Source organism: Scyliorhinus torazame, chromosome 2, assembly GCF_047496885.1.
Source record: "Scyliorhinus torazame isolate Kashiwa2021f chromosome 2, sScyTor2.1, whole genome shotgun sequence".
NCBI classification, from domain to species: Eukaryota; Metazoa; Chordata; class Chondrichthyes; order Carcharhiniformes; family Scyliorhinidae; genus Scyliorhinus; species Scyliorhinus torazame.
In genome coordinates this window covers 267,978,596-268,229,489 of record NC_092708.1, presented here as the reverse complement: position 1 = coordinate 268,229,489, position 250,894 = coordinate 267,978,596, and the positions used below count along the sequence as shown (strand labels likewise).

The 250,894-nt window shown below is 49.1% G+C and overlaps 3 protein-coding genes and 1 non-coding gene across 8 annotated transcripts; 3 read left to right on the top strand and 1 right to left on the bottom strand.

The window, feature by feature from the left end:
- Positions 1-21,913: 21,913 nt before the first annotated feature.
- nusap1 (nucleolar and spindle associated protein 1) lies at positions 21,914-49,472 on the bottom strand. 2 transcript variants are annotated; one of them, XM_072486998.1, is made up of 11 exons: positions 49,300-49,472; positions 44,078-44,146; positions 40,639-40,818; positions 40,329-40,515; positions 38,655-38,738; positions 36,967-37,073; positions 31,482-31,672; positions 30,975-31,150; positions 27,462-27,566; positions 24,999-25,086; positions 21,914-24,259 (listed from the first exon to the last, which is right to left on the bottom strand). In XM_072486998.1, the coding sequence occupies exons 1-11, from the start codon at positions 49,372-49,374 to the stop codon at positions 24,172-24,174; spliced, it is 1,350 nt and encodes a 449-aa protein (XP_072343099.1). In that variant the 5' UTR covers positions 49,375-49,472; the 3' UTR covers positions 21,914-24,171. The 2 variants fall into 2 exon arrangements, with proteins under 2 accessions (XP_072343099.1, XP_072343107.1); XM_072487006.1 differs by lacking the exon at positions 40,639-40,818 and having other exon boundaries at positions 49,300-49,471.
- Positions 49,473-82,722: 33,250 nt separating this feature from the next.
- On the top strand, positions 82,723-101,159 carry oip5 (opa interacting protein 5). Of its 3 annotated transcripts, none has more exons than XM_072487025.1 (6): positions 82,723-82,830; positions 84,945-85,080; positions 86,081-86,147; positions 95,687-95,809; positions 98,665-98,746; positions 100,153-101,159. In XM_072487025.1, exons 2-6 carry the CDS (start codon positions 84,945-84,947, stop codon positions 100,273-100,275), a joined length of 531 nt encoding a protein of 176 aa, XP_072343126.1. In that variant the 5' UTR covers positions 82,723-82,830; the 3' UTR covers positions 100,276-101,159. The 3 variants fall into 3 exon arrangements, with proteins under 3 accessions (XP_072343126.1, XP_072343120.1, XP_072343136.1); XM_072487019.1 differs by lacking the exon at positions 82,723-82,830 and adding an exon at positions 82,839-82,960; XM_072487035.1 differs by lacking the exon at positions 82,723-82,830 and adding an exon at positions 82,868-83,030.
- A 20,984-nt stretch (positions 101,160-122,143) lies between these two features.
- Positions 122,144-122,225, top strand: trnas-gcu (transfer RNA serine (anticodon GCU)). Its single transcript has one exon. It is a non-coding gene; the product is annotated as a tRNA-Ser (tRNA).
- Positions 122,226-123,586: 1,361 nt separating this feature from the next.
- On the top strand, positions 123,587-250,604 carry LOC140398364 (serine/threonine-protein kinase PAK 4-like). 2 transcript variants are annotated; one of them, XM_072486986.1, is made up of 9 exons: positions 123,587-123,769; positions 148,015-148,254; positions 153,198-153,887; positions 206,994-207,458; positions 214,172-214,305; positions 218,181-218,307; positions 227,471-227,596; positions 228,598-228,732; positions 245,845-250,604. In XM_072486986.1, exons 2-9 carry the CDS (start codon positions 148,048-148,050, stop codon positions 245,998-246,000), a joined length of 2,040 nt encoding a protein of 679 aa, XP_072343087.1. In that variant the 5' UTR covers positions 123,587-123,769; positions 148,015-148,047; the 3' UTR covers positions 246,001-250,604. The 2 variants fall into 2 exon arrangements, with proteins under 2 accessions (XP_072343087.1, XP_072343079.1); XM_072486978.1 differs by lacking the exon at positions 123,587-123,769 and having other exon boundaries at positions 147,988-148,254.
- Positions 250,605-250,894: the final 290 nt, after the last annotated feature.

Below are 250,894 nucleotides of genomic sequence, written 5' to 3'. Positions count from 1 at the left end.
TTTCGTCGCACTCCGAACCGTGGCTCCCCTTCCATCTTTGACTCCCCCTATTTCCCTTGCTGCCATCCTGTTACGGAGCTGGTGTGCCAGCATCCGACTAGCCTTTTCCCCATACTCGTAGGTCGCCCCCTGCGCTTTCCTCCACTGTGCCTCCGCCTTCCCTGTGGTCAACAAGTCAAACTCCGTCTGGTGCCGTCGTCTTTCCCCAAGTAATCGTTCCTCCGGGGCCTCTGCGTATCTCCTGTCCACTCTCAAAATCTCCCCCACTAACCTCTCCCTTTCCATACCCTCTGTCTTCTCCCTATGAGCCCTAATGGAAATTAGCTCTCCCCTGATCACCGCCTTTCACGCCTCCCATACCACCCCCACTCGCACCTCCCCGTTGTCGTTGGCCTCCAAGTACCTTTCGATACACCCCCTCACCTTCCCACACACCACCTCGTCCGCCAGCAGTCCCACATCCAGCCGCCACAACGGGCGTTGGTCCCTCTCCTCTCCCAGCTCCAGTTCCACCCAGTGTGGGGCATGGTCCGAAACGGCTATAGCCGAATACTCAGTCCCCTCCACCCTCGGGATAAGCGCCCTACCCAGAACAAAGAAATCTATCCGGGAGTAGGCTTTGTGTACATGGGAGAAGAAAGAAAATTCCCTGGCCTGCAGCCTTGCAAACCGCCATGGGTCCACTCCCCCCATCTGATCCTTAAACCCCCTAAGTACCTTGGCCACCATCGGCCTCTTTCCAGTCCTTGATTTGGAGCAGTCTAGTGCTGGATCCAACACTGTATTGAAGTCCCCTCCCATTATCAGGCCTCCTATCTCCAGGTCCGGAATGCGCCCCAACATGTGCTTCATGAATCCTGCATCATCCCAGTTCGGGGCGTATACGTTTACCAACACCACCCACATCCCTTGCAGCCTACCACTCACCATTACATATCGCCCTCCATTGTCCGCTACAATAGTCTTGGCCTCAAATGACACCCGCTTTCCCACCAATATTGCCACCCCTCTGTTCTTCGCGTCCAGTCCCGAGTGGAATACCTGTCCTACCCATCCCTTTCTTAGCCTGACCTGGTCCGCCACCTTCAGGTGTGTCTCTTGGAGCATGACCACGTCCGCCTTCAGTCCCTTTAAGTGCGCGAACACTCGAGCCCGCTTCACCGGCCCATTCAGGCCCCTCACATTCCACGTTATCAGCCGGATTGGAGGGGCTCTCACCCCCCCCCCCCCCCCCCCCGCCCCGCCCCGCCGACTAAGCATCTCCTTTTCTGGGCCAGTCCCGTGTCCACGCCTCCCTCACCCTCCAGTCCCCCAGAGGGGGGATCCCCGTCCCGACCACCTCTTCTGGGTCTCATTCCCTTTCGGCCAGTGCAGCAGCAACCCTTCCCCCCCCCCACTTCCCCCCCTCCCTCTCCCCCGCTAGACCCCTGTCTAGCTTTTTTGCTCCCCCCATGTCACTCCCGTAAGTCAGCTGACGCCTGCTGACCCCGGCTTCCCCCGCTGTCCCATTGACCTCCCCGCGTGGGAGTCTCCCAATCCATATGCATTCCTTCGTTCCCCTTCCCGCCTTTCTTCCCGCACGCGGGAAAACACCCTGCGCTTTCCAAAGCCCGCTCCGCCCCCTCTGGCGCAGCTCCTGTCGCGGCCTTGTCTCTCTCCCCCAGCCCATGTAACATTTCCTGCGCATGATTGACCCCCTATATACAACAACCATCACACATCAAACCTCAAACATCCCCCCTACCCTCACAAACCATCAGTTAGAGTCCAACTTTTCGGCTTGTACAAAGGTCGACGCCTCTTCAGGCGTTTCAAAGTAATAGTGTTGGCCCTTGTATGTAACCCACAGTCGCGCTGGCTGCAGCATTCCGAATTTCACTTCTTTCCGGTACAACGCCGCTTTGGCCCGGTTGAAACCCGCTCTCTGCTTTGCAACCTCCGTGCTCCAGTCCGGGTATATTCGGATCTCTGCATTGTCCCACTTACTGCTCCGCTCCTTCTTGGCCCATCTCAGGACCCACTCTCTGTCCGTGAACCGGTGGAACCTCACCACCATCGCCCTTGGGGGCTCATTTGCGTGGGGCTTCTTCGCCAGCACCCGATGTGCCCCGTCCAACTCCAGCGGCCTCGAAGGGGCCTTCGTGCCCATCATCGCCTCGAGCATCGTGCTCGCGTATGCCCCGGCATCAGCCCCCTCCACTCCCTCAGGGAGACCCAGGATTTGCAGATTCTTTCTCCTCGACCTGTTCTCCAGGTCTTCGAGTCTTCCCGCCCACCTCTTGTGTAGCGCCTCGTTCTGCTCCACTCTCACCGCCAGGCCCACGAGCTTGTCCTCGTTCTGACTGACTCTTTTCTGTACCTCCTGGATCTTAGCTTCGTGGACCTTCTGGGTGATCCCGAGTCCTTCAATTGCCGAAAGCATAGGCGCCCGCATCTCCTCACGCTGCTCCTTGAAGCAGCGCTTGATGAACTCCTGCAGCTCCCCTTTGTCCCTGGCCACCGCCATTTTGTTTTCTTTCCCTCGCTTCTCCCATTGCTCCAGTGCCGCTCCTTTGGCCGTTACACTTCTGGTCCGTTTAAAAAGTCTATGGAAACTCCTGAAAAAGGTCTGAGAGTCAGTTCCAGACGGGAGTTGCCGAATGCGCGACCTACTCCTCCATGGCCGCCACCGGAAGCCTCGTCCCTGCTTCTTCAATGGCCCTGGTAGATCCTTTCACAGTTGTTCCCTCTGCTGCTAGAATTCACCTTTGATAGAGTCAAGTCAGATTGCAGCTTTAAGCTTGCCCTTCCCCCGCCTGCATGCTGGAAGAGGCCCTTGTCTAAACCTGCAGCCAAAGCCAAATCCTTTACTGTTTCTCCCGGGTCTGGCAGCCAAAAGACATAACATTCCTGGGAGACACTGTCAGGGGAATGCTACAGTCTTCTTGCCACACCGGGAAATGTCAAACAAATGCCGTGGGGGCCCTGTAAAAGAGCCCAAAAGTCCGTTTCAAGCGGGAGCTACCGAATATGCAACCTAGCTCTGCATAGCCGCACCCGGAAGTCCCTTGCCCTGCCTTTTCCTCCACACTTTTAAAATTCAAATAATCATCATATGCCCTCTTAAATGCCTCGATCGAACCGGTCTCCACCACACTTCCAGGCAGTGCATTCCAGAACCAAACCTAAGTAAGTAAGTAAATGTGTGAATGTTTTTTCTCACATCACATATATTTCTTTTGCAAATCACTCTAAATTTGTGCCCTCTCATCCTTGATCCTTTTACAAGAGGGAGAAGTTTCTCCCTATCTGTCCAGCCCCAGTTTGAACATCTTTATCAATCTCCTCTCGGCCTTCTTCTCTCCAAGAACAGTCCCAGCTTCTCCAATCTATCCTCCACTAAATTTTCTCATCCCAGGAAACAATCTTGGACACCTCCTTCTGTACTCTCTCCAATGTGTTCACATCCTTTCTATTGTGTGGTGCCCAGAACTGTACACAATATTCCAGCGGAGGTCTAACTAGTGTCTTGTATAAGTTAAGCATAACCTTGCTCTTGTACTCTATGCCCCTATTAATAAAGCCCAGAATACTATATGCTTTATTAACTGCTCTCTCCACCTGTCCTGCTCCCTTCAATGACCTACATATATATATATTCACCCAGATCCCTCTGCTCCTGCACCTCCTTCAGAATTGTACCACAGATTTTATATAATCTGTGCCAAAATGCACTTCTCCACATTGAACTTCATCTGCCATCCATCTGCCAACTCCTTTAATTTATGTCCTTTTGAAGTTCTACACTATTGTCTTTACAGTTTACAATACTTCCAAGTTTTGTATCAGCGACACTTTGAAATTGTCCCCTGCACACACCAAGATCTAGATCATTAACATCTATCTGGAAAAGCAAGGATCCTAATACTGACCCCTGGGGAACAAACCTTCCTCCAGCCCAAAAAATATCCATTGACTGTTACTTTCTGCTTCCTATAATTCAGCTAATTTTGTGACCACATTGCTGCTGTCCTTTTTATTCATAGAATTTACAGTGCAGAAGGAGGCCATTCGGCCCATCGAGTCTGCACCGGCTCTTGGAAAGAGCACCCTACCCAAGGTCCACACCTCCACCCTATCCCCATAACCCAGTAACCCCACCCAACACTAAGGGCAATTTTTGGACACTAAGGGCAATTTAGCATGGCCAATCCACCTAACCCGCACATCTTTGGACTGTGGGAGGAAGCACCTGGAGGAAACCCACGCACACACACGGAGAATGTGCAGACTCCGCACAGACAGTGACCCAAGCCGGAATCGAACCTGGGACCCTGGAGCTGTGAAGCAATTGTGCTATCCACAATGCTACCGTGCTGCCCGCAGCACGGGCCATGAACCATATCCATGATTCATGATCCAGATCCATGAACTGTAACTTTTCTCACAGGTCTGTTGTGTGGTACTGTTTCTAATGCCTTCTGAAAGTCCATGTACAAGCTGACATTTGAATTTGGAAGTATTTAAGAGATGGTGATGCTGATGTTTATAAAATCTGGGATAAAGGAAGCTGAAAGGTGAAGCATAATGATACCCAAACAATGCCCATAAGCTAGGTAGGTACATGATGTCCCCAACACTGGAGTAACGTGTTGTGATGTCTTTGTTTAAATGTTCATTTAACATGGTAAGATTTTTTTTAATTATATTTATTCATGGATGAGGGGGTCATTGACTAGGCCAGCATTTATTGTCCCTCCATACTTATCCTTGTGAAGGTGATGGTGAGCTGCCTTCTTGAACTGCTGCAGTCTATTTGGCGTAGGTTCACCCACAGTGCTATTAGGGAGGGAGTTCTAAGATTTTGTCCCAGTGACAGTGAAGGAACGGTGGTATATATTTCCAAAACAGGATGGTGTGTGGCTTGGAGGGAAACTTACAGATGGTGGTCTTCTCATGCATCTGCTGCCCTTGTCCTTCAAGTTGGTAGAGGTTGTGGGTTCATAGAATCTACAGTGCAGAAGGAGGCTATTTGGCCTATCGAGTCTGCATCAGCCCTTGGAAAGTGCACCCTACTTAAGCCCACACATCCACCCTATCCCAGTAACCCCACATAGACTTTTTGACACTAAGGAGCAATTTAGCCAATCCATCTAACCTGCACATCTTTGGACTGTGGGAGGAAACCGGAGCACGTGGAGCAAAACCATGCAGACACGGGAAAAAAGTGCAAACCACACAGACAGTTACCCGATGCTGGAATTTAATCCGGGAACATGGAGCTGTGAGGCAGTGGTGCTAACCACTGTGCCACCGTGCTGCCCACTCAACAGCCTAGGATACATTTAATCTGGCCCTGGATATTTGTCTATCTTTAAGCCTGTCAGACCACTCAGAATCTCCTCTCTGTCTATGTTAATCTCTCTAATTTTATTACTGTCCTTCTCCCTGATTTCTATATCTGCACAGTCCCTCTCACGAGTGAACACTGACACAAAATATTCATTTGGAACCCTACCTACATTCTCCGGCTCCACACACAAATTACCACTATGGTCCTTAATTGGCCCTACTCTTTCCCTAGTTGTCCTTTCATACTTAATGTACTTGTAAAACAATTTAGGATTTTCCTTTAGTTTACCTGCCATTATCCGTTCCTGTTCCTTCTTTGCTTTCCCAATTTCCTTTTTAAGTACCCTCTTACACATTTTATACGTCTCTAGGGTTTCTGCTGTTTTGAGCCCTCAATATCTGCCTTAAGCCTCACTTTTTCTCCTTATCCAATGTTGTATATCCCTTGATACCCAGGGTTCACAGGATTTGTTGGGCCCACCCTTTTTCTTGTTTGGAACATGTGGGCCCTGTGCTCTCCCTATTTCCTTCTTGAATGCATCCCACATTTCTGTCAGGGATTTACCTAAAAGTGTCTGCTCCCAGTCCAGTCTGGCCAAATCATATCTGATTTTATTAAACCGGCCTTCCCCCAGTTTGGAACTTTGATCTCAGGCAGCACTGTAGCATAGTGGTTAGCACTATGGCTTCACAGCACCAGAGTCCCACGTTTGATTCCTGGCTTGGATCACTGGCTATGCAGAGTCTGCATATTCTTCCCATGTCTGCATGGGTTTCCTCCGGGTGCTCCGGTTTCCTCCCATATGTCCCGAAAGATGTGCTATTAGGTAATTTGAACAACAAAGAACAAAGAAAAGTACAGCACAGGAACAGGCCCTTCGGCCCTCCAAGACCATGCTGCCCGACTAAACTACAATCTTCTACACTTCCTGGGTCCGTAATCCTCTAAAGAACAATGACATTCTGAATTCTCCCTCTGTGTACCCCAACAGCCGGAATGTGGCGACGAGCAGCTTTTCACAGTAACTTCATTGCAGTGTTAATGTAAGCCTACTTGTGACAATAAAGATTATAGTAATAATAATATTTGTCCTTTTCCATAACAATTTTGACCCTAACAGAGTTATGATCACTATCTACAAAATGCTCCCCACTGATACTTCAACCATTTGCACAACTCTGTTACCAAAAATTAAGTCCCCCCCACTTGTCGGTCCTTCTACGCACTGGCTTAAAAAGCTCCTTTGGGATCATTTTAAGAATCCCATTCCCTCTAAACCTTTCACACTATGGATACCCCAGTTAATATTAGGGAAGTTGAAATCCCCCACTATCACTATCCTATTACTTTTACACTTCTCTAAAATTTGCCTACATATCTGCTTTTCTATTTTTCTTGGACTGTGTGGGGGCCTCGCGAACACTCCCAGCAATGTGATTGCTCTTTTTTGATTTTTATGTTCAACCCATATGCCTTCAGTTGAAGAGCCTTCTAAGATGTCATCCCTCCTTATTGCTGTAATTGATTCCCTGATCAAAATTGTGATACCCCCTGCTCTTTTACCTCCTTCCCTACCTCACCTGAAGATCTTGTTTCCACAATATTGAGCAGCCAATCCTGCCCCTCTCTCAACCATGCCTCAGTGACAGCAATGACATTATACCCCAATATTTTAATCTGTACCCTCAATTCATCAGCCTTGTTCATCATACTCCTTGCATTAAAATAAATACCTTCTGGCAGCACGGTGGTGCAGTGGTTGGCACTGCTGCCTCACGGCACCGAGGTCCCAGGTTCAATCCCGGCTCTGGTTCACTGTCTGTGTGGAGTTTGCACATTCGCCCCGTGTTTGAGCGGGTTTCACCCCCACAACCCAAAGATGTGCAGGGTAGGTGGATTGGCCATGCTAAATTGCTCTTTAATTGGAAAAAAATAAGTGGGTACTCTAAATCTATTAAAAAATAAATAAATACCTTCCAATCTTGCCAAACCCCCTTGTGACGTAACTGGTCTAGACATTATATGCCTTCCTGACCCACTTGATGTCTCTTCTAATTTTGGCTGTGCACCTATCCCTGCTGAACCTTCTCTCAGGATCCCAGGCCCCTACCAAGTTAGTTTAAATCCTCCCCAACAGCACTAGCAAACCTCCCTGAAAGGACCCTGGGCCCATTTTGGTTCAGTGCAAACCGTCCATCTTGTACAACTCCTACTGTCCCCCAAAATGGTCCCAATGTTCCAGAAATCTAAAGCCCTCCCTCCTGCACCATCTCTCCAGCCACGCATTTATCTGGACTAATCTTCTACTTCTGTGATGGTCATAGCCTCCACTATTTCTTGCTTCCCTTAACAACTCAGGATATATTTTGGCCAGGTCTGGAGATTTATTCCATTCACAGATATTAAACCCCTTAATACATCCCCTCTCACTATGTAAATTTCATCTAATATTTCACATCTCCCTGAGTGCAAAGTCTGTTTGGTCCCTCCTTTTGTGAAAATAGATACAAAGAATTCATTAAGAATCATATCAATCTCCTCTGCCTCCACACAGGTTACTGTGATGAATTTTTTGGGGGGATTACGTTGCTATTTTGTGTAGGTAAACAAAGGTGCATGTCCAGGGATAATTAAACAAGGGAAGGCTACTGAGACAGGTCTCTGATATTACGATCCCAGACCAGACCCCAACAGTGGCTAGGATACTGGGCAGTGGTGCTAACTTTGCCTTGGTTCAATTGCTCTGTTTTATTACCTTTGCTCTTGAGTCACCAGGTATCTTTTATGATACCGCCACGTGGTTCAAGTCCGAGTAATGATCAATAATCCAATACACCGCTCAGTAAGATTTAAATCAAAGCACGTTTATTATACGCAGTAATCACTACTCATGCATAAATTCTACGTCTAAGCTACTTCTACGACTAACAGGCCAATACTTAACTTGGAACTGGCCCACCAGGTCAGGGAAACGAATGGCCTTTTGTTCGGGTTCTGAGCCTGCGGGATTCGAAGTTGGTACAGATTGATAGCTAGGAGCGCCTATCTCGTAGCGAGCTTTGAAGTAAGACTTACAATTTTGAGCGGCTGTTGAAGAGTGAAGAACGAGTGAAGAGAGCTGCAAGCGGTGGAAGAGAGCTAAAGAGAAGAGAGCTGGTGAAGGGCAGGTGAAGAGCGCTGGAAGAGAGCGATTTGAACTTGGACTCGATTCTTATAGTTCCCAGGGGCTTCCTGCCTTTTGGGGCGGACCCTGTACCTGGTCCCAAGTGATTGGACTTTGTCCCAATCACTTGGTTTGATTTTCTCCAATGCTGAAGCGATTCCTTGATCGATGGGCGGTCTTGAAGTGGTCGTTCACCTCCCTTTGTGTAGGCTTTTGCTGGCGCCGAAGAGTCTGGTTTGGCTTTGTGTGTCTAAATGTTGCTTATTGTTCCCGGGGATTGCTCATTAGTATGCAGATGGCTGGTGTTTTGTTATGCTGATGGTTATTGGTATCGATCTTGTCTGGCCTTTCCAGAGGAAAATACACAGCCAACCTGCAGCTGCTCGTTTTTGTCCTGTTGGCTGATTTTCCCATCAGCCTTTGCCGTTCACCATTTTGAATCGGGAGTTAGCCATTTTAAGTGGCTACAGCAGAAACCCTAATATTTGATTTTAATTTTGTAAGACTGTGAGGAACGAATATCTCATTCCAGGAGTGATTTCACAAAGAAATAGGGATATGGTATATTAAAACAAACTTTATTACTAACACAGTATTAAAATCTTTAACATCATATCAGAAAATAACTTATAATTACACCTTAAACAATGCTACTCAATGCAATGAATAAAATACCCTTAACTGCTATCTTTATTCCCACTTAAACGACAAGAAAAACCATCTCAGTTCTCAATCCACTGTTAAAATATCATTAGCACCCAGGAATACCTGCTTTACTGAGATGTTCTGTGAGAAAGAGAGATCCTGTGTCACTGCTTTAAAGAAAAGCTCTGAATCCTGTCGGAACCATGCAGAAACTCTGGCTGTATTCCTTCAAAAGCTGGTTCAGCTAGATGTTCACTTTTTCAACCACACCGCTCTTCTGTCTGCAGACATATCTTTTAACTAAACTGCAGAGAACAAACTGCTTGATCTCTGTTCACAGCTTTATCTAGAGCTCCACTGACCTGCTTTTCCTGCAAAATGCCCGATAATTTAGCTCCACCCAGTAACAACATAATCTTATCAAGTTGAAATCGAATTAACTACACAGGAAATCTCCTTAATCCAAACAAAACTGCATTAGCCCAAGCTTTTTACCAGTTAAATTGCACCCCTGGCTCCCTAAATCCTTGTCTTTCAAGCTAGTATTTCTTTTGAAAACATGACTGCAACAGACACACACACACTAACCCAGGCTTTTAACCCTTACTGCACCAAATACCTATAATACAATACATCTGAAATTCCTGCATTCATCTCAGTGAGGACTATGAAATGAACTGTTAAGGGTGTTAAATTGAAACATTTTGAATGAGAGTTTGTGGTGGGTTTGCGTTACAAGTAAATAGATTGGATCTAAAATTTGCATTGTGAGGTAAGTGGAAACTGGTGGTTAAATTCTCCGCTTTGCGACATCTTCAGCGAGAATTGCAATTGTGCAGAGAATGCGCACAATGGAAAAATCGCAATTTGCACCCCACGCCAATTCTGTTGCTATGCTCCGGTCTCTCATTGGTGGTGTTATCGAAGTTTGCACCCCACCCTGTGCCAGTGGGTCCATACAAAACTGACATTTGCATGGATTTAAATATCATTTGCGGGTTGGAAACTTCATGCTCCACCCCTCTGTGATGCTCTGCCCCACTTAGGCGGAGGCCTCGGAGGCGTGAATTGGCGCAAGTATTTACCAGCGGGATCTAGGTGCCATGGTTGTTGAGGGGAGGCTAAAAGTATTCTCAAAAACACTCAAAGATTGTCAGGCTTGCTGGGGGTGGCTGCTCGAGCCGGGGGCAGTAGCAGGGAATGTCTTGGTGACAAGTCCATGGACTCGGGGTGCCCCCTTGGGATCGTGGTGGCCTGGCTCATATCATCATTGCTGCAGTATGTGATTTAGCCACACATCTTTGGTGCTACTCACAGGCTCCTGGCCACTCATACTGCTGATTGCTCACTGTGTCCTGTGGATGTTCAGAGAGCCTCTGGTGATGTGATAGCCCACACAGGTCACTCCTCTGGAAACCCTCATATCCCAGAGGTACCATCAAGAGGATGGGCGTTGCCAAGCTCAATCAGTGGCCCACCAGGTGTTGGCATTCCCAGAAGTGCTGCCCCACGGCAAAGGAAGTAGGAGATTAGCAGAGCTCACCCAAACAAAGGACACCTGCACTATAGCCTTTGGAACCCTCCCTGATTATCTGCCCCTCCCAGGACAAAGGCCTCACCAGTGATCCCCCACCCCTCAGGATAACGAGCTGTCTTCTCCTGGTGAGGCTGGCAGCACTGATTGCCCCTGCCACCACCACCCAGGCAGTGTTCAGGAGGGTGGGCTCGAGTCTGCGGCCCACCTTGGGGAAGGGGGTGTCCCTCCCCTCCTGATCAGCATCAAGCAGCAGGTCTAACTTGGACTCCTGAAATTGGGGGTAGGTCATTGCTGAGCAATCTCGGTTGGCTGCAATGAGTGTGTGGTAAGTGGAGCGCTTAAAAACAGCTCCAATTGTCAGACTCTTACGTGCTAATTCCTGCCCCCGTGGTTACACTGCCTGCTGGGCCAGGAATTACTTAATTCGTACCAGCAAAGTGCTGGCCCATTTGTATGTCCTGAATTGTTTACTGAATAGCGTTCCCAATGCCGGGCAGGAACACTGGCTAAATTCTGCGCTGTAAATTCCATGCTGTAAACTTCTATGATTCTATGATTCTATTCTATGATTATCCGTTTTGCCAGCAGCCCGGGGATTTCCCGATGGCGTGGGGCTGCCCCACAATGGGAAACCCCAGTGACCAGCCGGCGAAACGGAGAATCCCGCCCTTAGTCTCCCAAACGGAGAACCCTGGCCGCTTTTACAGCTGTCGAATTTCAGAAGGGAGGTCAGAGGTGATAAGGAACTTTTACATCTTGCAATGGTTTCATGGGTAAACAGGGTGTGGTAGTATGTATTGGGGGTCATGTGGGACTGGAAGCCCTAATGTCATTGGCTGACAGATCCCGGGTCCTGGTTGGCCGTTGACCTCATACTCCGCCCTGAAGGCAAAGTATAAGAAGCCGGTGCCTTCCCCCGCAGGCCAGTTTACTATCGGGCTGCTGGGGAACAGACACGCTTAATAAAGCCTCATCGACTTCACTCTTTTCGTCTCATGGAGTCTTTGTGCGCTACAATTTATTAAGCGTGCCTAAAAAGGACTATGGAGCTCAGGATCATTCCAGAATGCCTGAGGATCAGCCCCCACGCAGTGAATGCGGCAGCAGCCTTCAAACACTGGCAGACTTGCTTCGAGGCCTACCTCAGACCGACCACTGGCCGGGTCTCAGACGAACAAAAACTGCAGGTCCTGCACTCGAGGGTGAGCACGGAGATTTTCACCCTCATTGAAGACACTGACGATTTCCAGACGGCGTTCGCCGCACTGAAAAGTCTCTATGTCCGCCCAGTTAACCAAATCTACGCTCGCTACCAGCTCGCGACGAGACGGCAAGCTCCTGAAGAATCGATGGACGAGTTCTACGCCGCGCTACCCGCGCCTACGGCCCCGACCGCGCGGCAGGCCATTGGGCCCCGTACGTACCCGTCGCGGCAAACCCCCCCCCCGGACACCCCACAGGCTTGCGCGGCCCAAACGCCGAGTCGCACCGGACGACGACGACAACGGTCCTAATTAACGGCCACGAGACGCCATGCCTAGTCGACTCCGGGAGCACGGAAAGTTTTATACACCCCGACACGGTAAGACGCTGTTCCTTAACTACCTACCCCAGCGCACAAAAGATTTGCCTAGCTGCAGGATCCCACTCCGTACAGATCCAGGGATTCTGCATAGTCACCCTAACGGTACAGGGGAGGGAATTCAAAAACTACAAACTTAACGTGCTTCCCCAACTCTGTGCCCCCACCTTGCTGGGCTTAGACTTCCAATGTAACCTACAGAGCCTTACGTTTAAATTCGGCGGCCCCATACCCCCACTCACTATCTGCGGCCTCGCTACCCTCAAGGTGCAACCCCCGTCCTTGTTTGCGAACCTCACCCCGGATTGCAAACCCGTCGCCACTAGGAGCAGACGGTACAGCGCCCAGGACCGGACCTTCATTCGGTCCGAAGTCCAGCGGCTACTAAAGGATGGCATAATCCAGGCCAGCAATAGTCCCTGGAGAGCGCAGGTGGTAGTAGTGAAGACAGGGGAGAAACAAAGGATGGTCATTGACTATAGCCAGACCATCAACAGGTACACACAACTAGACGCGTACCCTCTCCCCCGCATATCCGACATGGTCAATCGGATTGCCCAGTATAAAGTCTTCTCCACCGTGGACCTCAAGTCCGCCTACCATCAGCTCCCCATCCGCCCAAGTGACCGCAAGTACACAGCCTTCGAGGCAGACGGGCGATTATACCATTTCCTACGGGTCCCTTTTGGCGTCACAAACGGGGTCTCGGTCTTCCAACGGGAGATGGACCGAATGGTTGATCAACATGGGTTACGGGCCACATTCCCTTACCTCGACAATGTAACCATCTGCGGCCACGATCAGCAGGACCACGACGCCAACCTCCAAAAATTCCTCCAGACCGCCAAAGCCTTGAACCTCACGTACAACGAGGACAAGTGCGTTTTTAGCACCGATCGGCTAGCCATTCTGGGCTACATAGTGCGCAATGGGATAATAGGCCCCGACCCTGAACGTATGCGCGCACTCATGGAATTTCCCCTCCCGCACTGCCCAAAAGCCCTGAAACGCTGCCTGGGGTTCTTTTCGTACTACGCCCAGTGGGTCCCCCAGTACGCAGACAAGGCCCGCCCCCTAATACAGACCACGACCTTCCCTCTGTCGACAGAGGCTTGCCAGGCCTTCACCCGCATCAAAGCGGACATCGCAAAGGCCACGATGCGCGCCATCGACGAGTCCCTCCCCTTCCAGGTCGAGAGCGACGCCTCCGACGAAGCTCTAGCGGCCACCCTCAACCAAGCGGGCAGACCCGTGGCCTTTTTCTCCCGAACCCTCCACGCCTCAGAAATCCGCCACTCCTCAGTGGAAAAGGAAGCCCAAGCCATAGTGGAAGCTGTGCGACATTGGAGGCATTACCTGGCCGGCAGGAGATTCACTCTCCTCACTGACCAACGGTCGGTAGCCTTCATGTTCGATAATGCACAGCGGGGCAAGATTAAAAATGACAAGATCTTAAGGTGGAGGATCGAGCTCTCCACCTTAAACTATGAGATCTTGTACCGGCTCGGAAAGCTGAACGAGCCGTCCGATGCCCTATCCCGCGGCACATGTGCCAACGCACAAATTAACCGCCTCCAAACCCTCCACGAGGACCTCTGCCACCCGGGGGTCACTCGGTTTTACCACTTCATCAAGTCCCGCAATCTCCCATACTCTTTAGAAGAGGTCCGTACAATCACAAGGGACTGCCACATCTGCGCGGAATGCAAGCCGCATTTTTTCAGGCCAGATGGAGCGCACCTGATTAAGGCTTCCCGCCCCTTTGAACGCCTCAGTCTGGATTTCAAAGGGCCCCTCCCCTCCACCGACCGCAACGCATATTTCCTTAATGTAGTGGACGAATACTCCCGCTTCCCTTTTGCCATTCCCTGCTCCGACATGACCGCGGCCACAGTCATTAAAGCCCTGAACAGCATCTTCACGCTGTTCGGTTACCCCGCATACGTCCACAGCGACAGGGGGTCCTCTTTCATGAGTGACGAGCTGCGCCAGTTCCTGCTCAGCAAGGGCATAGCCTCAAGCAGGACGACCAGCTACAACCCCCGGGGAAACGGGCAAGTAGAAAGGGAGAACGGCACGGTCTGGAAGGCCGTCCTACTGGCCCTACGGTCCAGGGATCTCCCAGTTTCACGGTGGCAGGAGGTCCTCCCGGACGCTCTCCATTCCATCCGGTCGTTATTATGTACAAGCACGAATCAAACGCCGCACGAGCGTCTCCTTGTCTTCCCTAGGAGTCCTCCTCTGGAACGTCGCTGCCAACCTGGCTGGCGGCCCCAGGACCCATCCTGCTCCGAAAGCATGTGCGGGCACATAAGGCGGACCCGTTGGTCGAAAGGGTTCACCTCCTCCACGCAAACCCCCAGTACGCCTACGTGGAGTACCCCGACGGCCGACAGAACACGGTCTCCCTGCGGGATCTGGCGCCCGCCGGCACCACGCACACCCCCCCGACACCATCAACCCAACCGCCCCCCTTCCTGCCGCCGCCGCACCCCGCGACCGCCCCCTTCCCAGGAGGATCAGTCCCCCTCCCCTTTGCACCGACAGCTGAAACCGTGCGGCTCCCGGAGGCGACAACGCTGGTACAAGCACCACCACCACCGCCGGGGCCGAGGCGATCGACACGGACGACCAGACCGCCCGACCGACTCGTGGCGTCGATGTAAAACAAAGATGGACTGTTCAATGAACATTTTGTTTTTCCTATACCCTCTGTAAATAGTTGTAACAGGACGATACTGTCCAATACTGTACTACCATGTAACTGTTCTATCCTCCCAGGACCAGCCCTGTAAACCCTTACCACCATACGAAGCATCACCCCGCCGGGTTCATTTTTGACAAGGGGTGAATGTGGTAGCATGTATTGGGGGTCATGTGGGACTGGAAGCCCTAATGTCATTGGCTGACAGATCCCGGGTCCTGGTTGGCCGTTGACCTCATACTTCGCCTTCAGGGCGGAGTATAAGAAGCCGGTGCCTTCCCCCGCAGGCCAGTTTACTATCGGGCTGCTGGGGAACAGACACGCTTAATAAAGCCTCATCGACTTCACTCTTTTTGTCTCATGGAGTCTTTGTGCGCTACACAGGGGAAGTTATATTAAGTTTTATTGACATGAAAGGAAAGGCAAAATAGAAAAAGTAAAGATTTATTATATTTGGATTAGTTGAGTTCAAAAAGGTGTTTGAGGACAATGGAACCCGAGATGAAAGGGGGGGGAAAAAGATATTTAAGGAAGGATGTTTCACTGAAATGTGACTGTGATGGAAGGCCCTGAAGTTCAACTACTTTGTGCTGAGAAGCTGAGTGTTTAGAATTGGAGCTGCCACCCAGTGTTAAGGCAGTAGAGTCTTAGTTTTCAGAAACATTTGCTTCGGAACCTCCTTTCTGGAATTCCACATAAGAGTGGAAGCGCTTGAGAAGTTGTGTGGTGTACCTTTATTAAAGTTGGGACAATTCCTTGACTAGGGGTAATATTATTGGATTTTTGTGGTTTAAAATCTATAAGAGGGTTGTTGCCAAGAAGGTAGTTTACTTGTGTACATTTGAGCAAGCCATTATTTCTTTGCGGTGGCACGCAAAGAAATCTATTTTGCTTAAGTTATTTTTTAAAAATAGGCCTTTTTATTTTTATTTAAAAAAAAATTGTATAGGTGTTACTGGAGTTCGACACGTTTAGGGTCAGTAGTTCTTCCTCCTCATTTTCACAATATTAAAAAGAAAGTTTATGATCAGCGAGGCCCTTCACGTGGGGATTTGGCTTGCTCAGCAATAGACATTAACTACTATTAGACGGGTATTCAGGTGGCACGGGGTCGGGAGCAGCTACATAAATTAAATCTGGCCCGATTAGTTGAACAAATGAAGGAGGACTTTTGGAGGTGGGACATACTCCTGTTGTCACTGGCAGGGTGGGTACAGACCGTAAAGATGATGGTTCTCCCAAGATTTCTGTTTGTTTTCCAGTGCCTCCCTATTTTTGTACCAAAAACCTTTTTTAAGCAGGTGAATAGGGTGATCTCTGGGTTTGTGTGAGTGGGTAAAACCCTGTGAGTAAAGAAAGTGTTGTTGGAGCAGAGCCGGGGGGGGGGGGGGGGGGGGGGGCGGTGCGGGCTGGTACTGCCGAACTTTAGGAACTACTACTGGGCAGCAAATATAGCTATGATAAGGAAGTGGGTAGTCGGGGAGGGGTCAGTGTGGGAGCGGGTAGAGGCGGCCTCATGTAAGGCCACAAGTTTGGGGGCATTGGTAATGGCTCCTCTGCCATTCTCACTGGCCCGGTACTCCACAAGCCTGGTTGGTGGTAGTGGCTGCCCTGAGAATTTAGGGGCAGTGACGAAAGCATATGGGAGGAAATATATGAATAGGATGGGAATAGAAGGATACGGACCCAGGAAGTGTAGAAGATTGTAGTTTAGTCGGGCAGTATGGTCGGCACGGGCTTGGAGGGCCGAAGGGCCTGTTCCTGTGCTGTACATTTCTTTGTTCTTTGGAGTGGAGGGAGCATCAGTGTGGGCTCCAATTTGTGGTAATCACCAGTTTGTCTCGGGGAGAATGGATGGGGGGTTTCGGAGGTGGCAGAGAGCAGGTATTGAGAGGCTGGGGATCTGTTTATTGAGGGGAGCTTTCCCTGTTGGAGGATCTGGAGGGATTTCGATCATGTAGGGGTATTAATCGGGAATGAGGGGAACACCAGGCATCTCTTTATGAAGATGATCTACTTTTATATATTAGACCCAACTCCCTCCGTCGATGGCATAATGAAGACACTTAATACCTTCAGCTCCTTCTCTGGCTATAAATGAAATCTAGGTAAAAGTAAATGTTTTCCGGTCATTTAGACACATTGCCCTTCAGTCTTTCTGCACTGGACTGGTTTAGCACAGTGGGCTAAGACAGCTGGCTTGTAATGCAAAATAAAACCAGCAGCGCGGGTTCAATTCCCGTTCCAGCCTCCCTGAACAGGCGCCGGAATGTGGCGACTAGGGGTTTTTCACAGTAACTTCATTGAAGGCTACTTGTGACAAGTGATTATTATTACTACAAGTTTCCGTTACTTGTGGGTCAGGGTGGCCCACAATTGGGCTTCACTTCACAAATTGAATTATTCCAGCCTGGTAAACAATGTTAGAACAGACTTCAGTGATGGAACAATCTTCCTCTGGCTTTGGCTGGTAGGATTCATACAATAAAAAATGAATATACTCCCTAGATTTTTCTCCCGATTTAAATGCCTCCCCATTTTCCTGTCCAAATCCTTTATCAATGTTGATAAATTGGTATCTGCCTTTATCTGGGCGAGATAATCCCAGAATTTGCAGCGTTCTATTCCAGAGGGAAAGACATAGACAGGGGATTGGCCCTCTCAAACGTTTTGTTTTATTACTGGGCTGCCAATATCCCAAAAAATCTTATTGTGGATCAGTGATCCCAATTCAATCTGGGGCCAAACGGAGGCTCACTCTTGCAACACATCTACTTTCCTTGCCATAGTTACTGCACCATTGCCCTTTTCTCCAGCTAGATTCTCCCTGAACCTGGTGGTGTCCTCTCTTGAAATTTGTAAACAGTTTAAATTCCCGGAGAATCTCTGGAAAGCCCTCCAGCGAGCAGCCAGACAGGCTCCGCACCTCGCGAGATTCTCCGGAATCCTGCGAGATGTCAGAGTCAAACCCCGCCACAAATAGACAGGACCGAATGACACTCATGGAAGTAGGTCTTAAATCTACTTACAACCTACCTGCGCGGATCCACCGGCCACCCTAGATTCTTCGGCCTCCCCAGGGAGGCTGCAGCCAGGTGCCGATCTGTAGTGGTCCACACGAATGTTGACTAGGAGAAACTAGGAGAGGGGCGGGGGGGTCTCCCGGGCCATCAGAGACCCCTGGGAGGTCAGGGTAAGTGCAGGATGGCTCCCTGGCCCTCCCACTAGAACGCAGGCACCATGGCACTGCTTAGCTGGCACCGACAAGGGTCAGGGGGGCAAAGCAGCCATACCCATGAGTGGGGGGGCGGGGTTGAAGGGTGGGAGTGTGCAGGGCAGTAAGTAGTGGCCTTTGGCCACTAATAATAATCTTTATTATTATCACAAGTAGACTTACATTAACACTGCAATGAAGTTATTGTGAAAATCCCCTAGTCACTACACTCCGGCGCCTGTTCAGGTACACAAGTGGGAAAGTTCAGAATGTCCAATTCACCCAAGCACGTCTTTCGGGACTTGTGGGAGGAATCCGGAGCACCCACGCAGACACAGGGAGAACGTGCAGACTCTGCACAGTGACCCAAGTGGGAAGGGTGGGGTCCTGAAGAGTGGAGGACTCCATAACCGGGTGTCCTCACTTGGTGAGTGTGGGGTACTGTCCATGTGTGTGAGGGGTGACATTGCCTATGGGTGGGAGGTGTGAGGATCCACAATTTCATGAGATCGGGGTACCCTTTCAAAATGGCGGCCCGATCTCCAAGTTCAGCTCCCCAGTGCTAAAGAAAAGTGTGGGTTAAACCTGTGAGAAACTCCCCAGGGCCCAAAAAAGTGTCATTGAATAGGGTTGGGGAAGTTGCCAGCAGGAAACTCCCTGAAAAACCCACCACAACTCAAGACATTTTTGGGAGAATCGTGCCCCCAACCTCCGTCTTCACTAGCCCCTATTTGTGGAAATTGAAGGGACCAGAGCACTTGAGTAACCTGTTCATAGAGAGGTTTTGCAGCTTCAGAGAGTGGACAAATTTCAGCTACACAGGTAGCCTTTTTCACTACTTTCAAGTTCGCGATTTCACCCGTATGGTTTTCCCTTCCTTTCGTCGACCTTCCTACTTGCCGAAGAGGATTCGGTCCTCAGCTCAGCCGGGCATGAGGGTTCTCAGTCCTATATGGCCACATTCTCTCATCCGATTCCGCCACACTACATGGGGTGAAGGCGAAATGGGATATCAACTGGGCCCCACTCACTAGTGAGACTTGGAGAGTAACAGGATCAACTCCACAGTCATGTGCCCGGTTGAGCCTAATTCAGTTCAAGGTGTTACATGGGACACTCTTGACCAAGGCAAGGATGAGGTTTTCCCCCCCCAAATGTTGAGAATAGATGTGACCGCTATTCGCTTACCCTCTAGATGACACACATGTTTTGGCCCTGTCCCAGAATCCCCAGCTTCCGGGCTTCCTTTTTTAGCACCATGTCTGAAATTCTCCATTTAGAATTCTCCCATGTCCGCTGATGGCCATATTTGGGGTTTTGGACACACTAGCAGTTCACTCTGCGGTAGAGGTACATTATCGCCTATGCCTCACTAATCCATTCCGTTGGCCGAGTGCCTCTTGCTGGTTAAAGGACTTTATATCCTTTTTACACTAGGGGGAAAATTAAATTCACCACCAGTGGTTCAGTGGAGAGATTCTACCCGAGATGGCAACCGTTTTTTCCCTTTTTCAAAGATCTAGACCCCATCAGCTGTTAAGGAGTTTAGATTAAGAGTTAGTTAGTACAAAAAAAGCAATGAAAAAATAACTATTTGCATTTGTGTGTTTTTGTTGGTGGTTTAGAAGCATAGAACCATATTGTTAATATATGTGTTTTTGTTGGTGGTTTGTTAATATATGTAAAACCTTAATAAACAGACTTTAAAAAATGACAGCAGAAACATCTCATTAGGATGGTGCTCAACTGCTTCCCAGAGATAAACCACCTATTACCTCTACATTCGATCCTGAACACTTGCCTTTCTGGTTCTGGTTCTAAGAGTGAGGGCATGGTAGCAGTTGTCAGGAAAAGTGATTAGCTATAGTATTGCTCGTCACAGACATTGTGCTTTCTGTGCTGATAGAAAGTCAGGAAAGAAATCCAGTTCTCACAAGTAACAAAGTAAGTGACGGCGGGCGGGAGGCAGCCGCACATTGGAGGGCTCCCGTTCGGGAATGGTATTTTCGGGGTTTAACGCCCAGTCCCAGGGGCAACAGAGGCGACAAAAGCAGAGAGAAGACACAGTGAAGAGAAATGTCGAAAACAAGTTAAAAAACAGCTGTGAAAAAAGCAGCTGAAAGTCCGTCGGGGAGTGAAAGGTCACCGCAGGGATGGCAAGAAGCGGAGGCTGGGGCACCAGGGGAGGCTGCATTGCCCACGGCTGAAGAGATGACTGAGGTGATGGCTGCGGAACTCGAAAGGCAGTTCACAAAGCACATGGAGCCGATGAGGAAGGAGATGGGGGCGGTGTTGAAAGTGCTGGTGGAGGAGGCGATTGCCCCGTGAGGGCGGCGGTATTGAGCGCAGTGGCAGAAGTGCGGGAGCAAGGCGAGGCGCTGAAGGAAGTGGAAGAGACATTATTGCAGCAGTGATCAATTACCTCGATGGGGAAGGAGATGCGGTAGGTGATAGAGATCAACAAGGATCTGCGAGCCAAAACGTATGACTTGGAAAACAGATCCAGGTGACAGAATCGGAGGATTGTGGGTCTTCCCGAAGGAGTGGAAGGCCCGAGGTCGACTGAGTATTTTGCCACAATGTTGACCAAGCTATTGGGGGAGGGGGATGATCCCTGCCAATATGAACTGGATCGGGCTCATCGGTCGTGGAGGCCTGTACCAAAGGAGTGTGAGCTGCCAATAGTAACTTTGTGTTTTCGTAGGTACAGTGTGAAGGAGAAGGTCCTATGCTGGGCAAAGCAGAAACGGGTGGTGCAGTGGGCTGGAGCTGGTATACACATATAATCAGGACTATATGGTGGAGCTGGCGAGGCGGCGGGCTGCCTTCAGCCGGGTGAAGAAGGCACTATACATCAGCAAGGTGCAGTGCGCCATAGTATATCCAGCTAAGTTGAGGGTGACCTACAAATCCAAGGACTTTTATTTTGGGACGGCGGAAGCAGCGGAGGAGTTTGTAAAGGCAGAAGGACTGTGGCTGAATTGAGAAGTGGTCATGCACCGATACCGATGTAGCCTCATGTAACTATTTTTTTTTTTTTCCCCCACTGCAGCTGGTGTATGTGCTCAATGAGCTAACGTATATACTTGGACAAGGGAAAAGATGGGACTTTCACTTGCAATGATGGTTCTTTGGAGCTTGGTTGTGTATGCGGGGTTTGTGTGCTAAAGGGGATTTCTTGGTTTACCTGGGACCGGGCAAGGGGGAAAAGAGACCCGGGCGGGGGCCTCCACGCTGGCCGGTTTAAGCCGGCCAGTGAACGGGAGTGAGGTGGGGGGAGGGGCTGCAGCTATTAGAGCCCGGCAGAACAGGTTCCGATGAGTCTAGCCGGGGTGAAAAGTTGGGTGGAAGGAACAGAGGTTGGGGGAGGTGTTTTGTAAGAGGAAGTGGAGGGGAGGAGAGAAAGAGGGCCTGCAATGCATGGGTGTCATTTACGGTACTCTTTCAGGGATTGGATGGCATTGAATGTTAGGGGAAGGGTGGGGGGGCGGAAACGCTATAGGTCAATGGTGACCATAGGCGATTCCGGATTCCTTTGTTTGTCCCACCATGGGAGGGTTGTTTTATTTGATGCTTATATTGTCAGGTGGGTCGTTGTTTGGAGTGGTGGGAGGATGGGATCGTTGTTGTTGATAAGGGAATTGACTTTGTATTTGTTACCATTTACTGCTTGTTGGTGGGGTGTAAATTTTGAAAAAGATGTGAAAATGGAGAATAAAAATATTTAACAAAAAAGTAACAAAGTAAGTTTTATTTTAACAATTTTCATCCTATCCTTACAAAAGCACAACTAATTACATTGCAAGAACAACAAAGGCATAGTTTTTATAAAAACCTTGTCAAAGAGATTGGTAAACATTAGATGCCAAGAAAGAGCTACAAAGTTGTACTTCCCCCACAATCATCTCTCAGTTAACTAATTAATCTCTCCCTGGAAGGCGTTTTAAATGTTGTGTTACATTTCCACAGCTGCTGTTCTTTGTGCAAATCCACATGTGAGCTTTGTCAGGACATTCAACAAAGCATGGCATCGCCATTAAGCATCATCCGGTCTGCAGCAGACATCCACACAACTAGGAGTGGAAATTAGGACAAATCTTTACCTTCCCGCAACTTCAAATACTAACATGCATTTAAGAATAGTAAAATACCATGGATGCTGGATCATAAATACAAAAATATTGGAAATTTTCATCTGTGAAGAAAATTGTTGCCTGACTGGAATATTTCCAGCATTTGATTAAATTTCATACTTGTGTCTTATGGTAAACACAATACAAAACGTTAGCAAGTTTGACGTTCATGAGTTTACCAATTAATCAGAATATGGGAGTACAGCACAGCTCAGAAATGCCCACAGCAACTCCAGTCCCAGTTATTTGCCTGGATCTAAAGGACCATGTGGTACAGTTGATACTTACCAATGAGGATCTATATAGGAGTGGGGACTGAACACAAGCAAGTGAAAGAGGGTCAATTAAAGAGTCTATGGAACATGCAGAAAGCAAGATTAGCACACACAACAAACACCAACAGGACACTGTATATACAAAACACAAACTGTTGCTGCAGGACACAAATGTGATTAGGTAACACCGCTCATATCTTTGTTGGGTGGGGGTTCAGTTTGAGCAGAGCCAGCAGGATCTAATGGCACTATAAAGATTTGAAACAAACAAAAAAAATCCCACTTTGTCTGTTCAGGGCTGCACCACACTACAGACAGACAGAGTCTCAATAACCGCTAAGTCATCACTTTAAGAGTGATGAAAAATCTGGAGTAAGACAGAAAATACTGGTACCTCAGTGGGTACTCAACTAATATGAAGGGTTCAACCCAAAGCTGTACCTGACCTTCCCATTGCAGGTGGTGATGGATCTTCTGGGCACCTCCAGCACCCTTATTCCACCAACTTCCATGCTTTGCTGCTTATGAGATGATACAAAGAACCTTGACCATAAAACTGGTTTAAAAAGGTACAAGTCCCAGAATGTTTCTGCAAGTGCTACAAATCAATTAAAAACATTTTTTATTTTATTTTTTAAACCATGCTCTCTTCCCCCCGCTTACATTTTTGTCCCAAGCTGAAACGGAATCTCTGCCCCAGAACTGGAAAAAAGAAATCATCAGTGAACCCACTGCACCACCTCGTCTCCCTCCTTCCCATCCCCTAGCCCCAGCTAATTGTTTTTTTAAAAAAACAGGCAGTCTACAGGCTGTAAAGCAGTAACCTGGGAGGGAAATTAAGCTTTTTGCACATTTATAAACATTGACTTTTAAAAAAATACCACTGAAATCAAGATTTCTACAATAGGATGTGGTAAAGCTTTGAAACAAAAATATGACAGAAAGTTTGACAGAGGTAAATATTCAAATACATGAATGAGAGCTTTTGCTTGGTAAACAAAGAGGAGCATAAATGCTCTGCCAGTTGGGATTTGAAGGGTCTTTAATGCAGTTTCTCTACTGGACACAGGCCAAGATCTTCAAAATAGAAAGCAAGCATTTAAAAGCTGGTAATTGGGTAAACAGACAACAGGAAGATCAGACTTTAAGCAAGATGCATCCTGACTGAGGTTTAATGCAAATGCAGGTAAGGGAGGTCAGTGCTCGTTAAAATTATTGCTGCCCCAGTACATTACCAGCTCTCTCGATTCCTCCCCAATAAGCTGCACGTCACTGTGATCTTCCATAGGCAGCAGTGAGGCACTTCCACTTTCCACAGCAGCTATTATTTGATGCAAGTCTTAGCACTCAATTCAATAAGCAAATAAAACCAAAAAATGTATGTGAATAAAAGGATTTTAACAGTGACATTCATCATCATGTAATTAAATTATTGAATGATGGTCTCATGTGCCAAAGCCTAGAGCGGACATTGCTTTATGCAGAGGAAAATGAGAGAGTGTAAAATATGGGAAAGCTCAACAATAAACACATACATATGAAAGATGGCAAGAAGTAGATTGGACAGTACAGAACATTGGTTTCTTTCATGACATGATCAATCCTCGCCTTGCACTTATCATATTGTTCTTTCTGTCCTTCCGTTCTTCCAAAAACATTTCCCGCCGGTTTTCCCTGTGATAAAGCAGCTTAGGTTAAAATCCTGATTGCAGTTAAACACCTGCTAATCCTAAATAGGTGTCAAATCTACACCCAACTAAATCAGGTCAAGCGATACTGGCCACAATGTACCATTGTGACGAGGCCAATGTACCATCGTGGCTAGACCAATATGTGCGTGTGTGTGTGTGTGTGTGTGTGTCGGGGGGGGGGAGACACAAAACTGCTTTCTGCAGCTACATTAACTCTTTTGTTTATAAGACCATAAGACATAGGAGCAGAATTAGGCCACTCGGCCCATCAAGTCTGCTCCGCCATTCAATCATGGCTGATATTTTCTCATCCCCATTCTCCTGCCTTCTCCCCACAACCCCCAATCCCCTTATTAATCAAGAACCTATCTATCTCTGTTCTCAAATTGATATTACAACAGATAATAATCTAACTGCTGAAACACGGAATCAATTAAAAAAAAAATCAATATTTTCTCCACCTTATTTGACCTCCCATCCCCCAAACCCCACCCACAGAAACCCCTCACTTGTATTAACGGGGCCCCTGTTGAAGTTTGAAACCTATGTATTATTCTACCCTCTTCACGGAGTATGTTCCCACACCAATACTAATCCTGGTACTTGGAAAAACCAAGGTCATGGGGCCTCATATCTGGTTTACCAATTCCAAATGCAGCATATCAACAGACTATATTGGTGCATATACTAAACACCAAACTGATTGAATCCTGAACCTTCACCTGGTCTGTAACTTTGGCTGCTTAGGATCCTTTTTGTGAGAATGGGCCATCCTGTTCTCTTTCATTTCGTCCCAATGTTTCAGCTTCCCTACAAAGCAAAATATAAGTAATCAGGTAGAGTTGTTGGTAATTCAGAACTATTCAAATTAAAAACAAAATATTAACTGTAAACCTATGGCAACAACAACTAATAGAATACTGTCACCAAGGGTTCCTTCGACTCAGCAAGGCTGTTTTCTACTCCATCCCCTTCAACTCCAGTTGATAAATTCCACCCAGTCCTCTAATAAGGTGGCTATACAGAGCACAGAAGCAAGGTGTAGAGATGAGTCAAGTCGTCCCCACTCCATCTATTGGGAGAATACAATACAGCTTACTGCTTTTCCCACCCATAATTGGGGACAAACGCCATTAAGTGTATTGGGATATTCCACAGAGCAGAGTGATGAATATTTGTGAGTAGGTGCTTATTGGCAGCACCGATAGTTCCTTCCTTGACAGAAATCTTTGTATCCTCACTGACTAGGCGAGGTCCTAGAGTACGGGAGAATAGCTAATGTTGTTCCTTTGTTTAAGAAGAGTAGCAAGGATAATCCAGGAAATTACAGGCTTTATGTCAGTGGTAGGGAAATTATTGGAGAGGATTCTTTGAGTCAGGATTTACTCCCATTTGGAAGCAAGTGGACTTTTAGCGAGAGGCAGCATGGTTTTGTGAAGGGGAGGTTGTGTCTCACCAATCTGATCGAGTTTTTCGAGGAAGTGACGAAGATGATTGCGGAAGGTAGGGCAGTGGATGTTGTCTACATTAACTTCAGCAAGGCCTTTGACAAGGTCCTTCATGGCAGACAGTACAGAAGGTGAAATGACACTGGATCAGAGGGGGAGCTGGCAAGATGGATACAGAACTGGCTCAAATCATAGAAGAGAGGGTAGCAGTGGAAGGATGCTTTCTGAATGGAGGGCTGTGATGAGTGGTGTTCCGCAGGGATCAGTGCTGGCACCGTTGCTGTTTGTACTACATATAAATGAGTTGGAGGAAAATGTAACCTGTCTGATTATTAAGTTTGCAGACGACACAAAAGGTTGGTGGAATTATGGATAGTGATGAGGACTGTCAGACAGCATGATGTAAATCGGTTGGAGACTTGGATGGAGAGATGCCAGGTGGAGTTTAATCCGGACAAATTGAGGTAATGCATTTTGGAAGATCGAATACAGCTGGGAAATATATAGTAAATGGCAGAACCCTCAAGAGTATTGACAGGCAGAGGGATCTGGGTGTACAGGTGCACAAATTATTGAAAGTTACAACGCAGGTGGAGAAGGTAGTCAAGAACACATACTTGCCTTCATCGGCTGGGGCATCGAGTATAAAAATTGGCAAGTCATACTGCAGCTGTATAGAATGTGTGTCAGGCCACACCAGGAATATATAGTGTTCAATTCTGTTCACTACCAGAAGGATGGGGAGACTTTGGAGAGGGTACAGAAGAGGTTTACCAGGATCTTGCCTGATATGGAGGGCATTAGCTATAAGGAGAGGTTGGATAAACTCCATTTGTTCTCACTCCATAATGGTATACATAATGGAAGAGGCCTCAAGAAAGAAACGGTCTTTCTTTGGGCACTTTGAAAAGAACTGCAGATACTTGTAAATGCATCATTCTCGTCTTGTGCACATGCTTTAGGTTGGAGAAACGCATAGATAATCCTCTGTTCCTGTTGGTCAGTAACAAACGTTACTTAGGGTCCCATCCTCCCCCGATGTACATTCAGATTTTGGAATCTTAAACAACTAAAACCATGCATCCCAATGGCCCAAAGCACCGCTAAGCTATTTGTTCATTCGTTTTTTAAAAAATTATGGAGCAATTTTAGTGTGGCCAATTCACCTACCCGGCACATCTTTAGGTTGTGGGGGTTGAGATGCACGCAGACACAGGAAGAATATGCAAACTCCACACGGACAGTGACCCAGGGCCAGGATCGAACCCGGGCTACAACCTTGCTCGTTCTCCATAGTGGTTCAAACTTTAGCCAGAAAACGGTATCAAATCATGGCTCCTTACTTTAGGGTGTTAAGGCCAGAAGAAACTCCTCATGACGATTGCAGGTCTTTGCTTTAGAGGAGCTCAAATCAGTTACTATCTTTTTCATTGGTTGGTGAGCGAGCTGAAGGGCATAATTTGCTCTTTTGGCAGTAAATATAGTAAGGATTAAAAAGACATTCCACCAGCTTTTAAAAGAGAAGTGGATAATTATGTGAAGACAACAATTTAATAAGAGACTGAGCAATGGCATTAAATGCATTGCTTTTTCCAGAATTGACTTGGGTGCAATGAGCAAAATGTATCTTGAGCTGTAACAGTCTTGGATTCGAATGGAAAACATGCTTTACCAATATTTGTACTTTGGCCCAACAGGAAATTTTGCAAAAGTGTAGGTGAAGAGATGCTTACTGACCTTTGTGTGGCTGGTATGAAAGAGGGCGAGACAAGCTTGCCTTCAGGTCAAACTTTTTGTTGGTTCCAGGAGTAGTGATGCCAGAGAACCGGTACGGAGTAACCACTGAAACCAGAGGATAATAATGAGACCATTAAAAACAATCTTAGTAAAATGTGCTGTTGCCTAATTTCATCTTGTATCTCCTTGATCTCAACTGAAAATTCAGTGCACACGATACAATTGAGAATGTTCTAGGGACATAAGAGAATAAGCCAGCTATTTAGCTACCTGAAGCCTATTCCAATATTCAATGTGATCATCATCATCAAGAATGTTATAAATTGGGGATTCGTTCCTGAACCAAGGTGTGATTTTCACCAAAATATTGTACTCCATTATAAAAAAATATAGCAATAAATTGCAATACAACAGTGGTTAGCACCAGGGACCAAGGTTTGATTCTGGCCTTGGGTGACTGTGTGGAGTTTGTACAATCGCCCCATGTCTGCATGGATTTCCTCCGGTTTCCTTCCACAGTCCAAATGGATTGGCCATGATCAATGCATGCGGATACAGCAATAGGACCAGGGAATGGGGCTAGGTAGAGAGTATTGCAGACTTGAGGGGCTAAATAGCCCCATTCTGGACTGCAGGGATTCCATGGATTGCAATTATAAAATGTTAATTTTTAAAAGCTTGTAAACAAAAGATTCACCAAGTAAAAACACATTGGAATAACAACTGTCACCTGGAGTCAGAGATGGGCAGCACAGAACGTCAATGCACACATATGAATGCTTGAACTTTTTCATTGGCATGACATAGTAAAGTCGAAACTAATGTTGCAAATTTGAAACAGGGGTCAATTTATGAATGTTTTAAGTGCCATTTGTCGTACTTGAATGTCACAAAGCCAAGGACTGCTTGAACCTACTTCCGAATCCCCATCTCCCATATCTTATTTTAGGATCTTTGCTCATTTTAAAACTGTCCTATCATTAACTGTTGCTCATATAAATATTTCCCAACTTCACTGATGAAACATCTGGCTCCAATTTTTAGGCTACATCCCTAGTTTCTCTCTAACTACCCTATCATTTACCCATAATATCTTGAAAACCTCTTAATCTTGTAAAATCCCAGGGTCTGCTAGTCCTAATTTAACCTTCTGGCATCTAGGTACCATTCTGGAGTCTGAACTGTACTCCAAGGTCAATATATCCCAATGGACAAGTGGTGTTTAGAACTCAATTTTTATTGTCACAAGTAGGCTTACATTAACACTGCAATGAAGTACTGTGAAAAGCCCCTAGTCGCCACACTCAGGCGCCTGTTCGTATACACAGAGGGAGAATTCAGAATGTCCAATTCATCAAACAGCATGTCGTTTGAGACTTGTGGGAGGAAACCGGAGCACCTGGAGAAAAGCAGACACAGGGAGAACGTGCAGACTCCTCACAGACAATGACTCAAGTCGGGAATCGAACCTGGGACCCTGGCACTGTGAAACAACAATGCTAACCACTGTACTACCGTGCTGCCAATCCAGGTGTCTAAATAGTGCTTTCAATAGCTGAAGCACGATTTATACCCTCCTTCTGTTCTAGTTTTCCAGATATAAAGGCCAACTTTCTATTAGCTTTTCTCATTTTCTGTACCTCATGACATTTTAATGATCTATTTATCTGGATCACTCCTGTTTCCAGCTTGTCACTACTTAGAAAGTACTCAGCTCTATCTTTTTATGTTCAAAGTGGTTGGCCTCACACTTGCCCGTATTGAAAGCCAATGGATAGCTTTTCCCTTTAATTTCTATTGATCTCTTGTCAGTTCAGGCTTCCACCTATACGGCTATCCCTATCTTTGTAGAAAACCCAGATGTGGTTCTCGGTCCCTACATGCAAATTGTTAAATGTGTACAATGAATGGTTTGAAGCCCCAACACAGACTCTTACAGAACATCACAGGTCTTTCCTGCCAATTAGAGTACTCGTTCATTAACCCAACTCCATCTCCTGCTTCTCAGCTAATTGCCTAACCAGGTTAATAATGTGCCTTCAAGTCCATGAGCTTCAACCTTAGCCAGCAATATATTGGAGGGACTTTTATCATCAATGCCTTCTGGAAGTAAACAGCCACAGAAATCTCTGTCCAGCATGGGCAGCACTGTAGCACAGTTGCTTCACAACTCCAGGGTCCCGGGTTCGATTCCTGGCTTGGATCACTGTCTGTGCGGAGTCTGCACGCGTTTGCGTGGGTTTCCTCCCAGTCCAAAAATGTGCAGGTGAGGTGGATTGGCCATGCTAAATTGCCTTTAGTGTCCAAAATGGTTAGGTGGGGTTACTGGAATAGGATGGAGGTGGGGTCTTAAGTAGGTGCTCTTTCCAAGGGCCGATGCAGACTCAATGGGCCGAATGGCCTCCTTCGGCACTGTAAATTTTATGACCAATACTTTTGACACCTACATGATTTACACATACATGGTGGCTTTCTCTGATGAGCTGAAAATTCTCAACGTGCTCAGTCACCTGTCCTTAGAATTCCCTCTTTCCCCCATTTTTGTTTTTCTTAAATAGTGAGATGGCATGTCCACTGACTTGTACAAGTTATGCACCTTATTAATTAAGCATGTCCAATCAACACTGCAAAAAAGTCAACTCTACTGAAACACCAAGGTCTATGAAAACTTCATCTCAGCAACACAGTTCATTAGAGGCCATATAGTCCCTTCTGATGGGCAGTACTTCAATTTCATCATTATTCTACCCATTTACACAATTGGTCCAACTCATTTGTCATGGTCAAGCTGCCTTCTTTTTCACTACCTTTGAATAAAATTGGACTGGTTTGCGTGGAGCTCGAGTCCAGGTTATTGATTAAACAGTACCAGCCCGAACAGGAATCCCTGTGACACCGCATTGAGTGGTCACAATTGCTTGCCCCACCCTTTTAAATAAACACTATCTGCAACTAACATCTTCTCCATTCCCAGGGTTTATCAGGAATCCCCACAACTATATATGACACCCTTTGAAAGTCTAACCTACATCACAAGCTTTCCACTATCCAGTTAGGATGTTAATGCTTCAAGGCCAAGGACAGTCAAACAGGATCTTTTTCCTCTTCTGAATACATAGAGATTTCTATTTACTTAGCTATTATATAGAAATTAAGCAATTTTGCTCCTAATTAATTCCATTATTTTACATGGTCCAGGTGGATCATCACCAAAGAAATCATTGGTCATTGGGAACTTGCTTTGCGGTTCACACACCACTGGTATTTCAACTGATGTAGCATTCTTCTTGTTGCATTCTCTACTCAAAGGCATGTCCTTGGCGATTATCCACCAATCGCAGCAAAGTGCTGCGATTGTTTACAATAGGCAGGGTGAGGAGTTAGGACCCGAATCTCCCTTAGCCGGGACTGGTCTCAAACCCATGCTGCTGACACTAATCTGATCCACACACTAGCCACCTAAACTAATTGCAAGATGCAGTGTACAAAAACAAAACACTATTGAAGCAGTACCTTTAGTCTGATCAGAGCTACGACTATTGATGTTGGTTTGTTTCTGGCCTGTAGGTTTCTCAGGTCCTTTTGTCACTTCAGTGCCTGGGTTGCTGGGAGGTTCAGTGTAAGCAGACTTCCTGCTTGGTGTCTTCATTGCACCACGTTTAACATTGCCCTTGGTAGTATCTGTAAACCTGTACAACATAATGGATATTAAATATACACACATTAATTGAATTAGACACGCATACAAGTGGATGGGTGGGGAAAAGAGAAAAGTGGAGGAGCAATAGCATTGAATAATTGCCACAATGAAGAATATTTGAGTCAAGAACATTACATTATTTTGAGAATGTACCTCCACCCCAACTCTAGATAGGCTTCCACATTTTCTATTCCTCAGATAGATAGGTATCCAAATTGGTGCAATATTCAAGGATGGAGTGCACAGAAATGGGTTTAAAAATTACAAGAGCTCGCCCAAAGCTTTCTCTGGGTCTTGTTGAAAGTGGTTGAGGGCATTACCTGACATTCATCTTGGTGACAGAGCACACAGGAGGCAAGACTGATTTTCCATTCACAGCAACTGCAGCAGCAGAGCAACGCGGTGATTTACGCCGGTTGGTGGGGGTGGAGAATTGGTCAATTTTTGATGTCTGATGTGCCGGGCTAAAAAGAGGGAGTGTGTTCTTCAGACTTTTTAGTTCATTCACAGACTGGGGGAAAAAAAGATAAACCTTACATTGCTTATACAAAAAAAAATATTAAAACACAGCTGCATCCCGAATAAACTACGACCAGATACAAATGCGAATTGAAAACAGTTTTAGACCCGGTTTATTGGAGATGAAGACAATATTCTAATATGAAAGGAATAAGGTAGGAAGTGGTAAAGCATCTCAGAAGTCATCATCAGGTCACAAGACACCTAGCAAGGAGTTCCCAAGTCTTACCAAATGACATATTTGAACATATTACAATGTCTGCTAGCAATGGTACTTCAGCACTTCCAGGTGAAAATTATTGGGTTAAGTCTAATTTCCTGTCAATGTAACCATTTTAAATTGATTTGTTTAGTACTGAGGAATTTAATGGAGTGGATTTTCAGTTTCATATAATTCTTCCAACCTTCATGTTGTTGTATGGAAGCTTAATTTCAGGTGCACTGGAGAAGGTGGTTTTCAGCCAACAGTCCCTACTTACGGTAATATATTTCCAAGTCAGGATGTTTGTGGCTTGGAGGGGAACTACAAGGCGATGGCGTTCCCATGTATTTGCTGCCCTCTTCTAATACCCTCTTCTCTTTAGGTGGTAGCAGCCATGGGTTTAGAAGGTGCTATCTGAGGAGTCTTGGAGAGTTTCTGCAGTGCATCTTGGATGTCACTGTGCATCAGTGATGGAGGGAGTGAATGTTTGTGGATGGTAGATGGGGTTCTAAATGGGCTGGTATTGAACCAGAGTGATGTTGGAAAGCCACCAGGCAGGTGGATAGTTTTCCACCACATTCCTGACATGCCTTGTGGATAATGGACATGATTTGTTTTTTTAAAAATAAATTTATGGGGTGTGGGCAGTCCTTGAGGAGTAGATACACCCACTGGTGCTTTTAATGAGGGAGTTCCTGGATTTTGACCCAGCGACAGTGAAAGAACGGCGATACATTTCAAGTCAGGGTGGTGAGTGACTTGGAGGGGAACCTCCAGGTGGTGGGGTTCCCAGGTGTCGGTTGCTCTCGTCCTTCTAGATGGTAGTGGTCATGGGTTTGGAAGGTATTGTCCAAGGAACCTTGGTGAGTTATTGCAGTGCATCTTGTAGATGGTACACACGACTGCCACTGTTTGTCGGTGGTGGAGGGTTTGAATGTTTGTAGAAGGGGGAAGCAATCAAGCGGGTTGTTTTGTCCTGGATGGAGTAGAGCTTCTGTTTTTTTTAAATAAATACAAATTTAAAAGCACCCAATTCCCCCCCACCCCACCCCTCAGACACAGACCGCTTCATTATCTGAGGAGTCACGAATGGTGCTGAACATTTTGTGCAGTCATTCGCAAACATCACTTCTGACGGAAGGAAAGTCATTGATGAAGCAGCTGAAGATGGTTTGGCCTAAGACACTACCCTGAGGAACTCCTGCAATGATGTCCTGGAGTAGAGATGATTGACCTCCAACCACCACAACTATCTTCTTTTGAGCCAGGTATGACTCCAACCAGCAGAGCTTTCCCAGATTCCCATTGACTCCAGTCTAGTTAGGGCTCCTTGATGCCATACTCGGTCAAATGCTGCCTTGATGTCAAGGGCATTCACTCTCACCTCATCAGATAAGTTACTCACCACAGGATTCCTCACCTCTGACCAGGCTCTTATAGCCACAGTATTTAAATACCAGATTTTGGTTAATGGTAACTCCCCAGGATGTTGATAGATGGTGATGCCATTGAATGCAATGTTAGATTCTCGCTTGTTGGAAATGGTCATTGCCTTGCACTTGTGATGAGAACATTACTTTGTCAGCCCAAGCCTGGATATTGTCACGATCTTGCTGCATTTGGACACGACTGCTTCAGTATCTGAGTCGTCATGAATGGTGCTGAACATATCCCTACTTCTGACCTTATGATGCGATGGTCATTGATGAAGCAGCTGAAGACTGTTGGGCCTACCCTGAAAAACTGCAGTGATGGCCTAAAATGACACTCAGGGCAGCACGGTGGCACAGTGGGTTAGCACTGCACCCTCACAGCGCCGAGGTCCCAGGTTCGATCCCGACTCTAGGTCATATGTCTGTGGGGAGTTTGCACATTCTCCCAGTGTTTGCGTGGGTTTCGCCCCACAACCCGAAAATGTGCAAGCTCGTTGGATTGGCCACTCTAAATTGCCCCGGAATTGAAAAAAATGAAACTATAAATTTATATATTTTTTAAAATGACGCTCAACCTCCCAACCTTCCTATGTGCTAGGTATGACTCCAACCAATAGGGAGTTTGCCGGACTGTCACCTCCCAGCACTTTTCATTGAAACAGTTTTGATGGCAATGGGAGAGTGGGGGGTATACTCAGCCAGGTTACAGATTGTGGTTGTATACAAATCTGTTGTTGATGGCCCACAGCATCTCATGGAAACCCAGTCTTGATTTGCTGTATCTGTTCAAAATTTATTCCATTTAACACAGTGGCAGTGCCACAGAACTCAATGGAGGATATCCTCAATGTGAAGACAGGACTTTCTCCACAAGGACTGTGTGGTGATTACTCAGTCATGGCCAAATGCACCTGGGATAGACAGATTGGTGATGAGGTCAAGTATGTTTTTCCCTCACCACCTGCCACAGGTTCAGTATAGCAGCTATGTCCTTTAGGACCCGGCCTTCAGTCAATAGTACTGCTATTGAACAACTCTTGCTAATGGACATTGAAGTCTTCCACCCAGAATATATTCTGTGCCGTTACCACCCTCAACGATTCCCCCAAGCGGTGATAAGCACTGACATGCAGTATGTGGTAATCAGGAGGAAATTGCCCACCTTTGACCTGATGCCATGAGACTTCATGAGGTCCAGAGCTAATGTTGAGACCTCACTGGGAAACTCACTCCTGACACACCACTGTGCCACCACACTGATGATATCGGGGACATTAACTACAAAGTATGATTTTATGAGTATGACTATGTTAAGCTGCTCCAACTTTCCCAAGTTTGCACACGCCCCAGAAGATAGTAAGGAGGATATTACAGGGTTAAGTTTGGCATAGTCGCTTCCAGCTCCTACATTGATAGTGGGAGGTCCGTCCAATCAGTGTGTCTGGCTATTATGATACAACTGTCGATTGCTGGGCTATTTCAGAGGGCATTTAACAGTCTGAAGTTGGGGCAGCAGTGGCGGTGGGTAGCACTGCTGCCCCATGGCACAGAGGACCCGGGTTCAATCCCGGCCCACTGACTGTGTGGAGTTTGCACAATCTCCCCGTGTCTGCGTGGGTCTCACTACACAATCCAAAGATATGCAGGGTAGGTGAATTGGCCACGCTAAATTACCCCTTAATTGGAAAGAGAGAAAATTGGTTACTTAAAGTCTGAAGTTACAAGGACAGCAGATTTCTTTCCCTAAAGGACATCAATGAACCATATGGAATTTTACGACAAGACATTGGTTTCATGATCATCAATTAATTTTAAACTGAGATTTTTTTTCAAACCCAGGTCCCCAGAATATTATCTTGGGTCTTTGGATTTCATGTCCAGTGACAATATCACAATACCACCACCTTCCTGTTCTGAAAATACTTATTGTTGAATCTCATGAAACTTAAAAGTTACTGCTATATTCTTTGATGCATGGAAGCGTTAGAAATATTCAAAATTATGGAAATAGTAAGCAGTAAGACTATGCCCACTGATTAATCAGTGATGTGTGGGTAAATGCAGAGTTAGTACTAGAGGCACAGAGGGGAAGGTTATGAAGAATGCTTTTTCCATACTAAAGAGTTATTACAGTATGTTTAGTGTGTCCGTTGAAGCAGAGTCAATCTGAATATTCATGCGGAAAATTAGAATAAAAATACCAAGAATTTGGGGAGAGTGAAAATTGGTAAAATGTTCAATGTGGAGGGGGCATCAGCACTGTGGACCCAGAGGCCAAGATGTGTGAATTTGATTTTCTGTAACTCCCCAAATCTAATTAGATATCAGAAAGAAGATTAAAATCCATTGCGAAAACTAACATTTTCTGTAATTCAGCAATTTAACTTTACAAATTTTTCATACCCAGGGCTATTTGAAATACATTTGAAATGGTTCATACTGGGAAACAGAATTAAAGTTGTGTAAAAATATAGGTGAATGAAAAATATGAAGAAGCATTTATCAAGACGATCAAGAGGGAACTGGATAATTATCTGAAGGGAGAAAACTTGCAGGGCTAAAGTGAAAGGGAAGTAGGGCGTGGGACTAGGTGAATTGCACTTCCAGAGAGCTGGCACAGAGACAAAAGGGCCTCTTTTTGTGCTGTAACTATTCTATGACTTATAATATGCAGATAAGGAAATAATGAAGTGAAAGAAAATAAATTAAGTCAACAATTCCAGCAAAGAGAGTTGCAGAAATCCACCTACATTGCACATCTTTGGGTTGTGGGGGTGAGACCCATGGAGACACGGGGTGAATATGCAAACTCTACACAGACAGTGACCCAGGGGCGGAATCAAATCTGGGTCCTCAGCGCTGTGAGGCAGCAGTGCTAGCCATTGCGCCACCGTGTTACCCGAGAAATGTTTTAAAAAGATAACAGTCTTCTAATCTTCCCAATTAATCAGTCAGTCATATTGTAGCACTGTGGATAATACAATGAACATCCCAAATCCAGTCCACAATTCCTTAAGTCAAAGCTGCTTTCTTGAATGCCAATAGGCTGACAGTATTAGTAATGTACTCACAGAACGTGTCACATCAAACTCAATATTTACATGCTCATTTCCCACCAGAAGTCATTATATCGACATCAACAGTAGAAATGAGAGCTGTGTGGGAAAATAGAGATCCCCTGAAGCAGCTTGGCCGCGAACAGCTTATATTAATCAGCCTGAAGAGAACCTGGTCCATATGTTTTGGAAATACCACATAATATATTAAGTTTGGTAAAGATTTGAAAAATTGGAACCAAAAATCAAGATTCGCAGCAAATTCTTCATACTCAGGATTAAGGGAAACAGAACACACATCCGGGAGTTTATTTTACAATGGAAGGGGTACTTTTCTACATGGCACAACAGCATGGTCATTCACCCGAGTGTGCACACACGAACCTTAGCATGCTTATAATTGCCCACTTCCAGAACAGTTCACGTTTTAGATGGACATGCAGTGGACAGGGTCAAAGGTCAAAGTCGCATTGGTCATAAAATGACCTGTCGTAGGGAGGACACTAGAGATTACCTCTGTATGAGAGAATGGGGATAAGTGCAAACAGCAGATGTCAACGTACAGATGCCCGTTTAATTGAATACCTATCCTCACCTGTTTGATCGAGTTGCCAATAGTTTCAATTCGTTTCCTTTTTCGTTCAACATACAAGTCAATTGATTCCATCTTGTTGAAATGAGTTTGATGAATCTTTTTCCAGTCTAGAAACATCAAAATGCTGCATTAACACAGATCTCAATCCAAAATATAACAGTATAACACATGAAACTCTTTATGGCACCTTATCAAGGACCCTAGTCTATTCTCCCACTTCTTTGAAGAATTCAATAAGATTGTTTAAACATAGCCGTTCCCTTTTGAAATCTGAGCCGACTTCCAAAATCACATTCTTCATCGCTAGACGTTTAGTTATGTCATCTCTTGGTAGAGATTCTAGCATATTCCCTGCAACTAACATTAAGCCAATTGGTCTATAAGTTTATCTCCCTTTACAAAGGTAGGAATGACATTTGAAATTTGCCATACCGGTGTCACTATTCCCTTCATTGATCGGAGTTTTGCGTATTAACCCTGGAACTTTGTTATCTACTACTTATTTATACTGTGCCTTTAATATACTAACGCATCCCAAGATGCTTCACAGGAGCATTATAAAACAAAATGACGGGAGGAGGGCAGACGCCCTTGCCTTCGCCTCCCAGATCGCCCGCCGTAGAACTCTGTTCGGCTGACGGTCAGCAGCACCACCTAAAGCTGCAGATTGGCTGTCCGACCTCTCAGAATCTCTCCAAATGGAGAAAATCAAATTTGCCATCAGAGGGTCAGACAGGGTGTGAGAGGAAGTGGGGGGGCGGGGGGGGGGGAGAAAGAAAGGCGAACCACAGGGGTGGGGGGGAAAGAGAGAAGAGGGAGGAAACATGGAACAAGAGGGGAACCAGAGAGGTGGGGAGAGACAAGGGAATTAAAACAAGAGGTGCTAGAAGTCGACAAGATGTACCTAGTCCAGGTTTTTGCTTGTTCAGTTGTCCTTGGCTGGAACGGGAAGTCCAACCACTTATGCCGTATTAATTACCGCCTAGTTTACAAAACCATGTTTTATGTTTAATTAATCTTTTACTTTAAACCATATGAAGATCTTGCTGTCGACTTCTCAATCACATCCAAAATCCCTACAGTAAGCAAGCAGGATTTAGTCCAAGTTAAGGTATATGTAGCAGAGACTCAGAGGGTAGAATGTGGGACACTAGCCAGGTATGCACTAGAATAGTCAAGTCGAGAGGTAACAAAGCCAAATGTAGGTTTCAGCAGTTGAGTCAAGACAGAGACGATGGTATGGGAGGTGGAATAAACAGTCTTTGTGATGGTGGGGAAGATGAGTAAGAAGTTCATTTTAGGGTCAAATGTGACAAGGTCACTACAACCAAAAATTATCTTTCTACCTGAATTATTGTACATTTCTACTACCTCATTAGTAGCCTTTTCAGAATAAAAAGACTGGCGCAAATAATATGCAGGTGAACTGACATGTATGGAGTTCTCACTCAATTTACTAAAAGACATTTGTAATTAAGGGGAGATGATGTCAGTACAGGGACCTGGGTGATCTTCACTTCTTTGTATCTAGTGTCTGACTCAACAGGGATTATACAATATTTGACAATCTTAGGAGCATTATAGTACAAAATCCTACATTGTAAACTGTAATGTTGTAGGATGGAGTGGCAATGTCGCAAAGTCAAACTACTTCTTCGCTTTACAGAGAATCACAAATATTTCCTCACCAGGAGTGACATGGTTTAGTCCACTTTTCCCAACTGACTGAACAAGACGTGGAATTTTGCCGGTCTTCGATCGAGCCGCAGTTCCTATAGTCAAGTAAATACAGGATCAATAACTAATCACCTATAAGATATTTTTGATCAGTATCTTCCAACTAGTCTCCTATGGAAGCTGGACAGGAAACAAAATTAAACCTCATGTCAGACACAATGCAATTTTAGCTGCTGTGTGCAGATTGTTACTGGAGTCTAGAAGGGCTAACAAACTGTTAACATTGGGGGTAAACCAGTTAGAATCATAGAATTTACAGTGCAGAAGCAGAAGGAGGCCATTCAGCCCATCTGGTCTGCACCGGCCCTTGGAAAGAGCAACCTACTTAAGCACACACCTCCACCCTATCTCTGTAACCCAGTAACCCCACCTAACCTTTTTGGACACCAAGGGCAATTTAACATGGCCAATCCACCTAAACTGCACATCTTTGGACTGTGGGAGGAAACCGGAGCACCTGTAGGAAACCCATGCAGACACAGGGAGAATGCCGCACAGACAGTGAACCAAGCCAGGAATTGAACCTGGAGCTGTGAAGCAACAGTGCTAACCTCTCTGCTACTGTGCCGCCAAGTTGTTTGAACATGATCAAGCAGTTCTCAAAAATAAAACTCTTTCCTCCCTTCCAGACAGGCCATCACAGCCTCACCCATCATACACAAACCATAAGATTGTACGGTAGGTGGTCTGGTTTTCTGATATTTTAATACCAGGCTGCACTGCTTGCTACCTCACTGACTGCTGTGCAGGCTGCACTGCTTGCTACCTCACTGTGACTGCTGTGCAAGCAAGAAAACTTGCCCTCTCTCCAAGTCAAAATTCTCTGGGGTTGTTGGTTAGAGAAGAATGCAGCTACTGATACAGGCAGGCCAGCATGCATCAATGCTGATTCCAGCGTGGAAAAAATGTGAGGTTAAGTGGCAGGAAGGTTATCTGGCCACCTGCTAAATCCAAAATAGATGATTGATATAAAACGAACAGGGCAAACAAGGGCGATCAGTCAGCATTGCAGCGACTCATGCAAGATGAGACAGACTGAAAAGGAAGGGGGGGGTTTGTAAGTCATGCGATGCAAGTCATGAGGGGCTGGTTCAGCACAGTGGGCTAAATAGCTGGCTTGCAATGCAGAACAATGCCAGCAGCGTGGGTTCAATTCCCGTACCAGCCTCCCTGAACAGGTGCTGGAATGTGGCAACTAGGGGCTTTTCACAGTAACTTAATTGAAGGCTACTTGTGACAAATAAGCGATTATTATTATGTTCAATAAAAGGCAATCTCACCGGCTGACTCTTTTCTTCTTCTAGCTATGGGCTCTAATCTATTGGGGACCAGGCAAAATTGGTATAAAGTAGGATTTAATTTGGGACATTTTGGCAGTTTTTGAATTAGGGGCTTCTTTGCAATGTGTAATGACCAAATGCTTCCATCTTCATAAAGTTTACTTTGATAGCTCCGAATTGGTTGAAAATATTATTAGTTTGACAAATACAAAAAATTCACTCGAGTAGATTCAATTTGAAAAATGCTGTGACAAAAAGGTCAATAGCTATCCATTCCAACATCATTAATTCTATTCCACAGAATCTAAAGTATGCGTGTAGTGAGGTTAAATTGCCCAGCACTACCTTTGGATGTATTAGCTGCTCTCTCAGGTGAACGCCGTGTACATTGGGTCACAGTAGCACTTCCATCAGCCACACTTCCAGCCCCAGTTTCTGTCACATGCTCGGATTCAGCACGACGTTTTCTTTGTCTTCTCTTGGAGTCTGAACTGTCTGTGTTTTCACACTTTTCCAAATGAGGTAAAGGTTCCTACACAAGTATTTCATAATAAGTATTTATAATATCTCAGAACATAATTGTAACAGATTTTAAAAATCCATATTAGATAGCAGAGCAATATGTGAACTTGCGCAGATAATAAGTCAGCAATACCATGGAAGGCATTTCATTATCAGAAGCTGCGACAGCCTGCAGGTGAACAGATTCATTCGGATTTCCATTTGTTTTTTTCTTGCTTTTATTAGGCAACTTTCCTTTGCCCCGTCGTTCAGTCACATAGTCTTCCCATTTTGCTACATCAAATGTATCACATTTATTTTCTTCTGCAGGAGCCTACAAACAAACAATATGCTTCAGCAACCCAAGCCAACATTGCTTACAATTGTTCTGTTTACAAGCAGACAAAGTTCCTTGTGCTGCATGACAACATTCAATAACTGTGGCATGTTTCATCTTGTTCACGGGAATCTCTCCTCAGCTCATCAGCTTCTACATTCACCGGGCTTCCTTTCACTACCCAGCAAACTACAAAATGTCACATCTTATTTTGTTACCTTGCCTCTTACAACTCAATGAGAATACAAGGAAGCGCTATTATTCGGACGCAGCAATATCTAGGGAGCAAAATAAAGTGGACCTTGCCTACTTCAGAGAAACAGAACTACTGGTATATGTGCTCTCACCAAGTATTAAGCAAAGTTTCCAAGTAAACTGGTATAACGCACATTCACATGTTTTCAGAAAAAGAGGACTGACCTATATGCCTTCAATGACTGTTAAGAGACATTGTGCTTCGCAATGTTTGTTCTATGGTCCAGCACACTTGAAAGACACAGATATTGTCATCCCTGATTAAGCACTAAATTGGCAAAGTTTTGACTAAATTAGTCTAAATACCATTTACAAAAATTGTGTGCACTGTTTCAAGCAAGTTGTACTCACTCTTAAAAGTGCAAGTATGAACATATGAATTAGGAGTAGGTCACTCAGCCCTTTGAGCCTGCTCCGCCATTCAATGAGATCATGGCTGATCTGATTGTAACCTTAGCTCCACAGATGACCTTCCTTTCACCCCATCATCAAGAAGCCTTAAAAATATTCTGTCTTTGCTTTCACACCTTTTGCAAAGATTAATGACCCTCAGGAAAAAATTGTTACTCATTGGTTGTAAATGGATGACTCCGCATTTTTTAAATGGTGGCCCCTAGTAATGACTTCTCCCACAAGAGGAAACATCTTCTCCACATCCACCCGTCAAGACCCCTCAGGATTTTGTATGTTTCAATCAAGCCACCTCTTACTCGTCTAAATTCCAGAGGATACAAGTCCAGCCTATCCAATCTTTCCTCACAAGACCCATTGATTCCAACACATTTAGATCCTTCCTGAAATAAGGAAACCAATACACATTACCCCAATTCTGATCTCACCAATGCCCTATACAAGTACATCCTCCCTACTATTGCATTCAATTCCCCTCACAATGATAGTATTCTAATAAGCTTTCTTAATTACTTGCTGTGCATACATACTAGCTCTGATCCCTGTGGCAAATCATTTGTTACATCTTGCCAACCAGAAAAACATCTAATTATGCCTACTGTTTCCTGTTAGCTAGCAATCCTATATCTATGCCAATGTCATGTCCTACATCTTGAGCTTTTTATTTTGCAATAACTTGCGTCACCGTATGAATTTGCTTTTATCACCTTATGAAATACTTTTGGAAATCCAAATAGTGTATCCATCCATTTATCCACAGCATTTGTTACTTCTTCAAAGCAGTCCAATAAATTAGGTAAACATTATTTCCCTCTCACAAAACCGTTGACTCTGCCAGATTACCCTGATTTTTTCCAAACGCCCCATTACAACATCTTCAACAATTCCTTATGACAGATTAAGCTAACTACAGTCAAGCTAACTGGCCGATTGTTTCCTTCTCTTTTTGAATAAATGAGTCACAGTCACTATTTTCCAATGAAACTGAACCTTCCCCGAATGGACCCATCACTGTTGCCGAGTCAAAATCATGGAACTTCCTCCCTAACAGCACGGTGGGTGTACCTCTACAATATGGACTGCAATGGCTCAAGAAAGCAACTGAATACCACCTTCTGAAAGGCAATTAGGGATGGGCAATAAATCTAGCCTATGGCTCCCACATCCATGAATAAATAACAAAATCTAGGGAATCTTGGAATTAAAACCAATGGATCAACTACCTCACTAGCCATTTAGTACCACTTCCCTCGTGACAGTAATTTTCTAGTCCCTCCCTCCCATTTTCCAATTTATAGAACGTATCCTCTAAATGAAAACCGTTTAGCACAGAGCTAAAGAGCTGGCTTTTAAAGCAGCCCAAGGCAGGCCAGCAGCACGGTTCAATTCCCGTACCAGCCTCCCCGAACATGCGCCGGAATGTGGTGACGAGGGGCTTTTCACAGTAACTTCATTTGAAGCCTACTTGTGACAATAAGCGATTTTCATTTCAATTAATCTGTCATCTCCTAATTTTCATTATCAATTCCCCAGACTCACTTTCTATTGGACCAATGCTCACTTTGTTTATGCTTTTTAAAAATATCTATAGAAACTGTTACTATTTATATTTCAGCTAGCTTCCTCTCATTCTCTAATTTTTCCTTCCTCATCAACCTTTTGGTCATTCTTTGCATTTTAAAAAAAGATTCTGTCCAATCTTTGGACCCACCAAGTGCCTTAGCACAATTATTTACCTTTTCTTTAATTCTGATGCGAACCTTTTTTAGTTAACTGTGGATAGTCTGCCTCCCCTTGGAATGTTTTTTTGTTAGACTGCATCTCTTCTGCATATTCCAAAATATCCCTTTAAATGCCTACCACTGCAACTTTTTAAATAAATTTAGAGTATTCAATTCATTTTTTTCAATTAAGGGGCAATTTAGCACGGCCAATCCACCTACCCTGCACATCTTTGGGTTGTGGGGGCGAAACCCACGCAAACATGGGGAGAATGTGCAAGCTCCACATGGACAATGACCCAGAGCCGGGATCGAACCTGGGACCTCGGCGCCACTGCATTTTTATTGACCTATCCCCATAACCTAAATTACCAGTTCATTTGTTGCTTGAAGCTAGACATGCCGGAGGTTTTCCACCTTTTTCAGAAATCTGAAATAATTAATCATTACTACCACACTTATCCATCTCTGGATGCTTTCCAGATTGGTGGTTCACATAGATTAAAAGAATGCCATTCAACCCCTTATCCTATTGCTTCAGGTTAGAAACAGCACTGATGAAGAATAAAATTAAAGCCACGTCTTCTAATTCTGGCCTCTTGTGCATCCTCAATTTTATTCTCACCACCATTGGCAACTGGGTCTTCAGGCATCAAGGCCCTAAATTATGGAAGACCCAAAACTATGAAATTCCCCACCTACATATCCCTACTTGTCGTCTTCTTAAGTCACTCTTAAAACACGGTTTTTGACTAATGCCCTAATATCTCATTTGGTTCAGTAATGCTGTTGTGAAGCTCTTTGGAATGTTTTACTCTCAGTGATGCTACATAAATATAAGCGGTTCTTTACTTAAATTTTCACATTACCTTCAGAACAGCATCATTCTTCTGCTCTTGTTTGAAGTACTCTTGCAAATTTTTCAGTAACTTATCTGCCTGTGTTAGAAAAAGTGAGTTAGACAATGAAGAGCTTTTAAAGAACTGCGAGAACATTTTCATATATTTTATTGACATGATTGCATACAATATCATTTAGAATAAGTTGCAAACAAATTTAATAAACTGTTTGTCGTTTATAGGACGAAAATAAACTTCATCATTTGGGCTGAACAATTAGATTTTGCAATCTTTTTTTTTAAATAAATGTTTTTATTCTCCATTTTCACATTTTCCTTCAGAATGTACACCCCACCCACAACCAGTAAACGGTAACAAATACAAAATCAATCCCCTTAACAATACCAACGATCCCATCCTCCCACCACCCCAAACAACGGCCCACCTGTCAATATATGCATCCAATAAAACAAATCCTCCCACGGTGGCAACAAAAAAAAAAAAGAGAAAAAGAAAAAAGGAGTCCGGGACCGCCCATGGTCACCATTGACCTATAGAGTCCACTCCCCCTCCACCCTCTGAAAGAGTACCGTACATGGTGCCCAAGAGTTGTGTTCTCTTCCCCCCCCCACCCCCCCCAAACCTTCCGTAGATACAGTGTGAAGGAGAAGGTCCTGAGCTGGGCCAAGCAGAAGCGGGTGGTGCAGTGGGCTGGAGCTGGTATACGTGTATACCAGGACTTTACGGTGGAGCTGGAGAGGAGGCGGGCTGCCTTCAACCGGGTGAAGACGGCACTGTACATTAGCAAGGTGCAGTGCGGCATTGTATATCCAGCGAAGCGGAGGGTGACTTACAAGCTCAGGGACTTTTATTTTGGAACGGTGGAAGCAGCGGAGGAGTTTGCGAAGGCAGAAGGACTGTGGCAGAATTGAGAAATGGTCATGTGCCGATGTAACCTCATGACTGTATTTTCTTCTTTTTTGTTTCACTGCGTGCGGGTGTATGGGTGCGGATGACTGAGGATTCCAGCAGATCAGCCGAGATAGAAACAAAACAACAGAAGTGGAAACAGACCATCATATGATAGCATGAATAGGAGATCAGAAGCTTATCTCAGGATAAAATGTAACATCAAAGTAGTGAACAAATTGGCTTAATCTCAGACTGTTCCAGGGAGAGAGATGGAGTCACTTGTTAGGGAACAAGAGTTTGGATTGGGGAGCAAAAGTAGGGGGTGGGTTTTTCCTGTTGCTCGACGCCGGTATAGTTACCGGTAATCGGTCGGAGAATCCCTGTTTACGACTGTTGGGGCGGCCTTAGGGCGTTACCTGAAGGCCCTTGCCGATGCTCCACCACCGATGGGCCGAGTTGCTAATGGCAAGGGACACCTGTGCTCTCAGTTTTCGTGAACCCGGCATGTGTGGGTGGTGGGGTGGGGTGGAAAGTGAAGAGACATGCTGCTGGCCGGGGGGGGGGGGGGCGGGGACTATCTGGCAGGACACGTCCATGCGCGGCCGGCACCATGTTGTTATGCGTGACTGCTGCAGGTAGTCGCCATACGCAGCCATGGATCCGTACAATTCTCCAGGCGTTTATATCGGGAAGGCAGCGCGCTTCTTGTGGTGCGGCTGCTAACCCCTCACTGGTCAAAAAGATCGGTGCTGGGGCATCGCCGATTCTTTTGGCGTATAGCCTGACACATCCTCCGGACATGGCCTCAAAATCAGAGAATCCAGCCGAATGGCTTTAGTCTTTCCAACAATGTATGTCACTAATATTTTGGCTACGACGAGAGCTGGTTGGTACGGCTGGATTTTAGCAGCACATGTGAAGATTACCACTAAACCATGGGATGATGGCTGAGGGGCAGCACCTACAGGGGAAATCAGAGGAGCCCAAGGATTGATCTGTGGGGTCACAAGAGGTAATGATGCAACTTCAGAAAAAGGAGCCATTGAGGGATTCGGCTCGGTAGCATTGTCGATAGCACAACTGCTTCACAGCTCCAGGGTCCCAGGTTCGATTCCGGCTTGGGTCATTGTCTGTGCGGAGTCTGCACATCCTCCCCATGTCTGCGTGGGTTTCCTCCGGGTGCTCCGGTTTCCTCCCACAGTCCAAAGATGTGCAGGTTAGGTGGATTGGCCATGATAAATTTCCCTTAGTGTCCAAAATTGCCCTTAGTGTTGGGTGGGGTTTCTGGGGATAGGGTGGAGGTGTTGACCTTGGGTAGGGTGCTCTTTCCAAGAGCCGGTGCAGACTCGATGGGCCGAATGGCCTCCTTCTGCACTGCAAATTCTATGATAATCTATGATTCCCTGGCTACAATTAGATGTACAAGAATTGAACAGGTGAGAGCAGTCCCAAACAGCTGGATGACAATGGGGAAAGTCAACCAACCATGCCAAGTTTGCAGACAGGTCAAGGAAGACACACAGCATCTAATTTGGAACTTTGATGAGATCCACTCCGAGATATCTCTGTTCTTCTACACTTCTCAGCATCCAGGTGTCCTCTTGCCTTGTTAATACTTCCTGAATGCATTATCTCACACTTCAAAGATTTCCTGCTCACCTAGTCAGTCCAGTGATCGGTTCTTCACTATCAACTCCAACACTATTGGCCTTGGTCTGCATCACAAACCAGCTGTCCAGCCAACCGTACCGGCTGCAGTTATTCATGAAGGCCCCACCTGGTTAACCTTGCCCCTCACCAGAGGTGTGGTGATCCTCAGGTTAAGTCACCACCAGTCAGCTTCCCCCTCAAAAAAAGAGTACTATGCCTATGGTAATTTGGGACTATGGCAACTTTACATTAATGATCAACCACATGGTCATTTTCAGATCCTTTCATGGGATGTGGGCATTACTGGCTTGCTGAGTGTTTTTATTACCCATCCTCATTTGCCTTTCAGAGTATGGTGGTGAGCACCCTTTTGAGCCACTGAGGTCCATGTGGCACATGTGCACCCACACAATGTTCAGGAGAAATATCCAGATTTTGATCCAGCGACAGTGAAGGAACAACGATGCAGTTCCAAGTTAGGAGGATAATTTGTGGCTCAAGAGGAACATCTAGGCAGTGGCATTTCCAAGCATTCAATGTCCTTGTTGCTCTGGTAGCCACAGCATTTATATGGATGGTCTAGTTTAGTTTGTTAAAATAGCAATCTGCAGGATGCGGATAGTGGGATAATGCCATTGCCAGGGGGAGATGGTGGCACTTGTATGGCCTGAATGTTACTTGCCACTCATCAGCCCAAGCCTGAATGTTGCTGCATTGGCATGGACTGCTACATGAAGAGTTGAGAATGGCGCTGAACATTGTGCAGTGAACATCCCTTCTGATCTTGTGATGGAGGGAAGGTCATTAAGGTAGAAGGATAGCAGGGACATGATAAAAATTCCCCTGGAGGGTGTTGGCGTTTGCACTGTCTGGTTTGGTGGCAGAGACAGGAACCCTCAACCCACTTAAAGTACCTGGTTCTGCACCCAAGTGCTGTAACCTGCAAGCTGTGGGAAGCTGGGATTAGAATGGACAGCTCTTTCTTTTTTGGATAGCGCAGACACACTGAGCTGAATGGTCTCGCTTGCCATAACTTTCCTATGGTTGGGCCTGGGACATTACCCTGAGGAACAGTTGCACCATGTACCTGATCGACCTACCACTAGGGTAGGGAATTGGGACAGCCGAGTACCTGAGAGTGGAGCGGTGAAAGGAGTCTAGGAGGGGTAAAGAGAAAAGAAGAAGCAGGAGCAGAAATAAAGTGATGGACTTGGGTCCTGTTTGACAGCCCAAATGTGTTGAAAATGGACTCTGGGAATCAAAGGCTGGAAAGCAAAGGAGTTGTTCAGTGATTAGTATATATTAAGAAGTCTTACAACATCAGGTTAAAGTCCAACAGGTTTGTTTGGAATCACTAGCTTTCGGAGTGTTTCATCAGGCTCTGAAAGCTAGTGATTCCAAACAAACCTGTTGGACTTTAACCTGGTGTTGTAAGACATCTTCCTGAAACACTATTACTTAAAGGATGGCAGGAAAGTTCAAAACAGTCCTGCTGAAGTTCGACAGCCACTGTGACATCGAAGTCAACGAGAGCTTTGAACGCTGTGTTCCAGCAGAGGCTTCAGGGCAAGGATGAACCTTTTCAGTCCTTCTTAACCTATCTCCGTATCCTCGCACAATCCTGCAGCTTAATATTCTTGGTTAAGGAGTTTTCAGAGAGGATAGAGAAAATAAAGGAGGGGAGTCATGATAATGGTTGAATAAACACTCTCAGCTGTGAGGGAGGATAAAATGCTAGAAAGAGCATTAAAGGAAGTCACCTAAAACTGCCAAATACATTCACTTTGCAAAGTCCCCATACCAAATAAATACTATAATACCTGTACAGTATTGGATTACCAGACCCCAAACCTCACTCTCAGAAAGCGGCATAACATCAGCTCAGCGTTTGCTTACCACACGAAATAATCAGTTTATAATTATTGTAAATACATTCTTTGCTTATATTAAGCACACCCATCATAAACAAAGTTAGACTTCAGTTTTATCAATAAATAGCTTCACTTGAATTAGATTGTTAGCTGCTTAAACTTGTGAAACATTTTCCTCAAGTCTCAATTATACTAACATACTTTAGCCACAGTTATACACAGATGTTGTGGATTCCATGTTAACTGAGCCAGTCAGCTGCTGTTATAATGGGATACTTTGAGATCTGACTGGCAGTAGGCAAAAAAACACATTGGCACTTCTGGCATCCCTGAACTATAAGAACTTATCCATCAAGGGGATATAGATAACTGACTAAAAAGGAACACACACTTTCACTATTTATACAAATCACATCGCAGTATCAGCAAGATTATTGACATTTTGGTATCAATAACATTACAACAAAAACGGACGCAAATTGCATTTCTTTGACACTTTTATTCAACTCCTAGTAGTTGATGACAAATACCCTGCAGACATCGCTCATGGGATTGTCAACCTCAAATATCACCAGCTAACCGGTGAAATTCCAGTTACAGCAGACCACTTTTGGGGAAATGTGAGGAGTTTACAAAGTTAATCATTTATTTCTCCCAACCCACGGTGCTTGCGATTTAAGGCATCATATTAATCTCAGGATACACAACGCAGAGGCCGCAGCCGCCACCACAACCACACCCACCCCTGTCCCAGTTCAAGCGGCAGCTTTCCCTCCACCCCGGAGGCGGATCCCTCTCTACCCCCGGCCGCCCACTCACCTTCAGCTTGGCCTTCAGTCCGTGCTGCTTGGCGAGTCGCTGCAGCTCACTGTACTTGAGTCCCTCCAATTCCATTGCCAGGCTCTGCTCTGCTCTCCTGCCCACCAGCTCGCTAACGGTCACCGCTCAGATTTAAAATCTCCTCGTCTGATCCGCCCATTGGCCGAAAGAAAAGCGCGCCTGCCACCGTCACAACAATCCAATTCCAAAACTGCATTTCTATTGGTTGTAAAGCTCCCTCACCACGCCTCCCCTCAGCATCACAGCCAATGGAAACCTAGAGTCCGAACCTTGTCCAATTGACTGACATCTACTCTGTCCAATTACTCCGATTCCCACAGTTTGAATTCCAAAGAAGCTCTAGAGTTACATGAACTCAAAGTGTTAACTCTCTTTCCCTTAACGTGAATGCTGCCAGATCACAGAATTCACAGTGCAGAAGGAGGCCATTCAGCCCATCGAGTCTGCACCGGCTCTTGGAAAGACCACCCCACACCTCCACCCGATCCCCGTAAACCAGTAACCCCACCTAACCCAAGAGCAATTTAGCAGGCCAATCCACTTAACCTGCACATCTTTGGACTATGGGAGGAAACCGGAGCACCCGGAGGAAGCCCACACAGTCACGGGGAGACCGTGCGGACTCCGCACAGACAGTGACCCAAGCCGGGAATCGAACCTGGCACCCTGGAGCTGTGAAGCAACTGTGCTAACTGTCATAATATACACACAAGTATATGATGGTACACAGAGACATTGATTGACACAAAGGATGACCAATGAACATACAGAACACAGCAGCCAATCACCAGACAGGACACGGCCACTATAAAACCAGAGGGCACTAGTTTTCCCGCTCTCTTGGGATGCAGCCTCTGAGCAACAATTAGAACATCCACCATGTGGTAGTAAGATAGTCTGGTCAGGTTAGCCTCAGGTCTCCAGTCAACTCAGCATAGTGTCCACCCACAGTTAAAGTATGTTTAATAGTTAAGTGTTTAATGAAATAGAGTTGCATTTCTTCACGTGTTGGAAGCCTGTCTCTGCTACAGTAAACGCAGTCCTCGCAGAACCAGCTTACCCAACACATCATGGTACCAGTGGGTATTGTTTGAGTTTGGTGGACCCACCTTGAGATAGTCTGCCTCTGACCAGCGATCAGCCATCCGATAACATGGACAGCGTCTGCCCCCCCCATGCCGCTCCGCATCGCCGGCAACCTCGGTGCGAACTGGAAGATTTTTAAGCAGAAGTTTCAGCTGTATCTTAAAGCCATCGACCTCGAGGCCGCATCGAATGCCAGAAAGATTGTTCTCTTCCTCTCTACAGCCGGGGACCACGCTATCCACATTTTTAACTCCCTAACCTTTGCTGAAGGTGAGGACAAGACAAAGTTCAAAACAGTCCTGCTGAAGTTCGACAGCCACTGTGACATCGAACATCGAAGTCAACGAGAGCTTTGAACGCTATGTGTTCCAGCAGAGGCTTCAGGGTAAGGATGAACCTTTTCAGTCCTTCTTAACCTATCTCCGTATCCTCGCACAATCCTGCAACTACGGCTCCACTTCCGACTCCATGATCCGCGACCAAATCGTTTTCAGGGTCCATTCCGATCCCCTTCGCCAGCAACTCCTCAAAGTTAAGCAGCTCACCCTCACCATCGCCATCGAAACCTGCATCCTACATGAGCACGCTAATAACCGGTATTCCCAGATCAAGGCGGCAGAGACGGCGCGGCAAGGCCCCCACGATGCGGAGCGGGTGCAGGCCGTAAAACAGCTCCAGGGCCTGAGTCTGGATGAGGGCAGCCATTTTGCGTGCTTTTCCCGGGCTCCAGCGCATGCGCGCAACGACCGAGGGGACGGCAAGGCTGAGGATCAAACTGCGCATGTGCGTACATCTTTCGACCGCACCGCGCATGCGCGGTGGTGCACGGAACGTCCTGACGTCGGCGTCATGACGTCCAACAACTGTGGCTCCGCCCTCTTAAAGCGTCAATGTCCCGCAAAATCTCAACGCTGTCTCCAGTGTGGCAAGCTTGGCCACTACGCAGCCCTGTGCAGATCTGCTCAACTGCCCATCACACAGCAATCCCAGCCACAGTGCAGGAACGTCCGGTCAGTGCAGCAACCCGTTGCAGACTCCGACATGGTTCCAGATCCTGACACCGAGGATCTCACATCCACATTCTGGGTGGGCATCATCACCAAGCATACGATGCTTTCTAAAAAAAAAGGCGAATCCACTCCCAGTGATGAGCATTGATCCAGACGACGAGTGGTGTGCCACCCTTGCGGTCAACAAATCTCGCATACGCTTCAGGCTGGACACCGGCGCTTCAGCGAACCTCATTTTGAAGTCTGACCTGCATACCATCCACGTCAAGGCGAGCATTCTTCCATCGGCCTGCCAGCTTATCGACTACAATGGCAATGCCAATGCTGCCAGTGGCTCATGGTTTCTCATTGTTCCTCAAGAGCCACCATGCATTTCAAAATAGTAGGGTCCAACAAAGCTTCCTTGCTCGGTACTCAGGCCTGCAAAATCCTGAATCTGGTGCAGCAGGTTCACTCTATGTCACCCGCTGAGGCACCAGCCTCGCCAGATGCCAACTTTAAAAGCCAATTAAATGACATCATAGCACGATACCACAGCGTCTTCGAGGGTATGGGCACACTCCCCTACACATACAAGATACTTCTGATACCGGATGCCACACCAGTGGTTCATGCACCGCATTGGGTGCCGGCACCCCTTCAGAACCGCCTCAAGCAGCAGCTGCGTCTTGCAGCCAGGACCAGGGCGTCATTTCGAAGGTCACTGAACCCACGGATTGGGTTAGTTCCATGGTCTGTGTCAAGAAACTGTCAGGGGAACTTCGCATTTGCATCGACCCCAAAGATTTGAACAGTAACATCATGAAGGAACACTACCCTATCCCTAAGCGAGAAGAGCTCACCAGCTAAATAGCTCACGCCAAGTTATTTACGAAGCTGGATGCCTCCAAGGGGTTTGGGCAGATACAGCTGGATGCATCCAGTCGAAAGCTCTGCACTTTTAACACCGCATTTGGTCGTTGCTGTTACAACTGGATTACCTTTGGCATCATCTCCGCCTCGGAGGTGCTCCACCGAATAATGGAACAAATGATGGAGGGCATCGAGGGGGTGCAAGTGTACGTCGATGACATAATTGTCTGGTCCACAACTCCTCAGGAACACATCGATTGCCTCAAGCGAGTGTTCCATAGGATCCACGAGCATGGCCTCCGACTCAACAGAGCCAAGTGCTCGTTCGGTCAAGCAGAAATAAAGTTCCTCGGCGACCATATTTCGCAGTTCGGTGTGCAGCCAGATGCAGATAAGGTGTCGGCGGTCAATGCTATGAAGACACCGGAGGACAAGAAGGCGGTCCTCTGCTTCCTAGGGATAGTCAACTTCCTTGGGAAGTTTATCCCCAACCTTGCATCTCACACCACAGCTCAACGCCCCAGTCCTGGCGTTTTTCGACCCTGCCAAGGAGACGAAGATCTGCACCGACACGAGTCAGGCTGGCATTGGGGCAGTACTCCTCCAGTGCGACGAATCCTCCTCCTGGGCACCAGTCACATATGCATCTAGAGCCATGACCCTTACTGAGCAGCGATATGCTCAAATCGAGAAAGAGTGTCTGGGCCTCCTCACGGGGATTGACAAATTCCATGATTACGTGTATTGTTGCCAACTTGGCCTTGGTTCAATTGCTGTGTTTTATCACCTTTATTTCCCTCGCTGCCACGAGGACTTCCGGTTGCGGCGATGTGGAGCTAAGCCGCACATTTCGGCAGCTCCCGCTATCACGGACTTTAGGGCTCTCCAACGGACTTGTGGAGCCCCAACGGAAATTTTTTGATTGAATCCCGTGTGGGAAGGTGAAGTAAGGTCCCCCTTACGTTGTATGGCAGGGATTAGCGGTGGAGCGTCGGAGAAAGAGGCTTTGGAGCAGCGGCAAAAACGAGGGGGAAAAAACAAGATGGCGGAGGGCGGAGATTGAGCAGCATGGGGGCCGGACCAGCAGGAATTCCTCAGGCGCTGTGTGGAGGAGCTTAAAAAGGAGGTGCTGGCGCCAATGCTGTTGGCGATCGAGGGGCTGAAGGAGACTCAGAAGGCCCAGGCGGTGGAGCTCCGTGAGGTGAGGGATAAAACTAATGAGAACGAGGACGAGATCCTGGGCCTGGCGGTAAAGGTGGAGGCGCACGAGGCGGTGCACAGGAGGTGGGCCGAGAGACTCGAGGTCCTGGAGAACAGGTCGAGGAGGAAGAATCTCCGGATTCTGCGTCTCCCCGAAGGAGTGGAGGGAGCTGATGCCGGGGCATACGTGAGCACGATGCTCCATTCGCTGATGGATGCGGAGGTCTCTCCGAGCCCCCTGGAGCTGGAAGGAGCTCACTGGGTCCTGGCGAGGAGACCCAGGGCTGATGAGCTGCCAAGGGTGATAGTGGCGAGGTTCCATCGCTTCGCGGACAAAGAAAGTGTCCTGAGATGGGCCAAGAAGGGGGGGGGGGATGGAGGAAGGTAAGGAGGAGGAGAGACTCCCACACGGGGAGATTAACGGGAAGGCAGGGGAAGCCGGGGTCAGCAAAAGTCAGCTGACTCACGGAAGTAGTATGGGGGAGCAAAAGAGCTAGATGCGGATCTAGCGGGGAGGGGGGGGAAGGGAAGGGGAGACAATAGGGTTGCTGCTGCACTGTGCACTGGCCGAGGGGAAACTGAAAATGGAAGAAGTGGTCGGGGCGGGGGTTCCCCGTCTGGGGGACTGGAGGGTGCGGGAAGCGTGGGCACGGGACTGGCCTAAGATAGGAGATGGCTAGTCGGCGGGGGGCTGGGGTAGCCCCCCAATCCGGCTGATCACGTGGAATGTGAGAGGCCTAAACGGACCGGTTAAGAGGGCCCGAGTGTTCGCGCACCTAAAGGGACTGAAGGCAGACATGGTCATGCTTCAGGAGACACATCTGAAGGTGGCAGATCAGGTCAGGTTAAGGAAGGGATGGGTAGGACAGGTGTTCCATTCGGGGCTGGATACGAAGAATAGAGGGGTGGCAATACTGGTGGGGAAGCGGGTGTCGTTTGAGGCCAAGAACATAGTAACGGACAATGGAGGCCGATACGTGATGGTGAGCGGTAGGTTGCAGGGGACGGAGGTGGTATTGGTAAATGTATACGCCCCGAACTGGGACGATGCTGGATTCATGAAACGGATGTTTTTTCTCCAATGTACATAAGGCGTACTCCCGGATAGATTTTTTTGTTTTGGGCAGGGCACTGATCCCGAAAGTGGAGGGAATGGAGTATTCAGCCATAGCCATTTCAGACCACGCCCCGCATTGGGTGGAGCTAGAACTGGGGGAGGAGAGGGACCAACGCCCATTGTGAAGGTTGGATGTGGGACTGCTGGCAGACGAGGAAGTGTGTGGGAGGGTGCGGGGGTGCATCGAAAGGTACCTGGAGGCCAACGACAACAGGGAGGCGCAGGTGGGAGTAGTATGGGAGGCGCTGAAGGCGGTGGTCAGGAGACAGTTAATCTCCATCAGGGTTCATAGGATGAAGAGAGAGGGCAGGGAAAGGGAGAGGTTAGTGGGGGAGATTTTAAGGGTGGACAGGAGATATGCAGAGGCTCCTCATGAGAGACTACTCCGGGAGAGACAAAGTCTCCAGACGGAGTTCGACCTGTTGACCACAGGGAAGGCAGAGGCACAGTGGAGGAAGGCACAGGGGGCGATATATGAATATGGGGAGAAGGCGAGTCGGATGCTGGCACATCAGCTCCGTAAGAGGATGGCAGCGAGGGAAATAGGTGGAGTCAAGGATGGCAGGGGAACTAAGGTGCGGAGTGCGGTGAAAGTGAATGAGGCATTTAAGGCCTTTTACGAGGAGCTGTATAGGTCCCAGCCCCCAGGGGAAAAAGAGGGGATGCGACGATTCTTGGACCAACTGGGGTTCCCGAGGGTGGAGGAGCAGGAGGTGGCTGGTTTGGGGGCGCCCATTGGGGTGGAGGACCTGGTTAAAGGACTGGGGAGCATGCAGGCGGGGAAGGCCCCGGGGCCGGATGGGTTCCCTGTGGAGTTTTATAGGAAGTATGTAGACCTGTTTGCCCCGTTGCTGGTAAGGACCTTCAATGAAGCAAGGGAGTGGGGGACCCTGCCCCCGACAATGTCTGAGGCGACGATCTCTTTGATTTTGAAGCGGGATAAGGACTCACTGCAATGCGGGTCGTATAGACTGATCTTGCTCCTCAATGTAGATGCTAAGTTGCTGGCAAAAATGTTGGCTACGAGGATTGACGACTGTGTCCCGGGGCTGATTCACGAGGACCAGACGGGATTCGTAAAGGGTAGGCAGCTAAGTACCAATGTGCGAAGGCTCCTAAATGTGATAATGATGCCATCGGTGGAGGGAGAGGCGGAGATTGTGGCAGCCATGGACACGGAGAAGGCCTTTGACCGAATAGAGTGGGAGTATCTCTGGGAAGTGTTGAGGAGGTTTGGGTTCGGCGGAGGGTTTATTAGTTGGGTTAAGCTCCTGTGCCGAGCCCCGGTGGCGAGTGTGGTCACGAACCGGCGGAGGTTGGAGTATTTCCGGCTGTACCGAGGGACGAGGCAGGGGTGCCCCCTGTCCCCTCTGCTGTTTGCATTAAAGGTTGCAATTGAACCTTTGGCCATGGCGTTAAGGGAGTCGGGGAAATGGAAGGGGGTGGTCCGAGGGGGAGAGGAACATCGAGTGTCGCTGTATGCAGACGACTTGTTGCTGTATGTGGCGGATCCAGTGGAGGAGATGGTTGAGGTCATGCAGATCCTAAAGGAGTTTGGAGACTTCTCGGGCTCTAAGCTCAATGTGGGAAAGAGTGAGCTCTTTGTGGTGCATACGCGGGATCAGGGAAGAGGGATAGACGACCTACCGTTGAGGAGGGCGGAAAGGAGCTTTCGATACTTGGGGATTCAGGTGGCTAGGGGCTGGGGGGCACTACACAAACTTAATTTGACACGGCTGGTGGAACAGATGGAGGAGGACTTTAAAAGATGGGACATGTTGCCACTCTCGCTGGCGGGCAGGGTACAGTCGATTAAAATGGTGGTTCTCCCGAGGTTTCTTTTTGTTCCAATGCCTCCCAATTGTGATTACCAAGGCCTTCTTTAAGAGGGTAAGCAGGAGCATTATGGGATTTGTGTGGGCGAGCAAGACCCCGAGGGTAAGGAGGGGGCTCCTGGAGCGTAGCAGAGATAGAGGAGGGTTGGCATTGCCGAATCTGGGTGGCTACTACTGGGCAGCCAACGTGGCGATGATCCGTAAGTGGGTGATGGAGGGAGAGGGTGCGGCGTGGAAGAGGTTGGAGATGGCGTCCTGCAAAGGAACGAGCCTGGGGGCGCTGGTGACAGCACCGCTGCCGCTCTCGCCGACAAGGTACACCACGGGCCCGGTGGTGGCGGCAACGTTAAAGATCTGGGGGCAGTGGAGACGACATAGGGGAGCGATGGGAGCCTCGGTGTGGTCCCCGATCAGGGATAACCATCGGTTTGTCCCAGGAAGGATGGACGGGGGGTTTCAGAGCTGGCATCGGGCAGGCATTAGAAGAATGGGGGACCTGTTCATCGATGGGACGTTTGCGAGCTTAGGGACGCTGGAGGAGAAATTTGGACTACCCCCGGGAAATGCTTTCAGGTACATGCAAGTGAGGGCGTTTGTGAGGCGGCAGGTGAGGGAATTCCCGCTGCTCCCGGCACAGGGGATTCAAGACAGGGTGATTTCGGGCATATGGGTCGGGGAGGGCAAGGTGTCGGCGATATACCAGGAGGTGAAAGAGAGGGTGGCTTTGGTAGAGGAGCTGAAAGGTAAATGGGAAGAGGAGCTAGGGGAGGAGATTGAGGAGGGGCTGTGGGCTGATGCCCTAAGTAGGGTTAATTCCTCTTCCTCGTGTGCCAGGCTTAGCCTGATACAATTTAAGGTTATTCACAGAGCACATATGACGGGGGCGAGGCTGCGTAGGTTCTTTGGGGTGGAGGACAGATGTGGGAGGTGCTCAGGAAGTCCGGCGAACCATGTCCATATGTTTTGGTCATGCCCGGCACTGGAGGGGTTCTGGAGGGGAGTAGCGGGAACAGTATCTAAGGTGGTGAAAGTCCGGGTCAAGCCAAGCTGGGGGCTAGCACTATTTGGAGTAGTGGATGAGCCGGGAGTGCAGGAGGCGAAAGAGGCTGGCATTCTGGCCTTTGCGTCCCTAGTAGCCCGGCAAAGGATCTTGTTAATGTGGAAAGAGGCGAAGCCCCCCAGCGTGGAGGCCTGGGTAAATGATATGGCAGGGTTTATCAAGTTGGAGAGGATAAAGTTTGCCTTGAGGTGGTCTGCGCAGGGGTTCTACAGGCGGTGGCAACCGTTCCTAGACTATCTCGCGGAGCGTTTGATGAAGGTTGGACAGCAGCAGCAGCAACCCGGGGTGGAGGGGGGGTACATTTTTCTTGGGGGGGGGGGGGGGGGGGGGGGGAAGGGGGGCCTTTCTGGGGGGTATTTGAGCAAGAAAATACATGAATGATCCGGGAAACTGATATGTACGGGAGGAATCCAATGTACAAAGTTCTGTATCATATTGACTTGCCATGTTCATGTCTTGCTATGCGAGCTTTCTTTCTTTTGTGTTACCGGCAGGGGGGGGGGGGGGGGGGGGGGGGTTGTTTTGTATGGTTGAAAATTTTGTTAAAAATTCTTTAATAAACATTTTTTTCTTTTAAAATGATACCACCACGAGGCTCAAGTCCGAGTAATGATCAATAATCCAATAGTAAGATTTAAATCAAAGCACATTTATTATACACAGTAATCGCTACTCATGCACAAATTCTACGTCTAAGCTACTTCTATAACTGACAGGCCTATACTTAACTTTGGACTGGCCCACCAGATCAGGGGAACAAATGGCCTTTCGTTCGTGTTCTGAGTCTGCGGGATTCGAAGTTGGTACGGATTGGTAGCTAGGAGCGCCTGTCTCGTAGCGAGCGTTGAATTGAGACTTACTTTAATCGACGATCACTGCACCGATCACGGTCAATGCTGGTTCATGTTGCTGGGTGACCCGGGCAGGAAGAAGAGAGTGAAGAGCAGGTGAAGGGCAGGTGAAGAGCCGGTGAAGAGAGCGATTTGAACTTGGGGCTCAACTCTTATAGTCCCCAGGGGCTTCCCGCCTTTCGGGGAGGACCCTGTACCTGGTCCCAAGTGATTGGACTTCGTCCCAATCGATTTTCTCCAATACTGGAGCGGTTCCCTGATCGATGGGCGGTCTCGAGGTGCTCGTTCACCTTCTTTGTGTTGGCTCCTGCTGGCGCCGAAGAGTCTGGCTTTGCTTTGTGTGTCCAAAATGTTGCTTATTGTTCCCGGGGATTGCTCATCAGTATGCAGATGGCTGTTACTTTGTTATGCTGGTATCGATATTGTCTGGCCTTTCCAGAGGTAAATACACCGCAAACCTGCAGCTGCTGGTTTTTGTCTTGTTGGCTGACTTTCCCATCAGCCTTTGCCGTTCGCCTTTTTGAATCGGGAGTTGGCCAATTTAAGTGGCTACAGTATGGACTTCCCAAGTTTTACGGTCGAAATGGACCATAGGCCACTGGATCACATCATACAGAAGGACTTCAACGATGTGATGCCACGCCTACAGCGTATCCTCCTCAAAATCCAACGCTATGATTTCGACCTGGTCTACACCCCGGGCAAGGAGCTCATTGTGGCCGATGCACTCTCTCGCTCCATCACCACGCCGTGCGAGCAGTCGCACTTCGTCTGCCAGATCGACGCCCATGTTGAGCTCTGCGCATCCAACTTTCCGGCCACTGACGAAAGGGTCGTGCAGATTTGTCAAGAGACGGCCAGGGATCCTTTACTCCAATGGGTAATGCGCCATCTCACAAATGGTTGGCAGAAGGGCCAGTTCCCACAGTTCTATAATATAAAAGACGACCTGGCAGTGGACGATGGCATACTAATGAAACTGGACAGGATAGTAATTCCACAGAGTATGAGAGAGCTCGTCCTCGGCCAACTCCACGAGGGTCACCTGGATGTGGAAAAGTGTTGCCGGCAAGCCCGAGAGGCAGTATATTGGCCTCCTGGCATCAATCACGACATAGTCAACACTGTCCTCAATTGCCCAACGTGCCAACGGTTCCAGCCGAAAGAGACTTTGCAGCTACATGAAATGGTGTCGTCATCATGGACCAAGGTTGGCATTGATCTCTTCCATGCAAAAGGCCGGGACTACGTCCTCCTTGTGGACTATTTTTCAAACTACCCCGAGGTGGTCAGACTGAATGACCTCACATCAGCAACAGTCATCAGGGCGTGCAGAGACTTTTGCCTGTCATGGCATTCCACTTACGGTCATGACAGATAATGGCCCGTGCTTATTCAGTCAGGAGTGGATGGATTTTGCCCGGCAGTACAATTTCACGCACGTCACTTCAAGCCCCCACAACCCCCAGATCTCCACCGACGCGTGTCAGGCTGGCATTGGGGCAGAAATGGGAAAGCAGAAAAGGGGGTACACATTGTAAAACGACTGTTGTGTAAAGCTGCTGATGCGGGTTCAGATTTTCACCTGGCACTGCTAGCCGACAGGGCAACTCCTTTGTCTGCTGGCCTGTCCCCAGCACAGCTGCTAATGAACCGCACACTACGGACTACGGTGCCAGCTATCCACGTCCCGGACCTTGACAATTTTCCTGTCCTGCAAAGAATGCAACTGTCTTGGGCCCAATGCAAGTCGGCGTATGATGCCCACGCCACAGATCTCCCTTCTCTGGTCCCTGCTGACCGAGTTAGTGTTCAGCTACCTGACAGTGGCTGGTCTGCCACAGCTGTGGTGGTCAAGCAAGTGCCCCCCAGATCATTTCTCGTTCGCATGCACGATGGCTCTTTTCTTTGCCGTAATAGGTGGGCACTGCGGCTGCTTCCACGCTTGCCACCTGAACGTGATGTCCCGCCTTGCCTGCTGATTCCTCAGGACACACCCTTCCAAGAGGTCACCGATCTGCCGCTTCTTTTGCCACCATCTACCTTGGACGCAGCTCCGCCCATTCCAGTGCAGACGGCCCCTGACCCACCCTTAAGGCGGTCAACCAGAATTCGTTGCCCGCCACAGAGACTGAACTTATAGACTGAATGTTGCATTGCCTTGTGCTTCGTTTACACATCTGTACATATTGTTTCTTCTAATTCGTTGTATGCACTCTGCACTAGATACCTTCCCATGTAAATACGTTCACGTATTTTGTATATAGTTAAGCTCCTACTCATGTAAATACGCTCACATACTTTGTACATAGTCAGGCTCATACACACACCCACTATTTATTGACACACACATTTTTTGAAAGGGGGGAGATGTCATAATATACACACAAGTATATGATGGTACACAGACAGACATTGATTGACACAAAGGATGACCAATGAACATACATAACACTGCAGCCAATCACCAGACAGGACACGGCCACTATAAAACCAGAGGGCACTAGATTTCTCGCTCTCTTGGGATGCAGCCTCTGAGACAGTCAGAGCCTGTGAGCAACAACTGGAACATCCACCATGTGGTAGTAAGATAGTCTGGTCAGGTTAGCCTCAGGTCTCCAGTCAACTCAGCATAGTGTCCACCCACCGTTAAAGTATGTTTAATAGTTAAGTGTTCAATAAAATAGAGTTGCATTTCTTCAAGTGTTGGAAGCCTGTCTCTCTCTGCTACAGTAAACACAGTCCTCGCAGACCCAGCTTACCCAACACATCACTAACCACTGTGCTACCGTGCTGCCCAGATAAGAACAAAAAGTACAGCAGAGCAACAGGCCCTTTGGCCTGCTCAAACCATGCTGCTAGTTTAACCTAAAACCTTCTACACTTCCAGGACCCGTATCCCTCTATTCACATCCTATTCATGTATGTGTCAAGATGCCCCTTAAACATCACTATCATACCTGCTTCTATCACCTCCTCCGGCAGCGGGTTACAGGCACCCACTACCCTCTGTGTAGAAAACTTCCCTCGCACATTTCCTCTAAACTTTGCTCCTTGCACCTTAATCCTATGTCCCAATTACTATGGAAGTAATTGACACTTCCACCCTGGGTAAAAGCTTCTGACTGTCCACTCGAACCATGCCACTCATAATTTTGTGGACTTCTATCAGGTCACGCCTCAACCTTCATCGTTCCACTGAGAACAACCAAGTTTATTCAATCTCTCATAGCTAATGCCCTCCATACCAGGCAATATCCTGGTAAACCTCTTCTGTACCCTCTCCAAAGTCTCCACATCCTTCTGGTAGTGTGGCAACCATAATTGGACACTATAAGTGTGGCCTAACTAAGGTTCTATACAGCTGCAGCATGACTTTCCAATTTTTATTCTAAATGCCCCGGCCAGTGAAGGCAAGCATGCCGTATGCCTTTAAAAAAAAAAATTTAGAGTACCCAATTCATTTTTTTCCAATTAAGGGGCAATTTAGCGTGGCCAATCCACCTAGCTTGCACATCTTTTGGGTTGTGGGGGTGAAACCCACACAAACAAGGGGAGAATGTCCGTTTGCCTTCTTGACTACCTTCTCCACCTGCGTTGCCACTTTCAGTGACCTGTGGACCATTTACTGTATATTTCCAACCTGTATTAGACCTTCCAAAATGCATTACCTCACATTTGTCCAGATTAAATTCCATCTGCCATCTCTCCACCCAAGTCTCCAACCGATCTAAATCCTGCTGTATCCTCTTACAGTCCTCATCGCTACCCGCAATTCCATCAACCTTCATGCCGTCTGCAAACTTACTAATCAGACCAGTAACATTTTCCTCCAAATCATTTATATGCACTACAAACAGCAACGGTCCCAGCACTCATCCCTGTGGAACACCACTAGTCACAGCCCTCCATTCGGAAAAGCACCCTTCCACTGCTACGCTGTCTTCTATGACCTAGCCAATTCTGTATCTATCTTGCCTGCTCACCTCCGATCCCGTATGACTTCATCTTCTGTACTAGTCTGCCATGAGGGACCTTTTCAAAGGCCTTACTGAAGTTCATGTAGACAACATCCACTGTCCTACCTTCATCAACCATCTTCATCACTTCCTCGAAAATCACGATCAAGTTAGTGAGATATGACCTCCCCATCACAAAACCATGCTGCTTCTCGCTAATACGTCCACTTGCTTCCAAATGGGAGTAAATCCTGCCTTGAAGAATCCTCTCCAATAATTTCCCTACCACTGACGTAAGGCTCACCGGCCTGTAATTTCTTGTATTTCCTTGCTACCCTTCTTAAACAAAGTTGTTCTCCAGTCCTCTGGGACCTCACCTGTAGCCAGTGAGGATACAAAGATTTCTGTCAAGAAATTTCCTCCATTGCCTCCCTCAGTATGGGATCCGTCTGGGGTAGATCCCATCAGGCCCTGGGGACTTATCTACCTTAATGTTTTTCAAGATGCCCAACACCCCCTCCTTTTTGATCTCAATCTGATCCAGACTATCTAGACACCCTTCCCCAGACTCATCATCCACCAAATCCTGCTGTTTGGTGAATAGTGATGCAAAGTACTCATTCAGTACCTCACCCATTTCCTCTGGTTCCAGGCATCGATTCCCTCCCCTGTCCTTGATAGACCAATCCTTTTTTTGGCTACCCTCCTGCTCTTTATATATGTATAAAAAGCCTTGGGATTTTCCTTAATCCTGTTTGCCAATGACTTTTTATGACCCCTTTTAGCCCTCCTGACTTCTTGTTTAAGTTCCTTCCTACTTTCCTGATATTCCTCATGGGCTTTATCCATTCCTCGACTTCGAACTCTTACAAATGTTTCCTTTTACTTTGGACTAGGCTCACAATATCCCTCATTATCCAAGGTTCCCGAAACTTGCCATATTTATCCTTCATCCTCACAGGAACATGCCAGTCGTGAATTCCTAGCAACTGACATTTGAAAGCTTTCCACATGCCAGATGTTGATTTATCCTCAAACATCCACCCTCAATCTAGATTCTTCAGTTCCTGCGGAATATTGTTATAATTAGCCATCCCCCAATTTAGCACCCTCACCCGCAGACGACTCTTATCTTTAAACAACAGTATGTTAAAACTTACTGAATTATGGTCACTGTTCCCAAAATGCTCTCCTACTGAAACTTCAACCACCTGGCCGGGCTCATTCCCCAAAACCAGATCCTTCCCTTTTAAAAAAAAAAATAATAATTTTAATTCAAATTTTCACAAAATAGCAACAACAAAATACAGAAAGAAAAGAACACCCCCCCCCCCACCCGACATAAATAATAAATTAACATACAAAGGCAAATATACATGCCCCCTCAAGAAAAATGAACCAGCCTCCCCTGAGCAGCCCCCCCCCCCTCGGGTTGCTGCTGCTGCTGACCATCTTCTAACGTTCTACCAGGAAGTCTAGGAGCGGTTGCCACCGCCTGAAGAACCCTTGCATCGATCCCCTTAAGGCAAATTTCACCCTCTCCAATTTAATAAACCCCGCCATATCGTTGATCCAGGATTCCACGCTTGAGGGCCTCGCATCCTTCCACTGAAGAAGAATCCTTCGCCAGGCTACCAGGGACGCAAAGGCCAGAATACCGGCCTCTTTCGCCTCCTGCACTCCCAGCTCCTCTGCCTGCCCAAATATTGCGAGCGCCCCCAGCCCGGCTTGACCCTGGAACCTACCACCCTCGACACCGTCCTCGCTACACCCTTCCAAAAGTCCTCCAGCGCTGGGCATGCCCAGAACATGTGGGTGTGGTTTGCTGGGCTCCCTGAGCACCTAACACACCTGTCCTCGCACCCAAAGAACTGGCTTATCCTTGCCCCGGTCATGTGAGCCTTATGCAGCACCTTAAATTGTATGAGGCTGAGCCTCGCGCAAGAGGAGGAAGAGTTCACTCTCCCCAGGGTATCCGCCCACGTCCCCTCGTCAATCTCCTCACCCTCCTCCTCCCACTTACCCTTTAGCTCCTCCACTGAGGCGTCCTCCTCCTCCTGCATCACCTGATACGTTGCCGAGATCCTCCCCTCTCCAACCCACACCCCCAACAGCACCCTGCCCTGGACTCTGCGTGGCGGCAGCAGTGGGAACTCCACCACCTGCCGCCGAACAAACGCCCTTACCTGCTTATATCTGAAGGTGTTCCCCGGGGGGGAGCCCGAACTTCTCCTCCAGCTCACCCAGGCTCGCAAACTTCCCGTCCACAAACAGGTCCCCCCATCCTTCTAATACCTGCCCTGTGCCAGCTCAGGAACCCTCCGTCCATCCTCCCCGGGACAAACTGGTGGTTCCCCCAAATCGGGGACCACACCGAGGCCCCCACCTCCCCCCTGTGACGTCTCCATTGCCCCCAACTTTTGAGGGTAGCCGCCACCACTGAGCTGGTGGTATACCTCGTTGGAGGAAGCGGCGCCGTCACCAGCGCCTCCAGGCACGTGCCCACACAGGACGCCATCTCTAGCCTCTTCCATGCCGCCTCATCCCCTTCCATCACACACTTACGCACCATCGCCATGTTGGCGGCCCAATAATACCCACAGAGGTTAGGCAGCAGCAACCCCCCCCTATCCCTGCACCACTCCAGGAACACCCTTCTCACCCTCGGGGTCTTCTGCGCCCACACAAACCCCATAACGCTCCTGTTAACCCACCTGAAGAAGGCCTTAAGGATCAGGATGGGGAGGCATTGGAACAGGAACAAAAACCTCAGGAGCACCGTCATTTTAACTGACTGCTCCTTAACCGCCAGGGAGAGTGGCAGCACGTCCCACCTCTTAAACTCCTCCTCCATCTGCTCCACCAGCCTCGTGAAGTTAAGCTTATGTAGGGCCCCCCAGCTCCTAGCCACCTGGACCCCCAGGTACCTGAAACTCCTCTCCGTCCTTTTTAGCGGGGGCTCACCAATCCCCCTCTCCTGGTCCCCTGGGTGCACCACGAACATCTCGCTCTTCCCCATACTAAGCTTGTACCCGGAGAAATCTCCAAACTCCCTAAGGATCCTCATCACCTCCGGCATTCCCCCCACCGGGTCCGCCAGATATAGCAGCAAATCATCCGCATAGAGCGACACCCGATGCTCCTCCCCACCCCGCACCAGCCCCCTCCAGTTCCTCTACTCCCTCAACGCCATAGCCAGGGGTTCAATCGCCAGCGCAAAGAGCAGGGGAGGACAGGGGACACCCCTGCCTAGTCCCCGGTGTAGCCGGAAATACTCTGACCTCCTTCTGTTCGTGGCCACACTCGCCACCGGGGCCTCACACAGCAACCTCACCCACCTGACGAACCCCTCCCTGAACCCGAACCTTTTCAACACCTCCCACAGGTACCCCCATTCCACCCTATCAAAGGCCTTCTCCGCATCGCCGCCACTATCTCCATCTCCCCTTCCATCGCCGGCATCATTGTAACTTTCAAGAGTCTCCGTACATTAGTATTCAACTGCCTCCCTTTCACAAACCCCGTCTAATCCTTGCGTATGACCTACGGCACACAGTCTTCTATCCTCATGGCCAAAATCGTTGCCAGCAACTTTGCATCAACATTTAGGAGTGAGATCGACCTATATGACCCACACTGTCGGGGATCCTTGTCCCGCTTCAGGATCAGGGAAATCAGTGCTCTAGACATCGTTGTGGGCAGAGCACCCCCTTCCCTTGCCTTGTTGAAGGTCCTTACCAACAGCGGGCCCAGCAGGTCAGAATACTTCTTGTAAAATTCAACCGGGAACGCATCCGGTCCCGGTGCCTTCCCCGCCTGCATGTTTCCTATCCCTTTGACCAACTCCTCCAACCCAACCGGAGCCCCCAACCCCGCCACCTGCTCCTCCTCCACCCTCGGAAACCTGTCGGTCCAGGAAGCGACCCATCCCTCCCTCCTCCAGTGGGGGCTCAGACCGGTACAATTCCTCGTCGAAGTCCCTGAAGCCCCATTGATGCACTTCGCACCGTGCTCCCTCCTCCATCCCTAAATCCCCCAATCTCCATAGCTGCCTCCCGCTTCCGAAGCTAGTGCGCCAACATCCGGCTCGCCTTTTCTCCATATTTATATACCACCCCCTGCGCCTTCCTCCATTGCGCCTCCGCCTTCCTGGTGGTCAACAAATCAAACTTAACCTGGAGGCTACGCCGCTCCCTCAGCAATCCCTCCTCTGGGGCCCCCGCGTACCTCCTGTCCACCCTCACCATCTCCCCCACTAACCTCTCCCTCTCTCTCCTCTCCCTCCTCTCCTTGTGTTCCCTAATGAAGATCAGCTCTCCTCTGACCACCGCCTTCAGCGCCTCCCAGACCACCCCTACTTGCACCTCCCCATTGTCATTAGCCTCCAGGTACCTCTCTGTACACCCCCGGACCCACCTGCTCACCTCCTCATCCGCCAGCAACCCCACCTCGAGGCGCCACAGCGGGCGCTGGTCCCTCTCCTCCCCCAACTCAAGGTCCACCCAGTGCGGAGCATGATCAGAAATGGCTATCGCTGAGTACTCCGTATCCTCCACCCTCGGGTCAGCGCCCTGCTCATGACAAGAAAGTCAATCCGAGAGTAGGCCTTCTGGACATGGGAGAAGAATGAGAATTTCCTGGCCCCCGGCCTCGCAAACCTCCATGGGTCCACCCCTCCCATCTGGTCCATGAACCCTCTCAGCACATTGGCCACCGTCGGCCTCCTGCCCGTCCTAGACACAGAGCGATCCAGTGCCGGGTCCAGCACCGTGTTGAAATCCCCCCCCATTATCAGGCCCCGTCTCCAGGTCCGGAATCCGGCCCAGCATGCGCCGCATGAACCCCGCATCGTCCCAATTCGTGGCATATACATTGACCAACGCCACCCGCTCCCCCTGCAGCTTGCCACTTACCATCACATACCTACCGCCATTGTCTGCCACAATGCTCGACGCCTCGAACGACACTCTCTTCCCCACCAAGATCGCCACCCCCCCCGATTTTTTGCATCCAAACCCGAATGAAACACCTGCCCTACCCACCCCTTTCTCAACCTTACCTGATCCGCCACCCTCAGGTGCGTCTCCTGAAGCATGGCCACATCCGCCTTCAGCCCCTTCAGGTGCGCAAAGACCCGGGCCCGCTTGACCGGCCCATTCAGTCCCCTTACATTTCAGGTTATCAGCCGGATCAGGGGGCTACTCACCCCCCTCCCCGTCGACTAGCCATAGCCCTTCCTAGGCCAGCCACGTGCCCGCGCCCCCCACGCGACCCGTTCCCCACAGCGGCAGACCCCCACCCCGACCTCCTCTACCAACTCCAGCTAGTGTTGAACTCCCCCCCCCCCCCCCTTGTCCACCAGCAGGCTCTCATCCATTCCACTCCCAGCGCGGGAGAAAAAGCCCGTGCTTCCCAGCCCCGGCCCCGCCCCTTCAACCCTAAGCGCGGGAAAAAGCCTGTGCTTTCCACTCGCCCGGCCATGCCTCCTCTGGCGTAGCTCCCTTTCCAGGCCCGGTCCCACTACCCCCAACTCAGGCCTCTTCCCCCCACCCCCACCCCCGCGGGGTCCCATCTCCCCTACCGACCATCAACCCCCCAGGCAGTTTACCTACCCCCCCACGAGACCACCCGACGGACCTAATCAAAACAATGCCCAATCAACCCCCGACAAAGAACCCCTCCTCGAAACACAACACAACAATCCCCAACCATCCCTCTACCGCGACCCCTCGTCCCCGACCCTTAGTCCGAGTCCAGTATTTCTGCCTGAACAAAGGCCCATCCATCCTCTGGGGACTCTAAATAATGGTGTCGGTCCTCATAGGTGACCCACAGACGCGCCGGCTGCAGCATACCGAACTTCACCCCTGATGCACGATCAATTGCACAAAGACTAAAGTTGGGTACAACTGTGGCTATATTACAGTCAGATGTGTGGCCTCCTGCTGCAGCTGGCGAAATGGCAGGGCACTGGAGGTCATGCATATTTATACAGTTCTCCGTGGGCGGAGCCAGCCGGCAGGAGCTACCGGCGACCCTGTAGTGCAGGTCCTACCTTGCATCTCCTATTACAGTGGTTCACCACATTCACCCCCTGTTAAAAATAAGTCCGGCGGGGGTGACATGAAACTATATACAATTAGTGCAATTATGTACAGTGGTAGGGAAAGAAAAGTCCATGTTGACGGTCCGCAGCCCGTCAAAGGTTCAGCCGGTCCGGTGCTTTGGTGCTTCGTTGGGAGCGGCGTAACGGTGGCGGCGAAGTCAGTGCTGGCGGTGGTGGAGGTGGCACCGATGGCGGTGCTGATTCTGGCCAGTCATCGGGGAACTCCGGGAACGTGCAGAAGTCCTCTTCGTCCTCTTGTGCGGAAAAGGGGAGGGGGGGGGGTGCTCTGGTGGGGTTAATATTGGCGGCGCGGTGTTGGGGTGGAACCTGATGGTGCCAGGTCCCCGAGTGAGACAGTATCTGGCGGCCGTCGGGGAACTCAACGTAGGTATATTGAGGGTTGGCGTGGAGCAGGTGAACCCTGTCCACCAAGGGGTCCACCTTGTGGAGTCGGACATGCCTACGGAGAAGGACCGGTCCTGGAGCAGCGAGCCAAGTCGGGAACGACACCCCTGATGTGGACTTTCTGGGGAAGGTAAAAACACATTCATAGAGTGCGTTATTAGTGGCGGTGCACAATAGTGACCGGGTGGAGTGTAGAGCGCCAGGGAGGACCTCCTGCCGGCGAAGGCTGGGAGGTTCCAGGACCGTAGGGCCAGCTGGATGGCCTTCCAAACCGTCCCATTCACCCGTTCTACTTGCCCGTTTCCCCGGGGGGTTGTAGCTGGACGTCCTGCTGGAGGCTATACCCCTGCTGAGCAGGAACTGACGCAGCTCATCGCTCATGAATGAGGATCTCCTGTCATTGTGGATGTAGGCGGGGAAACCGAACAGAGCGAAGATGGTGCTGAAGGCCTTGATGACAGTGGCAGACGTCATATCGGGGCATGGGATGGCAAAGGGGAATCTGGAGTACTCATCGACCACACTGAGAATGTATGTGTTACGGTCGGTGGAGGGGAGGGGCCCTTTGAAATCCACGCTGAGGGGTTCAAAGGGGCGGGAAGCCTTCACCAGGCACGCACGGTCTGGCCTGTAGAAGTGCGGACCTGGCAGTACCTGGTGATAGTCCTTACCTCCTCGACGGAGTCGGGCAGGTTGCGAGCTTTGACCAGATGGTACAATCAAGTGACCCCCCCGGGTGACAAAGGCTGTCTTATAGGGCCCTGAGTTGGTCCACTTGTGCGCTGGGACATCGGGAGAGGGCGTCTGGGGCTCGTTGAGTTTACCGGGGCGATACAAGATCTCGTAATGATAGGTGGAGAGCTCGATTCTCCACCGCAAGATTTTATCATTTTTGATCTTGCCCCGCTGCGTGTTATTGAACATGAAGGCGACCGACCGTTTGTCCGTAAGGAGAGTGAATCTCTTACCGGTCAGGTAATGCCTCCAATGCCGCACAGCTTCAACGATAGTTGGACCTCCTTTTCGACGGATGAGTGTCGAATTTCAGAGGCATGAAGGGTGCGGGAAAAGAATGCCACGGGTCTGCCTGCCTGGTTTAGAGTGGTAGCAAGGGCGACGTCTGAAACGTCGCTTTCTACTTGGAAAGGCAGTGACTCGTCCACTGCGCGCATCCCGGCCTTGGCGATGTCTGCCCTGATGCGGGCGAAAGCGTATTGTGCCTTGGCCGCGAGGGGGAATTGGGTGGACTGAATGAGTGGGCGGGCCTTGTCTGCATATTTTGGGACCCACTGAGCGTAGTAGGAAAAGAACCCCAGACAGCGTTTGAGGGCCTTGGGGCAGTTGGGGAGGGGAAGTTCCATAAGGGGGCGCATGCGGTCGGGGTCGGGCCCGAGAAGTCCGTTTTGGACTATATAGCCGAGAATGGCTAACCGGGTCGTGCTGAACACACACTTCTCTTTGTTGTACGTCAGGTTGAGAAGAGTGGCAGTGCGGAGGAATTTATCGAGGTTGGCATCGTGGTCCTGCTGGTCATGGCCGCAGATGGTGACATTATCTAAGTATGGAAAGGTGGCCCGCAAACCGTACTGGTCGACCATTCGGTCCATCTCTCTTTGGAAGACCGAGACCCCATTTGTGATGCCGAAAGGGACCCTAAGGAAGTGGTAGAGGCGACCGTCCGCCTCGAAGGCAGTGTATGGCCGGTCCGACTTCCGGATGGGGAGCTAGTGGTAGGCGGATTTCAGGTCAATTGTTGAGAAGACCCGGTACTGCGAAATCTGATTGACCATATCAGATATGCGTCAAGCTGCGTGTACCGATTGATGGTCTGGCTGTAGTCCACGACCATCCTGTGTTTCTCCCCAGTTTTAACCACTACCACTTGGGCTCTACAGGGGCTGTTGCTGGCCTCGATAATACCCTCCTTAAGCAACCGCTGGACTTCGGACCTGATGAAGGTCTTGTCCTGGGTGCTGTACAGTCTGCGCCTAGTGGCAACGGGCTTGCAATCTGCAGTTAGATTGGCAAAAAGGGAGGGGGGATCGACCTTGAGGGTCGCGAGGCCGTAAACGGTAAGGGGGGTAAGGGCCCGCCGAATTTGAGGGTGAGGCTCTGGAGGTTGCACTGGAAGTCCAGGCCCAATAGGAGTGCAGCGCAGAGATTAGGAAGGTCATAGAGACGGAAGTTACTAAATTCTATGCCCTGGACAGTGAGGGTGTCAGTACAAAAGCCTCGGATCGGGACGGAGTGGGATCCGGATGCTAGGGAGGTTGTTTGATTGGCAGGGTGGACCGCGAGGGAGCAGCGCCTTACCGTATCTGGGTGAACAAGCTTTCGGTGCTCCCGGAGTCCAGCAGGCACGTGGTCACGTGGCCATTGATTTTAACCGTCGTCGACGCGGTGGCCAGGTTGTGCGGGCGAGATTGGTCCAGCGTCATCGAAGCAAGCTGCGGGTAGCCATCGGATGCTTCGGGTGGCGAGCGTGTGTGGTTCTGATGTCGGGATGTCCGGAGACCCTGTGGGGGACAAGATGGCGGCGCACATTGCGGGGTCACGATAAGATGGCGGCGCCCATGGTGCGCACATTGCGGGGTCGGGACAAGATGGCGGCGCCCTTTGGTCGCACATGACCCGGGAGGAGAAGATGGCGGCTCCCATTGTGTGTCTGGCGTGGGGGAGGGTGCGATAGCGAGCGCGATCACAGCGACTGCGCGGGCCTGGCACACAGCCGCGAAGTGGCCCTTTTTACTACAGGCTTTACAAAAGGCAGTGCGGGCCGGTCAGTGTTGGCGGGGGTGCTTCTGCTGACCGCAGAAGTAGCAGCGGGGACCCCGGGATGCGCGGATCGGCGTGCAGCGCAGGCGTATTGGGAAGGCAGGGTCCCGGCTGAGGAGGTCGTCGGCTGGGTCCAGGAGGGGTAGGAAGGAGTAGAAGGGTGGGCAGCACAGCAATGGGGTACGATTGTACGTTACGGGATGCGACCATCATGGAGAGTGCCAAGGTTTTCGTCTCCGCCAGTTCGAGCGTGGCCCCTTCCAGTAATCGTTCTCGGATGCGGTCCGACGCAATCCCCGTCACGAAGGCATTGCGCATGAGGAGATTCGCCTGTTCGGCGGCTGTAACGGCCTGACAGTCACAGTCCCGGACGAGTGGAGTTAGGGCCCGCCAGAAGTCTTCGATGGACTCACCAGGTAGTTGCGGGCGGGTGGCGAGTACATGCCTGGCGAAGAGCGTGTTCGCCTTCTGCGCGTAGTGTTCCTTAAGGAGTTCCATTGCTTTTGTGTAATTTGTGGCGTCTTGGATGAACGGGAACACGCTGGAGCTCAGTCTGGAGTACAGGACGTTTATCTTCTGAGCCTCCGTTGGCTCGGGGTCCGCAGCCTTGATGTAGGCCTCAAAACATGCTAGCCAGTGAGTAAAGTTTTTTCTGGCGTTGGGCGAGTGCGGATCCAACTGCAGGCAATCGGGCTTAATTCTGATATCCATTCTGTGGAAAATCTGACTGTAATAAATTGATGCACGATCAATTGCACAAAGACTAAAGTTGGGTACAATTGTGGCTTTATTACAGTCAGATGCGTGGCCTCCTGCTGCATGTGGCGGAATGGCAGGGCACTGGAGGTCATGCATATTTATACGTTCTCTGTGGGTGGAGCCAGCCGGCAGGAGGTACCAGCAAACCTGTAGTGCAGGTCCTACCTTACATCTCCTATTACAGTGGTTCACCACAACCCCCTTCCTGTGCAGCACTGCCTTCGCCCGGTTGCAACCGGCCCTCTTCTTCACCACCTCCACGTTCCAATCCTGGTAGATCCGGACCTCCGCGTTCACCCACCTGCTGCTCCACTCCTTCTTGGCCCACCTTAACACACACTCCTGATCAGCAAACCGGTGGAACTGCATCAGCACCGCCCGCGGCGGCTCGCTGGGCTTGGGCCTCCTCGCCAGCACTCGGTGGGCCCCCTCCAGCTCCAAGGACCCCTGAAAGGCCCCCGCTCCCATCAGTGAATTCAGCATGGTGACCACATAGGCCCCCACGTCCGATCCCTCCAGCCCCTCCGGGAGACCCAGGAGCCGCAGGTTCTTCCGTCTCGACCGGTTCTCCATCTCCTCGCCTGCCATTTCTTGTGGAGCGCCTCCACCTTCACCGCCAGGCCCAGGATCTCGTTCTCGATCTCCGAGACCTTCTGCCGGACCTCCCGGATCGCCGCCCCTTGGGCCGTTTGGGTCTCCAGCAGCTTATCAATTGAAGCCTTCATTGGCTCCAGCAGCTCTGCTTTCAGTTCCTTAAAACAGCGCTGGAGAAGCTCATGCTGCTCTTGCGCCCACTGCCTCCACGCTTCCTGGTCTCCGCCCTCGCACCTTTCTTTGCGTCAATGCCACTTTTTTTTTTTTTTTTAAATCGCCCCACTCCTGGTCCAACCCATAGACTATCGGGGGAATGTTGCTGCCCCTTCCCACAACGGGAAACGTCGAACAAGCACCGTTATGGGCCCTAAAAAGAGCCCAAAAGTCTGTTTTTAGCGGGAGCTGCCGAACGTGCGATTTAGCTCCGCATAGCCGCAACCGGAAGTCACCAGATCCATCCCTAGTTGGACTATCTACATATTGTTTCAAGGTCCCCTCCTGGATGCTCCTTACAAACTCTGCCCCATTCAAGCTCCTAGCACTAAGTGAGCCCCAGTCAATATAGGGGAAGTTAAAATAACAATCTTTGTTGTCACAAGTAGGCTTACATTATCACTGCAATGAAGTTACTGTGAAAAGCTCCTAGTCATCACATTCCAGCACCTGTTCGGGTACACGGAGGGAGAATTCAGAACACCACATCTTTCAGGACTTGTGGGAGGAAACCGGAGCACCCGGAGGAAACACACGCAGTCACAGGGAGAGCGTGCAGACTCCGCACAGATAGTGACCCAAGCCGGAAATCGAACCGGGGCCCTGGCGCTGTGAAGCAACAATGCTAACTACTGTGCTACCGTGCCGCCCAATCACCCACCACGACAATCCTGTTGCTTTCACACTGTTCCAAAATCTGCTCCTCCATCTCCCACTGGCTGTTGGGTGGCCTGTAGTAAACCCCCAACATTGTGACTGCACCCTTCCTATTCCTGAACTCTACCCATATTGCCTCAATGCATGAGCCCTCTAAGGTGTCCTCCCGCAGTACAGCTGCGATATTCTCCTTAACCAGCAGTGCAACTCCCCCACCCCTTTTACAACCCCCTCTATCGTGCCTGAAACATCTAAATCCTGGAAGGTTTAGCTTCCAATCCTGTCCCTCCCTCAGCCAAGTCTCTGTAATGGAAACAACAACATAGTTCCAAGTACTAATCCAAGCTCTAAATTCATCTGCCTTACCTGTTATACTTCTCGCATTGAAACAAATGCACCTCAGACCACCAGTTCAGCTGAGTTTTGCAAGATCTCCCTGCCTGCTCTTCCGGAGTCATACTGGCCCTATTCTCCAGTTCCCCCTCAGTTATTTCACCTTCTAACCTATTGCTCCGGTTCCCACCCCATGCCACACTAGTTTAAACCCTCCCGTGTGACACTAGCAAACCTCGCGGCCAGGATATTTTTGCCCCTCCAATTTAGATGCAACCCATCCTTCTTGTACAGGTCCCGCCTGCCCCGGAAGAGATCCCAATGGTCCAGACATCTGAAACCCACCCTCCTACACCAGTTGTTTAGCCAGGTGCTTAGTTGTACTATCTTCCTATTTCTAGCCTCATTGGCATGTGGCACAGGGAGTAATCTTAAGATTATAACCCTAGAGTCCTGTTTTTAAACTTTCTAACCAACTCCCTGAACTCCTGCTGCAGGACCTCGTCGCCAGTGTTGAATCCGGAATAGGCAGAACGCAAAGATGAAGTAGAAATTACAGAACAAGGTTTATTTTGATGCACTTGCAATACTCCTCCACTCCCCTAAGGGTCTCTTCCCTACAACTGGGGCTCTCCTTGTAATGGGGAAACCCTGCCCCCTTAAAGGGGAAGGCCTGCCTGTCTTAAAGGGGAAGTTCATATTCCGGAGAGGTCGCGGGAAATTGTATAGTCCTGATCCTGGGACCTCCATTGGGGTTATAACAAAATAAACACTTATTAAATTAAAATAAGTCAATTGACTATATGCTACCTAGCACTAGATTTCTACTCTAAATGTAAAATTGTAAAATCTGCTGAGTTTTTCCCTCGCATTTTCTATCATTATTCCAAAGTCCTATCCAGTCTGAAACATTAACTCCCATTATCTGTCTCTTCACAGATGCTGCCAGATTTGCATGTTCTGATTGTATTTCAGATTTTCAGCATCCACAGTATTTTGCTTTTCTGATTCCCAGTTACCGTGACTACACTTCCTGACACTGCGCTTCCTTTGGGACTCGATTCCATTTCCCCAATTTCTCCATCTCTGTCGCATCTGGTCCAATAATGCAAGCATCCATAAGAGTGCTTCTGATACATCTTTCTTTTTCCTTGACTAAGGATTTCACTCTGGCGTGGTTGAGAAGGCCCTCAATTGCATCCATTTCCTGCCTTTCTGCTTGCACCTCTTTCACTCCCTGCTAGAGCCACAAAAGGATTCTCCTTGTCCTAGGGTTACAAAATGTCCCAGTTTAGCCAGAACTGGGTTTTCCACTAAGCATTCCGGTGTCCTGACAGTTTTCTGGGTAATGCTCAGCTCAGCTGAGGTCCCTTCTCTTTCCCACATCCCTCACATTGCATTTACCTATTGATGGTTCGTCTTCAGTGCCCTGATTGGCCATTCTTTCAGAATGCTGTCTAGCCAATCATGGATTCCATGTAGGAGGTCAGCAGGGGAGAGGGAAGACCAGCAAGACAGAGCAGTAGATGTGAATTCATAGAATAAAAGTATATAGATGCAATTCAAAAAGCAGGATATTCAGGTGCTGGAAATCTGAAATAAAAACTGAAAATGCTGGAAATGCTCAACTGATCTGGCAGTATCTGTGGAGAGAGAAACAAAGTTAATGTTTTAGGTCTGACCGTTCTAAAAACGGGGGAAAGTTAGAGTTGGAATAGATTTTGAGCAATGAGTGGGTGGGACAAAGCCAAAAGGAAGGACTGTGATATGGTGGAAGTCAGGAGAGCTAATCTTCCAGGGTCAAAGAGAATAGTGGTGGGGCAAGAAAATAAATAATGCGTCTAGAGCAGGTGTGTTGTTGACTGCAAGCAAATAGAAGAGAAAAACTGTAACATGCAAAGAACAGAAAACAAATGGGCAGTGATTGGGGTTTAATATTGTTGAACTCATTGTTGTGTCAGCCCTTTTACCTCCACCTTGCTGCAAAGCCCCATATATACTCTTTCCAGGTTAAACAGTGATTTACTTCTACTTTCAATTTAGTACATTGTATGAATTACTCACTATGCTTTACATTGAGGACACCAAATGCTGATTGTGTGGCTGCTTTGCAGAACACCTCCATTCAGTCTGCAAGTATGACCCTGAGCTTCCAGTCACCTGCCATCGGAATTCTCCACCTTGCTCTCAGCCTGACAGATCTGTCCCTGGCCTGCTCCACTTACATAGAACATACAGAGCAGAAGGAGGCCATTTGGCCCACTAAGTCTGCACCGATCCACTTAAGCCCTCATTTCCACCCTATTCCCATAACCCAATAACCTTTTTGGTCACGAAGGGCAATTTATCATGACCAATTATCGAACCTGCACATCTTTGGACGGTGGGAGGAAACCGGAGCACCCGGAGAAAACCCACGCACACGGGGAGAACGTGCAGACTCCGCCCAGCGGGGAATCGAACCTGGGACCCTGGCGCTATGAAGCCACAGTGCTATCCACTTGTGCTACTGTGCTGTCCCACTTCTGCAATGAAGCTCAACATGAACAGGAGGAACAACACATCAACCTGGGTAGCACGGTAGCATTGTGGATAGCACAATTGCTTCACAGCTCCAGGGTCCCAGGTTCGATTCCGGCTTGGGTCACTGTCTGTGCGGAGTCTGCACATCCTCTCAGTGTGTGCGTGGGTTTCCTCCGGGTGCTCCAGTTTCCTCCCACAGTCCAAAGATGTGCAGGTTAGGTGGATTGGCCATGATAAATTGCCCTTAGCGTCCAAAATTGCCCTTAGTGTTGGGTGGGGTTACTGGGTTATGGGGATAGGGTGGAGGTGTTGACCTTGGGTAGGGTGCTCTTTCCAAGAGCCGGTGCAGACTCGATGGGCCGAAAGGCCTCGTTCTGCACTGTAAATTCTATGAACCTTTCGATTGGGCACTTTATAATCTTCTGGATTTAACATTGAGTTCAACAAAATTAGATTGTAGCATCTGCCCTGATTATTTTCCCTTTTTCTTTGCTGATTTCGCCGTTTCTCTCTATAATGATCCAGGAGACCCGAGAAAGAAGGTTCACTTACGTTTATTATAAACTTAAAGGTTAAGGCTGCTCCATGGCATACAAGAATAGGATCCAAATCGGGAACTATGAGAGAGCCGATCCCGGTTCAGGTCGGTATTTAAAGAGCTGAGTAACGAGCTCCAACCGAGTGGACCTCCGCCCACTAGCGGGGAAGCTCATACTCTATGAGTCCCACAGGAAGATCTATCAGTTTATCCCTGTGGGTCTTGTGAGGGTTATTGCACTATTTTTAACCTTGCTTCTATTTTCAGACAGCAGCTGTCATTCACTCTGGACACTCATTTGTTTCTTTACTTGTCCACATTATCACATCCTTTGGCCTAGCACCATCAACTTTATTGTTAATGAGAGGGAATCTCATAGAAACATATAAAATTCTAACAGAATTAGACAGGGGAGATTCAGTAAGAATGTTCCTGATGGTGAGGGGGGTGTCCAGAACTAGGGGTCATAGTTTGAGAATGAGGTAAGCCTTTTAGGACTGAGGTGAGGTGTCTTCATCCAGAAAGTGGTGAATGTGTGGAATTCACTACCACAGCAAGCAGTTGAGGCCAAAACGTTTGTAATTTCAAGAAGGAATTAGATATAACACTTGGGGCTAAAGGGATCAAGGAATATGGGGGGGGGGGGGGGGCAGCGCAGGATCAGGGTAGTGAATTTGATGATCAGCCATGATCAGAATGAATGGCGGAGCAGGCTCCGAATGGCCTCCTCCTGCTTCTATTTTTTATGTATGTTTCTGTATTTAATCAATCAATCTCTTTTGTCCTTTCATTCTATCAGAGACCTTTTTCCCCCATCCTCCCTCCTTTCATTTATCCTGTTACAGTTCTATTTTCCCCCAGTTATGATGAAAAGCCATCGACCGAAAATGCTTACTCTGGGCTGGATTATCTGGTTCCCCAGCTGTGTGTTTCTTGGTGGCGTGCCATTCACTGGCGGCGGGATTCTGTCTACCCACCGCTCGTCAATGGGATTTACCATTGAAACCACCCAAAGCCACCGAGAAACGCGCAGACGGGGGTGTGCTGCCAGCAGGAAAAGTTAATCCAGAGGACAGGAGAATTCCGGCCTCTGTCTCCCATCACAGATTTTGCCAGACCTGTTGAGTAATTCCGGCATTTTCTGTTTTTATTTCAGATTTTCAACATCCACTGGATTATTTTATCTTGTTCACCTTAATTGCTTTCTATTTCCCTTCTCATGTTTGGTCAGGTATCCACCAAACCTTGCATTCCTTTGGCTTATTTCATGTGGAATCCAGATGAAATTGCACCCTTCGTACTGCAGATCCATCCACAATTACAGATATCTCCTAGATATTCAGCATTCTTTGAATTGTGACCTCTCACTTCAGCAACACCAACTCACTTTATCCTAAAGCTGTCCTTTTCCACAATTTCACTTCATTCTTCATATCGTTTGGTGCTTTAACAAAAAAAATTGTTTTATTTCTTTGAGGTGAGCACGATTGCAAGCCCCGACAACTCTCTACTCTTGTCTAGGCCCCTAATAATTTTATTAAGTTAACCAGGCCCCAATTTATATTAGGAAAACCAGACAAGACGCCGACAATATTTCAATTAGTAAATTGTGAGGAAAGGATACTTTGCTCCAGGAGTCCACTGACAAGTAGGAATCTTCTATATTAAAACAAACTTTATTATTAACACAGGGTTAACCCAGTAATATCCAAGGAAAAAACAGCTTTTTAATAAAGTTAAACAGTTCTTACAAAAATATAACAGTAGGTCTTCAATAATAATAATTGCTAGTGTCACAAATGAAGGGGCTGGTTTAGCACAGGGCTAAATCGCTGGCTTTGAAAGCAGACCAAGGCAGGCCAGCAGCACGGTTCAATTCCCGTACCAGCCTCCCTGAACAGGCGCAGGAATGTAGCGACTAGGGGCTTTTCACAGTAACTTCATTTGAAGCCTACTTATGACAATAAGCGATTTTCATTTTTCATTTCAAATAGGCTTCAATGAAGTTACTGTGAAAAAACCCTAGTCGCCACATTCCGGCGCCTGTTCGGGGAGGTTGGTACGGGAATTGAACCCACACTGCTGCCTTGTTCTGCATTACAAGCCAGCTGTTTAGCCCACTGTGCCATACAAGTCCCTTACTTTCCCGTCTACTTCTAAAATTTCAATTAAGCAAACTCCACACAACCAGATCAAATGCCACTAATTAATAAAGTTAACACTCAGCGGGTTACAGATTTATTCACAAAGTCCTTGGGAAAGAAGCTTTCAGACGTCAGTCTGAGAAACACACCTCCTTTGCTCAGAAACCAGAGCAGAACTCAAATGAAACTAAAAACAAAGGGCAGAGCTGCTAAACAAAGCCCCTCCCATGAATGACATCACAGCCTGCCTAGCTGTTATAATAATAATCTTTATTGTCACAAACAGGCTTACATTAATACTGCAAATAAGTTACTGTGAAAAGCCCCTAGTCGCCACATTCCGGCACCGGTTTGGGTTCACGGAGGAAGAATTCAGAATGTCCAAATTACCTAACAGCACGTCTTTCAGAACTTGTGGGACGGAGGAAACCCAGGCAGACACGGTGAGAACATGCAGGCTCCACACAGCCAGTGACCCAAGCTGAGAATCGAACCTGGACCCTGGAGCTGTGAAGCAACAGTGCTACCCACTGTGCTACTGTGCTGCCCCTTAAGCACAGCTTTAGCAGACATATAATTTGGATACTTTAACCTAAGTTATTTTAATAACATCTATGAGTCCCACAGGAAGATCTATGAGTTGCAAAAGACACATAATACAGTAAATATACATCTAGCACAACCTCAACTAAATCGTCAGTCAGCCTCCTCTGTTCTAATCAAGTCCAGTGTATCCCACCTTTCTTCATAAGTAAAATTCTCCATCCTGCCAACATTTCATAAATCTCTTCTGTACCTTCTGGAATGCGATCACATCCTTCCTGTAATGCAGTAACTAGAACTGTACACAGTAAACTAGCTGTGGTCTAATTAACATTTTATGCAGTTCTAGAATAACCTCCCCACTTTTATGTTCTATTCTTTTCCCAATAAAGCAAAATATCCAATATCCCTCCTTGAACACCGTATCTGCCTGTCCTGCTAATATCAGGGATCTGTGAACATTCATTCTACGGTCTCTCTGTTTCTCTGCAGATCTGTGTGCTACCATTTATTGTGTAATCATAGAATCCCTACAGTGAAGGAGGCCATTCGGCCCATCGAGTCTGCACCGACACTTCAAATGAGCACTCCACTCACCCCATCCTTGCAACCCCATAACCTAACCTGCGCATCTAAGGGACAATTTAGCATGGCCGATCCACCTACCCCATGCATCTTTGGACTGTGGGAGGAAACTGGAGCACCCGGAGACACGGGGAGAACGTACAAACTCCACACAGACACTGATCCAAGGCTGGAATTGAACCTGGGTCCCTGGCGCTGTGAGGCAGCAGTGCCACCATCCCTAGCCTAGTTTGTTCTTCCCAAATGTACTCCTTGTACTTCTAAAGATTGAGTTCCATTTGCCAATTTTCTGTCAACCTGGCTAGTCCTTAATACCTGCGGTCTTCAGCCTTCTTCCTCACTATCAACCACACAGCCAATATTCATAACACCTGCAAATTGTTTAATCATGCCACTTATTTAAAAAAAAAATTTAGAGTACCCAATTCTTTTTTTTTCCCAATTAAGGGGCAATTCAACATGGCCAATCCACCTACCCTGCACATCTTTTAGGGTTGTGGGGGGTGAGACCCACGCAGCCACGGGGAGAATGTGCAAACTCTACACAGACAGTGATCCAAGGCCGGAATTGAACCTGGGTCCCTGGCGCTGTGAAGCAGCAGTGCCACCATCCCTAGCCTAGTTTGTTCTTCCCAAATGTACTCCTTGTACTTCTAAAGATTGAGTTCCATTTGCCAATTTTCTGTCAACCTGGCTAGTCCTTAATACCTGCAGTCTTCAGCCTTCTTCCTCACTATCAACCACACAGCCAATATTCACAACACCTGCAAATTGTTTAATCATGTCACTTATTTTTAAAAAATAAATTTAGAGTACCCAATTCTTTTTCTTTCCCAATTAAGGGGCAATTCAACATGGCCAATCCACCTACCCTGCACATCTTTTAGGGTTGTGGGGGGTGAGACCCACGCAGCCACGGGGAGAATGTGCAAACTCTACACAGACAGTGACCCGGGATCGAACACGGGTCCTCGGTGCCGAGGCAACAGTGCTAACCACTGTGCCACCTTGCTGCCCCCAACATGCCATCGACATTGGTCTTTAATCATTGCTACATGGCACCAACAGACTGAGACTTGTGGAACTCTACTGGGAGCAGACACAAAAATACTCATCAACGATAACCTTTTGCTTCCTGCCTTAGATCCCATGAACTTTAAATTTTCTGACCATCCTGCCATATGAGATCTTGTCAAATGCCTTTGTAAAATCCATGTAGACAACATCAAATGTGCTACCCTCGTCCACCCTTTTTCTTTCCTCCTCAAATAAGTCAATTAAGTTAGTCCCATAATAAACTTCTGTTGACTTTGATTATTCCGTGCCATTCTAAATGAAGATTTACCCTGTCTCTCTGAATCCTTTCCATTAATTTTCCCACTACTGAAGCTAGGCTGACTTTAACCTCTCAGGCCATCCATTCCTCTTGTTTTAAACAACGGTGCAACATCAGCAGTCCCCTCCACTTCACATCTGCAGCCAGAGAGGTCAGGAAAATGATGGACAGGTATTCCTCTATTGCTGCCAGATCTGCTGAGTTTATCCAACATTTTCTATTTTTACTCCTCTATTTTTTTCTCTAGCTTCCTCTTTTCAGCCTGGGACACATTTCACCTGGACCTGGTGACCTAGCCACACACTACAATGTTAAACACCTGAATATTTGCTCTCGCACTTTTTTATCTTAACCAATATTTCACTCTTCCTCAATTACAATGTCTGTTTCACTCCCTCCCTTCTGTGAAAACAGACTCAAAGTATTGAACTTGACTGTGCCTCCTCAGATGTTAGAATTTTGCACTCTAATCATCCCTCCTCACAGCGTGATTGTTTGATTACTATTGCAACCATTTTTTTAATTCTCCCTAACCCATAACCAAAAATATTGAGTTGCCATTTCCTTCTTTACTCAAGCCATGTAATTAGTAGCTAGGGTATCATACTCCTAATTGTCTCTCTGTGCCCTCAACTCACCTGTTTTATTAACTGGACTGTATAGATGTGCAGGTTAGGTGGATTGGCTATGCTGAATGGCCCTTTAGTGTCCAAAGATTAGGCGGGTTACAGGTTGCTCTTTTGGAATGTTGGTGCACACTCGATGGGCCGAATGGCCTCCTTCGGCATTGCAGTGATTCTATCCACCGCAAACCATTGACAACTCCTCTCTATTGTCTAGCCATCGTTTTCCTTAATCTTCCATACTCGCTTATGAACTTGCTGCCTTCTGTTCGCGGATGTGCTTCGGGCTCCGCTCCGCCCCCACCCGAGGTCGATCCCGCCCTCTGGACAGGGCGGCTCACGGCGCGCGCGCAACTTTTTGAATGCACGAGCGGCGCGCAAGAGTTAACGGCCGTTTGCAAGCGAGGTGAGAGAGCGACGGGGCGGCGTTGGGGGCTGGCCAAGACTGTATGGGTTGGAGAGATGCTGCCCTGTCCGGGGGAAGTCTTGCGCTAGAGCGTTAGAATAAAGATTTCTGTGTTACATTCTTACTTTTGGTACATTATCCTTAAAGCTCTGCACTTTATCTGTGAACAAAAACTTGCGTTTCTAGCAAGGCGCTGCTTTGTGAGTGTAATCAAACAAAATCACGTGAAGAGATATTCGGGCAGATGGCCGGCCGCCCGCCTCGGAGAGATCGGTTTCAAGGAGTGTCCTCTCGCAGCCGCCACCCAACTGTTGCCAGTTTAAACAAGCTATTTTTACCCATGCCCTGTTTCCTTACTCAGTGGCACATTTTGTTTTCTGGTTCTGCGAACTGTATTTTCCAATGTTAGAAATACAGCTAGTTGAACCCTTTTCCTCACCGTTTTGTAATACGAGGTTTTCATACGAGGAACTTCTATATCGAATGTTGCAGTGTTAAACAACTACTGATGTTTCTAATCTGTGTTAACAGGCTAGTGAAAAACTAGGGCAAGATCTAATCCCATCCTCTGGCTCAGGATTACAATGGCAAGTAAAAGCTTGCACAGAACCTGGAGTCCAGGAATGTTGTGGCTGAACAAGTCAGTTGGAGTGGTGAGAGGCAGTGGAGTTGCATTTCCATATGTCAAGGAGGCCTTGTGGCTCAACGGCTGGCACTCCTGCCTCTAAGCCAGGTTCAAGTCCCACTTCAGGATGTTGCCAGACCAACTGAGTCTTTCCAGAATTTTCTGTTTTATTTCACTCCAGGACTTGTTGGAAGGAGTGTTTGCGATGCATTTCAACTGGCTGTTGTTCAGCCTGCAGATCCTTCCAACACTCCACACCATTCTCCAAGGGGAGGAAAGAGTGTGAACCTAAGCTCAACAGCTTGGTAGTCTTTACACACTACAGGTGGATGGGCAATACCATAGTCTGTCAGAAAGCACTTCTTCCCACAAATGTCAGTGGAAATCTGGACTACTCCCCCCAAAAAAGATGCTGAGGCTGGGTCAATTAACCTGACTGCCAACTCTGGCAGATTTGAGATATGGGAACTGCCAGAGGCAAATTTAATGTCAATATTAGTATGTTTAGTATTTCAAGGAACGTTTAAGTTGACAACTCTAATGTAGGGTCATTTTGATTGTCTTAAGAACCTAAGAAATAGCAAGAGTAGACCAAATGCCTTTGGCACCTGCCCTGCCGTTCAATGAGATGATGGATGGCCTCTTAGTCTCAATTTCACTTTCCTACCCTGTGTCTGTTGTTTCTCTGAGAGCAAAAACTCTGTCTATATCAGCTTTAAATATGTTCAGTGATGGAACATCCACTACCCTCTTTTGTTTTTTTAAATACAGTATGGAACTCCATATATTCCTGTATAGTTGTCTGGTGAGCAAGCTTTACTTTTAAGTTTAGGCCAGAATAGATTGTCACTATAATTGAGTAGGAGGCCAGACAATTTCATCTACATGCTCTACAAGAAAATAAACTTTATTAAGTCAACTGTAATGTTTTGCCAGAATAGTTTGAGAATGATGGTGATGTCTAGCACGAGGGGACATAGGTTTAAGTTGAGGGGAGATAGATATAAGACAGATGTCAGAGGTAGGTTCTTTACTCAGAGAGTAGTAAGGGTGTGGAATGCCCTGCCTGCAACAGTAGTGGACTCGCCAACATTAAGGGCATTCAAATGGTCATTGGATAGACTTATGGACGATAAGGGAATAGTGTAGATGGGCTTTAGAGTGGTTTCACAGGTCGGCGCAACATTGAGGGCTGAAGGGCCTGTACTGCGCTGTAATGTTCTATGTTCTAATGATTTTCCTTTTAGTTCGGTGATCCCAAGAATAAAAAGTAACTTGAGTTTGTAACAAATTGTCATTTCAGCTTGTTGGAAGCATTTAACAATGAGGATGTGCCTTAGGTTTTCTGGGTGTAACCTTGTAATACATAGAAATATATTTAATTGTGTTAAATATTTATAGTCTGAATATTTTAACAAAATATTCAAATTGAAAATCCTTTTTGCAATGGCTGTTTTAATGAGTCTTTCTTCCTGCGTGTCCTATCTAGATGGATGAAGTGGTGGTTGGATCCTTGAAGGTGAAGGAGTGTGTGATCTTCCAATGCAACATATGTCACTCGGTGTTGGGAGATTCTCTCCAGCTCTGTGGTAGCAACTCAACTCTCAACTTGCTGATATGTTTGAGTGAGTTTTTGGTTAGCTATATATGCATGATTTCCAGCATTATTGCAATGTGTGCAGATCTTAGACTTTCCTCGGGGGGGGGGGGGGGGGGGGGGCCTTGGAATCCATTTATCTGGGAAATAATTGGGTGATGAACAACCTTCCATCTTGGGGTTTTATGATTTTGATGTTTCTGAACTCTGGCAAGTGAGTGCAGTTTGGAATTGAGTGAATACCTGGGAGTTTGGAGTGGGGGAAGTTAGGTGAGGAGGGGAAGGAGGTGTTCCTTTTCTTTTGCTTTTTTTTAACCTTCACCCTGTAGAATTGGTTCTTTTGCTCCCACAGCAAAAGAAGCTAGCTGTTTGGTGAGTATCTGGTAAGTGGTTAAGGTCTATTCCATTCCTAAGGTTTAAAATAGTAGAGAAATTGGTGGTAAATTTAATAAAATATGTAGTGGTAATGTCTATAATTACTTGAAGTATAGGCGGTTCTCACTCTTGTCATCATGTCCATTTTTGTGACCTTGCTTCCTCGGTTAGGAAATGAAGGCCGATATCCTAGTTCTTGGGCTGAGTGAGGCATTGATGCAACTGAAAAACACAGGATAGTTAGTATAATGAACACATGCATGAAATATAGTGATCCAAGTATTTCAGTAAGTTTAGGAAAAACTACAGAGGATCTGACTGTAGGGATGAAAAAATTAGCCAACAGTCCATGGCAAGTCCTATGTGTTGGTCTCCATTCCAGTGGCTTGGTCTCTATGGCAATAAGCATTGGCTAAACACTCGGTCTTCGTGTAGGTCAAGGTGATAACATTTCTCATTTTTACTGGGAATTATTTCTTAAACAATGAGCATATAGCCATTGCTGAGTCCATGTGACCACAATCCCAGGGGACAACTGAGTCCTTGTAACCAGTTGCAATTAGTTTTCTGGATGCTTCCAGTGGACATGTTCTTCCTTCCAATGCTATTTCTCATTTAACAGAAAACTCTAATTTCTGCTCTCCTGATTTAAGGGGTGACTGAGACCGTGGAACTGGATCCCACAACCTTAATAGGGGGTCAAAGTCTAATACCTGACTGGTGAGTAAGGCTTCTCAGTACACTTAATAGCATTTTAGATTGGCTACATTCAATCCAAGTGTTTTTGAAACTCTATGCTTTACTATCTTTCCATTGTAACACTAGAGGCAGCCTCTTTGCTGAAGTTTAAATTGTGGTTTTGTTCCCTTATCAGAATTCCATTTGGGAATAATGGGAGACAGTCAGTTTTCATAATTCAAATTGTACATGTGTGAAAGCTGAGGTTAAAACTTATGTAATACTTTACTGTAGATGCAGATTACTAAAGTGACAAGAATCATTGCAAAAAATGCACTGTTTGAGATGAGCAGAAAGTTGTCTGTCTTGTTTGGCTGAAATTTCCTCAAACAGTACTACTAAAAAAAAATGAATTAAGTATTCAGCTCAAATCCTTACTGCCTACATCATCAAGACTGTCTTCACTAACCTTGGTGACAAGGATTAATTTTTTGTAATAATAATCTTTATATGGGCAGCACGATGGCACAGTGGTTAATTAGCACTGCTGGCTACGGGGCTGAGGACCTGGATTCGATCCCGGCCCTGGGTCACTGTGCATGTGGAGTTTCCACGTTCTCCCCGTGTCTGCATGGGTTTCACCCCCACAACCCAAAGATGTGCAGGTTAGGTAGATTGGCCATGCTAAATGGCCCTTAATTGGAAAAAGATAATTGGGTACTGTAAATTTAATAATCTTTATTAGTGTCACAAGTAGTCTTACATTAACACTGCAATGAAATTAATGTGAAAATCCCCTAGTCACCACACTCTGGCGCCTGTTCGGGTACCTGAGGGAGAATTCAGAATGTCCAATTCCCCTCACAAGCACGTCTTTCAGGATTTGTGGGAGGAAACCGGAGCACCCGTAGGAAACCCACGCAGACACAGGAAGAACGTGCAGACTCAGAAAGACAGTGACCCAAACCAGGAATCGAACCTGGATCCCTGGTGTTGTGAAGCAACAATGCTAACCACTGTGCTATCATGTAACCCATAATGTTCCCAGCATCTTTGAGCAACCTTTATTAATTGCTTTTTCAGCTAGCAAGCACAGTCACAGATGTTGATAGAAGAACTGTTGAAGTTTCTTGAAATAAACAAGCGTGAGGTGGTGCCCTTTGGTGGTAAAAAAATAAGAAGGTGCTTGAATAATAGACTCAATGGGCTGGCTGAAAGTAATGGCACAGTATAATAAGGAAATTTATGTTAAACTTGTTTTGGAGTACTGTGCACAGTTCCGGTCATGAAAAGAATAGACAGACGTTGAAAAGAGTGCAAAAAAGAATCACAAGGATGATTCCAGAACTGAGGATATACTTAACAGGAAAGATTGAACAGGCTGGACTAGTCTCTGTAGAAGAGAGAAGGCAGCAAGTTGACCCATTGGAGGCCTTAAGAAAGGGTTTGATAAGGTAGATGTGGATAACATTTTTTCACTTGTGGGAGAGTCCAAAACTAGGGGGTCATAAAGATAAGATAATGACTAATAAACCCAATACGTAATTCAGAAGAAACTTGATTACCCCGACTGCGGTTAGACTGTGAAATTTGCTCCCACAAGGCGTAGTTGAAACATAAGAAATATGTGCAGGAGGCGGCCTTTTGAACCTGCTCTGCTAGTCAATAAGATCATGGCTGATCTGATTGTGGCCTCAACTCTCCTCTCTTGCCGGCCTCATAACCCTTGACTCCCCTGGAGGTTAAAAAGCTGTCCAGCCAGCCTTGAATATAATTCAATGACCCAACCTCTACTGCAGGCTAAGGAAGAGAATTCCAAACACTAATGACCCTCTGAGAGAAGAAATTACTCCTCATTTCCACCTTAAATGGGAGACCCCTTATTTTTAAACTGTGCCCCCTAAGTTCTAGATTCACCCACAAGAGAGTAATCCTCTCAGCATCTTCGCTGTCAAGCTCCCTCATGATCTCGTATGTTTTAATAAGATCACCTCTTCTAAACTTTAGTGTGTATAGGCTCAACCTGCTTAGTGAATGGCACTTATGTATTTGTGGAGAAGAAAAATAAGTACATGAGGGTTATATGGATAGGAAGTGGGATGGGAGGAGGCTTATGTGGAGCATGAATGCTGATATAGACCATTTGAGCTGAATGGCCTGTTTCTATGCTGTAAATTTAATTTAATGTCACAATTTAATCTGCCTCCACCGATAATGCATTCCAGATCACTAACCGAACCACTATTCAAGCTGAGGTTTGCTTTAGAGAGTAATCTAAAATGTGGGCGCTGAAAAGTCAAAATAGAAAAGGGCATCTGGCTAGAAAGAAACAATGAATCTCCAGAAATGGGAGAATGCTGTAGACCTAAAGATGCTCAAACAGTTTAGGGTTACCATCTATAGCATGCTGACCCATAATAGAATGAATAAATAGAATGACCACTGTATTAAAAACAAGCCAACGCGGTTTATATTTTCCAATCGCAAAACAAACTTGGTAACTGCCAACTTATCAGTCTTAAAATTACAGAACTGATTGTTGGAATACATTTGAAAGTTCCTTCTATGTAAATGACCTGAATATGGGAGCAGATTGGATTGGATTTGTTTATTGTCTCGTGTACTGAGGTACAGTGAAAAGTATTTTTCTGTGAACAGCTCAACAGATCATTAAGTACATGGGAAGAAAAGGGAATAAAAGAAAATACATAATAGGGCAACACAACATATACAATGTAACTACATAAGCACCGGCATCAGATGAAACATACAGGGGTGTAGTGTTAATGAGGTCAGTCCATAAGTGGGTCATTTAGGAGTCTGGTAACAGTGGGGAAGAAGCTGTTTTTTTCATGCATGTTCTCAGACTTTTGTATTTCCTGCCCGATGGAAGAAGTTGGAAGAGTGAGTAAGCCGGATGGGAGGGTTCTTTGATTATGCTGCCCGCTTTCCCCAGATGGAGTATAGATGGAGTCAATGGATGAGAGGCAGGTTTGTGTGATGGACTGGGCTGTGTTCCCGACTCTCTGAAGTTTCTTGTGGTCCTGGGCCGAGCAGTTGCCATACCAGGCTGTGATGCAGCCAGATAGGATGCTTTCTATGGTGCATCTGTAAAAGTTGGTAAGGGTTAATGTGGACATGCCAAATTTCCTTAGTTTCCTGAGGAAGTATAAGCGCTGTTGTGCTTTCTTGGTGGTAGCGTCGATGTGGGTGGACCAGGACAGATTTATGGAGATGTGCACCCCTAGGAATTTGAAACTGCTAACCGTCTCCACCTCGGTCCCGTTGATGCTGACAGGGGTGTGTACAGTACTTTGCTTCCTGAAGTCAATGACCAGCTCTTTAGTTTTGCTGGCAGAGATTGTTACAGCACAGAGGGTGTCCATTTGGTGCACCGTGTCCTTGCTGGCTCTCTGCAAGAGCAACTCGGCTAGTCCAGTCCTTGGCCTTTCCCAGTAGCCTTACTTTTTTTCCCTTTCGGATATTTATCCAATTCCGTTTTAAAAGTCGCAATTGAATCTGCCTCCACCACACACCGATAATGCATTCCAGATCACTAACTTAACCACTTGCTGTGTGAAACAAAAAAAATACTATGAAAGGGGTAAATCTTGGCTGAGCAAATGTTTCTTCGAAATGATAGAATCTCTACAGTGGCCATTTGGCCCATTAAGTCTGTACCAATGCTCTGAAAGAGCAGCCTAACCTCGACCTACTCCCTGCAGTATCCCCGTAACCCCACCTAACCTACGGGTGAATTTTAACATGGCCAATCCTCCTAACCTGCACATCTTTGGACTGTGGGAGGAAACCAGAGCACCCGGAGGAAACCCACGCAGACATTGGGAGAACGTGCAAATGCCACAGACAGTCATCCAAGGCCAGAATGGAACCCGGGTCCCTGGTGATGTGATGCAGCAGTGCTAACCACTGTCACCATGCCACAACATCTCAATTGGCATCAGAAGTTCACGGCCTAATGTGCTTCGCTTCCAGAAAGCCTTTAAGGCACAAAAGGCTGCTACAAAAACTCAATGCAGTGGGAATCCATGATCAAATTTGCAAGTAGACGATGCATTGACTCCGAGGAAGCAACAGGAACTGGAGTAGGAGACGTGGGACATGGCAATGCACTGAAGACCTCCGGGGTCAGTGCTAGGTCTTTAATGCTTTTAATCTTTATAAACAATCTGGGTACAAAGGTAATGCAAGTTGGTTAAATTCAGATAACAAATGGAGAGGATGGAGCAGTTTGTGATGCAATAGTTGAGGAAACTGGTTAGAATTTCAGTTTGGTACATTGGGTACAGATAATTGGTTGATGGAGGATGAATTCAACTGCTGTCAAGTTCTTTAAAGAAGAAACTGGAAACTCTGAAATCTGACTTGGGATAGCATTGTTACTTTTAATAGAATTGAAGTGTGAAGTTATTGAGCTGCAGCTATTTGTCTTTGAGGGAACTGAACTGTCTATAGCTAGGATGGAGAGTGATACGTGAGATACTGGAGGACTGATGATGCATAGAATTGAAGATGGTGTTCCAAGGAAACAGAGTTGTTGGGAACCATTTGAGTATTCAAGAGGTGAGATTGACAGCGTTTGGTTGCTAAAGAGTCGTGCTTTTAACCATTTTTTGCAGTAATTTAGACATCCTTCTGCCACCTGTACTATCATGGGGGATGTGTGGTGGTGCATAGAAGTGGGTTGGATGAGAAATGGAAATTGTAGTGAGTATATTAATGCAAATCACAATTACAGTTTCGCTGTCTTAATTTCTGCACAACTTTCCGATGTTTTTTTAATAAACATTTTATTAAGGTATTTATGGTTTTACAACAACAACAAAATAAACAATGTATGTGAATTTATAATTTTAGTGCAAAAGCCGTCTTCCTCCCTTACAGGTCCCACCTTTACTAACCCCCTACTCTAAACTAAGCTCAGCCCCCCCCCCCCCTGCTGACGGTTAATTTTCCGCAAAGAAGTCGACGAACAGCTGCCACCTCCCGGCGAACCCTAACATTGACCCTCTCAAGGCGAACTTGATTTTCTCCAAGCAGAGAAAGCTAGCCATGTCAGATAGCCAGGTCTCCGACTTCAGGGGCTTTGAGTCCCTCCAAGCTAATAATATCCGTCTCCGGGCTACCAGGGAAGCAAAGGCCAGAACGTCTGCCTCTTTCTCCTCCTGGATTCCCGGATCTTCCGACACTTCGGAAATCGCCACCTCTGGACTCGGGGCCACCCTTGTTTTTAACATCGTGGACATGACATCCGCAAACCACTGCCAGAATCCCCTCAGGTTTGGGCATGTCCAGAACATGTGGACATGGTTCGCTGGCCCTTCCGCACATCTTCTACCCCAAAGAACCTGCTCATCCGGGCCACTGTCATGTGAGCCCGGTGAACGCCCTTGAATGGGCTGAGCCTGGCACATGTTGTGGACGCGTTGACTCTACTCAACGCATCTGACCAGAGACCATCCTCTATCTCTCCTCCCAACTCCTCTTTGCACTTGCGCTTCAGCTCCTCAGACTGTGTCTCCGCTGACTCCATGAGTTCCTTGTAAATGTCAGAGACCCTCCCTTCTCCCACCCACACTCTAGAAACTACCCTGTTCTGTATCCCCCTTGGTGGTAGGAGCGGGAAGATTGAAACCTGCCTGCGTAGGAAGTCCCGCACCTTCAGGTACCTAAATTTGTTTCCCCTCGCCAATCCAAATTTCTCCTCCAGCTCCCTCAGGCTAGGAAAGCTCCCCTCTATAAACATATCCCCCATCCTCTCAATCCCTGCTCTCTGCCATGTCCGAAACCCTCCATCCATCCTTCCCGGGGCACACCGGTGATTATTACAGATTGGAGACCACACTGATGCTCCTTCCGCTCCCACATGCCTCCTCCATTGCACCCAGACCCTCGGGGCCGCCACCACCACGGGGCTGGTGGAGTACCATGCTGGTGCCCTTGCATGAGGCCGCCTCCACACGCTCCCATACTGACCTGACCCCGACACCCCCCCCCCCCCCCCCCCCCCCCCCCCCCACACCCACCCACTTCCTGATCATGGCTATGTTTGCCGCCCAATAATAATTACTGAAGTTCGGCAGCGGCAGCCCGCCCTCCCCCTGGCTCCACTCAAGCATCGTTTTTAATCGCGGGGTCTTGCCTGCCCATACAAAGCCAGTGATTACCTTATTGACCCGTTTAAAAAAGGACCGCGGAATAAAGATGGGAAGACACTGAAACACTAACACGAATCTCGGGAGGACTGTCATTTTCACTGTCTGCACCCTCCCAGCTAGTGACAACGGAAGCGCGTCCCATCTCCGAAAACCGTCCTTCATTTGGTCCACTAGTTGGGCCAGATTTAGCTTGTGCAGCTGTTCCCATTCCCGCTCCACCTGGATGCCTAGGTACCGAAAGCTTCCCCCAGTCGCCTCTCCTGCCCCCTTGCCTGGACTGCAAACATCTCACTTTTCCCCATATTTATTTTATATCCCGAAAACCGGCCGAATTCCCTCAGAATCCTCAATTTCTTCCATCCCCTCTAATGGGTCCAATACATACAGGAGCAGGTCGTCTGCGTAAAGCGAGACTCTGTGTTCCACTACCCCCAGACCAGCCCCTTCCAGCTCTCAGTGCAGTTGCCAGCGGCTCTATGGCTAACGCGAACAACAGTAGGGAGAGGGGGCATCCCTGTCTCGTCCCCCGATGCAGCCTAAAATAGTCCGATGTTGTCCTATTCGTCCGTACGCTCGCAACAGGAGCCTGTTACAACAACCTGACCCAGTCAATAAAGCCCCACCCAAATCCGAACCGTCTCAGTACCTCCCACAGATATTCCCATTCTACCCGATCAAAAGCCTTCTCTGTGACCATTGCGACCACTATCTCCACCTTCCTACCTTCCGGGGGCATCATGATCACATTTAACAACCTTCTTACATTGGCCACCAACTGCCTTCCCTTAACAAACCCTGTCTGGTCCTCCCCAATAACGTCCGGAACACAGTCCTCAATCCTAGAGGACAAGATTTTGGCCAGCAGTTTGACGTCCACATTCAATAGGGATATTAACCTACAGGACCCACGCAGCTTCCGGGTCCTTGTCCTGCTTCAGGATCAATGAGATCATGGCCTGTGACATCGTCGGGGGGAGCACCCCACGCTCCCTTGCCTCATTGAATGTCCTCATCAACAGCAGCCCCAATATCCCAGAGTACGTTTTACAGAACTCCACTGGGTACCCGTCCGGCCCTGGGGCTTTACCTGACGGCATGGCATTCAGACCCTCCGCTATCTCTTCCAACCCGATTTGGGCCCCAAGCCCTTCTACCACCTTCGGGAAATTCAGCCCCTTTAAGAAGTGCCTCATCTCCTCCGGCCCAGCTGGGGGTTCCGACCCATGGAGCCTACTCTCAAACTCCTTAGCCTTATTCACCTCTGCTGAGTCCCCAACCAGGCTCCCGTTCCCATCCTTTTCTTTCCCTATCTCCCTGGCTGCCTCCCTCTTTCTAAGCTGGTGTGCAAGCATTCTGCTGGCCTTCTCCCCAAGCTCATAGATCACCCCCCTCGCCTTCCTCAGCTGCTCTACCGCCCTCCCTGCAGTTAACAAACCAAACTCCTCCTGTAGTCTCCGCATACCTTCTGTCGACCTGCAATATCTCCTTTATTAGTCGGTCTGTCTCTGCTCTGTCTACCTTCTCCCTGTGGGCCCATATCGAGATCAGCTCCCCTCTAACCACCGCCTTCAATGCCTCCCAGACCAGTGCTGCCAAAACTTTACCTGTGTCGTTGACTTCCAGGTCGTTCTGAATAAATTTCCGAAGCCGCTCGCACACCTCTTCCCACGTCCAGCCTCCGGTGCGGGCGCTGGCTACTCTCCTTGCTAACCTGTAGGCCAGCCCAGTGTGGGGCATGATCTGAGATTATGATCGCCGAATACCCCGTGTCCACCACCCCCGTCAGTAGAGCACTGTTCAAAATTAAAAAATCAATCCGGGAGTACACTTTATGCGCGTGCGAGTCGAAGGAAAACTTCACTCTCGGCTGCCCAAATCTCCATGGGTCCAACCCCCCCCCCCCCCCCACCCCATCTGCTCCACGAACCCCTTTAGCTCCTTTGCCATTGCTGGCACCCTGCCTGTCTTTGAGCTCGACCGGTCTAAACCAGGGTCAATAATTGTGTTGAAGTCCCCTCCCATGACTAACCTATGCGAATCTAGGTCCGGGATCTTCCCCAGCATCCTCTTTATAAACTCCACATCATCCCAATTTGGCGCATACACATTTACTAGTACCATCTGCAGCCCCTCCAGTTTCCCACTGACCATAATGTACCGGGCTCCCACATCCGTAACTATTCTTCCCACCCCAAACACCACTCGCTTATTAATCAGGATAGCGATCCCTTTAGTCTTCGAGTCCAGCCCCGAATGAAAAACCGATCAGCCACCATCTTTCTTGGGCCAGTCTCCAGCCCGAGCCCCACGCCTCCACTGGCCCGCCCCCAGGTAGCCTCCGCCCCCGACCTCCTTTCTGTCCCTCAGCAACAGTCCCTCCCCTGTCAGCAGTCCAAACTTCACCTTTTTCTTAAAAAGGGTCGATTTTATCTGATTGAACCCCGCTCTTCTCCTTGCCACCTCTGCACTCAGGTCCTGATAGATCCACAGGATACTGTTCTCCCATTTACAACTCAGTGTCTGCCTGGCCCACTGTAAAATACGCTCCTTGTCCAAGTACCTTGGGTCCCCCACTCGCGGCTTCCTCGCGAGAGCTCTGTGAGCCCTGTCCACCTCCAAGGGTCGGGAGAACGTCCCATCCCCCAGCAACTTCTCGAACATGCCCGCTATGTATGCCCCAGTGTCCGCTCCTTTGGAGACCAACGATTCTCGGGTTCTGCTGGCGGGATCTATTCTCTAGGTCCTCCACCTTCTCCAGGAGCCTTTTCTGCTGGTTTCTCAGCATCCCCACCTCCAACTCCACTGCAGTTTGATGTTCCTCCTCCTGCGCCTTCTCTACTTTCTGGATCACCCAATCTTTGGGATCCAATCTGAGCTCCAGCTGTACAATTGATTCTTTAATCGGGTCCAAACATTCCTGCTTCTGCTTGGCGAAGCCCTCCTGGATAAATTGCAGCTGCTCTGTTGACCGCTGGGTTGACAAGCCAGGACTCCGGTCATCCGCCATGCTTTCCCCTGCTGCAGCTTCAGCCCAAGCCTTCTCTGTTCGTCTGTTTCTGCCTTTGCGAGCACTGTTAGTCCGCCTCTCCATGCACTGATGTGGGAATCCAATAAACAATTGCCTCTACCATCAATTTTCCAAAACAAGTCTGGTAAAAAATCGGGGGGGGAAGGTCCAAAGGTCCGACCTGAGCGGGAGCCACCAAATGTGCGACCTACTCCTTCATAGCCGCCACTGGAAGTCCAACTTTTTGATGTTTAACATTTATTGAAATAAAACTGCAAAAAATATTTATGGCTTAATGTTGCAATGTACTCGAATTATTTTAAAAACTGGAAGAGCAAATTGTTTGTAACGTGAAGTTATTTGAAGGGCTCTTTTCCATTCAATGTTCTTTTTAGCTTTTACAAGTCCCTGTACTGCAGCTACTGCAGAGCCAATGTTGGTATTGTTCCTTCCTCCACAACTGACACGTACTCTCAACTCCGTGGACTATACTGTTTCGACAAGGGTGCCTTAGACTGGTGAGTAGAGACAACAGTTCCGGTGTCTGATGTCCAGGCACCAATGTACGCAATGTATGCAATCTACGCACACAAATGTCCTATTTGTTTATTATCCATGTTCAAACCCAGCCCATAATAGCACTAAAGAAATGTTTAGCGAGTAGTTAGATTGATAAGGTTTAGAGTAGATGTACGAGGCAAGTTTTTTACGCAGAGGGTAGTGGGTGCCTGGAACTCACTACCGGAGGAGGTAGTGGAAGCAGGGACGATAGGGACATTTAAGGGGCATCTTGACAAATATATGAATAGGATGGGAATAGAAGGATACGGACCCAGGAAGTGTAGAAGATTGTAGTTTAGTCGGGCAGTATGGTCGGCACGGGCTTGGAGGGCCGAAGGGCCTGTTCCTGTGCTGTACATTTCTTTGTTCTTTGTTCTTTGATATAGTGAAAATGGATTTAACAGAGCTGGTCTTTTAAGTGGAATCCAACCAGAAAGTATCACATCTTTTAGGTTGTGGGGGTGAGACCCATGCAGTCACAGACCCTGAAAATGTTTGACCTGAGTTAAAATCCATGTCTAACTATTTAATACAAATGCACAATTGTGCAACAGGCCACTTCTGTCTTAAAAGACCAGAATTGGGCAAGAATTTTACTGTGCGGGACAAGCCAGCTCTGTCAGTGAATCACAGAATCATAGAATTTTCACGGTGCAGTAGGGGGAGGTGGTGGCATAGTGATATTGTCACTAGTAATCCAGAGACCCAAGGTAATGCTTTGGGGACCTGGGTTTGAATCCTACCATGGCAGATGGTGAAATTTGAATTAAACCTAATGATGATTTGAGAACCCACCAGGTTCACTAATGTCCTTTAATGAAGGAAATCTGCCACTCTTACCTGGCCTGACATACATGTAACTCAGCAGTAGACTCTTAAATGCCCTCAGAATGGCCCATCAAGCCACTCTGTTCACGGGCAATTAGGGATGGGCAATAAATGCTGGACCAGCCAACGATGCCCCCATCACAAGAATGAATTTTTAAAATGACCACACGGCCCATCATGTTTGCACTGGTGCTCCCAATGAGCTACTTACTTGGTGCCATTCTCCGACCTCCTCCATATAACACTACACGTTGTTCCTTTTTACAAACAGTGTTTTGAATGCCTCTGTTAACCTGCCTCAACCACATTCACAAGCAGTTCATTCCAAGCTTTAACCACTTGCTGCAAAGAAGATTATTTTTCTCATGGCTTTTGTTTCTTTTGCAAATTACTTCAAATCTGTGCTCTCGTTCCCGATCCCTTCACGGGTGGGGAACAATTTCCCCCTATCTACTCTGTCCAGACCCTTCATGATTTTGAATACACTGAAGAGTTTAAAATGCATTGCTTCACTGGACATGGGATTCCTTGTAATCCCTGGAATATTGAAAGTTATGGGATGATTTGATTGAGGATTTTAGGGTTTTGAAAGGAATTAATGTACATAGAAGCTTTTTCTGTTTGGGAGTCTAGGACATGGGAATGTAATCATAAAATCAGAGCCAAGCTATTCAGGAAAGAATATTTCTTCCAGTTGAGGCTGGTTCAAGTTGGTCTTTGGTAGATTTTTGGTTACTTGGATATCAAGGAATTCAAAGGATATATGGATAGTGTATGAAGGTGTAAGGTGTAGCTTTGGTAAAATAGCATCCATGATTTAAGGCAGAACAGACTTAAAGGGCTGAATGGCTTACTCTTCCTATTTCTTATCTTGAAATACGGAACTCTTCCACAAAAAAATGTAGATGCTATCTCAATTAATTTTAAATATGGGATTGATGGATATTTTCTAGCTACGGTTATTAAGGGATGTGGACTTAAGATAGGAAATGGAGTTGATGCAGATCAGCCATGGTTCCATTGAATGGTGGAACAGCCTCCAGGGATTGGTTGAGCTAAGTGGCCTGCTTTTGTGTTGTATATTCTATGTAACTGAAGATTTGTCTCTCTTGTAAGTCTAATTTATTTAAATCTATTCGGGTGCATGTTTAAAAAAAACAACTGGATTTTAATGTTAAACTCCCAGTCCTTCTAATTCTGATACAGCTGAAGTGGCTCCCCCTCAATTTCAATACTTGCAGGGCTCTCCTTGTGTTTAATTTTGCCTCCATTATTTCTCTAGATTTCTTTAGCACTTTGCATTTATTTCTGTCAATGCTACCCCTTTTTACACTTCTTTAGGATAATTTTCTTTGTAATTCCTCCTCACTTAAATTTGCCTGTTCAATGTTTCCAAAGGATGAGAGTGGATTTACTCCTGCTGCCAATCATTGGCCCTCTTTACGAAATGCATTTTTTGCTGAAGATTAGTGTGTGGTGTTTCTCAATGTTAGGTTCTTAGTTTTTAACTGGGGGATCATGAGGGGTGGAGCTGGCAGGGTTATTCTCGTGGATATCAGAGTCATTTTGACTACTTTAGAATGGGCTTGTGCTTTAAACAGTTGTGTGTGCTGATCATTTCATGAAAAACTGGGAATGAGTATCAACTTGCCTTATGTAGTAACATTCGTGTCTGAATCAAAGTTTGTGGATTCAATCCCCATTTGAATCGTGAACACACAATCTTCAGTGCAATTATGGGGGTAGTATTTAAAAAGCAGAGGAATTCTGGTGTTCCTTCCTTCTACATGTCAAAACAGACAAATTGATCATTTTTATTTTCCTGTGGCCTTGCTGTGTACAGATTGATTGCCAATGTAATAGTGGCAGCATTTCAAATTGGTGTTGATTTGGGAAAATCTGAGGAAAATTGAAATGCATCTGTTTTTAGAAACAAGGCTACAAATTCCCAGTGATCCATCTGTATAACTATTTTGTCTTTCAGTTATGTGTTGCAGAGCAACTCTGAAGTGGTGGCTACAGCCCTGAACCTCGGCCCACAGTGCTTAGCTCAGCACATAGGCGAGGTAGTGTTGTGTTCAATATCTCCCTGTTCTAACTCTTTAGAAAATAAGTTGCCAGATGTATAAGATTGCACTGTAAAATGTTTGATGCCATGGTTGAAAATAATTTGCACTTAAATCATTGGAAATTTTAGTAATATAAATGCAAGGTGCTAAGGGAAGCTATTAAACTGCAGTCTTTCATCCCACGGTTGTTTCATTTGATGCAGCACTGGATTGTAGTTATCGTCAGGAAGAGCCTGTTCTGAACAGGCCATGGCACAGGATGATCTAGTGGGCACAATCTCAGTGGTGACTCACATTTTTGATCCTGATCTCCACTGGAAGTGATCAAATATAATTAGGACTAGCTGGGTAATGCAGTGTGGGATGGTTGAAGTGTGGAGGAAACCAGCTGCATTGTAACTCCTGCCATTGCAAAATAGGTAAAAGAAATTGTGAAGTTCACTCCCATCTTGGCCGCTTGTACATGCATAGTTTCTTCAACGCTTATTTCATCATTGTATCTTGAAACTTCGGCACCCACCCACTGCCCACTCCCTTTGCCATTTCTTGCAATGCTTGCTTTCACCCCTTTCCCTTGCCGCTAACATTGCCATTGACACACTCCCCCACCCCTCCCATTTCTCTCCCTTTCCCACTGTCCTCTTGTGACCCCTCACCGATCCTTTTAATGATTCCCTCTCCAATCCCTTTAATGATTCCCTTTCCCTGCCATCCTTTGCAGAAGCGAGGCAGGAGCGGCAGGGGTTGAAAGTGCAGCCAGTGGAAAGTGACCATGGGAGAAGTGGGAGGGAGCAGGGATAAGTGGTGAGTGGGCTGTCGGGGAGCAGGGAGAAGGCAGCTTGGAGAGTGAGTAGAATTGCCAGAGGGAGGTGGGTGAGAAGTGGGAGTGGGGGGGGGGGGGGGGGCAATAAGGGGGAACCAGAACAAGGTTTGATTTTTTTCTGTTTTTTTAATGCAGGCAGCTTCCTGGAGTGTTGCTGTCTGTGATATCATAGGCAGTACACTGCATCTGCATATGTGCAGGAAAGGCTCTCACGAGTGTTGAGACAGAGCCTAAAATTATTTTCACTAGTGAGATCAGTTAATTTCATCAGCATTCGGTCAATTAATCATCAGAGCAGCAATCTTTGATTAATATTTCCAATATAACTAATTTTGGTGGAATCATTTTGATGTTTATCTAATTTTCTACCCTCACTTTATGGCTATCAGAATTGTTGTGCACAGCTAGGCCTCATGTGAATGTGGCCTACTAAGTATACTTTGTGTTGCTTTTAGGATATCTAATCGGTTTTATATCTTTTCCACCTTGTCTGGCACTAGCCAGTGTCTTTCTCGGAAGTGCTTGTTTCTGTTCGTTCTGTATTGAACTTTCTTCTGACAGCTTTCCTTCTAACTTCCAGTTGAAAAGGCAGCTTGTGGTAGCTCACTGTCGACTGATGGCAGCAGTGAAGAAGTTGGATGAATTGGTTGGAGAAGAGAGTGGCCTAGCGACCAGCATCCTTGAATCCGAACACGTGGCGTGAACCAGAGAAGTATTATGTTGGCTGCTAGGTTTAAGATTCAGTTTCACTTTGGACCTTTGGAAGTCTCTCTCTCGATTGGCACACTTGGCTGCCTTGGAAAATAAACTTCGCTTTCTTCAAAGGAATTCTGAAATGTTTAGGTCCAATGGTTGAATTGATGGAGGAAGAGTCACTAATTTGGAATTGCTCATGTTCACCTTCAGTCATGTTCCCATACTGAAATTTGGTTGCGATGCAGTAAGAAGTCTTACAACACCAGGCTCAAGTCCAACAGGTTTGTTTCGAATCACTAGCTTTCGGAGAACAGCTCCTTCCTCAGGTGAATGTTGTGGTTTTGGTTTGAGATTTGGTTTGTGTAACCTGCTATCTGACATTCAGATACACCTACACAGTCTAACACGTGATCATATCGCATCCATATCTGTGTAACCTAATATCTGATCACAAAATTGCACATCACCTGTTCAGTGCAGCACGCCAGTTAGGTTTAAGCAGCTGCAGGAAGGCGAGGACCAATACAGTTAAGCTATCCTCCTTGTTTCTCAACAGTGCTTCAAACAACTGGGCAATGATTTACTCAGAAATTACCCTTATTTTCCTGCATTAATCTTTCATGCCACTGTTTGAAGATTGATGGATGTTGCACTGTACAGTGCATAATAGGCTTTGCTCCCTTCTACTAAAACCGTTTGTTACTTGATTGGAGTGGACTGCTGCCTGAATCCATCACCCAGTGGGATTTCATTATGCCTCTTCCAGGGCACGTCTTGAACTCTAACTTTGTCCAAATTAGTGAACTAACTGTTGTACAGGAACTTTTCTGGAGTTACCTATATTGTCCTGTAAAGAGCCATGCAATAAATAGAATCTATTGTTTTTGTGTATTTTCTGCCTCTTGCTTTCAATAATTTGTGATCTATTTTTTTTGATTACTCATGTAAGTCTTCCAGTTCAGTCCACAAACAGGTTTGGAGTTGTGATATAGGATTGAATATCTGTTAGCCTACCATTTCATTAGTTGAGGCTCGGTCCTTGACATCCCAAGAGATTATCAATCATTCTCTAATGCAGTTAATATTTTGAGGTTCTGTGCACACATCTTTAACCAAGCTCAAACTCTTGTTTCCTACAGGATATTGCATGAGGAAAGAGTGTGCCACATGTATAGCTCGCTGTCTCTTTGGTAGCAAAGTTACTGGGTCTTCCTGATTTGTAAATCTCTCAGGGTTGATGTTTCCTCTGATGCAGGCAGAGATATTCCCTGATGGTGGAGATCAATGCCAGTGTGCCCATTATGAGCATGGGGATTCTAGACTCCCAAGTCCATGTTGCTGTGCACTTGCTGTACATTTCCTGGAGCAACCTGAATGTAGACGGGCAATGTCATTTTTCTTGTGTAGATGACAGGGTATTAGCATGCCCCACGTCAATTTCCAGGAATTCCACCAAGCAAACCTGCAGAAGAATGCCCATGCCAACTCTTATGTTAGACAATTTTGGAGTTCTATAAAAGGGAAGCCACCAATCTGTAACTTTGTAATTTGTGAATTGGGGCTAGAGGACAACTGAGAATTTCTACACTGCTGCGGGACTAAATTTGCGGTGGAAATGCCCATCTAGTCCACCTTTACCCTGCAATCAAGTAGTTTTAATTACCTTTGCCTGTTTCCATCTACCTTCTCTCCCATTATATAATAAATGCTCCTACCAATCACCTCATAAATAGAGTTGGATCATAATGACTTTTTGCTACTTTATATTTTTAGTTTACACTTTTGATTTACAAAATAGCTGACAAAGTGCAAGTGTGAACATTCGCAAGTTGTATACTGAACGCATTGTTCTCTCCCTGATTGGGAAATAAGGTGATGAAAGTAAAAAGTATATATTGAAAATCAGAAATTAAAAACCTAAAACACTAGGGCTGTGATTTAATGGCTGCGTTGTGCTTATGTGAGATGAGGCCAAAATAGAGAATCTCACCAGGCGCCGATCTGTTTGCGATCTAACCAGCCCGCCGCAGTCTCAGTGCTAATTACTGCGCCACTGTGCTGCCCCCAATAACCATCACTTAAGCCATACAATTAATGGGAGCCACCCCCTATTTAACAGCCTCCTGTGATCTAATGGCCTCCCGAGCAAATGGCCACTCGGGCACCAATTAGTACACCTTTTTTGAAAACGTGAAGCTGGCAGAAGGAATGTTGCAGGGACTGAGGAGGTGAGTAGCCATCTTCACTCATAGACAAAGAGCTCTGGGGTTGCTGCCCCAGTGCTTGTAGTAGAGTGGGGAGCCACTGGGGCCAGCCGAGGTTGGGGTGGGCTGCCATTGTGCAGATGGGTTGCGGAGCAGAGTGGGTGGCCTCCCATGCCCTGTGGGGGGGGCGGGCGGGATGGGTGTCTCAGCGTCTGTGGGTCCACCATGCCAACCTCTGTACCATGTACCCATTGTGGGGTAATCCCTGCCCCACCGACCACCCATAACTCCCATTGACCGGGGAGGCCTCTGGCCGTGCTGAATGCTATAACTAATTGCCAATCATAGTTAAGTGAGCACATCACACATCCCAAGTGCATCCCCTTGGGTAGGCTGCCATGTAGCATGTGGGGGTATTGCCTTGCATCCCAATCAGACCGTGGTGCCTGAGTACTGCAAGAGACAACACCATGCCGCAACAACCAACATCCGAACACCCGCATCGGGGACATTTCCGTGAGCAGAGGGTGGGTGTATGCACTGGGGAGGTAACTAGCACCCAGTCCAGGTAACGTTACGTGGAGGTGTTTGGTGAGCAGGGGCCCCTGCTGTGGCCGGGGGTGCTTGGGTAGGGCATGTCGGATGGGATGGGATGGGGGGGGGGGGGGGGGGGGGAAGCAATGGGGGGATTGGAGGATCCTGGAGTGGAAGACATTGCTGGTTGTCACTTTTGCAACCTCACCCATTCCTTACAGATATTGCGTGGGATGGACAATACCTTGGACCCCGCGGAACTTGCCCTAGTGGCGCTACTGGAAGGCCAGATGGTGGAGGATGCCACGGTAGCAGCATCGACTGAGGCTTGAGGCGGCGTCCCATGTACACGGCCACCACCCCACGCCCGGAGGACCTGACCGCCCATCAGACCAGGGAGGGACCCAGAGGTGCAGGCCAAAGTGTCTAGGCATTGCTGGTCTTTCAAACCAAAGCGGGTGCTGCCTCAACAAGGGGACAGTGCGGCACCTGTGCTATTTTGTGTCTGCGTGGGTTTCCTCTGGGTGCTCCGGTTTCCACCCACAGCCCAAAGATGTGCAGGTTAGGTGGATTGGCCATGCTAAATTGCCCATAGTGTCCAAAATGTTGGGTGGGGTTACTGGGTTACAGAGATAGGTTCGAGGGTGGCAGCTCTTTCCAAGGGCTGGTGCAGACCTAATGGGCCCAATGGCCTCCTCCTGCACTGTAAATTCTATGATTATCTTTGATGAGGAGGAGGATACCCGCTCCCGGTGGCCGTGAATGTAACCAGAGCCCTGAACTTCATCAACTCAATCAAAGAGTCCAGGACCTATATCCGGGGAGATGGGAATGGAGCTCGGCCAGCATTGCGGAAGAAAGTGCCAGAGGCACCACATTTGTTGAGGTCAACAGGTTTTAATGATTTACAGAAATGTCCCCAACTGCCCCTCCCTCCCGATAGTGCCACCCCACTCTCTTTCCCCCACCCCCCAGTGCATTCTTAGTGATCCTTGACGATTCTAGCCTTCCGTGCTGTACCGCTGCGCCTAGGTGTGTCCCCAGGATACATGTCAGAGTTGGAGCTAACCTGCTGCTTACCACATCCCGTAGCCTTTGATGCCCCTGGTCGGCCTTCTGCCCCTGGTCGGCATTCTCTGGCACCGGAGGCCACAGGCACATTTGCCGGAGGCACATGTCCCACCTTGCCGCCCTGTTCCAGGTTCTGCCTGCAAGGCGTGCTGTTAGGCGGGTGGATCTCAGGGGTGCTGGTGGCCAACGCTACCAGTCCATAGGATGGCTCCAGGTTGACATCCCGAGCCCCCTCCGCCTGGTTGATGCCCATAGAGTCCTGGGTTTACCCAAGGACGGAGGGGCAGCTGGATCAAGCCTCACTGCCCCTGTGTCATCTGGCTCTGCCAGCTCTGGGGACATGGTGTTGACGCCCTCGGCGATGCTCCTCAGTGACTGGGACATACTCTGGAGCGCCCCGGCAATGCCCACCTGTGGCTGGGACATGCTCCGCAGCGCCTTGTCAAGGTCCACCTGGTACTGGGTGACGTCCCCAGTGACTGGAAAATGCTGTCAAGGCGCTCAGCCATGGCTGTCACTGATGCCACGCCTTGGACACTTCCACTTGTGCTGCTGACGTCGTGCACCAGGCTTTCCACTGCGGTCACCATCTTAGCAGTGTTGGCCTTGGTGCCAAGCATTGCTGGCGCCATCTTCTGTCCCCGTAGCCTCTGGGACTCCTCCAGTCGGCTATGGACCTGCTGGAGTGTCGCTGACATCCCTCATCTAACTCTCACGACTGCACACTATCGTCTGTATCGGATGGTAAACCTGTTCCAGAGGCTCAGTACCTGACTGGGAACCAGCTGGGTCCTGGGATCTAGCAGACCTCCGACTGCTGTCTCGCTTGGGTGTTCCTGCCTCCACCTGATGCACATCAGCAACTGTGTGGTGCTCACCAGACTGTACCACAGAAGCCTGGCCACTACTGACACCCACCGAGGTGTGTGTCTCTGCGCTGGTGGAGGGTGGGGAAGACAGCTGTGCCACGATAACAGTGGCATCCTCAGAGCTCTCATCTGAGGTGTTTTCTTGAAGGGCGGTGGGGGGTGCAGGGGCACCTTGGATGGGCCGCGCTGTTGGCTGCAGGTCCTGCGGAGAATGGACTTGTGGTCGCTGGGAGGGATGGGTCAATCTGTATAGCAATAACAACTCTCATTTGACAGGGCATCTCGGTGGGGGCTGGCAGATCCTCACCCCTGTGCTGTGCACCAACCTCTACGGTGGTCACTGCTCTGTTCTTTGCCACCCCCGTGACCTCCAGGGCCTGTTCCTCATACGGGATGAGTATTCTGATGTTCGGCACCTCACCACCCATCTGGGCCCTGTCCAGTCAGTTGTGGGGGACTATGAGAGTGGGGATGGGATTATGGTGGTCTGGGTGGTACATAGAACATTACAGCGCAGTACAGGCCCTTCAGCCCTCGATGTTGCGCCGACCTGTGAAACCATTCTAAAGCCCATCGACGCTATTCCCTTATCGTCCATATGTCTATCCAATGACCATTTGAATGCCCTTAGTATTGGCGAGTCCACTACTGTTGCAGGCAGGGCATTCCATGCCCTTACTACTCCCTGAGTAAAGAACCTACCTCTGACATCTGTCCTATATCTATCTCCCCTCAATTTAAAGCTATGTCCCCTCGTGCTAGACATCACCATCCGAGGAAAAAGGCTCTCGCTGTCCGCCCTACCCAATCCTCTAATCATCTTGTATGCCTCAATTAAGTCACCTCTTAACCTTCTTCTCTCTAACGAAAACAGCCTCAAGTCCCTCAGCCTTTCTTCATAAGATCTTCCCTCCATACCAGGCAACATTCTGGTAAATCTCCTCTGCACCCTTTCCAATGCTTCCACATCCTCCCTATAATGCGGCGACCAGAATTGCACGCAATACTCCAAATGCGGCCGCACCAGAGTTTTGTACAGCTGCAACATGACCTCATGACTCCGAAACTCAATCCCTCTACCAATAAAAGCTAACACACCGTACGCCTTCTTAACAACACTCTCAACGTGGGTGGCAACTTTCAGGGATCTATGTACATGGACACCGAGATCTTTCTGCTCATCCACACTGCCAAGAATCTTACCATTAGCCCAGTACGCTGTCTTCCTGTTATTCCTTCCAAAATGAATCACCTCACACTTTTCTGCATTAAACTCCATTTGCCACCTCTCAGCCCAGCGCTGCAGCTTATCTATGTCCCTCTGTAACTTGTAACATCCTTCCGCACTGTCCACAACTCCACCGACTTTAGTGTCATCTGCAAATTTACTCACCCATCCTTCTACGCCCTCCTCCAGGTCATTTATAAAAATGACAAACAGCAGTGGCCCCAAAACAGATCCTTGTGGTACACCACTAGTAACTGGACTCCAGTCTGAACATTTCCCATCAACCACCACCCTTTGTCTTCTTCCAGCTAGCCAATTTCTGATCCAAACTGCTAAATCACCCTGAATCCCATGCCTACGTATTTTCTGCAGTAGCCTACCGTGGGGAACCTTATCAAACGCTTTACTGAAATCCATATACACCACATCAACTGCTTTACCCTCATCCACCTGTTTGGTCACCTTCTCAAAGAACTCAATAAGGTTTGTGAGGCATGTACTGCTGGACATAGTTGGGCTGGGGCACGGAATGGTGCTGGGCGGAGGCGGTGCCAGGCGTATCCTCTTCAGGGTGTCGGGGGTCCAGTGCAAACTCACCACCAGTGGAGGTCGTTGACGTTCTTGCGGCACTGGGTGCTGATCCTCCTGGTCATGCTCCCCGATATGATGATTGCTGCCACTTCCTCCCAGGTGGCATTGGCTGCCCTGTGGCTGACCCTCCAAGACCCTGGGGGAACAGGGCATCCCGCCTGGCCTCTACTGCTTCCTGTAGTCTGCCACATTCCTAAATCGTGGGGCTGGTCGTCTCGGTGGCATGGCTGCGAGCTGAGTGGGGTTGGCTGTGCAGGAATGGTTTAAGTGCTGCTCTCCCTTGCGAGCACAGTTCCAGCCAATCAACCGGGGAACCATCATTTGTGGCATTGTTAAGTGGACCAATTAACGTTTTGTCGCGGTGACAGCCTCACCGGGCCGAATATCTGGAAGCTCGCAGCAGTTCCCACTCACTACCACACTTCGAAACATTTTGGTTAAATCGCACTCTCCAACTATGTGATTGGGTCATCAACATCTGGAAGAGCTTATTAGAAGAGCCTGATAATTGAACCAATCAATAGACTGGAATAATACAAGGAGGCGTTGGAACAAAGTGTGGAGCGATAAATGACAATACCAACTCTACTTCAACTCCACTTTTCTTAATCCTTCTACTGCCGTCCTGGCATGCAGTCCTGCATGAACAGCCTATCTCCAACTAAATATTAGGAAGACAGAAGTCATTGTCTTCAGCAACAACTCTGTCCTTTTTGCTGGTTAATGTCTATTGCTGCACCAGACCTTTCTTAACTTTGGTGTCCAATTTCATACTGAGATGAGCTTCTAATCTCTGATCTGATCCATCAATATGAGTTCCTACTTCCATCTTTGTAAACACTGCTGCCTCCTCATCCACGTCTTTGTTCCTACTCAATCCAATCCTCACCTGGCCATTCCCATCTTTCACCCTCCTTAAACCTAATGCATCCAAAACTGCTGCTTATACCTTTAGTCACATGAAGCCCCATTCATCCATCAATCCTTTGTTCCTTGACCTTCATTGGCTCCTGGTCTGGCAAAGCCTTGATTTTTAAAGTTTCCATCATTGTTGTTAAATCCTTCCCCATCTTCCTTTCCTTTTTCTGTAATCTTCAGCTCACAACCCTCCGAGATCTCTGCTCCACCAATTCAGTCCTGCTTTTAATCACTCCACTATTGGCAGTCACATTAGTGTTACAGCTGTGATTGTGACACTCTTGTTTTGATTTAGAAGGTTGCAGGTTTAAGTGCCACTTAACTACACAAAATCTACACTAATCCCACTTTCCAGCACTTGGCCTTGAATGTTATGATGTTTCAAGTGTTCATTGCGTACTTTTTAAAGGTTGTGAGGTTTCCTGACTACTACCCTCCCAAGCAGTAGATTTCAGACTCCCACCACCCTCTGTGTAAAAATATTTTCCTCAAATCCCTTTAACCCCCTACCCCTCACCTTAAAATTATGCCTCCTCGTTATTGACCCTTCAACTGACAAATTGACCTGAGGGTTACCATTAATCAGAAACTGACTGGACTAGCCATATTAATACTGTGGCTACCAGAGCAGGTCAAAGGCTAGGAATCCTATGTCAAGTAAATCACCTCCTGATCCTCTGAAGCCTGTCCACCACCTACAAGGCACAAATCAGTAGTGATACTCTCCACTTGCCTGAATGAATGCAGCCCCAACAACACTCAAGAAGCTCGACACCGGTGACTTCCAGTGCGGGGATGTGCAGAGCAGTCGCATGAAAGGTGACACTCCCCTGGAAATTTCAATTTAGGCCCTTTTAATCTGAAAATTGATCATTAAACCAATAAAATAACCCCCCCCCCCCACCTTGTCTCAACAACTACCGGAGGAAATGTCCTCAAATCAGCCAAGGAACCGTAAAGACAGTAAGAGCAGCAGGAGTCAGGAAAGAAAATCCAGACCGCAGACACGAGGAGTGAAGCAGAGCAGGACATGGTGTACCGAGCAGGATCGCCAACGTAAACGCTAGCCCACCCACCGACAGGCAGTGAATGGACCTCCTCAAACATAGGGACTCCATTAAGGGGGACCTCATGGTGACCATGAAGTCGACAAAGTAATCGCTCCGGCCACCTTCAAGGAGGTGTTGGAGAGGACAGAACGGCGATTGGAGACTCAGGAGGTGACGGTGCGGGAACTGGAGAAATCGGCCACCGACCAGAGTGATCGGATGGCCTCACTCAAGATAGAAGTCGCAAGGTTGGTGGTGGTTCAGGGAACATTCAAAGGATGTGTGGAAGACCAGGAAAATGTCTCGCTGCCGGAACCTCAGGATTGTTGGACTAATGGAGGGCACAGAGGGTAGAAACCCGAGAGAAATCAGCACAGATGTTAGGAAAGTTGGTTGGGGAAGCAATCTTCCCTAAACATAAGAACATAAGAACTAGGAGCAGGAATAGGCCATCTGGCCCCTCGAGCCTGCTCCACCATTCAATGAGATCATGGCTGATCTTTTGTGGACTCAGCTCCACTTTCCGGCCTGAACACCATAACCCTTAATCCCTTTATTCTTCAAAAAACTATCTATCTTTATCTTAAAAACATTTAATGAAGGAGCCTCTACTGCTTCACTGGGCAAGGAATTCCATAGATTCACAACCCTTTGGGTGAAGAAGTTCCTCCTAAACTCAGTCCTAAATCTACTTCCCCCTTATTTTGAGGCGATGCCCCCTAGTTCTGCTTTCACCCGCCAGTGGAAACAACCTGCCCGCGTCTATCCTATCTATTCCCTTCATAATCTTATATGTTTCTATAAGATCCCCCCTCATCCTTCTAAATTCCAACGAGTACAGTCCCAGTCTACTCAACCTCTCCTCGTAATCCAACCCCTTCAGCTCTGGGATTAACCTAGTGAATCTCCTCTGCACACCCTCCAGTGCCAATACGTCCTTTCTCAAGTAAGGAGACCAAAACTGAACACAATACTCCAGGTGTGGCCTCACTAACACCTTATACAATTGCAGCATAACCTCCCTAGTCTTAAACTCCATCCCTCTAGCAATGAAGGACAAAATTCCATTTGCCTTCTTAATCACTTGTTGCACCTGTAAAACAACTTTTTGCGACTCATGCACTAGCACACCCAGGTCTCTCTGCACAGCAGCATGTTTTAATATTTTATCATTTAAATAATAATCCCTTTTGCTGTTATTCCTACCAAAATGGATAATCTCACATTTGTCAACATTGTATTCCATCTGCCAGACCCTAGCCCATTCACTTAGCCTATCCAAATCCCTCTGCAGACTTCCAGTATCCTCTGCACTTTTTGCTTTACCACTTATCTTAGTGTCGTCTGCAAACTTGGACACATTGCCCTTGGTCCCCAACTCCAAATCATCTATGTAAATTGTGAACAGTTGTGGGCCCAACACTGATCCCTGAGGGACACCACTAACTACTGATTGCCAACCAGAGAAACACCCATTAATCCCCACTCTTTGCTTTCTATTAATTAACCAATCCTCTATCCATGCTACTACTTTACCCTTAATGCCATGCATCTTTATCTTATGCAGTAACCTTTTGTGTGGCACCTTGTCAAAGGCTTTCTGGAAATCCAGATATACCACATCCATTGGCTCCCCGTTATCTACCGCACTGTTAATGTCCTCAAAAATTCCACTAAATTAGTTAGGTACGACCTGCCCTTTATGAACCCATGCTGCGTCTGCCCAATGGGACAATTTCCATCCAGATGCCTCGCTATTTCTTCCTTGATGATAGATTCCAGCATCTTCCCTACTACCGAAGTTAAGCTCACTGGCCTATAATTACCTGCTTTCTGCCTACCTCCTTTTTTAAACAGTGGTGTCACGTTTGCTAATTTCCAATCCGACGGGACCACCCCAGAGTCTAGTGAATTTTGGTAAATTATCACTAGTGCATTTGCAATTTCCCTAGCCATCTCTTTTAGCACTCTGGGATGCATTCCATCAGGTCCAGGAGACTTGTCTACCTTTAGCCCCATTAGCTTGCCCATCACTACCTCCTTGGTGATAACAATCCTCTCAAGGTCCTCACCTGTCATAGCCTCATTTTCATCAGTCACTGGCATGTTATTTGTGTCTTCCACTGTGAAGACCGACCCAAAAAACCTGTTCAGTTCCTCAGCCATTTCCTCATCTCCCATTATGAAATCTCCCTTCTCATCCTCTAAAGGACCAATATTTACCTTAGCCACTCTTTTTTGTTTTATATATTTGTAGAAACTTTTACTATCTGTTTTTATATTCTGAGCAAGTTTACTCTCATAATCTATCTTACTCTTCTTTATAGCTTTTTTAGTAGCTTTCTGTTGCCCCCTAAAGATTGCCCAGTCCTCTAGTCTCCCACTGATCTTTGCTACTTTGTATGTTTTTTCCTGCAATTTGATGCTCTCCCTTATTTCCTTAGATATCCACGGTCGATTTTCCCTCTTTACCGTCCTTCCTTTTTGTTGGTATGAACCTTTGCTGAGCACTGTCCTCCAGAGGTGGACAGGGCCCACGGGTCACTCAGGCAAAGGCCCAAGTCAGGAAAACCACCATGGGCAATTATTGCAAAGCTCCACCGAATCCAAGATCAGGAGCAAATCCTGACCTGGACAAGGAGCATGCGGTCCTGCAAGTGGAAAGGGCATATGATCTGTTTATACCAGGACATTCGGGCTGAACTGGCCAAGCTCCGGGCGGAGTTCCATGGGGCCAAGGCGGCCCTATTCAAGAACAATGTGCAGCTCGGGATGCTGTACCCGGAAAAACTCTAGGTGGTATACAACAATAAGGAGCACTATTTTAGCATGCTGGGAGAAGCAGAGGAGTTCATTTGAAAGAATGGGCTGGGAAGACAGCAGTGGGGCACAAATGGACCATTGATAATGTCTCTTCTTTTTCTGAGCCAGCAGTGGAGAAAGCAGAGGGATACCAAAGTGAGAAGGGAGCACAGAACAAGTGGGGGGTTGGGGGAGTCGCTCCCGAGGCGGGGGGGGGGGGAGCTGCCACTCTGGCAAACATGCTCATACAAGAAAGTAAAAGAGGGGGGGCGCCTGGCAGGAGGGGGGACACAACACCAAGTCAGGGGAAGAAAGTCAAGGGTAGAGAAGGTGATGGGGTGGATGCCCACAGGGATACGGGAAAGGGGGGATGGTAAGGGCAGAGGGGCCCGGGAGGGTGTAGAATGCTTATTGTAACAGGTTGCACATGGAGACAGCTGGAACAAAGAAGGCAGCGGTGGCAATCTTAAATGGCCCCCAAAGAAAGGGAAACCCTGCTAAATCCCCCCAGCTGACCCTGCAGAACCCCCCCCCCCCCCCCCCCCCCACCCACCACCCCATCAGTCTCCTGGAAAGTCAGGGGGCTTAACGGTCCGGTGGAGACATCCAGAGTCTTCGGCCATCTAAAAAGCTTGCCGGCCGACAGTCGTCCTTCAAGAGACACACCTGAAGGAAAAGGACCAACTGAGGGTTGGAAAGAGCTGGATATGACCGATCTACCAAGTGTGCTACGGTACGAGGGCGAGGGGCTGGCCATACTGTTTAGGAAGAGGGCAATCTTTACAGCAATGAATACGGTGACGGACCTGGGGTGGTGGTATGTAACAGTCAGCGGTATCCTGGAAGGGGCATTGGTGGTTCTAGTGAATATATATGCCCCTAACTGGGATGATGCAGACTTTATCAAAACGACCATGACAGAAATCCACGACCTAGACACCCACTGACTCATCAGGGGGGGAGATTTCAACTATATACAAGACAAATCCAGCCCTAAATCAGGGAGACAATCGGCTTTGGCGAGGGAGCTGAACGCCTTTATGGAGCAGATGGGAGATGGACCTATGGAGGTAGTCCGAAGGTAGTTGCAGGGGATCGGATGGGCTTTGTCAAGGGCAGACAACTAAAGGTGAACACCAAATGCCTGCTGGTCGTGATCATGACCCCACCCGGGGAGGAGACACCAGAAGTGATCATCTCCCTAGATGCAGAGAAGACCTTTGACAGAGTCTACTGGAAGGGTTTGGGTTTGGGCCAGGGTTTACCTCGTGGGTGAGACTACTGTACAGCTCTCCCACGGCGAGTGTACGGACAAACACCACCAGCTCTGAATACTTCTGGCTGCACAGAGGCATGAGGCAGGGATGCCGATTATCCCTGCTGCTATTTGCCCTGGCAATTGAGCCAATTGCTTTCAGATCAGTGAAGAGGCATCCAGAGGGGAGACAGGGAGCATAGGGTTTCACTCTATCTAGATGATCTGCTCCTCTACATTTCAAACCCCCTAGCCAGCATGGAAGGAACAATGAAACTCTTAAGGGAGGTTGGAGCCTTCTCAGATTCCAAACTTAACCTGAACAAGAGCAAAATCTTCCCCATGAATTCCCGGGGAAGTATCAGAGCTGCGGGGGGCGGGGGGGGGGGGGGGGGGGCTGCAGTTCCTTGACATGGGGATCCAAATACCCCACGATTGGACACGGATTCACAAATGGAACTTGTCGAGTCTGGTGAAGGAGGTAAAGAGAGACTTGGGGAGGTGGGACTCGCTCCCGATCTCCCTGACAGGGAGCGTTCAGACGATCAAGATGAACGTGCTCCCTAGGTTCCTTTTCCTGTTCAGATCCCTCCTGATCTTCAACCCAAGGCCTTCTTCACCAAAATAGAGAAATTAGTCATGGTGTTTGCGTGTGGGGGGGGAGGAGGGGGTAAGAACTGAGACAGCATACTGCAGAGAAGGAGGAACGTGGGGGGCCTGGCCCTCCCAAACCTCCTTTTCTACCACTGGGCAGCTGCGGCAGAAAGGTTACGGGGTTGGGTCAAAATGCCGGGAGCGGAGTGGGTAAAAATGGAGAAGAACTCCTGTATGGGGACATCGTTCCGAGTATTGGCCACGGCCCCACTCCCATTTCCCTCAGCCAGGTACTCAAGAAGCCTTGTGGTAGTGGCCACGTTGAGAACGTGGAACCAACTGAGAAACCACTTTGGTCCATCATGGCCCCCATCTGCAGGAACCATAAATTCACCCCTGCGACAATGGACATCTCCTTTCAAAGGTGGAGGCAGGGCGAAGGGATACTGACGGTAGGGGACCTATACGTAGACGGCAGAGTAGCGACCCTGGGGAACCCACGGACAAGTTCCAGGTCCTGAAATGGAATGGGTTCCAGTACATACAAATAAGGAAGTTCTTGCGCAAGGTACACAGCAACATTCCCCCAGCTACCAGGACTTTCCCTACTGGACAGACTTCTGACTGATGGCAAGCTAGGAGACAGTAACTGCGCAGTCATGTATGGACGACTATTAGAGGAAATATGGTCACCACTGGACAAGACACAGGAGAAATGGGAGGAAGACTGGGCATGGAGATAGGGGGAGGACTCTGGATTAAAGCACTGTGTAGGGTGAACTCCACCTCCTCATGTGCAGGGCTGAGCCTCGCGCTCTGAAGGTAGTGCACAGGACACACATGACCAGAACATCAGGTTTTTCTGTGCAGGTGGCGGACAAATATGAACGGTGCCAGAGAAGCCCGGCCAATCACACCCACATGTTCTGGTCCTGTCCCAGACTTGTTTTCGAGATCATGTCCACGGTTGTGGGGTGAGGGTGGAGCCATGCCCACTTGTGGCGGTCTCCGGGATATTGGAACAACCAGAACTCTTTACGGGGAGAGGGACAGACACCCTAGCCTTTGCCTCCCTGATCGCCTGCCGGAGATTCCTGCTCAGCCGGAGATCAGCAGTGCCACCCAAGGCACTGGCTGTCCGACTTGGCAGAATTCCTTAAATTGGAAAAAATAAAATTCTCCATTCGGCAACGGAGGGAGGCTTCCACAACATGTGGAAGCAATTCACTAGCCTGTTCTAAGACCTGTTTGTGACCAGCAACCAATAGGGGATGGCTGAAACGGACAAAAGAAAGAGGAGTAGGGTGGGAGTGGGAGAAGCGGGGAGGACATCAAGCAAAGCACAGGAGGCAGGGCAGAGGGGCCAGAAGGGACGCATGGCGAGGACACACATAGAACATAGAACATAGAACAATACAGCGCAGTACAGGCCCTTCGGCCCACGATGTTGCACCAAAACAAAAGCCATCTAACCTACACTATGCCATTATCATCCATATGTTTATCCAATAAACTTTTAAATGCCCTCAATGTTGGCGAGTTCACTACTGTAGCAGGTAGGGCATTCCACGGCCTCACTACTCTTTGCGTAAAGAACCTACCTCTGACCTCTGTCCTATATCTATTACCCCTCAGTTTAAAGTTATGTCCCCTCGTGCCAGCCATCTCCATCCGCGGGAGAAGGCTCTCACTGTCCACCCTATCCAACCCCCTGATCATTTTGTATGCCTCTATTAAGTCTCCTCTTAACCTTCTTCTCTCCAACGAAAACAACCTCAAGTCCATCAGCCTTTCCTCATAAGATTTTCCCTCCATACCAGGCAACATCCTGGTAAATCTCCTCTGCACCCGCTCCAAAGCCTCCACGTCCTTCCTATAATGCGGTGACCAGAACTGTACGCAATACTCCAAATGCGGCCGTACCAGAGTTCTGTACAGCTGCAACATGACCTCCTGACTCCGGAACTCAATCCCTCTATCAATAAAGGCCAACACTCCATAGGCCTTCTTCACAACCCTATCAACCTGGGTGGCAACTTTCAGGGATCTATGTACATGGACACCTAGATCCCTCTGCTCATCCACACTTTCAAGAAGTTTACCATTAGCCAAATATTCCGCATTCCTGTTATTCCTTCCAAAGTGAATCACCTCACACTTCTCTACATTAAACTCCATTTGCCACCTCTCAGCCCAGCTCTGCAGCTTATCTATATCCCTCTGTAACCTGCTACATCCTTCCACACTATCGACAACACCACCGACTTTAGTATCGTCTGCAAATTTACTCACCCACCCTTCTGCGCCTTCCTCTAGGTCATTGATAAAAATGACAAACAGCAACGGCCCCAGAACAGATCCTTGTGGTACTCCACTTGTGACTGTACTCCATTCTGAACATTTCCCATCAACCACCACCCTCTCTTTCACCCTCATGGATGCAACCATAACAGCAAAGCCAAGGCACACCTGGTTGGCACTAAATGCGCCCCTGGCATGTTCTAATATCAGGAGGCAGCATGTACATAACTAAAACAGGACAGTTGCGGCAAATGATCACAGGTGACCCCAAAATAGGGTCCCCATACCTGGACATATGTTAATTTTGGATGTATACCTGTTTGCCTTCAATTTTCTTCCTTTTTGTATATCCATATTTTCCTCTCTATTGTTTCATGATAGCCCTAACAAATGTTATTAAAAATAATTGTAAAGCCAATAAAAATATTCTTTAAAAAAGGAAGCTCAACATCATCCAGGACAAAGCAACCCGTTTGATTGCTCCCCCTTCCACTAACATTCAATCCATCCACCACTGACAAACAGTGGCAGTCGTGTGCACCATCTACACGATGCACTGCAGGAACTCGCCAAGGTTCCTTCGGCAGCACCTTCCAAATTTACGACCATTATTATCTAGAAGGACATGAGCAGCAGATACCTGGGAACACCACCACCTGGAGGTTCCCCTCCAAGTCACTCACCACCCTGACTTGGAAATATATCGCCGTTCATTCACTGTCGCTGGGTCAAAATCCTGAAACTCCCTCCCGAACAGCACAGTGGGTGTATTTACACTTTAGGGTCTACAGCGGTTCAAGAAGGCAACTCACCACCACCTTCTGAAGGGCACCTAGGGATGGGCAATAAATGCTGGCCTAACCAGCGACGGCCACCTCCTAGAAATAAATGTTAAAAGAACTAAGGGGAACAGCTGCTTCCTACCCTTATAACCTTATGCACCTCAGCCTCAGCCTCTGCTGCTCTAAAAAAAATCAACTCAAGCCTATCCAGTCTCTCTTCATAGCTCAAATACTCCATCTCAGGCAACATCCTGGTAAATCTCCTCTGCACCCTCTCCAGTGCAATCACATTCTTGCTATAATGAAGCGATCAAAATTGCACACAGTACTCCAGCTGTGGCCTAACCAAACTCCTGTACAGTTCCAACATAACATCCCTGCTGTTATAGTCTATGCCACGACTGATAAAAACAAGTGTCCCATATGCCTTCTTAACTACCCTATTCACCTGTCCTGCCGCCTTCAAGGATCTGTGGACAAACACCCTAAGATCGCTCTGTTCCTCGTAGCTTCCTAGTATCCTGTAATTCATTGAGTAGTCTTATCTTGTTACCCATTCCAAAGTGCATCACCTGACACCTTTCAGGGTTAAATGTCATCTACCACTGATCTGTCCACCCGACCAACCCGTCTATATCTTCCTGCAACTTAAGACCTTGTTCCTCACTATTAACCACCCTGCCAATCTTTGTATCATCTGAAAACGTATTTATCACCCCCCCCCCCCCCTCACATTCTTATCTGTATTGTTTATTTATATCACAAACAGTAAGGGACCTAGCACTGATCCGTCTGGTACACCACTGGACACCGGCCTCCAATCACACAAACAACTTTCTACCACCACCCTCTGTCTCCCTCTACTTAGCTAGTTTTCGATCCAACTTGCCAAGTTACCCTGGATCCACCTTCTTTATCAGTCTCCTATGTAGGGCCAAAGGCTTTGCTGCGCTCCATATTAACTACATCAACTACACTACCCTAATTTGTACTCCCGATCAATTCAAAAAATTCAATCATATTTGTTAGGCATAACCTCCCTCTGACAAAGCCATGCTGACTATTTCTGATCAAACTGTACCTCTCCATGTGGAGATTAATTTTCTCCTTCAGAATTTTCTCTAATAGTTTCCCGACCACTGATGTGAGACTCACTGGTCTATAATTCCTTGATTTATCTCGACCACCTTTCTTGAAAAGTGGAACTACATCAGCTGTCCTCCAATCCTCTGGCATCTCCTCTATTGCCAGAGAGGAATTAAAAAATTTGGATCAGAGCCTCTGTAAGTTTCTCTCTTGCCTCCCACAGCAGCCTGGGATACAACTCAACCGGACCTGGGGATTTATCCACCCAATACCACCTCACTCGCTATGTCAAACTGCTCAAGAACCTCACAGTTCCTCTCCCCGAATCCTGTACATGGATAGAGTCTGGAAGAAGTGTAAACACCAGGTTCTAATTAAAAGCCAGTCGTAGAGTACAGTCACAGACAATTACACATCAAATACAGCCAGAGTGAAGCCTTTCACAAAGCATCAATGCTCTGTGGGTGGCAGGAAATTCAAACTGAATAATCTATTTGTTTATTTACACATACCACAATCCACTCTGAAGTCCCAGCTGAGCACTTGCACCATACCCAGTACCATTTGGAAAGTGATGTTGCTACCACAATATAGCTTAATCGAGTGGATAATATGATATGGATGAGTGATTATTACACACAATAAACAATTTTACAAAAGTATTATTCACTGACTTCAGCTCTCTGGCTTATATTTTACTCAGTCTAAAGAAGCAAATGTGCAGCGAGTGGTTAGGATCTGGAATGCGCTGCCGGAGAATGCAGGAGAGGTAGACTCAATCAAGGCCTTCAAAAGAGAATTGGATAATTATCTTAAGAGAAAAATTAATTACAGGGCTGTGGGGAAAAGGTGGTGGTGTGCTACTAGGTGATTTGTTCTAGTGTGGATATGACACAGACACAATGGGACAAATGTGTGCTTTATGTAAATCTTTTTGCAAAAATATACTTTATTTGTAAAATATCTGAAAGAACATTACAAACATTTCAAACTGACCGTTACACAAAGTGCAATAATATTCCTGTTCTCTACATACATGATATTGCACTCTGATGTGCTTCAATACAGTCAAAGAGACATTACAGATATTTCAAAATAGTAGTTACAAAGGCACTAAAGTTGTCTACATATCACTCTGTTAAACTGCTCAAGAACATCACAGTTCCTCTCCCCGAATCTTGTACATGGATAGAGTCTAAACTTAGTCATAGGGCACAATCACAGACAAATACAGAGTGAAACCTTTCACAAAGCAGCAATGCTCTGTGGGTGTTTCTGAGGCGCTTCAATAAAATTGTGATACATGTAATATCCACAGAATACATTCAATCTGATTCATACAGCCCGAGGACGTTCTATACAATTCCCAGCCCCTCGAATCTCTGTGGCTGAAAGGACTTACTTTCCCCATTGTGCCTCTGAGCTTTAGTGCATCCTTCAGTACGTAGACCTGGGCTTTGGAATGTGCCAGTCTGCAGCACTCAGTCAAGGACAATTCTTTGCACTGGAAAATCAACATGTTTTGGGCAGACCAAAGAGCATCTTTCACCGAGTTGATGATCCTCCAGCAACAGCTGATGCTTGTCTCAGTGTGTGTCCCTGACAACAGCCCGTTGAACACAGAGTCCTGTCACGGGGCTGCTCAGGAGGAACCTCAACAAAAACCACCTCATCTCTTTTCAGACCGTTTTTGCAAAGGCACATTCCACAAGGAGGTGGACAACAGTCTTTTCCCCACCACAGTCACCTTGAGGGCAACGTGTGGATGGGGTGAGACTCCATCTCACTGTCTGGTGCTGTCTTAGGACTTCAAGTCATACAGCCTAGCATCCAAGCATATGCTGATATTCAAAATGTCAGACTGCGATGACTTTACTGAGCCATCTTCTTCCTTCAGGCTGCTGATCACAGAGCCCTCTCTGCACCCCTTTTGGAGGAAGAAATGCGAGCATGTCTCATCCTGCACCACTGGATTGGAAGATGATCTTCATGGCTAGGAGCAAAGCTTGGTGTTCCTTCACCTCCTGGAGATCTTCCTTGACATCAACCCCCATTGTCTACAGCCAGAACAGATTCTTCATGCCTTTCTGGAGTCATGATATCTCTTCTCCCCCGTCTTTCTCTCGCCTTCTCAACACATTTTAGGATGAAAAAACTCTTAGTGTTCTCCTTTGTTGCCTCCCACCAGTGTGTCAGGAACTCAAAGAGGGGATTCACGGATCTCCAACCTTTGTAATCCCTCTTGAGTTCCTCAACAGTCAACAGTTTCACATCCAGCTTCCATGTTCCCCTGTCAACCCTGTGGTCCTCCTGTAGGTGACAATCAGCCAGTAGTTAGATGGACAGTAGTTAGAGAAGAACACCAGCTTATCGTCAGTGGATCTGACCATGAAAGCTCAGGACACAAACAAGAAGTCTATACTAGAGCGGGAAGACCTGTCAGGCTGTGACCAGGTATATCTATGGTGTGCACCATCTGCAGGTTTGCTGAAGACGTAGTGGAACTTGGCATCTTTTACTGTTTCCATCAGGAGTATGGATGTGACGTCCAGTCTGCTGTCGGCTCTGCTGGATTGCCCAGACGAATCGATGATGCAGTGGAAGTAACTGCCCAGAATGACCGGCCTGGAAGTTGCCAGCAGCAATGGAGGCAGCGGACGGACAGCCAGCTGCTTGCTGTTTTGAGACATACACGTTGGGGCATAAGCATTAATTAGCAGGAATGGAGCATTCTTCTACAATACCCCTGCAATGAAAAGGCATCTGCCCACCACCTCCTTAACTTTGGGTGGTGAAGTTTCCGCCCACAACAGAATATCCAGGCTGGAGGAAGTGAGTCATTTCCTCCTGACCAATTGATGGTCGCTAGTACCACCAACCTGTAGGAGCTGAGGTGTGGTTTTGCACACTCCTGCAGGAACAGCAGGTTGGCTTTGGGCTTGGCAAGATAATCCCAAGGTGGCAACATCGCATAGTGGTTGTAATACTACGCACATTAATGGAAGTGATTTTTATCCCTATTTTAACATGTCTCATCGCTTACCAGACCCGTTGCCTCTGACAGTTTCAGTCCATTTGTCAGCTCCTGCATGCCCAAAGTCCGTAAATTGTCTCACTTTGGATGGGTTGAGGAAACTGTCCGGAATCCATTTCATTTCATTTCATTTTATTTCATTTCATCCCCCGTTTGCAATTGTTCCACCCCGGTGTCATCACTTCCTCTCTTCCATCCACCATCCTCCAGGAACATTGCTGCTCCTAACTTTCCAGAGCATTGGGATTGGAGTTGGGATGCTCTGGTTGCATCATCGTTTCCGATACCCTGGAGTTGGAGTGTCTCCTCCTCCAACTCCCTCGGGTTTTGCCGATTCTTCTGTCGATGCCCGTTTTCATCCTCGTCCGATTTGCCGTTGCCCTCGTCCGAGTTGGATGGGAATGGTATCTCGCTGCTTAATTTGGGGGGGGGGGGTGTACTTTGTCCTTTTCCCCCTTATTCCTACTTGTCATCAGCTGCCAAGCCCTTGCCAACCGGCCCTCTGATGGTTTCGCCTCCATTGGTTCGGTCTGCTGAGAATTGGGGGGGGGGGGGGGGGGGGCTCGGTGATGTTGCTTGGCCGTCTGCTGCCTCCCTCTTTCCTTTGCCTTTGTCTTCCGCTTTGTCCTCCTTTGTCCTATTCTGCTGGCTGGAGGCTTTGCTGGCTGGAGTCAGGCTGGCTATTCCATCTGCTTGGCCCTCCTTGGCTTTCGTTGCCTGTGCGGTCACGTTTGGGGCATGTCCTGTAGAGATGGCCTGCTCCGCCACACAGGTTGCAGCACTTAGTCTGCTTGTAGTCCTTCTTCTGATGTCCTTCCTGATTGCAATTCTTGCAAATGAGAGTGCTGCACTTGGCCATCACATGGCCAGGTTTCCCGCAGGAACCAAAACCTTCGGCCTGCTTGACATAAACGAGGTAGCCACAGTTTCCCCCGATGGTGAAGCTGGGGGGGAAGGTGGAGGATTACTCCTTTACATCGGCCTTGAGTATGGCCATCACGTGGCATTTGCTGGTCCAGATTTCGTAGCGTCCTTGACCTCAGAGCAATTGCCAACCTTGTCGACATACCTGGTGAGGAAGGTGAGCATACCTCCAACCTCGCTACATAAATGCAAGTTACTGTTGTAGCTTACTGTATTTGGTGTGAAATGCACTCCTCCCATTGTATGGTTGCATACATTAGTGTAGCAGTGAATATTAATTGTACATTAGTAAGTAATGGGTAACAGTGAGAAGTGAATATTAGTGTATAACATACATTGCCAATGAGTAAATCGGGCAAAATTGTATAAAGGTGTATACTGAAGTGGGGTAGTCTACATTAATGTGTGGTGGTGTGTGTTAATGTGCAATGGTGAGCCCTGCTTTGCAAGGACATCCATTATTGTATGTCTACATTTCCTCGCGCGCTGTATCCTCGGATTCAGACTCGTCTCTGCCCCCCAGCGGCGCATGACGGGATCGTGTGTGCGGCGCTGGATTTCCTGCTCACCACAGAACACGCTGGAGGCCGGATTTCCTTATGAGGCATCTAATCGGCGCCAGTTGCAGCCGGTGACGAGGTGGCCGAGTGGTTAAGGCGATGGACTGCTAATCCATTGTGCTCTGCACGCGTGGGTTCGAATCCCATCCTCGTCGTACCGCAGCTCAGTGTTCGAGCGAGTTTTTTTTACGCTGCGTAGTGACCGGACACTATTTATTCCAGTTATAATTCCAGCATTTAGTAATTTATTAGTAATTTATTATTTTTACCATTACAACCTTCATTCAGTGAGCCTCACTCATATTAATTCCAAAACACCAAGGGCCCAATCTCCCTCCCTTAATCGAGTGATCAGGAGCAAGGCCCCAAATTGACCATTAGGGTCAGTGTGAGTGACCAGGGGGGTCAGTGTGAGTGACCAGGGTCAGAGCCCCAGATTGACCATGGGGGTCAGTGTGAGTGACCAGGGGGGTCAGTGTGAGTGACCAGGGGGGTCAGTGTGAGTGACCAGGGTCAGAGCCCCAGATTGACCATGGGGGTCAGTGTGAGTGACCAGGGAATGGGCCCCTGACTGATGGGGGTCAGCGTGAGTGACCAGGGGATGGGCCCTAGACTGATGGGGGTCAGTGTGAGTGACCAGGGGGGTCAGTGTGAGTGACCAGGGTCAGAGCCCCAGATTGACCATGGGGGTCAGTGTGAGTGACCAGGGGATGGGCCCCTGACTGATGGGGGTCAGTGTGAGTGATCAGGGACAGAGCCCCAGATTGACCATGGGGGTCAGTGTGTAGTGACACTGTAGGGCCCCAGACTTACCTTTCATGACAATCATACTGAACCCTTTTCGAGAGTAAGCAGTTAGCATAAAAGAAAGACAGAATCAAATGGTTGGCTGAATACAGAGACATTTATGATTCTCTCTTCATATTTCCTGGCTGTTATTCCAGGCTGTTAATCATTTTCTGTCACTGTTGCCCTCAGAGCTGAGTACATTACCTTTCAGATGGCGAGGACTGGCGGAGCATTAATTGGACAATGTCCTATGTATCTAATTTATTTTCCTTACACCCGCGCTTAATAAAATGTCCATCCATCCACCCAGCTTGCTGAAACATGTAGCTTATTGCTGAGGACAGCACAGCTGGCCTCAGTGCCTCCTGAACCAAGGCGACAAGGTGCAAGGGGACATTGCTGAAGAGCTGGATTGGGCTCAGAGTGACACCCTATGTGGTTGTATGTCCCGGCTACACAGCTTTGCAAACGAAATGCTTCGGATATCTCCAATGCGTACCAAGGGGATTTGGTGACTCTGGAAGCGAAGAGGCCGCAGGAAGGATTGGAGGGTTAATACTCTATCCATCCCATTGTCCCACTTCTGGAGCTGACTCACTATTTAAGAGAACATAGTTTGAGAAAAGTCAACAGGAAGGGAGGGGGGTGAGAGGGGATTCCAGGTCATGTGAGAGGGCACTGGGTGAGGGCCCTGCGTTGAGATTGCCCCACTGAGGTTCCTTGTGAGTATCCAAGGGAATTTGCTGAGAAATCTCTGCCGGTTGGTGAACTGGGTGCTGGGTTTTCAAACCTGCAAGGAGGATCCTATTCCAGAATGTTTGAACAAGCAGCAGCTTGCTGTGAGTCACAGTTTATAAACTGGGATCGTCATGCACTCCTGGAGCACACTCCCAGAGCCAGGTGTCGAACGGTAAGTCTCTATCTCATAAGAATACACACACTCAAAAGCAAACAGGTTGTGGCAAATAGTATGGATTGTATAGGGGCAGTGGGGTGTGAGGTGTTGTGCTGGGGAACGGGCGGTACATCTTTCAAGCAGCTGCTTCACAAGGTATCTGTGCTGCAGGTTTTGGGGAGGCTGACAGAGAGCTGGAGTTCTGCTTCAATCATCGCTGAGTTTCAATAGAAGCCTAGTGCTGGGAAGCGCGCCCCTTGTGGTGCCATTTCACACAGCAATGCAGCGTTTGGTTCTGGAAACATGAATGTTACTGTACGTCCAGCTAGTACACCTTCACTTTCATCACAATATTAGGGAGGAGAATGACTCCAACTCCAACCTTGTTTTCTGCAAATTGGTCTGTGCCGGGGGGGGGGGGGGGGGGGGGTTGGGGTCCTTGGGGTTAGTCTGGATGTAAAGGAATTCCTGAGAGTATTTACAAGGGCTCTTTGGGACTTTGTCAGTAATTACAAGGATTTCTGGTTGTGTCAGTATTTGCAGGGGTCCCCAGGAGTCTGCCCCTACTTTAAAAAAAAAATTTAGAGTAGCCAATTCATTTTTTCCAATTAAGGGGCAATTTGGCGTGGCCAATCCACCTACCCTGCACATCTTTTTGGGTTGTAGGGGCGAAACCCACGCAAACATGGGGGGAATGTGCAAACTCCACATGGACAGTGACCCTGGGCCGGGATCGAACTGGGGTCCCCAGCGGCGTAGGCAGCAGTGCTAACCACTGCGCCACTGTGTCGCCCTGAGTCTGCCACTACTTAATGAATATGCCATTTAACTTTCTTAATTGCTTGATTATACCTGCATGCAAACTTGCTGCGTTCCTTATATGAGTACTCCGGTCTCTCTAAACATCAGCATTAAGAAGTTTCGGACTTCCAGTGGTGGCCATGGAGTGAGTGGTTGTATATAAGGTGGCTTGAGGTCAGATTCTTTGGCCCTTTTTGCCTGCTTATGGGGCCCTGGTAGGTTGAAACAGTGGGAATTTCAAAGGCTAAAGTATTCTCCTTTGGTGGGAATGTCAAAGAGTTACCAAACATGGAGTGCAACGAATAAGGGGCACCATTCAGACCAGGAGGACTCGCAGCAGGGGAAAAGATGGCGGAGAGACCTGTGGTGCCATTGCCCGCACAGTGGTCAACAGAGCAGTTGGTGGAAATCCCGGGGGACGAGTTTAAGCAGCAAAGCAAGGCAGCTTCTGATGATTTGGCCAAGGTGGCAGTGCCAATTAGGGCTGCCTTGGAGAGAGTGGAGCAGAAGATGGAGGAGACAGGGACTGATCATAAGAATCGTATTGCCTCGTTGGAGGCTGAAATGTTGATGATGGCGGAGGGTCAGAAAAAGTTGAGGGAGCATCATTTGGGAACAGAACCTGAGGATCGTGGGGATGTCTGAAGGGATCAAGGGAACGCAGGCCACGAAGTATGTGGCCAAAATGTTTGAGAAGTTGGTGGGGCAGGGGATCTTTGACCGTCCTCCTGAGGTGGATTGGGCGCCCAGGTAGCTAAGGAGGAAGCTGAATGCAGGAGAGCTGTCTTGAGCAATCATCGTAAGACTGCTTTGGTACTTGGATAAGGTTTTCATAGAATCATAAAATTTACAGTGCAAAAGGAGGCCATTCGGCCCATCGAGTCTGTACCAACCCTTGGAAAGAGCACCCACTTAAGCCCATGCCTCCACCCTATCCCAGTAACCCCACCCAACCTTTCCGGGCACTAAGGGCAATTGATCATGGCCAATCCACCTAACCTGCAGATCTTTAGACTGTGGGAGGATACCGGAGCTTAGATATGTATTTTCCTTGGAGAGAGGAGGGAGCTAACATTTCGAGCCTTTAAAGAGTCATCCATGGGGCAGCACAGTGGTTAGCACTGCTGCCTCACAGCTCCAGGGGTCTGGGTTTAATTATGGCCTTGGGTGACTGTCTGTGTGGAGTTTGCACGTTCTCCCTGAGTCTGCGTGGGTTTCCTCCGGGTGCTCCAGTTTCTTTTTTTTTTAAATAATATTTTATTGAAAATTTTTGGTCAACCAACACAGTACATTGTGCATCCTTTACACAACATTATAACAATACAGATAATAATGACCTTTTTTATTGAAACAAGAACAAAAGAAAACAACAACAAATAAATAAATATTAAATAACAAAAATAAAAACTAGCCCTAATTGGCAACTGCCTTGTCTCAGGCCACCCCCCCCCCAAGTCCTGGGCTGCTGCTGCTGCCTTCTTTTTTCCCCCATCTATCTTTCCGCAAGATATTCAACGAACGGTTGCCACCGCCTGGTAAACCCTTGAGCCGACCCCCTTAGGACGAACTTAATCCGCTCTAACTTTATGAACCCCGCCATATCATTTATCCAGGTCTCCACCCCCGGGGGCTTGGCTTCTTTCCACATTAGCAATATCCTGCGCCGGGCTACTGGGGACGCAAAGGCCAAAACATCGGCCTCTCTCGCCTCCTGCACTCCCGGCTCTTGTGCAACCCCAAATATAGCCAACCCCCAGCTTGGTTCGACCCGGACTCCTACTACTTTCGAAAGCACCTTTGTCACCCCCATCCAAAACCCCTGCAGTGCCGGGCATGACCAAAACATATGGGTATGATTCGCTGGGCTTCTCGAGCACCTCGCACACCTATCCTCCACCCCAAAAAATTTACTGAGCCGTGTTCCAGTCATATGTGCCCTGTGTAATACCTTAAACTGAATCAGGCTTAGCCTGGCGCACGAGGACGACGAGTTTACCCTGTTTAGGGCATCTGCCCACAGCCCCTCCTCGATCTCCTCCCCTAGCTCTTCTTCCCATTTCCCTTTTAGTTCGTCCACCATAGTCTCCCCTTCATCCCTCATTTCCCTATATATATCCGACACCTTACCGTCCCCCACCCATTTCTTCGAGATGACTCTGTCCTGCACCTCTTGTGTCGGGAGCTGCGGGAATTCCCTCACCTGTTGCCTCGCAAAAGCCCTCAATTGCATGTACCTGAATGCATTCCCTTGGGCAACCCATATTTCTCAGTCAGCGCTCCCAGACTCGCGAACTTCCCATCCACAAATAGATCTTTCAATTGCGTTATACCTGCTCTTTGCCACATTCCATATCCCCCATCCATTCCCCCCGGGGCAAACCTATGGTTGTTTCTTATCGGGGACCCCCCCAATGCTCCGGTCTTTCCCCTATGTCGTCTCCACTGTCCCCAAATCTTCAGTGTAGCTACCACCACCGGACTCGTGGTATAGTTCCTTGGTGAGAACGGCAATGGGGCTGTCACCATAGCCTGCAGGCTGGTCCCCCTACAGGACGCCCTCTCTAATCTCTTCCACGCCGCTCCTTCCTCCTCTCCCATCTACTTACTCACCATTGAAATATTAGCGGCCCAATAATACTCACTTAGGCTCGGTAGTGCCAGCCCCCCCCATCCCTACTACGCTGTAAGAATCCCTTCCTCACTCTCGGCGTCTTCCCGGCCCAAACAAAACCCATGATATTCTTTTCTATCCTTTTGAGAAAAGCCTTCGTGATCACCACCGGGAGGCACTGAAACACAAAGAGGAATCTCGGGAGGACCACCATCTTAACCGCCTGCACCCTCCCTGCCATTGACAATGCTACCATATCCCATCTCTTGAAATCTTCCTCCATCTGTTCCACCAACCGCGTCAAATTTAGCCTGTGCAATGTGCCCAAATTCTTAGCTATCTGGATCCCCAGGTAACGAAAGTCTCTTGTTACCTTCCTCAACGGTAGGTCTTCTATTTCTCTACTCTGCTCCCCTGGATGCACCACAAACAGCTCACTCTTCCCCATGTTCAATTTATACCCTGAAAAATCCCCAAACTCCCCAAGTATCCGCATTATTTCTGGCATCCCCTCCGCTGGATCCGCCACATATAGTAGCAGATCATCCGCATATAAAGATACCCGGTGTTCTTCTCCTCCCCTAAGTATTCCCCTCCATCTCTTGGAACCTCTCAGCGCTATCGCCAGGGGCTCAATCGCCAGTGCAAACAGTAATGGGGACAGAGGACATCCCTGCCTTGTCCCTCTATGGAGCCGAAAATATGCCGATCCCCGTCCATTCGTGACCACACTCGCCACTGGGGCCCTATACAACAGCTGCACCCATCTAACATACCCCTCTCCAAACCCAAATCTCCTCAACACCTCCCACAGATAATCCCATTCCACTCTATCAAATGCTTTCTCGGCATCCATCGCCACTACTATCTCCGTTTCACCCTCTGGTGGGGCCATCATCATTACCCCTAACAGCCTCCGTATATTCGTGTTCAGCTGTCTCCCCTTCACAAACCCAGTTTGGTCCTCATGAACCACCCCCGGGACACATTCCTCTATTCTCATTGCCATTACCTTGGCCAGGACCTTGGCATCCACATTGAGGAGGGAAATTGGTCTGTAGGACCCGCATTGTAGCGGATCCTTTTCCTTCTTTAAGAGAAGCGATATCGTTGCTTCTGACATAGTCGGGGGCAGTTGTCCCCTTTCCTTTGCCTCGTTAAAGGTCCTCGTCAGTAGCGGGGCGAGCAAGTCCAAATATTTTCTGTAAAATTCAACTGGGAATCCGTCCGGTCCCGGGGCCTTTCCCGTCTGCATGTTCCTAATTCCTTTCACCACTTCTTCTACCGTGATCTGTGCTCCCAGTCCCACCCTTTCCTGCTCTTCCACCTTGGGAATTTCCAGCCGATCCAAAAAATCCATCATTCTCTCCCTCCCATCCGGGGGTTGAGCTTCATACAATTTTTTATAAAATGTCTTGAACACTTCGTTCACTCTCTCCGCTCCCCGCTCCGTCTCTCCTTCCTCGTCCCTCACCCCCCCTATTTCCCTCGCTGCTCCCCTTTTCCTCAATTGGTGTGCCAGCAATCTGCTCGCCTTCTCTCCATATTCATACTGTACACCCTGCGCCTTCCTCCATTGTGCCTCTGCAGTGCCTGTAGTCAGCAAGTCAAATTCCACATGCAGCCTTTGCCTTTCCCTGTACAGTCCCTCCTCCGGTGCTTCCGCATATTGTCTATCCACCCTCAAAAGTTCTTGCAGCAACCGCTCCCGTTCCTTACTCTCCTGCTTCCCTTTATGTGTCCTTATTGATATCAGCTCCCCCCTAACCACCGCCTTCAACGCCTCCCAGACCACTCCCACCTGAACCTCCCCATTGTCATTGAGTTCCAAGTACTTTTCAATGCATCCCCTCACCCTTAGGCACACCCCCTCATCCGCCATTAGTCCCATGTCCATTCTCCAGGGTGGGCGCCCTCTTGTTTCCTCCCCTATCTCCAAGTCTACCCAGTGTGGGGCATGATCCGAAATGGCTATAGCCGTATATTCCGTTCCCCTCACCCTCGGGATCAATGCCCTACCCAACACAAAAAAGTCTATGCGTGAATAGACTTTATGGACATAGGAGAAAAACGAGAACTCCTTACTCCTAGGTCTACTGAATCTCCACGGGTCCACCCCTCCCATCTGCTCCATAAAATCCTTAAGCACCTTGGCTGCTGCCGGCCTCCTACCAGTCCTGGACTTCGACCTATCCAGCCTTGGTTCCAACACCGTGTTAAAGTCTCCCCCCATTATCAGCTTTCCGGTCTCTAGGTCTGGGATGCGTCCTAGCATTCGCCTCATAAAGTTGGCATCGTCCCAGTTCGGGGCATACACGTTTACCAAAACCACCATCTCTCCCTGTAATTTGCCACTCACCATCACGTATCTGCCCCCGTTATCCGCCACTATAGTCTTCGCCTCGAACATTACCCGCTTCCCTACTAATATAGCCACCCCCCTGTTTTTCGCATCCAGCCCCGAATGGAACACCTGCCCCACCCATCCTTTGCGCAACCTAACCTGGTCTATCAGTTTCAGGTGCGTTTCCTGTAGCATAACCACATCTGCTTTAAGTTTCTTAAGGTGTGCGAGTACTCGTGCCCTCTTTATCGGCCCATTAAGCCCCCTCACGTTCCACGTGATCAGCCGAGTTGGGGGGCTTCCCACCCCCCCCCCCCCTTGCCGGTTAGCCATCATCTTTTTCCAGCTTCTCACCCAGTTCCCACGCAGCTGTATCTCTCCCAGACGGTGCCCCCCCGCCCATCCTTTCCCGTACCCACTCCCCCCTTTCCCCAGCAGCAGCAACCCAGTAATTCCCCCCCCCCCCCCCCCCCCCCCCTGCTAGACCCCCAGCTAGCGTAATTACTCCCCCCATGTTGCTCCCAGAAGTCAGCAAACTCTGGCTGACCTCGGCTTCCCCCCGTGATCATGGCTCGCACCGTGCGACGCCCCCTCCTTCCTGCTTCTCTATTCCCGCCATAATTATCATAGCGCGGGAACCAAGCCCGCGCCTCTCCCTCAGCCCCGCCTCCCATGGCCAACGCCCCATCTCCTCTCCCTCCCCACCTCCCCCCATCACCACCTGTGGGAGAAAGAAAAGTTACCATACCGCAGGATTAAAACATAAAACCCCTCTTCGCCCCCCCCCATTCGCCCCACCACTTTGTCCAAACGTTCATTTTCATAATCCAATCATTCCAATTTTTCTTCCACAATAAAAGTCCACGCTTCATCCGCCGTTTCAAAGTAGTGGTGCCTCCCTTGATATGTGACCCACAGTCTTGCCGGTTGCAGCATTCCAAATTTTATCTTCTTTTTGTGAAGTACCGCTTTGGCCCGATTAAAGCTCGCCCTCCTTCTCGCCACCTCCGCACTCCAATCTTGATAAACGCGGATCACCGCGTTCTCCCATTTACTACACCGAGTTTTCTTCGCCCATCTAAGGACCATTTCTCTATCCTTAAAACGGAGGAATCTCACCACTATGGCTCTGGGAGTTTCTCCTGCTCTCGATCCTCGCACCATAACTCGGTATGCTCCCTCCACCTCCAACGGACCCGTCGGGGCCTCCGCTCCCATTAACGAGTGCAGCATCGTGCTCACATATGCCCCGACGTCCGCCCCCTCCACACCTTCAGGAAGGCCAAGAATCCTCAAGTTGTTCCTCCTTGCGTTGTTTTCCAGTGCCTCCAACCTCTCCACAGATCGTTTCTGGTGTGCCTCCTGTATCTCCGACTTCACCACCAGGCCCTGTATATCGTTCTCATTCTCTGCTGCTTTCGCCTTCACGACCCGAAGCTCCTGCTCCTGGGTCTTTTGTTCCTCTTTCAGCCCTTCAATCGCCTGTAATATCGGGGCCAACAACTCTTTCTTCATTTCCTTTTTTATCTCCTCCACGCAGCGTTTCAAGAACTCTTGTTGTTCAGGGCCCCATATGAAACTGCCACCTTCCGACGCCATCTTGGTTTCTGCTTGCCTTCCTTGCTGTTGTTCCAAAGGATCCGCTGCAATCCGGCCACTTTCCTCTCCTTTTTCCATCCGTGTCCAGGGGGAACACCCTTCTGGTTTACCGCACGGTGTTTTTAGCCGTTAAAATTGCCGTTGGGGCTCCTATCAAGAGCCCAAAAGTCCGTTCCACCGGGAGCTGCCGAAACGTGCGACTCAGCTGGTCATCGCCGCACCCGGAAGTCCGTGCTCCAGTTTCTTACCACAGTGCAAAGATGTGCAGGGTAGGTGGATTGGCCATGAAAAATTGTCCCCAGTGTACAAAAGATTAGGTCGGGTTATGGGGATAGGTGGAGGTATGGACATAAGTACGGTGCACTTTCCAAGGGCCGGTGCAGGCTTGATGGGCTGAATGGCCTCCTTCTGCAGTGTAAATTCTATGAAATGTTAGCTCCCTTCTCTCCCACCGATGCTGTCAGACCTGCTGAGATTGCCCAGTATTTCCTGCAGTAATTTGCTTTTATTTATGTATTTTCCTTGTCTTCTGGCTGTGACACGCCTTCCCTGTAGGAGAAAATTAAAATTTGATTTGATTTATTATCATGTTACCTCGGTATTGTGAAAAGTATTGTTCTGCGTACAGTCCAGACAGTCGAGACAGATCGTTCCATACATGAAAAAACATAGGACATACATGATACACATAGGGCGCGATACACCGGCCACGCTGCACCAGAAAAGCAGCTCGCCGCGGCGCAGCTTGGTCGTTGAAAGCTGGGAGACCCCGCTCCCGGGACCTATCCGGCTCTCAATGCTTCACGAGATTCAATGCAATCTCGCAAGATGTTGCAAGGTCATTTTTTTAGCAAATCTGCATATTAGAGTGAGGCAGTGCCTGTAGAAACAGGCATCAGACTGTAGTACTATTCAGTAAAGAAGATGTGTGAAAAGATCAGTTCAGTCCATAAGAGGGGAGAAGCTGTTTATGAACCTGTTAAATCTGTTAGTGCCTGTTCTCAGACTTTTGTATCTCCTGCCCTGGAAGAGGATGGAAGAGAGAATAACCCGGGTAGGAGGGCCTTTGACTTTTTGCTTTCCCCCAGGCAGCGGGAGGTGTAGATGGAGTCAATAGATGGCAGGCAGGTTCACGTGATGGACTGGTTGTGTTCATGACTCTGTTGTTTCTTATGGTCTTGGGCAGAGCAGTTGCCATACCAGGCTGTGATTCAACCAAATAAGATGCTTTCTATGGTGCATCTGTAAAGGTTGGTCAGAGTCAATGCAAGAGACATGCCAAATTTCCTGAGTTTCCTGAAGAAGTATAGGCACTGTTGTGCTTTCTTGGTCGTAGCGTCGTTGTGGGTGGACTAGGACCACATTGTTGGTGATGTACACACCTAGGAATTTGAAGTTGTCAACCATCTCCACCTCGGCTCCATTGATGCAGACAGGGACGTGTACGATATATCGCTTTCTGAAGTCAATGCCCAGCTCTTTAGTTTTGCTGGCATTGATTGCTGTCATTGCACCACTCCACTAGGTTCTCAATCTCCCTCCTGTATTCTGACTCATTGTTCTTCGAGATCCAACCCATTACGGTCGTGTCATCAGCAAACTTGTAGATGGCGTTGGAGCCAAAATTTACCCACAGTCGTGTGTGTATGGAGAGTATAGTAGGGGACTAAGTACACAGCCATGTAGAGCCCTGGTATTGAGGATTATCGTGGAGGGGGTATTGTTGTTTATACTTACTGATTGCGGTCTATGGGTCAGCACGGTAGCACAGTAGTTAGCACAGTTGCTTCACAGCTCCAGGATCCCACGTTCAATTCCCGGCTTGGGTCACTGTCTGTGCGGAATCTGCACGTTCTCCCCATGTCTGCGTGGGTTTCCTCCCACAGTCCAAAGATGTGCAGGTCAAGTGGATTGGCTTTGATAAATTGCCTTTAGTGCCCAACAAAGGTTAGGTGGGGTTATTGGGATAGGGTGGAGGTGTGGAGATAGGGTGGAGGTATGGGATTAGGTAGGGTGCTCTTTCCAAGGGCCGGTGCAGACTCGATACACCGAATGGCCTCCTTCTGCATTGTAAATTCTATGATTCTATGAATATCGAGGATCCAGTTGCAGAGGGAGGAGCCAAGTCCTAGGTTTTGGAGTTTTGTTATCAGCTTGGCTGGGATTATGGTGTTGAAAGAGGAACTGTAGTCAATAAATAGGAGTCTCACGTAGTTGTTGTCGAGATGCTCTAGAGCTGCATGTAGGGCCACGGAGATGGCGCCTGCTGTGGACCATTTGTGGCGGTATGTGAATTGCAGCGGATCAAGAAATTCTGGGAATATGGAGTTGATGTGTCTCATGGCTAACCACTTGAAGCACTTCATAATGATAGGTGTTAAGGCCACCACACAGTAGTCATTGAGGCATGTTGCTTGGTTCTTCTTTGGCACCGGTATGATGGTGGTCTTCTTGAAGCAGGTGGGAACCTCAGAACGGAGTAGGGAGAGGTTGAAGATCTTCGCGAACACACCCACCAGTTGGTCCGCGTAGGATCTGTTTGCACGACCAGGGACTCCCTTGCATTCCGAGGGTTCACTTTCAAGAAGGCTGATCTGACTTCGGAAGCTGTGATGGTAGGTATGGGTGTGTCCGAGGCTGCTGTGACAGTTTGATGGTTTTCTGCTCGAAATGAACATAGATGCATTGAGTTCATCAGGCAGGGGGTGCGCTACTGCCGGAGATACTGCTCAGCTTCGCTTTGTAGCCCGTTATGGTGTTTAAGTCTTGCCTTGCCACAACTGTCGAACATCTGTGTCGCAAGTCTGTGACTCCAGCTTAGTCTGGTATTGTCTCTTGGCATCCCTGATGGCTTTGCGGACGTCGTACCTGGATTTCTTGTATAGGTCAGGGTTGCCTGTCTTGAACACCTTAGGCTTGGCCTTCAGTAGGGAGTGAATCTCTCAATTAAACCATGTTTTCCGGTTGGGGAACGTACATAGTACCTTCTTTGGCACGTAATCTTCTACACACATACTGATGAGGTCTGTGACGGTGGTGGCATACTCGTCTAGGTTGGCCCTGAGTTCTTAAATATGGACCAGATTGTTGGTGATGTGCACACCTAGGAGTTTGAAGCTGTCAACCATCTCCACTTCGAATCCACTGACTCCAAGTAGTCACATAGTAGCTCTTCTGTTGCCTTGGACCAGCATTGCAAACTTTCTTAACCGGATTCTCCTGCTTAAGTTTCTGCTTGTATGCCGGGAGAAGGAGCACTGTTTTATGGTCCGATTTTCAGAAGTGCAGTCGCGGGATGGATCGGTAGGTGCCCTTGATGTTTGTGTAGCAGTGGTCAAGGACGTTGGCGCCCCTGGAGGGGCGGGAAACGTGTTGGCTAACTCTGTCCCATCCTCTTGCAATTCTGCACAATGGCAGGTGAGCTTGGGGTCCAATCTGGTTGCAATCTCTCTGCTGACAGTTGGGTGATAGGTTCGGTGTCGTTTGGGACACTACTGCCCTCTGGGGGACAGTCAGCTCTTGCGGTACCTTCAGATGGCTTATCAACTGGACGAGGCATCACCCCACTTTTTCTGGGTCAATTTGGAACCTTTTTGCTCCATATTTAAATTCGGCAGAAAGTGGTCAGTGAAATCCACTTTATGCCTAATTTAAATAGAGGGCAAAAAGGTTCCAAATTGACCCAGAAAGAGTCAATCTGGCCGGGGCCTTTGGCTTTGGAGGGGGTGCTTTCCTAACATGTTCCTTGTCCTTTGGAACACCGCTACCCTCAAGTGAAGGTACACCTCCAGCTACCCTCTGTGGTGACTTTTTGACTAGGGGAGGTATCTCCCTCCTATCTGCTCAGGAGTTTGGGAACTCCCTATGTCCCTATTTAATGCTGGAAGGAAAGTTTCTGCCAGCCATACTGCAGACAAGTCCTTAACCTTTTCCTTTCCAGGCTTAATAACCTGCCTTCTTTCAGGCTCTTTGGCTATGTGGGTCACCTCCCTCACTATTTCTTTCCTGGCTTTAGGAGTTCTGTGGTCCCTACTTAATGGTCCCTACCATCTGCTGCCCTAGTCCTGTTGGGTAATGGAGGTTGTGGGTTTGGAAGGTGTTGTCGAAGGAGCCTTGCCGATTTGCTGCAGTGCATCTTGTACGTGGCACACGTTGCTGCTACTGGGGATCAGTGGCAGACAGAGTGAATGTTTAAGATGACGTATGGAAGGTGAGACAAGCGGACTAAATGTGCTTGCTGTGGGGCATTGTTTCCATTTGGTTAAATCGCGCCCAGAATCAGGGGTAGGACTGAGCGTCACAGTGCAAGAAAGGGAATGAGCAGATAGTCACAGTGCAAAAAGGATTGGCGAAGGGCTGAGGGTCACAGTGCCAAACAGGGTTAGGGGGAATGTTGAAGGTCATAGTGCAGTAGAGGGTTTTTGGAAAGGCTGAGTATCACAGGGTTGAACATGGAGGGGACTGAAGACTATCAGACAGGACAGGATGAGCAGTCTGGAGCAAAGAGTGAGACTTAAGGATATAGATCAAACCATTACTACACAAAACCCGACCTCTGGGGTCCAGCTCTGAATGGAGCCTGCTGGTAGCCTTTACCAGGTGTACCAGTGGAGGGTGTGCCAGTCATACTCCCTCAACCATGTCCAATCTACCTGTACAGGATACAGAAACACGGTCAGTGTGAGTCACTTGTGACTAGCCTTTTGTTGAAGTTTATATGGCTGGTGTATGAGCTAGCAGGAAGTGGATTAGATCATTCTTGGCTTTCTCTAAGAGCTCAGACTGTGTAGATGAGTCACTTGTCCCTAATGTAAGGGCGATGTTTACAGACACTAAGCCTAATCCAGTGCACCAGCTGATGTAATAAATGCACTTTATAAATACACAGAAAATGAGCCCCTCATTGAGTGAGTGCGGAGGAAGCCACATGCTGGTTGATATAACTGTGGGTGGCACCGTGTTTGGGTAATCATAAGTGGATTGTCCACTAGTCTTCAGGAATTAAAGGTAAAGGTCCTGCTGCGAGAGGAGAAAGATGACAGGGCCATTAAAAGAAATTGGGTGTTTATAATTTTCATTGTCTTTGAACACTTTCATTCATTAATCATAACAATATTGGAGACATTGTAACGGGTATCATGTCAGGCCTAATTAAACTGATGGAATTTTTTGAAATTGTGGATGCGGGAAATGTCTGTGGACATTATATTGGCTTCCAGAGGCATCTAATAAAATCCCTCCTTGGAGACTATTTGTTCAAATTGAAACTCGTGGGGCTGGATTCTCCGTTCCTGAGACTAAGTGTTGACGTCAGGGCAGGATTCGTGGACTTTCACGACAGCAAAACTGGTGCCGAACTTGGACCGATTCAGCGACTGTGGCGGGGCTAGCACTGGTGACATGTGGAACACAATCGATTGCGGCCGGAGAATCCCGCCCATAGTCTTAAAAATAGAGTCAGATCTTCCAGGAGTGAAATTAGGAAACACTTCAGCACATAAAGAGAGGTAGAAGTTTGGAATGCTTTTCTGCAAATGGCAATCAATGTTAGATCAGTTATTAATTTTTAGCCTGCGATTGATAAATTTCTGTTAACCAGAGTTATTAAGGGGTAAGTGGCAAAGTTAGGTCACAGATCAGCCAATGATCTAATTGAATAAAGGAACAGGTTTGAGGGGCTGACTGGCCACCTGTTCCTTTGTTTTATGAGGTGGGAAGAAAAGCTGTTTGATTGACAGTCAAGATTCAACCAATTGGGCAGTGAAGAGTCCGTTTGGTTTCTGATTGGCCGTGGGAAGGTGGTGGGCAATACAGACACCCGGCGCTGACTGTGACTATTCAATTTGTGTGGCATTTGACAAGATTCACGATTGTCTCCTGTAAGCCAGCTGTTTCTGGCCAACACACCCCACAGATGGATACACACATGGTCACAAAAGGTGAATGCATACCACTGAGGGTCAGATGCCGTCTCTTGCATACCTGCAGTTTTTGCGAATGGTTCAATCAAGCCCAGGCTATGGTAACATCCTTCCTGATCACCCTCTCTCACCCTAGTCCCAGCAGAGACAATAAATAGTTTAAATGGGTATACAGACACTCTCCATTCATGTGAATAGCATTAAGTCTACTACACAATGTATTTCAATCTTGGGGTAACTCGCCAAGGACAAAGCTGACCTGCTGTTTGGGCAGGAGAGGGCAGCACGGTGGCGCAGTCGTTAGCATTGCTGCCTCATGGCGCCGAGGTCCCAGGTTCGATCCCGGCTCTGGGTCACTGTCCGTGTGGAGTTTGCACATTCTCCCTGTGTCTGCGTGGGTTTTGCCCCCACAACCCAAAGATGTGCAGGTTAGGTGGATTGGCCACGCTAAATTGCCCCTTAATTGGAAATAATGAATTGGGTACTCTAAATTTGAAAAAAGAAGTGTGTGAGCACCTGCAGGCAGTGGGCACAATGGTGAGGAAGGGTAGAAGGGGGAGAGAGTGAGGGAGGGCAGACTGGAGAGGAAGGGTAGAAGGGAGAGGGAGGGAGGCAGGAGGGTGAGAAAAGGAGTGAAAGGAGAAAGAGGGAGAAAAGCATGCAGAGGGAGAGGGAAAGGGAGGGAGAGAGAGAGAGGGAGGAGGTGGGAGGGAGGGAACAGGAGAGAGTGGCAGCAAGGAGGAGGGAGAGAGGGGGTAGATTGAAAGTGGGAGATGGAGGGAGTGTGAGAGAGAGGGAAAGAAGAGATAGACACTGCAAAATGAAAGGGATTGGGAGAATAAGGAGGCTTTTCAGTGTGAGTTGAGTAGGTTTGGAGGACAGGGAGGGGGATGAGGGGTGGGAGAGAGGGAGTAGGGGGAGCGAGAGGAAGGCAGGGAGAGTGGAAGGCAGTGAGAGAGGGAAGGAAGTGAGAGAGAGGGTGGGGACGGGAGAGAGGGAGGGAGGGGGTTGCAAACGAGTCAGCGGGTTGTATACCTGTCTGGATTTCCTCTGGGTGCTCACGTTTCCTTCCACAAGTTCTGAAAGACATGCTTGTTAGGTAATTTGGACATTCTGAATTCTCCCTCAGTGTACTCGAACAGGCACCGGAATGTGGTGATTAGGGGATTTTCACAGTAACTTTTTAAAAATATATTTTTTATTCTCCTGCTTTTTCACATTTTCTCCCAAATTTACACCCAACAATAAACAATAATCAGTAACAAATATGTCAATTCCCATATCAATAACAACGATCCCATCCTCCCACCAAACCCCAAACATTAACCCGCATATTCACGTAAATAAATGACAAAAAGGAATTAGGGATCACCCATAGTCGCCATAAACACACACAGCTCCCCTCCCCCCAACCCTCCCACCCACCCGCCCCAACTAATGTTCGATGTTATCCAGTTCCTGAAAGCGCATGAAGAATAATGCCCATAAATTGTAGAACCCTTCCATCCTTCCCCTCAGTTCAAACTTAACCTTCTCAAGAGTCAAGAATTCCAACAGGTCCCCCTGCCACGCCAGGGCACAGGGAGGAGAGGTTGCTCTCCAACCTATCAGGATCCGCCTTCAGGCGATCAACGAGGCGAAGGCTACAACATCTGCCCCGCACCCGTTTCCAACCCTGGCTGGGCCGACACCCCTAATATGGCCTCCCGGGGACCCGGGTCCAGCTTCACGTGCACCACTTTAGAAATTACCCTAAAAACTTCCTTCCAGTAATCCTCTAGCTTTGGACAGGGCCAAAACATATGAACGTGATTAGTGCCCCCCCCACCCCCCCCCCCCCCCCCCCCCCGCAACGTTCACACTCATCATCTACTCCTTCAAAGAATCGGCTCATCCTCGCCCTCGTCAGGTGTGCTCTGTATACCACCTTCAGCTGTATCAGCCCCAACCTCGCGCACGAGGTGGAGGTACCTCACACCAGAACCCCTCCTCCATATCCTCTCCCAACTCTTCCTCCCACTTTGCTTTGATCCTTTCCAGTGGTGCCTTCTCCTCTTCCAAAATAGCTCCGTACACCGCTGACACTACCCCTTTCCAGTCCCCCTGTCGTCAGCACCCCCTCCAGCAATGTGGAGGCCAGCTCCCCCGGGAACCTCTGTATCTCCTTTCTGGCAAAATATCAAACCTGCATGTATCTAAACATTTCCCCCAGTTCCAGCCCATACTTCGCTTCCAGCTCCTTCAGTCCTGCAAATCGACCCCTAAGAAACAAATCTTTTAGTGTCTTAATCCCCTTCTCTTCCCATTTCCAAAAATTTCCATCCCACCTCCCTGGCACTATTCTGTGGTTCCCCTGAATCGGCATTTCCCTTGACCCTGCCCCCAACCCGAAGTGTTATCATAGAATTTACAGTGCAGAAGGAGGCCATTCAGCCCATCGAGTCTGCACCAGCTCTTGGAAAGAGCACCCTACCCAAGGTCAACACCTCCACCCTATCCCCATAACCCAGTAACCCCATCCAACACTAAGGGCAATTTTGGTCACTAAAGGCAATTTATCATGGCCAATCCACCTAACCTGCACATCTTTGGACTGTGGGAGGAAACCGGAGCACCCGGAGGAAACCCATGCACACACGGGGAGGATGAGCAGACTCTGCACAGACAGTGACCCAAGCCGGAATCGAACCTGGGACCCTGGAACTGTGAAGCAATTGTGCTATCCACAATGCTACCATGCTGCCTGTTGGCGAAACTGTCTCCAAATTCTCAATGAAGCTATTATTGACGGACTCCCTGAGTATTTCCCCAGGGCTATCGGGAGCGGCGCTGTTGCTAGTGCTTTCAATCCCGACCCCCTGCACAAACTCTCCTCCATTCTGACCCACTGGGAATCAACCCCTCTGACCCAGCTCTGCACCTTCTCCACATTCACCGCCCTGTAGCAATACATCAGGGGCGAAATTTTCCCCAACGGCGCGATGTCCGCCGACTGGCGCCCAAAACGGCGCCAATCAGACGGGCATCGCGCCGGCCCAAAGGTGCGGAATGCTCCACATCTTTGGGGGCCGAGCCCCAACATTGAGGGGCTAGGCCGGCGCCGGAGGGATTTCCGCCCCGCCAGCTGGCGGAAATGGCGTTTGTTGCCCCGCCAGCTGGCGCGGAAATGCGGCGCATGCGCGGGAGCGTCAGCGGCCGCCGACAGTTTCCCGCGCATGCGCAGTGGGGAGAGTCTCTTCCGCCTCCGCCACGATCGCGGGCCAGGCCACCGTGGGGGCACCCCCGGGGTCAGATCGCCCCGCGCCTCCCCTAGGACCTCGGAGCCCGCCCAGGCCGCCTGGTCCCGCCGGTAAATACCAGCTTCGATTTACGCCGGCGGGACAGGCAATTTCTGGGCGGGACTTCGGCCCATCCGGGCCGGAGAATTGAGCGGGGGGTCCCACCAACCGGCGCGGCCCGATTCCCGCCCCCGCCCAATCTCCGGTACCGGAGACTTCGGCGGGGGCGGGGGCGGGATTCACGGCGGCCAACGGCCATTCTCCGACCCGGCGGGGGGTCGGAGAATGACGCCCCAGGTTCGGAAGACTCAAACCCCCTGCCTTCCCCTCTGTAGCAGCACCTTTCTAACTCTGGCCACCTTCCCTCCCCATATGAACGACGTAATCCCTCAATCTCTCTGAAAAAAGCCTTTGGCAGGAAAATCGGCAGGCATTGAAAAATAAACAGAAATCGCAGCAACACGTTCATTTTAACTGCCTGTACCCGACCCGCCAGTGACAGAGGGAGGCTGTCCCACCTTGCCAGATCGGCTTTCACTCTCCCCACCAAACTAGAAATGTTGTACCTGCAGAGCCCGCCCCCCCCCACCCCCCCACTCCCGGGCAACCTGCACCCCCAGGTACCTAAAGTGAGTCCCTGCCCTACGGAATGGCAACCCCCCCACCCCTGCCCCACCCCCGGCCGAGACACCACAAAATACTCACTCTTGTCTCGATTTAGTTTGTACCCCGGGAAAGACCCAAACACTCGAAGCAGCTCCAATATTCCCCCTATCGACACACTCGGTTCCGACACGTATAACAGCAAGTCATCGGCATATAAGGACACCCTATGCTCTATACCCCCCCGCACTATCCTTTTACATACCCCCGAACCTCTTAATGCGATGGTCAACGGCTCAATCACGAATGCAAACAGCAGGGGGGTCATAGGACATCCCTGCCTAGTCCCACGGTGGAGAGAAAAGTATCTCGAGCTGATGTTGTTTGTGCGGACACGCGCCTTCGGCTCCTTATATAGTAGCTTTACCCAGTTCACAAATCTTGGTCCAATCCCAAACCCGCTCCAGAACTGCCATCAAGTACCCCCATTCTACCCGGTCAAACGCCTTCTCGGCGTCCAATGCCACAACCACGTCTGTTTCCTTCCCTTCCGCCGGTGCCCTAACGACGTTCAAAACCCTCCTAATGTTTGAAAAGAGCTGCCTCCCTTTCACGAACTCCGTCTGATCCTCACCTATCACCTTTGGGAGGCACTCCTCCAGCCTACCCGCGTACCTTCGCCAATACTTTTGCGTCCACATTCAGAAGTGATATGGGCCTATATGACCCACACTCCATCGGATCCTTATCTTTTTTTAGCAACAGGGAAATTGACGCCTGCCCGAAGGTTTGTGGCAACACCCCCTTCCCTATCGCCTCTTCAAAAATCCCCACCATCAGGGGTGCCAAGTAACTTAATAATAATAATAATCATAATAATCTTTTATTGTCACAAGTAAGAAGTTACTGTGTAAAGCCCCTAGTCACCACATTCCGGCACCTGTTCGGGTAAGCCGGTACGGGAATTGAACCTGCGCTGCTGGCCTTGTTCTGCATTACAAACCAGCTGTCTAGCCCACTGAGCTAAACCGGCCCTCTGAGCTAAACCGGCCCTATATAAGTCTATTTGTGACACTAATAAAGATTATTATTATTATTAGACAGGAAGAGGGTGGGAGTGTGTGAATGTGAGAGAGACGGGAGGAAGAGAGAGTGACACTGAGGAAGGAGAGAGGATTGGGGAAGAAGGATGCGTTTCAGGGTGAGAGAGAGGGGTTGTGGAAAACATGCAACTTTGCTCACTTTCACACTTACAGCCTATTTCATGGATGTATATAATCTCGAACCTGATGCTTTTTAAACAACCTTTTTCCTTTTAAACCCTCCTGGGCCAGACTAAAAAGGAAAAAGATTCAATTCTTTCCAATGGCTTTCTCCCTCCTTTATATTTGTCTGATAAATTATTTTGGGAGTAACGTTTAAGGTACAGAAATCTGGGGTAGAAGAAGAAAAACATTTGGAGGGGGTTCCAATTTTTTCTGTTACCCTTAGATTTTTCTTTAAATGTTTCTGCTCTCGAAGTGCCTGTCTATATACTGGAATTAAAAAAACGTTTAGCCGTGTAGAAAAAGCTGGGAGTCCAGTTGATCCAGAAAAGCCCAACCTTTCAGAGTTTGAGTGTGCTTTAATATGAGCAACTGAAGGAGGATAATGGGTTGGGGAGGTGGAGAATGGTTGGTGGTGAATGAAGGAAAACTGTTTAATTGTTGTTGGCCACCTGCCCAGAACCGAGTGTCTTGTTTGTTTAATATTCTTTAATGGCAGCCCAGAACAAATTTGCAAATTCCTGCTCCGAGTACAGTTCGATTGCTAACATGAAATTTTAATCTAAAGAGCCCCTGAAAATTAAAAACAAAATGAATAAAGAGCCCTTGAGAAAATCTCAAAAAGACCCCTCAGAAAGAAAAAAAAAATTCTGACCACTGCGTCAGGCCTTTCAAGACAAGCGAAACCCGTGCAAGTAATGGTTTACTGGCCAATGTTTTGGGTCTGGATTTGCCCCTGACATGCTGGAAGTGTATGAGAGCATTGTTCTGGGCAGTAACATTCCAGAATCCATGAAGAAAAGCATCATCACCTTCAGGTGCAAGCATAAGGGGGAGAAGGGAACAAACGAGAAATTGGTGACCCATTTCACTACTTCATGTGAACTACAAAATACGTCCAAGGTCACAGAGCCAATCGGGTCGAGTCTGCCCTGGAGATGCTGATCCACTCTGATCAGACCTGCACTGTACCCAGCAGTAAGATCTCTGATAGACTTGCTCCACTCAGGGATACAATCACCTACATACAGGACATGAAGGTGGATATCATCAGCTTGGACCTGGAGGCCTTTAACAGGCATCACACACCTCCATGATGGGTGTGCTTTCCAAAACACCAAAATACGATTTGGGGAGGGAATGTACAATTGAATGCTTCTGCTCCACATAATCAGTCGCGCAGTTTCAGTTAATGCTTGAGAACCGGAAAGCGTTCCGATCAAATAGGGAGTCAGGCAGGGCTGCCGTCTCGCCCCTTCTTGTTTCTGGGTTGAACCTCGTGCTGAGTCGATCAGGTAGGATGCAGGCAGATGAAGGGTGATGATCCCCGGCAACAAAGGCCCTCAGACCAAAGCCTCCCTGTCTCTGGATGATGTTGCCATTTCCTTCTCAAATCCACTGTCAGTGCTCAGACTGATGAGCATCTGTGACCAGTGTAAACAGGCCTTGGGAGCAAAAGTAAACCATAGCAAGAGGGAGGTTGTGTTTTCTGTGAACTGGGCCTTTGTGCCCTTCACTGTCAGCTCAGACTAACTGTAGGTATTTGGGATACAGTTTTGAGGTGCCGGGGTGTGTGCCAAAAACTGGAAGGAGCGAGTAGCTATAGCAAAGCTGGATAGTCCCTCTCCATTGCAGGTAAGAACCTAGTCATCAGATGCAAGACACTTTCTGTGTTGCTCTCCGTGATGCAGGTCTGACCCATAGCCTGAAAAAAGAATAGAAGCATGGACTATTTTCTAAACGGTGACAAAATTCATAATGCTGAAGTGCAAAGGGACTTGGGAGTCCTAGTCCAGGATTCTCTAAAGGTAAACTTGCAGGTTGAGTCCGTAATTAAGAAAGCAAATGCAATGTTGTCATTTATCTCAAGAGGCTTGGAATATGGAAGCAGGGATGTACTTCTGAAGCTTTATAAAGCATTAGTTAGGCCCCATTTAGAATACTGTGAGCAATTTTGGGCCCCACACCTCAGGAAGGACATACTGGCACTGGAGCGGGTCCAGCGGAAATTCACACGGATGATCCCAGGAATGGTAGGCCTAACATACAATGAGCGTCTGAGGATCCTGGGATTATATTCATTGGAGTTTAGGAGGTTGAGGGGAGATCTAATAGAAACTTACAAGATAATGAATGGCTTAGATAGGGTGGACGTAGGGAAGTTGTTTCCATTAGCAGGGGAGACTAGGACCCGGGGGCACAGCCTTAGAATAAAAGGGAGTCACTTTAGAACAGAGATGAGGAGACATTTCTTCAGCCAGAGAGTGGTGGGTCTGTGGAATTCATTGCCACAGAGGGCGGTGGAGGCCGGGACATTGAGTGTCTTTGAGACAGAAGTTGATAAATTCTTGATTTCTCGAGGAATTAAGGGCTATGGAGAGAGAGCGGGTAAATGGAGTTGAAATCAGCCATGATTGAATGGTGGAGTGGACTCGATGGGCCGAATGGCCTTACTTCCGCTCCTATGTCTTATGGTCTTATGGTCTTATGCTAGGGTGGTCACCCATCCATCTTCCACTTTATCTGGAGATTGAAAATGTCCATCTACAAATCTCTGCAGAAAGAAGGGAAAAGTGTATCTGGCATCGCTCTCATCCTGCTGGCCAGATCAGTGCGGCTGCATGAAGCTATGTGAAGACTCTTTGGATGCGATTGAAACAAATGGAAACTATGTTCCATAGTGAGCATGTTTAGCCGTGTGTTTCCCGGCACTCGCAGCGCCGACAAACACAATGTATCTAACGTGACTCCGGTTAGATATGGGGCCTCAGCAGGGAATGCGTGGCCGAGGCCCCACTCAGTCCTGTTTCCTGCACTGAGGAGCGCCACTCGCCAAAATTTAAAAATGGCTTCCTAATCTCTTGATCCCCCGAACTCCCCCAAAGCCCCAACTCGCCAGTAAGAGGGTCCTCGTCCCTCCCCACGCCCCTCCCCACCCCATGTGCACAAGACACCTTGGGCCTTATCACCACTGCGCAAAAATGTCAGCTTGACACTGCCAGTGTCTCTGCCAGTGCCACTTGGGCACCCTCTGGCAGTACCAACATAGAACAAGAACATAGAACATACAGTGCAGAAGGAGGCCATTCAGCCCATCGAGTCTGCACCGACTCACTTAAGCCCTCACTTCCACCCTATCCCTGTAACCCAACAACCCCTCCTAACCATTTTGGTCACTAAGGGCAATTTATCACGGCCAATCCACCTAACCTGCACATCTTTGGACTGCAGTGGCAGGGTGTCACCCTGCCCAGAGAGCTAGCACCTCGGGGCCTCCAATCCTCTGGGAGACCCCCACAAGTGCAGTTCCTTCTGATCCCCATTTGTGGGGATCAGGACTGAACAGCGCTCGCCTGAGGATCTCCATGCCGAAGGGGATAGATATCAATGCCGTGCTTACCTCAGGGAACTAACTGTCTTGCTCTAATATGCAGATTTGCCAAAAAGTGATCCCGCCCACAATGGGCGGGCTTCACACCACAATGTCTCGCAAGCTTACGTTAGATTTTGCGAGGCATGGTGAGCTGGGTAGATCCCGGGAGTGGGGTCGGCCGGCAGTCACCAGCCACGTTGCCCTGTGGCGCGCTGCTTTTCAGGTGCTGCGTGGCTGGTAGATCGCACCCTTGATGTGCACACACCAAGTGCCACCATGAGCTGAAATACTATCTGTCCCAGTGTTGGGAGGGATAGGTCTGGTCATGTTACTGCAGAATCCCCCATTTAATTGGACCCATCCTATTTGAATTAATTTGTGCATGAAAACACTTTTGATCACAAGCCCATCAGGGAGCCGTCTGCACCTAACACCCTCGAGGCTCTGCAGGAAAAGGTCTTGCATCCTGTCGGAGGATTCTTTGAGCAGACTGCCAAAGTCATTTGGCAGAATGCTCCATCACCAGAACTTTCAAACAAGCACCAGGATGTGGCTTGGCTGGTGGTGAGAGGGCCCTCGCTGTCCGACCCTTCCTCCAGGCTCATTGCCTCTGTATGCTGCCCTCGAGGAAGCTGCACTGGAGCAGTGGTCAGCACGTAATGTCCTCGAGGCCCTCAGGGAAAAGGAGACGGTGGAGGACGTTGGACGGTTCCCTGAGCAGACTGTCCGAGTCATCTGGCAGAACGCCTCATCACCAGAACTTACAAACAAGCACCAAGACCTAGCTTGGCTGGTGGTGAGAAGGGCCCTCCCTGTCAGATTCTTCATGTACACCCGAAGGCTCTGCGCCGTTGCACGCTGCCCTCGGAGTGGCTGTGGGGGAAATGAGACGGTCACCCACCTCCTTGTGGAATGTGCCTTTGCAAAGAAGGTCTGGAGAGAGATGCAGTGGTATTTGTCAAGGTTCATCCCGAGCAGCTCTGTGACACAGGACTCTGTGCTCTACGGACTGTTTCCAGGGACAAACGCTGAGACAATCATCAACTGCTGCTGGAAGGTCATCAACTCGCTGAAAGATGCTCTTTGGTCTGCCCGAACCTTGCTGATCTTCCAGTGCAAAGAGCCGTCCTCGACCAAGTGTTGCAGACTGGCACATTCCAAGGTCCAGGACTACGTGCTGAGGGATGCACTCAAGCTTGGGGCAGCTGCCGCCAAGGCGCAATGGGGAAAGACCACTATGTAAGGTCTTACCAGCAAATGTACACTGAGGGGCGGGTAGCAGTGTAAACCCCCCTCGGTCTGGGTCATTAACACTCCAATGTATAAAAGAAACATGACAATGTAAATATTTAAGAAAGAATTGTAACGTAAAGAGGGATATGTGGGTAATGTCATCCCAATTGAATGGAAGAAAGTCAAGGGAATGTGTAACTCTGATGGAAATATACAGTCAAGACAATCCGAAATGTTCTGTAAGGTTTATTATAGATTTTATGAATAAAGTATATTTTTAGTTAAAAAAAAAGCTGCACTGGGGAAAGAGACTGTTGCCAACTTCCTCTGGAACCTGCCCTTGCAAAACAGGTCTGGAAAGAGATGCCGTGGGTTTTAGTCAAGTTGCATACCGAGCAACTCCATTAGACGGGAGTCTGCGCTCTATGGCCTGTTCCCAGTGACCCACACCGATAAACATCAACTGCTGTTGGAGGATCATCAATTTGGGAAAAGACACTCATTGGTCTGCCCAAAACCTGTTGGGTTTTCCAGTGCAGCAAATTTTCTACGATTCTATTTGAGTTCCAAGGTGCAGGGCTCCGTGCTGAAGGACACACCAAAGCTTGGGGCAGCTGCAGCAAAGCTCAATAGGGAGGGGCCAGAGACAGGCCCCCACCAAAGTTCATTTAATCCTGTGTAATACCCTTTGGGCTGTACGCACCAGAGAATGTTTGACATGAAATGTGTATGTCAATGTAACCTACAATAATAAGGGTTGTGAGCACCTCAGAATGCCACATACGAGATTGACAGAAACTGAGTGCGAGTACACTTTCAGTAATGGCAAGTTTGAACTGTTCTGTCACCTGCTTTTACAAATCTTGTGAATAAAGTATCTTTTGGAAAACAAAATGTTTTTGGAAAGGAGGCTGGGAATGGCTTTTTGTGGGAAATGCACTCGCTGCCATTATAGGGCACATCACTCTGATCTAGCTTCAGAACAGTTCAGTTCAGTGCTGAACCCACAGACTGACAGTGGGATAGTCTGTAATTTTAAAAATCACCCTTTGTAATGCTGCTGGCTGCAGCTTTCTATGAGGTGTGGCTGCACATTTTTGTTTACCATTGGTTGCTTTCAGAGACAGGCAGACCAAAGAATGTGAGCACCTGGTAATGTGCTGGCAGTTCCCCAGCCCCAGCTTGTTCATTCCTCCCAATATGCAGCTAACCTCAGTCTCTTCGCGTTACAGATTCGTCCTTGAAGCTCCCTCCACCAGTTCGATATGTGGAAGAAGAGGAAAGCCCATCGACTGGAGATTTCATCTCCTCTCAACTTCCAGCACAATGTCCACGCCTCTTTTGACCCACAAGACGAGAAATTTGTTGGCTTGCCCCAGCAGTGGCACGGGCTATTGGCAGAGAGCGTAAAACGGCCCAAACCCTTGGTGGATCCATCCCGGGTTACACCAGTGGATCTCACACCACTAAAGGTAAGGCCAGCATGCACTGAGGGTAAGGGGCACTGAAGGTGAGGGAATAGTATGAGGGTGAAGGATGAAGGATATGGATGATGAGGGGCCGAGGGACAGTGTGGTTGAGGGGCACTGAGGTTGAGGAATCTAACAGGTAAACAATTAAAGGGAAGGGACAGTATGCCAAAGAGAAAAACCGAATAAATCACCGTGCCTGAAAACATGTAACACGTGAAAGTGGATGCCAGGCCTGCCTGATATTCCCCTCAGGGAACTCGTCCATCACCAGGGTTTAACTGCTGTGCAAAGTCGTGAACAGCATCCCACTGTTGTCTAATTAACATTCGAGTTGTGAAGTTCAAAAACTTTGCATCTGTCGGTTAACCCTTGGTAAGCTAAATCTAATTGCTATCGTAATATAACATGAATTGAAACCAAGTTTCTTACCGGCTCCAAAACTGTTATATTTTTCAATGATGAGTTTCAGTGTGAGTGCATGTAAGTATTTGTGCCTGTCAGTATGCATGGGCGAATGAGCAAGGGTCTGCATGTTCCAAGCTGAGCAAGTGAGTGGAACAACAGCAGCCTGATTGAGAACACTAAATTGCGAGTCAACCAAGCCTACATCCTCCATGTGGAGCTTGCACATTCTCTCCGTGTTTTCGTGGGTTTCACCCCCACAACCCAAAAGATGTGCAGGCTAGGTGGATTGGTCATGCTAAATTGCCCCTTAATTGGAAAAAATGAATTGGGTACTCTAAATTTAAAAAAAAACAAGCGTCCTCAGTGGACTTCTCAACAGTGGTGAGACCTGGACAACATGTGCCAGGCAGGAGAAAAGTCTGAACAGTTTCCTTATTCGCTGATTCAAACATATCCTCAACATCTCTTGATGGGACAAGGTCACCAACTCAGTCGTCCTGGAGTATGTTAATTCCATCAGCAGACACGCATTGTTAAATCAACATGTCTGCACTGTCTGGGACACGTTCATTGAATGGATGACGGTTGTATACTCCAAGACTGTGACAACTGGGAGACAGTCACTGATGGCCATGACCTCTGGAGGCTGACCGTTTGGAAGGACATTGGAAGAGGCGAGCAGAAACAAAAAGCTCAGCTGGCTGCGAAGGAGGCTCAGAGTAAACAGAGGCCAGCGGATCATACAGGGAAACAGGGGGATTGTGTAATAGGGGACAAAGAAATGGCTGAGCAAATAAACACATAATTTGGTTCTGTCTTCACAAATGAGGACACAAATCAGATACCAGAAATGTTGGGGAACGCATGGTTTAGTGAGAGGGAGGAACTGAAGGAGATCAATATTAGTAGAGAAATAGTGTTGGGGAAATTGATGGGATTGAAGGCCGATAAATCCCCAGGGCCTGATAATCTACATCCCAGAGTACTGAAGGAAGTGGCTCTAGAAATAGTGGATGTATTGGTGGTAATTTATGACTATTCTATAGACTATGATACAGTTCCTGCAGATTGGAGGGTAGGTAATGTAACTCCATTATTTAAAAAGGGAGGTAGAGAGAAAACAAGGAATTATAGACCAGTCAGCCGGACGTCGGTAGTGGGGAAAATTCCAGAATCCATTATCAAGGATTTTGTAGAAGAGCATTTAGAAAATAGTGGCAGGATTGGACAGAGTCAGAATGGGTTTACGAAGGGAAGTAATGCTTGGCAAATCTATTGGAATTCTTTGACGATGTAACTAGCAGAGTTGATGAGGGCGAGCCAGTGGATGTTGTATATTTGTCTTCCAGAAGGCTTTTGACGAAGCCCCAGTTAAGAGATTAGTGTGTAAAATTACTGTATTGAGATGGATAGAAAACTGGTTGGCAGACAGGAAACAAAGAGTTGGAATTAATGGGTCTTTTTCAAATTTGCAGGTAATGACTAGTGGGGTACCGCAGGGATTGGTGCGAGGACCCCAGCTATTCACAATATATATTAATGATTTAGATGAGGGAACAAAATGTAATTATCTTCAATGTTGCAGATGACACCAAGTTGTGTGGGAGGGTGAGCTGTGAGGAGGATGCAGAGATCCTACAATGTGATTTGGACAAGTTGAGTGAATGGGTAAATGAATGACAGATGCAGTATAATTTGGAGAAATGCGAGGTTATCCACTTTGGTAGCAAAAACGAGAAGACAAACTAGTATCTGAATGGCCATGAAATAGGAGAGGGGAATGTGCAATGAGACCTGGGAATCCTCATACACCAGTCACAGAAGGTAAGCATGCAGGTACAGCAGGTGGTAAAGAAGGCAAATGGTATGGTGGCATTCATAGCAAGAGGATTGGAGTACAGGAACAGGAATGTCTTGCTGCAATTACACAGGCCCTTGGTGAGGCCACACCAGGAATATTATGTCTCCTTATCTGAGGAAGGATGTTCTTGCTTTAGAGGGAGTGCAGTGAAGGTTTCCCAGACGGATCCTTGGGATGGCGGGACTGACGTATGAGGAGAGTTTGAATCGGTTAGGATTGTATTCACTGGAGTTCATAGAAACCTATAAAATCCTAAAGGTAGATGCAGGAAGGATGTTCCTGATGGTGGGTGTGTCCAGAACCAGGGGTCACAGTCTGAGGATACGGGGTAGACCTTTTGGGACGGAGATGAGGAGAAATTTCTTCACCCAGTGGTGAGCCTGTGGAATTTGTTACTCAGGAAGTAGCTGAGGCCAAAACATTGTATGTTTTCAAGAAGCAGTTAGATATAACACTTACAGTGAAGGGGATCAAAGGATATGGGGGGAAAGTGGGATTAGGCTATTGAGTTGGATGATCAATCATGATCATAATGAATGGTGGAGCAGGCTCAAAGGGCCGAATGGTCTCCTTCTGCTCCTATTTTCTATGTTTCTATGTCTCTTCGTGCACTGTCTTTTCCGGTGGATTCTGAGATGCGAGGAGGGGGGCGGGGCGGTGAGCATGAATTGGACGGACAGGTTTCCCTCCGGGTTCCCACCCACCTTGACCACACGGCGATCTTCCACTGGGACAAACAGGGCCCTGGACAGGAAGCCTGTCCTTGCCCCAATTGAGGCCCTTAAGTGGCCACTTCAGGGCCATTTCTCATCCAGCCTTGATATTTAGGCTGGTGGGCGGATGACTGCTTAGGGGTAAACCCAGAAATGAACAAATGTTGATCCTGTGCGAGAAGGTTGGGGGGGGGGTGAGTGGCACGAGGGGAGAAGGAGAGAAAGAGCCCTCAGAAGCCCCCTTTTGACTGGGGGTGCCATCCTCGTAAGGTCCAGTGCCCTGTGGATTTCCCTCACCCATCCCGGCCTATCCTCCAACACCCCATTCACCCCGCTTGCGACTCTTCAATCCTTCTCTCTCCTTCTCTATCTTTCCTGCCTTGGGACCCCTGACATATACCTGGACCTCCAGTTCTTGTGTCTGAGGCTCAGGCAGCTCCATGCAGTGCCTCTTCTGGCCACTCCAGTGCTGTTACTGGAGGGATTGGATTGGCTGGCAGCTTACCAAGGCAGGACTTTGTCCTGATTGAGGGGCTTAAGGTCCCGCCTTATGCCAACCAACACTTGTTAGAGGGTAAAATGGCAGCAGGGTTCTTGGAGTTGGCAGGAACCAAGAACCCACCATGCTAAAAATACAGGGGTACGGAATGCTAGGCATGTGTGTGGAGATACATGGGTCAGTGTGTGGCAGTATCAATGTGTGTCAGTGGAAGAGTGTGGGAGTGTATTAGTGTGAGTGAGTATGGATGTGTGAATGTGTGTGGAAATCTCAGGGCATGAGTCCAGGTTTGCCTGTATGAGTGAGTCAGTGTGAGTATGGGAGATTGCGAGTGTATGAGTTATGAGCATGTTTGAGTCTGTGCATGTATAATGATATGAGTGTATAAGTGTGTATGTATGAGTGCATGTGAATATGTGTGTGTGTATGTGTGAGTGTGCAAGTCTGTGCAAGTGTGTGTTGATGAATTTTGCAAGGGCTGATGAGAGTCTTTCATCAGAAAGGTTTTTCATTTTATTTGGACCATTGGTGGTGGAGCAACCTCAGATTTAGTGTGAATTCTGCAGTGACGCAGGTTGCTTTCCTCATGCTTCATGCCTGTGGTAGGAGGATTAGGCAAGGATTGGAGGGCTGCTCAAGTACTGACACCTCATTGCTCAGTGTGGAATAGTACAATGTGTATGTGTCACAGGCTTCAGTATCACAGCATACCCCGACCCAGGAGACTGGTCCTTTTTCAGCATCATCAGTGAAGCATGCAATCTCGCTTTTAATCAATGTCAGTGTTAGCAACTGACAATCTAAGTGTGAGGGGAGAGGTCAAGGTGAGTTCACAACGGTGCATGTGTGAGAATTGATGTCAGGGTTGGGGAAGGTAAATAGTTACTTGTCCTGATCAAATGCTGTGGGGGTTTATGTAGTGATGTGTGTCTCTAATGGAGAGAGCGTTTACCCTCAGTACTGAGCGGAGCCTTGCCCTGTAGGGATTTATGCAAGTGAGTGCATCGTTGCAGGGAGAGAATGTTCACTCTGTACCGATCAGAGTCTCGCCCTGTGGGGTTTAATATGTGTACTTGCAGGGAGAGAGTGTCATCTCTGTACCGAATAATCAGAGACTCGTCCTGTGGGGGTTTCTCTGTTGGTTGGGGAAGTCACGTGGATTTTCATGTGTGGCTAACAACTGGAAAACCAAATAAGAAAAGAACTGACTGTTTGCATAGGAAGTAATCTATTAAAATTCACTGAGCACATTCCTCCTGGTCTATTGTAGGCCATTGAGCAGACAGTTTCTAATTAGTTATAACTCAGCAACATCGCTTTTTAAAATTCAAACAAACCAATCTGAAAGCTGAATTTTTGATTTTGCCCCATGGATTGGAAATGCAAATACAGACTTTTGCTTGACCTTTGACTTTGATTACGATGCAAGTTTCCCTTCTTAATTTGATTGTATTTTCTTGCACAGCCCATCGTCCGTGGAAACACGCCTGGAATTAATGGCTGCATCACGGGGCTGCTGTCTGATCTGCAGAAACTTTCAGTCACAAGATCCAACTCTTTACGGAGAAACACTCTTTGTTCGTCCCAGAGGAAAGAGCACTCACTGAAGAGGATCGAGGAAAACAGCGCCCAAGAGATGCTGCAAAAGCAGCCAAGTTCCACAAGACGGTGGAGCAGGATCTTTTCCAGAGGTCACCACGGAAGGAGTAAAGGAGAGAATGGCAGTTCCACAGCTAGGCTGAGTCTCCAAAATGGGGATGAAGTTTGCATGAACAAGTCAACCCAGAACCTGTCCATCCCCTCGTTGGAATATGAACGACAGAGGGCAGACTCTATCCATCATATACCAAGTCCTTCACTTGAACCCCAGAACGCCACTGTCCCACCGAATGGAACCACTGCGGGTCTTGCCCAGCCACACGTGGTGAGCAATCTGAGACCGGGGAGAAGGAACAGTCTTGGCTGGAGACCCATCTCTTGCTTCTTCGTCCAGACCAGCCCAAAGTGGGCGCGAGAGCGCAGCTCAGACTTGAGGCCGTGTTCCTCATTCAACCCTCCAGAGCGTGGCACAACAGGACACCCACTCAACACCAGTCCAGCAGCAGACCCCTCACCAAACACCTCAGCAGGAGTCACATCAGTCATCCAAACTCAGGTAAGGAAGTTGGAATTGCTTGCATTTGAGCTGATGAACATCAGTGCATCTGTTTACCCCAGGTCATTACATTTCTTTGAGATTGATTATGTCAACTTGCTCTGAAACTGATCTTGTTTGCCATTGATATTTGGTGGTAATAATGACCGAGACTTCAGTGTAGAGGACACAATTTCAAAAGTTTTACATGACACAAAACATTGGAAGCATTGTGAACTGTGAGGATAGTGATGAACTACAAAAGCACATTGACAGGTTGGCGTAATCGGCAGACAAGTGGGCACTTGTGACAATAATAAAGATTATTATTATTAAGTTTCAAGTCGGCTTACATTAACACTGCAATGAAGTTACTGTGAAAAACTCCCAGTTGCCACACTCCGGCGCCTGTTCGGGTACACTGAGGGAGAATTCAGAATGTCTAATTCACCTAACAGCACGGGCTGGATTCTCCGCAGCCCCCTGCCGAATTTGCATTCGGCGCGGGGGCGGAAACTCCAATTTTGACGCCGAAATCGGGCCCGGCACTGTTCTGGAACCTGAGAATCGGTGTGATCGCCGAGTACTCGCGCGGCTGGAGGTGGCCATTGTCAGAGGTCTGCCCAGCGATCCTCCACTCCCGACCGGCCGAGTTCCTGACGGAGTGGAACTAACCTGCTATCGACGGTCGGGATGCTCGCGTGGCAGCTGCAGACTCAGTCCGCAGCTGCCCTGGTGCGGGGGTGGGGGTGATCGGACACCAGGGGGGGGCCTTATAGGCGGCTGGGGGACAGATCGGCAGGGTTAGATCTTCGGGCGCGCGGCCGATCAGGGGATTCTAATTTCTCTGTCTGCCTCCGCGGTCTGAGTCCACCATGGTGCTCAGTGCGGTCCCTGGAGGCTGCCGTTGTGCGCATGCGCAGACTCAAAACCGGAAGTGCGGAGGCCCATACCACAGCTAAATCTGCGTGAACTACTCTGGGTCCCTGATAGCCCCCTGCAGGACATTGAATCTACTCCACTTTTTCCCAGGAACCTTCAGAGTAAAACACCATCGTTTTTACGCCGGCGTGGGGACATAGTCCCATTTTGGGAGAATCCAGCCCCACATCTTTCAGGACTTGTGGAAGGAAACCGGAGCACCCGGAGGAAATCCATGCAGACACGGGGAGAACGTGCAGAATCCGCATAGGCAGTGACCCAAGCCGGGAATCGAACCTGGAGAAGTGCGAAGTGTGGTAGATAGAGACAATGTAAATTAAAGGGTACAATTTTTTATTTTTTATTTAGAGTATCTAATTTTTTTGGGGGGGAGGTATCCCTCCCTGAGGGTGGAGTCATGAGTGTGCAATGTGTGAGGCGACGTTAGGTCCAGCATTAAAAATAGTTAGTCTGCAGTTCTAAGTGCTATTTTTCCTTCTAACTCTTCCAGAGTAACTATCAGGGTTAAACTGGCAGAACCATCTGAAGTTAGTGATTTAAATTGCTTCTGCCAGACGGTTCCCAACCCAGTGCAATTGTCCAGGGGAAGTTAACACTTCTGGAGAATTGAGGGGTAAACCCTTACGTGGGAACTTCCTAAAGGAATTCCCCAGTTCATCATTGGGGTTCCCCCTAAATGCAATGCTGGGGAACCAAGAAGTTATGGGCATATATATGCATAAATCATTGAAAGTGACAGGACAACTTGAGAGAGCAGTTAATAAAGCATACAGTTCCCTAAGCTTTATTAATAGGGGCATAGAGTACAAGAGCAAGAAACTTTGTTAAACTTGTATAAAACATAACTTTAACTTTAACAGGGGTTTCATGTCCAGTTGTGGGCACCACACTTTAGAAAGGATGTGAAGGCATTAGAGAGGGTACAAAAAAGATTCACGAGAATGCTTCTAGAGATGAGGAACTTCAGATACCGAGATAGAGTGGTGAAGCTGGAGCGGTTCTCCTTGGGAAAGATTATGAGAAGATTTGATAGAAGTTTGCAAAATCACGAGAAGTCTGTGCAGAATAGATAGGGAGGAAATGTCCCCATTGGTGGAAGGATTGAAAAACAAAGGACACCAATTTAAGGTGATGGCAAAAGAGGCAATAGCAACATGAGGAAAAATGTTTTAACAAAGCAAATGTTTCGGATCTGGAATGTACTTCCTGAGAGTGCGGTGGAATCAGATTCAATTATGGTTTTCAAAAAAGAATTGGGTCATTAATTAAGGATGAAAAATGTTCAGGGCTATGAGGAAAAGGCAGAGGAGTGGAACTATGTGAATGGTTCATACAGAGAGCTGGTACAGGCACAATGGGTTGAATCATTCTATGATCCTATGATTCTATTGCTCTTGCAAAACCTCAACTGATTTACTAATGCTCTTACTAAAGAACCGACATGAGACTCCAGTCCCATGATCTGAACAAACCATTCAGTTAAAAAAAACATTTCCATTCTCAGGGTTACAAAGCCAATGCACAAAGTGGGTGGGGAAAGCCCCTAATCTATCCTTTTGCTTGCTCCAACAATCAATTCGAACTGAATCCAATTCATTGGCCACCAGAAAAGAGACATACTAGATCCAAGTTGACAAGAACAGGCATTACAATCTCTCACTTGATCCTATGTTTGATCTTAGCCAAACAACCAAGAAGCACTACAGAAGGCTCACCACCATTGTTTTCAGTAACCTGCATGTCTCTTGCACTCTGAAAGGCACTTTGCATCCTACTCACCAGTTATCCCTTTTCAGATACTGTGGCTGCACAAACAAATTTAACGGTACCATGCATTCAAATAAGCAGGCTGTGCATAATGAAAAAAACATTTAGAAAGGTCTTGGAGCTAACAGGGTTGGGGAGTAAATAGGACATTGTCATTGTTGTCTATGTTAAAACATAAATAAAATCATAGATTATCATAGAATTTACAGTGCAGAAGGAGGCCATTCGGCCCATCGAGTCTGCACCGCCTCTTGGAAAGAGCACCCCACCCAAGGTCAACACCTCCGCCCCATCCCCATAACCCAGTAACCCCACCCAACACTAAGGGCAATTTTGGACACTAAGGGCAATTTATCATGGCTAATCCACCTAACCCGCACATCTTTGGACTGTGGGAGGAAACCGGAGCACCCGGAGGAAACGCACGCACACACGGGGAGGATATAGTACATGTATTAAAATGAAAATACTGAGCTTGGTGAATTATACCAAATTAAGGAGGCGTGACAAACTGGAGAATTCTAGAGGAGGCGGAGGGATTTTTTTCTTCTGATTTGCCCTTGGAATGTGGTTGTAAGTGGCTAGGCCGGCACTTATTGCTCATCCCTAATGTCCTTAGATTAGATTAGATTTAGATTCATTGTCACGTGTACTGAGGTACAGTGAAAAGTATTGTTCTGCGTACAATCCAGGCAGATCGTTCCATGCATGAAAAAAATATGGGAAGCGGATCTGTGGGGAAGAACTTGCTGAGAGTCGCCACGCTCCGGCGCCATCTTGGATAGGAAAGATGTTTCCCTTTGTGAATAAATTTAAACAGCCTTCTGATCTCCTGCAGTCCATGCAGCGTTGGCAGAGTTCCAATATTTTTGCAGGAAACGACAAAGGAACGGCTATGTATTTCCAAGTCACAGTGGTGTATGACTAGAAGGCCTGAGCATCGAGGAGAGTGGCCATTTTGTGCGCTTTTCCCGGGTCCCCACGCATGCGCGCCACGACCGGGTGGACGATGAGGCCGAAGACCCTGAGGCGCATGCGCGAACGTCGGCCGACCGCACTGCGCATGCGCGATGGCGCACAGAACGTGCTGACATCAGCGTCATGACGTGTCTGATTTGTGGCTCCGCCCATTTAAAGCGGCAATGTCCAGCCAAAGGCATGCCTTCTGCAGGTCTGCTCCACCGAACACCAGCCAGCGATCCCAGCTGCAGCGCAGACGTGTCTGCTGCGTACGACAAGGCATATAGGATTCTGATCCAGACAGCCCAATGGACCCTGATGCTGACTGCCTCAAGTCTCCATATCGGGCGGGCATCATCACCACACGCGAGTGGGTCTCTACCGTGCCTGCCAATTGCCTTTCGATCCTCACTGTGGATCCTGACGACGAGTGGTGTGCCGTCATCACGGTCAACCAGTCTCGCATCCGATTTAAATTAGACACTGGCGCGTCTGCGAACCTCATATCACAGTCGGACCTCGACAGCATCCGACACCAACCTAGCATTCTTCCACCAGCCTGCCAGCTCCTTGACTACAATGGTAATGCCATAGCTGCCAGTGCGTCATGTCAGCTAGGTGTCTCTCACAAGGAAATCAAGGCGATGCTGAGATTCAAGATCGTCCGGCCTGACAAGGCATCCCTGCTCGGTGCTCGCACATGCAAACTCCTAAATCTGGTACAGTGAGTTCATGCCATGTCCTCGACACCGGCGACAGCCTTGCCCAATGCGAATCTCCAGGCTGAGATAGACGACATTCTCACACAATACCACAGTGTGTTTGGTGGGATGGGCACGCTCCCATATCGCTACAAGATATTGCTCAAGCCAAATGCCACCCCAGTCATCCATGCATCACACCGGGTGCCGGCTCCTCTCGAGGATCGTCTCAAAACGCAGCTACGAGAGCTCCAAGGTCAGGGCATCATCTCAAAGGTCACGGAACCCACAGACTCGGTCAGCTCCATGGTCTGTGTCAAGAAACCCTCTGGCGAACTCCGCACTTGCATAGATCCCAAAGACCTGAATCGAAATATCATGCGAGAGCATTACCCCATCCCGAAGCGTGAAGAATTGACTTGTGAGATGGCTCACGCCAAATTCTTTACCAAGCTGGACGCCTCCCGTGGCTTCTGGCAAATTCAGCTGGACGAGTCCAGTCGGAAGCTGTGCACTTTTAACACTCCGTTCGGCAGGTATTGCTACAACCGCATGCCTTTTGGTATCATAGCAGCTTCCGAAGTATTTCATCGCATAATGGAGCAAATGATGGAGGGCATCGAGGGGGTGCGAGTCTATGTGGACGACGTGATCATCTGGTCCACGATGCCCGAGGATCACATTGCTCGCCTCAAACAGGTTTTCCAGAGGATTCATGAAAATGGCCTCCAGCTCAACAGGGCCAAATGCTCGTTTGGGTGGTTCGCTATCAAGTTTTTAGGTGACCACATTTCACAGCAAGGTGTGCAACCTGACGCCGACAAGGTGCTGGCAATCAATGCCATGAAGACACCAGAGGACAAAAAGGCGGTCCTCCACTTCCTCGGGATGGTAAATTTTATCAGAAAATTCATTCCCAACATGGCATCCCACACCACGACCCTCTGGCATCTCGTTAAAAAGTCGACAGTGTTCCAGTGGCTTCCGCACATCAAGCGGAGTAGCTTGAGCTGAAGGCGAAGCTCACCACAGCCCCAGTACTGGCGTTCTTTGACCCAACCAAGGATACTAAGATATCCACAGACGCAAGCCAGGACTGCATTGGGGCGGTGCTCCTCCAGAGAGACGATTCCTCGTCCTGGGTTCCAGTGGCATATGCCTCCAGGGGCGCGTCCAGTTGCCAGAGGGAGGTTGGTCAGCCCCATGACTCCGACCGAACAACGGTATGCCCAGATCAAAAAGGAGTGTCTGGGTCTCCTGACAGGAATAGTCAAGTTTCATGACTACGTATACGGTCTGCCGAAGTTCACGGTGGAAACAGACCACAGGCCTTTAGTCCACATAACCCAGAAGGATTTAAGTGACATGACACCTCGGCTGCAGCGAATTCTTCTTCGTCTCCGCCGATATGACTTCAAACTCGTCTATACACCGGGCAAGGAGCTGATCGTTGCGGATGCCCTATCCCGATCCATCACCATGCCGTGTGAACCGGGCGACTTCATTCACCATATCGAGGCACAGGTGCAGGTGTGTGCCAGCAACTCCCAGCCACTGATGAACGAGTTGTCCAGATACGCGAAGAAACTGCCAAAGATCCTCTACTGCAGTGCGTGATGCAACATCTTGCCCATGGCTGGCAAAAGGGGCACTGCCCCCAGTTCTTCAACGTTAAGGACGAGTTAACGGTTGTCGAGGGGCTCCTTCTTAAACTAGATAGAATCGTCATTCCCCAAAGCATGCAAGCCATGGTGCTCAGACAGATCCATGAGGGTCACCTTGGGGTCGAAAAATGTCGACGCAGAGCTGGGCAGGCAGTCTACTGGCCTGGCATCAGCCAGGACATTGCCAACACGGTCCTCAACTGCACAACATGCCAGAAGTTTCAACCAGCTCAGCCCAAGGAAACAGTGCAACAGCACGAGATCGTGATTTCTCCGTGGTCCAAGGTGGGGATAGACCTCTTTCACGCAAATGGGCGTGATTACGTGCTCTTGGTCGACTACTTCTCCAGCTACCCGGAAGTGGTGAAACTGTCGGACCTCACATCCAAGTCAGTGATTAAAGCCTGCAAAGAGACGTTTGCCAGGTACGGCATACCACTCACAGTATTGAGTGACAATGGCCCATGTTTCTACAGCCAAGAGTGGTCTGACTTTGCACGATCCTATCACTTCAGTCACATCACATCCAGTCCCCATTACCCGCTATCAAAAGGGTAGGCCGAAAAAGGGGTCCATATTATCAAGTAGTTGCTGTGCAAGGCTGCAGACTCAGCCTCGGACTTCAACCTGGCGCTGTTGGCATACAGGGCAACCCCTCTGTCGACTGGTTTGTCTCCGGCGCAGCTGCTCATGAACCGCAACCTGAGGACGACTGTTCCAGCCATCCATGTTCCAGACCTTGACCGCCTCACGGTGCTTCAGAAAGTGCAGCGATCCAGGGACCAGCAGAAGATCATGTATGATGCTCATGCCAAGGATCTACCAGCCCTGGCTCCAGACGATGCTGTTCGCGTCCAGTTGCCTGAGGGAGGTTGGTCAGCCCCAGCTATTGTCATCAGGCAGGCTGCCCCCAGGCCCTTCGTTGTCCAAATGGCTGATGGCTCCATTCTGCGACTCAACAGGAGGGCGCTACGAAAAGTTCCCTGCCCACCGCCTGGCCACACTTCTCCGCATGTTATCATGCCTCCTTCGGACATCTCGCAACACGAGGCCACCGATCTGGCAGCGATCCCGCCTCTCCATGAGGCCATCGACATGGCAGCAATCCCGCCTGTCCAAGTGCCAGCGTCCCCCCCTCCACCTCTGAGACGTTTGACAAGAATTCGTCGCCCACCACAAAGACTGAATCTATAGACTTAAATCTTGTAAATTTTGTTCAGTTTGCTCTGTATCTGCACGATCGACACCTTCCCATGTACATATGTTCATTCACTCACCACTTGTATATAATCATGCATGTATATATATCGCCACGTTCCAAAATTTACTTCAAAAAGGGGAGATGTCATAATGTCCACTCATGTATATAATGAGATGCAGACAGGCAGTGATTGACACACAGGATAACCAATGAACACACACGACACATAACAACCAATCGCCAAACAGGACACCACCACTATAAAGCACACAGGGCATTAAGACTCTCCCTCTCTCTACAGGACACAGCTACTGAGATAGTAAGAGTGCACAAGCCAGTGAGCACTATCACCATGAGGTAGAGAGTTAGTCTGGTCAAGCCAGTAGGAGGTTATCAGTTAGATTGATAGAGTGTCAACTCACAGCAGACTATGTAGGGCAGCACGGTAGCATTGTGGATAGCACAATTGCTTCACAGCTCCAGGGTCCCAGGTTCGATTCCGGCTTGGGTCACTGTCTGTGCGGAGTCTGCACATCCTCCCCGTGTGTGCGTGGGTTTCCTCCGGGTGCTCCGGTTTCCTCCCACAGACCAAAGATGTGCAGGTTAGGTGGATTGGCCATCATAAATTGCCCTTAGTGTCCAAAATTGCCCTTAGGGTGGGGTTGCTGGGTTACGGGGATAAGGTGGAGGTGTTGACCTTGGGTAGGGTGCTCTTTCCAAGAGCCGGTGCGGACTCGATGGGCCGAATGGCCTCCTGCACTGTAAATTCTACGTACTGCAATCAGGAAGTTCAATAAAACAGTGTTGGACCATCTCCTGTGTCAGAAGCCTGTTTCTAGTTTCACTGCATCCAGTTGTAGTCAACATTGAACCAACTTACTTATCACATCAAGCACCACCCTGCTCAAAGGGTACACAGCTGGGGGCCTCTCATCCCCTGGGAGATCCCCACGAGTGCCGTACCATCTGGTCCCTATAGTGGAGACTAGCGCTGAAGCACTTGCCTGAGATCTCTGAGACAAAGGGGATGAATCCCAATGCCTCTGGTATCTCGGGAATCTGCACATTAAAGTGAGACTAGCTGTTGTGCTCTAATATGCTAATATGCAGATTTGCAAAATAGTGATCCCACCCACAATGGGCGGGACTTACATCGCAACGTCTCGCGAGATTGTGTTGGATCTCATGAGGCGTTTCGAGCTGGGTATATCATGGCGAGCTGCTTTTTGGGCGCAGCGTGACCATTGGATATGCCCACTGTATGTGCCATTCAGGAGGGAGTTCCAGGATTTTGACCTAGAAACAGTGAAGGAACAGTGATACAGTTCAAAGTGAGGATGGTGTGTAACTGGAGAGTAACTTTCAGGTAGTGCTATTCCCATGAGTCTGGTGGTATTGCCCTTTTAGGTGGTAGAGATTTGGAAGATACTTTCTAAGGCGCCTTGGCGGATTAAACAGGGCTGTTAATGTGTGCCGCTGGTGGAAGGAGTGAATGTTTAAGCTGCTGAAGGGGCAACAGTCAAGCAGGCTACTTTGATCGGGTAGCTTGTCCAAGCCTATTGACTGTTGTCGAAGCTGCACTCATCTGGCAAGTGAAGGTCATTCCATCACACTCTTTGACTTATGCTTTGTGGATGGTGGACAGACTTTGAGTCAGGAGGCAAGTTACTCACCACAAAACTCCCAGCCTCTCTTAGCAACAGTATTTATCCAGTTAAATTTCTGGTCAATAGCAAAAAGACAGGTTAAACGAGTGGGCAGGTGGATAATAGATCCAGTGCAGACAATTATTTTATTTTGAGAAGGAAAATGCAGTACCTGAAATGGGACAGATGAGTACTCTCAGAGTAGAGGTGCATCAAGGAAACATGGGCAAGAAAATATTTCAGTGAAATAAAGTGGGAACTAACCCGGAGAGATTGGAAAGAGAAATTGTCAAATGAAACCGTGCGTTAATTGGAAATGTTCAGAGACATGTTACAGACTGAGAATAACGTACATTTATTTGGCACCTTCAGAAAATATCCCAAGGCACTTCTCAGGAATGTTGGCAAATATAATTGTCAACAAGTCAAATAAATTAGGTGACTAAAATCTTGGCTTAATAGGTGGATTCTAACCAGGGACTTAAAGAGGGGAGAGAGAGGTGAAGAGCCAGAGGTTTTAATTCCACAGTTTTGAGATCGGCATGGCTGTCAATTTGTTTTTTTATTCGTTTGTGGGATGTGGGCCTTGATAGAAAATATTTGTTGCGCATTCCTCAAGAACTGAGTGGCTTGATAGGCCATTTGAGAGGACTGTTTTTAAAAAATAAATTTAGAGTACCATTTTTTCCAATGAAGGGGCAATTCAGCGTGGCCAATCCACCTACCCTGCACATGTTTGGGTTGTGGGGGCGAAACCCACGCAAGCACGGAGAGAATGTGCAAACTCCACACAGACAGTGACCCGGGGCTGGGATCGAACCTGGGACCTCGGCGCCGTGAGGCAGCAGTGCTAACCACTGTGCCACCATGCTGCTGGAGAGGACTATTAAGAGTCAATGACATTGCTATAGGTCTGGAGTCACATTTTGAACCGACCAGGTAGGGAGCAGGCTTGGGACCAGACCTGCACCACGTAGAGCAATTTCCCCAGAAACAGGATTTGAACTCATGTCTCCAGATCATTAGTCCAAGCCTCTAGGCTACTAGCCCAGGAACATAATCACCATGCTAACCATACACCTCTAAGATGAACTGAAGGAAGGGAGGGATCAGAGAACCATAGAATCCTTATAGTGGCCTATCAAATCTGCACCGGCCCTCTAAAACAGCACCCTACCTGGGCCCAAACTCCACCCTACCTATCCCCGTAATCCCACCTAGGGCCAATTTAGCATGGCCAATCCACCTTGCCTGCACTAATCTTTGGACTATGGGAGGAAACCGGAGCACCCAGAGGAAACCCATGCAGACACGGCGAGAAAGTGCAAACTCCATACAGTCACCTGAGGTCAGAATCAAACTAAGTGTGTTGTAAATCTGGAGGAGGTTACACAGATGGGGAAGAGTAAAGCCATGGAGGGATTCAAAATCAAGGGTGAGAATTTTAAAACAAAGGTGAGATCAATGTAGGTCAGCGAGCATATAAGGGTGATGGGAGAATGGAATTTGGTGTGAGTTAGCGTATGAGCAGAAGAGGTTTTGGATGATATGAAGTTTAATGAAGGTAGAAATAGCAGATTGTTTCCTAGGATGTTGAAGGAGGTCAGCGAGGAAATAGCAGATGCTCTAAGGATTATTTTCTAATATTCACTTGACACATGGGAGGTGCTGGAGGAATGCAAATGTGGTTCCGTTGTTTAAGAAAGGTATGAAGGAAATGCCCAAACAATAATAGGCCAGTTGGTATTGCTTCAGTAGTGGGCAAATTGTTAACATCAGTTCTGAGAGATCGGATAAACTGGACTAGTCAGCATGGCTTTGTTAAGGGAAGGTCATGCCATACAAATTTGATTGAACTCCTTGCAAAAGTGACAAGGAAGATTGATGACGATAGTGCAGTGAATGTTGTCTACATTGATTTTAGTAAGGCATTTGACAAGGTCCGACATGGCAAATTGGTCAAAAAAGTGAAAGCCCAGGATCATGGGCTTATTGGAGAGGTTTGGGAAAAGTGAAGTGTTTCCTGTGAATGATGCGGGGCGAGGCGAGAACATGAGGGTTCTGCCATTTCAGGTGGCAAGGGAACAGTTTCAGTGCCTGGGGACTCAGGTAACACTTAAGTGGACCACAATGCAGAGGTGAACCTGACGGCTTTGTGGAGGTGGTCAAGGGGGACCTTAAAAATTGGGGTACGCTGCAACTGACATTGGCGGGAAGAGTGCAGGTGGTCAAGATGGATGTGGTGCTAAGGTTCCTGGTTGTGTTTCAGCCCCTCTTGATTTTTCTCCCCATTAGAATCATAGAATCATAGAATTTACAGTGGAGAAGGAGGCCATTCGGCCCATCGGGTCTGCACCGGCCCTTGGAAAGATCACCCTATCAATGCCCACATCTCCACCCGATTCCTGTAACCCAGTAACCCCATATAACCTTTTTGGACCCTAAGGGCAATTTAGCATGGCCATTCCACCTAACCTGCACGTCTTTGGACTGTGGGAGGAAACCGGAGCACCCAGAGGAAACCCACGCAGATATGGGGAGAACGTGCAGACTCCGCACAGACAGTGACCCAGCGGGGAATCGAACCTGGGACACTGGAGCTGTGGAGCAACAGTGCTAACCACTGTGCTACCGTGCCGCTCATTACATTTGGGCAGCAAACGTGGAGAAGGTGAGAAGATGGTGGGAGGGGGAGGGGGCGGACTGGGTCATGTTAGAGGAGGAGTCTTATAAAAGTATGAGCCTGAGGGCTTTTGTGACAGCCCCGTTGCCGCTCACTCTGAGGAAGTATCCGGGGTGCCTGGTGGTCGTCTATAAAAATCTGGAACCAGCTGAGGAGGCTAGATAATGAGAGTTTTAGAGGGGTTAAATAAAGTAAGATGCTCAGTGAAGAAGAAGTTGCTAGAGGCGTTGAGGAACAGAATGGGGGGTAATTTGGTGACAAGGGCCTCATTGCCGCAGGGGCAGTTTGAGCAGGGCATGTTGTGGAATGTGAGAGGCTTCATTTCAGGGAAGTTGGCATAACCCCTCAGCCAGATTTCTGACAAGACTAAGGTGTTGATGTAGTTAACCATGGTAAACCCATGGACCATTGTTCAAAAGTGGATGGGCATTCTGGAGGGAGATGGGTAGAGGGGCAATGAGAGCTCGCTGAGCTGGAAGATTGGCTAGGATGGGCATAATAAGGAGACAGGGATGAGTGCCTTGATGGACTCGTGGGAGGATACCAGAAGAAGCACTGAGGGAAGCTGTGGGCTTATCCAAGATGGAGAAAAGTCATGAACAGTGGTAGAGTTGGAGGGTTTGTGGTGCTGTGGTAGTCACCACTGATGTATATATTAGGTGATTTGTGTTAAGGCCCTGTACTACAGGTACGGGGGTAGTTCCCTGCCTGCTGGCTCCGCCCAGTAGGCTGAGTGTAAATATGTGTGTTCCCCATACAGCAGCCATTTCGCCAGCTGCTGTAGGAGGCCACACATCTTAGTGTAATAAAGCCTCAGTTGCATTCAATTCTCGTCTTTGTGTAATAGTTCGTGCATCAATTTATTACACTAAAGTTTTCAGAAGATGGACCTCCGCATCAAGCCGGATCGCCTGCAGCTGGATCCGCAATCAGGCAACGCCAAAAAGGACTTTGAACATTGGCTAGCCTGTTTCGAAGCTTACATCAGGTCTGCACCAGATCCAATTTCGGAAGCTCAGAAGATTCCGATCCTCTACACGCGGCTGAGCTCCAACGTTTTTCCACTTATCCAGGATGCGCTGAACTACGACAAAGCCATGGTGCTACTGAAAGAAAACTACGCTCAGCGGACTAACATGCTTTACGCCAGACACATCCTCTCCACGCGCAATCATTTCCCTGGTGAGTCAGTAGAAGACTTCTGGCATGCTCTAATTCCCCTGGCATGAAGGGCATTCAGCCTCTGATCTCCGGGTAAGCGTTCTCCAAGGCGGCCTTCAGGACGAGCGACAACGCAGAATCGCTGAGCAGAAGCTTACAGCCAAGTTCCGCACACATGAGTGCGGCCTCAACCGGGACCTGGGATTCATGTTGCATTACATTCATCCCCCACCATCTGGCCTGCGAAATCCTACCAACTGTCCTGGCTTGATACAATTCACACCTCTTTAACCTGAGGTTACCCCATCTCTGGATCTGTAAAGATTTAATCACCTGCTAATGCTCGTATTCCAAGCATTGTTTGGCATCTTTGAATTTGTCTATATATGTGTTTCTGGATCAGACCTCTTCATTCACCTGAGGAAGGAGCAGCGCTCCGAAAGCTAGTGACATCGAAACAAACCTGTTGGACTTTAACCTGGTGTTGTTCTTACTGTGCTCACCCCAGTCCAACGCCGGCATCTCCACATCATGACTAATTCCCCTAGTCAGAGACTGTGACTGTCAGGCCGTCACGGCCACGGAACACTCGAACTTGCTTATGAGGGATGCTTTTGTTGCGAGGCTAGGGTCAGATTACATCCGCCAACGCCTTTTAGAAGGGGCCATGCTCGACCTCGCAGCAATCAAAAAGCTTGCGTTCTCGCTGACGGTCGCCTCGCGCAACATCCAGACCTACACCCCCGGCCGCGCGGCCCACCCCTCCTACGCATCGTGGACTCCGCAGACGGCCGCCCCATCGGGGACTCCACTCAGCCAACCCCACGAGGCCACACATCTTAGTGTAATAAAGCCTCAGTTTCATTCAACTCTCGTCTTTGTGTAATTGATCGTGCATCAGGAGCCCTAATTACATAAGTGGGTAAAAACAAAAGGAAGCATGGCTAAGTAATAGGAAGATGAAGAGGTGAGGGAGAAGGGCCCAAGAGGAAAGAAAGGAGAAACAATATAGATTTGGATTCACTGTGGCAGCCAGAATGTGAATGGACATCGAGAAACACATAGGCAAGGCAAAGATAAAGATAGTTAACAGAGGGTAGTGAAGCGATAATAAGAGAGATTGCAAAGTGAAATTCAGAGGACTTGATGAAGTTGAAGATAAAGTAGAATCAGCTTGGATCACCAACAAACAGATGTCCACCTTTGTGGACAGGTGTGGAGGGTGAGTGATCCAAGGGCTTTTGAGAGGGGCCGAGTACAGCTCGAGGTTTTCATATGGAAATTGGGACCATCTGAACAGCTGTTTCTGCTATTTCCCACTCTTCTAGCCCACTGGGCCAAACTTCCTGTAAGGTTTCCCCTGCCCGAGCCATAAACTCCACATTCTCTACACTTTCGCCTTTCTCCCCTCATGCCTACTCCAAACATAGCTTGTCCATGAGGCCTACCTCCTGCTCCCTGGTCCCTATTCCAACAAAATAGTTGAGGACCCAATTTCCCTGTTTCCCATGTTAACAAATATTACTAACAATTCTCTCATCTCTACTTCTGCTGTCATCACCCCCTCCTCAAAAAAAAAGGACCCTCGACCCCTCTGTCTTATCAAACTCCCATCTCCACCCTCCCTGTTCTCTCCAAGGTCTTTCATCATGTTGTCATCGCTCAAATCTGTGTCCATCTTTCCTGGAGCTCCAAGTTTGATTACCTCCCAGCAGGATTCTGCCCCTGCCACAGAACTGAAATGGCTCTTATCAAGGTTACAAATGACATCTTAAATGACTGGGACACCCTCGTCCTTCTCGGCCCATTTGCATTTTTGACTCAGTTGACCACTTCCAGTGCCTCTCCGCTGTTGTCCAGCTGGGTGTGACTGTTCTCTTGTGGTTTCATTCTTCTCTATCTAATTGTAGCAACAGTGTCATCTTCCTGCTGTTGCTCTGTTTCCTCTGGTGTTCACAAAGATCTATTCTTGGCCTCCTCCTATTGATGACATCATCCAAACACACAGCATAAAGTTTCACACGTATATTATGACACCCAGCTCTACCTTACTACCATCTCCCCTGACCCCACCAATCTCTCTAAATTGTCAGACTGCTTGTCCAACATCCAGCAATGAATAAGCAGGAATTTCCTCCAGATAAATATTGGGAAGACTGAAGGTGTTTCCTAGCCACTAACTCCATCCCTCTTGCAGTCTCCAACCGCACATCAATCAGACCACATATTTTCACCTTTGTAATATCACTCCACCCTTGTCATTTATGCCTTTGTTACCTCCAGATTTGACTATTTTAACGCACTCCTGGCCAGCCTCCCATATTCTACCCTTCGTAAACCTGAGCCATGCAAAACTCTGCTGCCAACGTCCTAACTTTCAGCAAGTTCCGTTCACCTGGCTCCAGGTCATCAATTCCTCTCATTTAAAATCCTCATCCTTCTTTTCAAATCTCTTTATGGCCTTACCTCTCCCTATCTTTGTAATCTCCTCCTGCCCGCAGCCCTCTGTGATACTTGTGTTCCTCTAATTCTGGCCCCTTGTGCATCCCCGACTTTAATTGCGCCAACATTGGCAGCTGTGCTGTCAGCTGCCAACGCCCTAAGCTCTGGAATTCCCTCTTTAAAGTTCTCCACCTCACTCTTTCTTGAAAATGCTTTTTGAAATCCTCCCTCTTTGATCAAACTGGTGTTTCGAAACAAACCTGTTGGACTTTAACCTGGTGTTGTAAGACTTCTTACTGTGCCCACCCCAGTCCAACGCCGGCATCTCCACATCATCAAACTTTTAGTTATTGGACCTAATTTCTTATTATGTGACTCGGTATCAAATGTTGTTCCAGGACACTCTCTGTGAAGTGCCAAGGGACATTTTACTGTGGTAAAGAATTTACATAAGTACAAGTTGTTGTTGAAAAATTGAGAGGTGAGGAGTCATGACGAATTAACCACGAACCGGAATCTATTTACCCAGCATCCAAGGGCGGTGAGTAATGACATTGGTGATTAGTGCACGCCAATGGCTGCAGCTTACCAGCAGATCCAATGTACAAGTAGATCCAGCGTGCTAGCGGACCTAGTATACAGCTGCTGTGGTGGGATTTGAACCTTTGTCCCCAGAACATTATCCAGGTTTCTGGATTATTAGTCCGGTTACATTACCACTATGCCACTGTCTCCCCCGGAAGTGAATCCAGTGTGACATCAGTTCCAATGTGCTAGTTGATCCAGTGTGCTAATGATTCTAATATACTCGTTGATCCAATGTGCTGGCAAAGCCAGTTGATAGGGATTCCAGTACACCTGTGATTACACTATCTGACCATATCCAGTGTGCTAGAAGATCCAGTATAATAGTGGAGCTAGTGTACATGTGGGTACATTGTACTAGTAGGACTAGTATACTGATGGATTCAAAACACTAGCACATCCAGTGTACTAGCAGATCCAATGTTCCAGCAGATCCAGTGAACTGATTAATTCAGCGCACTAACAGATCAAATTTACTAACAGAACAATTATGCTAGTGGATCCAGTATACTGGTGAATCCAGTACACAAATAGATCCAAAATATTAGTTAGTTTAAACTGAACAGATGTGGAAGCAGCTGTGGAGAAAGAAACAGAGTTGATGGGACGACACGGTGGCACAGTGGTTAGCACTGCTGTCTCACAACGCCAGGGCCGCGGGGTTCAATTCCGGCCTCGGGTGACTGTGTGGAGTCCGCACTTTCTCCCCGTGTCTGCTTGGGTTTCCTCCCACAGTCCAAAGATGTGCAGATTATGGCCATGATAAATTGCCCCTTAGTGTCCAAAAGGTTATTATAATAATCTTTACTGTCACAAGTAGGCTTACATTAAAACTGCAATGAAGTTACTATGAAAATCCCCTAGTCGCCATATTCCGGGTAAGGTGGGGTTACTGGGATAGTGTCAGGGCGTGGGCCTGGGTAGGGTGCTCTTTCCAAGGTCAGTGCAGACTCGATGGGCCAAATGGCCTTCTTCTGCACTGGAGAGATTCTGTGATGGTTTGAATCTGTGTGACTCTTCAGAGGTGAAGAGAGGAAGAAATGTGATGGGTTTTATACTGTTGAAGAGAGGACGTGGGGCAAAATACAAGCTCAGGAATAGGTGGGAGCTCAGGAGAGATTTAACAAAGATGTTATGGACACAAGACAAAGGAATGGTAATGATAGTGTTAAAACTTGAAGAAGGTGCTAATAGTGGCATAAAGATCAGATAGCAGAATGTGTTCATAAGAAGAAGAAGGGTCATCGCTCTGCGAAAGCAAAACAAGGGCAGCATGGTAGCATTGTGGATAGCACAATTGCTTCACAGCTCCAGGGTCCCTGGTTCGATTCCGGCTTGGGTCACTGTCTGTGCGGAGTCTGCACATCCTCCCCGTGTGTGCGTGGGTTTCCTCCGGGTGCTCCGGTTTCCTCCCACAGTCCAAAGATGTGCAGGTTAGGTGGATTGGCCATGATAAATTGCCCTTAGTGTCCAAAATTTCCCTTAGTGTTGGGTGGGGTTACTGGGTTATGGGGATAAGGTGGAGGTGTGGACCTTGGGTAGGGTGCTCTTTCCAAGAGCCGGGTCAGACTCGGTGGGCCGAATGGCCTCCTTCTGCACTGTAAATTCAATGAAAGAAAGCAGAACAAGTCACAGCATGGGGGCGTGGGGGGGCGTGGAATATATTTGTCAAAGTGAAGGACAGAATTCATAGTCTGAGGTGGTTGAACTTTTTAGTCCAGAAGGCTGTAAAGTGACTATTCGGAAGATGAGATGCTGCTACTCCAGTGTGCGTTGGGCTTCACTGGAGCATTGCAGCAGGCCGAGGACAGAAAGGTAGGCATGAGAGCAAGGTGGTGAATTGAAGTGACTGGAAGGTTGGGGTCATGCTTGCGGACTGTGCACAGATGTTCCGCAAAGCAATCCCCTAGTCTACGTTTAGTTTCCATCACATAGAGGTGATACATTGTGAACAGTGAGTGCAGTAGATTAAATTGAACAAGGTGCAAGTGAAACACTGCTTTACTGGAAGGAGTGTTCGGGACCTTGGAGAGGGAGGAGGTAAAAGGGCAGGTGTTACACTCTCTGGGATGGGATAGGAAGGTGGATGATGAGATGTTGGAGGGATAGAGGAGTGGACCAGGGTGTTACGGAGGGAACGGTCCCTATGGAATGCTGATAGGGGAGGAGATGAGTGGAATATGCTTTTGGTGGTGGCATCATACTGGAGTCCTTTGAATGTGGAGGCTGGTGGGGTGGAACATGAGGGCAAGGGTTCTGGGAGGGAAAGGAAGGGAAGGGGCATGGTTGAGGGCCCTATCAAACACAGTGGTGGGGATGGGGAACCTTGGCTCAAGAAAAAGAAAGGCATGTTAGAAGTGCCATTTTGGAAGGTAGTATCATTGGAACAGATGCAACAGAGGCAGAGTAACTGGGAGAATGGGATGGAGTCCTGAAGGAAACAGAGTGTGAGGAACTCTAGTCGAAGTCGCTGTGGGCATCAGTGGGCTTGTAATGAATATTGTTAGACAACCTATCACCAGAAATTGTTTAGCACACTGGGCTAAATCGCTGGCTTTGAAAGAAGACCAAGGCAGGCCAGCAGCACGGTTCAATTCCTGTACCAGCCTCCCCGAACAGGTGCTGGAATGTGGCGACTAGGGGCTTTTCACAGTAACTTCATTTGAAGCCTACTTGTGACAATAAGCGGTTTTCATATGCATTGGCTCATATGCATTAGTGTTTCAGGGCAGCACGGTGGCGCAGTGGGTTAGCCCTGCTGCCTCATGGCACCGAGGTCCCAGATTCGATCCCAGCTCTGGGTCACTGTCTGTGTGGAGTTTGCACATTCTCCCCATGTTTGCGTGGGTTTCACCCCCACAACCCAAAGATGTGCAGGCTAGGTGGATTGGCCACGCTAAATTGCCCCTTAATTGGAAAAAATGAATTAGGTACTTATTGGGCAGCACGGTAGCCTTGTGGATAGCACAATTGCTTCACAGCTCCAGGGTCCCAGGTTCGATTCCGGCTTGGGTCACTGTCTGTGCGGAGTCTGCACATCCTCCCCGTGTATGCGTGGGTTTCCTCCGGGTGCTCCGGTTTCCTCCCACAGTGCTCCGGTTTCCTCCCACAGTCCAAAGATGTGCAGGCTAGGTGGATTGGCCATGATAAATTGCCCTCAGTGTCCACAATTGCCCTTAGTGTTGGGTGGGGCTACTGGGTTATGGGGATAGGGTGGAGGTGTTGACCTTGGATAGGGTGCTCTTTCCAAGAGCCGGTGCAGACTCGATGGGTCGAATGGCCTCCTTCTGCACTGTAAATTCTATGATCTATGATAAATGCCAACACAGATGTGTTGTGTTCTGCTTCTTCGTGTAGCATAAGCTGCTTCCTTGATGTATGCTTTGACAAAGGAAGGTCCAGACTTTGTAATGAGTTCAATATGTTTATTGAACTATTAACACAGTTCTTAAATGAATTTGACTCTCCTGCTAATCTAACTGTAGTAACTCAGTCTATCTAAGCCTCGAGCTGCGTGTGATGCTTCTGATCAACCCTGATGTACTCTCTAGGTGTCTGTCTGTGGAAAGAGGCAGAGCATGTGTGCCCTGTCCTTTTATATGGGTTGTGTAGTACCCCCTTGTGGTAACGCCACTTCTGGGTGTCTTGACTGCTCATTGGTTGTGTCCCATTCTAAGTGTTCATTAGCTGCATGTTTGCATATCATGACATCTCCGGTGCTCCCTCTAGTGTTTACTTAGTTGTAGTGTATTTACATTAACCCCTTGTGTATATACGGTGATGCATATCACCACATCCCCCCTTTTTCATGTACATATTTTCTGTACTTGGTTAAAGAAATTTGAACAAAATAGATAGATAAGCGAAGACATGTACAAGTCATGATGACAGTGATGATTATACAATACCAAATAATATTTATGAGTCCAAAGTTCATGAATTTATATGGTCGAGTGGCTTTCTTGTTTTGTTGGTGAAGTGGTGATGTTGATGCTGTTATGTCCTTGTGAACGCCGTCAGTGTTCTGGTGTTTAAGGACCCAAGAAGTCATCAGGAGGTGTTCAAATGGTCAAATCACTTGGTTGTCTGATTTGGACTCTTTTTTTTCGATGCTTGTGGTAGCAATTCTTGATGTCATCTTCCCTGTCTGACCTGGACTGGTGTCTGTGTTTGCGGTATTGATGCCGTATGTCAACTGCCTTGAAAGCTGGTCTGCTTGTTTGTAGTGTAGCAAACGTGAATTTGTAAGATGCGTTATCATGCCATGGGTATGCCTGCACACTTGCCATTGTCTTATTTGCAGAGTTGTACCATGTCGTTCCAGTCGTTGTTCCAGTGTTGTTGGTTTTGTCGTGCTTGTTGTTGACGTTGGTGCCTTTGGTATGCTTCTTGTTGTTGTTTTTGTAGGTTTTGTTGTTGTGCTTGTTGCGCTCAATGACTATTCCTGTTAGACGTTTTAGTTGCTGTGAAATGAAGAGTCTAAAGTTCTTGTTCCTTTTCACCAAACACCATTTATTTCACTTCCACAGCCTCTGCACAAAACTCTTAACAACACACCACCTGACAGAGGCCACCTGAAGCCCCTTTACATATTAGTGTCAATTAATGGATACTTAACATAAATGAGACAACTAATTGTAATGTCTCTTAACCCATTACTTAACAGTCTCCCCTTCCTTGGAGAAAAAAAATAATTAGGTGAAAACAAAATTTCAAGAAACTCAAAAACACACACATGATGTCCCCCACTTTTTTTTTGTTTGGACGAGAAACAAAAACAGTCACAGAAACAAGCGCCCTTCATTAACAATATCCAAAAGTTTCTGTGAACTCGCCCCTCTTTTCGTAAAACAGTCTGACAGTTGATAGCTCCTGTCGACCCATTTAATTTTTGTTATTTCCCCTCTGTCCAACATCTGCTTCAAACTTGCGATGTGTATCCTTAACCTCTTTTCATTGACACTTTTTGTAGAGTGCACATTTTCCCACAGGGATTTATTGTCAATGTGACAGTCAATAGGTATATTACCCAAATCCCCTAATCCCAAAATTTCTGGCAATATCATACTTATATAAAAAGCCATATCCACCGCCTCTACAAGGCTTAACGTCTCAGCAGCCAAAGTGCATTTTACCACTCTCCTTATTTTCTTTGGACCCTAACAGTTTGATTACCATGTTTCAAAATAATTATTTTGCCATCTATGCCTCTGATCTTCCCTGGGCCTTTCCATTCATTAGAATTGTCTCTCTTATAGTATACCATGTCTCCTTGCTGAAAAACGGCATCTGATGGCCGTACGTTATGTCTTAAAGCTCTGCGAATCCTTTCAGAGACTTCTGCTTCCAAAAAAGCTTTTCTACTGCTATGTAATGCATTTAAATGTTCAGCAAAACCAGAGCTAATTGTAGTCCCCTCCCAAGCTGGATGGAATTTTAGGATTTCTACCAAACACTAATTGATAAGGACTATAGCCCCCAACCATCTGCAATGAATTCTTTGCATGTACTGCCCATGCTAAAGCTGAATTTAGCCTGCAATGTGGTCGATCTGCCAAAATTTTCCGAAGCATGTCATCGATGACAGCATGATTTCTTTCACAGACACCATTACTAAATGGGCTTTCTGCAGCCGTATTCATAACTCTGACATTCATGTTTTCACAAATATCCCTAAACTCATCATTAGCAAATTCTCCCCCATTGTCCGTAAGGAATTTTGCCGGTGGACCCATTCCTGTCCCTATCCATTTTTCCATGATTTGACCCAGAATTACTCTCTTTTCTTTACTTCGTACAATCGTTGATTGACTAAATCTGGTTGCTAAATCTTCAAAATGCAAAATAAATATATTATTTGCTTTATCCCAGATCTTAAGGTCCATGGCCACAATGTCGTTAAAATCCCTGGCCAAAGGTAGGGTTACTATCGGTCGTGCTGATGTCCTTCTGTACTTCCTACAAACTTCACAGCGGTCACTAACCTGTTCTATCATAGAACATAGAAAATACAGCACAGAACAGGCCCTTCGGCCCACGATGTTGTGCTGAACCTTTGTCCTAGATTAATCATAGATTATCATTGAATTTACAGTGCCTAAGGAGGCCATTCGGCCCTTTGAGTCTGCACCGGCTCTTGGAAAGAGCACCCTACCCAAACTCAACACCTCCACCCAACACCAAGGGCAGTTTGGACATTAAGGGCAATTTATCATTGGCCAATTCACCTAACCCGCACATCTTTGGATTGTGGGAGGAAACCGGAGCACCCGGAGGAAACCCACGCAGACACGGGGAGGACATACAGACTCCGCACAGACAGTGACCCAAGCCGGAATCGAACCTGGGACCCTGGAGCTGTGAAGCAATTGTGCTATCCACAATGCTACCGTGCTGCCCTTGAGAACAAATAAATCTACACTATATCATTTAACCGTAATCCATGTACCTATCCAATAGCTGCTTGAAGGTCCCTAATGTTTCCGACTCAACTACTTCCACAGGCAGTGCATTCCATGCCCCCACTACTCTCTGGGTAAAGAACCTACCTCTGATATCCCTCCTATATCTTCCACCTTTCACCTTAAATTTATGTCCCCTTGTAATGGTTTGTTCCACCCGGGGAAAAAGTCTCTGACTGTCTACTCTATCTATTCCCCTGATCATCTTATAAACCTCTATCAAGTCGCCCCTCATCCTTCTCCGTTCTAATGAGAAAAGGCCTAGCACCCTCAACCTTTCCTTGTAAGACCTACTCTCCATTCCAGGCAACATCCTGGTAAATCTTCTTTGCACCTTTTCCAAAGCTTCCACATCCTTCCTAAAATGAGGCGACCAGAACTGTACACAGTACTCCAAATGTGGCCTTACCAAAGTTTTGTACAGCTGCATCATCACCTCACGGCTCTTAAATTCAATCCCTCTGTTAATGAACGCGAGCACACCATAGGCCTTCTTCACAGCTCTATCCACTTGAGTGGCAACTTTCAAAGATGTATGAACATAGACCCCAAGATCTCTCTGCTCCTCCACATTGCCAAGAACTCTACCGTTAACCCTGTATTCCGCATTCATATTTGTCCTTCCAAAAGTTTAGTATAGGTCGTCATCCCTTACCCCTGCATCCTTTAATACATTTTTCAGCCTCAAGGAGACGGATGTGCAAATTGCCTATGCAGTTTTAATACCACAAGCTTTTTATCAGCTAAAGTCCCATTTTCAACTGCCATTAACACATCCTTAACCACTCTACTTGAAAAATTATTTCTCAGTAATAAAATACAATAGTGTCCCGACTGTGTAAATTGTAAGTCCACAGGCTTTCCAAAAACTGTTTCCTTATCCTGTTCCATATCCAGTTTCATGTGTGCTTTCTTCATCGACGGTCTGCTCAGAAGCAAAGGTATCTCACTTGATACAACATCCGTGCTAATGAAATGATTCACTTCTTATTGCAAGGGATCACCACTCTTTTCAGCGACTTCAGAGTATTATCATCCCCAAACCTGAAACTTGTGGAACTTTCAAATTCCTTAACCTTGTTACGATTTTCAGCATTCAAAGAGTCCAGGTAACATTTTAACCAGTCAATTCCACACACAGCAGATGTGCAGCCACTGTCCAATACAGCACAGTTGAAGGATTATGCAACCAACACCGTCATTACCGGCGTAAAACTGCTTGTCAATTGGACAATGCCTTCTTTCTGGTCACTATCTTTTTCCTCTTCTTTTTTAAAAAAATATGTTTTTATTAAGAATTTTTTTCAACAATATTTTCCACCTTACAAACAAACCGCCCCCCCCCCCCCCCCCCCCGCCCCCCGCCCCGTAACAAAGAAAAGAAAGAGAACTCGCGTGGCAAGACATGAACATGGCAAGTCAATACGATACAGAACGTTGTACATTGGATTCTTCCCGTACATGTCAGTTTCCGGATCATTCATGTGTTTTCTTGCTCAAATGCCCCCCAAAGGAACCACCTTCACCCCCCCCACCCCCCCCAAACGAACAATGTCCCCCCCTCCCCCCCTGGGTTGCTGTTGCTGATGTCCGATCTTCATCTAACGCTCCACGAGATGATCTAGGAACGGTTGCCACCGCCTGTAGAACCCCTGCGCAGACCCTCTCAAGGCAAACTTTATCCTTTCCAACTTGATAAACCCAGCCATATAATTTATCCAGGCCTCGACGCTGGGGGGCTTCGCCTCCTTCCACATTAGCAAGATCCTTCGCCGGGCTACTAGGGACGCAAAGCCCAGAATTCCGGCCTCTTTCGCCTCCTGCACTCCCGGCTCGTCCACTACTCCAAATAGGGCTAGCCCCCAGCTTGGCTTGACCTGGACTTCCACCACCTTAGATACTGTTCCCGCAACTCCTCTCCAGAACCCCTCCAGTGCCGGGCATGACCAAAGCATATGGACATGGTTCGCTGGACTTCCTGAGCACCTCCCACATCTGTCCTCCACCCCAAAGAACCTACTCAGCCTCGCCCCCGTCATATGCACTCTATGAACCACCTTAAATTGTATCAGGCTAAGCCTGGCACACGAGGAAGTGGAATTAACCCTACTTAGGGCATCAGCCCATAGCCCCTCCTCAATCTCCTCCCACAACTCCTCCTCCATTTACCCTTCAGCTCTTCTACCAAAGCCTCCCCGTCTTCTTTCATCTCCTGGTATATCGCCGACACCTTGCCCTCTCCAACCCATGCGCCCAAAATCACCCTATCTTGAATCCCCTGTGCCGGGAGTAGCGGAAATTCCCTCACCTGCCACCTCACAAACGCCCTTACTTGCATGTACCTGAAAGCGTTTCCTGGGGGTAGCCCAAACGTCTCCTCCAGCGCCCCTAAACTCGCAAATGTCCCGTCAAATGGACGTCGAATGGTCCCCCATTCTTCTAATCCCTGCCCGATGGCAGCTCTGAAACCCCCGTCCATCCTTCCTGGGACAAACCGATAGTTGTCTCTGACTGGGGACCACACCGAGGCTCCCGTCGCACCCCTGTGCCGTCTCCACTGCCCCCAGATCTTTAGCGTTGCCGCCACCACCGGGCTCGTGGTGTACCTTGTCGGCGAGAGCGGCAGGGTTGCCGTCACCAGTGCCCCCAGGCTCGTTCCCTTGCAGGACGCCATCTCCAACCTCTTCCACGCCGCCCCCTCTCCCTCCATCACCCACTTACAGATCATTGCCACGTTGCCTGCCCAATAGTAACCAGCCAAATTCGGCAACGCCAACCCTCCTCTATCTCTGCTACACACCAGGAACCCCCTCCTTACCCGTGGGGTCTTGCTCGCCCACACAAATCCCATAATGCTCCTGCTTACCCTCTTAAAGAAGGCCTTAGTAATCACAATTGGGAGGCATTGGAATACAAAAAGAAATCTCGGGAGGACCACCATTTTAACCGACTGTACCTTACCCGCCAACGAGAGTGGCAACATGTCCCACCTTTTAAAATCCTCCTCCATCTGTTCCACCAACCGCGTCAAATTATGTTTGTGCAGTGCCCCCCAGCTCCTAGCTACCTGAATCCCCAAGTATCGAAAGCTCCTTTCCGCCCTCCTCAACGGTAGGTTGTCTATCCCTCTTCCCTGGTCCCCCGGATGGATCACAAAGAGCTCACTCTTTCCCACATTGAGCTTATAGCCCGAAAAATCTCCAAACTCCCGTAGGATCTGCATTACCTCCACCATCCCCTTCACTGGATCCGTCACATACAGCAACAGGTCGTCTGCGTACAGCGACACTCGATGTTCCTCTCCCCCTCGAACCACCCCCTTCCATTTCCCTGACTCCCTTAACGCCATGGCCAAAGGTTCAATTGCTAATGCAAACAGCAGAGGGGACAGGGGGCACCCCTGCCTCGTCCCTCGATACAGCCGGAAATACTCCGACCTCCGCCGGTTCGTGACCACACTCGCCACCGGGGCTTTATACAGGAGCTTAACCCAACTAATAAACCCTCTCCGAAACCTAAACCTCCTCAGCGCTTCCCAGAGATACTCCCACTCTACCCAATCAAAGGCCTTCTCCGCGTCCATGGCTGTCACTATCTCCGCTTCTCCCTCCACCGATGGCATCATTATCACATTTAGGAGCCTTCGCACATTAGTATTTAACTGCCTACCCTTTGCGAATCCCGTCTGGTCCTCGTGAATCACCCCTGGGACATAGTCCTCAATCCTCGTGGCCAACATTTTTGCCAGCAACTTAGCATCTACATTAAGGAGCGAGATCGGTCTATACGACCCACATTGCAGTGGGTCTTTATCCCGCTTCAAGATCAAAGAGATCGTTGCCTCCAACATTGTTGGGGGCAGGGTCCCCCCCTCCCTTGCTTCATTGAAGGTCCTTACCAGCAACAGGGCTAACAGGTCTACATACTTCCTATAAAACTCCACCGGGAACCCATCCGGCCCCGGGGCCTTCCCTGCTTGCATGCTCCCCAGTCCTTTAACCAGCTCCTCCACCCCAATTGGCGCCCCCAAACCAGCCAACTCCTGCTCCTCCACCCTTGGGAACCTCAATTGGTCCCCGAATCGCCGCATCCCCTCTTTTCCCCCTGGGGGCTGGGACCTATACAGTTCCTCGTAAAAGGCCTTAAAAGCCTCATTCACTTTCCCCGCACTCCGCACCGTAGTTCCCCTGCCATCTTTGACTCCGCCTATTTCCCTCGCTGCCATCCTCTTACGGAGCTGGTGTGCCAGCATCCGGCTCACCTTCTCCCCATATTCATATATCGCCCCATGTGCCTTCCTCCACTGTGCCTCTGCCTTCCCTGTGGTCAACAGGTCGAACTCCGTCTGGAGACATCGTCTCTCCCTGAGTAGTCCCACATCAGGAGCTCTGCATATCTCCTGTCCACTCTTAAAATCTCCCCCACTAACCTCTCCCTTTCCCTGCCCTCTCTCTTCACCCTATGAGCCCTGATGGAGATGAACTCTCCCCTGACCACCGCCTTCAGCGCCTCCCATAGTCCTCCCACCTGCACCTCCCCGTTGTCGTTGGCCTCCAGATACCTTTCAATACACCCCCGCACCCTCCCGCACACTTCCTCGTCTGCCAGCAGTCCCACATCCAACCTCCACAACGGGCGTTGGTCCCTCTCCTCCCCCAGCTCTAACTCCACCCAATGCGGGGCATTGTCTGAAATGGCTATGGCCGAATACTCCGTTCCCTCCACTTTCGGGATCAATGCCCTGCCCAGAACAAAAAAATCTATCCGGGAGTAGGCCTTATGTACGTGGGAGAAAAAAGAAAATTCTCTGGTCAAAGGCCTGGCAAATCTCCACAGATCTACTCCCCCCATCTGGTCCATAAACCCCCTAAGCACCTTGGCCGCCGTCGGCCTCTTCCCCGTCCTAGATCTGGAGCGATCTAATGCTGGGTCCAGCACCATGTTAAAATCCCCACCCATTATCAAACTCCCTACCTCCAGGTCCGGAATACGCCCCAACATCCGTTTCATGAATCCAGCATCGTCCCAGTTCGGGGCATATACATTCACCAGTAGCACCTCCGACCCCTGCAACCTACCACTCACCATCACGTATCGGCCTCCCTTGTCCGCTACTATGTTCTTGGCCTCAAACGACACCCGCTTTCCCACCAGTATTGCCACCCCTCTATTCTTCGCATCCAGTCCCGAATGGAACACCTGTCCCACCCATCCCTTCCTTAACCTGACCTGGTCTGCCACCTTCAGATGTGTCTCCTGAAGCATGGCCATGCCTGCCTTCAGTCCCTTTAGGTGCGCGAACACTCGGGCCCTCTTAACTGGCCCATTTAGGCCTCTCACATTCGACGTGATCAGCCGGATTGGGGGTTTACCCCCCCCCCCTCCCCCCCCCGTCGACTCGCCATCTCCTATCTTAGGCCAGTTCCGTGCTCGCGCCTCCCGCACCCTCCAGTCCCCCAGGCGGGGAACCTGCCACCTCTTCCATTTTCAGTTCCCCCTCGGACAGTGCAGCAGCAACCCTAGAATCCCCCCCCCCCCCACCCCCCCCGCTAGATCCACATCTAGCTCTTTTGCTCCCCCCATATTACTTCCGAGAGTCAGCTGACTTCTGCTGACCCCGGCTTCCCCCACCTTCCCGTTGATCTCCCCGTGTGGGAGTCTCTCTTCCTCCTTGCCTTCCTGAACCAGCCCCGCCCCCTGTGGCGCAGCTCCTGTTGCAGCCATTATCCCAGCTCCCTCATCTCCGAGTCTCACCTTCCTCCAGCACCGATGCCCACATTCCCCATCATCATCATCTCGTCTACAGAAAAGAAAAAAAAAGGGAAATTTTAGGAATTTGAACCAGAACTCTACCCACATCCCCATCCATCATCCCACCCATGAATTATTCGTTACCCATATTTACAACCCCATATACAACCAACATCTCCCCCCACAACCACATCCCCTCAGTTCGAGTCCAGTTTTTCTGTCTGAATAAAGGTCCAGGCCTCTTCTGGCGTTTCAAAATAATGGTGTTGGTCCTGATAAGTGACCCACAGTCGCGCAGGCTGCAGCATGCCGAACCTGACTCTTTTTTTATGCAGCACCGCCTTGGCCCGATTGAAGCCAGCTCTCCTCTTTGCCACCTCCGTGCTCCAATCCTGGTATACTCGGATCACCGCGTTCTCCCATCTACTGCTCCGCACCTTCTTGGCCCATCTCAGCACACTTTCTTTGTCCGCGAAGCGATGGAACCTTGCCACTATCGCCCTTGGCGGCTCATCAGCCTTGGGTCTCCTCGCCAGGACCCGGTGAGCCCCATCCAGCTCCAGGGGGGTCGAAGAGGCCCCCGCACCCATCAGCGCTTGGAGCATCGTACACACATACACCCCGGCATCAGCTCCCTCCACTCCTTCGGGAAGACCCAGAATCCAGAGGTTCTTCCTCCTCGACCTGTCCTCCAGGACCTCAATTCTCTCGGCCCACCTCCTGTGCACCGCCTCGTGCGCCTCCATTTTTACCGCCAGGCCCAGGATCTCGTCCTCGTTGTCATTCATTTTATCTTTCACCTCACAAAGCTCCACCGCCTGGGTCTTCTGGGTCTCCTTCAGCCCCTCGATCTAACTGGGTTTCTGTCTTCATAATTTCCTTGTCTCGGTCTCCGTCTATAGTCTTGAGCCCTGTTCGCAGCCATACGATTTCGCCATCCTGTTAGTAGTGTATCTTCCATATTCTGCCTTATTGCAGGCTGACCTATTTGGGTCATCAGAGCCATCGGAATCGAATGTTTCCCCAGAAACCTTTGTAAAGCTTTTGTCATCTGTTCGAATAAGGTATCCTTATCAGTAAACTGTACTCCTGTCAAAACCAGGAGCCTATCCATGTTGCTCACTCTAGCACAGTCAAGTAATTTAAAGGTCAACACAGACTGTGGAAATTCCAGATTGTGTTACTGCAGCCTTTTATATAGTCTGCCAAATTCCATTATATAGTCTTCCATGGAGATATCCTTCATTTTCCGGAACTTATCAAAATCCGACCATGCTTCATACGCACTTAACAAGTCACCTTTCTTATAAATCTTATCCATATAATGTAATAAAGTCTCCAGACCTTCTTCTGAGTCTAAATCTTCCAACATCTGCAACTCCCTGGCATTCGCGAAGGCGAGGACAAGACGAAGTACAAGACGGTCCTTCTAAAATTTGAGGAACACTTCAGCATGGAAGTTAATGAGAACTTCGAGAGGTTCCTCTTCCAGCAGCACCTGCAGGGTAAGGATGAGCCTTTTCAATCTTATTTGACACACCTCCGTATCCTCGCGCAGTCCTGCGGCTATGAGGCCACCTCCGACTCCATGATTCGGGATCAGATAGTTTTTGGGGTCACCTCGGGCACCCTACGCCAGCAGCTCCTCAAAATAAAGCGCCTCACCCTAGCCACCGCCATCGAGACCTGCGTCCTCCATGAAAACGCGACCAGCCGGTACTCCCAATTCCAGGCGGCCGAATAGGCACGGCAGGGGTCCTACGAGGCCGAGCAGGTCCAGTTGATCGAGTTCCTCCCGGCCCACGGCCATTTTGCGCGCTTTCCGAGGCCGCCTGCACTTGTACGCGCCAAAAGAGGGGACGTCGACGCAGGGGGACGGGATGCGCAGGTGCGCTCTACGCAGGATCGCACTGCGCATGCGCGGTGGCACAACGAACGCCATGACGTCACGACGTGAGGCAACTGTGGATCCGCACACTTAAAGCGGCAATGTCCGGCCAAAGCGCGACAATGCCTCCGCTGTGGCAGGTTGGGCCACTACGCTGCCTGCCGTTGAGCAGCTCAACCTGCCAACTCTCCGCAATTCCGCCAGCCTTGCAGGGACGTGCGGGCCATTCAGCCCACATACACCGAGTCATACCCTGACGACGTGCAGACTGGTGATACCGACGACCGGGAACCCTTCCGCATTGCGGTAATAAACAAGAACTGGATGTCCCCAAGTCGACCCACCAGCCGATGCCAGTGCGCAGCATTGATCCCGGCGATGAATGGTGTGCCACCCTAACGGTCAACCGATCACCAATCACATTCCACTTAGACACTGGTGCCTCCGCCAATCTCATTGCATGGTCAGCCTTCCACACCTTGAAGGTTAAACCACCGATTCTGCCATCCTACTGTCAGCTGGTTGATTACAACGGAAACGTTATCCCGGCCATGGGGTCCTGCCAGCTCAAGGTTGCACACAATTCACATACAGCCACAATGTCTTTTGAGATAGTTGGTGTCATGATATTCAAACACACATCACAACACACACATCATGATAGACAGACCAACAGGCCAATTAGCACACATAACATGACAGCCAATCACAGACAAGAGCAGACACAGTATAAGACAAGAAACACGACACCTGCTGGCCAGTCCATCGGGAGACAGGACAAGGCCAGGACCTCATTAACAAGACACTCATACAGTCACCACGTGCTGAGTACCAAGTCAGATGTGTAAATAACTAGTTGGAATAAAACTGCGTTGTACCAATCGCAACCGTGTTGGTTCGTCTGTACCTCAGAGCACCCAACACCACATGGTACCAGTGAGTGAATCGATACTTACCGGCAAATCTGCCATCCTGAACCATGGACACCCACAACAAACCGCAGCCGTTGCAAGTCGCTGGGAACCTGGGCACCAATTGGAAGCTCTTCAAGCAGTGATTCGAACTGTTCATGCGAGCCAACGAAAAACAGGGCGCCTCGGACGAAACAAAGATTGCCATGCTCCTCACTACCGCCGGTCAGCACGCCATCGATGTATACAACTCCTTGGTGTTCGCGGAAGGCGAGAACAAATCTAAATATGACACGGTCCTCCTCAAGCTCAACCAGCACTTCAACGTTGAGGTCAATGAAAGCTTTGAGAGGTATATCTTTCAGCAGCGCCTACAAGGTAAGGATGAGCTCTTTCAGTCGTTCCTGACTCACCTCCGCATACACGCGCAGTCCTGCGGTTACGGCACCACCTCAGAGTCCATGATCTGGGACCAGATCGTTTTTGGCGTTGCCTCCAGTGGCCTACGCCAGCAGCTTCTAAAAATTAAAGGCCTGACCTTAGCATCTGCAGTTGAAGCCTGTGTCCTGCATGAAAATGCGACCAGCCGCTATGCCCAATTTCAGGCGACCGAATCGGCACGGAGGGGGTCCCAAGCGATCGAATCGGCAAGCCAGCTGCCCACGAGGCCGAACGCATCCAGGCAATCGAGTTTCTCCCGGCCCGCGGCCCGGACGAGGGCGGCCGTTTCGCGCGCTTTGTAAAAAAAATATATATTTTATTGAAAATTTTTGGTCAACCAACACAGTACATTGTGCATCCTTTACACAATATTATAACAACACAAATAACAATGACCTATTTTATGAACAGAAAATGAATAAATAATAAATAACAAAAATGAAAACTAACCCTAATTGGCAACTGCCTTATCACAAGTAACACTCTCCAAAAATATAATTTAACAGTCCAATATATAATTATCTGTAGCAACGACCTATACATATTATACAGTATATATTAACAACCCTGAGAGTCCTTCTGGTTCCTCCTCCCCACACCCCCCCCCCCCTCCCCCCCCCCACCCCCTCGATCCTGGGCTGCTGCTGCTGCCTTCTTTTTTCCATTCCATCTATCTTTCTGCGAGGTATTCGACGAACGGTTGCCACCGCCTGGTGAACCCTTGAGCCGACCCCCTTAGGACGAACTTAATCCGCTCTAGCTTTATAAACCCTGCCATGTCATTTATCCAGGTCTCCACCCCCCGGGGGCTTGGCTTCTTTCCACATTAGCAATATCCTACGCCGGGCTACTAGGGACGCAAAGGCCAAAACATCGGCCTCTCTCGCCTCCTGCACTCCCGGCTCTTGTGCAACCCCAAATATAGCCAACCCCAAGCTTGGTTCGACCCGGACCCCTACTACTTTGTCACCCCCATCCAAAACCCCTGTAGTGCCGGGCATGACCAAAACATATGGGTATGATTCGCTGGGCTTCTCGAGCACCTCGCACACCTATCCTCCACCCCAAAAAATTTACTGAGCCGTGCTCCAGTCATATGCGTCCTGTGTAATACCTTAAACTGAATCAGGCTTAGCCTGGCACACGAGGACGACGAGTTTACCCTGCTTAGGGCATCTGCCCACAGTCCCTCCTCGATCTCCTCCCCCAGCTCTTCTTCCCATTTCCCTTTTAGTTCATCTACCATAGTCTCCCCTTCGTCCCTCATTTCCCTATATATATCTGACACCTTACCATCCCCCACCCATGTCTTTGAGATCACTCTGTCCTGCACCTCTTCTGTCGGGAGCTGCGTGAATTCCCTCACCTGTTGCCTTCAAAAGCCCTCAGTTGCATATACCTGAATGCATTCCCTTGGGGCAACCCATATTTCTCGGGTCAGCGCTCCCAGACTCGCGAACTTCCCATCCACAAACAGATCTTTCAGTTGCGTTATTCCTGCTCTTTGCCACATTCCATATCCCCCATCCATTCCCCCCGGGGCAAACCTATGATTGTTTCTTATCGGGGACCCCCCCAAGGCTCCAGTGTTTCCCCTATGCCGTCTCCACTGTCCCCAAATCTTCAGTGTAGCCTCCACCACCGGGCCTGTGGTGTAGTTCCTCGGTGAGAACGGCAATGGGGCTGTCACCATAGCCTGTAGGCTAGTCCCCCTACAGGACGCCCTCTCTAATCTCTTCCACGCCGCTCCCTACTCCTCTCCCATCCACTTACTCACCATTGAAATATTAGCGGCCCAATAATACTCACTTAGGCTCGGTAATGCCAGCCCCCCCTATCCCTGCTACGCTGTAAGAATCCCTTCCTCACTCTCGGGGTTTTCCCGGCCCACACAAAACCCATGATGCTCTTTTCGATCCTTTTAAAAAAAGCCTTCGTGATCACCACCGGGAGGCACTGAAACACAAAGAGGAATCTCGGGAGGACCACCATCTTAACCGCCTGCACCCTCCCTGCCAGTGACAGGGATACCATATCCCATCTCTTGAAATCCTCCTCCATTTGTTCCACCAACCGTGTTAAATTTAACCTATGCAATGTGCCCCAATTCTTGGCTATCTGGATCCCCAGGTAACGAAAGTCCCTTGTTACCTTCCTCAACGGTAGGTCCTCTATTTCTCTACTCTGCTCCCCTGGATGCACCACAAACAACTCACTTTTCCCCATGTTCAATTTATACCCTGAAAAATCCCCAAACTCCCCAAGTATCCGCATTATTTCTGGCATCCCCTCCGCCGGGTCTGCCACATATAGTAACAAATCGTCCGCATACAAAGATACCCGGTGTTCTTCTCCTCCTCTCAGTACTCCCCTCCGCTTCTTGGAACCCCTCAACGCTATCGCCAGGGGCTCAATCGCCAGTGCAAACAATAATGGGGACAGAGGGCATCCCTGCCTTGTCCCTCTGTGGAGCCGAAAATATGCAGATCCCCGTCCATTCGTGACCACGCTCGCCATCGGGGCCCTATACAACAGCTGCACCCATCTAACATACCCCTCTCCAAAACCAAATCTCCTCAACACCTCCCACAAATAATCCCACTCCACTCTATCAAATGCTTTCTCGGCATCCATCGCCACTACTATCTCCGTTTCCCCCTCTGGTGGGGGCATCATCATTACCCCTAACAGCCTCCGTATATTCGTGTTCAGCTGTCTCCCCTTCACAAACCCAGTTTGGTCCTCGTGGACCACCCCCGGGACATATTCCTCTATTCTCATTGCCATTACCTTGGCCAGGATCTTGGCATCTACATTTAGGAGGGAAATAGGTCTATAGGACCCGCATTGTAGTGGGTCCTTTTCGTTCTTTAAGAGAAGCGATATCGTTGCTTCAGACATAGTCGGGGGCAGTTGTCCCCTTTCCTTTGCCTCATTAAAGGTCCTCGTCAATACCGGGGCGAGCAAGTCCGCATATTTTCTACAGAATTCGACTGGGAATCCATCCGGTCCCGGGGCCTTTCCCGCCTGCATGCTCCTAATTCCTTTCACCACTTCTTCTACCTCGATCTGTGCTCCCAGTCCCACCCTTTCCTGCTCTTCCACCTTGGGAAATTCCAGCCGATCCAAAAAGCCCATCATTCTCTCCCTCCCATCCGGGGGTTGAGCTTCATATAATTTTCTATAAAATGTCTTGAACACTCCATTCACTCTCTCCGCTCACCGCTCCATCTCTCCTTCCTCATCCCTCACTCCCCCTATTTCCCTCGCTGCACCCCTTTTCCTCAATTGGTGTGCCAGCAACCCCAGGTAACGAAAGTCCCTCTTCTCCCCATATTCGTACTGTACACCCTGTGCCTCCATTGTGCCTCTGCAGTGCCCGTAGTCAGCAAGTCAAATTCTACATGTCGCCTTTGCCTTTCCCTGTACAGTCCCTCCTCCGGTGCTTCCGCATATTGTCTGTCCACCCTCAAAAGTTCTTGCAGCAACCGCTCCCGTTCCTTACTCTCCTGCTTCCCTTTATGTACCCTTATTGATATCAGCTCCCCTCTAACCACCGCCTTCAGCGCCTCCCAGACCACTTCCACCTGGACCTCCCCATTATCATTGAGTTCCAAGTACTTTTCAATGCACCTCCTCACCCTTAGACACACCCCCTCATCTGCCATTAGTCCCATGTCCATTCTCCAGGGTGGGCGCCCTCCTGTTTCCTCCCCTATCTCCAAGTCTACCCAGTGTGGAGCGTGATCCGAAATGGCTATAGCCGTATACTCCGTTCCCCTCACCTTCGGGATCAACGCCCTTCCCAGCACAAAAAAGTCTATTCGCGAGTAGACTTTATGGACATAGGAGAAAAACGAGAACTCCTTACTCCTAGGTCTGCTAAATCTCCACGGGTCTACACCTCCCATCTGCTCCATAAAATCTTTAAGTACCTTGGCTGCTGCCGGCCTCCTTCCAGTCCTGGACTTCGACCTATCCAGCCCTGGTTCCAACACCGTATTAAAATCTCCCCCCATTATCAGCTTTCCCATCTCTAGGTCCGGAATGCGTCCTAGCATCCGCCTCATAAAATTGGCATCATCCCAGTTCGGGGCATATACGTTTACCAAAACCACCGTCTCCCCCTGTAGTTTGCCACTCACCATCACGTATCTGCCCCCGTTATCCGCCACTATAGTCTTTGCCTCGAACATTACCCGCTTCCCCACTAATACAGCCACCCCCCTGTTTTTCGCATCTAGCCCCGAATGGAACACCTGCCCCACCCATCCTTTGCGTAGCCTAACCTGGTCTATCAGTTTCAGGTGCATTTCCTGTAACATAACCACATCTGCCTTAAGTTTCTTAAGGTGTGCGAGTACCCGTGCCCTCTTTATCGGCCCGTTCAGCCCTCTCACGTTCCACGTGATCAGCCGGTTTGGGGGGCTTCCTACCCCCCCCCCCCTTGTCGATTAACCATCCCCTTTTTCCAGCTCCTCACCCGGTTCCCACGCAGCTGTATCTCCCCCAGGCGGTGCCCCCCCCGTCCATCCCCTCCCATACCAGCTCCCCCCTCTCCCCAGCAGCAGAAACCCAGTAATCCCCCCCTCCCACCCGCCCCCCCCCCCCGCTAGATCCCCCGCTAGCGTAATTACTCCCCCCATGTTGCTCCCAGAAGTCAGCAAACTCCAGCCGACCTCGGCTTGCCCCCGTGACCTCGGCTCGCACCGTGCGACGCCCCCTCCTTCCTGCTTCTCTATTCCCGCCATGATAATCATAGCGCGGGAACCAAGCCCGCGCTTCTCCCTTGGCCCCGCCCCCAATGGCCAACGCCCCATCTCCTCCACCTCCCCTCCTCACCACCTGTGGAAGAGAGAAAAGTTACCACATCGCAGGATTAGTACATAAAACTCCTCTTTCCCCCCTTTTTAACCCCCCTCTTCGCCCTCCACATTCGCCCCCCCACTTTGTTCAAACGTTCTTTTTAATAACCCGCTCATTCCAGATTTTCTTCCACAATAAAAGTCCACGCTTCATCCGCCGTCTCAAAGTAGTGGTGCCTTCCTCGATATGTGACCCACAGTCTTGCCGGTTGCAGCATTCCAAATTTTATCTTCTTTTTATGAAGCACCGCCTTGGCCCGATTAAAGCTCGCCCTCCTTCTCGCCACCTCCGCACTCCAGTCTTGATAAACGCGGATCACCGCGTTCTCCCATTTACTGCTCCGAGTTTTCTTTGCCCATCTAAGGACCATTTCTTTATCCTTAAAACGGAGGAATCTCACCACTATGGCTCTGGGAATTTCTCCTGCTCTCGGTCCTCGCGCCATCACTCGGTATGCTCCCTCCACCTCCAACAGACCCGCCAGGGCCTCCGCTCCCATTAACGAGTGCAGCATCGTGCTCACATATGCCCCGACGTCTGCTCCCTCCACACCTTCAGGAAGACCAAGAATCCTCAGGTTGTTCCTCCTTGCATTGTTCTCCAGTGCCTCCAACCTTTCCACACATCGTTTCTGATGTGCCTCATGCATCTCCGTCTTCACCACCGGGCCCTGTATGTCGTCCTCATTCTCGGCTGCCTTTGTCTTCACGACCCGAAGCTCCCGCTCCTGGGTCTTTTGTTCCTCCTTTAGCCCTTCGATCGCCTGTAGTATCGGGGCCAACAGCTCTTTCTTCATTTCCTTTTTGAGCTCTTCCACACAGCATTTCAAGAACTCTTGTTGTTCAGGGCCCCATGTTAAACTGCCACCTTCCGACGCCATCTTGGTTTTTGCTTGCCTTCCTTGCCGCTGTTCTAAAGGATCCACTGCAATCCGGCCACTTTCTCCTCCTTTTTTCATCCGTATCCAGGGGGGATTCCCTTCTGGTTCACCGCACAGTACTTTTAGCCGTCAAAATTGCCGTTGGGGCTCCTATCAAGAGCCCAAAAGTCCGTTTCACCGGGAGCTGCTGAAACGTGCGACTCAGCTGGTCATCGCCGCACCCAGAAGTCCTTTTCACGCGCTTTTTGAGGCTTCCTGCGTTTGTGCATCTCTCTCCAGACGGCACGTCTGACTTCCCGGATGCAGAGTTCAACGCACAGCTCCAATCGCTCCTCGCCCACAACCAGGAGGCATTCGAAGGCATGGGAACACTGCCATACACCTACCGAATTCGCCTCAAACCGGACGCCAACCCGGTCGTTCACGCACCTCGCAGGGTTCCTGCGCCACTTAAAGACCCGCCTCAAGCTGCAGCTGCAGGATCTCCAGGACCAAGGGGTCCTATCCAGGGTCACGGAGCCCACGCCATGGGTCAGCTCCATGGTGTGTGTCAAGAAGCCCTCTGGCGAGCTCCGCATCTGTATAGACCCCAAAGACCTCAATAATAACATTATGCGGGAACATTATCCCATACCCAAACGGGAGGAGATCACCAGTGAAATGGCCCAAGCGAAGATATTCACGAAACTGGATGCTTCTAAAGGATTTTGGCAGATCCAACTGGACCCGTCCAACCGAAAGCTATGTACCTTCAACACCCCTTTCGGCAGATTCTGCTACAACCGGATGCCATTTGGCATCATCTCGGCATCCGAGGTCTTCCACAGAATCATGGAGCAGATGATGGAAGGCATCGAAGGGGTGCGCGTATATGTGGACGATGTCATCATCTGGTCCACCACACCGCAGGAGCACATACATCGTCTCCAACACGTTTTTGCCCGCATACGGGAAAACGGCCTGCGCCTCACCCGAGCCAAGTGCGCCTTTGGCCAGACCGAATTGAAGTTCCTGGGGGACCACATCTCCCGGTCAGGGGTCCGTCCGGATGCAGACAAGGTGAGCGCCATCACAGCCATGCCGCAGCCGGCTGACAAGAAGGCTGTCCTACGCTTCCTTGGAATGGTCAACTTCCTCGGGAAATTCATTCCCAACCTTGCCTCCCACACAACGACTCTGCGCCACCTCATCAAAAAATCTACAGAGTTCCAGTGGCAACATACACACCAGCTGGAATGGGAGAAGCTCAAACACAAACTTGCCACGGCACCAGTGTTGGCGTTCTTCGACACGTCTCGTCCCACCAAAATCTCAACTGATGCCAGCCAATCCGGCATTGGAGCAGTGCTCCTGCAGAGGGATGACACGTCGTCATGGGCCCCGGTTGCCTATGCATCGCGGGCTATGACCCCCACAGAGCAGCGCTATGCGCAAATCGAAAAAGAATGCCTGGGCTTGCTAACCGGTTTAGACAAGTTCCACGATTACGTCTATGGTCTTCCATGGTTCACGGTCGAAACTGACCACCGCCCCCTGGTCAGCATAATAAACAAGGACCTGAACGAGATGACCCCTCGCCTCCAGCGCATCCTACTTAAACTCAGGAGGTACGACTTCCAACTGGTCTACACTCCAGGGAAGGACCTCATCGTGGCGGATGCCCTATCCAGAGCAGTGAGCACGCCACCAGATGCGGAGGGGGTCGTATGTCAGGTCGAGGCACAGGTGGCCTTGACAGCGGCAAATCTGCCGGCTGACGACTCCAGTCTGGCCCGCATCCGCCGAGAGACAGCGGCCGACCCCCTCTTACAGCGAGTGATGCGCCACATGACGGGAGGATGGCTCAAAGGGCAGTGCCCGCAGTTCTATAATGTACGAGACGACCTAGCCATCATTGATGGGATCCTTCTGAAGCTAGACAGGATTGTGATTCCGCACAGTATGCGCCAGCTGGTTCTCGATCAAATACACGAAGGCCACTTGGGGGTCGAGAAGTGCAGACGGAGGGCCCGAGAGGCGGTATACTGGCCGGGCATCAGTGACGATATTGCCAACATGGTGATCAACTGTACAACCTGCCAAAGGTTTCAGCCGGCGCAACCTCCTGAGACGCTTCTGCCCCATGAGCTGGTGACGTCCCCCTGGGCAAAGGTGGGTGTCGACCTATTTCATGCGCTTGGCATGGACTATGTTATCATAGTGGACTACTTCTCCAATTACCCAGAAGTCATACGCCTGCACGATTTCACGTCGTCTGCTGTCATCAGGGCCTGCAAAGACACCTTTGCTCGCCACGGCATTCCGATGACTGTCATGTCGGACAATGGGCCCTGTTTTGCCAGCCATGAATGGTCATCCTTTGCGGCCTCGTATGGCTTCACACACGTGACGTCCAGCCCTCTACATCCCCAGTCCAATGGAAAGGCGGACAAGGGCGTTCACATTGCCAAGCGGCTCCTCTGCAAGGCTGCTGCTGCCGGATCGGACTTCTACCTCGCCCTGCTGGCCTATCGCTCGGCCCCACTAGCCACGGGTCTCTCGCCAGCACAGCCGCTGATGGGTCGCGCCCTCAGAACCACTGTGCCTTCCATCCTGGCACCAACAATAGACCATGCTCCGGTACAGCATAAGATGCAACTGCAGCGCGATCGCCAGAAGAGATCGTACGACACAAGGGCAACTGATCTTCCCCCCCCTGGCCCCTGGAGACAACGTCCGCATTCACCTACCAGACAGTGGCTGGTCAGCACCTGCCGAAGTTCTCCGACGCGTGGCTCCCCGCTCGTTCCTGGTACGCATGCCGGATAGATCCATGCGTAGGCGCAATCGCCGAGCCCTTCGCCTACTTCCACGCTCGCAACGGAACCATACACAGACGCCGTGTCCTCCACTGGTTCCTGATAGCGACTTCGTGGAGCTGCCATAAGCCATGCCCCTTCTGTCGCCGCCCGTGGCCAGGCTCGCACCTCAGCCGGTGGTTCTCGATCCACCCTTGAGGCGGTCAACCCGAATTCGTCGCCCACCTAATAGACTGGACTTATGAGACTGTTCACACGTCAAATTTTAGCAACTACTGTATTGTAACATGTCACTGTTTTATCGTTCCAGGCCTCGTTTGATCGGTCCAAATTTCAACGTTCTTCTTCTTTTGTTATGGTACAACCTCGTTAGCATGCCACACCCGACATCGCCCCTTGTATATAGTTACGCCACATGTACATGCTGTAAATATCACGCACACACACCTTTAGCTGTACTCAGGACACATTTATATTTATAACCATGTAGGCACATAATCTTGTAAAAAAGGGGGATGTCATGATATTAAAACGCACATCACAACACACACATCATGATAGACAGACCAACAGACCAATTAGCACACATAACACGACAGCCAATCACAGACAAGAGCAGACACAGTATAAGACAAGAAACACGACACCTGCTGGCCAGTCCATCGGGAGACAGGACAAGGCCAGGACCTCATTGACAAGACACTCATACAGTCACCACGTGTTGAGTACCAAGTCAGATGTGTAAATAACTAGTTGGAATAAAACTGCGTTGTACCAATCGCAACCGTGTTGGTTCGTCTGTACCTCAGAGCACCCAACACACAGTTGGATCCTCGAAGGACTCTCTGTTAGGCGCACAGGCGTGCATGATCCTCCACCTCATTCAGCGGGTACACACTCTGTCACCAGAAGGCACGTCCGATTTCCCGGATGCAGACTTTAGGGCACAGCTCTACTCGCTCCTCGCCCACAACAAGGAGGTTTTCGAGGGCATGGGCACACTGCCCTACACTTACAGAATATGGCTCAAACCAGACGCCACCCCGGTCATTCACGCACCTCGTAGAGTCCCAGCACCGCCTCAAGCAGCAGCTGCAGGACCTGCAGGACCAAGGAGTGCTTTCCCCGGTCACGGAGCCTACGCCATGGGTCAGCTCCATGCGAGCTCCGGATCTGCATCGACCCGAAAGACCTGAACAACAACATCATGAGGGAACGCTACCCCATACCCAAACGGGAAGAAATCACGAGCGAAATAGCCCGGGCTAAAATTTTCACCAAGCTTGATGCCTCAAAGGGTTTTTGGTAGATTCAGCTGGATCAGTCCAGCAGGAAGCTGTGCACTTTCAACACTCCCTTTGGCAGATACTGCTACAATAGGATGCCATTTGGCATCATCTTGGCATCCGAGGTGTTTCATCGCATCATGGAACAGATGATGGAGGGCATCGAAGGGGTACGAGCCTATGTTGACGACGTCATCATCTGGTCCACCACACCATAGAACATGGAACATAGAACATAGAAAATACAGCACAGAACAGGCCCTTCGGCCCACGATGTTGTGCCGAACCTTTGTCCTAGATTAATCATAGATTATCATTGAATTTACAGTGCAGAAGGAGGCCATTTGCCCCTTTGAGTCTGCACCGGCTCTTGGAAAGAGCACCATACCCAAACTCAACACCTCCACCCAACACCAAGGGCAATTTGGACATTAAGGGCAATTTATCATTGGCCAATTCACCTAACCCGCACATCTTTGGACTGTGGGAGGAAACCGGAGCACCCGGAGGAAACCCACGCAGACACGGGGAGGACGTGCAGACTCCGCACAGACAATGACCCAAGCCGGAATCGAACCTGGGACCATGGAGCTGTGAAGCAATTGCGCTATCCACAATGCTACCGTGCTGCCCTTAAGAACAAATAAATCTACACTATATCATTTTACCGTCATCCATGTACCTATCCAATAGCTGCTTGAAGGTCCCTAATGTTTCCGACTCAACTACTTCCACAGGCAGTGCATTCCATGCCCCCACTACTCTCTGGGTAAAGAACCTACCTCTGATATCCCTCCTATATCTTCCACCTTTCACCTTAAATTTATGTCCCCTTGTAATGGTGTGTTCCACCCGGGGAAAAAGTCTCTGACTGTCTACTCTATCTATTCCCCTGATCATCTTATAAACCTCTATCAAGTCGCCCCTCATCCTTCTCCGCTCTAATGAGAAAAGGCCTAGCACCCTCAACCTTTCCTCGTAAGACCTACTCTCCATTCCAGGCAACATCCTGGTAAATCTTCTTTGCACCTTTTCCAAAGCTTCCACATCCTTCCTAAAATGAGGCGACCAGAACTGTACACAGTACTCCAAATGTGGCCTTACCAAAGTTTTGTACAGCTGCATCATCACCTCACGGCTCTTAAATTCAATCCCTCTGTTAATGAACGCGAGCACACCATAGGCCTTCTTCACAGCTCTATCCACTTGAGTGGCAACTTTCAAAGATGTATGAACATAGACCCCAAGATCTCTCTGCTCCTCCACATTGCCAAGAATTCTACCGTTAACCCTATATTCCGCATTCATATTTGTCCTTCTAAAATGGACAACCTCACACTTTTCAGGGTTAAACTCCATCTGCCACTTCTCAGCCCAGCTCTGCATCCTATCTATGTCTCTTTGCAGCCGACAACAGCCCTCCTTACTATCCACAACTCCACCAATCTTCGTATCGTCTGCAAATTTACTGACCCACCCTTCAACTCCCTCATCCAAGTCATTAATGAAAATCACAAACAGCAGAGGACCCAGAACTGATCCCTGCGGTACGCCACTGGTAACTGGGATCCAGGCTGAATATTTGCCATCCACCACCACTCTCTGACTTCTTTCGGTTAGCCAGTTCGTTATCCAACTGGCCAAATTTCCCACTATCCCATGCCTCCTTACTTTCTGCATAAGCCTACCATGGGGAACTTTATCAAATGCCTTACTAAAATCCATGTACACTACATCCACTGCTTTACCTTCATCCACATGCTTGGTCACCTCCTCAAAGAATTCAATAAGATTTGTAAGGCAAGACCTACCCCTCACAAATCCATGCTGACTATCCCTAATCAAGCAGTGTCTTTCCAGATGCTCAGAAATCCTATCCTTCAGTACCCTTTCCATTACTTTGCCTACCACCGAAGTAAGACTAACTGGCCTGTAATTCCCAGGGTTATCACTAGTTCCTTTTTTGAACAGGGGCACGACATTCGCCACTCTCCAATCCCCTGGTACCACCCCTGTTGACAGTGAGGACGAAAAGATAATTGCCAACGGCTCTGCAATTTCATCTCTTGCTTCCCATAGAATCCTTGGATATATCCCGTCAGGCCCGGGGGACTTGTCTATCCTCAAGTTTTTCAAAATGCCCAACACATCTTCCTTCCTAACAAGTATTTCCTCGAGCTTACCAATCTGTTTCACACTGTCCTCTCCAACAATATCGCCCCTCTCATTTGTAAATACAGAAGAAAAATACTCATTCAAGACCTCTCCTATCTCTTCAGACTCAATACACAATCTCCCGCTACTGTCCTTGATCGGACCTACCCTCGCTCTAGTCATTCTCATATTTCTCACATATGTGTAAAAGGCCTTGGGGATTTCCTTGATCCTACCCGCCAAAGATTGTTCATGCCCTCTCTTAGCTCTCCTAATCCCTTTCTTCAGTTCCCTCCTGGCTATCTTGTATCCCTCCAATGCCCTGTCTGAACCTTGTTTCCTCAGCCTTACATAAGTCACCTTTTTCCTCTTAACAAGACATCCAACCTCCCTTGTCAACCATGGTTCCCTCACTCGACCATCTCTTCCCTGCCTGACAGGGACATACATATCAAGGACACGTAGCACCTGTTCCTTGAACAAGTTCCACATTTCACTTGTGTCCTTCCCTGCCAGCCTATGTTCCCAACTTATGCACTTCAATTCTTGTCTGACAACATCGTATTTACCCTTCCCCCAATTGTAAACCTTGCCCTGTTGCACGTACCTATCCCTCTCCATTACTAAAGTGAAAGTCACAGAATTGTGGTCACTATCTCCAAAATGCTCCCCCACTAACAAATCTATCACTTGCCCTGGTTCATTACCCAGTGCTAAATCCAATATTGCCCCTCCTCTGGTCGGACAATCTACATACTGTGTTAGAAAAGCTTCCTGGACACACTGCACAAACACCACCCCATCCAAACTATTTGATCTAAAGAGTTTCCACTCAATATTTGGGAAGTTAAAGTCGCCCATGACTACTACCCTATGACTTCTGCACCTTTCCAAAATCTGTTTCCCAATCTGTTCCTCCACATCTCTGTTACTATTGGGGGGCCTATAGAGCACATCAGTCATCTCCAGCGTGTCTTTGCTTGGATACGAGATCACGGCCTGCGCCTCAACCGAGCCAAGTGCTCTTTTGGCCAAACTGAGCTAAAGTTTCTGAGGGACCACATATCCCGGTCAGGGGTGCGTCCGGATGCCGACAAAGTGGCAGCTATTGCAGTCATGCCGCAGCCGGCAGACAAAAAGGCAGTGTTATGCTTCCTCAGGATGGTCAACTTCCTGGGGAAGTTTATTCCCAACCTTGCCTCGCACACAACGGCTCTTCGCCACCTGGTCAAGAAGACTACGGAATTCCAGTGGCTGCCCGCACACAAGAAGGAATGGGAGGACCTCAAGATCAAGCTCACCACCGCCCCGGTATTGGCGTTCTTCGACACCACTCGGGACACAAAGATCTCGACTGATGCCAGCCAGTCCGGCATTGGGGCGGTACTCTTGCAACGGGATCATGGGCCCCGGTCGCCTATGCCTCGCGGGCCATGACCCCCACAGAACAGCGCTATGTGCAGATTGAAAAGGAGTGCCTGGGTTTGTTGACCGGCATCGACAAATTCCACGATTATGTGTATGGTCTTCTGCAGTTCACTGTGGAGACCGACCATTGCCCCCTGGTCGGCATCATTCAGAAGGACCTCAACGATATGACCCCTCGCCTCCAGCGCATTCTGCTCAAGCTCCGGAGGTACGACTTCCAACTTGTCTACACCCCGGGAAAGGACCTCATCATCACGGATGCCCTGTCCAGAGCAGTGAACACACCGCCCGAATCGGAGGGGTTCATTTGTCAGGTCGACGCACAAGTAGCCTTCACATCGGCCAATCTGCTGGCTACTGATGCACATCTGGCCCACATTCGACGTGAGACTGTGGCTGACCCCTTTCTACAATGTGTGATGCGCCACATGACGGAAGGGTGGCTCAAGGGGCAGTGCCCACAATTCTACAATGTCCGGGACGACTTGGCCGTCATTGATGGTGTCCTCCTAAAGCTGGACCGGATTGTGATCCCACACAGCATGCACAGGCTGGTCCTCGAACAACTGCACGAAGGCCATCTCGGGGTTGAAAAGTGCAGGCGGAGGGCCCGAGAAGCTGTGTACTGGCCGGGCATCAGCGACGACATCGCCAACATGGTGCTCAACTGCCCCACCTGCCAAAGGTTTCAGCCGGCGCAACCCCCTGAGACACTTCAGCCCCATGAGTTGGTAATGTCCCCCTGGGCAAAGGTGGGTGTGGACCTCTTTCATGCGCTCGGCAGGGACTACATCATTATAATTGACTATTTTTCAAATTATCCGGAGGTCATACGCCTGCACGACATGACATCATCAGCTGTCATCAGAGCATGCAAGGAAACCTTCGCTCGCCATGGCATTCCGCTCACCGTCATGTCTGACAACGGGCCCTGTTTTGCGAGCCAAGAGTGGTCTTCTTTTGCCGCTTCGTCGGCTTCACACACGTGACGTCCGGCCCTTTGCATCCCCAGTCGAATGGCAAGGCGGAAAAGGGCGTCCATATCGTGAAGCGGCTCCTCTGCAAGGCTGCTGATTCCGGATCTGACTTCTGTTTAGCCCTGCTGGCCTATCGCTCGGCCCCACTGTCCACAGGCCTCTCATCAGCCCAGCTGTTGATGGGTCGCACCCTCAGGACCACTGTGCCGTCCATTCATGTTCCTAAACCCGACCATGCTCCAGTACGGCAAAGGATGCGACAGCAGCGTGCTCAGCAGAAGGTGGCACATAACGCTCGGGCAACTGATCTTCCTGCCCTGGCGCCTGGAGACAACGTCCGCATACACCTACCGGAGGGTGGCTGGTCGGCAACCGCCGAGGTTCTCCGCCGCGTGGCTCCCCACTCATTCCTGGTTCACCTGCCTGATGAGCAGGCATGGCTCACCTGCCATTCGACGGCGTAATCGACGGGCCCTTCGGCTGCTTCCGCGCTCGCTACGTGATCATGCGCTGGTGCCACGCCTTCCTGTTGTCCCTGATGTCGACTTCGTTGAGCTTCCTGCCACTCTGCCTATTCCTCTCTCGCCCGTGGCCAGGCCCATTCCTCAGCCGGTGGATCCTGACCCACCCTTGAGGTGGTCAACCCGAATTTGTCGCCCACCTAATAGACTGGACTTATGAGCCTGTTTGCACATTGGACTCACTGAATTGTTGTGCAACAATGTTAACGTGTTTCTTTCTTGTCGTTCCAGGAGTTCTCTTTCGATGTTTGATGATTGCACTTGTTTTGTTTGTGGTACAACCTCGTTGCTCTGTTGCACTTGACACCTTCCTATGTATATAGTTTAGCCTCATGTACATGTTGTAAATATTGCACACACATACTCAGATGCACTCAGTACACACAATATTTATTACCATGCAGGCACATATCCTTGTGAAAAGGGGGATGTCATGATATCCATATTAACATATGGTGCAATCACACACACACACTGATGGACAGGTAGTTGGACCAACCAACACACACACAACATCGCAGCCAATCACCAGTGAGCGCGCACGCACTATAAAACAGGGAACACCACAGTTCCCGCTCATTCTACCAGGAGATAGCTCAGAGCACAGAGCTCACAGCGTGCCACTCAGACATACACCATGTGCTGAGTGCCTCACTAAGATAGTGCCAGGGCTGGGTCCACAGGTTAGCTGGTGAAGGACGAACCACAGCCAGAAGTTAATAGTTATTATTGTACAGAATAATAAAATAGAGTTGTACCATCTACAACCGTGTTGGTTCGTTTGTATAGCGGAACACTCAACACGACAGGGATGTTTGCTGATGATGATTGCACAATGTTCAGCACCATTCGCGAATCCTCAGACACTAAAGCAGTCTGTGTCCAAATACAGCAAGACCTGGACAATGTCAGCCCAAGCCAAAACAAGTGACAAGTAACATTTGTGCCACACAAATGCCAGGCAATGACCATCTCCAACAAGAGACAATTAGCCATTGCCACTTCATATTGAATGGCATTACCATTCCTCCACTATCAATATCCATTGATCAAAAACTGAACTGGACTAACTACATAAATATTGTAGCTACAAGAGCAGGCTAGAGGCTAGGATGACTGCAATGAGTAACTCACGTCCTGACTTTCCAAAACCTGCCCACCATCTACAAGGCACAAATCAGGAGTGTGATGGAATACACTCCACTTGCCTGGATGAGTGCAACTCCATCAACACTCAAGAAGCTCGACACCATCCAGGACAAAGCAGCCCACTTGATTGCTCCCCCTTCCACAGACATTCAATTCCTCTACCACCAACGAACAATCGCAGCCATGTACCATTGACAAAATGCACTGCAAAAATTCACCAAGGTTCCTCAGGCAGCACCTTCCAAACCCACAACCTCTACCATCTAGAAGGACAAGGTTGGCAGATACCTGGAACACCACCACCTGGAAGTTCCCCTCCAAGTCACTCAGCATCCTAACTTGGAAATATGTTGCAGCTCTTACACTGTTGCTGGGTCAAAATCTTGGACTTCCCTCACTCATAGTATTGTGAGTGTACCTACACCTCAGGGACTGCAGCGATTCAAGAAGGCTGCTCACCATCACTTTCTGAAGGGCAACTAGGGATGGGCATTAAATGTTGGCCTAGCCAGCAGCACGCACATCCCGTAAATGAATTAAAAAAAATAAGGAATGTCCCATATGCCTCACAAAACGACAGGCATAACTTGATGGCCCATGTGGGTATCCATTGCCACACCCTTTATTGGGAGGAAGTGGGACAAGTTAAAGGAGAAATTGTTCAAAGAGAGAACAGGTTCAGGCAGGCAAAGGAGGGTGGTGTTGGATGGGGGCTGTTTGGACCTCTGTTCAGGGAAGAAGCAGAGAGCCCTCAGACCGTCCTGGTGGGGGATGGAGGTGTAGGGGGATTGGACATCCACAGTGCATAGGAGATGCTAGGGCCAGGAAACTGGAAATTGTTAAAATGGCATAGGGGTATCAGAGGAATCACAAAGGTCGATGGGAAGAGACAGGACAAGGGGAAAGAGAATAGTGTCAAGATAGGTAGAAATGAGTTCAGTGGAGCAGGAACAGGCTGAAATGATAGGTCTACCAGGATAGCCCCGATTGGGGCTTTTAGAAAAGAGGTACAAGGGAACTGTGCGGGTTTGGGGACTCTTGAGGATGGAAACTGTAGAGGGAAGATCTCCAGAGGAGATCAGGTCAGTGACAGTTCTGGAAACAATAGCTTGATGTTCGGTGAAAGGGTGAGGGAAATGTAGGATGAATTGGCACTCAGCCTCTGCAAGGTAGAGGTTGGTGTGCCGGAGGATTGGCCACGCCAAAATTACCCCTTCATTGGAAATAAATAATTGGGTACTTTACATTTATTTTAAAAAAGGTTTGATAATAAAGTCAGGGTTGGACCTGAGAGAACAGAGCACAACAAGTTCAGAGGATACAGTCTGGCATGGGTGAGAGGAGTAGCCATTGTTACGCCAACAGTTCTCAATGAAAAGATCAAGAGCAGGTAAGAGGCCAGAGGGAAGGATCCAGGTCGGGGAGAATACTGGAAGGTGGAAAGAGTATGGGCAGTGCCCCTGCAATTTCCACTCAATATCCTTGGATGCATCTCGTCCCGCCCCGATACCTTGTCGACTTTCAGTACCAACTGTCTATTCAACATGTCCTGTTGAGCACCTACGTTCTTGGTACGGCAGCGCAGTGGTTAGCACTGCTGCCTCACAGCGCAGGAGACCCCGGTTGAATTCCGACCTTGGGTGATTGTGTGGAGGTTACACGTTCTCACCGTGTTTGCGTGGGTTTCCTCCCACAGTCCGAAGATGTGAAGGTTAAGTGGATTGGTCACGCTAAATTGCCCCTTAAAGTGTCCAACAAAGTGGGGTTATGGGAATAGGGTGGGGTATTGGGACTGGGTAGGGTGCCCTTTCAGAGGGTCAGTGCAGGCTCGATGGGCCAAATGGCCTCCTCCTGCACTGTATGGATCCTATGGTTCTAAAGACAGATACAATGTATTAATTCTATGGAAGCAGCTGAAAGGATCCGTTGAACAGAGGGAGTACATACGGTAGCACGTGGCACTGAGTGTGGATCTTTGGATGCGGCGAGAACAGCAGTCCAAGGAATGATCTATGTCACAGAAAGTCCTTTAATCCTGGGTGGATTCGAACATGAAGGATGCAACTTCAGTTGGACTTCACGTGGGTAAGTCGGAAACAGAGACAGTTGCTGAGGAAGGAAATATGTTTGTGAAAGCAAGTTACAGCTTTCTGGAGTTAACGTTGAGTTCAACAACATCGGACCATGAACTCTGTCCTCAATTTTGATAATCATATATTTTTCCCTAACCCCCTCCCCCCACAGAGCCAGTCTGTAACTTGTTCTTATGTTTTGCTTTCAGACAATCCTTACCTTTGCTCAGCAATTGACACACACTGCTTTCTGATCTTTATGCCAGTATTAGTGCCTGGCTCTGCCTTTAACATCCTGAAAGACATGCTGTTAGGGAATTTGGACATTCTGAATTCTCCAGTACCTGAACAGGTGCCGGAATGTGGCGACTAGGGGCTTTTCACAGTAGCTTCATTAGAGTGTTAACGCAAGCCTACTTGTGAGAGTAAAGATTATTATTATTTTTATTATTATCACTCCCTTTGTTTTGTGTCCTTGACAGCTTTGTTAAATCTCTCCTGAGCTCCCACCTATCCTGACCTGCCATTTTGCTCCACCTACCTCACCCCCTCTCTTCAACAGTCTAAAATCACACAGGACTCAAAACATTAACCCTATTTCACTCTCCACAGATGCTGCCAGACTTGCTGGGCGGGATTCTCCGACCCCCTGGCGGGTTGGCGAATCGCCGGGGGGCTGCGTGAATCCCGCCCCCGCCGGCCGCCGAATCCTCCGGCACCGAAAATTCGGCGGGGGCGGGAATCGCGCCGGTCGGCGCCCCCCCCCCCCCCGGTGATTCTCTGGCCCGCGATGGGCCAAAGTCCCGCTGCTGTCATGCCAGTCCCGCTGGCGTGAATCAAACTACCTACCTTACCGGCTCAAGGTGAGGCTTGGCCCCTAAAGGTGTGGAGAAATCCGCACCTTTGGGGCGGCCCGACGCCGGAGTGGTTCCCGCCACGCCATCCCGCTGGTACCCCCCACCCCACCGGGTAGGGGAGAATCCCGACTGCTGAATTTATTGAGCATTTTCTGTTTTTATTTCAGAATTCCAGCATCTGCAGTATTTTGCTTTTATGATATTGGTTAGTTTTAGCATACCATTGGATCCTGTGAACTATAGGATCCAGTATTCTCGCAGATCTTGTACAATAGCAGATACAGTGTGCTAACAGTTCCATTTTTCTAGCTGATCCAATATGCTAGCATTTCCAGTATACTGGTGGATCCAGTGTGCTAATGAACCCAGTATACTAGTTGATTTGGTGTATCAGTGAATCCAGTGCATTAGTGAAACTAGTGTGCTAGTGGATCCTGTAAAGGATAGATCCGGTGTGATACCCGTTCCAGAGAGCTAGCTGATCCAGCACACTTATAAAGCTGATGTATTCAATATTGTAACAGATTCAGTATATGAGCGAATTCAGTTCGCGGTGGATCAAATGTACTAGTGGATTCGGTATACTAACACATCTAATGATGTGGAGATGCCGGCGTTGGACTGGGGTGAGCACAGTAAGAAGTCTTACAACACCAGGTTAAAGTCCAACAGGTTTGTTTCGATGTCACTAGCTTTCGGAGCGCTGCTCCTTCCTCAGGTGAATGAAGAGGTATGTTCCAGAAACATATATATAGACAAATTCAAAGATGCCAAACAATGCTTGGAATGCGACCATTAGCAGGTGATTAAATCTTTACAGATCCAGAGATGGGGTAACCCCAGGTTAAAGAGGTGTGAATTGTACCAAGCCAGGACAGTTGGTAGGATTTCGCAGGCCAGATGGTGGGGGATGAATGTAATGCAACATGAATCCCAGGTCCCGGTTGAGGCCGCACTCATGTGTGCGGAACTTGGCTATAAGTTTCTGCTCGGCGATTCTGCGTTGCCGCGTGTCCTGACATCTAATGAAGTTAGTGCTTCCAGTATACGAGTAGAACCAGTGTATTAATGGACCCAGTGTATTAGTTGATCCAGTATACTGGTGGATCCACTTTATTGGCAGGTCTAGAATATTATTGGATCCACTATCCCAACATATCCAGTGTACTAGTAGATCTTGCAGACTTGCAAATCCTGAGTATTGGCAGATCTGTTTTAATAGTGGATCCATTGTACTGGCGGATATGAAGAGATTCACAAAAACACACAAATAGGGGCAGGAGTAGACTATATGCCCCGTTGATCCTACTCCACCATTCAATACAATCATTTGCTGATCTTAGACTGCAACTCCACTTTTCCACCCATTCCCCGTATCCCATGATTCCTTGAGAGTAAAAATCTGTCCATCTCAGCTTTAATATATTTAATAATGGAGCATCCACAACCCTCTGGAGTAAAGAATTCCAAAGATTCACCACCTTCTGAGTAAAGAAATTTCTCCTCTTCTCAGTCCTAAATGCTTGTCCTTAGCCCGAGACTGTGCCCGTGTTTATGATTGCCCAGCCAGCAGACACCACCCCATCAGTCTCTGCTCTGACAAGTGTTTCAATGAGATAACCTCTCACTCCTCTAAACTCCAGAGAATATAGGCCTCATTTACTCAACCTGTCATCAAAGGACAGCCCTTTCATTGCAGGGAACGATCTTGTCAACCTTGGCTGCACTGCCTCCATTGTAAGTGTAGCCTCCCTTTGAGATGGAGACCAAAATTGCACATGGTATTCCAGGCGTGAGCTCAACACCGGCCTGTAAAATTATAACATTTTTATACTTTAGCTCCAATACCCTTGCAATAAATGCCAATATGCCACTTGCCATCTTAAAAGCTTGCTGTACCTATTCGATCCTGTGTGCTTGCAGCTCGACATGCTAATGGTCCCAGCAACCAGCAGAACCAGTATATTAAAGAATCCAATGTACCAGATGATCCACATACTAGTATACATACATACTATATCCATTGAATCCTTACAGTGCAGAAGGAGGCCATTCAGCCCATAGGGTCTGCACTGACCCTCTGAAAGAGCTCACTAACTTGGCCCACTCCCTCGTCCGATCCCTGTAACCCCGCTTAACCTGCACATTTATTTTCCATTTGTGGATACTAAGGGGCAATTTATCATGGCCAATCCACCTAACCTGCACATCTTTGGACTATGGGAGGAAACCGGAGCACCCGGAAGAAACCCACGCAGACACGGGGAGAAAATGCAAACTCCAACACAGACAGTAACCCGATGCCGGAATTGAATCCAGGTCCCTGGCGCTGTGAGGCAGCAATTATACTTCAACACCTTGTATTCGAGCAAATACTATGTGATAGCTGACAGTATAATTGCAGTTCCATTATATTAGTAGCTCCAGCATACAATGGACCCAGTGTACAAGCAGTTTCAGTATTCTAGTGGAGGGTTCAAAGTGACAGTAGGAAACTGGTAGAAAGCAGCAGAGCAAAGGTTACTGAGAACATGGAGCAGAGCAGATGGGGACCAGCTCAGCCTCAAATGGAATAATCTCACACGAGGAGCAGAAAATGAGTAGCAGACCAGGTATTGAGGATGTTGGAGAAGAGAGTGTCTCTCTTTAAGCATAGGGAGTTGGATGGGGCAGTGCTGGATTGCTAGTCAATGCTCATAACTGACTGCCCACCCCCCCCTGCCAACCCCTCACCCCCACGAGCCCTTTGCTAATGAGCTGTCCCCTGCTGACTTGATAAACTCTGCTGGAGTTAGTGTTGAAGGGCACCAGCAGAAGAGGTGGTGAGACTAACATGGCCTGTGATCGGGGTGTAGAAGGGGGCCTTTTCTTTGTCACTGGATGAGCGTTTTTGTTGAAGGTTCCAGCTGAACCAGTGTTTGCATCTTTTCCAAAGGTAAACAACCAGGCCAGGCAGAATGGAGAAATAATTCAGAATGGTGTTGCAAAGCCGAGGCGAACAATGGTAGCGATCAACCAGCAAAAGGAGACCGAAGTTGTCTTAGCATCAAGATCAGTCCTTGACCCGATGAGAGGGATCGTCACCCTGCAACAGCCCAGCCCGAGAGGCTCTCATCTGCACAGACACAGCTCTCCACAGTTCAGCCCAGCTCAGCAGCAGCGACCTCAAATTAGTCCCCCTGGAGGAGGCCGTAGAGTTACACATGAGGAATTCAGGAGTGCCATGGCAACAGTGGTTAACCAGAGTGATCCCAGAAACCACCTGGAGGCCCTCAGTAAAATCGGGGAGGGCTCCACAGGCATTGTGTGTGTTGCAACTGAGAAGCACACAGGCCGGAGGGTGGCAGTGAAAAGGATGGACCTGAGGACACAGCAGCGGAGGGAGCTCCTCTTCAATGAGGTAAGGGGGGGAGGTTCCTGCTTCCTGGGAATACTCTGCCAATGTCCACCTTACATTTACAGACACTGAGCATGTTATTCACTGGGAATAGGCAAATAGAACTGAGGAATACCAGTAGATTAGAGATACAGTGAGGAGGTGATGGGTAGATTAGAGGGGGACTGGCAGGTTAGAGATACAGAGAGTGGGGATTGGGGGGGTTAGAGATACAGAGAGTGGGGATTGGGGGGTTAGAGATACAGAGAGTGGGGATTGGGGGGTTAGAGATACAGAGAGTGGGGATTGGGGTGTTAGAGATACAGAGAGTGGGGATTGGGGGGGGGGGTTAGAGATACAGAGAGTGGGGATTGGGGGATTAGAGATACAGAGAGTGGGCATTGGGGGGGGGGTTAGAGATACAGAGAGTGGGGATTGGGGGGTTAGAGATACAGAGAGTGGGGATTGGCAGGTTAGAGATACAGAGAGTGGGGATTGGCAGGTGAGAGATACAGAGAGTGGGGATTGGGGGGTTAGAGATACAGAGAGTGGGGATTGGGGGGTTAGAGATACAGAGAATGGGGATTAGAGATACAGAGAGTGGGGATTGGGGGGTTATAGATACAGAGAGTGGGGATTGGGGGATTAGAGATACAGAGAGTGGGGATTGGGGGGGGGGTTAGAGATACAGAGAGTGGGGATTGGGGGGTTAGAGATACAGAGAGTGGGGATTGGCAGGTTAGAGATACAGAGAGTGGGGATTGGGGGGTTAGAGATACAGAGAGTGGGGTTTGGGGGGGTTAGAGATACAGAGAGTGGGGATTGGGGGGGTTAGAGATACAGAGAGTGGGGATTGGGGGGTTAGAGACACAGAGAGTGGGGATTGGGGGGTTAGAGATACAGAGAGTGGGGATTGGCAGGTTAGAGATACAGAGAGTGGGGATTGGCAGGTTAGAGATACAGAGAGTGTGGATTGGGGGGTTAGAGATACAGAGAGTGGGAATTGGGGGGTTAGAGATAGAGAGAGTGGGGATTGGGGGGTTAGAGATACAGAGAGTGGGGATTGGGGGGTTAGAGATACAGAGAGTGGGGATTGGGGGTTAGAGACACAGAGAGTGGGAATTGAGGGGTTAGAGATACAGTGAATGGGGATTGGCAGGTTAGAGATACAGAGAGTGGAGATTGGGGGGTTAGAGATATAGAGAGTGGGGATTGGCAGGTTAGAGATACAGAGAATGGGGATTGGGGAGTTAGAGATACAGAGAGTAGAGATTGGTGGGTTAGAGATACAGAGAGAGGGGATTGGGGGGTTAGAGATACAGAGAGTGGGGATTGGCAGGTTAGAGATATAGAGAGTAGAGATTGGTGGGTTAGAGATGTAGAGTGTGGGGATTGGCAGGTTAGAGATACCGAGTGGGGATTGGGGGGTTAGAGATACAGAGAGTGGGGATTGGCAGGTTAGAGATACAGAGATTGGGGATTCGCAGGTTAGAGATACTAAGAGAGTGGGGATTGGGGGGTTAGAGATACAGAGAGCGGGGATTGGTGGGTTAGTGATATAGAGAGTGGGGATTGGGGGGTTAGATGTACAGAGAGTGGGGTTTGGCAGGTTAGAGATACAGAGAGTGGGGATTGGGGGGTTAGAGATACAGAGAGTGGGTTTGGTGGGTTAGAGACACATAGAGTGGGGATTGCTGGGTTAGAGATATAAGTGAGTAGAGATTGGTGGGTTAGAGATACAGAGAGTGGGGATTGGCAGGTTAGAGATATAGTGAGTGGGGATTGGTGGGTTACAAATACAGAGAGAGGGGATCGGGGGGTTAGAGATACAGAGTGGGGATTGGGGGGTTAGAGATATAGAGAGTGGGGATTGGCAGGTTAGAGATACAGAGAATGGGGATTGGGGAGTTAGAGATACAGAGAGTGGGGATTGGGGGGTTAGAGATACAGAGAGTAGGGATTGGCCGGGTAGAAATATAGAGAGTAGAGATTGGTGGGTTAGAGATATAGAGAGTGGGGATTGGTGGGTTAGAGATACAGAGAGTGGGGATTGGCAGGTTAGAGATATAGTGAGTGGGGATTGGTGGGTTACAAATACAGAGAGTGGGGATCGTGGGGTTAGAGATACAGAGAGTGGGGATTGGGGGATTAGAGATACAGAGAGTGGGGATTGGGGGGTTAGAGATATAGAGAGTGGGGATTGGCAGGTTAGAGATACAGAGAATGGGGATTGGGGAGTTAGAGATACATAGAGTGGGGATTGGCAGGTTAGAGATATAGAGAGTAGAGATTGGTGGGTTAGAGATACAGAGAGTGGGGATTGGGGGGTTAGAGATACAGAGAGTGGGGATTGGCAGGTTAGAGATACAAAGAGTGGGGATTGGCAGGTTAGAGATATAGAGAGTAGAGATTGGTGGGTTAGAGATACAGAGAGTGGGGATTGGGGGGTTAGAGATACAGAGAGTGGGGATTGGCAGGTTAGAGATACAGAGAGTAGAGATTGGTGGGTTAGAGATATAGAGTGGGGATTGGGGGGTTAGAGATACAGAGAGTGGGGATTGGTGGGTTAGTGATCTAGAGAGTGGGGATTGGGGGGTTAGATGTACAGAGAGTGGGGTTTGGAAGGTTAGAGATACAGAGAGTGGGGATTGGTGGGTTAGTGATCTAGAGAGTGGGGATTGGCAGGTTAGAGATACAGAGAATGGGGATTGGGGAGTTAGAGATACATAGAGTGGGGATTGGGGGGTTAGAGATACAAAGAGTGGGGATTGGCAGGTTAGAGATATAGAGAGTAGAGATTGGTGGGTTAGAGATACAGAGAGTGGGGATTGGGGGGTTAGAGATACAGAGAGTGGGGATTGGCAGGTTAGAGATACAGAGAGTGGGGATTGGTGGGTTAGTGATCTAGAGAGTGGGGATTGGGGGGTTAGATGTACAGAGAGTGGGGTTTGGAAGGTTAGAGATACAGAGAGTGGGGATTGCTGGGTTAGAGATACAGAGAACGGGGATTGGCAGGTTAGAGATATAGTGAGTAGAGATTGGTGGGTTAGAGATACAGAGAGCGGGGATTGGCAGGTTAGAGATACAGAGAGTGGGGATTGGGGGATTAGAGATACAGAGAGTGGGGATTGGGGGAGTTAGAGATACAGAGAGTGGGGATTGGGGGGTTAGAGATACAGAGAGTGGGGATTGGCAGTGTAGAAATACAGAGAGTGGGGATTGGGAGGTTAGAGATACAGAGAGTGGGGATTGGGGGTTTAGAGATACAGAGAGTGGGGATTGGCAGGGTAGAAATACAGAGAGTGGGGATTGGGGGGTTAGAGATACAGAGAGTGGGGATTGGGGGGTTAGAGATACAGAGAGTGTGGATTGGGGGGTTAGAGATACAGAGAATGGGGATTGGCAGGGTAGATATACAGAGAGTGGGGATTGGGGGGTTAGAGATACAGAGAGTGGGAATTGGGGGGTGAGAGATACAGAGAGTGGGGATTGGGGGGTTAGAGATACAGAGAGTTGGGTTTGGGGGGGGTTAGAGATACAGGGAGTGGGGTTTGGGGGGTTAGAGATACAGAGAGTGGGGATTGGGGGGTTAGAGATACAGAGAGTGGGGATTGGGGGGTTAGAGATACAGAGAATGGGGATTGGCAGGGTAGATATACAGAGAGTGGGGATTGGGGGGTTAGAGATACAGAGAGTGGGGATTGGGGGGTTAGAGATACAGAGAGTGGGGATTGGGGGGTTAGAGATACAGAGTTGGGTTTGGGGGGGTTAGAGATACAGAGAGTGGGGTTTGGGGGGTTAGAGATACAGAGAGTGGGGATTGGGGGGTTAGAGATACAGAGAGTGGGGATTGGGGGGTTAGAGATACAGAGTGTGGGGATTGGGGGTTAGAGATACAGAGAGTGGGGATTGGGGGTTTAGAGATACAGAGAGCGGGGATTGGCAGGGTAGAGATACAGAGAGTGGGGATTGGGGGGTTAGAGATACAGAGAGTGGGGATTGGCAGGTTAGAGATACAGAGAGTGGGGATTGGTGGGTTAGAGATACAGAGAGTGGGGATTGGCAGGGTAGAGATACAGACAGCGGGGATTGGCAGGGTAGAGATACAGAGAGTGGGGATTGGTGGGATAGATATACAGAGAGTGGGGATTGGCAGGTTAGAGATACAGAGAGCGGGGATTGGGGGGTTAGAGATACAGAGAGCGTGGATTGGCAGGTTAGAGATACAGAGAGTGGGGATTTGCAGGTTAGAGATACAGAGAGTGGCGATTGGGGGGTTAGAGATACAGAGAGTGGGGATTGGGGGGTTAAAGATACAGAGAGTGGGGATTGGGGCGTTAGAGATACAGAGAGTGGGGATTGGCAGGTTAGAGATACAGAGAGTGGGGATTGGGGCGTTAGAGATACAGAGAGTGGGGATTGGCAGGTTAGAGATACAGAGAGTGGGGATTGGGGGATTAGAGATACAGAGAGTGGGGATTGGGGGGTTAGAGATACAGAGAGTGGGGATTGGGGCGTTAGAGATACAGAGAGTGGGGATTGGCAGGTTAGAGATACAGAGAGTGGGGATTGGGGCGTTAGAGATACAGAGAGTGGGGATTGGCAGGTTAGAGATACAGAGAGTGGGGATTGGCAGGTTAGAGATACAGAGAGTGGGGATTGGCAGGTTAGAGATACAGAGAGTGGGGATTGGCAGGTTAGAGATACAGAGAGTGGGGATTGGCAGGTTAGAGATACAGAGAGTGGGGATTGGCAGGTCAGAGATACAGAGAGTGGGGATTGGGGGGTTAGAGATACAGAGAGTGGGGATTGGCAGGTTAGAGATACAGAGAGTGGGGATTGGCAGGTTAAAGATACAGAGAGTAGGGATTAGCAGGTTAGAGATACAGAGAGTGGGGATTGGCAGGTTAGAGATACAGAGAGTGGGGATTGGCAGGTTAGAGATACAGAGAGTGGGGATTGAGGGGTTAGAGATACAGAGAGTGGGGATTGGCAGGTTAGAGATACAGAGAGTGGGGATTGGGGGGTTAGAGATACAGAGAGTGGGGATTGGGGGGTTAGAGATACAGAGAATGGGGATTGGCAGGGTAGATATACAGAGAGTGGGGATTGGGGGGTTAGAGATACAGAGTTGGGTTTGGGGGGGTTAGAGATACAGAGAGTGGGGTTTGGGGGGTTAGAGATACAGAGAGTGGGGATTGGGGGGTTAGAGATACAGAGAGTGGGGATTGGGGGGTTAGAGATACAGAGTGTGGGGATTGGGGGTTAGAGATACAGAGAGTGGGGATTGGGGGTTTAGAGATACAGAGAGCGGGGATTGGCAGGGTAGAGATACAGAGAGTGGGGATTGGGGGGTTAGAGATACAGAGAGTGGGGATTGGCAGGTTAGAGATACAGAGAGTGGGGATTGGTGGGTTAGAGATACAGAGAGTGGGGATTGGCAGGGTAGAGATACAGAGAGCGGGGATTGGCAGGGTAGAGATACAGAGAGTGGGGATTGGTGGGATAGATATACAGAGAGTGGGGATTGGCAGGTTAGAGATACAGAGAGCGGGGATTGGGGGGTTAGAGATACAGAGAGCGGGGATTGGCAGGTTAGAGATACAGAGAGTGGGGATTGGGGGGTTAGAGATACAGAGAGCGGGGATTTGCAGGTTAGAGATACAGAGAGTGGCGATTGGGGGGTTAGAGATACAGAGAGTGGGGATTGGGGGGTTAAAGATACAGAGAGTGGGGATTGGGGCGTTAGAGATACAGAGAGTGGGGATTGGCAGGTTAGAGATACAGAGAGTGGGGATTGGGGCGTTAGAGATACAGAGAGTGGGGATTGGCAGGTTAGAGATACAGAGAGTGGGGATTGGGGGATTAGAGATACAGAGAGTGGGGATTGGGGGGTTAGAGATACAGAGAGTGGGGATTGGGGCGTTAGAGATACAGAGAGTGGGGATTCGCAGGTTAGAGATACAGAGAGTGGGGATTGGGGCGTTAGAGATACAGAGAGTGGGGATTGGCAGGTTAGAGATACAGAGAGTGGGGATTGGCAGGTTAGAGATACAGAGAGTGGGGATTGGCAGGTTAGAGATACAGAGAGTGGGGATTGGCAGGTATGAGATACAGAGAGTGGGGATTGGCAGGTCAGAGATACAGAGAGTGGGGATTGGGGGGTTAGAGATACAGAGAGTGGGGATTGGCAGGTTAGAGATACAGAGAGTGGGGATTGGCAGGTTAAAGATACAGAGAGTAGGGATTGGCAGGTTAGAGATACAGAGAGTGGGGATTGGCAGGTTAGAGATACAGAGAGTGGGGATTGGGGGGTTAGAGATACAGAGAGTGGGGATTGGCAGGTTAGAGATACAGAGAGTGGGGATTGGCAGGTCAGAGATACAGAGAGTGGGGATTGGCAGGGTAGAGATACAGAGAGTGGGGATTGGGGGGTTAGAGATACAGAGAGTGGGGATTGGCAGGTTAGAGATACAGAGAGTGGGGATTGGGGGGTTAGAGATACAGAGAGTGGGGATTGGCAGGGTAGAGATACAGAGAGTGGGGATTGGCAAGTTAGAGATATAGATAGTGGCGATTGGTAGGTTTGAGATAGACTGACCGCTTGTTGTGGTTGTTCGAAGCTCAAGTGACTGGATGGTGGTGGGGGAGAGCCAGGTGCGACCAGTACTTTGGTGTTATAGCGATTCCTCCACAGAAGCAGATCCACTGAGTGACCTCTTTGTTTTGTTCTTCAGGTTGTAATAATGAGAGATTATCATCATGACAATGTGGTGGAGATGTACAGCAGCCATCTGGTTGGGGATGAACTGTGGGTTGTGATGGAGCTCCTCCAGGGTGGGGCACTCACCGATATCATCTCCTTTACCAGGTACTGTCGTAGCATCCACTCCACTGAGTTAGACTGTGTGTGGGATCTACCAGCCACATTGAGACTGAAAAACAGCATGGCTGGTAGATGCTGGGATGTCTCATTTCCGGGATCTACCCGGCTTGCCACGCCTCATGAGATCTAAATTTCGCAAAACGTTGCGATGTGAAACTTTCTGGAAAATCTGCGTATTAGAATGAGACAGCTAGTCTCCCTCCAATACGTGTTCCCCAAATCTAACCAAGATGTGGGATCTAACCCCTTTGCCTTGGAGACCTTGGACGAGTACCGTTCATGCTGGTCTCCACCACAAACGGGAGCAAGATGGGACCGCACTCGTGGGAGGTCTCCCAGAGGATCGGAGGCCTCCAGGGACATATCCTCTGGGTGTCAGTCTGGCACTGCCAAGGTGCCAGCTTGGCATTTTTTTGTGTGGTGTAGGGGGGGGGGGGGGCGAGGACCCTTTTACAGTGGGTAGGGGCTTGGGGGGGGTGGGTTTGGGGACGCGCCGTGGGCTGAACTGAGGAGTTCCAGTGAGTGTGGGAACAGGGCCAAGTGCGACCTCGACCGCATGTTCCTGATGAGGCCCCCGATCTACCCGTATGGGCATTAAACAACGGGGTGTTTCTCGGAGCGCTAAACGTGTGCACTATGAGACTCTGTCCCCATTTAGGCAGATCGCGCCCTGTGTATTTCATAGAATTTACAGTGCAGAATGAGGCAATTTGGCCCATTGAGTCTGCACCGGCCCTTGGAAAGAACACCCTACCCAAGCCCACACCTCCACCCTATCCCAGTAACCCCACTTAACCTTTTTGGACACTAAGGGCAATTTATCACAGCCAATCCACCTAACCTGCACATCTTTGGACTGTGGGAGGAAACCCACGCAGACACAGGGAGAATGTGCAGACTCTGCACAGAGAGTGACCCAAGGGGGAATCGAACCTGGGACCCTGGAGCTGTGAAACAACTGTGCTAACCACTGTGCTACCATGCTGCCCCCAATATCTGAATCAGATTGTCAAAATGTAATGGTGAAACCTTTATGATGTGACTATAGGTGGAATTGTGATCACCGCAGTGTAAGACTGTCATTGAGGTACTAGGGAGGATGCAGCGCAGGTTCCCTCATGTTAGGACGGTCCTTATTCTGTCATTTCAATATAGGTTTGTGAACGCGAGATGAAGAGTTGACTGATCATTAATATTTATTTATTAATTGACTGAGCATAAGTTGGATTTATGAGATAGAAGTCTTGATATTTATAAAATGATATTTGTGCGCTATATCTCCTGGCCATTTTGAGTGATCTCTTCAAGACTATTTAGTGTCTTTCCAGTTTGCTGGTATCCGCCATCTTCATATGGTAGGTTAATGAAAGGTGAGCAACGAGAGAATTCCCTTCTTGAATGTGCGCACTAAAGCTTGAGCTGTTTACGGCGCTGTAGACATTTCACATGCTTCAGCACTCAGGCTGGTCATGCTGTCAGCACTTACTTACTCGCCCAGACATTTCTCACACACAATCATAACCTGTTTCTGAATTTACTCCACCTGTGCAGACATTCTGGCACTTACCTCTCTCTGTCAGCAGTTTATTTCTAGTACTCAAAGTCAACCTGTTCATTACCTAGCTCATTTACTGTTCCTAATATAAGCTTCCAGCCTGGTGTGAAGCAATACAAGTACAAAGAACAACCTCATCAAATGGGAGTGTTTGTTCGCCCAAAGGAGATTACGGGCTGATTTGATCAAGATATTTAAAATTATGAAGGAATGAGACTGACTGAGTGGAACAAGATTATTTCTCATGACTAAGTGGCCTGGAGTCGATGGACCAAATGGCCTGCTTCAGTCCTGTAGCCATTTTGTGATTTTAGTTATGAGGGTGTAGGTGAGACTGGCGAGGGCTTGTTTATTGCCCATCCATTGTTGCTTTCAGAAAGTGGTGAGCCTTCTCCTATGAATGATAAATGGCTTGCTAGGCCACTTCAGAGTGTTAAGAGCCAGACAAATAGGGCGCGATCTACTGGCATTGCGTCTGAATGGGGGCACAATGCGATCGGTAGATGCCAGGAGAGGCCTCCCGTGGGCTTTCCGATGGCTGTTGCGCCTCACAAGATCTAACCTAGATCTCGCGAGGCGTCACAATCATGGTTCCCCCCAGTCTCACACGCCCACTTAAGTGTGCCGATGCCAGATCTAACTGGCTCCTGACATCTGTGGGGGGGGTCTTCCAGGCCATTGGAGGCCCTTGGGTGGTCAGGGACAGGGCAGGTGGCCCCCTAGCTTTCCCCCTGGCACCTGGGCAGCTTGGCACTGCCACCCTTTCACTACCCAGGTGCCAGGATGCAGTGCCAGGGTGTCCGAGTGCCAGGGTGGCATTGTCAAGGGTCAGGTCTTGAGGGGGACTGTGCCCATGAAAGGAGGGATGAGGGGTGTATGAAGGTGGGGGTGAAGTGCGGGTATGATGGAGCGTCCAGTAGGTTGGGGTTTGGAGGGTGGGGGTCCTGGAAGGGGAGGGGCAAAAAGGGGCATGGGAAGACCTGAAAAGGGGGGCCCTCAGTGACCCCATAGTGGGGTGTCCTCACTTGGGGGGACGGGGTAATGCCCATGTGTGTGTGGGGGGTGACATCGCCCGTGAGTGGGGGATGTGGGGTACCCTAAAGCTCACTTAGAGATCGGGGCACCCTTTCAAAATGGTGGCCCAATCTTTGGGTTCAGCTCCCCAGTGATGGAAAAAATTCTAAACGTGGCTAGCCTGGAGATGGGGAGAAACCCCCAGCCAAATCCGTCTGAAATGGCACTTAGAAACCTTTCCACTAGATTGCACCCTTTATGTGCAGATACATGTGCTGGAGGGCTAACAAGGCAAAGGATTACACTGTGAATGGTAGGAGATCGAAAGTACTGACGGTCAGAGGGGCCTTAGAGTGCATATTCACAGATCTCTGAAGGTGGTTCAGAAGGCATATGGGATACTTCTCTTTGTTAGCTAAGGTATAGAATACAAGAGCACAGAGGTTATGCTGGAAGTGTATCAAACATTGGTTAGGCCACAACTGGAGTAGTGTGCAGTTCTGGCCACCACATTATAGGAAGGATGTGACTGCACTGGAGAGGGTGCAGAGGAGATTCACCAGGATGCTGCCTGGGCTTGAGGTTCTGAACTATGAGAAAAGATTGGAAAAATTTGGGGTGTTTTCTTTGGTGCAGCGAAGGTTGAGAGGGGTCCTGATAGAGGTGTATCAGATTATGAGGAGCATAGATAGGGTGAATAGGAGGCACTTTTTCCATCTGTCGCGGGATCAATAAACAGGGGCATAGATTTAAGGTGAGAGGTAGAAGGCGAAGAGGGGAGTTGAGGAGACATTTTACATTCAAAGGATGGTGGGAATCTGGAACTCACTGCCTGAAAGGGTGATTGAGTCAGAAACTATCATAAAATTTAAGAAGTATTTAGATGTAGGGCGGCATATGGCACAATGGTTAGCACATGGTACTGTGCTGAGGACCTGAGTTCGAATCCCGGCCCTGGGTCACTGTCTGTGTGGAGTTTGCACATTCTCCCCGTGTCTACATGGGTTTCACCCCCACAACCCAAAGATGTGCTGGTTAGGTGGATTGGTCACGCTAAATTGCCCCTTAATTGGAAAAAAAATAATTGGGCACGCTAAATGTACTTAAAAAAAAGTATTTAGATGTTCACTTGTGCTGCTGTAACCTCCAGGACTATGGGCCAAACGGGAAAATGGGATGAGTGCAGTCTTTGTTGCCGACATGCACACAATAGCCCGAATGGCCTCCTTTTGTGCAATCTAGGTCTGACAGATTGTGTTCACTAATTATCTTTCATCAATTGTTCGCACAGGATGGATGAGGATCAGATTGCTACTGTTTGCCTGTCAATATTGAAGGCTTTGACTTATCTCCACTCCCATGGCGTGATCCACAGAGACATCAAGAGTGACTCCATTCTGCTCACACTCGATGGACGGGTAAGAGAAAACTGGTTACAATTGAAATAATTTGCCTCAAAATTGAAGTGGTCATAGGATTTGTCACCCAGTGTGGCACTGAGGGCATACAGGGCAGGAAAGTGGAAGAACACCTTCTCTGGCCTGTTCTGGTCTCATCAGATGGAGGAATGATGATTGTAGGCGTGCTGATTTACACTGCTTGTCTTTGGGCTAAGGCGGGCAAACATTGCTCTCTGTCCAGTGAACCCCGCTGGTAACCTCTGACTTAGTGATTGAGTTGGAAACACAAGCCAAGTCCGTGTCTCAGGGAACAGAGTTAGTTTTAAGTGATCTATGTTTGTGTTGTTGGATGATAGATTTAAGTGAGTTTAGTTTAGTGTTTCTGTGTAAGAAAGGGTAAAACTTTAATTAGATTCAAGTTAGAAAAAGGTGTTTGCGTGTATGGGGCTTTGGTTTCATTTTAAAATGTGTCTCTATTGTGCAGAGAAAGAGTGTGAAATAGCTTGGGAAAATAATGACCTGTTGCTTAGCAACCAGGGGGCACTTTTCAGAAAACACCTGGGGCGGGATTCTCCGACCCCACGCCGGGTCGGAGAATCGCCGGGAGTCAGCATGAATCCCGCCCCCGCTGTCCTCCTAATTCTCCGGGCCCCAAAAAATCGGCCCGACGTGAGACGCGCCGCCCGTCTCGGAGAATGGCGGGGTCCAGCGCCGGGGCTGCCCAAATTCTCCGGCCCGCGATGGGCCGAAGTCCCGCCCATCTTTTGCCAGTCCGCAGGCGTAAATTGCAGTAGGTCCCTTACCGGCGGGACCTGGCGGCGCGGGCGGCTTCCGGGGTTCTTGGGGGGGCGCGGGGGGAATCTGGCCCTGGGAGGTGCCCCCATGGTGGCCTGGCCCGCGATCGGGGCCCACCAATCCGCGGGCGGGCCTGTGCCATGGGGGCACTCTATCCTTCCGCACCGGAGGCTGTACCGGTCCGCCATTCCCGGTGCGGAAACGAAGCTCTCTGTGCATGCGCGGGGATGACACCAGCACAAACTGGCGCTCCCGCGCATGCGCCAACTCACACCGGCCGGCGGAGGCCCTTCAGCGCCGGTTGGCGTGGCGCCAAGCCCCTATCCCGCCGGCCGGTGGGGCGCAAACCACTCCGGGGCGGGCCTAGCCCCTGAGGGCGCGGATGATTCCGCACCTTTGTGGCGGCCCGACGCCGGAGTGGTTCACGCCACTCCATCCCACCGGAGTTGCCCACCCCGCCGATTATGGAAGAATCCCGCCCCTGTTGTTTTTAGTTTAACTGAAACCAGGCATAGACACATAGAAGATAGGAGCAGGCAGAGACCTTTTGGCTCTTCGAGCCTGCTCCGCCATTCATCACGATCATGACTGATCAACCAACTCAATAGCCTAATCCTGCTTTCTCCCCATAGCCTTTGATCCCATTCTCCCCAAGTGCTATATCCAGCCGCCTCTTGAATATATTTAAAGTTTTCGCATCAACTACTTCCTGTGGTAATGAATTCCACAGGCTCACCACTCTTTGTGTGAAGAACTGTCTCCTTATCTCTGTCCGAAATGGTATATCCTGAATCCTCAGCCTGTGACCCCTGGTTCTGGACACACCCATCATTGGTAACATCTTCCCTGCATCTACCCTGTCTAGTCCTGTTCGAATTTTATAGTCTCTATGAGATCCCCCCTCATTCTTCTGAACTCCAGCAAGAACAATCCCAACCCCGTCAATCTCTCATTATATGACAGGCCTGCATCCCTGGAATCAGTCTGGTAAACCTTCGCTGCACTCCCTCGAGAGCAAGAACATCCTTCCTCAGAGAAGGAGACCAAAACTGCACACAACGCTCCTAAGTGTAGCCTCACCAAGGCACTGTACAATTGCAGCAACACATCCCTGCTTCTATACTCGAAACCTCACGCAATGAAGGCCAACATACCATTAGCCTTCTTTACCGCCTGCTGCACCTGCATACATACCTTCAGCGACTGGTGCACAAGGACACCCAGGTCCCGCTGCACACTCCCATCTTCCAATTTACAACCATTCAGGTAGTAATCTGCCTTCTTGTTTTTGCTTCCAAAGTGAATAACCTCACACTTATCCAAATTATACTGCACCTGTCATTGATTTGCCCACTCGCCCAACCTGCCCAGATCTTGCTGTAGGATCCCTGCATCCTCGTCACAATTCACCCTCCCACCTAACTTGGTATCACCTGCAAACTTTGAGATGTTACATATTGTTCCCTCATCCAAATCATTAATATGTATTGTGAATAGCTGGGGTCCCAGCACCGATCCCTGTGGCACCCCACTAGTTACTGCCTGCCAATTTGAAAAGGACCCATTAATTCCTACTCTTTGTTTCCTCTCTGCCAAATAGTTTTCTATCCACCTCAATACATTTCCCCCAATCCCATGTGCTTTAATTTTGCACAATAATCTCTTATGTGGGATTTTGTCAAATGCTTTCTGAAAGTCCAAATATACCACATCGACTGGTTCCCCCTTGTCAACTGTACTGGTTACCTCTTCAAAGAATTCCAGGCAGAAGGAGCTTAGCAGCTAGAGAGAACAGCACTGTGCAAAGCAGAAAGAGAACAATGGAGTAATGGGAAAGAATGCAAGTGTGCAAGTCCCAGAAACTAAAGGACAGTTAGTTCTAGAAACCAGGAATGAAAAAAAAAGTTCCGGTAAGTTTGAAGTCAAAGGAACAAGGAGGAACTGGGTGTTCATTGAAGTTAAAGTCAGAACTGAAAAGTGCAGACCTGATGAAGTTGGCTCATGCATTGGTGTCCTTATTCCAGTCTTTGGGGAACTAATATTCGATTGTGGACTGAGTACTTGAGAGATTGTGTGTGGAAGCTTCAATGCACACGCTAATTGAAGACAAAGGAATACTGAAAGGAGTGTTGGAAATCCTAGAGATGGATCCTTGCTGAAAACAGCTGATGGAAAGCATTGTTTGTAAGAAGATTCTAAAACATGACTTTTGAGAGAGAAATTTGGAAACACTCATGTGACTATGATTTGGGGGGGGTTTGAGGCAAAAATCCACACAGGAGTCTAATTGGGTGAGCCATCCCCACCACCTAAAAACTCTGGGTTTCAGAGTGAGGTGTTGTCTGACTACAATTAGTCTATTGGGTTACAGAGAATATGTGTTTCATAGATTCATAGATTAATAAAATTTACAGTGCAAAAGGAGGCCTTTCGGCCCATCGACTCTGCACTGGCTCTTGGAAAGAACACCCTACCCAAGCCCACACCTCCACCCTATCCCCATAACCCAGTAACCCCACCCAACGCTAAGGGCAATTTTGGACACTAAGGGCAATTTAGCATGACCAATCCACCTAACCTGCACATCTTTGGACTGTGGGAGGAAACCGGAGCACCCGGAGGAAACCCACGCACACACGTGCATGGGGGAGAATGTGCAGACCCAAGCCGGGAATCAATCCTGGGACCCTGGAGCTGTGAAGCAATTTTGCTAACCACTGTGCTACCATGCTACCCAAAACGTGTTTACTGAGATCATTATACCCTAAGGTATGTTTAGTAACCAGTGTTATCCTTAAAATCTGTGTACATTTGTAAAGATAAGTGGGAGTGAAGGAGTATTGTATTATAGTCAAAATTTACACATTTAACAAATGTTTTTTTTCTGTTGCTAAAAGCTAATTGGCAGTCCTGTGATTCGGTTCATTCATGTTTTCTTACAAAATGTAAATGTTACGGCCTTTTGAGCCAGGGTTCCTGTAATAGCTCAAGGAGGCGTGGCATGAAAGGTCAAACTGGTTTATTTTAAACTGAAAATAAAGCCACTACCACGGCAAACAAAACAAACACTTCAACCCAGGACTATCAGGAACTGCTGGTCCGGGTCTGGGAGCCACATTTAAAGGTCCCGCTAATGAACCCAAGCTGGCGGGCCACCGCCTGCTCACAACGGGAACACATATTCTATGAAGTGCACGGAGAGATCATTCTGCGATCCCCCGTTGCCCTCGGGAGTGTTATCGCTTCTCCCCTCAAGTCTGAATTATCCTGCTCACTCCCGTGGCGACGAGGCCTCTTTCATCGCTTGACACAAGGCCTCGAGTCAGCGGCAGACGGAACTGGATCGTGGGGCCTGAAGCGGACTGGGGATCGTCACTTCCTTGTCGAGCGCTGAAGAGTAACAGACGGAGGCTCGTCTTCGGTGCTGACCTCCGAACGATTCTTGGGTCCCCCATAGCCTGAGTCCCCTTGCCAGGGTAGTTGCAGCAGGAGTCAAGGGCGTCATATCTATTGAAATTGTTTCCACTGGAGTGGGTTCCCTGCTTCTCAGGTGATCCTGGTGTTTTTTCATGGAGTTCCCTTGGAACTTGACTTTGTAAGAAACTGGATCAGTCTATTCCAGCATGACTCCTGGGATGCATTGGAAGTTATTTCCAAAATTCCGCACACAGACAGCATCTCCTGTTCTGAAGGTCCTTTCGGATCTTCTGGTGTAGTCGCCGTCCCATTAACAATTTCGCCGGTGCGACTTCTGTTGTCATGTGCAGTGTGGCTCGATAATCAAAGAGGTGCCGGGCCAATTTCATATCCAAGGAACCCGCAAGCTGTTTCTTCATTTGTTTTTTAATGTTTGAACTGCCTGTTTGGCCATGCCATTCAATGATGCATGTTATGGCACCATTGGGATGTGTTTAATGCTGTTCGACTTCATGAATGCCTGAAATTCTCCACTGGTAAAGGGGGTACCATTAATAGATACGAGGATCTCTGGTATGCCGTGGGTACATAAACTTTGCTGGCGTTGCATGAGAAGTTGTGGGGACATACAATGTACTTCTAACCATTTTGAGTGGGCGTCAACCATAATAAGGAACATCAATCCCAAGAACTGACCAGCGAAGTCCACGTGCACCAGTACCAATGGCCTTCCTGGCCATTCCCATGGGTGCAAAGAGGCCAAAGGTGGGAGTTTCTGGTCCTCCTAGCACAAAGGAGCACTGCTTCATCAGATTATCGATGTCTGCATCGAGCCCAGGCCACCAGATATAGCTCATTGCGACTATTTCCATCATGGAATGTCCATTGTGTAATGCCGTCAGGATTGGGCGCCGACCTGAATGGGGGCAACTACTCAGGTTCCCCACAGGATGATGCCACCTTCTGCACTCTGCTCTTGTTGTTGAGTGAAGAAGGGCTTCATGTCATCCGTGGGGTGTCCTCGGATTCCACCACTAATGATCATGTGGTGCAATTTTGTCAGTGTGGGGTCCTTCTGGGTCCATGTTTGAATCTGCTTTGCGGATACTGGCTAGCTAGTATCATGATGACTTCTTCCAATGCTGGCAGAGTGGCCTTCAAGGATCTGGGTAGAAGCAGTTCTAAACTTTATGGAGAAATGAGGCCCCTTTTGGAGAGGTAGGTTACACCTTTGGATATGGCCAGGACACCTTTTAGGATTGTTAAAACTGGACATGAATGTGCGTAAAGAAATGCATAAACTCAATGGAACTGTCAAGAGGAGCCGTCAAAAGCGACTGTCAAGCTGTCAAGGCATTTTCAACTCTTGCCCTTCACACAGTTTTTCCAAAGATTTTGAGTGCTACAACAAAAATAATTGTTTGCTATATGACACTGTTGACATAAGCCTTAGGGTATTCATTACTGGATTTGAGCTGCATGACTGATTTCACAACCTTTCATTGTGACAATGGGTTGCCTTCCATTTCACAGTTTGATTGATAGCTCCAATGGATTATAGACTCTTTGAAGTGGGACTATGAACTCCAATGCTTGTTTTTATAAGAGAATAAGCATTTGTAAGAAATATTGTTATTATAAGAGATTACATAGTTGAAGGAATATATAGTGAAATGTTAAAGTTAATTTTTTTTAAATGAAGTCTGAAATAGACATTTAGAATGTTGCTTTAATTAATCTCAGCATGGCTCTTGAAGTCTGCCCATGGTGGATACTGGGTGATTTGGCATGATAGGTGTAAGGGTAAAGGTTGGTGGGTGATGGCATGGGTTGGCTAAATTGGCATGGAATTATAAATGGCAATGGGAACATAAGAACATAAGAACTAGGAGCAGGAGTAGGCCATCTGGCCCCTCGAGCCTGCTCCACCATTCAATGAGATCATGGCTGATCTTTTGTGGACTCAGCTCTCTTTCCGGCCTGAACACCATAACCCTTAATCCCTTTATTCTTCAAAAAACGATCTACCTTTATCTTAAAAACATTTATTGAAGGAGCCTCTACTGCTTCACTGGGCAAGGAATTCCATAGATTCACAAGCCTTTGGGTGAAGAAGTTCCTCCTAAACTCAGTCCTAAATCTACTTCCCCTTATTTTGAGGCTATGCCCCCTAGTTCTGCTTTCACCCGCCAGTGGAAACAACCTGCCCGCATCTATCCTATCTGTTCCCTTCATAATCTTATATGTTTCTATAAGATCCCCCCTCATCCTTCTAAATTCCAATGAGTACAGTCCCAGTCTACTCAACCTCTCCTCGTAATCCAACCCCTTCAACTCTGGGATTAACCTAGTGAATCTCCTCTGCACACCCTCCAGTGCCAGTACGTCCTTTCTCAAGTAAGGAGACCAAAACTGAACACAATACACCAGGTGTCGCCTCACTAACACCCTATACAATTGCAGCAGAACCTCCCTAGTCTTAAGCTCCATCCCTCTAGCAATGAAGGACAAAATTCCATTTGCCTTCTTAATCACCTGTTGCACCTGTAAACCAACTTTTTGCGACTCATGCACTAGCACACCCAGGTCTCTCTGCACAGCAGCATGTTTTAATATTTTATAATTTAAATAATAATCCCTTTTGCTGTTATTCCTACCAAAATGGATAACCTCACATTTGTCAACATTGTATTCCATCTGCCAGACCCTAGCCCATTCACTTAGCCTAACCAAATCCCTCTGCAGACTTCCAGTATCCTCTGCACTTTTTGCTTTACCACTTATCTTAGTGTCGTCTGCAAACTTGGACACATTGCCCTTGGTCCCCAACTCCAAATCATCTATGTAAATTGTGAACAGTTGTGGGCCCAACACTGAACCCTGAGGAACACCACTAGCTACTGATTGCCAACCAGAGAAACACCCATTAATCCCCACTCTTTGCTTTCTATTAATTAACCAATCCTCTATCCATGCTACTACTTTCCCCTTAATGCCATGCATCTTTATCTTATGCAACAACCTTTTGTGTGGCACCTTGTCAAAGGCTTTCTGGAAATCCAGATATACCACATCCATTGGCTCCCCGTTATCTACCGCACTGTTAATGTCCTCAAAAAATTCCACTAAATTAGCTAGGCACGACCTGCCCTTTATGAACCCATGCTGCGTCTGCCCAATGGGACAATTTCCATCCAGATGCCTCGCTATTTCTTCCTTGATGATAGATTCCAGCATCTTCCCTGCTACCGAAGTTAAACTCACTGGCCTATAATTACCCACTTTCTGCCTACCTCCTTTTTTAAACAGGGAGGTACATGGAAGGTTAGCATGGAGGGTATGAGGATTATGGAGTTGGGTAGTAGGGCACAGATTGACATGGAGGGTATGAGAGTCCATGAGAGTAGGCATATGACATTGCATGGATGTGGCATGGTGAGTATGTGGGGTGGGTGAGGAGGTGTGTGGGGTGAGGGCTGGAGGACTGTTTTAATTTGAAAACAATCTTTGGCAAAGTATCAGTGCAGTGAGGCAGCCTTTTGCTCAACCAGCCCCTGCACCCAGCAGCCTCTGTACTCATTCCGTGGTCAGCTGACCTGCCCCCCAGAGAACCCCGCTACACCGGAATAAATACTCCAACTTCTGGGTCAGGTTTGTGGATCCTGGAAATGATCCAACTCTGCACTCCTGACTCTGGAGTGAATTCAGGCCACTCTATCTCATACTCTCTTACTCTGCCTCACTCTCTCCTTTCTTTCTCTTTGTGCCTGTATTTCTCTGGGTATATCTCTCAATCTGCCCTTCTGTCTCTCTCTCTGCTTCTGTCCCTTTGTTTCTCTTAGCACAGCATTTTTCTCAATTTCCGTCTGTCTCTGTCACCGTGCCTCTCAATCTCTCACCCTCTGGGCGCAATTCTCCCATAAGGGAACAAAGTCCCCAAGCGAGCACGTTTAATCGCATGTTTCCCGGCCCTCGTGGTGCTGAGAAAAACATGGCTATTCAATGTAATTTGCGTTGTATAAGCGACCTGAATAGGTACGCGCGGCCGAGGCCACACATAGCTCCGTTTGTCGGAACTCCACATTGTAGCGAGAGATTGGGACGTGCCAAAAAGTGATTCGGCCCACAATGGCCGAGATTTACATCGCAACATCATTAATTAGTAAGAGCAGTATTAAGTGGTTGGAGAGGACATTGCCTGTCTTGGGAGGGAGTCTCATCTTAGAAAGCTGCCGGTCATCTGAAGCAGTGCCATCAGGAGCGGTGGCCACTGCTGGGACTACAGGCAGTCCCACCATGCTAAACATCCCAGGTATGTTTGGAGTTTTGCTGGCACTAGGTTGGCAGGTCCTGGCAGGGGAGGAGGGTGGAATGCTAAGTTCGAGAAGCTAGAGAGGCGTGTTAAAGGGGGCATTACCTTGGGCTGCCTCCAATGGACCTGGAGGCTCACAAAGGGGACTGCTCCCCAGCTAAAGCTGCGGGCTTCCCAAATAACATGGATCCTTAAGTAGTCATTAATAGGGCTTGTAAAGGCCTCTTAGGGGTAAGGGCAGAAAAAACACTTGATCGCTCCCTCATTCCCTGTTTTTTAAAAAAGAATTTAGGGTACCCAATTAATTTTTTCCAATTAAGGGGCAATTTAGCATGGCCAATCCACCTAACCTGCACATCTTTGGGCTGTGGGGGTGAAACCCACGCAAACACGGGGAGAGTGTGCAAACTCCACACGGACAGTGACCCAGAGCCGGGATCGAACCTCGGAACTCAACGCCGTGAGGCAGCAGTGCTAACCCACTGCGCCACCGTGCTGCCCCCCCCTCCCCCCCGGTTTATTGCCATGGGGACTGTGGTGGGTGGGTACCCAGTGGATTCTATGTGCCCCATGCCTTCAAACCCACCATATAATCCAGTATATAATCCAGCCTCCTTTTACTTCTACTCTCATTCCCTTTCTCATTCTCTCTCTCAGGTTAAGCTCTCAGACTTTGGATTTTGTGCCCAAGTGAGTGAAGAGATTCCAAGGCGAAGATCTTTGGTTGGCACACCATATTGGATGGCTCCAGAGGTGATTTCCCGATTACCATATGGACCAGAGGTAAATTCTGCCACAGGCAACCAATGTCAGTGAGGATATGTGAGATCGGCTCCTGTAGCCAGCGGGTAGGGGATCCTGATGGATGAACAGGCGGTAGGGAAAATGATGGAAAGTATCGCTGGGGACGGGCATAATCAAAGGAAAAGTTTCTCCAGCCTCAAGTCAAGTCTCAGTCAAAGCCAGAATGTCGATGCCGTTGTCCCCAGTGTGGTTATGGTTACCATCGGCCTTGTTCAGGAGCAAAGGACATTCTGAAGGATGATACAGAGAGGAGCGATGATGGCTGATCCATTCGGGATAGTGGCGAGTGGGGGGGGTGGATGGGATAGGAAGGTGGTTTAGAGGGGTTAGACTCCAGCAGGCACACTTAATGGGAATCATGTAGAAGGGACAGGCAGAAACGTCAATGAGCACATCTTAGAATGGCGGGAGTAGCGAAAGAGGTTCAAAGCGTAGTTGTGGCTTAACTAAGGTGAACTCAAGCCTGAAATATGGAAAGAAGAGTTAGAATAAAAATGGACAGTGATGGGGTGAGATAAAGGATGGGGCATAGGACCTGAGAGGCAAGAATTGGAAAGTGGCATGAGTGGGTGACAGATGGGGAGGGGAAGGCAGAGAAAGGCCCAAGTGATAGAAATAATAGGCTCCGGACCATGGGGGCGAACTCAACAGGGTACAGAGGGATCGCAGGTTACATAGGCTGGACAGACATTAGGAGAGTCCTGTTCTGGTCTTAAGCAGAGAGCTGGGTTGAATGAGATGGTCCAAAGTTAAAATCTGAGATCTTGTGACGAGATGAAGTTGACCTTTAGATGGGGGGTAGGGCCAGCATGGAGTGTCCACAAACTAGTGTACAGTTGCGGAGCGGGAGTGGAGGGCTGAAACACTGCTTGGGGTGTTGGTGCTGGTATGTTGTGGAGAAGTGTCCCACAGAATGGGTGCAGTAACAGTTGTTGGTCTAAGATGGGAACAGACAGTAAAATTGCTCCTTCATGTTGCAGGTGGATATTTGGTCACTGGGCATTATGGTGATGGAAATGATTGATGGAGAGCCCCCTTACTTCAGTGATTCCCCTGTGCAAGCCATGAAGATGATCCGGGACAACTCTCCTCCCAGACTGAAGCTGGAACACAAGGTGAGAGATTCAAATACCTCAACACCTGGGTTCCAGGATTCGCTCAGTGAGGATAGGACCTGATGAGAAATTTGCCTACATTCCTACTCTTCCAGGCCTCATGGCATGGCCCGGGTGTACTCCAGGTCCATGTCCAACTCACTGGCTGGACCTTGCCCTGGAAAATCCTGGAACATATCCTCTGAGCTATTCACACAAATTTCCAGGTTTTAGACATTTTTAGCCAGCTTGCACAGTGCCCCCTAGAGCTCCTGTCCAATTTTTGTATAAATCCCCCAAAGAGAAAAGCTGCCCTGTTTTTGAGACGGATATGCTTCTTCTCCTCACAAGAATTCTCTATCGGTCTTTCTGTCTCTGTTTGCTTTCTCTGTGTCTGCATCTGTGCCATCACCCTCCAGCTCCTTTACTTGTAGATCTCTTTAGTGTTTGTAGCTCTCTTTTGTGTCTGCCAACCACATACCTTCTAGCCTTAACTTTCTTCCTGTTGGTACTGCTTCCGAGGCAAGACTCACATGGACCAGTCTGCCTTCTAATCCAAGAAAATGGCAATTGCACTCTTTATAATTGAAGCAAACTCTTAAAAGGCCTTTATAACATCTTAAAGTCAGTTAAACATTTCACAAACCTTTTAAAGAAACTCTAAATTTTTCTAACTACAGCATCTGGGTCATAAATCATCACAGGAGAGACCCACACACTTAGGGAGGGAGAGAATGGGTAGAACCACTTCTGTCCTCCATTAATTGGGTAGACTCTCCAGCGAGGTCAGCAAGAGGGTAAGTGTAATGTTACATCGACGTCAATGCCTGGGAGACCCTTGCTCAGAAGAGGCCTACTTGGGGGAACCTCCTGATTGAAGGGGCACAATTTTTTGAGGACACCCGATGACAAGAGGAGGCTGAGAGAGGAATACCAGCGACCTAGAGTCCAAGGATCGATACCACCCTCTGGAAACACCTGCCAAGTGTGCGGTTTCAAATCCTCTATTAGTAGATTTAACCTTCTAATTAGTATTATAATTTAGATGGCTGGGGGTCGGGAGCAGAGATTACTAATTTATCTAAAAGGAGAGTTCTTCAACAGAAGAAGTCTGGGAAGCAGTCGTTTGCAAGCTAGATCTGAACAAGCAGGAGAAATTTACAGGAAAAGAGAAGAAATTGAAAGAGAGGATGCCCACGTTATAGAGTGGTATTTAGTCATACCCATTATAGGGAGCTTTCAGCTACAGAGTATCAGAATACAGAATAACTCAAATATTCACCAGAAATCAAGCTGACTATACTAGCTTGGTAAATGTGACCCTCCTGCCTGCCCAGAGGATGGGATTCTCCATTGCGAGTCCTCCCTGCTGTTAGGGAAGGCGGAGAATTTGGCCCTCAGCCAACTCGCCCACTCGCTGCAGCGGGAACGGAGATACCGCACATAATGGGCGTCATTCTCCGACCCCCCGCCGGGTCGGAGAATGGCCGTTGGCCGCCGTGAATCCCGCCCCCGCCCCCGCCGAAGTCTCCGCTCCCGGAGATTGGGCGGGGGCGGGAATCCAGCCGCGCCGGTTGGCGGGACCCCCCGCTGGATTCTCCGGCCCGGATGGGCCGAAGTCCCGCCCAGGAATTGCCTGTCCCGCCGACGTAAATCAAAGCTGGTATTTACCGGCGGGACCAGGCAGCGTGGGCGGGCTCCGGGGTCCTGGGGGGGGGCGCGGGGCGATCTGACCCCGGGGGGTGCCCCCACGGTGGCCTGGCCCGCGATCGGGGCCCACCGATCCGCGGGCGGGCCTGTGCCGTGGGGGCACTCTTTCCCTTCCGCCTCCGCTACGGCCTCCACCATGGCGGAGGCGGAAGAGACTCTCCCCACTGCGCATGCGCGGGAAACTTTCAGCGGCCGCTGACGCTCCCGCGCATGCGCGGGGAAACTGACAGCGGCCGCTGACGCTCCCGCGCATGCGCCGCATTTCCGCGCCAGCTGGCGGGGCAACAAACGCCATTTCCGCCAGCTGGCGGGGCGGAAATCCCTCCGGCGTCGGCCTAGCCCCTCAATGTTGGGGCTAGGCCGCCAAAGATGCGGAGACTTCCGCACCTTTTTGCCGGCGCGATGCCCGTCTGATTTGCGCCAGCTTTGGCGCCAGTCGGCGGGCATCCCGCCGTTGGGGGAGAATTTCGCCCAATGTTTTTCGGAAATCATTTTCAGATGCGGTTATATAGTTATTGTTAAGAACTCTGAGCTGCTAGAGATTAAATAAACCAGGAATGAGGTTTATCAACAAACTGTCAGTCCATATCGGTTTATGTTTGAGAGGAAGAAAACCTGACGATCCTTCTACCAAGAAAGAGTTGCACTGAGATGCAGCATGGTTTGTGACTGGGGAATACACAAAGGGTAAAGATGTGCTGATTTTGTGGCTTGTGGCTGGTGTATGGGAAAAGGTCAGCTCAGTGGAATACAATGACTTAAAAGCGGAAACATTATTAAAGTTCAGAGATTAATGTCCCACCCAGACTCATTTGCAAACAAAATGACAACAACAGGAACTTTATATCCTTGCTATTAACATAGAATGATGTCCCAAGGTGTTTACAGAGTCATATTGGGCACAGAAAGAACTAAAATTCAGTCAGAAACTGTGAGCATTAGGAAGTGAAGCAAAAGTACAGTGCTGACCCAGTCACAGTACCAGACAGTGCTGACCCAGTCACAGGACCACACAGTGCTGACCCAGTCACAGGACCACACAGTGCTGACCCAGTCACAGGACCAGACAGTGCTGACCCAGTCACAGTACCAGACAGTGCTGACGCAGTCACAGGACCAGACAGTGCTGACCCAGTCACCGTGCCAGACAGTGCTGACCCAGTCACAGTACCAGACAGTGCTGACGCAGTCACAGTACCAGACAGTGCTGACCCAGTCACCGTACCAGACAGTGCTGACCCAGTCACCGTACCAGACAGTGCTGACCCAGTCACAGTACCAGACAGTGCTGACGCAGTCACAGTACCAGACAGTGCTGACCCAGTCACAGGACCAGACAGTGCTGACCCAGTCACAGGACCAGACAGTGCTGACCCAGTCACAGGACCACACAGTGCTGACCCAGTCACAGGACCAGACAGTGCTGACCCAGTCACAGTACCAGACAGTGCTGACCCAGTCACAGTACCAGACAGTGTTGACCCGGTCACAGTACCAGACAGTGCTGACCCAGTCACAGTACCAGACAGTGCTGACCCAGTCACAGTACCAGACAGTGCTGACCCAGTCACAGTACCAGACAGTGCTGAGCCAGTCACAGGACCAGACAGTGCAGAGCCAGTCCCAGGACCACACAGTGCTGACCCAGTCACAGGACCACACAGTGCTGACCCAGTCACAGTACCAGACAGTGCTGACCCAGTCACAGTACCAGACAGTGCTGACCCAGTCACAGTACCAGACAGTGCTGACCCAGTCACAGTACCAGACAGTGCTGACCCAGTCACAGTACCAGACAGTGTTGACCCAGTCACAGTACCAGACAGTGCTGACCCAGTCACCGTACCAGACAGTGCTGACCCAGTCACCGTACCAGACAGTGCTGACCCAGTCACAGTACCAGACAGTGCTGACCCAGTCACCGTACCAGACAGTGCTGACCCAGTCACAGTACCAGACAGTGCTGACCCAGTCACAGTACCAGACAGTGCTGACCCAGTCACAGTACCAGACAGTGCTGAGCCAGTCACCGTACCAGACAGTGCTGACCCAGTCACAGTACCAGACAGTGTTGACCCAGTCACCGTACCAGACAGTGCTGACCCAGTCACAGTACCAGACAGTGCTGACCCAGTCACAGTACCAGACAGTGCTGACGCAGTCACAGTACCAGACAGTGCTGACCCAGTCACAGGACCAGACAGTGCTGACGCAGTCACCGTACCAGACAGTGCTGAGCCAGTCACAGGACCACACAGTGCTGACCCAGTCACAGGACCAGACAGTGCAGACCCAGTCACCGTACCAGACAGTGCTGAGCCAGTCACAGGACCACACAGTGCTGACCCAGTCACAGTACCAGACAGTGCTGACCCAGTCACCGTACCAGACAGTGCTGACCCAGTCACAGTACCAGACAGTGCTGACCCAGTCACAGTACCAGACAGTGCTGACCCAGTCACAGTACCAGACAGTGCTGACGCAGTCACCGTACCAGACAGTGCTGACCCAGTCACAGTACCAGACAGTGCTGACGCAGTCACAGGACCAGACAGTGCTGACCCAGTCACCGTACCAGACAGTGCTGACCCAGTCACAGTACCAGACAGTGCTGACCCAGTCACCGTACCAGACAGTGCTGACCCAGTCACAGTACCAGACAGTGCTGACCCAGTCACCGTACCAGACAGTGCTGACCCAGTCACAGTACCAGACAGTGCTGACGCAGTCACAGTACCAGACAGTGCTGACCCAGTCACAGGACCAGACAGTGCTGACCCAGTCACAGGACCACACAGTGCTGACCCAGTCACAGGACCAGACAGTGCTGACCCAGTCACAGGACCAGACAGTGCTGACCCAGTCACAGTACCAGACAGTGCTGACGCAGTCACAGGACCAGACAGTGCTGACCCAGTCACCGTACCAGACAGTGCTGACCCAGTCACCGTACCAGACAGTGCTGACCCAGTCACCGTACCAGACAGTGCTGACCCAGTCACAGTACCAGACAGTGCTGACGCAGTCACAGTACCAGACAGTGCTGACCCAGTCACAGTACCAGACAGTGCTGACCCAGTCACAGTACCAGACAGTGCTGACCCAGTCACAGGACCAGACAGTGCTGACCCAGTCACAGGACCACACAGTGCTGACCCAGTCACAGGACCAGACAGTGCTGACCCAGTCACAGGACCAGACAGTGCTGACCCAGTCACAGTACCAGACAGTGCTGACGCAGTCACAGGACCAGACAGTGCTGACCCAGTCACCGTACCAGACAGTGCTGACCCAGTCACAGTACCAGACAGTGCTGACGCAGTCACCGTACCAGACAGTGCTGACGCAGTCACCGTACCAGACAGTGCTGACGCAGTCACAGTACCAGACAGTGCTGACCCAGTCACCGTACCAGACAGTGCTGACGCAGTCACAGTACCAGACAGTGCTGACCCAGTCACCGTACCAGACAGTGCTGACCCAGTCACAGTACCAGACAGTGCTGACCCAGTCACAGTACCAGACAGTGCTGACCCAGTCACAGTACCAGACAGTGCTGACCCAGTCACAGGACCAGACAGTGCTGACCCAGTCACCGTACCAGACAATGCTGACCCAGTCACCGTACCAGACAGTGCTGACCCAGTCACCGTACCAGACAGTGCTGACCCAGTCACAGTACCAGACAGTGCTGACGCAGTCACAGTACCAGACAGTGCTGACCCAGTCACAGTACCAGACAGTGCTGACCCAGTCACAGTACCAGACAGTGCTGACCCAGTCACAGGACCAGACAGTGCTGACCCAGTCACAGGACCACACAGTGCTGACCCAGTCACAGGACCAGACAGTGCTGACCCAGTCACAGGACCAGACAGTGCTGACCCAGTCACAGTACCAGACAGTGCTGACGCAGTCACAGGACCAGACAGTGCTGACCCAGTCACCGTACCAGACAGTGCTGACCCAGTCACAGTACCAGACAGTGCTGACGCAGTCACCGTACCAGACAGTGCTGACGCAGTCACCGTACCAGACAGTGCTGACGCAGTCACAGTACCAGACAGTGCTGACCCAGTCACCGTACCAGACAGTGCTGACGCAGTCACAGTACCAGACAGTGCTGACCCAGTCACCGTACCAGACAGTGCTGACCCAGTCACAGTACCAGACAGTGCTGACCCAGTCACAGTACCAGACAGTGCTGACGCAGTCACAGTTCCAGACAGTGCTGACGCACCCCCACTTTGGTTCTTCATCTTTTTTTTTTGTCCCTGGCTTACACTTCGCTGCTGGCCTCGAACAGGTTTTGGAACAGGCCGACAAACTGCCCCCAAGTATCCAGGAAGCCTTCCTCTGACCCTCGGATGGCGTATTTAATCTGAGAAATTCCGAGAGGTCAGCGAGCCAGTCTGCAGCTGTGGATGGTGCTGCCGATCGTCAGCCGAGCAGGATTCTCCGGCGTGCGATTAGGGAAGCGAAAGCAAGGGCGTCGGCCCCTTCCCCATGTGTAGCTCTGGCTGCTCCGATACCCCAAAGATTGCCACTATTGGGCATGGCTTCACCCTCACCCCCACAACCTTGGACATTGCCTCGGAGAAGGCTGTCCAGAACCCAGCAAGTTTGGGACAAGCCCAAAACATGTGGCTGTGGTTGGCCGGGCCCCTCTGGCACCGCTCACATTTGTCCTCCACCTCCGGGAAGAACCTGCTCATTCGGGTTCTGGTCAGGTGGGCTCTGTGCACCACTTTGAGCTGCATTAGGCTTAGCCTTGTGCAGGAGGAGGTGGAGTTAGCCCTGCTCAGTGCTTCGAACAAGAGTCCCCATCCTACCTCTGTCCCCAGTTCGTCCTCCCATTTTTGTCTGGTCCCATTCAGTGGTGTTCGGGCTCTATCCAGGAGCTGTCCATATATTTTCCCACATGGCCCCCACTTCTTGCTGCTTGTGCCTATCAGATCCTCTAGTGGTGTGCTTTCTGGGGCCCCGGGGTACCCCACTGTCTCTTTGCGGACAAAGTGTTTTATTTATTCCTGTCCTCTTGCTAGTTTCCACTTACTCGTCAGCTTGTCCAGTGTTGCCAGTCTGTGCCCTACGTAGAAGTCCCCGACTGTCAGTGTGCTGGTTAAGTTCCAACTGCGTTCTATTGTGCTTAGAGAGGACTACGATGTGAAGAATAAATAAAAGGCATACAAATATAGGGGTTGCTTAGCAACTGGGGCCTTGTAAGGTAGAGAAATTTTTGAGTTAAAAAAAAATAAATTTAGAGTACCCAATTCATTTTCTTTATCCAATTAAGGGGCAATTTAGTGTGGCCAATCCACCTAGCCTGCACATCTTTGGGTTGTGGGGGCGAAACCCACGCAGACACAGGGAGAATGTGCAAACTCCACACGGACAGTGACCAGAGCCGGGATCGAACCTGGGACTTCGGTGCCGTGAAGCATCAGGGCTAACCCACTGCGCCACCGTGCTGCCCCCAAACTTTTGAGTTTTAACTTAGCCAAGTTGATTGCACTTGGAGATATGGGGCGAAATTCTCCCCCAACGGCGCGATGTCCGCCGCCTGGCGCCAAAGACGGCGCCAATCAGACGGGCATCGCGCCGGCCCAAAGGTGCGGAATGCTCCGCATCTTTGGCGGCCTAGCCCCAACATTGAGGGGCTAGGCCGACGCCGGAGGGATTTCCGCCCCGCCAGCTGGCGGTAATGGCGTTTGTTGCCCCGCCAGCTGGCGCGGAAATGCGGCGCATGCGCGGGAGCGTCAGCGGCCGCTGTCAGTTTCCCGGCGCATGCGCGGGTGCGTCAGCGGCCGCTGTCAGTTCCCCGCGCATGCGCAGTGGGGAGAGTCTCTTCCGCCTCCGCCATGGTGGAGGCCGTGGCGGAGGCGGAAGGGAAAGAGTGCCCCCACGGCACAGGCCCGCCCGCGGATCGGTGGGCCCCGATCGCGGGCCAGGCCACCGTGGGGGCACCCCCGGGTTCAGATCACCCCGCGCGCCCCCCAGGACCACGGAGCCCGCCCACGCCGCCTGGTCCCGCCGGTAAATACCAGGTTTGATCTACGCCGGCGGGACAGGCAATTTCTGGGCGGGACTTCGGCCCATCTGGGCCGGAGAATCCAGCGGGGGGTCCCGCCAACCGGCGCGGCCCGATTCCCGCCCCCGCCCAATCTCCGGGAGCGGAGACTTCGGCGGGGGCGGGATTCACGGCGGCCAACGGCCATTCTCCGACCCGGCGGGGGGTCGGAGAATGACGCCCATGTAGTGAGAGAGAAGGCAGCTCTCACAGCTCTGCTAGAAGTCGTGGGCTTAGAAGGTTAGAGAGGGAACATCTCTCTCAGCTTTGATAAAAGAAAGGCTATACCATGGAGTAATGGTTAAAAAAAACAAGTGCAGGACTTCCGGGTGCGGCGATGACCAGCTGAGTCGCACGTTTCGGCAGCTCCCTGTGAAACGGACTTTTGGGCTCTTGATAGGAGCCCCAACGGCAATTTTGACAGCTAAAAACACTGTGCGGTAAACCAGAAGGGAATCCCCCCTGGATACGGATGGAAAAAGGAGGAGAGAGTGGCCAGATTGCAGTGGATCCTTTAGAACAGCGGCAAGGAAGGCAAGCAAAAACCAAGATGGCGTCGGAAGATGGCAGTTTAACATGGGGCCCTGAACAACAAGAGTTCTTGAAATGCTGTGTGGAAGAGCTCAAAAAGGAAATGAAGAAAGAGCTGTTGGCCCCGATACTACAGGCGATCGAAGGGCTAAAGGAGGAACAAAAGACCCAGGAGCGGGAGCTTCGGGTCGTGAAGGCAAAGGCAGCCGAGAATGAGGACGATATACAGGGCCTGGTGGTGAAGACGGAGACGCAGGAGGCACATCAGAAACGATGTGTGGAAAGGTTGGAGGCACTGGAAAACAACGCAAGGAGGAACAACCTGAGGATTCTTGGTCTTCCTGAAGGTGTGGAGGGAGCGGACGTCGGGGCATATGTGAGCACGATGCTGCACTCGTTAATGGGAGCGGAGGCCCCGGCGGGTCCGTTGGAGGTGGAGGGAGCATACCGAGTGATGGCGCGAGGACCGAGAGCAGGAGAAATTCCCAGAGCCATAGTGGTGAGATTCCTCCGTTTTAAGGATAGAGAAATGGTCCTTAGATGGGCGAAGAAAACTCGGAGCAGTAAATGGGAGAACGCGGTGATCCGCATTTATCAAGACTGGAGTGCGGAGGTGGCGAGAAGGAGGGCGAGCTTTAATCGGGCCAAGGCGGTGCTTCATAAAAAGAAGATAAAATTTGGAATGCTGCAACCGGCAAGACTGTGGGTCACATATCGAGGGAGGCACCACTACTTTGAGACGGCGGATGAAGCGTGGACTTTTATTGTGGAAGAAAAACTGGAATGAGCGGGTTATTAAAAAGAACGTTCGAACAAAGTGGTGGGGCGAATGTGGGGGGCAAAGAGGGGTTTTATGTACTAATCCTGCGATGTGGTAACTTTTCTCTCTCCCACAGGTGGTGATGGGGGGAGGAGGGGAGGTGGAGGAGATGGGGCGTTGGCCATTGGGGGCGGGGCCAAGGGAGAAGCGCGGGCTTGGTTCCCGCGCTATGATAATCATGGCGGGAATAGAGAAGCAGGAAGGAGGGGGCGTCGCACGGTGCGAGCCGAGGTCACGGGGGGAAGCCGAGGTCAGCCAGAGTTTGCTGACTTCTGGGAGCAACATGGGGGGAGTAATTACGCTAGCGGGGGATCTAGCGGGGGGGGGGGGGAGGGGGGAATTACTGGGTTGCTGCTGCTGGGGAGAGGGGGGAGCTGGTATGGGAGAGGATGGGCGGGGGGGCACCGCCTGGGGGAGATACAGCTGCGTGGGAACCGGGTGAGGAGCTGGAAAAAGGTGATGGCTAATCGACAAGGGGGGGGGGGGGGGGGGTAGGAAGCCCCCCAACTCGGCTGATCACGTGGAACGTGAGAGGGCTGAAGGGGCCGATAAAGAGGGCACGGGTACTCGCACACCTTAAGAAACTTAAGGCAGATGTGGTTATGTTACAGGAAACGCACCTGAAACTGATAGACCAGGTTAGGCTACGCAAAGGATGGGTGGGGCAGGTGTTCCATTCGGGGCTAGATGCGAAAAACAGGGAGGTGGCTATATTAGTGGGGAAGCGGGTAATGTTCGAGGCAAAGACTATAGTGGCGGATAACGGGGGCAGATACGTGATGGTGAGTGGCAAACTACAGGGGGAGACGGTGGTTTTGGTAAACGTATATGCCCCGAACTGGGATGATGCCAATTTTATGAGGCGGATGCTAGGACGCACTCCGGACCTAGAGATGGGAAAGCTGATAATGGGGGGAGATTTTAATACGGTGTTGGAACCAGGGCTGGATAGGTCGAAGTCCAGGACTGGAAGGAGGCCGGCAGCAGCCAAGGTACTTAAAGATTTTATGGAGCAGATGGGAGGTGTAGACCCGTGGAGATTTAGCAGACCTAGGAGTAAGGAGTTCTCGTTTTTCTCCTATGTCCATAAAGTCTACTCGCGAATAGACTTTTTTGTGCTGGGTAGGGCATTGATCCCGAAGGTGAGGGGAACGGAGTATACGGCTATAGCCATTTCGGATCACGCTCCACACTGGGTGGACTTGGAGATAGGGGAGGAAACAGGAGGGCGCCCACCCTGGAGAATGGACATGGGACTAATGGCAGATGAGGGGGTGTGTCTAAGGGTGAGGGGGTGCATTGAAAAGTACTTGGAACTCAATGATAATGGGGAGGTCCAGGTGGGAGTGGTCTGGGAGGCGTTGAAGGCGGTGGTTAGAGGGGAGCTGATATCAATAAGGGCACATAAAGGGAAGCAGGAGAGTAAGGAACGGGAGCGGTTGCTGCAAGAACTTTTGAGGGTGGACAGACAATATGCGGAAGCACCAGAGGAGGGACTGTACAGGGAAAGGCAAAGGCTACATGTAGAATTTGACTTGCTGACTACAGGCACTGCAGAGGCACAATGGAGGAAGGCACAGGGTGTACAGTACGAATATGGGGAGAAGGCGAGCAGGTTGCTGGCACACCAATTGAGGAAAAGGGGAGCAGCGAGGGAAATAGGGGGAGTGAGGGATGAGGAAGGAGAGATGGAGCGGGGAGCGGAGAGAGTGAATGGAGTGTTCAAGACATTTTATAAAAAATTATATGAAGCTCAACCCCCGGATGGGAGGGAGAGAATGATGGGCTTCTTGGATCGGCTGGAATTTCCCAAGGTGGAAGAGCAGGAAAGGGTGGGACTGGGAGCACAGATCGAGGTAGAAGAAGTGGTGAAAGGAATTAGGAGCATGCAGGCGGGAAAGGCCCCGGGACCGGATGGATTCCCAGTCGAATTCTATAGAAAATATGTGGACTTGCTCGCCCCGGTACTGACGAGGACCTTTAATGAGGCAAAGGAAAGGGGACAACTGCCCCCGACTATGTCTGAAGCAACGATATCGCTTCTCTTAAAGAAGGAAAAGGACCCGCTACAATGCGGGTCCTATAGACCTATTTCCCTCCTAAATGTAGATGCCAAGGTCCTGGCCAAGGTAATGGCAATGAGAATAGAGGAATGTGTCCCGGGGGTGGTCCACGAGGACCAAACTGGGTTTGTGAAGGGGAGACAGCTGAACACGAATATACGGAGGTTGTTAGGGGTAATGATGATGGCCCCACCAGAGGGAGAAACGGAGATAGTAGTGGCGATGGAAGCCGAGAAAGCATTTGATAGAGTGGAGTGGGATTATTTGTGGGAGGTGTTGAGGAGATTTGGTTTTGGAGAGGGGTATGTTAGATGGGTGCAGCTGTTGTATAGGGCCCCAGTGGCGAGCGTGGTCACGAATGGACGGGGATCTGCATATTTTCGGCTCCATAGAGGGACAAGGCAGGGATGCCCTCTGTCCCCATTATTGTTTGCACTGGCGATGGAGCCCCTGGCGATAGCGTTGAGGGGTTCCAAGAAGTGGAGGGGAGTACTTAGGGGAGGAGAAGAGCACCGGGTATCTTTGTATGCGGACGATTTGCTACTATACGTGGCGGACCCGGCGGAGGGGATGCCAGAAATAATGCGGATACTTGGGGAGTTTGGGGATTTTTCAGGGTATAAATTGAACATGGGGAAAAGTGAGTTGTTTGTGGTGCATCCAGGGGAGCAGAGTAGAGAAATAGAGGACCTACCGTTGAGGAAGGTAACAAGGGACTTTCGTTACCTGGGGATCCAGATAGCTAAGAATTGGGGCACATTGCATAGGTTAAATTTAATGCGGTTGGTGGAACAGATGGAGGAGGATTTCAAGAGATGGGATATGGTATCCCTGTCAATGGCAGGGAGGGTGCAGGCGGTTAAGATGGTTGTCCTCCCGAGATTCCTCTTTGTGTTTCAGTGCCTCCCGGTGGTGATCACGAAGGCTTTTTTTAAAAGGATTGAAAAGAGCATCATGGGTTTTGTGTGGGCCGGGAAGACCCCGAGAGTGAGGAAGGGATTCTTACAGCGTAGCAGGGATAGGGGGGGGCTGGCACTACCGAGCCTAAGTGAGTATTATTGGGCCGCTAATATTTCAATGGTGAGTAAGTGGATGGGAGAGGAGGAGGGAGCGGCGTGGAAGAGATTAGAGAGGGCGTCCTGTAGGGGGACTAGCCTACAGGCTATGGTGACAGCCCCATTGCCGTTCTCACCGAGGAACTACACCACAAGCCCGGTGGTGGTGGCTACACTGAAGATTTGGGGACAGTGGAGACGGCATAGGGGAAAGACTGGAGCCTTGGGGGGGTCCCCGATAAGAAACAACCATAGGTTTGCCCCGGGGGGAATGGATGGGGGATATGGAATGTGGCAAAGAGCAGGAATAACGCAACTGAAAGATCTGTTTGTGGATGGGAAGTTCGCGAGTCTGGGAGCGCTGACCGAGAAATATGGGTTGCCCCAAGGGAATGCATTCAGGTATATGCAACTGAGGGCTTTTGCGAGGAAACAGGTGAGGGAATTCCCGCAGCTCCCGACACAAGAGGTGCAGGACAGAGTGATCTCAAAGACATGGGTGGGGGATGGTAAGGTGTCAGATATATATAGGGAAATGAGGGACGAAGGGGAGACTATGGTAGATGAACTAAAAGGGAAATGGGAAGAAGAGCTGGGGGAGGAGATCGAGGAGGGGCTGTGGGCAGATGCCCTAAGCAGGGTAAACTCGTCGTCCTCGTGTGCCAGGCTAAGCCTGATTCAGTTTAAGGTATTACACAGGGCACATATGACTGGAGCACGGCTCAGTAAATTTTTTGGGGTGGAGGATAGGTGTGCGAGGTGCTCGAGAAGCCCAGCGAATCATACCCATATGTTTTGGTCATGCCCGGCACTACAGAGGTTTTGGATGGGGGTGACAAAGGTGCTTTCAAAAGTAGTAGGAGTCCGGGTCGAACCAAGCTGGGGGTTGGCTATATTTGGGGTTGCACAAGAGCCGGGAGTGCAGGAGGCGAGAGAGGCCGATGTTTTGGCCTTTGCGTCCCTAGTAGCCCGGCGCAGGATATTGCTAATGTGGAAAGAAGCCAAGCCCCCGGGGGTGGAGACCTGGATAAATGACATGGCGGGGTTTATAAAGCTAGAGCGGATTAAGTTCGTTCCTAAGGGGGTCGGCTCAAGGGTTCACCAGGCGGTGGCAACCGTTCGTCGAATACCTCGCAGAAAGATAGACGGAATGGGATAAAGAAGGCAGCAGCAGCAGCCCAGGATCGGGGGTGGGGGGGGGGGGGGGGGAGGGGGGAGGGGGGAGGGGGGGGGGGGGAATGGGATAAAGAAGGCAGCAGCAGCAGCCCAGGATCGGGGGTGGGGGGGGGGGAGGGGGGGGAAGGGGGGGAAGGGGGGGGGGAGGGGGGAGGGGGGGGAGGGGGGAGGGGGGGGGGGGAGGGGGGAGGGGGGAGGGGGGAGGGGGGGGAGGGGGGAGGGGGGGGGGAGGGGGGAGGGGGGGGGGAGGGGGGAGGGGGGTGGGTGGGAGGGGGGGGGGGAGGGGGGGAGGGGGGGTGGGGGGGGGGAGGAGGAACCAGAAGGACTCTCAGGGTTGTTAATATATACTGTATAGTATGTATAGGTTGTTGCTACAGATAATTATATATTGGACTGTTAAATTATATTTTTGGAGATTGTTACTTGTGACAAGGCAGTTGCCAATTAGGGCTAGTTTTCATTTTTGTTATTTATTATTTATTCATTTTTTGTTTATAAAATAGGCCATTGTTATTTGTGTTGTTATAATATTGTGTAAAGGATGCACAATGTACTGTGTTGGTTGACCAAAAATTTTCAATAAAATATTTAATAAAAAAAAAAACAAGTGCAGAGATCTGAAGAGCAGCTAGTTAAAGAAACCAAAGAAATGAGGAGCAGTGTCCAAGAAGTCTGAAGTTAAGTGAACAGAGACCTAGGTGTTGTTCAGAATAATTTAAGGAAGAGTAAACCAGGTGTTCTGAGTTAAAGAGACAATTGCAGTGACCATATTTAAAATGGGACAACAACCTCCAAAGGTAAAACAAACATCTGATGCCATTTTAATATAATCTGGGAATTAAAGCAATTGGGAGCAGTTTGCACAGCAGTGAAGACAAATAAATCCTTAATGGGTTGGTGTGAAATCCTGGACTAGATGCACTGTTAATGTGGAGTGGAAACTTTGATAAAACGTGTCACCTGGTCTAGATTTTGGAACGCAAACCGCCAAGAAAAAGCATTATAACTATGAGAGAAGATTTTAAAGTGTGTTTTTGGGAGTGGAGTTTGGAAACTCTCATTTGAGAATCATCTGGGCTATTTTGTGGAGGTATCCACAAACATTCACGTGGGTTCAGAGTGGAGAGTATATTTGCCCACAATCATTTGATTTTGATTTGATTTATTGTCACATGTACCGAAGTACAGTGAAAAGTATTTTTCTGCGGCCAAGGGAATGTACACAGTACCTACATAGTAGACAATAAAATAATAATCGACAGAGTGCATTGACAAATGGTACATCACAAAGCAAATTTTGTGTGCTTAAAAGGGACTTTGTGTTAATAAGACCACTGTAAGATTAAGATTACTTTGTAATCTCTGTTAATCCTAAAATCTGTATGTAATTGTTAAAATAAGGGAGGAGTAAAGGCATATTGTATCATAATCCAATTTGTTCATGGTTGCTCATTGTTTTTGTTGTTAAGATGATTAGCAGTTCTGTGATTATGTTCCTCAATGTTTTATTAAAAAAATAAAAGTTACGGGCGGGATTCTCCATTCCTGAGGCTAAGTGCCTGCTCAAACGGAGAATTCGCAGGAGGTTCACAACAGGAAAATCGGCGCGAACCCCTCACCGACTCCTGTACCGGTGATGGCTAGTACCAGCGCCGTGTGAAACGCTTGTGGATTGTGCAAAAAACGGCCGGAGAATGGCCGGGTCCAGGGCCGCACATGCGCATGGCTCACGACCTGTACCGGTCGTGCCGTAAAACATGGTGCCGGCCGTGCTCGAATCCTAACCCACCAGCCGCGACCTCACGAACCACCTCCTGGCCACACCCCACTAGTCCCCCCAGCCCGAGCAGAAACCCCCCCCGGCCAGCGGCACGAATCCCAGATGAGTGTGGCGGTGCAAGACACTGTCCGCAGCTGACACTTCTGGGGCGAAATTCTCCGGTATTGGCGCGCGACTGGCGCCCAAAACGGCGCAAATCAGTCGGGCATCGCGCCGCCCCAAAGGTGCGGAATGCTCCGCATCTTTGGGGGCCGAGCCCCAACCTTGAGGGGCTAGGCCCGCGCCGGACTGATTTCCGCCCCGCCAGCTGGCGGAAAAGGCCATTGGTGCCCCGCCAGCTGGCGCGGAAATGACATTTCCGGGCGGCGCATGCTCGGGAGCGTTAGCGGCCGCTGACGGCATTCCCGCGCATGCGCAGTGGAGGGAGTCTCTTCCGCCTCCGCCATGGCGGAGACCGTGGTGAAGGCGGAAGGAAAAGAATGCCCACACGGCACAGGCCTGCCCGCGGATTGGTGGGCCCCGATCGCGGGCCAGGCCACCGTAGGGGCACCCCCCAGGGGCCAGATCGCCCCCAGGACCCCGGAGCCCGCCCGCACCGCCTTGTCCCGCCAGTAAGGTAGGTGGTTTAATCTACGCCGGCGGGACAGGCATTTTAGCTGCGGGACTTCGGCCCATCTGGGCCGGAGAATCGCGGGGGGGCGCGGGGGGGGGGGGGGGGGGGCCCGCCAACCGGCGCGGCGCGATTCCCACCCCCGCCGAATCTCCGGTGCCGGAGAATTTGGCAACCGGCGAGGGCGGGATTCAGGCCAGCCCCCGGCGATTCTCCAACCCAGCGGGGGGTCGGAGAATCTCGCCCCAGGTTCCCAACCGCTGGGACCACACGCAGCCCACGCCGTCGGCAACTCGGCCCATCGGGGGCAGAGCATCGAGGTTGGGCCGGTCGATGACGCGCCAACAGCGTTGAAGCGGTCTCTTTCAACCTTATTCATGCCGACCCCCATCACCTTGCCTTCTTCAACTTGGGTGGTTTCAGTCACTGACAAGGTCATGCCCATTCACTTCCTTGTGAACCGAACCTCACCCCCCAAGTCACCCAAAACTGTAAAGGCCCCACTCCTTCTGGGTTCACCTTCGAAGAAAAAATCATTTGCAACAGCATTTTCAAACTTCCAACTTCCATTTGCCATGACACTGCTGAAGCTGTCAATCTGCTCTCACATCGACTCTCTTCCATCTCTGATGCCCTTGGGTAAAGCATTTAGTCTCGTCCATCCCTCAATATCAAGCCAAGCCTCCACTATCCCTTCCATCCTCTTCCCCAACAGGATTCTGTGAAGGACTGGGCAATCCCACAGACTTCTGTGTCACTAAGATGGGGACCATCTGCTATTCTCCTTGCCCACCTCTTCGCAGATTCCCCCTGCCCCAGTCCTGAGCGTATGCTCTCTAATGTCACCATGACCATGGGACTCGTGTCCCCTCTACCCTATCCCCACCTAACCCCTGACTGCCCAACTTCCCTTCCAGGCCCCCTTGTTCGCCGGTATTGTTAACGGTTTCCTCACTTCCATTTAAACCTGCTGTCTTCACTCAACTTTAAAAAAAAAAACACTTTTGGAATCTATTTATTTGTGAGATGCCTCTGTGAAGTGAAAGTATGAACAATGATGGACAGGAAAGGACCCTCTGGTCCATTCACCATTCCCCATTCAATACATACATCCCCATCCAGAACTATAGCATCTCCTGGGAGAGGCACAAAGTGCCTTGGGATGTTTGTCAATGGCACACTATAAGTGGGATTAGAATATTCAGACTGAGCTCTGGAAGTGGGGATGGGGGTCATTGTGATGAACTATTCTGACTGGGCTGTTCCACTCAGCTCTGGCTTGTTTGTTAACTGATGGGTAATGTGTTTCCATCTGTAGGTCTCTCCCATTCTCAGGGATTTCCTGGGCCGGATGCTGGTTCATGATGTGACAGACAGAGCTACGTCCATTCAGCTGCTGGATCATCTGTTTCTGCTGCAGGCTGGACCACCCGAATGTATGATCTCTCTGATCCAGGAATGCAGACGGTGCTAACAGAGAGAAGAATTCACATGTGCAAACAGGGTGATATTACCCTGGTCTCGGAGAGTAATAGCCCAGGCCCAAGTTCTGTGCTGAAGAAAGAGCTCGGGGGCGGACCTCCTGCCTAAGATTGCACATTTCAGTTTTATAATGGGAAGAGCAAAGCAGAGGATAGTGGGTAATCCACGTTTTCACCATAGAAATTACAAATCTCCTGGTATCTCTAGAATACGTCACATAGGTGGGTATATTGTGGTATTGATGGAACATTGGGTACGATCCACACCATAGCACTATCGTCAGCACGTAGAGTGAGAAGCCACAGTCAACACAGACCATCACTGGGGAACAGTTCCACAAACACTGACTCTCACTGGGGTACAGTTTCACAGGCACTGACTCTCACTGGGGTACAGTTCCACAGACACTGACTCTCACTGGAGTACAGTTCCACAGGCGCTGACTCTCACTGGAGTACAGTTCCACAGGCACTGACTCTCACTGGGGTACAGTTCCACAGGCACTGACTCTCACTGGAGTACAGTTCCACAGACACCGACTCTCACTGGGGTACAGTTCCACAGACACTGACTCTCACTGGGGTACAGTTCCACAGGCACCGACTCTCACTGGGGAACAGTTCCACAGACACCGACTCTCACAGGGGCACAGTTCCACAGGCACTAACTCTCACTGGAGTACAGTTCCACAGACACTGACTATCACAGGGGTACAGTTCCACAGTCACTGACTCTCACTGGGGTGCAGTTCCACAGGTGCCGAATCTCACTGGAGTACAGTTCTACAGGCGCTGCCCCTCACTGGGGTACAGTACCACAGAGACGGACTCTCACTGGGGTACAGTTCCACAGGTGCTGACTCTCACTGGGGTACAGTACCACAGGTGCCGACTCTCACTGGGGTCCAGTTCCACAGACACTGACTCTCACTGGGGTACAGTTCCACAGGTGCCGACTCTCACTGGGGTCCAGTTCCACAGACACTGACTCTCACTGGGGTACAGTACCACAGGTGCCGACTCTCACTGGGGTACAGTTCCACAGACACTGACTCTCACTGGGGTACAGTTCCACAGACACTGACTCTCACTGGGGTACAGTACCACAGGTGCCGACTCTCACTGGGAACAGTTCCACAGACACTGACTCTCACTGGGGTACAGTACCACAGGTGCCGACTCTCACTGGGGTACAGTTCCACAGACACTGACTCTCACTGGGGTACAGTACCACAGAGACGGACTCTCACTGGGGTACAGTACCACAGAGACGGACTCTCACTGGGGTACAGTTCCACAGGTGCCGACTCTCACTGGGGTACAGTTCCACAGGTGCCGACTCTCACTGGGGTACAGTTCCACAGACACTGACTTTCACTGGGGTACAGTTCCACAGACATTGACTCTCACTGGGGTACAGTTCCACAGAGACAGATTCTCACTGGGGTACAGTACCACAGAGACGGACTCTCACTGGGGTACAGTTCCACAGGTGCCGACTCTCACTGGGGTACAGTTCCACAGACACTGACTCTCACTGGGGTACAGTACCACAGAGACGGACTCTCACTGGGGTACAGTTCCACAGGTGCCGACTCTCACTGGGGTACAGTTCCACAGACACTGACTCTAACTGGGGTACAGTACCTCAGGTTATGACTCTCACTGGGGTACAGTTCCACAGAGACGGACTCTCACTGGGGTACAGTACCTCAGGTTATGACTCTCACTGGGGTACAGTTCCACAGAGACGGACTCTCATTGGGGTACAGTTCCACAGAGACTGATTTCTGGTGCGGCACACAGTCGGGATTCTCCGTTTCGCCAGCTGGTCACTGGGGTTTCCCATTATGGGGCACGCCCACGCCATGGGGAAACCCCTGGGCTGCCGGCAAAACGGAGAATCCTGACGGTGGAGAATTCAGCCCACTGTCTCTCACTGGTGCACAGTTCCACAGAAGCAGGCTGCTGTCTGCTCACTCTGTATTTTTCCTGTGTCCACAAGGCACTTCCAGTCACCGTGAAGCCTGCGCAGTGCTCCCACAACATGAGGCTTGCTTTTTGGGAAATAAGTTGTTCAAAGAATTTGAGGACAATGTGGTGTTGTACCAGTATCTCTTGCCGCTTCTTTCCATGAGTGTTATCCAGTTTTACAATAGGGGGCAGTATGTAGCTGGATCCACAAGCTGCCTCTCGGCTTCTATTCTCTTGCTGCTGACCTGAAAGATTGATCATAAGGATCTTAAATGTACGAGTTACTGAACTTCCAAAGCAATTCACTGAGGTGTCATGTCTGTGTGAGTAGGTCTTATATATAAATACAAGGACATACACCACGTGCTTATTGCTTAACTTAAGAGTTGTCATGGGATACAGACTGAGCCCTTGCTCTGGCAGTTTCTTCACTTCTAAGGTAAAGATTCGCTCACCAGCCCCTCGCCCAGTGCCTCCACTCTGTTTGTACTCATGGTCTGGAACTATTGCGCAAAAGGGAGATCCAAGCTGATGAGTTGGTTCCCCCAAACTCCAGGCCCAAGAATTTTGCATCTCTCTCATGTTTCCGATACACAGAGGTCTTGGAATTCTGTTTTCTGACTAAGAACAGCCCTTTCCAAACCAGGCTCATGATGGTTCGAACAGCATGGCCCAGTGAGTGCGACACACAAGCCTAAATAATACTAGACAGCCCACGCTTGGAGGATGGAGACCAAAGTTACAGGGAGACAAAGGCCAGAACGTCGGCCTCTTTCGCCCCCAGAACTCCCGGATCTTCCGACACTCCAAAGATCGCTACCTCCGGACTCGGCACCACCCGTGTTTTTAGCACCGTGGACATTGCCTTAGCGAACCCCTGCCAAAACCCTCTAAGCTTCGGGCATGCCAAAAACATGTGGACATGATTTGCTGGGCTTCCCTTATAGAATCATAGAATCATAGAAGTTTACAGCATGGAAACAGGCCCTTCGGCCCAACCAGTCCATGCCGCCCAGTTTTTACCATTAAGCTAGTCCCAGTTGCCCGCACTTGGCCCATAACCCTCTATACCCATCTTACCCATGTAACTATCTAAATGCTTTTTAAAAGACACAATTGTACCCGCCTCTACTACTACCTCTGGCAGCACATTCCAGACACTCTCTACCCTCTGAGTGAAGAAATTGCCCCTCTGGGCCCTTCTGAATCTCTCCCGTCTCACCTTAAACCTATGCCCTCTAGTTTTAGACTCCCCTACCTTTGGGAAAAGATGTTGACTATCTACCTTATCTATGCACCTCGCACACCTATCCTCGACTCAGAAAAACCTGCTCATCCTAGCCGCTGTCATGTGTGCCCGGTGGACTACCTTAAATTGTATCAGGCTAAGCCTGGCACATGATGAGGATGTATTAACCCTGCTTAGGGCATCCGCCCACAGACCCGCCTCTATCTCTCCTCCCAGCTCGTCCTCCCACTTGCCCTTAAGCTCATCCACCGGGGTTTCCTCCACCTCCGAAAGCTCCTGGTAAATATCCGATACCCTCCCCTCTCCCACCCAGGTACCGGACACTACTCTATCCTGTATCCCCCGTGGCGGCAGCAGCGGAAAGGCCGGCACCTGTTTTCTCAGGAAGTCTCGCACCTGCAAATACCTAAACCCATTCCCTGCTGGCAATTTAAATTTATCCTCCAAGGCTTTCAAGCTGGGGAAGCTCCCGTCTATAAATAGATCCCCATCCTTCTAATTCCTGCCCTTTGCCAACTCCGGAACCCACCATCCAACCTATCTGGTACAAACCTGTGGTAATTATAAATCGGGATCCAAATCGATGCTCCCTCCACTCTCTTATATCTCCTCCATTGCCCCCAGATTCTCAGAGCCGCCACCACCACCGGACTTGTGGAGTATCGGGCCGGCGAGAACGGAAGAGGTGCCGTTACCAATGCTCCCAGACTGGTGTCTTTACATGACGCCGTCTCCAACCGCTCCCATTCCGACCCCTCCCCCACTATCCACACTATTCCTAATCGTGGCTATATTAGCCGCCCAGTAGTAATTGCAGAAGTTCGGCAGCACCAACCCACCCTCCCCCCGACTGCCCTCCAGCAACACTTTCTTCACTCGCGGGGTTTTACCCGCCCACACAAAGCCCGAAATAATCTTATTCACCCGCTTGAAAAAGGCCTTTGGGATGAAGATCGGGAGGCACTGAAAGACAAATAGAAATCTGGGGAGGACCGTCATCTTCACGGACTGTACCCTCCCTGCCAGTGATAGCGGGAGCATATCCCATCTCTTAAAGTCCCCTTTCATTTGATCTACCAACCGGGATAGGTTTAACTTGTGTAGTACCTCCCATTTCCAGGCCACCTGGATTCCCAGATATCTAAAGCTCTTCCCTACCATTCTAAGCAGCAGCTCTCCCAGTCTCTTCACCTGTCCTCTTGCCTGGATCGCAAACATCTCGCTCTTCCCCATGTTCAATTTATTTCCCGAAAAACTGCCAAATTCCCCCAAGATTCGCATTACTTACCCCATCTCCTCCAATGGGTCCAAAATGTACAAGAACAGGCCATCTGCGTAAAGTGAGACTCAGTGCTCCACCCCCCCCCCCCCCCCCCCACCCCCGAACCAGCCCTTTCCCGTTCCTAGAGGCTCTTAACGCCATGGCCAAAGTCTCTATGGCCAGAGCAAACAGTATTGGGGAGAGGGGGCACCCTTGCCTCGTCCCTCAGTGTAGTTTAAAATGCCCCGACCTCTGCCGGTCCGTACGCACACTCGCTACTGGGGCCTGATAGAGCAACCGCACCCAGTCAATAAAGCCCTCACCAAACCAAAACCTACCCAGCGCCTCCCACAGGTAATTCCACTCCACCCGATCAAAAGCCGTCTCCGCATCCATCGCCACC

Excerpts from the sequence above, each read along its gene's own strand:
- oip5 (XM_072487025.1), top strand. The coding sequence starts at position 84,945 with ATGGATGAAGTGGTGGTTGGATCCTTGAAGGTGAAGGAGTGTGTGATC. Across the intron at positions 85,081-86,080 it reads CAACTTGCTGATATGTTTGA|GGGTGACTGAGACCGTGGAA; the intron begins GTGAGTTTTTGG and ends TCCTGATTTAAG. Across the intron at positions 95,810-98,664 it reads GACAAGGGTGCCTTAGACTG|TTATGTGTTGCAGAGCAACT; the intron begins GTGAGTAGAGAC and ends TTTGTCTTTCAG.
- nusap1 (XM_072486998.1), bottom strand. The coding sequence starts at position 49,374 with ATGGAATTGGAGGGACTCAAGTACAGTGAGCTGCAGCGACTCGCCAAG. Across the intron at positions 37,074-38,654 it reads ACTAAACCATGTCACTCCTG|ACTGGAAAAAGATTCATCAA; the intron begins GTGAGGAAATAT and ends TGATGTTTCTAG. Across the intron at positions 27,567-30,974 it reads TAGCTCTGATCAGACTAAAG|TGGTTACTCCGTACCGGTTC; the intron begins GTACTGCTTCAA and ends CTCTGGTTTCAG.
- LOC140398364 (XM_072486986.1), top strand. The coding sequence starts at position 148,048 with ATGTGGAAGAAGAGGAAAGCCCATCGACTGGAGATTTCATCTCCTCTC. Across the intron at positions 148,255-153,197 it reads TGGATCTCACACCACTAAAG|CCCATCGTCCGTGGAAACAC; the intron begins GTAAGGCCAGCA and ends TTTCTTGCACAG. Across the intron at positions 227,597-228,597 it reads GATTACCATATGGACCAGAG|GTGGATATTTGGTCACTGGG; the intron begins GTAAATTCTGCC and ends TTCATGTTGCAG.